At 52.3% G+C, this 284,183-nt stretch overlaps 1 protein-coding gene across 1 annotated transcript; it reads left to right on the top strand.

The window, feature by feature from the left end:
• The first annotated feature begins 50,024 nt into the window (after window positions 1–50,024).
• ZNF423 (zinc finger protein 423) lies at window positions 50,025–272,547 on the top strand. Its single transcript, XM_022555198.3, has 6 exons — window positions 50,025–51,248; window positions 133,781–136,995; window positions 143,862–143,946; window positions 241,374–241,505; window positions 243,157–243,272; window positions 271,442–272,547. The coding sequence occupies exons 1-6, from the start codon at window positions 51,152–51,154 to the stop codon at window positions 271,469–271,471; spliced, it is 3,675 nt and encodes a 1,224-aa protein (XP_022410906.1). The 5' UTR covers window positions 50,025–51,151; the 3' UTR covers window positions 271,472–272,547.
• Window positions 272,548–284,183: the final 11,636 nt, after the last annotated feature.

The raw sequence follows: 284,183 nt of genomic DNA, 5'->3' as shown, positions 1-284,183 counted from the left end.
TCATGTCTTGGTCCTAGGTACCCACACAGATCTTGTTGACAGCGTCCTATGAAATGGTAGCATGATGACCTTACAAATTGGCAGCAACCTCTCAATAGAAGCAATATATATATTACATTTTAAAGTAAGTAAACGATGAAATGTGAAGGAAAGTGATTTTCAGGTGTGGCCCTGAAAGCTGCTAACAACTACTGCTTTCATGCATGGCCTGCTTCTGATCGCTTTAAGCGTTATCCGCCTGTGTTTCGGAGGTTGTCTGGCTGGAATCAGCTTGGTGAGTAAATCAGTTTTGCCTGCCTCGAGGTCTCGATTCGTATTTACAAAGCTGCATATTTGAAAACCCCACCCCAGCTGTAACTAGCTAAGTCAAACAATAGCTTTGGTCCCAACCCAGATCGTCTCTGCATTTCATTGTCTTGATGCCGAGTTTCTACTCTCAGAAAGCAAACTTGGGAAAGAGAGGGCCCTTGGTTAGCATTCCTTGGCCTCTGCTCAGTGACGTGGATGTGCCCTCTTGGGCGAGCTGTTTCTGAGGGTTGAAAGAAAACATGTTCTCTGAGGCTCTATGGGGGGGCTGGTGTAAGATCACGGGTGGACAATAAAGAGGGTCAGAGTCACGCAGAGCAGGACTTGTTAATTCCGAGAGCTGTTCCAGCCCTGGCACCAAACCCACCTGAGTGCTTGAGCCACTGTTCCAGTGGATGACAGCCATCATCCCATTGAATCTTCCCAATAACGCTGTGGCTTAGGTACCATTTTTACCTCCGTTTTTGAGATGGGAGAACTGAAGCCTAGAGGTTAAACAATTTGCTCAAGGTCATATAATTAGAGGCAGAATCGGGGTTTGAAGCCGGTGTCTGACCACAAGCCAACCTGCTTGTTCCTCTCCCAGCTCGGCTGCCCGGCATGCTGTGTACCTGCCTTCTGAGGGGCAGGTTGGGGTTGCTGCTTTCCAGTCTTGAGTTGCTAGGATTCTGGACAGCATCCTCTGTATCTTGGGTGAACACAGGAGCAGCCTTCGAGATGGACAGTCCTGGGTTCCAGCCCCAACGTTGTGTGGACTCTTTCTAGCTGTAGGACCTCCGGCACGTCACATCACCTCTCCAAGTGTGTTGATGGGGATTAAACACGCTGAGAGCAGTGCCTGGCTCACAGTGTGTGCCCATGTAGAGACAGCGACATTGCAAAGAGAACAGGGTGGTACGTGGTGGCTTCAGCCTGCACGTGTGTAGAACTTCAGAGCCCATTAAATCTGAAAAATACTGTGTATGCACATTTTTGGCTTAAACAAAGTTCCATTTTACAAAGTCCATAACCCAGCTTTAATATTATTACATGCCCTAGACTGGGATTAATTCCAAGACAAGAGCTTTAGTATACTGTATAGAATTTCTCCCGTGTTCTCCTAGTGCATGGCCTCCACGGCCACCAGCCTGGTCTCACACCGGGCCGCAAGGTAGTGGGGACACCCCATCCCTCCCCAGCTTCATTCTGTGGCCTCTGGGGTGGAGTGGAGAAGTGAGTTGCTTTCTTTCTTTCTTTTCTTTTTTTAAAAAAATAAATTTATTTACTTATTTGGCTGCATTATGTCTTCGTTGCTGTGCGCGGGCTTTCTCTAGTTGCGGTGAGCGGGGGCTACTCTTCATTGCGGTGCACCGGCTTCTCATTGTGGTGGCTTCTCTTGTAGTGTAGCATGGGCTCTAGGCGCACGGGCTTCAGTAGTTGTGGCGCGCGGGATTAGTTGTTCCGCGGCATGGGGGATCTTCCCGGACCAGGGCTCTCGAACCCTTGTCTCCTGCACTGGCAGGTGGATTCTTAACCACTGCACCACCAGGGAAGTCCGGTGAGTTGCTTTCTGATGTCACTGGCCCAGGACTGCTGACCACGGAAGAGTCGACCCCAGCATGTCCTGAGGTCTGTCTGTGGGTCAGCTCTCAGTGTAGAGGATAGCACACCATGCTTTGCCAACCTCTGAGAGTCACTTGTTTGTTTCTTGGAATAATCGAGAAAGCCTTCACATCTCAGTGGTGGCCTAAGGGCTCTTGGTAGGAGGTCAGTGTCTGGAGGACCAGGAGGAGGACTGAGTCTTCACTCCACTCCTGTGAGTGTCAAATGGCTTTATCTCAAGTGGATACTCTGATTATAGATAGTAATGGCCTGTCGCACTGTGTAGAGAAAGATTCTTATGCTGTGTCTTGTTTGAGGCAGTGCTGTGATCGATCTGTGATGTCTGCCAGGGGCACAAGGATGGGGGAACCATACAGATACAGCACTTATTTGCTGTTTATGTTTTGTTCTGCTTATTTTACATCTCTGTGAAACCAACAAAGGCCTCTTTTGTAGGCTTGACCCCTTTGCCCCCTGATCATGGGTATTATAGGGACCGCCACAAATGATCCTTCCTCCTTGCCCTGTGCCCCACCCCAGTGACCTGTTTGCACAGATTTAAAACTCACAGGCCCGTCTCTGTTCTCTCTTTTAGTTGAAGAGGGGGAGGCCTCGGACTTCTCGCTTCCCTGGGATTCCTCCGTGACAGCATCAGGTAAATGCCCAGGGGCTGGTGGGAGAGTTGGTGGGGGTCCCGGGGGGCAGGCTCAGGAACTCAGAAAGCCACCCAGCTGGTTATGGAACATATTCTTCCTGTCACATTCCTATCTCCAGTCCAGATTACCCCGTGCAACACGATTTTTATATCAGTTCCATATGGTCAATAAAATCTATTACATACGGAGACCACTATGCCTTTATTCCCCTGGGGACTGTGTCTCCATCTTGTGGGCACATTCAGATGGGCCACCACACCCCGACTACACAAGCTTTTGAAGCTCCCTGCCATGGGCGTCGCTGCACATTCATTCCAACCTAACTGCATAAAAGCCCTTTTAATAGGACATTTAAACTCCAATCAAAATCAGAATTCCTGTATTTGCCTTCCGGGAAGGGGCTGCATTGCACTCTTGGGCGTGCAGACCCGAGCCCAGGCCTCCAGGAGTTGGTAACAAGGGGAGGTCAGACTTGTGGGGTGCCTGGCCATTGTGGGGTGATGGGGGTGACTTGGTAGTCAGGGGACTTGGGTTTTGCAGCTCAGTTCTGCCCTAGCTAAGTTCCTTCCTGTGCCTCAGTTTCTCCAGCTATAAAACGAGGTGATGAATGAGGTTTTTCTCACTGTAAAGTTCTGTAATTGGGAGCTGCCTATGGAGCTTGGGATGGGAACTGGCTTGGGGTCCTTGGGAGCTCCTGAGTGGAGGGCACGGTGCTCCTGTTGGCTGTGCATCCAGCGAGCACCTTCCTTGGAAGCAGGGCTCTGGCTTCCTGTCTGGCAGGCGCCAGGCTCTCCTGCCTTGTCTCCCGTCCCAGGATCCTGACCACCTGGCTCCGGCTCCACAGGGGAGAATCTTGGGCCTGAGAAGACCTACGAGGGAGTCATTTAGTCCCACCGCCTTCTCTTTTAGGTGTGGAAACTGAGGCAAGGAGGGAGGTATGATCTGGGTCAGTAGTTCCAAGAACGAGGTGTTAGGGAACAGGCATATGAACATTTAACACTTGAATGGTTGCACACTGAATTCGTGATTTTATGGCCATGTGTGATTTAAGATGATGCGGAAGTCATTTAAGTGAGAAAATGGAGTTGACAAAGTTTTAAGTAATAGTATGTAATGCTTGGAGTCAGCAAAAATCATGAAGATGGCTCCCAGATGACTGAAATTTGGGAAATGCTGGTATAGACTGGGCAGAAGGGGAGTGGGTCCCAGCACGCGAGCCCAGGTTCCCGGACTCCTAGTCCAGTGCCCTTTGAAGCAGGATCTGTTCTGATTGGAGAGTCTGAAGGGTCCTGGCTGGGTCCTGGCTGACCCAGGCTTGGGCACTGTTGTGTCTGCAGGTGCCTGGCCCTTGGTGACCGGGGCTCCCTCCAGGGCAGGGGCTTTGTCTGAAGGCAGAATGGGGAGGTGCTCAAATTCTTGGGAGGAGAGTCCAGAGTTAGGACAGGCCTTGGGGTCCACACTGGGAAGGATAGGGGAAGGGGCCGTGTGGTCCCTGCCCTGTGGCCTTCTGTGCGGGAGAGATGCACTCCCCATGGCTGGAGGAAACACAGTGAGGTTATAAAGCTCCACATCTCATCCAGGCGCACTGACAGATTTGGGGGTCCACGTGCTCAGGCATGCAGCCAGCTCTGAAGACGGTCCCCACTCTGCTCCGAGCCCCCGCACCAGGAAAGCACCCAGCCTGGTCGTGTCCCTATAAAGTCATCCCTCCCAGCTGTTTTCCCAGTGGTGTCAGTGGCGATAGGACAGTCAAGGACAGCCGCGGGGTGCCAGGAGGGCGCTGGCAGTGTTGCGGTGGATGGAGAGGCAGGTGCAGGGAGCGTCAGGCGCCTGGGCTGCATCCCTAGGGCCGGCCTGCAGAAGGCAGGGCAGTGCCAAGGGGCTGCATGGGGGCCTGCGTTCTGCGGTGCTCTGAGGCCACAGTGGAATGGCCAGCCCTCGGGCCTCCGGGGCGCTCGGGAGTGGCGAAGGTTGTGAGACTTGCCCGTTTCCAGCCAAGAGCTGAGCACGCCCCACGCGCGTGTGCGGGAAGAGGTGCACCGCTCCTTGTGAGTCCCTCCGGCCCTCAGGGACTCCCTGGTGCCAGTCAGCTTTGGATCATCTGCTCGGAGATGGGGAAAGGGAGGGCAAAGCATCCCGGGCATTGGGTAGTCCACAGTCGGGCAATGGATTGTTTTGTTTTCTTTGGCCCGTTTCTGAAGATTTTTTTACAGTGCATTCATGTGATAAATTTTCCTTCCCAGTTCTGTTGGGCTTGGGCTATTAAAGTCAGCTTGTATTCCCTGAGCACGGGACTTGTGAGATGGAGCAAATCCCGGGTGGCAGGATGAGGTCGGTTTGGGAGGCAGCCCTGGAGCCGGGCATGGATGTTTAGTGAACACTTACTTGGTATGCGCCAGGGCATGGAGCAAAAGCTTTACCTCCAGTATCTCATTGGGCCATCATGACAACCCTATGAGGTGGGTGCTATTTCCAGAAGCAACTCCAGAATTTCTCCATGGGCTGGTTGGGGGCCGCCATCTGGTAGAGGACAGGGCCAAAGGCCTGGTTGAAGCTGCTTTAGTATAATGCTTTTCATTAAGCTGAGAAAATGTCACTTGGCTGCATCAGAAAATGGGGGCAGGTGCCAAAGAAGATTATGGGGGAGCAAAGCCTCCCAAGCCACCCTTGGCACTGTTACTGAGAATTGCTGTCCTCATTTGGCGGATAAGGGAAGGAGGCTTGGAGCCGTATAGTAGCAGATCCACAGTCCCCAGCCAGGATGCTGTGGAGAAGGGACTCGAACCTAAGTCCTCCTGCAGCCAGAGACTGGGGTTTAGCCTCTGCACCGCCTGACTCTGGCTGGTAGACAGCTGAGCGTAGACCTGAAGGCATCGTGGGGGCTTTGGGAAGGTCCCTGGCGTCACAGGACCCAAGGTGGCCATGGAGGATCTTTTAGCTCATCAGCCCAGAGGAATGCAGGGTGAGGTGAAGAGGGTGGGCGGAGAGCATCTTACTGGGAGTGCAGAGCTTTGAGTACCAGGCAGCTCCTCTTTGTGGGGACCCAGCCTGCCTGGGGCGCAAACTTCCCCTTGCCTGCTTTTCCTGGCTCTGGGAATGTGATGGAGAACTCCAATAAAGAAGCAGAATGCACAGTGGCGTCCGCTCCCCGTGGGGACCCTGTGGCCACTGCCCCCAGCAACAACCTGGCCTGCTTTGTCTGTGCCCTTGAGTCGGGGCCTGACAGTCACGGGGAGCCCGGCTGGGCAGGGAGGGGAGTGAAGTGACCGGCTCACAGCAGTTCTTCCGCCTGGCCAGGGGCTCACGGGAGGAGGGAGCCCCTCTTGCCTCTCTGCTGGCAGGCATGGGACTGCTGGTAGTGGAACCGGGGGAAGAAGCACTGCATTCAGAGCCGAGGGACGGGAGTGCCTCGCGGGTGTGGGATTTTAAGTCATTCCCATTGCGTCCTGTTTTTTCTTACCCATAAAAAGGAGGATGAAGAGACAATATCTTATAAAGAGACAATTTAAGTGAGAGAATTTTTTTAACATCTTTATTGGAGTATAATTGCTTTACAGTGTTGTGTTCATTTCTGCTGTATAACAAAGTGAATCAGCTATATGTATACATATATCCCCTTATGCCCTCCCTCTTGCGTCTCCCTCCCACCCTCCCTATCCCACCCCTCCAGGTGGTCACAAAGCACCGAGCTGATCTCCCTGTGCTATGCGGCTGCTTCCCACTAGCTATCCATTTTATAAGTGAGAGAAATTCTTAACCTGTTTTGAGCCACAGATGCCTTTGAGCATCCAAGGGAAGGAAGCGTGTGGATTCTCTTCACAAATGCACAGAGCATTTTGCATGTGATCTGGGGGGAGGCATCACAGATTACTCCCAAGCTCTTCCTCTTGCTGGCCCATGGGGTCAAACTCCTTAGAAACGTGATGGTCCTTTGTGAAAGCCCCACAGGGGTCCCGAGCTCAAAGGCCCATCCGAGGTGGACTGGTAGCACAGGTGAGCGGGCAGGTTTGGGGGGCACTGTGAATTGCGACCCAGGCCCTGCTACGGGGGCAGCTGTCCCTCAGTGCTATAGCTGATTGTGACAGGGCACCTGGCCCCAGAATCACCAAATCATCTGAGTTTTGGGGTTTTTTTGGCGGTACGCGGGCCTCTCACTGTTGTGGACTCTCCCGTTGCGGAGCACAGGCTCCGGACACGCAGGCTCAGCGGCCATGGCTCACGGGCCCAGCCGCTCTGCGGCATGTGGGATCTTCCCGGACCGGGGCACGAACCCGCGTCCCCTGCATCAGCAGGCGGACTCTCAACCACTGTGCCACCAGGGAAGCCCAACAACTCGTATCTTTTTAAAGCAGCTTTATTGAGATATAGTATGAGGGTTCCAGTTTTTCCACATCTTCACTAATATGTGTAATTTATCTTTTTTTGGGGAGAGGATTCTAGGTTTCCTAGATGTGGAATGGTATCTCATTTTGGGCAATTCATATATCTGAAAAACATTGTTCAGGTCAAAGAGTGTCCTTCTGCCAGCTGGTTTCAGCGTGGCCACCGTTAGAAGGTTGCCCGGTGTGTCTTTACCAAGGTTCCACTTTCCAGGTTTGACTTTCCAGGCCTCTCTGCTTCCCGTCACCTGTCCCCAGCCCAGCTCAGTGGGGAGGCCCTTCCTCCCTTCAGTGCTTCCTCTCTCTTCCCTCAATCCCTTTTGCAATGAGGTGTCTGGGTGGCAGGCGCCAGGATGATCGGAAGCTTACCGTGTGGGGTTTCAGGGAACCAACCCAACAAACTGAGCTTTGCCTCCCTTCTCCTTGTCACCAAGTTTGAGCTGGGAGATGAAGGATCTAATCACAGTCTCACTGGAGCCTCCCACCTCCCTGGGCCAGGTTTCGGGACAGGTTGGGCTTCCTTCCACCATGGCTGCTCTGGACCAAGCTGTGGATGCAGTGCCAGAAGGGCCTGGGGGTGGTCTGGAGACGGAAAACAGTTAATTTGTTGACAAATACTCATTGTCAATGCCTGGGCAGGTTAGCCAGGTTTATTTCTGGCGTGGTGACACACACACACTTGTGGTTGGAGAGGAACACTCAACTGTTTGTGATGGCCCAGCAGCCTGAGACCTTATTGGTGTGATCGGAGTTTCAGGCCTTCCTGCCACGTTACAGGTCTCATTGTTCTGGTTAATGAAACCAACATTCCCATTTCTGAGCCACTTCTAGGAGCCAGTCCTCCTTCTCAGTGCTTTTCACATATAGAAAGTGAGGCACAGAGACGCTAATGACCTGCTTCAAGGTCACACAGCCAGGAAGTGGCAGAGCTGGGATTTGAACCCAGGCAGCTCAGGCATGAATGTAGCATCTAAACTGTAAATGGCAGATCTGCCTATGACAATGTTGTTTCAGGCTCTTCATTTCAGGGGATCTAGAGGCTTGGGGAGGAGGGTCAGCTCAGTGCCCAGGTCCCTCCTGGGTCAGGTGGAAGAGTCTAACTAGGGCCAGGCCTCCTGGTTTGGTGCCCGGAAGGAGAGGAGGTGCCTGTTTTGAAGGCCTTGTGCACATTTCCCAAATTCAAAGGCCAGGTCTGGAAAACACTGGGTCAGGCTCTCTTTAGAGACTCCCACCAGCCTGACCCTAGCCCACCTCCCCCTGGGCCTCTGCTCATGACCGTCCTTGGGTGTGGGGCATGTGTGCGCTTTGCGGGGTCAGGGGGAGGCTGTGTTAGGGCTGCAGGCTCTGAGACCTGCTCAGCAGGGAGATTAGAGTGGCATCTGGGTGTCTGGTGCCTGGGGGGCCTCTTGGGGGAGGGATGCTGGAAGCCTTTCCTTTTCCTTTTCCTTTTAATCGGACTCTGGGTAAGCTGCGGAGTAGCGGGAGTGGTCAGTGCGCCCACCACGGACAAAGGTGGCAGCCTTCTCACCCCCTGCAGCCCTTTACATCCACGTTGTGACCAGTGGGGTGGACGGAAATGTCTGGAAGACTGGGCCTTTCACCGCAGGGAGTTGAGGCCCCTCGGTGCAGCCCAGCCTGCACTTCTGAACCTTCTCAGAGCTGCCTCCCCACCCCACTTGTGTTTTCCTAGAGCATGTATTTATTATTTCAACTACTTCACAGAGACTCCACCCACTACCTTGTGGTTCTGCACACTCGCTGTTTACCTTTCTCTTGGCCCCTTTGCCAGCTCCATCCGTGTATAAAACCCTTCTCTGTAGATGAAGTGCAGGGTGAATGCACTGGTGGGGTCCATATAGCCCCCATGAGCCCCGAGCTTCCTGGAACCCCTGGATCCACATATCCTGCCCTTCTTAGCTACATGGGGGTCTCTGGGTGGATGGGCATTCATTTTCTGAACTGCCCCTCCCTGCTGGACACTTGGACTGCGTTCAGTTTTGGAATCATAAACAATGCTCTGACCAATGTCTTTGTGTAGGTGGTCTTTTCCCCTTTGGAGTTTTTCTTAGGGGCTCCCAGGACCTTTAAACATTTTCTTCAATCCTCAAATCAAGGCTGGAGAGACTGTCTCCCTCTCTCCCCTCCTCTCCCCTGGGGTCCCTCACCCTGAATTCTTTCCTGAGTGACCGTCTTAACCTGGCTCATCAGTGAGGGTGTCCCAACCCCTTTCCCCACGATCCCGGGGCCGGCGACAGAAGCTGCCGGGTTCCCCTTGGCTTGGCTGGCGCTATCCACCTCCTGTGCTCGAGCCCCCAAGCCAGTCATTTCCTCGACAGGACCAGGGGACATTTTAAAGGGGTAGAAACGTCCTGAATAGAAGTAGAATTTCTTTGCATTTTAAAGACTTAAGAAATGCGTTTTTATATGGGGCCAGCTGGGGAGTTTCTCATTAGCTCGGCTGGGGCGTCTGTGGGGAGTTGAGCTGACTGGAGACAGGCAGGCTGGGTAGGAAGATGCGGTGGCCCCGAGCTCACCGGGGGGAGCACGGCAGGCATGCGCTGGCTGGGCTGCACCGTGGACCCCTGGCCAGGCTGGCTGGGCTGTGCCTTTGTTAGAGCTGCTTCCCCCAGCACAGGAGGCCTCAGAAACCTTCAGGTGGTGACTGGAGCTGAGAAGTGGCCATTCTGTTACCATGGTGAGCAGTCCACGAGGTAGGGCGTCTGTGCCCTGTGTGCACACGGAGGCATGCACTTGTGTGTGTGTGTGTGTGTGTGTGTATGTGTGAGTGTGCCCAGGTGCCTCGGCCCTGACTCAAACCCCTGGGGGCTCTGGGGCCTCTGCACCCCTCTGTGCGGCATCCTGGGCCCCTGGGGCTGACTTGGACCAGTTCTCCTAGGGGGATGTGGCGTTTCCTGCCCACCCTTTCCTCTGGCTCTGGACCAGCCAGGGGCCCCTGCTGGGCTGCACTGTGCATCGCTTCCTCTGTGCCGTGTCTGCCGTGCACATGTGCGTGTGCACGTGTGTGCTGGTACCCAGGGTACGGGTGAGGGAGTGTGTGTGTGTGTGGTGTCTCTCTTCTGATTCCCTTTTTCCTCCCGCATGGCCTGGCTGATGGTTTCGCTGGAGTGAATCCAGAGTGGGGCTTGTCTTGCTGATTTCACCTCTCTGGGTGTACTTGCAGCTTCCTCAGAGGCAGGGACTCTGTGTCATTTGTCCTGTACCTGCAGGCTGGTGCACAGCAGCTGCTCTGCCATTGTACCCTTGCTCTTTGTAGCGAGGTTGCCTGCTCCCAGCCCCGCTGATTGAGGACTGTCCACTCCAGCAAGCCCGGTGTCCCCCTTCTCCTCTCCTGGTGCTCTTGGGCTTTTGGGGGGCATCAGTAATGAGGACTGTAATGTTGGACGGGCTGGTCCTACTTTCTCCAGCCTTGAGTGCTCCCTAAGGTCCAGGACCCCACTGGTGGATGGTGGAAATTAGCAGTTTTTTGGTGACTGGAAGCCTGGCTATAAGCCAGGGCCACAGTCAGGTGTGTATGTGGGTGTGGGCCTGTAGGTGATGATGACTTTGTGCCTTAGGACTTTGGGGAGGTCTCTCCATGTTTTCCAGGCGTGGTTTATATTGGCTGAGCTCAAATTTGACCATGTAGGCAAATTTGGTGATCTTGTTAAAAATGCAGATTCTGACTCAGCTCTTCTGGATGGGGCCTGGGATTCTGCATTTCTACCCAGCTCTAGAGTGGTGTTGATGGCTCACACACCACCCAGAGTAGCCAGGACTTAGAGGGTTTGATGAGTTAAGCCCTCTCGCCCACTCCCCTTGACCTTTGCTCTGGCCGGGCTCTTTGCCTGTGGAGCTCATCCTTCAAAGCTCAGCCTAAATGATGCCTCCTCCAGGAAGCATCCCATGATAGCCCTGCTGTAATTATTGTGTCTGCCCCTGAGCCTCGGGGGCCGCCCTGATCCTGGCCCTCACTGCCCTTTGCTTGGTTATGACGTTCCTTCTGTACGTGCCCGGTTCCCTTGCTTCTCTGCTCACTCCTTCAGGCAGTGACCATGTCTGATTCTCTGTGCTCCCAGACCCCAGCTCTGGCTCGGTAACTGACAGATACCTAGCAAATGTTTGCCAAGGTGGAGAACTTCACTTCTGCATCTTCATCTGTGTTTTCCCTTAGCAGTTCAGGGCCAGATGTTTATTCACTTTGTTAAGAGCAAGAAGTAAGTTTGAGGTTGAGATACTTACTAGTTGTGTGACCTCGAGTAAGTTACTTAACCCCTCTGTACTTTCCATTTCCTCATGTGGATGGAATGGGGATACTTATCCTGCTTCCTAGGGCCATTGTGAGGATTATATGAGGGAATGCCTGTAGGTTAGCCTTAGCCCCTGAGGGTGGCACCTGGTGCTCTCCACTTTTATTCTTTTTTTTTTGGCGATATGCGGGCCTCTCACTGTCGTGGCCTCGCCCATTGCGGAGCACAGGCGCCGGACGCGCAGGCTCAGCGGCCATGGCTCATGGGCCCAGCCGCTCTGCGGCATGTGGGATCTTCCCGGACTGGGGCACGAACCCGTGTCCCCTGCATTGGCAGGCGGACTCTCAACCGCTGCGCCACCAGGGAAGCCCTCCACTTTTATTCTTGATAACACATTGATAATACACCAAGGGAAGCTTGGCTTGGAGCTTAGTTCAGCCTGGATCTGTGTGGTCAACAGAGAAGGCTCTGACGGGCCCCTCCCTTCCTCCTTCCCCTTGTCTCAACTGGCAGTCTCTAGGCATTGTCACAGTGGACAGGGCAGTCACGCCTTCATCCCCATGCAGGGTTGGGGTGGGACTGAGTCCTCAGGGGACCACTCTGACTTAGCTGACCCTGGCTGGTGGGGCGCTGCTTGTTTCCCAAGTGGGGAAGGCTGGGTGTGGTTGGGAGTTGGCAAGGGTTGGTGGGCAGGGTCTGGTCTGAAAGGCAGAGGCTCTGAGGCTGTCATATGATCAGGCTCCTTCCCTGGGTGGAGCTTGATGCATCCACTGTGCAGCCATGCACGGCCAGTAGGAAATGGCCAAGGTCAGCCCAATTGTGCCACCTGGCTGGTCCTGGCTTCCTGGGTGGGCACTCTGCAGGGCCCAGCTTCTGGGATGGGTATGGTGAGCGCTGTGTCAGCCACTGTCCTGCTGTAGGCTGTGGGCAGCCCACAGGGGTTAGGCGGTTGTCATCTCAGCTGACACTCTCTTAAAATTCTTGAGCATGAGGCGGGTGTGGGTACGTGCGCATGTTCTCTCTCTCTCTCTCTCTTTCTCTCCACGCACGTATTAGGTTGAGCTTGTCTAGCTGATGCCTGCCTGGTTCAGAAAACCATTATTTTGCCCACACTGATAATTCTTTTTTCCTTTGTTGTGGTTGGTGCTTTAACTGATGGCTGCTGGCCATACTTGGTAGTAGTCAGCTCATCAGACTGATACTGAATCCAGTAAATAGGAGACACTTGGACTTCTGCTATTCTACTTCTCTGGGCTACATGCTTTGCAGACTGTGCAAGGTCATGGAGGCAGGGGCAGTGCCTGCTCTGCTCACTGTTGTATCCTCAGTTACCAAAATTATAAGCAACTGTAATAACAATAACAAAAACCAACCATCTAGTGAGCATTCGCTGGGGCCAGGTGGGGGCTGTGTACCTGACATGCGTCTTTCATTCAACCCTCCTTAACCACAGCTGGTAGGAAGTAGTATCGTTCCCATCTCACAGATGAGCAGCTGAGGCTCAGAGAGTTTGAGAGACAGGTGCAGGCTTTCACAGCTGGTCCGGGCCAGAGCAGCATTTGAACCTGGATTGGTTTTGTCTGAGTCCAGGGCCCACTCTTCTGTAGTTGCTGGTTCACAGCGACCTAGGACCCAATGGAGATGTAATGCATCTTTGTGGGATGACATCCCAGAGGATGTGCTAAGAACCCTAAAGAGGTCATGGTAGTGACACACCACTAGTGAGAGGCCGCCAGGGCCAGTGTGGGAATGAGTGACTGCTGACGGGCACAAGCCCGGGAGTGCTCTTCAACAGTGACATGTAACAATGACAAGTCATTTTGCGTGCATGCTCGTGCGCACACACACACTCATGTACACTTGCTCACAAACATAAGCACACGTGCACACACATTCACATGCACACACGTACATACACACCCCCCCCACAGCGCACACACTCACACAGCGCACGTATACAGACATTCACATGTGTTCCTCCACACCTCATGTGCACACACATGCACACACACACGTGTGCACGTGCATGCATTGAGTGTGCTCACATGTACCCACATGTACACAGGGCACATATGCACACACTTACAAACATGAGCACATACACAGACATACACACATGTGCACCACACACCCATCCACACCCCTAGGCTTGCAGATGAGCAGAAAGAGCTGCTTCTGGGATGTCTCTTTTCAAGGATGCGGGCAGTTCTTCCCACCCAGGTGGGTGCCCGAGATGTCCAGGTTGCCTCCTTACCCTGGGTTTCCTTTCTTCGGTTCCTTTGTTGTACACTCAGGGCTTCAGACATTCTTTCCGTCCAAAGCTCCGCACCTCTGCTGTTGGACCTGGGGCTGGGCGGAGCCGGGTGCAGACATAGACCTCAGTGCCCACCCATCCGTGTGCCTGCGCAGCCCGCTCTGGCCCATGTGCGCCCCACCCCCAATTTGGACATGACTTCATTTCCACTCTGCACCTGCCACTTTAAGAGCCCAGGGCCTAGTGGGCCTGTCCCCAGGGTCGGGTTGGGGGAGGCTGGACAGCTGCGGGTTGGGGGAGCTTTGTTAGCTCCCAGGGGCCTCTTGGAGCCCGGGCAATGCTGTGGAAACTGAAACAAAGGCCGACAATGGCCTCCTTCCCTCCCTGGGCAGCCTCGGAGCAGGGCCTGCATGGGCGGCCTCTGGGGGCCCCTGTTATTTCCTGTGCTGGCTGCGGGGCTCCTGGCCAGCCACAGTGGGCAGGAAGCAGGGCAGGGCATCTCCTCCCCACCCGCCAGGCTGGCCCTCAGGCCAGAGGAGCTGCTTCTGTGAGCCGGGCCAGCGCGGCCCGCCTGCCCCGCCATACCCTGCTCAGAGCCTGCTTGGCTGAGGCCTGCCCTGCTCCCATCTGCCTGGGCTTCCTGGACGGGAAACCTGACCCCGTCCCCGCTGCCCTCTCCCTGATGCAGACCCCACGTGCTCCACCATCTGCGCGGGAGGCTGTGTGTCTGCCCCCCCACCCCCTACCCCAGCCTTTGTGGCTAGAGTGCTGGCCCTACAGAACTGAGGACAAGGTGGGGCAGGGAGCATTGGGTTGGTTATTGCTAAATTCATCTGGGATTGTGCTAGAAGGAAGCTTAGGTTTAGTATTAGGGTTAGGGTTAAGTGTTAGATTTAGTATTAAGGTTAAGGTTGGCGTGAGGTTTACCATCCCTCGACACCAAAAAGACAGGAGTTTTGCATGAGGTTGAAGCAAACTGACCTTTGTTTCAATCCTGGCTTTATCACCTTTTCGTTCATCACCTAATTATCAGGTGTCTGTCTGTGCCGTCTAGGCCACAGGGATGCCTAGGCTGGTCGTGTGCCCTCCAGACCCATGTTCTGGGGCGAGGAGACAGGGAGCAGGTGAACACACACAGCAACACTCCTGGCTTCTTAGCTGTGAGGATGGACTTGATGCACTTATTCACCTCCTCATGGCTCAGTTTCCTGATTTGTAAAGTGGGAAGACTGAAGCCCTACCTTGTGACGTTCTTATGAGAATGAGTGAGAGGAAAGATGTGCCTTCAGCAGAGCGCCTGGCACACAGCAAGCAACCCACAAACACCAGCTCTGGGGATTATTAATGAAACAAGACGAGGGGCCCATGTGTCATTGGTCAGCTAAAATAATTGATGAAAGAACCAATTATGTCAGCAGCCTAAGGTCAGGGTCACCATGCAGGTGAGCTTCCTGGCAGCCTAGGGCAAAAGAGAAATAGGATGAAGGGCAGTGTGGCCCCCTCTGTCTGATTCAAGTACTTGGGACAGACAAACATTTTTCCCTGGCACTAAATGCTGAGGAATTTACTGTGTGGATCCTCATTAATCACTGAACAAACAACAGCCCTGTCTCAGTAACAATTTGGCACACGATACAGAAACATCTTTCCTCGAGTTCTTTCTTAAATTGACCCTGGAAAATGCTCAGGGCCTAAGTGCACACCACAGCCGAGGAGTTACATGCAGTACAGCCTGGAGGCAGCCGGGCAAAGATGAGGGCGCCTCAGCTGGCTGCGTCCTGGGACGGCTGCTCAGGTTACCTTCCTAAGTGCCTGGTTAAGTGCAATCAAACGGGTTCCTTTAATGCAGGACCTCAAAGAGCCCTTGGTCTGTCAGTGGTCGCTGTGAGTCTTGGGGAGGACTCTTCAAAACTTTTTTTATTGAAGTATAATTGCTATACAATATTATATAAGGTATAGGTGTACAGTTTAGTGATTCACAATTTTTAAAGGTTTTACTCCATTTATAGTTACTATAAAACATTGGCTGTATTCCCCATGTTGTACAATATATCCTTGTAGCTTATCTTATACCTAACAGTTTATACCTCTTAATCCCCTACCTCAATTTTGCCCCTCTGCCCTTCCCTCTTCCCACTGGTAACCTCTAGTTTGTTGTCTGTATCTGTGAGTCTGCTTCTTTTTTGCTATTTTTGACCTTAGAAACTCTTCTCCCTATTTTGAGGACCACGTATCCCCAGCTCATGGAGTCTTGGAACACAGTTTGGAAGCTCTGTTTACATCTTTGTGTTTTGAGGTCCAAAGCCCAGGAGACACCTCACCCACTGTGTCCCCACCTTCTCTGCCCAGATTATAATCAGGCTGTGGTTGAATCTGAGGGCTTTCATCCAGCAGTACCCACCCCTTGTTCACTTTTTGCAAGATTATTGTATTTACTTATCTGAGTAGAGTCCAGCCTTCAGGAGGGACACAGCCAGGGAAACTGAGGCTCAGAAGGGTTAAGAGGACACAGGGCAGGGGCTGCTACTTCAGAGTCTCTCTGTAGACACACACGCCTAAATGCACACACTCATACCGAGACATGCTCACACTCAGCCACTCTTTGCTTTGCATGTAAGTGTGAACATTGCTCTGTGCCTGAGATAGAATGTCCAGCTGGAGCCCCCTCTGTCCCCTCCCCTCCCAGCTGGCAGGGCTGTGGCCCTGGCCCCGGTAAGGCCTGCCAGTGGCCACTTGCCCCTGTGTCTGGCGGGCGCCCCGTGGAGTTTCCATGGTAAGCTCTCCTTTGGGGGCCCCTGGGTGGGACTTTCCATCTGGGTGGAAACCTGACCCGCAGGCCCCGGGAAGGAGGAAATGCCTTCCCCAAATGTGGAGAGAAAAAGAACAGAGAGGCAGCCAGCCTGGGATTCCAGCCAGAGCCCCCGACTCCTGCAAAGCCACAGAGCTTGAAGACCCCAAGGGACCTGGGGCTGGGCTGCTTTGGATCCACCCCTTAGGGAAGGCACAGCCCAGGCCGGGCCACAGCTCCACACTGTGGGATCGCTTTGGGGGCTGATTGCCCTGTGCCCCTGCAGTTCTGGCCTTGAGTTTGTGCACGTCTGTGCTTGCATTTGCAGCCTGTTCCTGCAGAGATTGGGTCAACTGGTTGGTTAAGTGGCTGGTCGGGATTCGAACTTGGCTCTCGCTGTCACCAAGGCCTATTGTGCTTGTCACTCTGCCCCCTCACCCGCCTCGGGCAGGCATTTCCGCAAGCATTATCTCACTGAATCCTTGAAGTAGCACTTTGACCATAGGTTTTGTTATCCTTCCTGTTCCCATATGTGGACATTGAGCCTCAGAGAGGCTAGGGGTCTCGCTCAGTGTCACACAGCAAGTTTGTGGCAGAGCTGCATTGCAGCATCTTACGCCCCCCTCCCCCAGCCCGCCCTTGCTGATGGCAATCTGTGCATACTTATAGGTCATCATTAGCTCATTTAACTTCTCCCACTTTAGATGCACATTTGCCAAGAAAAGAGGGCAATAACAGTTTAAAGAGGGTTGGCCATCGCAGTCAACAGGGGCGCTGCCTGGATGATCCTGAGAGGCAGGTGAGAATCTGCTGTTCCCTCGGATGGCGGTCTGCGTGGCCCTCATGTGTCAGGTGGCTGTGCCTCTGGCATTTTAAGATGTGTGTCTTCATCCCTCACGCCTGACATAGGAGCCAAGCACCTCATGGCCAGCACCCTCATGCGTGTACCCCAAGCCACAGCAGCTGTATCTCAGGGCAGATGGCATTTTCGCCTCATAGGCTGACTTTAGAACCTGGCACCCCCCTTTCCCCTCTCCAGCCCACTGCTGAGCTGGGACCCCACCCAGGGACCAGGGGTGGGCCTGAGTCTGACCCACAGGTTTGTGAAGGGATCACAAAGTGAAGGTGGTGCGTGAACCAGTGTGCAAGGGCAGCCTGTGTGGTGGGTGCTGAACTGTCTCCATCGTGGGTGTTATCCTCGATCCTCCCCAAGCACTGTCCCCAGCCCAGGTCCTGGGGCCTGCCTGGCTGGAAGATGCCTGCTTGGGCCATGGCAGAGTTTCCTTAAAGGGAGCTTGTCTGGTTTCAGGGAGAGATTGGCCAGCCAGCACCCTCCACCCCTGGCCTGGGGGAGGGGAAGGACAGTTTGGCCCCCTTGGCCCCCTGAGGCTGTTGGGGGAAGGGCCCTTGTCCTCATGCTCTGCAGCACAGTGGCTTCCAGGGCTCAGGTCAGGGTCTGGGGATGCAGATGAAGGGGGAGCTTGAGGAGTGCTGAACGGCAGGAGTACTAGACTGGGAGCCTGGAGCCCCATGCTCCAGGCCGGCTCTGTGGCTGCCGGGCTCAGGGGCCCTCAGCAGCCTGGGAGGTCGTGGTGCCCTGAGGCAGGTGGTCCCGTGGAGGGTCTCACTGGAGCATTTTGTTGGGAGAATCGAGATGGGTGGAGGACTCCACAGGTCCCAGAAACTGTCTCTTATAGGGGTGTCCCCCTTTGCGTCCTGCGTCCTCATTCCAGCCCCGTGCCTTTGCTTGGGCTGTGTCCTCCTCCTGCAGTGTCCTCCCCCGCCACCTACCCCAAAGCTGCGTGTCCTTCAAGGCCCGGCCCCGTGCCCGCCCTCTGTGCACATATGTCTCCCGGGAGCCTGCTCTTTCCATGAACTCTGGTCCCGCCCTTTGGAGTCTCTGAAGGACCACGTGTCAGCTTGTCCCTTTCCCTTAACTGTTCAGAGGCTCCATCTCCCCTGTCACTATGGATGCTTTCTCTCCCTCCTGCCCTCCGTAATCCAGCATGAGGCTCAAGCTGTGCTTTATTCACTCATGGACAACTTTTCAGAACATACATCACCAGGAAGTTCTACTGAGCGTCTAACCACCATCTCAGTTGCTGCTGGATGAACTTCAGTGCTGGTGTTGCAGGACTTCTTGATGGCCAGTGATGGCTGTGAGCCTGAGTCACCACTGGCAAGGTTCCGATAGGCTTCGTTCTGTCAGTCACAAATGTTGTTAAGTGCCGGCACCTTAAGTGCTGGCACATACCCTCTAAGTGCCGGGCACTGTTCTAGGTGGTGAACAGGGCCAACAGAATTCCTTCTGTGAGTCTAGTGGGGGAGACGACAGCAGCAAAAGAAACCAGTAAATACATAATACGTTTTCACTGGGAGGGGACCAGCAGGGTGGCCGGCTGGAGAATGATAGGGTGGCGGGGAGGAGGTGAGGGCGGTCAGAGCCCTCTGCCAAGGGGTGGGTGCTTGAGCAGAGAGGGAGTGGGCCATGCAGAGGGGGTGGGAGCAGTGTTCTAGACGTTCCCCACTGTGGGAAGGAGCTGGGCTCATTGAAGGACAGAGAAGGGAAGTAGCATTACTGTGGCTGGAGTAGAGTGAACCATGGGCAGGGGGGCACAGAGGGAGGTCGGGGAGCTGAGGAGGGAGGCAGGCAGGCAGCAGCTCACGGAGGGCCTTGAGCCATGGTGGGCACACGGGTTCTATTCTGAGTTGAAGGGGAGCTGGGGAGGCGCCCCCTTAGCCGTGTGTGGGCAGTGAAGCTGACCGTGTACTCATCCAGGTGAGAGATGGAGCCCTGGGTCCACAGGTAGGAGGTGAAGAGCTCAGATCGGGAATTCATTTTGGAGGAGGTCCAACAGAATTTGCTCCTGGATTGGATGTTGGGGATGAGAAAAGGAGGGGGACCAAGGACAATTCCAAGGTTTTTGGCTGAGCAGCTGGGTGGCTGGAGGGGCCCTTCACCGTGATGGCAGTCGTGGGAAGAGCCGCTCTGGTGCAGATGGTGGCCATGAGCTCAAGAGTTAGGTTGTGGCCATAAGTTTGAGATGCCTCTTATGTGTTTACGAGTGTGTGGTCCTGCGATCTAGGGAGGATGAGACTAGGGATGTATTTGGGGGTCATGAGTGTGTAGTTGGTACTTAAAACTGGGATGGATGCACCTGCCAGGGGAGTGAGCCCAGGCTGAACAAAGGAGTTGAGGTCTGTGTCCAGGGGGCATCAGTACTGAAGGTTGGGATGAGGAAGTGAGACTGAGGAGACAGACAAATGGTCAGGGAGGTAGGAGGAAACCCAGGCGAGGGTGGGGTCCTCAAAACCCAATGAAGAAAGTCTTTCTGGAAGGACGGAGTCACTGAGCCAGGCCCAAAGCTTTACGAAGTGGGGTCCTATGACCTTGCTGGGACCAGCTCTTCGTATAGATGTGGTCAAGTTGCTTGAGATTTGTGCAGATGGGAAGGAAGACCAGCCTCGCGGCTCTCGAGCTTGGTGGGAGCCAGAGCTGCTAAAAACAGGCTTTGCTTGAAACCATGCTGGGGCGAGCAGAGATAGGGTTCAGGGGTTAATGAAATGAACTCTCGTCTGCAGACTGGCCCATCTGGGGGTGTCTGTACCGAGCCCCCCTTCCTGGTTCCCGCTCGGGAAATGTAGCCATGGCTGGACCAGAGGTGGTGTCTGGGAGCGGCAGACTGTCCACGGCGGAGTCCAGCTGTGAGCGAGCCCTCAGCACTGAAATTGCCTGCCTCACGCAGCCCAGAGCCAGCCCGTGGAAGTGGGCCAGCCGCACCTCCGTACAGGATTAGAGGGATGTGTAATGGATTAAAGATCAAAAATGTTAATTAAGAAATGGTCTTTTCTAATAAGATGCCTTCAAGGGCACAGGCCTGAAAAGGAGGGGATTTCTCATTTTGGCAACACGGTTTCTGTTGTAATGAAATTGGTTCACAGACAGTGGGGAGGACCCGACGTTAAGTCTCGTTTTAAAGACATCTCCATCCAAATTAATTAGCAATAAAAAACGGAGGGCTGAATGTCAGGCTGGCAGGCAGGCATTATGTGGTGGCTTGGCAGGAAGGCTGCACGGACTTCAGAGAATTCCATCTGTATCCCTGTGCTTCTGGAATGTTGTATGTGGGGGCACATTCTGGGGAGCCTAGTGGGGTCTGACTGTCTCTGGGGTCAAAGGATGAGGCCTGGTTGGATGCTAAGCCTAACTCGATAGGAACTTGCTGTGTGACTTTTAGCTATCCATGGCCCTCTCTGATCATTCCTCTAAGTTTCCTTTCTTATCAGTTGTGGATGACAACGAAATCTCTCCTATCTGCCTCCATGGTCTGTTGGAGCAAAAAGATTCTTAGATATGAGTGATTTGAAAACTAAACTCTCAATGTGAATCAGTGAGATTATTGCTAAGGGATGGTTTGGGCTTTGTGTACCTGATCCAGCCTTGGCCCACTCTGAGTTCTGCTCTTCCAGGCCACGTTTTGTTTACCCATTCAGTTGTCCATGGAGACTTAGGCTGTGAAGTCCCCTAGGTTGTTTACATGTCTCAGAAGGGCACCATAGCCTAATGGTTAAGAACTGGGCTCTGGAGTCTGACAGGTCATCAGCTTGCGTCCAAGCTTTGCCTCCTGCTTGGAACCTAAGCTCAGTTACTTGTCTTCTATGGGCGTCAGTCTCCTCATCTGTAAAATGTAGCCAGTGCCCCCGCCTCATAGCACTGCTGTGAAGTGTGAAGAGAGAAAAGGCTGTGGAGAGCCTGGGCTCTGAGGGAGGGGGCATGGTGTGCAGTGCTGGGGGCTGTTGCTTTGATTATTGCTCAGAAGCAGAGGAATCTGTGTGTCAGCTCCAGATGGGTCCTTGGTTGGAGACTAGCTGTTTTGAGTTTCCTGGGCCCTCCAGTGTGCAAAACCTCGTTTTACAAGAAGCTGGAGGAAGGAGTCATTCAGAGCCTGGGACTTGCTCTGAAGGTTCCAAGACTTGAGAAAAGCATGGACCAACACGTCCAGGGGAGGGTGTCCCACTGCCTCCAGGATCAGAACTCGCTCTGTCTGATGAAAGCCTGTGTGTTTTCTAGCACACCGCAAATTTTGCTTCCTCCGGCAGTGATGTTGGGAGCGAGAGAGAGGAGGGAGAGGAGTTTTTTCCTGTCCTCTTTCCTCTGGTTGCAGACTGTACACCCTTCTGCATCTTGCTTCTACTTTGGACTTACCATGGCTGCAAATTCTCACTGAATGTTTTTTTTTTTTTTTTGCGGTACGCGGGCCTCTCGCTGTTGTGGCCTCTCCCGTTGCGGAGCACAGGCTCCGGACACACAGGCTCAGCGGCCATGGCTCACGGGCCCAGCCGCTCCGCGGCACGTGGGATCTTCCCGGACCGGGGCACGAACCCGTGTCCCCTGCATCAGCAGGCGGACTCTCAACCACTGCACCACCAGGGAAACCCACTGAATTTTTTAAAAATATAAAACACTCTCATTGTTTTATTTAATGGTATTTGCCTTGAATTGAATTTTTGTCTCATATTAATATCATGACTTTTGCCTTAATTTTCTTACATCTGCCTGCCTTTTTTCAGCATTTTACTTTTTTCCCCAATAAAATTTTTTAAAACTTATGGTAAAATATACATAACATATAATTCACTTTCTTAACTGTTGTCAAACGTGCAGGTCAGTGACATTAAGAACATTCATTGTTATGTAATCATGACCACCATCCATCTCCAGAATTTTCATCTTCCCAAACTAAAACTCTCTACCTATTAAACACTAACTCCTCATTCCCCACTCCCTCCAGCCTCTGGAAACCTTCCTTCTACTTTTTTTTTTAACATCTTTATTGGGGTATAATTGCTTTACAATGGTGTGTTAGTTTCTGCTTTATAACAGAGTGAATCAGTTATACATATACATATGTTCCCATATCTCTTCCCTTTTGCGTCTCCCTCCCTCCCACCCTCCCTATCCCACCCCTCCAGGTGGTCACAAAGCACCGAGCTGATCTCCCTGTGCTATGCGGCTGCTTCCCACTAGCTATCTACCTTACGTTTGGTAGTGTATATATGTCCATGCCTCTCTCTCGCTTTGTCACAGCTCACCCTTCCCCTTCCCCGTATCCTCAAGTCCGTTCTCCAGTAGGTCTGTGTCTTATTCCTTCTACTTTTGTCTCTGAATTTGCCTCATGGAAGTGGAACCTAACAGTATCTGTCCTTTTGTGTCTGGATTATTGCGCTTAGCGTGTCTTCATGGCTCATCCATGTTGTAGCGTGTGTCAGAATTTCCTTCTTTTTAAGGTTGAATAATATTCCATTGTATGGATACTCCAAGTTTTGTTTATGCATTCATCGGTCACTGGAGATGTGGGCTGCTTAATTATTTGGAAAAACTGCCCGTGGCTTCACCATGTTACAACACCCTCTCCTAAAGCTCTGTCTGCTGGCAGACTGAGAAGGAAAGTAGAAGGCATGGACTTCTCTTGTCCCTACCTGGATAACGGACACCAGAGGCAAGAGGCTTGTGGGGAGTGGCTTTCAGGGGCGGGGGTGTGGTGAAGCTCCCTCGGTGGAATGGAGAGCTCTTGCCAACCCTCCCAGCTCTGCCCTCCTACCTGCCACCGCCTGGCCACTGGAGCAGGTGACCCGCAGACGCAGCCCCTTCCCGCCTTCCCCCGCCCCGCTAAGGCAGGCCATCTCAGCATCAGTGGTGCTCGGGAGAGAGAGGGAGCTCTCTGCTCAGTGAAGTTTGGTTGCCACACGCGGTAATGGAAATGCTTTTAACCTCAAACCGGCAACCAGACAAATGGCAGAACAGAAATAACGGGATGAGCTGCTCTGTGGTCTAAGGTGTGCCCTTAGTCAGTGACACCGATGGGGGAGAAAAAGGACAGGATTGGACCTGACCTTTAAGAAAGCAGAACTTAAAAGTATGAACACGGCAGTGAGGACAAATGGTGCAATGCCATCCCAAGTGTTGGATGCATCTCTGAGACATAATGTTGAGTGAAAGAAGCCAGACACAAAAGAGAGCGTGCTGTGTGTGTCCATTTATGTACCACTCAGAAGTGGGCAGAGTGGTGTCTGGTGACAGAGGTCCGGCAGCAACTGGCCTTGGGGCATGGCTGGGAGGGGCCTGTGGGAGACTTTGCGGTCCTGGGAAGGTCTTCTGTAAAAACGTGTCACCCCCTTTGCTTAAGATTTGAGCACTTTGCTGCATCTAAATTAAGTCTCAGTAAAAAAGGGACATGAAAAGAAACACCGGAAATAAAAACATCTTCATTTCAGAGATGTGAAGGTTGTGGGCTCTTTACTTAGTTCGTTTCCCCCTAAATTATTAAGGTGATATATTCCAAGACCCACCCTTGGGCTTGGCCTAGCCAGCCTTTCAGACCAAGGGTAAAGATGAGAACCACAGGTCAACACACGCGGTTCCTAGGGTGGAGGGTATTGGGGGTCCCCATGTGTCCTTTTGACATTCTGCATGACAGGCAGGGGGCTGCGAGCCCTTCACTGCTCCCCACCACTCTTGGAAAGTACAGTTCAGGCCTTACGCCGGGAAAGTGTTCTGGGCCTCGGTCCTCTGGTCTGGACGCCAGGACAGCCTCATAGTGCTGGGAAGTGTGCACAGGGTCTATGTACCTGTGAAGCGCTGTGCAAAGGCTTCCGAGTGGGGAGTTTTGTCCTGGCAACTGTACGTCTCCCATAGCCAAGGTGAGGGGAGACGTGGGGAGGGACAGATGCTGCCCGGGTGGATGTCCTCAGTGGTGGCCACTTCCTTGTGGGGCGGGAGCTGGTGGGGAGATTGTGATTCACAGGTCTTTCCTGACACATCTGGCAGTTATACCCGCACTGCATCTCCAGGGGTGTGGGCCCTGCAGGCTCAGCTTCTGGATCTCAACCTCTTTGCCAAGTGGTTTTTTAAAAAAGTTTATTTATTTACTTATTTTTGGCTGCGTTGGGTCTTCATTGCTGGGCGTGGGCTTACTCTAGTTGCGGTGAGCGGGGGCCACTCTTCCTTGCGGTGCGCGGGCTGCTCATTGCGGTGGCTTCTCTTGTTGCGGAGCATAGGCTCTAGGCGCGCAGGCTCAGTAGTTGTGGCTCACGGGCTTAGTTGCTCCGCGGCATGTGGAATCCTCCCGGACCAGGGCTCGAATCCGTGTCCCCTGCATTGGCAGGCAGATTCTTAACCACTGCGCCACCAGGGAAGCCCTGCCGAGTGGGTGTTTTTTTTTTTTTTTTTTTTTTTTTGCGGTACGCGGGCCTCACACTGTCTTGGCCTCTCCCGCTGCGGAGCAGAGGCTCCAGACGCGCAGGCTCAGGGGCCATGGCTCACGGGCCCAGCCGCTCCGCGGCATGTGGGATCTTCCCGGACCGGGGCACGAACCCACGTCCGCTGCATCGGCAGGTGGACTCTCAACCACTGCGCCACCAGGGAAGCCCCCGAGTGGCTTTTAAATAGGGATTTCTTCACTCATTCATCCCCCATTAAGCCTTATTTGAACATTGTTTCTGGGTGAGGGTATGCCAAGAAGAATACTATTTGGAATTAGCCAGTTGCTGGGAGAAGAGGAGGGAGGCGGGGGTTGGGAGGGGGCGTCATCTTCTCAGCACCAACCATGTACACAGCTGAGCGCCAGGGCTTTTTCTATGCACATTGCCTCGTTTAATCAGCGTAAGAACGCTGTGCGGTGGTTGCTATCGCTCCCACTTTCCAAGGGAGGAGACTGGGGGTCAGTTGGACTAAGTGTTTGCTACTCAAAGTGTGGTCCACGGACTGGCATCACTCACCAGCTGGCTAGAAATGTAGACTCTCGGGCCCCTCCCCAGACCTGCTGAATTAGACGCTGCCTTTGAACAAGATCAAAGGAGACCTGTGTGCACATCCAAGGCCCTTGTCAGCGAAGTGTGAGATGGCTGGGGACACACTCGGGTTTACGTTCCTCGGAAGCATGCCCTCTTTAGTAATAGCAATGGCAGTCAGAAGGAAGCTCTTCTCAGTGACAGTACCCAGTGCTGTGCTGAGCACTTTCCACGGTTTATGGCATGTAATCCTCCAATATCCCTCTAATTCAGGCACCACTGTCATCATTTCCCTTTTTCTGTTGAGGAAACCAAAGCCTCAGAGAGGTTAAGTAACTTGTCCCAGGTCACACTGTATTTGGGAGGCCAAGAGCTTTCTTTGGTGTGTGTGTGTATGCTGGAGGGGAGGTGGTGATCATGGCATGATGAGAGGACTTTGGGGAGATGACTCTTGGTGGAAGCAGCAGACATGGCAGATGTTTTGCGGAGAACTCAGTGTGGATGGGGAGACCCTGGACACTTCCCAGGAGGTGCTGCCTGCCTTCCAGTGGGGAGACTTTCTGGGTTTTCCTTCAAGAATCAGATCCATGTCCTCTCTTCCGAGAAGCCCTCCCTGATTTCCCCTCACAGTTCGAAGCCCCCTCCTGTGCTCCCATCACCATCTGCTCATTTTCTGCCTTTGCCTTCATCACATGGTCTGGTTTGTGCCTCTCCTTGCTAGATGAGGAGGTCCTTGACAAAAGGACAACGTCTTGGTCATCTTTGTATCCTCCATCCCTAGAACAGCTGTTTTTTTTCATTCATTTATTTTATTAGAATATATTGGGGACCTTCTGTGTGCTGAGCCCTAGGTTAGGCACTGATGGTTCCATGGCAAGTAAGGCAGGTGTGGTTCCTGATCCGTGGAATGTAATAGAGAGGAAAGCTCTTGTAAAATGAGGACTCATTCATTCATTCAGCAAACACCAGGCCCTGGGGTTACAGCGTAAGCAAGTCAGAAGTGATCCTGGCCCTTAAATAGCTTACAGCCCAGTGGGGTGTCCCTGCCAGAAACCTCTCTTTACAGACTCAGCACAGTGAAGAGAACAGGGCTAAGGGGCAAGGTTCCTGGCCCCGCCTAGGCTCCTTCGGGGAGCCCTGATGCCTAAAGGTAGATGTGGGGATGTTTGGCCCCCAACTCATTCCAATCCAATGAGACTTCCAGAGTTTGGGGATCTTAATTCCATATGAGCACAGTGACTGAAAACAGGAAATTTTGGTATATGACAAAGGTGTATGTGTTTGCAAAAGTGCAATTCCATTCTTTAAAACATCCATTACCCAACAAAGCTTATTCCGGACTGAGAACTTTCACGAGCCACATGCTGGTGGCAGGTCTACCATGATCCACCTGTAAGCTGACTCTGGGCTGCCTTCATGTTACCCTCCAGCCATTTGCTGGCCCTTAGGTTGCATCACCTCCACGGTATAGTAAGCTTTCCTTTTATTATTTTTTTGAACTGTTTTATTGTAAACTGAAACAGATAGACACCTCACAAAACAAATGTAGAACTTAGTGAATTCTTATAAGGCGGGACGTCATTGAAACCACCTCCCGTGGTTGGAGAGAGAACTTTGCCAGTCACCCCAGAAGCCCCATCTGTGTTCTCCATCCCAGCCACAGCCCCCTCCTCCTTCCAGAAGTAACCACTAGCCTGACTTTTATGGACATCACTTCCTTGCATTTCTTTAATGTTGCCACCTAAGTGTGTGTCCCTTGCCACTACAATTTAGACTTGGAGTGTCACTCTTTAAGGAGTATGAGGGCGTAATATTTTTTGAAAGGATGATTATTTTAAACATCCTTTAAAAGGAATCCTTGATGTGTATCTTTCTGACGTTTAGGCTCCTGGATAAAACATTTTCCACGTTGGCAGTGGAAGGGGGAGCAAGAAGAATATTCTGGTGCCTACCACCTAGCAGCTGTCCCCCACCCCCACCCACCCACCCAGGGTGTGGCGAGTGGCTGGATAAGCCACCAAGGTTTTGCGGTCGTCAGGGGAAGCGGTGACGTGGTCCTAAGCCAGGGTGACGACGGCTGGAATGGACCAACGGGGTGGACGGGAGGAGCTGATGAAAGGTCCTGAGCGAGGAGTCGTACATCATTCTTTCTTTGACTTGTCATTTGTAACATATTTCCCCTTCTGAGCATTTGGGGAAATTAATCTCCTCGCACCTGCTGCGGCAGGTAAACCCGAGTTTGCTGCTGGGGTGTCCCGGGCGTGTGGGTGTGTGTCTTCGAGGCCATTCTTCTTCAGAATAGATGGCAAGGGGGCTTTTCCTGCTGAGTCAGCCTCCTTACCACTCCACCCAAGGGGGGATTCGCAGGCAGGTGGTCATGCATCTGGCTTGGTTTGAGTTCCCAGAAGTCCCAGTAACTTGCAGAACTGTGTTGAATTCTGGAAGTTACAGGCATGAGTTCTATGGGGTTGGGCTATGGTGATTTAAAAACGCAGGGTAATTAGACAGTGTTAACCTTTCATGTGGGCCATGCAGTGCTTAGCGTGTAGGGCCTCCTCATGTCCTGGAAACTTACTTCAAGCAAGTGGATGACCAAGCCAGTTCCTGAACCGGAGCTGGGGGCTGGTTTCCCTGTTCACTTCACACTTAACGAAGCCCCTCCCCCGGGTCAGGGAAGGTGGCAGTGATTGTGTGAACGAACACCTTACAAAGGGCTGCCTTTGCTACAAGTTCATGAACTCCCGGGCGAGGGTAAATAGAAAGATAATGTGGGAGATGTTATACGGCAAGTCAGTAAGTTGGGTGAGTAGTAAGCATCACAAACCCATGGAATCCGCGATACGATATTGAAAGAAAAGGAAAATGTGATTTTTGAGATTGGAGATTTTTTTTTTTTTTTTGGCTGTGCCACGCAGCTTATGAGATCTTAGTTCCCCAGCCAGGGATTGAACCCAGGCCCACGGCAGTGGAAGCACCGAGTCTTAACCACTGGACCACCAGGGGATTCTGAGATTGGAAATTCTTGGCCTCATTTATTGATGCACGTTCATGGAAAGTCTGCTTTGTCTTTGGCATGGAGGATGCAGAGGTGCTGGATTTGGTCCCTCTCCTCGAAGGGCCACGAGTGCCTTGCCCGACGTTGCACAGCCTAAGAGAAAAGAAATAACGGTCATTGTACAGTGTGGCTAGTAGTCTAGAAGAAAGACAAAACACCCAAGCACAAGCCAGGTTTATTGTATGTGGGTGACATGGAATGAAATTCCCTTTACTACTTTACTCTGGAGCCTAGAGCTGTGCTGTCTTTCAGCAGGACTTAGGCTTTGAAAAAGTCTCACGTGCTTTAGAAGAAAACTCAAGTAATTGAGCAGCTACCTAGACGTGGCTTCTGAAGCCTGTGCATGTTCATGCCTGCCTCCCCAACTCCTCACTTGTCAGAGGTGCTCACAAGTAAGCAGACGCAGGTTGGGCATTGTCCCCGTGTTCCCAGCCCATCCGTGCCGGCTTCCCTCCATCATCGCATCCCGTTGCCTGGCAGTGCCCTGCGAGGTGGTGGCTGTCGCAACCACCTCCTTCCCCTGGAGGTGCGCCGTCTGGCCCTGACAGCCCTTGGGAGGGATGCCGGAGGGGGGTGGCTTTGGCCAGTCAAGAGCTGGGCTGCATGAGGTGACCTCTGAGGTTTCTTCCAACTTGAAGCTTCCCTGGGGCCCTGAAGGGAAGAGCAGGGGCCCCTTGCGCCATACAGCTGGAGGGAAGGATGACCCTGAGAGATGGCAGCACCGGAGTCGGCTGTGACTGCCGAGACGCTCCTTGCCTTGGCCATCGGTGGGACCTGGGGGAGGGGGTGGGGGTGGGGAACTTGCCTGATTCTGCATATTTCAGGTAGGGTCCGGCCTTCTGCAAGGCTGTCCTCTGAAGACTTGCTTATCCTACCGCTTTGATTCTAAGACGTGAATTTTTATCCTTGTCTAGCATTTTTGAAATTGGGGGTGCATTTTAATATCCATGTGTATGTCTAATGAAATGACTCTCGCTCCTCCCAAGAAAGCCATCATTAAGTTCATGGGTGTCCTGCATTGGGCGGCCTCTTGGACCCAAGGGGCTGTGGTAAATGGTGGTAGATGCCTGTGTCTGATGCCCGCTGCTTCCTGGAAACCAGGGTCTAAGAACCTGGGCCTTCCAGGATGTGAACGTCTAGCCCTGGACCTGCGTGTGTTTCTAGCCCTGGCCGTCCCGGGCCTCTTTCTTTCCCAGACATGGCTGCACACACACAAGGTGGAGGAAGCAGTCCACAACGGGCAACAAGTCTGTTCTGCAAATCCTGGACCTCGAGGCTTCCAGTCGCCTCTGTGGGCTCTGCCCGGATCTCGCTTACATGCTGCATCTGCTTCTCGTCCCTCCCTCACCAACCCTTCAGTGCCTCTCTGTTTCTTCCACCTCAAACCCCAAAACAGCCTGCTTCCAGCCAGGCCCCTCTGCTGTGATTTCTGCCTTAACTGGCCACTCCCCGGGTTCCTTTCTGATCATCCTAACCTCCTCCAAGGCAGGCCTGTCTCTGGCTCCAGTTCTGATCCGCTGGGTGCCTAGACAGGGCCTGGCTGTGGGCAGGCTCTCCTGCAACACTCGTTGGCTGATGAATTGACGTGACTACAGCTCAGAACTGAAATCTTTCGGGCATTTTATTACTGTCAGCGTCTGGGCAACACAGCTCAAGGATTAAGGAGAGTTACGGGAGAGAATGAACTCTAAGAATGGCTAATTATTATTATTATTATTTTTAACCAACTGCAATTTACAAAGGGTATGTAGAGGGAAGGAGGCACAGAGAGCACAGCCTCTAAACTAGGGTTAATTAGAAGTCTTCCCTATAGCTAGTGCTTCATCAACAACAGGACAGCATGTAAATAAATCTAATTTCCCTCCAACTCAACTCGTCACAAGCTTAATTACAGCAGTCACGATGTGTGCATGTGTGTGTTTTTTTCATTAGCGAAAGAGGGTCATTATTAGCCATGTCTGCTAAGAATTATTATGAAGAGCCTGGCTCCACCCTCGATAGGTGTCCTCAGAGAGCAGAGAGGAACTTTCCGTGTGAACGAAAGAGTTTCCAATTAAGGTGGCTTGGAGGAAGCAGGAAGCGGCAACGCAAATTAGAAAATGATTACAGAGAGGGAAAAAGCAGGCGAGTGCCGTGCTTGCCTGTGGAAGGGTTCTGGGAACCTCGGTTAATTACTGTATGGAGGAAGAGTTCCTTTTGGGGGCTGGACCCTCTTTCCTCCCCCTTGTCGCTTGCCTGGCCTGAAATCTTGGGTCTACAAGACCCCTCTGGGGTCCTGTCTTGCTTTCTGGCTCCAGAGAGCTGAAAATGAGACTTGCACTTGGGGAGGACAGGGCTGGACCACTTCTCCCCACCCCTTTTAGATGGGTTTTCACACCTCCCCCCTCCTACCGCGGAGAAAAGCAGGGGAGAGCAAGCACACTGTCACCGCCGGGAAGATTGCCGCACTGGACGGCCGTTGCAGTGAGCGTATTGTTCTAGAAATAAATAGCTGAAAACCCAGAGTCAGAAATTAGTTAACACAAAGGAAGTCGAACCCTACAGGCTGAGTTCCAATTGTCTGCAGGAAGTGCCCTGCCCAGGGGGGCCTTTGAGGGAGGATTTAAGTCCATCCCGCCTGGCACTCAACTCACAATGTTGGCAAAAAGTTTCTTCTTTCCTTCCGACCCCTGCCTGCCCCCGCAGGCCCCCATAATGATTACTTCTCTCATTAAGCATTGTAAGGGGCTGCGCTTTGTGGTGCTAATAAACCTCTGGTGATCCAGAAATCAAGGCAGCTGTCTGAACCCCAGGCATATGTGTCCTGGCCCGACAGACCATGTCTGTCCTCAGCCTTCCAGTAGTGGTGATGGGAGCTGGCTGTCCCCAGGCACTGGGCAGAGGGCAGATCCAGCAGCTCATGGAATGGGAGGGAGCCTGGAAGCCCCCATCCTCTAAGCCACTCCCCAACATGTTTTCTTCCAGGCTCTGCTTGAATGCCTCCAGGGATGGGAGGCTCATTTCCTTCCAAAGCTGCCTGGACCCTAGTGGCAGCCCCGGTTGTCATGTTTATTGAGCGCCTACTGAGTAAGTAAGTGCTCAATAAACGTGAACTAAAAGTAGATAGGGGAGGGGTGGGGTGTGCATGTCACTGTCCTCTTGGACAAGGAGGAGGTATGAAACCGAGGTTCAGAGAGCTCACGAGCTGTGAAACAGGGGTGCATCTCCAGCTCATCGGAGGTCAAGACCACGTTCCCAGTCCTCGTGATGAACCGGGGCAGGTTTTTCCTCCTCCTGGATGGCCTCACGGGCTCTGGTTCTGTGCCCTGTGATATCCCAGAACAAGCCCGCTCTTCTGTGTACTCCCCTTCAGTGGTCTGGAGACAGTTTTCCTGCCCTGCTCCCTGCTTCCTTTTTTAAAGGGTGAGATGCTTGCAGAGATATCCAGGGCTAGAGTTCCCTGACGATGGTGCCATTATCAGAGGTAGGGACCGGTTCTGGCAGGGACTCCCAGGCCCTTGAGTCCTGGTGTAGGTGCTGGGAAGTCCAGGACAAGCTGTGTGGATAGGAGCGAGCATTGCAGCTCCTTATTCAGGGCTGCTGAACATCCACCAGGCCTGAGCCTGGCAGGGCAGGGTCGGGAGAGGGTCAGCGATGTGGTCCCCATGTGTGCAGTTGTTGGCTGGGTGGAAGCTGCGTGATGCACCAGGCCACCTGTTCCTTTTATGCAGATTCACTCTTTTTTTAATTATTAATTAATTAATTTATTTTTGGTTGCTGCATGCGGGCTTTCTCTAGTTGTGGCGAGCGGGGGCTACTGTTTGTGGTGGTGTGCGGGCTTCTCATTGTGGTGGCTTCTGTTGTTGCGGAGCACGGGCTCTAGGCACGCGGGCTTCAGTAGTTGTGGCATGCGGGCTCAGTAGTTGTGGCTCGCGGGCTCTAGAGCGCAGGCTCAGTAGTTATGGCGCACGGGCTTAGTTGCTCCGCGGCACGTGGGATCTTCCCGGACCAGGGTTCGAACCCGTGTCCCCTGCATTGACAGGCGGATTCTTAACCACTGCGCCACCAGGGAAGCCCAGGCCACCTGTTTCAAGTGCCTTCCTGGGCTAGGTCACTGCCACAGTGGCCCAAATTCTTAGATTCCTGGGCTAATGAATCATGGTCTGGGTGGATGACATTGTCACACAGTGATAGCCCCCTCAGTCCAGGTTTCTTTTCTACAAGCGTGATTTGGAGGTGAGCATCCTGATACGGGCGAGGATAGCTTGAGGGGCAAGACTAGGGGTCCCAAGATGAGCCTGCTGCTCTTAATTTGCTACCTCCTTGCTGTGGGGTCTTGGCTAAGACCCTTGCCCTTGGGGAGGAGCAGAAGCCTCATCACTGCCCTTCTTGGGTGGCACTTTATCTTTCCAAGGCTAAGAGTCACTGGTTCAGGGGTTCAAAGTTGGGCGGGGCTGTTGAGGCCAATCCTGTTATTGTGTCGGTAGGTAGAGGCCATGTGTGCGTGCTCTGACGCTGGAAGACCAGCATGGTTTTGAATATAATTTCGTCTTTGATAAATCAGAAGACTTGTCTGACAACGATGGGAGTTGAACCCAGGTATGACCTCGCAGCCTGTGCCCCAGCCACGGCCCTTTGCACAGAGCCAGTGTGTGCCGCTGCCGTGGCCCTCTGATGTTAGAAACGTTTGCTAGTAAGATGTGAGCTAAAGTCCGGAGGCTCTCACACAATCACAAACTTGTACATGGTCACCTTGGATCTATCAGAATTCACTCTGGGTTTTTCACGTTTGCCTGGAATCGAGGCACTCGCACTCATTCAGTCACGGTCTGAGCCAGGGTTTGATGGCTGTCCTGGGCCTTCCTCAGGCCCGGCGCTGCTCTCCCGGCTCCGGCTGTAGGTATACTGATGTCCTCTCGCTTCCTGGAGTGGAGCTGATGCTCCATCACCTCTGGGTCCTTTGTGCTCATGCCCCCCTACAGAGGGGCCCTTCCTGCCACCCTGGCTAAAGCTGGCCTCCCCTAGTCTCTGCCCCATCACCTATTTTATCTCCTTCAAAGTAATGATTTTGTTTCTCTGTGTATCTGCCGTCTTTGTCTCTGATGAGAGGGTAAACTCTCCAAGAGGGTCTGCCTACCTCCGTCCCTGCTGTGCCGTAGGACAGTCCCTGGAGCATCTTAGGTCTCAGTAACTGTTTTGTGAATAAATGGATGTGTCTTTCTTAAATGCTCCTGCATCTCTCTTCTGGAAAGGAGCGTGAGGCTGGCCCTGGGGGCCTTGGCCCTCTTTCCTGTGGCCGTCTTCTGTGATTCAGAGCCAGCAGCTGGCAGACAGAGGGGAAGGTGTCTCCCAGGGGGCCTGCTTCCCAGAAACATCCAGCTCACTTCCCCCACCTGGGCTCCTCTAAGGACAGAAGAATGAGGAGCTTCCTGGAAACCCTCCTGGCTTGGCCCCTGGAGGGTTGGAATGACTTGGGTCCTGTGCTTAGCTGTTAGTGACGAAACCCAGGAAGCATCCCAATTTCATGACTAGGAGGGGAAAAACCTCCTTTGCTATTTGGTGAAGAGAGGAAAGGAAGCCGCCAACTGAGAATTCCCATAGTGGGAGTTTCCTAAACTTTCCCTGGGATCAGTGGGTGTGAGAAAGAGGCCCTGACTCCACTCCTGCTGGGCAGGAGTTTGATGGTGAGTGTGCATGGGTGTGCACACGTGTGAGTGACGCCCAGAGACGGGGCTTAAGGGCCACTCAGGGTCACAGGCTGAGGGCATCCTTCCTTTCAAGGTCGGCTGCCCAAACTCCCCACCACACGCCATCTGTCCTCTGCACGGATGCAGCAGGCTGCGGTGGGCCAGGATGGTGTGGAGAGAGGAGGGCTGAGCACTGGGGAGCAGACCTGACTCTGCATCAGTGCTGGCGCACGAAGCAAGTTCTTTGTCTTGGGAGTCATCGTCAGCCTTCTGCTCTAGTGTGGTGATTGAAAAATTGTGTTAGAGAACCATTACTATTTCAATTCTGTTTTAAAGACATTAGGACAGCACCTAGGGGCAGGGATATGGAGGCTTGTTAAATACAGATTTCTGGGCCTCATATTTAGAGAAGGGCCGCTGGTATGACATCTGCATTTTAACAGGATCCCACCCCCAGGTGATGCTGACCCAAGTGGCCCTTTGACCCTCATCTCCAGAAACCCTGTTTTTAACCCAGGACTCCAGGGTGAACCCATTTTCAGAGCAAGGAAACTTTTTCTGAGATAGAACAAGCCCACCTCTCCCAAGTTTGTTATGGGACCTGTTTATATCTAACTAGGTGTTGGGAACCGTGAGGTTTCCCTCTAGAGGAAGCTGTAAAGGCAGACTCTAGGGGAATTCCCTGGCACTCCGGTGGTTAGGTCTCGGTGCTTTCACTGCCAGGGCCTGGGTTCGATCCCTGGTCAGGGAACTAAGATCCTGCAGGCTGTTAAGATCCTGTTTGACCTGTGGCATGGTCAGATTGAAAAACAAAACAAAACAAAAGGTAGACGCTAAGAAGTGATCCCCGAAAGAGATGATCTCGGCACAAAGTGTAAAAAGGTTACAGGTGGGCGTGCAGCTCAGGATCCCACTCATAAGATGACTGCTGCGTGTGTCCGGAAATGCAAGATCTTATTCATCAAAGTGGTCACAGCACAAACCTCTGGGAGTGAGATTTCAGGTGATTTTTACTATTTACTTTATACTTTTCTGTGTGATACTAATCACAGTTATCTTTGCAATCAGAAATAATAGTAAAGCCTCAATTTTGTGGCAAAGAAACTCAGAAATACAGAAACAGTTCCAGGCAGAAAGCTAGGTGGGACCACTGGCTGGCCTGATACATGCCTGGCATCAGCCCCAAGGGCAGGAATGGTGGATTCCTATTGGAAATATGGGCAGAGCCCCCAGCTTGGGCATTTCTGAGCTGGCCTCAGTCTTTCCTACAGCCACCTGGGGTCCCTGTGCCCTTCTTAGCTGGGATCTCCCACGGGACCTCACTCCCTGGGCTCCATGCCTTTGATGGATCTTGGTGCTAATGATTGCCCTTCTGGGGTGGTACCTTGGCTTGAGAAGAAGGTGACACTCCACCTGCCTCATCTTTTTATTTAATGTGGCGGAGATGGGATGGCACCACCCAGACCCTATGGAAACTTGGTGTTCTCCAAGTGGGAAGGCTGCAGGCTGTGGTCACGGCCGTCTTTGCGGTGGCCTAGACTTCTGTGTTCACCTCTTTCTGCACTAGAGGAGTGAACCCAGAGGAACCCGGACCTGGCAGCCTGGGAAGCACCTCTGTGCTCAGAAGGGGCACCGGCCTCTTGGAGATTGGAATCCCTGCTCCACCATCCTCTAGCTCTGTGACGTTGCCCTCTCTGGAGCTCCATTTCCTTATCTGTAATTGAGGCTGCTAAGAGTCTCTGCCTCATAAACTAGACGTCACAGTGGGTCCCTGACAACATGGCTGCTTTTCCTCCTCTCCCTGCACAGAAAGGGAGCTTTGCTGGAAAGATTTCCAGAAACTGTTTCGGACTTTGACCCTGCCCGTATCTCACCTGTAGCAAGTGATCATCTGACGTTGCCCGGTGTGATTTCTTAGCAACCGGCTCCTTTTGGTCCGCCCAGCCATCAGACGCTCTCCAGCAGAGAGAGTCTGAGTAATTTTTTCCATTCGATGTGCATTCATGGGAGGGGAGGCAGGGATGCGTTTTAGGCAGTACCTGGCTCCTCCTTAAATTAGACTGTTTTCCATTCTTATCTCCCCAAAGGTGGTTTTCCAGACTCAGCCATGACTCACAATCTCAGCCTGCCCACGGGAGGGTCAGAAAATTGGTGAGAAGTCAGAGTTGGAGCATTGATTTTCCTTTTTTTTTTTAAAGACACGAAGGTGGAAAATCAGCATTTGCTTAAAAGTGACTACCTTGTGGTACAGCAAAGGGATCCTGTCCAAGAGGGTCTGTTCTAAGGAATGGATGTGTATGACTTTAATTCATCTCAGTCTATATTCATCTATCCATCCATTCATTCAGTACGTAGTTATCGTGTACCTACTATGTGCCAGGCTCTGTTCTAATTGCTGGGGATTCCACAGCGAATGAAACAGACAAGTTCCTGCCCTAGTAGAACCAAGTGCTTAGGTACCATTTATTTTCTCAAGCCAGAAACTCCCCTCCCTCCTCTGCTCCCCCCTCTCCACCCCTGTCACACTGGATGAAGGGGGAGGAGCACAGGGCTGAGGGAGGATCCATGGACCTGAGGACTAGCCCTGGCTCTGCCACTAACTGACCACGTGGCCTCGGAACAATACCTTGAGTCTTAAATTCTGAAAAAGCTGTCCTTTCTCTGGAGGCTTCTCCACCTAAAATTCTGTGCTTCCTTGTGATTCCCCAGTTCATTCACCATCCCTCCTTTTTTTTTTTTTTTTGCGGTACGCGGGCCTCTCACTGTTGTGGCCTCTCCCGTTGCGGAGCACAGGCTCCGGACGCGCAGGCTCAGCGGCCATGGCTCACGGGCCCAGCCGCTCCGCGGCATGTGGGATCTTCCCAGACCGGGGCACGAACCTGTGTCCCCTGCTTCGGCAGGCGGACTCTCAACCACTGCGCCACCAGGGAAGCCCAACCATCCCTCCTTTTAAACATTTTTAGTGGCTCAGCAATAGTTTTTTCTATCATGGAATATTTCAGATACATAAAAGAGAATAATGACCACCCAAGACGTACCCTTCAGCATAAGGAACAGAGAGCTCCGTTCACCCAGCAGCGCTCCCAATCATCTTTCTCTCCCTCCCCCCAGGGCCTGGCATTTATCATTTCCATGTATGTCTTTCTTCTCGAAATACGTATGAATGGTATATCAATACTATTGGTATACATGTTTTAGACTTTCTATAAGTGTTGTCGTATTTTATCATATTACCATAGTTTATCTTTGGCAACTTGCTTTTTCTCTCTATCTCTGTTATGTTTGGAAGATTAATCCTTGTTGATATGTGTAGCTCTGTTTTATTGCTGCATGGTGTCTCTTCTCTGAATGTACCACAGTTTATCCATCTTCCATTCATGGAAATGTAGACGTGGTCTGTTTTTTTTTTTTTTTTTGGCTATTACACATAATTCTGGGGTGGATATTCTCACAGTGAATTCTCAGACACAGGAGTTTTCTAGCAGATAAACCTTGATGTGAAATGACTGGGTCAAAGGGCGTGGCTCAAACACCCTTTGCCCCCTCTCTCCATCTGTCAGCTCTGCTCACCCCACCATCACTTTAGGTAACTTCTCTCCCAGTGGTTCCAGAAAATGGCTTGGCTTGTGTCTCAGTAGCCCCACTTGGGTCACATGTCCATCCTTGGTTGTCCAGGCCTGGGTCATGGGCCCGTCCTTGGAGCTTGGAGGTGGGGCCTGCCCCAAGTGAGCCTCAGAATGGGGGATGGGGAGGGCTGGCCCCACGAAAGATCAGGGTACTATAGCCGGGGGCAGGACAGCTAACTGTGGGCACTGCCCAGGGTAGCTGGGCCGCATGCTGTTAGGGGAAAGTAGCTCTTGTGCCTTTTGCCCCAAGTTTTCTTAGAAAGCACCTGTCTCTTTGGCAACAACAGTGGCCGAGCATATTAAAGAAGCCTAGGTTTGTGTTTCACACTTTGATTTCTGAGCACAACTCAGGGCAGTGATCTTCAGTGTGTCCTTTTTAGAGATGGGAAAACTGAGGCTCGAGGGGTCTCAACAATTCTCGAGGTGTCTGTGGGACCCAGTGAACTGGGAAGATACTCTGTCCTTACCCCCGTGCTTTCTCCCCACACTCAGAGGCCAGGTGGCTCCTTTAATGTCTCCAGAATCAGTCCTGCCATTTTATAGGTGGGAGAACTAGGCCCCGAACAGTAGGGGGCTAAGGCTGCAGCTTCTTTGTTTCTAGTCAATCTGTTAATACCCTCAACACAGTGTCGATGCAGGATGTTGTTATAGATGGGGAAACTGAGGCTCAGAGAGCGGAGGCAACTGGACTGGCCAAGAGTTGGGGATAAAGCTCAGACAACAATGAAGGCATCTCCTTGGTCCCCCTCCAATGCTGCGTCCATGTGCCCTCATTTCAGGGTACTTTTCCACCCCAGAGGGAGATGGCATCACCGCCCAGACCCCAGTTGTACCTTCAACGGGCCGAAGAGGTAGTCTCCATCCCCTCAGCTGCATCCCCGTGGGCTCCCCCCGAGAGTCCTTTCTTGCCTTTGATGTAAATTCTTGCGCTTTCCTGATAATATTCTGGGCTCTTCTTAACGCGCGGGGGTCAGCTGTGAGGCATCTTGGCAATTTATAATTCTTGAGAATTCTGTTTGGTGACATGAGTTAGCATTTAACAGACACCCTGCCACCTCCTCTCTCCCTATTGTGACAGGCTCCTGGCAGAATCCTTTTGAGACTCAGGGTAATTGCACCACGCTGGGTATGGGAGGACCACGTTGCGCTTGAGTGCGTCTCAAAAACGTCTCCACAATAGACAGTCAGGTACGCGTTTGCTTGGCTTCAAGGTAATGATTTAAACTTAATTTGACCCTTGATGAGGGAGCCCAAGCTTCTGGTCGGACACAGCCTTTCAGTGTGGGCTTGCCTGCCATGCCTTCAATGGTTACACAAATAATTCCTTCGTAACAAGTGCCTTTCAGAGGATGTCTGCTGCTGACAGCTAATATAGAATTATTGCCCCTGAATGCATTTCTGTAATTACTTCCCAGAGATCTGTCTTTGTGTTAGAAGACATTTCACACTTTAGTAACATAAGTGTTTTGGGAGAGTACGAGCAATAATTATGAATAGTCTTTCCGTGAAAATAAACCTAAAAAAATTATAAAAGCTAATGCTAAAATTGGTTAGATTCAGGGAGGAATTTCATTTGAATTTGATTCATGTATATTTATTCCAAGTATAATAACCCTTCTTATATGGAAACTTTTTTTTTTTAAACAAAAAAGCAGTAATGATACAGAGATCCCGCTTTCTAATTTTTGAGCAATACTGAAATGGCAAACTGATTAAAAGTGACAGGTTGCTTGAGACCGAATAAAGAAGCGTAATCGTGGAGCTCTGATAGGAGACATTTGTGGTAATGGAAAATGAAATGATTCACAGTGTGATCAATAAAAAATTAGCAGCATTTAATAAAAGGTTTCTGCTTCATGTTGATTAAAGAACAACGCGAGCAGTTTGAAATCCGAGTTAAGTGACGGTTTGAGGATGAGCAGGGGGTGGTGATGGGGTGTGGGTGTGCGTGCGCATATAGATCACGCGGGTATTGGCCATCCGAGGTGGCCACCGGGCCCCTGGAGTGGGTCTGGAAGTTTCCTTTGCGCTGCCCACTTGACCTTTGATCTGTGGTTAATCCTTTCCAGGTCTGCCCTCCTCCTAGGCTCCAAGCAGGCCTTGCTCTGATTGGCGGGTGTGGGTCCGGCCCACTCCCCACTTAAATCCAACCCCGCGGAGGGGGCTCCCGCCTGAGCGAAGGCTGTGTTTTCCCCGAGGCCCCTCAAGTGTGCTGGATGGGCCCTTGGCTTTGTCCTGTCAGCTGCCCACGGGTCCAGGTTTCTGGAGACTTCCGGAATGCCCCACAGCGCACTTGCGGGACTGGGCACCCGCCTGGGGGCTGGAGGGAAGTCAGCAGCAGGCGGGCAGGCCTCAGTCAGCGCAGGAGGTGAAGCGGTAGGGAGGGGAAGGGTCCTTGCAGGGGGCGGGGCCTCAGCCCGCGCGCCGTGGGGTCCGGGGGGAGCGGCTTCGGGAAGCTGTCAGTGCCCTCTGGCTTCCGCCGCCGCAGCAGCAGCGCGGCGAAGCCACTCCATCAGACACGTTCCCTTTCCAACGGGCGCCACTTCAGTGTTCCCCGGGACGCACCGCACACCGGAGGGGCTGCCTCCACGCCCGGCAGCCGGCTAATTTCTAAAGGCTCTACACAGCCTCTCCGCTGTGGCTGCAGGGAGTGGGGCTTCTGGCCTTGCAGGCCCTCGCGGGGCTGGACCGGAGACCCTGGTCTGGAGGATCGCTGGGGGCCAGCTGGCCTCTGGGTTACAGCAGCGGCTCTTCAGGACCAAGGGCAGGGAGTCCTTTCCATTCCTGGAGTCCTGGGGCAGCGGGCAGGACCAGGGGCCTGTTCCTGGCTTTGTTCCCAATGTCTCGACTTTCCCCAGAGATGTGCAGAGCCATGGCTGGACGTCCAAACGCTAGGGTAGGAAGGGCCCTTTCAGACTGCTTGGTTCGCATACATTTATCGAGCACCTTTTGTGTGCCAGGCCTTATGGTTGGGGGCCGAGTGGGGTGGGGGGTCAGATGAGCAAAACTGATGCTGACCCTGCCTGCCTGGAGCCTGCTCACTGGCATGCGGACAGTGGGATGTTCTGCAAAGAGAAGGACCATGACTGCTGTGGTAAGAGCAGGAAAGCGGGGTGCCCAGTGAGCACCCAGAGTGCGTGTGGGGGGCTGACCCTGTTGGGGTGAAGGTTCATTGAGCTGAGCCCTGGACGGTGAGGAGGAGTTGTCTGGGTGGACTTTTGCCCACTTCCTGCTTTCACAGTGGAACTCCATCTGTAAAGCACTGCTCAGTGGGACCCCAGCGTCTACAGCAGACAGAGTGGGGCTTCCTTGGTGGGGAGGTAACCCTCGGCTTTCTGCCCTCGGGCCTGCCCCTGGCACAGCGAAGAGTCACTAAGGTGCCCTTCTTTAAAAATTGCTGCTCCACAGCCTTCATTTACAGATGGAGCCACTGAGGCCAGAGAGGACGGGACTTGTGGGATCCCCGAGCTACCTCCGTGTGGCCTGAGGGCTCTGGGCTCCAACTGCACCGTTTGTATTTGCCTTTGACCTTGAGCCACTCCTTGCTCAGCCTGGCCACCCGTCCTGTCTTTGGGGTGCGCATCTGTCCCCGGTTCCCCCATGGAGTTCCTCTTTCTGCCATGGCTGCTGGGGGTGATTTGCACCCCAGCATCCATGCCTTGAGTTCTGCTCCTGGACCGGGAGCAATTAGGAGCGCCAGGCCACGGCCCTGGCCACAAATTAGCTGGATTTATCGAGCTCCCCATGCTGCCCCGCGTCCTGTCCCCCCTCCCCTGCCTAGGTCTGGCCTGCTTCTCCATCTCCTCCTTCCCAGCGGCCGTCGGAGACAAAACATGACAGCGAGGAGAGGGCAGAGTGGTCATAGCCTCAGGAGGTCACGAGGCGGTAACAGTGTACAATTTTCATGGTTCCAGGGTGGCTTTGTCCGACTGTGCTTCATTACTGCATGTGGCGAGATCAGTTTTATTAAGATTGTGAGGCTCAGAGGAGCGATACCGTTAAAGACCAGCTAGAAAAATATAATTTTTTTCCTTTTTGGTGAGGGTGTTTGTGATTGCTTTTTCTCCCCTTCCTGCTCTAATCCTCCTACTTTCCCCCCCTCCCATCTACCGTCTTTTCTTTCCTCTCCTTCCTTACCCGTCATAGTTGGGAGCCGGGGGCGGGGCGGGGGGTGGAAGCTGCCATCTCTCTCTGCCTTTGTGGCTTGAGCTCAGCACCTCAACATCCCCTGGGAGGGGAGAGTCATGCATTCGTTCAGCACGTACTTGCCCATAAAGGGCAAGGTGCTTGTGACCAGTGTTAGCCTCAGCAGGGTAAGCAGCTATGCTTTGTTCTTTGGGGCATCTACGTCACTTAGAGCAGTGGCTGGCACATAGTAGGTGCTCAGAAAAATGTTTGTTGATTGACCAAAGAGGTGGAGGATTTGTGTCTGATACGGCTTCAGCTTTGGGGGAGCTTACTGCCCACCACAGCCTGGGTGGCAGAGACCTGGGGCAAGGTCACCTGGATGAGAGCTCCCATAGGGAGCTTCTCCAACCTGAACGTGAGGAAGTGATATCTTCCTCATTTTCTAGGCAAGGAAACTGAGGCTTAGACGTGCAAGCAACCAAAGTCACACAGGAGAGAACCTGAACCCGGTTCTAAATCTCCAAAGAACCGACACTTTCATCATTGTACAGCTAAACTCCCTGTCTGACCCGAGGGGGCCCAGTGGCTTTTGCTGGGTGTGCCCCATGGTAAAGATGCCCCAGGCCACATCCAGCCCGCCAAGGCCGGTTGTTTCACTCATGCCATGTTTCTTAAGATTTGAAGTTAACACTTAAGAATCCAGAGATTCCACATAAAAATATGGATTTCCTTCATTAAAAAAAACAAAACAAAACATCTAATGTTTGTACTGGGCCTTGCTTTTCTGTATGGTAACTATGTAGAGGATTTGAGCAGGGACCACCCCCTTGGGTGGGTGTACATCTTCCCCCCAGGCTCCTCCAGTCCATTCTACTCATTTGTGTCAGGGTGGCGGCCTTGGAGTTGTGAGCTTTGGTCCACTCATGATCTGAGTGACAGAGTGAGCTGTCTGAGCTATCTGAGCTTCAGTTTTGCCCTCCGTATAATAAGCCTAATGTTGTATCTCCCTTATTGGGCCATGTGTCACTGGGGGAAGGCTGCAAATGAATTGGAAGATCTGATCTGAGAAAAGTGACTACTATCACACTGCTAACCATTTTGGCCTCGGGTTCTAGAATTCCTGACAACTAAAGAGACATTCTCTGGAAAGTTCTTGTTTTCCTGGTTAACCACTGGCCTGTGGAAAGGGGGTCCTTGTACCCAGTCTTGTATCATCGGCCAGGAAGGAGCATCCCAGCAAGGCTCGTGTGATGCAGCCCGAGGTCAGGTTCAGTGTCTGGTTGACCGTGGCTTTGAAATTTCATCCACGGAGCCGTCCACGCTGACAGGGGAGCAATAGGCGATCCCCCCACCCCCCAAGACAGCATGTGGAAGTTGCTTCCTTATTTAAGTGGAACTTGGACAGCAAATTATGTGTTAAAATATTTGCCTACAGCTCTGCTGCCAAGGGGACCCTTTAGGCTGAGTGTTAAATGTTACCCTGCTGCCTGCACTGCACATATCTTAAACCTGAAGATAAATAGTGGCTGCCTTGTGGAATTTGGGGCCAGCAGCGGATGCACAAGTGGAGTGTCTAATTGGGGTTGGCAGGCTCCTTGCCCAGACCCGGCCCAGTCCCTCTCTTTCTCCATCCCACCAGTCCAGGTGTGTGTGAGAAAGTGTTCATGGAGACGTGTCCTTCTCTACAAGCAGGGCCAAAACGCCAAGGTGAGGTTCAGCCAGGGGTTTGACCTCGTGCCCAGGTTCCGAAAGTGCTTCCTCCACGCTGGCCCTTGGGAAACGTGCTGCTGGTGATACTGTGTGTAGGACACATACGGGCTGTTAGGATGGAGCACGTGTTCTCTATTAAAGCAAAATGTTGCTCCAGGATAAACACTTTGCAAGTGGTAGACACCTGCCTGGACTGTGAATTCTGTTGGGAGGTCCCCCCCCCGCCCGCCGCCCCGCAACTACGTACAGGGGGAGAGCACAGGGCAAGTGGGCTTGTGAATTGTAAACACACCCGCAACGTCTGCACCCGGGACAGACCCCCGGCAGGGGTCACGCTGTTTCCTGGAGGAGGTGGGCTTGTCACTTACTCAAGGTCACACAGGGAGGGAGGGGGGAGCCTGGACTTGAGGCCAGGAATTTCCTCTCCTGATGCAGTGGATCCTTTTGTCTGTATGGACATTTTTGTGCCTTTCAGGGGGCATGTGCCCTGACATTCTCCATCCTCAGGAGCCTGTGAGGCCTCCTGCCAGAACCTCTCGTGCAGTACGATGTCTCCACCCGCGTGTCTGAGCCATGATGCAGCCTGTGTTGGTTTGAATGATGATAGCAAAATAAGACAGTAACCGTAGCTACTGTTTTCTCAGGCTGATTGTGGGCCAGGTATCAGGCTTTGTATATACTACCTCATTAAAATAATTTAACTTCATTAAAATTTTTCTCAGAGAGGGTAAGTGATTATCCAAGGCCTCCCAGCTGTTAAGTGACAGCATGTGGATCTGAACCCAGACTGGCTGGCTCCAAAATCTGGGATTCTTTTCGGTTCTTTCTCTGTCATCCCATCAGTCCCTGGAACATGACTCCAGCTGTCTGCCGCTTGTGTGTGTCGTTGCTTCATGACCATCTTTCTGTAGGAACAGCTTGGTTCCACCAGCCCCACTGAACTCCTCTACACTTGTGCTCCCAGTGCCCCCTGTTCAGTTGGGTTCTCTCGTCAAGCCCTGTACGTGCCTAGAATTCACTGTCTGGTGGTTCTGATTTCTGCGGAGGTGGCTGGTACGGTCTCCTATCCAGGTCTGATTGCGGGAAAAGATGGGGAGACCGTCCCAGGCCTTGCTGGCCTCCAGGACTGATTCTCCCGCTTCCCACTGTCACCTGGCACCAGTCCTGCCCTTCACACCTCTCCCTGTCCTTCCGCTGCACCCTTGTCTTGCACTTTTGCCCACATCCTCCTCTACCCGCCTGCCCCTGCTCCAGCCCCCTCTGGGCTCCTTGAAACCCTGCAGGGCTCCTGGCTTACCCGTATCTGTGTGTAGCTGTGGGCACAATTCTTCTCGCATTGATGGCCAGCCATACAGGAGCCTCACCTCCACCTTGTGAGGCAGGAGAGGGTGGTGTCCATCACGATTAAGCTTGTTGACACATAGGGAATCGGCTTCAGGTGGGAGAATTGACATAGGGTCACTTGTGGGGCGAAGGGGGGGGGTGTCCTAGAGCTAAGACTGGAACCCGGTCCCCTGAGTAACCCGGCCCAGGCCTCAGGCACTTACCCCCTATACCTCCCTTGGGGCATTCATTTCTTCACTGGGCAGTCATTCATCCGCCCCATGTTGATTAAGCATCTTTTCTATGCCAGGCCTTGTGTGGCTTTGAGGCCACCAAGATGAAAGAGACCGGGGAGCACCCCGTATGTTGTAACAAATACATGCGTGTTATGCCTGGCACACAGTAGGCGCTCAGTCAATATTTGTAGGGTGAATGAAGGAGAGAATGGACGAAGGTGTGTGATTGTAGGCTCTGGGATATCTCTCACCTCTCATACTCTGCCCTTGTTTTCTCTTTCTCGGGCACGTAGGGGTTGCTCCTGGCTTTCTGCCTCCGTTGGGAAGGTACTCAGCCATAGGGCCCCAGAGGCGGGACCCCCAGTGGTCCCCAGAGGCGGGACCCCCAGTGGTCCCTGGCTGGTTCTCAGGGTGCCCAGGGCCCCCTGATGGCGGGGTGATCCCCACAGTCCTCCCCAGGAAGGAGAAGAGGCAGCCTTCTCTCTGAGGTTCTTTCTGACTTGCGTGCTGGCTGGGGACTGGGGCTAGAGGGGAGAGACCCTCCCTCGCAGGTGTTCTCAGGCTGAACCTCTGTCAGCTGGCCCTGGGGAGCCGTGAGGCCCGACAGCCCTGACTCCTGAGTTCAAGAAGCCTGGCTGAGAAGGTAAGAAATGTCCTGTTCCCAGACCTGGCAGCCTGTGGGCAGCCTGGCCCCCCAGGGTCTCTCCCCTCTCCCTTTTTTCTGGCAGTGGACTCAGCCAGCTGTCCCCTGCTCAGCGCTTTCACAGGCATTCCCTTTTTGCCCTCCCGTGTGGTGGTTAAGAGTCAGAATCTGTGGTCAGAAGAGCTGGGTTCGAATCCACGCTCTGCCGTTCCCCGTGTGTGTGATTTGTGTGTGGTCCTGAGCCTTGGTTTCCCCCTCTGCAAAGGGGAGGTATCAACTGTATCTCCCTCATAGGCTTACTGTGTTGATGGGATGGGAGGATGTGAAGGTAGAAGGGTACCCGCGGTGACAGCATCACTCAGGGTGCAGGTGGCCTGGGGTGGGGAAATTAACTGTTTTCTAATGATAAGCAATAAAGGCTGAGTGTTTTGTTACTGTCTCTCTTTGCTCATAGAAAGTTCCCCAAGCCCATATCTTGGGCTCAGGGACTATGGCATATGGAGGTGTGGTGTAGTGGGATCAACCGGTGTAGGTGTACCCTCTTCCTCCTGATTTGAAGAAGTTGTTGGCAGGACGGACTGGCCCCATCATATGTTAGGTTGTACCATTTGAGATTGCCAATATTTGGCTTTTTTGACCTACAAAGATGGCAACTTCATATGGTTCAACCTAATACTTATCACACAATAAACAGTACGGTAAGCACGTCCCCTCCCCCTACCTGTGTTGATATTCAGAGTCTCGTTTCTTTGAAACCAATTAATTCATACATTCACCATTTACTGAGCACTTACCGTGTGTCTGTACCAGGGGCTGGGGAAGACAGTACCGAGCCAAACCAACCACAGCTCCTGCCCTCATGGAGCTTATGGGGTGTGTTCCAGCGGTCTATTGCTGTGTAGCAAACCACCCCCAAACTCAATGACCTAAAGCAACAGTTATTAGTTTGCACACTTCGGTGGGCTGACTGGACTCAGTTGGTCTCACTTAGCATTTCTTGTAGAGTTGCAGTCACATGCCAGTTGGGGCTGCTGCCTTCTGAAGGCTTGTCTGGGTTGGATGTCCGAGATGCTGCACTCCCGTGCCTGGTAGCGGGCGCTGGCAGCGGGAGCTCAGCTGGGGCTGTCGTCTGGAGCACTTACAATCTCTCCATGTGGCCTGGGCTTCTTATAGTAGGGCACTGGGTTCTCAGGGGTCATGTCCCAAGAGACCAAGAGACAAGTGGGAAGCTGCATTCTAGTTTCTGTTACATTCTAGCGTTCGAGGGAGTCACCAAGGCCAACCAGGCCAGAGGGGAGTTGTGGAGGCGACTCAGATCCCTCTTCTTGATGGTTGAGGGCAAGGTCTCCCTCCACAACAGCACATGGGATGGGAGGTGTTGTTGCTGCTGTCCTGGGCAAATGTGGCTGCCACCAGAAGGCAGAGAGTAAAAAATCAGCCTATAAAAGTATAAGTGAACTTTGTGCCAAGTGCTCTGACAGCGAAGGGAAGGGAACTATGGGGAAGAAATGATGGGGGCCTGTGTGACCTTGGTGCTCAGGCCCACGGGGAACAGTTACGGCAGACCTGGAGTGTGAAGAATCCCTTGGCTAAACAAACTTGAAGTTCAGGGGATTGAACAAAGGTCTGTGGGGCTGTGGAGATAAGTGGGAAGTCAGAGAGGTCAGCAGAGCCCTTGCTGGACTTTGGGGGCTGCAGCCAGGCCCCTGCAGATGGCCTTGGAGTGCTGGCAGACCCCTGAACACTCAACTCACTTTTCCATTGAAGCTCTGCTGAGGGGAGACCGTGTAGCAGAGTGCTTGGAGTCAGGAACAACTGTGTTTGCAACCTGCCACTACGGCCTTGCTTAAGCATCGTCACCTCACAGAGCCCCGGTTTCCTCACCCCTAAAATGGGGCTACGATGGTGCTCAACCTGGCATGCAACTAGTGCTCAATAAATGCTAGCTGCTCTTGGTGGACCCCTGGGCAAAAGGATGGGGGTGTGCACATTGGAAAACAACTAGGTTGTGAGTTGTCCCGGGTGGAGCGTGAGGCCGGGCAGGTCGGGACCTTCGTTAATGCACGGAGAGGCTGGCATTTACGGTGCCGATTCTGTTTCCTGTCCCGCGCTCGTGGCCCTGGGGGAGAGGGCCCTATTCGAAATTGTTTACTTTGGGCCTTCCCTGGGTGTCCCCCGGGAGAACTTGGGTGGGGCCGGAGGGAAAGGCACCAGCGGTCCGTTTTCGGGACATCCTTCCCAGCCCCGGTGGAAAAGAAATGAGCTCTGCTGACTGCCTTGTGGGCCCGGGTGGTTGGAGGGACCTGGGGGTCAACTGTAGTTCAGGCCCAGCAGGTCACCACGTTGGAAACATGAGGCAGCACTTGGGATGGGGGCTCAGGCAGGGCTGGTGGTGGCCACTGGGCTCTGTGTCCTCTGTGCTTGCTCAGCGAGGACCCTTGAGGGACCCGGGGGCTGGCTGAGGGCAGGACGTGGGCCAGCAGGGTCACCCCCGATGAGCCAGAGCCAGGTCAAGGTGCTCTCACTAGGGCCCCGGGGGCTTACTGAGCAGCTGCTCAGGGTGGGCCTGGGAAAGAGGAGATCCAGAGGGTGCTCCAGGGGGGCCTGGCGCCCTCGGCTCTGTCCTCAGGGCTCCCACCCCCCGGCCTTGGGAGTCTGGGGCTCCGACAGGCCCCGGCCTGGGGAAGGGCACGCAGCTCCACATCAGAACTTGTAGGTTCAATCCCTTGTGTGGCTTTGGATGGCCTCTCAGAGCCACAGTTTTCTCATCTGTAAATGGAGAAATAACACCATGTACTCTTTTTTCCGATTTAAGGATCAGAGACTGGGGGCATAAGAGTGCCTTACAGAGCAGAGCCTTGAGCTGGCGGAGGGCTTCCTGCTCTAGAGGTCCTGATTCTGATGACGCAGCAGAGGGGCCCCCGGGGACTGGAGCTTCAGGGACGTCCTGCTCCCTAAGACTCCTTCAGCCCACGTGACCCCTGGGACCTCAGGTGATGAGGTCCCCATGTCACCTGCCCCTCCCCCCTCCCACCCCTTTCTGTGCAGCCACCTTGCCTTCCCATTAGGAGACAGCGGCAGGGGAGGTGACAGTTTCTTAAAACAGATTTATACTCTTGGATGACTTTATGGGTTTTTGCCTTATAAAAACCCAAGAGTTGACATTCTGATTTATCTACTCCTGAGTCAACAGGATGTACCAGATTTAAAGAGATCAAATGCATTGTACTGTTTGTGGTTCCAGTTGTGGATTAGATGAGCTATTATGGAAAATGCTGCCAAGTAAATATGGCAAAAAAAACAACAACAAGGGGATAATTTAAATATGTCTATTAAACTATGTGTTAAGTAAAGTAGCACAGGCGTGGTGCTGAGCATAACTTATTATCTGGAGAGTTGGTGTGGTAGATAAAGTGGGAATTATGGTTCTTTCTCCCCCCCTTCAGAACATTTTTTTTTTTTATTATTATTAAGGGAAGAGACTGTAAACTAGGAATTTCAGAGACGGGTGTTTGCCTGTGTAACCATGGTTGTATGATGAGTTATAATATTGAAGCCTCCAAATGATAGTTCTCATTTCTTTGCTTTCTCTTTCTTGCTGTCACCACAGCAGCAGATCAGATTTCCTGAGATAAATATGCTGCCTGACTTTAATGGGATTTCTGTATTGCCGGGAGTTGGCATGTTCTGATGATAAAAGAACCTAAAAATTGTACATCCCTTAATTGGTAAGAAGAGAGATGTTTTGATGGGCCACAAATGGAAACATTGATTTTTACTGCCTCTGTGCAGTTCCAAGCGGCGTGTCATGCCACGTTCGCCGCCACGGAAGGCGGCAGCTGGCTCTCCAATGAGCTGATTTGTGTTTGTAGGTTGTTGCTGTCAGGTACTTGGAGGTGCATGTTCTGTGCAGATGGGAGAAACAGAGCCCTTATAACATTATCTATTACTGAATAGAAATATTTATAGGACTGTGGCTTCGACCTCGAATGAAATGCATTCTTTGCTTCATTTCTCTTTCTTGCTTTGGCGACCAGTCCTTGGGGGTTTAAAGGTTGTGTGCTGAAGCCTTTTCCTGTAACTGTGATGTTATGGGCGACACACACACACACACACACACACACACACGTGCATACACACACCTTTGCATATGCGTATATGTTTGCATCAATATCTTTACACATAATAGAGATTTCTCTCTTTAGTTTAGATAAATGTTAGTTTCTGCACAGATAGACCTGTTTTCCAGGACAGACTGTGGGAAGAGACAACAGGCACTTTGATTTTCCAGTCCGAGTCTCTGTATTTTTTTTTTTTTGCGGTTTTTTTCTCACTGTTGTGGCCTCTCCTGTTGCGGAGCACAGGCTCTGGACGTGCAGGCTCAGCGGCCATGGCTCACGGGCCCAGCCGCTCCGCGGCATGTGGGATCTTTCCGGACCGGGGCACGAACCCGTGTCCCCTACATCGGCAGGCGGACTCTCAACCACTGCGCCACCAGGGAATACCCGAGTCTCTGTATTTTAATGGGCAAGCTTAATCCACTGACATTTATTGGGATTACTGATATATTTTGTATGTAATATTTACCATGCATTTTTTGCACTTCGGTTTACAAGTTTTTGTTGGGTCCTATTAATCGCTCAGATTGAGGCTGTTCTCCATTTCCCCCAGCTGTGCAGGGAAGTGCACTAGGCAGGAGTCAGGATGTCGAGGTGAGCATGTGTAGGGTGCTGGGGATGTTGCATCCTTCCGTCTGGAGGCCAGGTGCCTTACCTATGAAAGGGCAATAACAAAGTTGGCCCTCTTTGCGGGCAGGGGTCAGAACCATAAGATAGCTTGAGCCCCCGTTTAGCTCTAGGATGTGTGAGACTATGAAATGGGGCTATGTGTGTGTATTTGTGCTTTGAAAATGCACAGAGCGCTATGCAAATGCAAAGCATCGTTATCATGATCATTAACTCACTTTTCTGTACAGTTCAACAGCTGGTCTGTGCAGTGCTAAGCACAGAATTGGTATTTTATTTTAAAGAAGTTGGTCAAATGATTCCAAGCCTGGTTCTCACTGTCTAGGCTGATACCGGGGCACAAGTGAGCGCTCAGGGGCATTTTAAGCAGCAATTTGACTATCCGTGGTCCTGCAAACACATGTGCTTCCTTGATTCCAGAATCAGGACATCTTTGCAAAGAACTGAGCCAACATCTCCACATTGGGAGGCATGTTATGTGGAAGGTGAGCCTGGCTAAGGGATCTCCCAGCTCTAAACTTCAAGGCTTCGGGGGAAACTAAAAGTTCAGGTGCATTAGGAACAACTGATGGAAACTAGAGAAATGTGTGAGAGAGCTGGGTTTTTTAGGAGACAAAATGCTAAGGTATTTTCACCTCCCTGATGGGTCATGACCCCCAGCATCCATGCACAGAGGGAAGATGACAGGACATCCCTCTAGAAGATTTGCACCAAGAATTAAATAATCTAGCTGAGAATTATGGCACCACATGCTACAAAAACCCCCATATTTTAATATACTGAGAGGTGTCAAGAAGAATGGACCCTGGGAAGTAGAGTAATTAAATGTATCTTCATAAATGCAGGGTGATTCTTTTAAAATCCTTTCCCAAGACCCCGTCAGCTGACATGGACTGTATTCTTCCTGTTGGCAGGAGGCCTAGAAGGAGAGCCAGAGTGTGATCGAAAAACCAGCCGTGTGCTGGAAGACAGGAACAGCGTGACAAGTCAAGAGGAGAGAAATGAGGACGATGAAGACATGGAGGATGAGTCAATTTACACCTGCGATCACTGTCAGCAGGACTTCGAGTCTCTGGCAGACCTGACGGACCACCGGGCCCACCGCTGTCCTGGAGGTAATGCTAAATAGCACCGGGATTCTGACAGGTGGTTATACGGATAATTGGACATAGCAACAGCTTGAAGCCTCAAGTGAGATTAAAGAATTAATAATGTAATTTTACAGTTAATGTCATTTTATTGTGGTGTCTTGGGTACCCTTTTAAATAAAATTAAAAAATGAAAGCAACAGCTTTCCAGCAGGCAGGAGTTAGGCAGAGGTGCCCTGTCCTTGCTCCCCCAAACTGCATTCCATAGTATGTGGGCCATAAATGGGTGGGTATGCACCCCGGATTTCTGGAAGGCCTTTTGGAAACCCAGCAATTAAGAGGTTATTAGTGCAAAGTTAAGCAGCTTAAGTGTGGAAAGCTGCATGAAGGAGTGAGCTCCGAAGCAGGGCTTGTGATGGGATGGGGAGAATTTCAAAGGCCAAGAAGTACCCCTACAGAAAGGAACTCGGTTCCACCTCCACACTTGGCCTTCTGCTTCTCTGGGTAGGAGAAGGGTGGCTGGGAGCAGTTTCTGACTATAGCAGTTTGACTATAGCCCTGTGTTCTATTTACCAGCTGCCTCAGAGAAGGTGGGCAAGGCCACAGTATATAGGAGCGATTTAAGACTTGACGAGTTGAGTGTGTCTGTGTGTCTGGGATACGTGCGGTGTGTGGGGTGGGGGAATGGGGGCATGCATATTCCCGGGAGTATGGCAGCCATGCAATAGGGATAGGGGTTGACGTGTTTCCAGGCTCTGAGCAGGGAGTCCAGAGCATGTGTGTGCCTTAAACAGCTATCCTGAGACATCTCCGTCTATTGTGATTGTTCGTGAAACCTTTTGGATGCCGGTTTGTGGGAAGAGGACCTAAAATCTCAGACCAATATTCCAAGGAGGACCCAACACCTGTTTTGCGGGGGGAATGTGCTGGTAGGAGATAGGTTGGGACTCAAAGCCTTGTTTCCCCTGCCTTTCATGCCATCTTGGAAGATTGAAAGCCAAGTGTTTGTGGAACTTTGCTATGACTTTTCCTCTAGTGTCATCTGTACCCTCACAGCCCTGGGTAGGCCAAGTGTTCATTCTCGCCCTCTAGAGGGAATAAATATCAAAAACAATAGACCCGGCAGGACTCCAAGTTTTGAACTTTTTGGGGCTCAGCAAACCAAACCACAGTTATTTGGAATTTGTGATATTTCAATCATTGGCAGAGGCAACGGCCAACTTACAAGCTTAGAATCAGAATTAGAAGGGACTTATAGCGTTGGCTTTTCCAGTCCTCTTATTTGCTGGGGGGAAATACTGAGGCTTTCAGAGAGAAAGGTGACTGCTTAACCAAGGTCACATAGCAATTTGGTGACAGAGCCAGGACCTCCTCAGAACCCTGGGCTATGGACTCTCATTCTTGGACCTGAGAAAACAATAGATGCTAATGTAGCTCTTGATTTAGCCAAGAACTGAGGTGAAATCTTAAGTATAAAAGAGTGAAATATTGTCGCTTACTTTAAAAACAATCCGTTAATTGATCTTCTAATTAAAAGCTATTCTCTTCATATTCTATGTGAAAGAATACGCTGTTCTCATCTAGTTGTTAAAGCAGGGCCCCTCAGGACCACTGCTAAGTGACGCTTTGTAGAGTCTCTGCAGCTCTTGGAGTGAGGTCCTACCCCTGGCACTACTTAGGCTGTTCCTTCCTCCAGGTTTTCAGAATCAAGGAGATTCTCATGTCTCTTACCACACTTTTGAGAATGGTGGTACTTCTAGGTGGAGAAGGGAAAATGTGAGACTTTAGGGCTGTAAATGGGGGTCTGTACTGGAAATTATAAATGGTAGCTAATTGTTCTTCAGTCCTGGGCAGGACTCTCTTCCCAGTGGCGGTCTCTTCACTCCATAGCCTCAGACTTTGGCTGAAATCATGGCAGCCCCATTTGCAGGGTCTCAAGCCATCTTTATTGATGCTGCTGGTATCCACCGATGCCCCTGCCTGCTTCCTGACAGGACCCCACTAACAACCCCCACTGGTACATGGGAACCAGGAATATCCCCAAGCCCTGGAGCATTGGATGGGAGTCAGAGATTCCTTGAAAGAGTACAGGAAACGACCTCGTCTAATAGCATCCCCAGGAAATTCATTACCACCCAGTAAAGGAGTGACCCAGCGTGGGTGAGTCTCCCTAACATGGGAGAGATATGTGAGGAGCTATTTTCCCCCAGTTCTTAGGATTACCCAGGGACAGGATACACCTTTGGGAATTGTGTGCATATTTTCAAAACCAGTCCCTATCTAGGACACTTCCACATCCTTGGATTGTGCAGTGGTTTTCAGACTGTGTTTCCAGAGGTGTCTCTGAGGCTCTTGGGGTCGGTATTGGGGCCTGTCTGATTGAGGGGGCTCTGACACCCACTCCAGTCAGAGCTATCACCTTAAAAAGTCTGCTTTATACATTGGGCTATAGTGTAAGATCTTTAAACATTGGCTTCTACTTTAAAAGTTTGGAACTGGTACAGAAATGCAACAGCAGGCCCTCCCAGGCCAGCCTCATGGGTCTGCTGGATGCTCATCATTGATCACCCGGTCGCAGTACTAGGGATGATGCAGGTGGGCATTGCTGCCCCATGGAGCGTCACTCTGGAGGGAAAGGTGGACGCTTGGTAGCCCAACAAAGACCATTTCAGACAAGGATTTCAGAGAAGGCCCTGCTCTGCTGAGGCCGGGAGGGCTCTGGGTGCTTGCAAGATGTTTCTGAGGGAACAAATGAGTCTTGTTTCAAGGGAAGGCGGGACGTCCCTGCCGTTGAGGATTTGGGCCCTGAGGGCAGTGCCACCTGTCCATCGGAATCTGGCTTTGGGTGTGAACGACACTCATGCCCCGCAGAGGGCTGCCCTCCCGGAATGTGAAGGCGGCACACCCCTCCCCAAGCAGGGTGCCTGGGAAGCCCAGCCCTTCCAGATGGTCAGCGTGTTGGGAAGAGGCTGTGTGTGGGGGGGTGGGTGTGTTTGTGGGGACCATCTCAACTGTGGTCCTTTTATTATTATTCTTTTATTGAAGTAGAGTTGATTTACAATGTTGTGTTAAATACTGCTGTACAGCAAAGTGACTCAGTTATACATACATGTTCTTTTTCATGTTCTTCTCCATCATGGTTTATCACAGGATATTGACTATAGTTCCCTGCGCTATACGGTAGGACCTTGTTGTTTATCCCTTCTATATACACCGGTTTGCATTTGCTAATCCCAACCTCCCAGTCCATCCCTCACCCATCCTCCTCCCTCCTGGCAACCGCCGGTCTATTCTCTACGTCCGTGATTCTGTTTCTGTTTCATAGATAGGTTCCTTTGTGTCATATTTCAGATTTCTCGAATGTGGTCCTTCTTTGAACTGCTCTAGCAGAGTGAGCTCTGGGCTCTTGCTGTGGCAGTTGGGGTGTGGGTGAGGACACTGCCTTGTTCCATCGGAATCTGGGAGAGTGGTGTGAGGTCTGAAGTTTCTGGGGTGGGGATGTGGGGATGCTCTTCATGGACGGGGAGCCTCCTGCTGGAATGACAGTGATGGTATTCATCAGGAAGCCCCCAGGTCCCCCAACCTGGAGCTGGGACTGTCTGCACTGAAGAGCCCTCATTTCCAGAGGTTTCGTTGTCCCTCAGCAATAGTTGGCAGTGCTGGGTCCAGGAGGAGTTGTTGAAGTGTGGACCTCAAGAACTCAAGACAAGTCTAGCGAGACCTGATCATATTTCTCTCTCTCTCTCTCTCTCTGTGTGTCTCTCTCTCTCGTTGTCTCTCCTTTGTGTCTGCGAGAAACCGACCTTAAACCCACAAGGTATCAGACATTGCATCTTTATGACACACAAAATGAAACAAGCAAGAACCAGTTCTCTCTGCCGATGCTCCCACCCCCAACAGCTGTATGATTTCTCTTTGTTCCCCTCCAGCCCCTGCCCACAGGATGACAAATGTTTACATGCTTGGAGTCGTGGGCACTTACCGTCTTCTATTTGGCGTTTGTTACTGAACATTTTCTGAGTGGATTCCCACGTTGCCACATGGTCTTCTCCATTTGGGGAGCTCTCGGTCCACATACTATAAAAATATTAAATGTCGACTAACGGCCAGGAGACCAAGACCTTTGCAGCAGAGTAGATAAATTCTTACTCGATGTGTGATGGGCTTGTCTGTTCCTGATGGAGAGTCGTTTGTGGGCACCAAGTGGGGAAACGTTTGGTGGCCGTCTGAAATGATGATAGAAAGTCTCATTAATTTTGGTCCTACCAACTTGAATAACATCGGGAACAGGGAGTGAGCTGAAGTTTACGTTGACACAGTTTGTGCAGTGTTGGTCGAGCACCTTTGGGCCCTATAAATGGTTGCAGGGGAGGTTTTCCATCATTTTCTAGGAGCCAGGAGGATGTCAAGTGCCTTAGAAAGTATCTCTGGGAACTTGCTGGGGCACTGTGGAAGCAGACATGAGAGGTTTGATTTACCCAGGGGCTGATTCCAATTTTTCACGTGCTCATTGAAGCAGGTCACCCGTGGACCTTCAGTCTGGATTCAGGTGGAATGTTTCCCTGTGTCCTGGTATAAAAACTACCTTTTGGGCTTCCCTGGTGGCATAGTGGTTGAGAGTCCGCCTGCCGATGCAGGGGACGCGGGTTCGTGCCCCGGTCCGGGAAGATCCCACATGCCACGGAGCGGCTGGACCCGTGAGCCATGGCCGCTGAGCCTGCGCATCCGGAGCCTGTGCTCTGCAAAGGGAGGGGCCACAACAGTGAGAGGCCCGCGTACCCGCAAAAAACAAACAAACAAACAAAAAACTACCTTTTAAGGATACTCTGTGATTCATACTGAGAGCACATCGGCCCAAATTAATGAGGCTGACTGCCTGAGAACATTTGGGTGCTGCATCTATGCTTTAGACCCACCTTTCCTAACTGTGTCGGGAGCAGGTGTCAGCAGGGCTGTGCCTTGTGTTGGTCTCGAAACAGCCTGGGTCCCCAGGGCTGGAGCACCGGTGGCTTTTGCAGGTACCCGGCCTCTTCGCCGAAGGCACTGCTGGCATGATTTGGGGTTTCATTAGAGGTGGGGAGAGGCAGATGGAGTCTCTTTAGAAACAGGCTTCTCACTCTGGGCTCCAGGCACTTGCTCCACAGAATAGGAATTGCCATCAGGACCAGGTAGGAGCCTTGAAGTATGCGGGGTTCCTGCCGCCCTTCGGGACTTGAAGGGGGCTGCAGTCCTGACACTCTTCATATATTGAGCACCTGTCACGTGTTAGGCTCCATGGGACTCGCCCTGGAATGTGCCCCCTGCAGCCCCCCCGTTGCTCTCTCTGCAGCCCCTGCCCCACTCAGTCCCAGTGCTCACCAGATCCTGTAATTATTCCGTGATCATTTTCGATGTGTTTATCACCCATCTCCCCTGCTACTATCAGGCTTCATGAAGACAAGAGTCATGTCTGTTTTGCTCCCTGTTATGTCTTAGGCCAGTACCTGGCACACAGTGGTGCTTAATAGATGCTTGCTGAGTGAAGGAATGATCTCACCTTGTCTTTACAACATCCCAGCGGGGAGGTCCTATTTTTCTTTTCTTTCTTTCCTTTTTTTTTTTTTTTAGAATTATGGGACTTCTCTAGAAAGAGGTGACAAGCTGTTTATTTTTATTATTAAAAGAAATTTTTTGGCCACGTCACGGTATGTGGCATCTTAGTTCCCCTACTAGGGATCGAACCCGTGCTCTCTGCAGTGGAAGTGCGGAGTCCCAACCACTTGACCACCAGGGACGTCCTGAGGTTCTATTTTTCATCATTCCTCCCCATTTTGCACATTGGACCACTGAAGCTCGGAGGTAGGGGATCTTGCTCAAGGTTACAGAGCTGAGCTGAGATTCGAGGTCTCGACAGCTCGTGCTGAGAGCACAGATTGGGGACGGTGAGCAGTTTCTAACTAACCTGCAGACAACACAGCTTTTTTGAATGCTCAACTTTAGAAAAAATAAGAGGGGAATTTGTTCAAATAGCAACAGCAAAAAATGTGCTCCTTGTGGGTTAATTTCACAACTCCCCAGCACCCTCCCCCAGCTGCCCCCCTTTCCTGAGGATTGGGACCAAGGAGTGTTTCCCCAGCCCTTTCGGAAAGGCAGACCCTCCTTTTCTGGCAAAGGTGAGATGCTGCTGTGTAAAAAGCTGGGTGGAAAGTTAATTACACCCTGGTTTGTTCAGCTGTGGCCAGAGTGACCTGTGGGCCCTAATTACAGGGCTGGGGCTACATGGAGGCTGGCACCTTTGCCAGCCTCGTTCCTGTCCACCGGCTGGCCAGAGCTTGCCTTTGTGCGCCGGCTCAGGCCCTTTCTTGCTCCGACAGTGTGGGTGGGGCCCCTCCCTGCCTTATTGCTTGGGGCGCCCCTCGTACTGGTTCCATTTGGGCGAAACAGAGTGGGCGCAGGCCAGCTGCTGGGCGATCACTGCCAAGTACACAGGTGCAGGGCACGCGTTTCTTTTCCCCGTGGGGAGCGTGCACAGAGCCTTGGTGTCAGCCGGCGTGTCACAGGGCAAAAGGCCAGGGGGCTCGAGCACAACTAATACCCCCACATCAAGAGCTTTCCTTCTTGCCAGCAGCATCTGGTCAGAAGGCATGGAGCAAGAAAGTCCTACTTACGTTAGCTACAGAATGTGTAGGACCAGAAGCAAACCCACGGAGCATCGTTCAGATGTTCGGAGCGGACAAAGAAACAGAATCAACTACTGGGGGACCCAAAAGAGGCTTAAATAAATGACAAGGTGGACCTTGTTCTTGAATGGAAAGATTCAATATCATAAATACATCAATTTCTGCTAAATTAACCTGTAACTTAATGTTAGCCAATAAGAGTGACCATAGGAGTTATTTAGGAATAACTGATTCTAAAGTTCACCAGGAAAAATAGGCATGCAAGGATAGGAAGGATAGGAAGGGAAATTCCGACAAAGAGGAATGACAGGAAGGGCTGGCAACTAGATCATATTTTATTTTATTTATTTATTTTAAATTTATTTATTTTATTTATTTATCTTTGGCTGCGTTGGGTCCTCGTGGCTGCGCAGGCTTTCTCTAGTTGCAGCAAGCAGGGGCTACTCTTTGTTGTGGTGTGCGGGCTTCTCATTGCGGTGGCTTCTCTTGTTGTGGAGCATGTGCTGTAGGTGCGTGGGCTTCAGTAGTTGCAGCATGTGGGCTCAGTAGTTGTGGCTCGCGGGCTCTAGAGTGCATGCTCAGTAATTGTGGCACACGGGCTTAGTTGCTCCGCGGCATGTGGGATCTTCCTGGACCAGGGCTCAAACCCATGTCCCCAGCTTTGGCAGGCGGATTCTTAACCACTGCGTCACGAGGGAAGCCCTAGATCATATTTTAAAACATGTTCTGAAACTGTAGGATTCTAAGTGGTGGGCGACAGATTGGGGGAATGGAAAAGAGACCAGGAATGGATCCGAATGGAAATTAGGTGTGTGAGAAAGGTGTTATTACAGAGCAGTGGAGGACAGATGGATCACCTAGTAACTAGGCTTGGGATGGCATGGTGGCCATCCTGGAAAAGGAAATTGGATCCCTCCTGCATCCTAACGCCAAAACAAATCCCAAATGGATAAGAAATCTAAACATAAAAAGAAAACTTAAAAATACTGAAAGAAAACATGAGTTTTTTAAAAACACAATAATATTATCAGAGTGGGGAAGCCTTTTCTAAATATAACCCTAAACCCAAAGCCATAAAACAAAAGACAGAAATATTCAACTACATTAAAATAAAACATTTATGCATTGCCAAAACTGCAATAAATCAAACCAAAGACATATCACAGACAAAAGATATTTCCCTTAATGTGTGAGGAGCTCCTACCAACACTAAGAAAACATCCAATATATCAACAGAAAAGTGGAACAAAGGCCAGTCTACCCAAGGCCAGCCGCCCACTCAGATTGGTTAAAGCCCACACTGGTCTTTAGATATTTTGAATATCTCCCATGTGCACAGGACAGAAATGGAACCAGAGAAAGAAATTCGAGAGGGATTGTAAACAGGAAGATTGAGAACCCCCTTTATAATAAGAGAACTGTGAATTTAAACCACAGGAAGACACCACTCTTAACCCATCCGATTGGCAAAGACCAAAATGTTTGCCAGCCCATTGTGCTGGTGTATCCCTGAGGCCAAGGCTTGGGTCCTGTTCTCTGTATCCCCAGGGGCGCCTTGGCCTGTGGTTAGAACACAGAGTAGGTGCTCAATAAATGTTTGCTGAGTTTTTCCCCAGGAGGCTACAACCCCCTTGAGGGAAGAGATGACCTCAGTAAGGTAGACGGTGCAAATGTCATAGATGAAGGACTCCGAAGTATGAGATAGCAAAAATAAAGGTTCCAGGAAGTGTGCTGGGACATAGTAGGTCTTCAGTTAATGTGGAATCAGAAGGGGAGTTAGGGAAGGAAGAGATGGTTTATTCATTCAACAAATATTTATTGAGCATATGCTATATGTAGGGACCCTTCTGGGTGCCGGGGATGTGGGAACTACTTATTTGAATAAAAGTTAACTCACTGGAGAAGGCACTCACTTCACAAAAGCATTCTTTGACTTGTAAGATGAAGCACAGTAGGTGCCCTTGAAATAGCTAGCTGCCTTCCCCAGTGCCTTCAGAAGGTGTTTCCATGTATCGAGATGTCATTCCCACAGCTCTCTGTGAAGGTACTCTGTGTGTCCGCCTGCTGGCACATTGCTATTTGGGAGGGTGGGTGACTGGCTAGCCTGTGTCCACCTGGCTGTTGGCAAGGGTGGAACCTTCCCTAAATTGCCTGTACCCTGCCCTCTGAGTTCCCCATTAGAAGGTGCCTGGGAAGGCAGCAGGCTGTGCGGGACTGTGGCTCTGTCTGGGCAGCTGTCCCTGGCTCCTCACGGTGACACGGAGTGGAACTGTTTTTCAGAGACTGGTGTTATCATTCCCCGCCCATGAAGCCTGCGGGTCTACACACTGTGTCCCCCTTGCCTCGATTATGCAGAGCAAGAGCTGCTATCGCATGGTTGGGCCTGTAGGTCTCTCCAGAATTAGACACCGAATCCAACAATATAGAAGGCAGGGGTCAAAGTGGGAAGAATCCACATTTCTTTTGGTTTCCATGGGAAAATAAGTGTCTCTGTGTATGCCCTGAGGTTTCAGAGGGCTTTGCAAAGGGGAGGGAATCTCTTATTTTTTCCCACGTAGCCGGCTTGATCACTGTGATGACTTTCTGGATCATTGTGCCCAAGGGTGGGTCAGAGTGGAATCCAGGTGTGGTGGCTGACACTGGACATGTTTCTGCTGCAGACATTCCTGGGCTGAGCCTCAGTGAGTAGACCCTGGAGCTGCTCTGGGGGAGTGGGGAGGACTGTGCTGTTCCTCCCAGGCTGGACCTTTCCTGGCAGCTGCCAAATCTTCCTGTTGTTGGGCCCAGAATGTACACCCAGCAGGACCTCAAGGTCCTGGGAGGAAAAGAAAACCCCACACTGGCCCTCAGGCTGGTTGCACACGTATTCCTGGTGTAGTCTGGGTCTGGTCTGCTGTCATCCATTGCAGCTTAGAAGATTCCAGGGGGTACATGTCACGTCAACAAGTAGTGATGCCGTACCTACTGTATTGCCAGGGCTGCGTGTGTGAGTGTGTGTATGTGTGTGTATGTGTGTGTGAGAGAGTGACAGAGAGAAAGAGAGAGATCGTGAGCGAGTGTTCCCAGCAACAAGGAATGTATGATCTAGCTGGAAGATGACGTCACCATGGTCCTTTTGGCTGCCTGGCACATAGTAGGTCCTCAGTTAACATGCTATCTGCATAATGACTCAATTCAAACTGACAAGTAGAGAAAAGCAGATTCACTGGCTCAAGGAACTGAGAAGTAAGGCTGGCTTCAAGCATGCTCCTCCTCCAAGACATGCCCCATGCCCCAGGGTTGTCTGCAGAAACCCCATCACCACGTGTGCAGGGGCAGAGGTGTCTCAGCACCTCTGGGCTTCCACCCTCCTGACTCAGCCTCACCAGGAGAAAGAGCAGCCTCTTTTGTTTTTGTTTTTGTTTTTGTTTTTTGTGGTACGCGGGCCTCTCACTGTTGTGGCCCCTCCTGTTGCGGAGCACAGGCTCCGGACACGCAGGCACAGCGGCCATGGCTCACGGGCCCAGCCGCTCCGCGGCATGTGGGATCTTCCCGGACCGGGGCACGAACCCGTGTCCCCTGCATCGGCAGGCGGACTCTCAACCACTGCACCACCAGGGAAGCCCTAGAGTAGCCTCTTTTGAATTATCAGGACACAAGTCCTAAGGTTGAGTTCTAGTGGAGCAGCCATGACCAAGGCTCACCCCGAAGGCGCCACTGTGTCTGGGGGAGACAGATGTGCCTATTAGGCAGGCCCCTGGTTGGGGAGTCGGGGGCAGCTCCATACAGAGCCCTGGGGCTGAGCATTGGAGTTGGGTTCCCCAGGATGGTGACCAGGAAACATGGACGTCTTCTTTAGCAGGAGGGAATTATATGCAGGTACACATGAGGGAGTGAAATAGTTTAATCAAATACCAGATTGACAGCTACCAATGATCAAATCCATTCATTCTGCTTTTGATAGCTTCTAGTCATCTCATCCCAGAATTTTAGGGAGGCAGATTCCTCAAATATCATGTAGCTTAGAGGTTCCCAACCTTATTCTCAAGCCCGTATACTCAAACACAGCCAGTGTATAAAGCAGATGGATGCAGAGCGCTCTGCTGAAGAGTTTGGGGGATTCTGAGCTCTGCCTACTGGCCTACCATCCCCCCTGTCCTGTCCCCTTCAACCTCCTAGAAGTCCCAGGGCAGCTCTTCACAAGCCCCAGGCAGTCTGAAAGCACTGCTTGGGCCGAGCTCTTTAATGAGGGGGGGACTTCTCCAGGGTCACATGAGGAGGCGGTGGCAGAGCCAGTGGCCCCAGGGGGTATGTGATAGTTCCTAGGAGGCAGTACAGCCCCTAGGTGCTGGCTGCTGGTCACACACATGTTCTCTGATGGGTGCCCCTTTATGCAGGCCCTGGCTGTCCGTGAGGCCACCCCATACTAAGCTGAGGTCTCCAGACCCACAAACCTTACTCCACTTGGACTGGGTATTTTCTTTGCTTCGTGTGGAGTGACTTTGGCCCTTGAACTGTTACAAACTTTGTGGAAGTTGTGCCCTCTCTTTGGGGGTCCCATAGAAGCCTGCCCACCCTCTCTCCCGCAGACCTCTACCTCTTGGTCCTGTGGGAGCGGAGCTCTGGGAGAGAGGTGTGTCACGCCCTCGTGGCATCCACTGGCTGCTGGGCCTCCCGGGACATCGTGCGCAGGCCTTGGGCCAGGCTGGAGCGGCCAGGCGGCCATCGGGTTAGTTAGACAGTGTGGAGAGGCGGCCGTGAAATCAGTCAGCTGTGCTGTATACCTCTGCAGCTTCCTTCTGGGACACCCAGTGTTAACAAAAGTCCCATCTTTCACCAGCGTTGGGGGAAGGAGGGTGCAGCCAAAGTATTCCGGAGTCACAGTAACAAGATTTTTTCTATATTCTGTAGGTATTTCAATAATAAGTTTTTTTCTCCAATGTGTACATGTACGGTTCCAAAATCTGAGTGTTACTGAGCAAACTCAGGGCCAGTTATGTGGAGCTTTTGTCAAGAGTCACAGTTTTCCTTTCGCATCAAGAGCTACAATTTCATCAGCCCAGCACTCCTTGCTCCTTATCGCTTTTATCACCGATGGTCAGGATACACAAAGACCAAAGCCCCTGGGAGAGGCCCTGGTGCTTTTCTCCTGGAAGTGCTGGTGCTAATTCCAGATCCTGCTGGGCATAAAGATCTGAAAATTGTGTTCCCCGAATCATCAACTCGGTTTCCTCCAATTTGAGGTTTGAAAAGCTTTGAGAAGTGCCTGTAGGTGAAGATGGGAATAGCCTCCAGCTGAATCCTGACCTGGTTTTGGGGTAAAAGAGACAACTAGAGGGGAATTGTTCTACAATAGTCCTTTATTGTAGCTGAAAACTATTGATGACCTAGTCCCACCTCCCTTAGTCTACGACCCCAGGCACCCAAAAGAACAAAAGCAAACTACTGGTCAGAGGAAAAATATGTTCCTTAGAACTTTAGCAGCCCTGGTATGTATTCATTCATTCATAGAGTAATTTTTTTTAAGCACCTACTATGAGCCAGGAACTTGTCTAGACACGGGGCATAGTGAGTGAAACAGACAACCGTTCCTGCTCATCTGGAGCTTACATTTTATGACACCTAGCACTCACTGACTTTGGCCAGGAGATTTTTTAAACTGACCTGTTTGTAGTTACTTTGTTCTACAGAATCGGTTGGTGTCCTCTGTGGTGTCACTACGGTGTGAGCAGTGTGAGAGGGGAGGACAAGTAGCTGGTTCACTGACAAACAGTGTGCTCAGAGGCTGTGTCAGCAAAGCAGAATGAGGAGGCAATTGCTCTGTCCCATGCGTTGCTGGAAAGACCACGATTGGAGAGGGGTTCAGGGGAAGAGGAAGAAGGGGAAGCCTCAAAGTCATGCTTCCAAGTTGGGAAGTTAGGATTCTTGGGGGCCAGTGTCAGAAAACCAAACCCTAATTTGCTTAAACCAAGTAGGGGGATTTATTGGCTCTTATAAATAGACATTCCAGATGTAGGACTAGCTTCAGGTACGGCTGAATCCAGGAACTCTGGCGAAAGCCTTAGGACCTAGTCTTCTTGCATCTTCTGGCTCTGATGAGTGCTGTGTTGGCTTTTGGCTCAGGCCAAGTGAAGTGCTCTGAATGGCAGACCCAGAGATGTTCTCCAGAGGAAATCAGGGTGTTGTCAGCAGAAGACGGGGGACGGGATGCTGTCAGGCAGAAACAGCCCAAAGAGAAAAGGAGCTTGGGCCGTTTAATCCCAGGCAGCAAAGATCCCAGAGTAGGTGACCTGACCTCAGGGATGGGGAAGAGCTTGGCCAGTCTCACCAGTTCAGCTGGTGTCTGTTCCTGTGATGGTGACCAGTGGTTATTTTTACTGTCACCTCTGGATAAGATGTATTAATGGAGAGAGCTGCCCAGTGGAAGCTCTGGTCAAAGCTGTGCGCCATAGCAGTGGGGAATGAGACACCCCAATGCCTCTCTCCGTCAATCTTGGTACTCCAAGGGACAGGGCCAGGACCAATGCTAGAAGCCACTGGGACACCCATTCTGGCCATATATAACGAGCAACTTCCTGGTGGCAAGAGCCTTTAAAAGCCTGGAGATGAACACGTCAGATGACGGCAGGCGAGTGGGATTGGGGGAGGGGGGCGGGGTCAAGGGGCTGGCACTGGTCTGTTTTTCAGGTTCCTCCAAACCCCAAGATCCTACGATTGGCATCCCTAAAGCGACACCCTAATACAGAAAAATAAAGAACATTCCCAAACAAAATGAGGAACCAACCAAATTTATCTGCTGCTGGCTTGGGTGTGTGGTTCAAGGAGTGCAACCAGCAGGGGACCAGCCTTTGTCTCCTCGGGCTCGTACCCCCACCCTGGCCTCGCCTGGCCATGTAGCTGGCGTGGCAGGGACTGGGAGAAACCGCTTCGGTCCTGCGGCGAAGGCTCGGGGGATGTAGGGACTTCGGAACAGGAAAAGAACAAGGAAATCTGAAGTTTAACTCTGGCACTGGTGTAAAATAAAGCCAAACTATTGGTTGAGCGTTTTGGCAGTGTTTTTAAACACTGTGTGTGCCAGCTCAGGGAAAAACTGTACAGGGGATTATAAAATGCTTCATTTTGTGTTAAACAGTTTTATTTTGGAGTTGACTGGTTAGAATTTGGCTGCCTTTGGAAATGACATCATTGCTCTGCGGGGGCATCTGGGAAGACTGAGGCTGTGAGGCAGCTGTGCAGGTGGGGGATGGCGGCTGGCTGTGGGGAGCACGTGCACCCTGGCCACCACCACCTGCCCCCGCCCTTGGGTGCTGGAAGTCTTGGCCTCGCCAAGTGGTTGGCTGTGTGTGTCAGCATTGCTGAGTGCCGGGGGGTGATGAGGTCAGGTCTGCTGGGGCCAGTCTGACCCCTTTGAGAGCAGGTAGGGCCAAGTGGGGAGGAGGTAGCAGGACGGAGGCTGAGGGGCAGGCCGTGGGGGGCCTGGGGAGGAGAGGTGGTTGGCTTGTGCCTGTGGCCTCCCAGCCTCTTCCTGGCCTCTGTCCCTGGCGCAGCTGTAACGTGTGCTCCTCTCCTGCTACACGTGGAATGAATCCATCCCACTGACCTGGTCCTGCCTCTCCCAGCCATCCTCATTTCAGCTCTCATTTTATACCTGCCGCTGGTCTTCCCTTTTTGCATCCCACTCAGTTCCCCACCCCCCCACGTTGAGCCTTGAACAGGCCATGCCTTTTCCCACCACAGGGCCTTTGCACCACTCTCCCTTCTACCTGGAGGTTCTTTCCCTTCCTTTTGGGTCTCAGCTCCAACGTCACCTACCCAGAGTGACCCTCTTTGACACCCGCCCCCAGCTAAAATTGCTCTCCTTCACTCTATTAAATCACCCCATTTGATTTTCTTCAAGGCAGTTTTGTTATTTGGGATTTTCTTCTTGATTTGCTTTGGGATTAGTGTCTTTGCTGCTAGAAGGTGACCCCCTTGAGAGCAGCCACCTGCTCTACCGTTTTCATGCTTGTATCTGTCTCTGGCCTGGCACAGGGCCTGGCACATAGTAGGTGCTCAGGAAATATTTGTTGAATTTGATTTGCTGGAATTGGCCCTGGTGGTGCCAGGTTGTTCCATTCGTCGCTCTCTTGGGTGGCCGAAGACCAGGAAGTCTTGAGGGCAGTCTCCTCTGGTCTGGAGAGAAGTTTCCTCCCTTTCAAATACCTCCAGGTCACACCTCCCTTCCCCCTCCCTTCCTGCCCCAGAAACTGTTCTTCCCACCTGCTTCCTGGGACCCTAGAACAAGCCAGAGGGTAGCTTCTGCTCTTCCAGAGGAAAGGGACATTTTGTATTTTGGACCTTCAGTTTGTTGTTAAGTCCCTAGTACGTGCCAGGCCCTGGCTAGGTGTCAGGGATATAGCAGATTCCCGCCCTCAGGAAGCTTTTGTTCTGCAGGAGAGACAGCTAACGACGAGGTAAGTAGATAAATGCATAATGACAGCCTGGGATGCACACGGGAGTGGATAAGTACAGTTGGGTTCCTGCCCTGGGAGCGAGCCCACTGTCTCCGAGGGGAAAGAGCAGGTGTGCAGAGCATGGGAAAGTCCTAAGGCTCCTGGGGTGGGATTTGAGGAACCTTAACGGAGTGGCAAATAGGAGGCCTGGAGGGGGGTTTTAGAAGGGTTTGTGTCTTGTGGGGTCATGCCTCCGTGGAAGGAGTGACAGAGTTGCAGGGAGAAGGGCAGTGGCCACTGACACTGGTGCAGCCAGGTCGCAGAGGGTAGGGGCTGGGGACCCCGGCACGGGGGAGTGAGGAATGAAAAAGGCTTTGCTCTCTGACTGCCTTCACCGTGGGCCGCTGGTCTCATCCCTGATTTTGAAAATCTCTCATTGCTCTCACTGATGCCATATTTTACACTGCTCCCTCTGACGTCTTCTTATCACTGTCTTAACAAACACCTTGTCAACATATTTACTTAAAAATTGTTTAAAGTATACCCTCTTAGTCAGGGTCCCCACAGAAAACAGATGGCACGCTCAAACAGGGTGACTGAAAGGGCTGTTATGGAGCTGGGCAGGGCCAAGGGAAGCCAGCTGGGATCGGGAACACTGGGGACATCCCAGGGACCTCAGAGAACCTAAGGGGGAGAGGGGAGGAGCGCTTGCCGGGACCTGGAGAGAGCAGCTGGCGGACAGGGCTGCCCTGCAGGAGAGCGCCCATGACCTGTGAACTCACCAGGGGAATAAATGCCCCAGCTCTGCCCCTCCCAGCCTCCAGTCATCAGCTGACCCCAGCAGGAGGCAGAGGAGGCTGTTGGGCATCCTCCCTGGGCACAGAGCGGGCAGAGGAGGTGGAGGGTGGGTCTGGAGGGGCCAGTGACCAGCACCTTCTGCATCACCCCTGCTCCAGGGGCTGGCTTACATGCTGAGCAGCCATATTTTGGAGACTACCCCCCAGTTTGTAAAAGGGGACGTTTCCTGTGTGGATTTGTTTTGGGGATTTCAAGCCACACGTTTGTCTTGGAGCCTGGGGCCTTGGCTGTGGGGTTCGGCTTTTGGTTTTCCCTTTTTGCAGGATGTGGTGCCTAGTCAGTGATGTGGTCTTGCCCTGTAATGCTACAGATTGTGGGAAAAGAGGAGCAAATTTGTCAGACACAAGGCTGGGCTCTTGGCAGGTGTAGCTGTTCCCGACACGTCCTGAGCTGCCCGAACTTTGTTATTTGCATAGATGGAGAATTGAATAGGTTATCGTTCCGATTGACGCCATTTACTGCTTAAGTATTGGAGAAATTGACAAGGAGGGCGCTCTGTGGCCATCACCACCCTCGACAGTGTCATTCCATTTACGGCTTCACTGGGGACAATGGCAGGGGAGAAGTCAAGGAAAGCAGGAAGGTCAAGGATGCTTCTGAGGAGCCTCTTTGTTCATTATGTATTTATATCGCACGTGGTTTCCATCCGCCGGCTGCTCCGCTTCCGGGACCCCAGAGGATAAGGCGAGGAAACCTAGGCTCTGAGCACCAAAGCTATTTTTATTTGTGCGCAGGGCAAGGTGATGCGGCTGCTGCAGGCCGAGGTTCAGTTCTCCCTGACACACAGAATTGGATATTAAGGCGGAATTAGAAGCTTGAGTCCGAGGCCATCCCTTGTGAGTGATGCATTCAGGATGGCATTATGACTTTCCAAACTGCTTTTGCAGACAGCAACCAGGGTAGATGAAGGAGACATTCTGGGGGACAGCCCCAGGCCCCCAAGTAGCCCTGATGTTAGTCTGTGAGTAGATGGTGAATTGTTCGTTTCCCCGAATCCAGTTCTCTTCCTGTTGTTTCTTTTTTCCATGACACTTTCCCCACTGGACATTCAAAAGCACTTCCTTCTCTCCACAAAGCTTTGCAGCATCCCCCTGGCTCGTCCACCCGAGCCCCACCCTGACTTATCACTGTGGAAAGTCCCTGTGTCTCCGATGACTCACGCACTGGTCTAGTACTGTTAGCATTGCTTCACCTTTAAGTGACGGGGGGATGAGGCTTTCTGTCACTCTCTAGAAAAAAATTTAGACATTATTAAATATCACTAACACGTAAGTGTATTCTATTTGTAGAAATTTCAAAGATACAGATAAGGCTAAATCTTCTTTCTGTTCCCTGCCCCACCCCAAGGTTAATCGCAGTCACCGTTCTGGCTTGCATGCTTCCAGACCTTCTACTACAGATTTACATAATACCGTGTTTTGGGGATTCTGAGACACACTTGAACCTCTCTGAAATTGAGATGAATCTTACAATTAATGGCTTGTCATGGTTTAATTGACAGTGTTTTTTGTTTTGCCTTTTTGGTAGTACATAAAATAGTGGTGCATTCCTTAGATTCGATGAAATATGGTCTATGTGTATCCATAGAAACAATGTTGTATTGATTTTTGATTAAAAAAATAAATACCGTATTGGATCTATCATCCTGCAACTTGCTTTTTTTTTTTTTCCACGTAGTACTATGCCTTGGAGGGTTTTCCATGCTGGTGTATAGATCTCCTTTATTCTTTTTTTTAATAAATTTATTTTTATTTATTTATTTATTTTTGGTTGTGTTGGGTCTTCATTTCTGTGCGAGGGCTTTCTCTAGTTGCGGCGAGCGGGGGCCACTCTTCATCGCGGTGCGCGGGCCTCTCACTGTCGCGGCCTCTCTTGTTGCAGAGCACAGGCTCCAGACGCGCAGGCTCAGTAGTTGTGGCTCACGGGCCCAGTTGCCCCGTGGCATCTGGGATCTTCCCAGACCAGGGCTCGAACCCGTGTCCCCTTCATTGGCAGGCAGATTCTCAACCACTGCGCCACCAGGGAAGCCCTGTCCTTTATTCTTTATTGATGCTGTGTGGCATTGCATAGCATGGATATACCATGGTTGTTTCCAATTTAGGATGGGCATTTAGGTTGTTGCCAATTGTTTGCTGTACTAAAACATTCTTATATACGTCTCCCTATAGGAGCACTTTTTCCATTGTTGGTAGAGAGAAGGGGGGGCATTGTTGGGCCCAAACTTTACTCCATTCCATTCCATGCCATTCCCTTCTGTCCCATTCTGTCCCTTCCCATCCCATTTCATCCCATTCCCATGCCCTCCCAGCCCCTCTCATCCCATTCACAACCATTACCCCAGTACTTCGTTGGTATCAAGTAATGTGTCCAATCAGTCTTGGGGCTTTAGGTGTCTACAAAAGGGAGTCTGATTCCTGCCTCCCCAGAAGCTTAGAGTCCAACTGGGAGGGTAGGCATGAAATTAGACTTGGATCAAAACTCCAAAGCACCCCAGTTACCTCTAGGGGTAGGGGCACAGGTGTTGGTATAGTTCTGAGGAAGACATTTCAGCTCTCATTTTATACTCATTCTGGGGTCCTCTCAGGCTGGCAAGCCCCTCAGGAATAACAAAAAGAATGCCTTTGTACTGACATGTGTGTCACCCCTTGTCCTACCTGGGGCATATATGGGAATCTTTCCTAAGTGGGTTTCTTAAGGCTGACATGTGTTTGAAGTGTCACGGGGGTTTCCTCTCTTGTTTTCCCACCTTTCAGCTGAGTAGGGAGAAAAGAGCCCCCCACCTGTCCTTTGGCACCTGGTCTGCTCTCCATGAAGATGCTGTGTCTTCTCTCACCAAGGATGCAAGAAACATGGGTCAGGGGATTGGAGGTGTTAGAGGTAGATAGAGTCTCTCTGCCAACTGCCGCCTGGGGATATTTAAACAGAAAGTGCTCGAAGGTTGTCCTGGAATGGCCTCAGGCGTGCTTTTCAAACTTTTAAGTGCATATAGATCACTTGGGATCTTGCGAAAATGTAGGTTATAATTTAGCAGGTCTGGGAGGGGCCAAGATTCTGCGTTTGTTACAAGCTCCCAGGGGATGGAAATGCTGTGGTCTGGGGACCATACTTTGAGTGGCAAGGACTTTAGGACTGCTAAGCAAACTCTGGAGTCAGGGAGGATGTGGGGAGTGGGGCAGGAGGGTTTTCATGGGAGCTGGGGCTTTCTAGGGGCCAAAGCTGGACACACCTGGCAGATCTTACTTCTTGGGGCCATAGGTTATCTTACTTTGCATTTTCGGCACCCTGCTCTCCAGGAATTGTATGCAAGTGAAGGCAGGGTTTGTTGGTTTGTTTACAGCTGGTAGATTTGCACTAGAATTTCCAACCTCAGGGAGGCATTTAGAATCGGGTAATTCTTCATTCTGGGGGACTGTCCCTTGCTTTGCAGGACATTCAGCTCCCCTGGCCTTGCCCACTAGATGCCAGTAGCAACCTCCCTGATTCTTGTAGCATCTGAAGGCCAGGCAGTGCTGCACCTAGCTGAGCCACTGAGCTGGACTCGGCTCTTGTTGTGGGCAGGGACCATGGCCTGGTCTCCGTGTCCCCGGTGGCTGGCACTGTGCCTGGCCAGTGTGCCTACTCAGTGTGTATTTCATGAAGGAGGGAGCCTCCCGGACACAAGTTCTAATCGCCCCTCCCTGCTTCAGGGAGAGAAAGCCCAGTGATGTGGCTCTGCTGCATTGGGCAGGGGGCACCTGCTGAGGACAGTACCGTCCTGACCTCGCGGGAGAGCGTGGGGAGACGGGACCCAGAAGTGACGCAGCATTCCGAGGTTCATGTCTGTTTCCTCAGCTTTCTCCCAACGCTCTGATGCTCCGCTGGATGGAGTGGATGGAACAGCAACTGAGCGTTAAAAAAACATCTTTTTTATTGAAGTATAGTTGATTTACAACGTTGCGTTAGTTTCAGGTATACAGCAGAGTGATTCAGTTATATGTATATATATATATATTCTTTTTCAGATTCTTTGCCATTGTAAGTTATTACAAGGTATTGAATAGAGTTCCCTGTGCTATACAGTAGGTCCTTGTTAGTTATCTATTTTGTGTATAGTAGTATGTATATGTTGATCCCAAACTCCTAATTTATCCCTCTCCCCCTTTCCCCTTTGGTAATCATAAATTTGTTTTCTATGTCTGCGGGTCTGTGTCTGTTTTGTAAATAAGTTCATTTGTATCAGTTTTTTAGATTCCACATATAAGTGATATCACGTGATATTTGTCTTTCTCTGTTTGACTTACTTCACTTAGTATGATATGTTGCTGCAAATAGCGAGCATTTGGGATTTTGATGTGTCTTTTTTCTGGGTTGAGTTGCTGGAAGATAAGTCCTGTCTTGTTTATCTTTATGTCCTCAGGGCCTGGCACATAGTAGGCATCTTGTAAATGTTTGCTGGAAGAACTATATGAATTCATGAAGGAATCGGCTCATCCCAGGAGCTCATTGATGGCTCCTTTTGGTTTTGACAATTGGGTTCATAATGTGAACCGTCATCCGATTCATTCATGCAGTTACTAGTCTATTTATTCCTTCAACAGCTATTTCTTGAGCACCTGCTATGTTCTGGGCACTGTGCTAAGGCAGGGGCACCCTGCTGAGCAGGGTGGGCGTTATTCCCTTGATGGAGCTGATGGTGTGCTGGGGAGCAGCGTTGTGAGAATCGTATAGCCGATGGGAAAATCACAGCTGTGGCAAGTGCTTCCAGGGTGGTGCTGTGAAACAGCTGAGAGGGGCCTCTGCATCTTGTCTTCGTGGTGGTGCTGGAAGCAGTGGGATGTCAGGGAGGGTTTCCGGGAGGGAGTGACGTTGCAGCTGAGATCTGAACTGTATTTCATCCAAGTTAAGTCCTTAAGGTATCAGTAGGGCAGGGCCACTCCCACATGAGAAAAAAGTTTTTCTGCAAGAATTTGATTTGGGATATTTTTATAAAAGCATTAGAAGATGCACAAATAAATAAATGAATCGATAAAAAATTTTTTCTCAAGCTTTCTTTACACTTTGTAGTTTAGTGTTTTTTTCCCTTTTGAATTTGAATTATGTGAATGTGGAGCCTACACTTTTCCATATGTAGGGCCTCTAAAAGTTTTGGCCCTGGATCTGGGATGAGTAAGCGATAAGTGGGTGATGGCTTACAGAGAAGAGTGATACAAACAGAGAGAAAAGCATATGCAAAGGCCCTGGGGAAGCAGAGGTGATACAGCACGTTGGAAGATCAGCAAGGAGGCCAGGGTGGTAGGTACCCGGCGAATGGTGAGGCGAGGGCATGGGATCAGGCTGAGAGGTCTTTTGAGGCCAGATCGCACAGGGCCTTGGATGGCATGGGAAGGAGTGGGGATTTTATCCTAAGACTTGTGAGAAGCCATTTGAAGGGATGAGCCAAGGGGTGGCGTGATCAGATATTTGTTTATAATAGATCACTGAGGCTGCTTTGTGGAAAACGGCCTCATCTGTGGGTCAGTCTGGGTTTTGATGATGAGTTTTCATTTTGGGGCTGGCAATCATGTGGCCTGGGCCACCTGGGCTGTGAGGCTGAAGGTACCATTGCCTCGTTGGTGCCCAGGCCATAACCCCACTCTCTCTGCATGTCGGGACTCCCTCTTCCCTTCTGGGTCAGGCAGACCTGGCCCTCAGAAGCCAGATGGAGTCCAAAGACCTTCGGGGGATGTTTAGATTTCTAAGTCACTGTAAACCTCCCTGAACTGACCTGTTTTTCTTCCATCTTGCTCTTGTATTTTTTATGAATGGATGCTAACAAATGTGGCAGGGTGATTTGTTTCAATTTCCTTCTGATACCTGGACTCTGTGTTCAGTGGCAGCTGTCCCTCTGGCAGCTGGAAGTCCGTCTCCAGGAAGTGGGGCTCTGGGTCCCATCACACCTGCTCTGTCAGGAACATCGGGGCAGCTGAGACAAGGAGCCCCTTTAGAACGTGGGACGGGAGGCTCAGTGCCTGTTGGAAGGGACGAGACTGGTTCCAGTGTCTGCTTGGCCAGACATTGTGGCAGTGACCGGCTTGGAGGTGAGAACTTGAAGGCTTCGCCTCATTTGGGACTGCAGCCCTGCCCATCTTGTCTGATGGAAACCAGTTCTTCAAAGGCAAACTGCAGCCTCATGTTTGGCGGGGCTTGGTGTTGGGTCAGAGCTCTGAGAGACGTCAGCCTCCAACGCCCATGAGACTAAAATTCACCTCTTTACTTGAGTGGCCCTTTGTGGTCAGGGTCTGTCCCTATTTTCTAGCCTGTCTCCCAATGCTCCACCTTGCCGTTGTCCTTGAAGCCTGTCGTGTCCTCGTCCAGGCCATTCTCTGCCTGGAATGCCACCCCCCACTCTGCTTCCTTGGCAAAGCCAGACCTGTCCTTCCGGCCTCCCCGGAAGCCTTCCCTGACCTCTGAGCAGACGCTGTCTGGCTCCTCCTCGGGGGCTCCCAGGAGCACTTGGCCTACTCCCTTGTTTTCAAAATACATTTTTCTTATTTCATGCTTGTTAGACAAATTTGTTGTAGAAGATGTATTAAATAAAGACAAGCCAAAAGAAGAAAATAAAATCCAGCCATAATCCAGAGATCCAGCGCAATCACTTTGGCATTCATCCTTCCCGATTCTTGTTCTGCAGTCTGCTTCCCACCCTCCGCCCCACTCACTTACCTACAGATTGTAAACAGTTTATCATACTGCTAAATGTCACCCTAAAGCGTCCCTGAATTGGCCTGATAGTGTTCCACTGCATGGTTGTACCCAGGTGTGTGTTACAGGCCCCTGTAGCTAAGCTGGACACACCCATCCCACACATCCGCCTTGGGAGGGCAGGGACCCACCTTGACTTTCCATCTTTGTTCTCCCAGGGCCTGACTTTGATTGGAGGGCTCATAGGAAGTGTTCCTTGCATGAATGTATCCGCATTCTCATCTCTTTCCTGACATAACCAGAGCTAAGCCTGTATCTGAGGCCATTTTCTTCTTCTCTTCCAAATACCCTCCCACCCTCTCCCAGAAAGGAGACTTCACAACCCAGTCAGCTATTGTCTGACCTTTAAAAGGCAAGTCTGAAGGCTCAGGCAACAAAGAGGCTAGAGAGGTTGGGTGGGAGAGGCTGGATAGGAAGGCCACCCAGAGGTCAGTAGCGTTGGTACCCACCCGTAAGTGGCTTGCAGGCCAGGAGGGAGCTGGAAGGTTCTAGGTGGTCAAGGGACTGCTGCAGGTGGTGAGCAAGAGGGACTCCAAGGTGGGGTGGACGTCCCTGCAAGCTGGCTCCCAGCTCCGGCAGCCATGTTTGAAGGCCCCCAGTGCAGCCAAGGCCTTTGGTTCCTGGTGCGTGTGCTCTGAGGAGTTTTGCCCTGTGATGAGGCACAAACCTTCATACTCCCTCAGGCCTGTTGGAACCCAGGAACAAAAGCCTTGATTTATTCATGCAGGGATTAAACAATTGTTTATTGCACACCTATCACACATCAGCCTCTACGCTCATGGAGACCACAGTTTAGGGGGTGTGGGTGTAGGGTGACCAACCGTCCTGGTTTGCCAGGGACTGAGGGGCTTCTTGGCATGTAGGATTTTCAGTGCTAAGATTGGGAAAGTCCCAAACTGGGACAAGCTGGTCACTGTAGTCAGACGTAAATGTAGATCCTATTATCCAGGGTCAGGACTGGGGGATTCAGGGGTGGCGCGGGGGGTGGGGAACTCCCGGAGGGATCTGGAGTTACAGGCCTGGCATGCTTAGTGGGAGCTTTACGTGGAGATGTGATGTCCAGAAGGGTGAGGTCCTGGAAGGGGCTTCTAGCAAAGATTCCTCTCCCGGCTTCTCAGTTCTTCAGGCCACTCCTCCACTCAGGTGGTCCCCCTCTTGGCACATTGTAGCCGGGTCTCAGGACAGAGGCAGCTCTCCGGACTGTGGATCCTTGGGGCCTGGGTTAAGTCACGTCTATAAATCAGCCTCCAGGACCAAGTCTCCTCTTTGAGGAAGAGGGTTCCCCGAAGTCAGCTCTGAAGGGGAACCTTGTTCTTCCTGCCTTGGGACTGAACAAAAGGAGTGTACCTATGGGGTCGACCCTGATAGCCTCATCCACGGCCTGGGCTTATCATCCATCCATTTCTTCACTCACTTCTTCACTCAACACGTGGTTCCTGATTATCCGTTATGTCCTGCGTGATGCAGTGAGCCCAGGGCCAGGCACATAGGAGCTGGTAGGTACGCAGCCCTGCTGGCCCATCGGGTTCAGGCAGCTTTGGAGCCAGCCTGCTCCAGAAGCTTTAAGATTTCTTACTGGGGCTGCTGGTGGGAAGGACTGCGCTAAGTCAGCAGAGCCTTCTCCAGCCCCCCGCTGGCCTCCCCCAGGGCTGACACCTGGGGCTGAGGCTCCCCTGCCAGGCACGTCTCTGGAGCCTTTGTCCCCAGAAGTCTGTGAAGGTGCTTGAGAGAATGGAATCTTGCACCCTTCTCTTGGAAAAGCCATTTGTCCATTGAAATGCAATTTACTTTGGAAAAGAGGAAAAAAGACTAGAAGGGCCACCAGGGTGAGAAGGTGTTTGTGGGACCTACAAGCCAACTTGGAGGGTCCGTTTCCAGCTTGCAGGTGAAGTCCCGGAAGAAGCAGGGCTGGGTTGGATACATGGTCACCGCTCCCCGTGACCCTCCTCACCCCTGATTCTAAATGCTGCTGTGCTAGACCAGAAACGATCTTTATTCTTTAACGTGCTTTAAAAAAATTCAATAAAGGAGAACCCCAAGCTGACAAGGTAATAGATGGTATGGTTCAGGTTCAAAGAGAATACAGTTTTTTAAAAAGCTACGAAATTTCTAGAAGAGAATTCTTTGTGTGTTCCAGCGGCCATGGCCATGGCGTGCTGAAGCAGGCCGCCTCTTCTCCTGGTGTGCGTGTGGGGAGGTCCTAAAGGCAAAAGCAGAGCCGTGGCGGGAGGAAAAGGCCCAGCCTTTTGGAATGTGCGTGCATGTGTGTTGGCGTGTGTGTTCCTATCAACACGTGTACACATTTATCAAATTACATCTGCTTTTACCTTTAAAATTTTATGAACACGGGCATATGGTGCATTATCCTGCCATGGAGTGTGTGTGTGTGTGTGTGTGCGCGCGCGTGTGCACAGGCAGGCCTGCTCGGCACTCACTCCTCCAGTGGCTGAGAAAACTCTTCTGCAGAGGAGAGCCCTGGAGCGCGTGGGGCTGTGGGTGAGCGGACCTCCCCAGGGCCCCAGCCTGGCCCTTGGCCCACCAGGCCATGAATACATTTCCATCTCCGGCCCCCATCACCTAGGCAGCTAATTCCTCTGAGCCCTTCTGCCTTATTAAAGTCACAGATCACTTTCCCGAGCTTAACGCTGTCAAGACCAGCGCGCCCCAGTTCAAACCCCCTTCCCCGCCGCCGCCTCTCCGCCTCCGCGCAGCCGCTCCTGGAGGGCTGGGGCCTGAGGTGCGGGTCCGCCAGACCCCCACCCCTGCCCTGCCCCCTCCTCGGTTTGGTCTGCCCGACGCCTTGCAGTGATCGGTGAGGTCGCCTCAAGATTCCTTCAGTAAAGCCCTTGGCAGGGAGACAAGGGCCGTCACAGCTGTGCTGCACAGACTGGCTTCCAGAGGCGAGGACGGGGCCGGCCCACTCGAAGTGGCTCCTCGGCGGAGGGGTGCGAGGCTGGCTGCTGGTTCGGAGAACACTCCTCCCGTCCCCGGCTGCCGTGGCCTCCCCTGTTATGAAATATGGATGGTACCGGTTCCAGCGTTGGGAGACTCGCTGGCAGCACCGAGCGTCTCCAAAGGCCCGCCTTGTGCATGCACCTAAACACTTCACTGAGCAATCTGTCAACATGTCAGCAACACATGTTTTGTAAAAAGCTTCCAGTGGGAGTAATGACTCCCACCAGGACTTCCAAAATGCTTTGAATTCAGCAGATTTCTATTGCGGGCATCCCCTGGGGTGCCTTTTACAATGCCTACATTTCAGAAATTTGAGCCACAGACCCCTGGGGGTTTCCTTTCATAATGCCTCAAAATGTAGGGTTATATTGTTGGAAGTCCCCATGGGGTCTTTATTAATACCTGAATTCTGAGGAACTGGAAATTACACAGGGCACTGCAGGGGCCCAGATCCACACCAGGAAGAAGAGAAAAACTCTGTGGGGAGATTTTTTTTCTTCATGCAAGAGTGAAAGAGAAGAATTTGCTAAAGGACAAAATTGAGTGTGTTTGAGCTTCCTTCATTTAATCTGCCTTCTAGGACGTTACAGTAAAATCTGCAACGGGGAAGGGGGGAAATGACTTTTCTATTTTTAAATCGCACTTTGATATTTTAGGGGCCGGAATATATTCTCTTTAAACACCCAGTGTGGAGGGGTATTGGTTAAAAAGAAATTGTTTTTCTTTTTGGTAATTGAACGCACCTCTGCTGTCACGCCCTCCTCCAGGGTCTCCCCTCTTCCTCAGAGCTGTTAAAACTGTCAAACTCGTCGCATTATCATTAACCGTTTGGGGTCGGTTTGAGATGTGGGCCCGCTTGCTCTCCTCCCCTCCCCTCCCTTCTCCTCCCCTCCTCTCTGTGCATTAAAGATGAGAAAATCAACCTTGGAGATGGTCCAACCCCGTGCGAACTGGTTTCAAACCCTCGCTCCCAGTTGGGGCCGTCAGAATAGGCAATATTGAGGTTGCCTACTACTTTTTTGCATTTTGTTGCTGAAGTCTTGAAAAGACAGAAGGGGTGCCCTCTTCTCCCCCAACACACACACACACACACACCAGTTTCTGCATGTGACTTGTTCCAGCCTCTACCATCACCTTCGGTACTGGTTTTTAAAAGTTACAAGACTTCAACATGTTAAGCCGTAGGGTTAATTTAAGCTGCCTTTTTCCCCTTCGAAATCTGGCACTCACTGGCTTGCTGAAAAGAGGTCCCTTGCTCTATTTCTATTACAGTCTCATTGACTGGGATAAGAAAACAACATTGAGAGTGCTAACTTGCCTCAGCCAAGGCCAAGAAATTCGAAGTTGCTGATAAGACCCTCCCTCCTCCCTCCCTCTCCACCCTCCTCCCCCTTCCTGCCTCCTTCTTCCCTCCTTTCTGCCAGTGACTGGATCACACAAGGGACTCGGGAACTCACATTTTCCCCCCTCAGTGAGACTCCCAGACGGTGCTCAACCATCTGTGGTCCCGTGGGTCCAGCAGAGGGGGCCCGAGGAGGGGGGTTTGCCCATCAGGAGCTGGTTGGGTCAGACACTCACACAGATCCTCTGCACCCACCCTGAGCGGGCTGATTAATTAAGCAATTGCATCATTGATTCAAGGTTTGTGATTTGGTGCCAGGGCCCTGGCTGGCGCGTTCCTGAGCTCTGCTTCCCTCCCCCGGGCTGTTAGTTGTAGGATCCCCCTTTTTTTTTTTTTCTCCAGCTGGATTTTCCTTCTCCCTGCCAACCCTGGGTGGGTGGTGACGAAAGGAATTGGGCCCCCTGTATCCCAGCCGCCCCCAACCCTCAGCCAGGAAGCTCTGGTGGCTCCTGGGGTGTCTTTATGGGGTGGAGCTCTGAGCTCACAGCCCTGGGCAGACCCCAGGAGGGGCCTTTTCTCCTCCCAGCAGGCCCCATGGGTTTCAGCAGGGGCCGGGAGACTAGAGGGCAAGGAACCCTGTGGCGCTGATTTGACATTTTTAGCTGAAGACCTTTGTTCAGACCAATTTCCAAGTAGCTTTGGGTTGGAGTGCCTTCTGCTTTTTTCTTTTTCTTTCTTCTTCTTCTTTTTTTAAAAAAATCCTGGGCCTATTTTTTATTTTTCTTTCAAAGCGATGAAATAGAATCTGACCCTGGGAATCCCATTCTTGCCATCTCTTTCCCCAAGCCACCACCCTCTCCCGCCTGACCAAGAAGGCCTGAATTTCCCAGCAGCCTCTGGGCCTCAGACCATCCTCTCCCGCCCCCTCCCCGGGGCTTCTGAGGGCTGCAGACTCCCAAGGGAGGCCATATCCCTGCCTGGGGCCTGGTTCTCAAGCTGCAGGGTAGGAGCCACCATTTTTCTGTCCTCCTTCCTCTAAGAGACTTTGGCCTCATTTTGGGGAGGCAGTGAAGTCTGCTCAAATGCTTCCAAAGCCCCTGACCTCAGGGTTGAGAGCCATAGCAGTGGGTGGGAGAGCGGTACAGGAAGAAAATTTAACCCACTTCCCCAAAACACAGACTTTTTCCGGGGGAGGACTGGGCCATGTGGCAAGAATCTGTAAAGTTTTCACTGAATAAAGGTGGCATTATAACAGCATCCCCTCCCCCAGATAACCCAAAACCCAAAGCATAAAAACAAGCCAAGACAGACCAAGAGAAATACCTTCTCCTTGTGTGCCTCAAAGTGAACATCGAAGACGCTGCCTTTGGGAAAGAGGGCATTACAAACTTAGGTTCTTTAGAAAACCCACCCTATTTGCCAAAATAGATGGCAAACCGCCTTGAGCACTAAAATCCACGTTGTTCCAGAGAGGAAGGGTTGGGGGAGGCGGAGTCCATGAGCCCCTGACAGAGGTCCAGGGAAGGGAGGCCAGAAAGCCTCCTCTGGGCAGTGATTTATTTTATTTTTTAGATCTATACGCTTTGGCCACGTTTATTTATTTATTTCCAAAGGGCTATTTTTGTCTGCCCCGGCTCCTTTGTAGCAAAGCCCCCTTTTCTAGAATTTCCTCTCCTTTATTAGAGTCACAGCTCAGATTTGTGTGGCCCCGGGGGAGCCGGCCAGCCGCTGGTAATTTCTCTCAGACACCCAATTACCCCCTGACGTCAGTGCCTCCTGGCCCCGCTCCCCTGGGTGCCTGCATTTTTTCCTTTGTAACACGAATAGCTGACTAGCTAAGTGCCTGTCGGTTCCCTGGCAGAGGAGTTGATTGTGTTTTCGGCTGGATACTAAATCCAAAAACTATGTAAAAATGTCAATAGGTGAGTGCACATTGATTTTGGTTAGTCACAGTGATATTTGAGCCCCTCTGGGAACTCTGTCTGGGGAAGTATTTTACAAGAAAGATAATATAACAGAAAATTACTGGAGCTCCGCGGGTCTCTGGTGGGTTTCTTAGGGGCCTGCTAAATTGCTGTAGAATCAACAAATGCTTTATTAATCTAAATTTGTGGTTTTGTTCTTTCTTCTCTTCAGAAGGTTGGAGTTTTAATGATGCCGGCGGCGAGGCTGGGCGGCGCGGCCCGCACCTTGGCTGCTGGGCTGGGGTACCCTGGCTGGTAATGAACTCCCAGAGGATTCTGGGAGCAGGGCGGCTGTGTTCCCAGCCGGCTTCCTGGGGAATGTGGAGCAGGCGCCGGGCCTGCCGCTTGCCAGGCTGAGGTCTGTGCGAGCAGATAAAGTGAGGGGCTGAGGGCCTGGAACAGCTGTGCCGGGCCAGGCTGACTGGGAGAGGCTGATAAGGGCCCAGAAGGAGCTCAGGCGGGCGGCGTGGCACCACCAGAAATCTGACGGGGTATCAGGACTGGCAGAGAAAGTTAAACACAGGGCCGATTCTGGGGGATGCTTGGCGGACCTGCGGAGAAAGATAATGGTAATTGATGGAATCAAAGTCACAGCACAGCCTTGTGTTTTCTTGGCAATTAATTCCGCCCCCCCCCCCCAATTTCTAACCCCCTGGCATTCGCAGAGCCCAGGATGGCCTGCGAGCAGCCTGCTCGCTCAGATAACCAGCCCATGCCCTCCTTGCTTTGGGGAGGGTAGGAGCCAGGGAGATGCGGCCGAGAACAGACACAATTAGAGACCGGGTTTTAAAATATATATTACAAACAAACAAGTCGGAAAAGAAAACCCCACTGAAAAGTTAAGGATGTGTCACTCCGGGAGCTCATCTGATCTTGGTCTGGAAGGGAAGGAGGAAAATCGATGTCTTTGTAAGAGTGCCTGGCGCTGCGTCTCCTGGCTGGGCAGGACAATGTGAGTCGGGCCCGGCTCTGCACACGTGCACATGCACACACACGCCTCCCGCGTGATGCTGCTGGGGGAAGACGGCGCCGATAATGGGACAGCAGTTTATGCCGCGTACAGATGCGCTTGCCTCTCCCGCATGTGTCGTCCTGCCCCCCTCTACCTTTTTGGTCCCTTGAAAGGCAGCCCTTCTCAACAATGGGCTAACCTGGCTGTTGCCGCGGGTTCATGCTGCCCGCCTGCTCCGTAGGTGAGGCGTTCAGATGGCCTTTTGTTGTGTGCACGCTGGAACACACCTGCTTGCAGAGACACGCGTGAACGCACAACTCTGGACTGCACCCACTCCTCTGCACGGCCCGGCTTGCTGGTTCCTGGGCGAGTCCCGCTGTGCCCGAGGGAGCCCCCGTGTCAGCTCCAGGATCTTAAGCAAATAAACCACTCCAAAAATTTTCCCTGGAGTCTTTTGAAATTAAAATCTGTGCACAGTAAAACGGTGTGTCAGTCCGGTGTGCAAGGCATAGGCCTCCAAATAACTGGAAATCCTATAAAGGAAGCCGGTGATTCTACCTGGTGCTTGGCTTATACCCCAGGATCGTACTTGGTATCTAGTTAGTATTAAGGAAAGGAACCCTCCTGTTGGAAGGTAATGCTGTGAGTTAGAGGGACTTTTGTCTCCCACCCACACATTTTCTGGCCTTTCCTATTTCTGGGAGCCCATCTCTGGCTAGGTGACGTGGATTTTATACCAGAAGCCAGGTGACAGAGGGGGCACAGTGGGGCAGGACTGTGAGGCTTCTGATTTGCTTCTCACCCCTCGTGGGGTCCACCCCATCCTGCCTAGGCGAGGGGCTGACCTTGGCCCTGTGTGGAAGCAGTCAGAGAAAGGTGTGGGCCAGCCCCTCGCAGCCAGCCTCCTCCCCCAGGACTGACGGACGGCATTCCTGCATTGGCTCTGGGGCAGCTCCCCTGAGCTTTGTCTTCCCCACAGGGTGGGAGGAAGGAGGTTTGGAAAGGAGGCCCCCTGGTGACTTCTGAGCCATCAAAGCCTGGGCCAGCACGCCTCCAGGCCCCTCAGCTCCTCTCCTGAATGGGCTCTGCAGGCCGGCAGCTGTTTTGGGGCCTGGAGAGGAGGAAGGGGGCTGGTCCTTTGTCCCTGGAAGGAGGCCTCCCGGAGGCCCAGGCCTGCATGGCGGGCAGCCACGTTAACCTTCCACCCTGGGGGGGAGGGGGCTTGCCTGAGGTCAGGCACATAATGAGGCCAGGTCCCTGGCTGTCCCCTGCCTGGGCTCCGGCAACAAAGGCCCAGTCAGGCTGCACAATGAGGGGGAGGGGGCCTGGTGGGGGCGGGTAGGTGCCGCCACAGACAGCCTCTGCGGCCCAGGGTTTCCTTCCAGCTCACCCCATGCTGGGCACTTCAAAGGGGCAGAGGGGAGAGGCCAGCCTGGCCGGGTGGGCCTGGGCCTCCTCCTCCCAAAGCCGCTGCCACCGGAGGTGGAAAAACACCTTGAGGATGTGGCCAGTGGAATCAGGTTTTGGAATCTGGCGCCTTGGGGAGCCCTTGGTATGGGGTCTTTCTCTGGCAGCCTTGGTTCACTGTCTGTGTTTGGAGCCAGAACTCAATGTGGCCCAATTATTTAAATCAATGCCTTTCAAATCAGTAATAATAATAACCCTTGCATGAGGACATATGTTACTGAATTCAGAGCATGGTGTCCCCCCACTGCCCGTTGACTTTTCTGCCTACCTGGTGAGGTGGGAATGTGAGCAGGTATGAGCACCTGTGTCTTTCAAGTGGGAGGAAGGGAGGGAAAGAGCAGTTTCTGGGGTACAACGCTTGGCTCTTTTCCTGCTTGCTTTAAATTCTCACGGCGACACTGAGAGTTGGGCGTTCGGTCCCATTTTACAGATGAGTCCACTGAGACGCTAAGAGGATAAATAAGTAATAAATATATTTATTATTATATTTATCCATCAAAAACAAATATGTATTTATTATTTATTGTATCTATCAAATATAATAAATAAACAAAGCAAGCCTGCCAGAGATCACACAGCTCCACCACTTGCAAACTCTGTGACTCCTATTAATTTACTGAACATCTCCATGCCTCAGTTTCCTCATCTGTAAAATGGGGCTAATAATAGTCCCTACGTCATGCGAGTGTTGGGAGGATGCATTGAAATCTGCGTCGAGGGTCTGGAGCGTGCACAGTAAGCACACAATAAACAAGAGCTGGTGCTCTTGTTAAAGCTCTCTGGCCTGGATTCTAGTCCAGATAATCTCGACTCCAGAGCCAGTGCTCTTTTTGCTTAACTCTGTAGGGTTGCTGAGGGATGATTAGTCTGACCTGCCTGGTGTAGAGTTGGGGAAGGGGTCCAGGGAGGGGAAGGGCCGGGGTACGAGCCACAGGTGAGTGGCGTATGGGTATGGGAGCCAGAGGTGCCTCTGAGGGCCACACTCTCCCGTCTTCAGCAGGTGTGGGGCTGCGGGCAGGTGCTGGGTGTATTTTGCCAGCTTTTGCTTAATTGCGGAGACTCACTTCTTCACTCGATACCGGACCATATACTGTATCTTGGAAATACTCACAAGGGTTTCCCGAGGCCCTCCTAACACTACCCCAGGTAGCTCTTAGGAGTAGCCAAAAATTGGCTGCCTCGTTCCCTTTACCCTTGCTGTGGCCCAGGTACCTGCCCTGGCCAGAAGGCATCAGAGTCCTTCCCGGAAGGATGAGGCCCGGGGGGGGAGGCCCTCCCTTCCCTCAGAGGCCATCGTGGGTCCCATGTGTGGAGTGCCCTTTGTGGGAGAGGAAGGTGTAGGGCATTTAACCCTTGGGAACCCACGGGGTATAAAGAGACAGAAAGAAAAGGCACGCCAAAGGTATCTCAGTGCCTGGGCGGTACCGTCTGCCATCCCATCGGTGGAGGAGCAGAGATTGGTTGTCTTCACCATGTGGGCCAAAAAGTGCTCTGAGAAGTGGCTGCAGGTAGAAACTCCTATGTGCAGTTGGGAGTTTTACAATCAAATCCTATTGAAAATGCCCCTCTCAGTCAGCTTTAGTGGGAGCCTTTCCGTAGCCATTTGGCAGAATGAAGACTCGTCCTTTGTGACGGGCACCCACTGTTCCACTCAATGGAACAGTCTCTCTGCCAGGCACGTGGTGATGCCGAGAAGGAGAAGAGGAGTGCTGGACCTCAGGAGTTTAGTCATCTCCCCTTCTCCCTTCTCCATTCCCTCCCTCCTTCAAATATCAAGCATCCTTATCCCCTATGCTCATAATAGGAGTCCAAGAAATGAACAGGGTGGGATTCCCGTGTTAGAGCTGGAGGAACAATGCAGTGGACACTGGCAGAGGGGTGCCCGTGAGAGTTGACTGTAGCCTTGGCCTTCATACTAACTCCCTGTGTGAATTTGACCAAGTCATCAACTTGTTCTGAACCCTCATTTACCAAATGGGGACATTGAACTGAACCATGGCATTCGTCACAGGAAATGGAGGCACATCTCAAACTGGCTTCGGGATAAACCTTCAGGCATGGCTGGAGCCTTAGGAGTTCACTTCTCGTCTGTTTTCATCTCTGCTTTCCTCTTGTTGGCCTCATTCTCAACCAGGTTCTTCCTGAGAGGGGGAAGTTAATCCGCCTTCCTGCAGAGCTCACATCCTCCTCACGTCCTCCTCGCTGAGGTAGAGCATCTCATTCCTGCCGTGTAAGAAAGTCTCAGGGCTCACTCCGATTGGCCCAGATTGGGTCATGTGCCCATCCACAAACCAGTCTCTGCGTCTGGGGGATGCAGTGCTATTTGGCCAGGCCTGGGGTACCTGAATCACATAGCAGGGGTGTTTGCTCAAGGAAGACAGGGCTGTTCTTACAGAAGGTGGGCACGGGTGTTGGACAGGCTGAAAGGCCTGGATCACCCCACTTCAGCCATCAGTAAGCATCCTTTGAACATCTTTCATGCATTGCACAGGCTCTGGAGCCCAGCTGCCTGGGTTCTAACCCCAGTTCTGCTTCTTACTTACTGTGTGACGTTGGGCAAGTTACTTACTTCTCCGGGCCTCGTTTCCTCATCTGTAAAATGGAACCGACAATAGTACACATGCCTCATAGGGTTGTTATGAGAATCAAATGAGTTAACCCATATAAAGCATTCAGAACAATGCTTGGCTTGGCACATAGTAAGCACCTGAATAAATGTTAGCTATTACTGTTTTCATTCATTCACTCTCTTATTCATTAACTCTCTTGCACTCAGATAAGAAGTAAATAAATCATAGTCTCTGTTCCATAAGGGAACTCGCAGAGGGATTCTATGATTATTTTTTGCTCATTTATTCAAGAAGTGTTTATTAGGCACTTACTATGTGCCAGGCACAGTGCTAGGCTATGGGCACAGGGCTGAGGTATCCTTAATAATTCTTCGTTTCCCATCTAAGCAGCATGGACAATAATATCTTCTGCAGAGAGAGTGCATAAAGAGAACAGATGTGAAAATGTGCTAAAATCGGAAAGTCGCCTTTTATCTGGCACGTTGCCAGTGGGTGGGCATCCACCCACCTGTCAGGGGTTGGATACCCTAGGAGTTTAGCCTTGCTCAGCCCCCTCCTTGTCCCTTTCTGGAGTCTTCCCCACTGTGTGCCTGGTCCCCTTAGCTTCTGTGCTTGCTGCCAGCAAGACGGATGGCGTGGCTTCAGGTCTTCTCCGCTCTGGCTGGGGGAGGGGGCGTCCAGGTGTTGGTTCTTGGTGAGCATCACTGGGTCCAGTGGATCCTGTTCCTTAGCCCACTGGGGCTTGCTTCCTTGTGAGTCTTGGGCCTGGCTGTGGTCTTGCTGGATCGCTTCCCCTAGCTCTGTGCTCCAGGGGTGCCTGCGGGGATTCCAAAGGAGGAGAGGATGGGGAAGGAGAAAACCTTTCATTTTCTCCCTTCCAGCTCATGGGTGGGGCTACTGAAGTGCTCTGCATAAGAAATGGGGCTGGAGAGGGTGTGGAGAAAAGGGAACACTCTTGCACTGCTGGTAGGAATGTGAATTTTTACAGTCACTGTGGAGAACAGTACGGAGGTTCCTTAAAAAACTACAAATCGAACTACCATATGACCCAGCAATCCCACTACTGGGCATATACCCTGAGAAAACCAAAATTCAAAAAGAGTCATGTACCAAAATGTTCACTGCAGCTCTATTTACAATAGCCCGGAGATGGAAGCAACCTAAGTGCCCATCATCGGATGAATGGATAAAGAAGATGTGGCACATATACACAATGGAATATTACTCAGCCATAAAAAGAAATGAAATTGAGCTATTTGTAATGAGGTGGATAGACCTAGAGTCTGTCATACAGAGTGAAGTAAGTCAGAAAGACAAAGACAAATACCGTATGCTAACACATATATATGGAATTTAAGAAAAAAAAATGTCATGAAGAACCTAGGGGTAAGACAGGAATAAAGACACAACAGACCTACTAGAGAACGGACTTGAGGATATGGGGAGGGGGAAGGGTAAGCTGTGACAAAGCGAGAGAGAGGCATGGACATATATACACTGCCAAACGTAAGGTAGATAGCTAGTGGGAAGCAGCCGCATAGCACAGGGAGATCAGCTCGGTGCTTTGTGACGGCCTGGAGCGGTGGGATAGGGAGGGTGGGAGGGAGGGAGACGCAAGAGGGAAGAGATATGGGAACATATGTATATGTATAACTGATTCACTTTGTTATAAAGCAGAAACTAACACACCATTGTAAGGCAATTATACTCCAATAAAGATGTAAAAAAAAAAGAAATGGGGCAGTGGGGCAGCAGGGCCTGGTTCCTTAGCATCAGGAGAAACGAAGCAATTAGTCTGTGCCTGTCTTTGAGCCGATAATCATCCCAAGGCCCCTTATCGACACTTACCTTGTTCCAGCCACCCTGCCGACCCCTTCTCAGATGCCCCATCTTTTAATACCCTCAACGTTTCTCTTAGATATGTACTTTGGGGATCCTTTATTTTTACCTATTGAGAAACTGAGGCCCAGAGATGTTCAGTAACTGGCTCAAGCTCACCCAGCCAAGGTGTGGCAGGGCCTGGTGGAAAACCATGCCTGTCTGACCACAGATCCTAAGTTCTTGGCCACCGAGTTGTACTTTCCCGTGGAGGAAATGTTTGCACACACTCAAGCGTCTTCCCAGCTGGGAGAGACCCAGAAGGTGGCTGATTTTCTTTGTACAAGTTGGAGATTTCAGAGACCAGAAATTGCCGAGAGGGCAAGGGTCCTGGTAGACTAGAGTTTATCTTTGTAGTACATACGTTTTTTTTTTTTTTTTTGCGGTACGCGGGCCTCTCACTCTTGTGGCCTCTCCCATTGCGGAGCACAGGCTCCAGACGCGCAGGCTCAGCGGCCATGGCTCACGGGCCCAGCCGCTCCGCGGCATGTGGGATCTTCCCGGACCGGGGCACGAACCCGTGTCCCCTGCATCGGCAGGCGGACTCTCAACCACTGTGCCACCAGGGAAGCCCACGTAGTACATACATGGATCAACCCAGAGGATATCTTTATGGGCTATGTTCACTCCCCTCTGAGGGACATCCCTGTCCTGATCTTGCCAAATCCTTTCCCCAGTAAGGAACAGCCACTGCAGACCCCCTCCTGGTGACCGGAGCCCCAAAGTCAACAGCGGTGGGTCTGCTTCCGAGAAGGAAGTGATCAACGCCCCTGATCAGATACCTGTGCCTCAGGCTGGAGCCTTTGGCTTCTGGAGGACGAGCCCCTCCTGTGTCCACACACTCCCCAGGGGCTGCGTCTGTCAAGACGGGAACTGGCCGGCACGAAGCCCTCCTGGTCCCTGTCTGGCGTCCCCTGCCCTTCCCCTGCAGCCTGCCGTCTCTAGCCAGGCTGTGCTGGGGAGGGTGGACCTGGGCTGCTCTCCCAGGCCACAGCTGGTTGTAGTTCTGCTGGGCCTTCTCCGGGCCTGGACCTGGCACACAATTCAGTCTTGGGCTGTGGGGAGCGTGGGGAGGAAGCTTCCCTGATTTTCCATTTTTCTCCTTTGCAAGTTGGTGGCTGACACGTCTGTGCTCTGGCAGGGAGGCAGAGAGGCCCATTCTTTGGGCCTCCTTGTTTCACTCTCCACCTCCCTTTCCTCCAAGCCCCGTTCGCATTGGGAAAGCTGCTTCGTGCTGCTCTCCATGTGCCTGGGCTGGGGAGGGGCACGGCTTCCGACTGGCGCTGCCAGGAGCTCTGCTGGGGGCATGAATAAATCATTTGCTTAACCCAGCACTACCTCATTGCTGCCTCCTCCAGAACCTCTCTGGGCTGCCCCTTTTCATGAGAGGTATTTATTATCATCATCATCATTATTATTATTATTATTTTTAACATCTTTATTGGAGTGTAATTGCTTTACAATGGTGTGTTAGTTTCTGCTGTATAACAAAGCGAATCAGCTATACATAAACATATATCCCCATATTCCCTCCCTCTTGCGACTCCCTCCCACCCTCCCTAGCCCACCCCTCTAATAGTGATGGGGTGGCAGCTCTGAAGAATCTTTGGGAGATGACGTCACACCATGGAAAAAACAGATGATTTAGATCTTGACAGTCTTGTGTTCAAAGTTTTTCTCTGCCCAAAGTCTGTGATCTTTAGCACTTAACCTATTTGTGAGTTTTAATTTACCCCTCTGTGAAATGGGGCCGTTGAAGCCTCACTTGCATGGTGATGGGGGATTCAGAGGGGTTGTGTGTGTGAAGGGCCAGCACACCGCCTGGCACACTGGGGCTGCAGTCAGTGAATGGTGGTTCTGTTTCCTTTGGCCTGGAACAGGACACCCCAAAGGGATCAGAGTGGGTGGGGTAGGGTGTGTAGAGGAGGGAGCTTTCCCTGGTGGGCGGTGGGTGGACCCGCACGAAGCAGTCTAGGCTGCAGTGCCTGGGTGGACCCTGGAGAGGTGCCACCCACAAGCCTTTGGCTCTTGAGGCCGAGCTGTGATCACTTGTGGCCGAGCTGGATCACTGCCCCAGGAGCCTGTGGGGCCTTGTGGGTCCAGAGATGTGGCCATTGTGAGGGAGGACCCGCCCTGGTTTTTCTGTCTGGGGAAGGACAGCCTTCCCAGCTGCTCCTCACAGACCCATCTCTAGCTGGCCACCTCCTCTGGTGACATCCTAGCCTGTTGCTGCCCTTTGTAAAGTTATGTGAAGATGTCAGCAGTGGTGCCACATGCCTTTGGGACCCCCCTGTGTGCCACACGGAGGCTGCTCACTCTTAGGGGCTCCTGGCCTCTTCCAGGGCATTCTGGAGTGAAGGGAGAGGTACCGGGTCTTCTCCATCTCACTGATACGGTGGGCACCTCCAAAACCCTGCAGGCAACAGGGAGGAGTCATCCTAGGGAGGTGGGTTTTGGGAATTTCTGAAAATACTCTAGAAAAATTCTCTAGGAAAGCAGCATATCCTTGCCCAAATTCTTTATTATACGATACCATCTGGGACCGTGTCCTGAGCCACCACCCATGAACAGGAACAAATGCCTCTCATCCTGCACCCAGGCCTTCAGGTCCTCAGCTTTGTGCCTGCTTTCACAGCCAGAAGGTCTCTCGGGGTGCTGGCTGCAGGAGCCCACTTAGGGCTGGCCTGTCCCAGCCCAGCACAGGCTCATCCTGGTGTCTGGAGCCCAGCCATCGCCAGGCTCCCGACCCCCCAGGAACCACAGGGCTACCCTGAAGGTGTTGAAAGAAGAAAATCCTACAACTTAAACTTGTCTTCTGCTCCCATCCACATCACCTGTGAATTTGTAAGTTTTTTTCTGTTTCAGTGAGTCACTCATTTATCACGTGAAGAACACAATTATACCCCATTGTTTGAGTACATGCTTTAAGCGTGTCAGTGTTTTTGCCACCCTGTCCTGGCATTTCTTCATCTATGAAATATACCTGGATTCTCATACATGGGGAAGACCCAAGCCTCATTCAGCCTCCGGGGGAGCCGCCTGGCTGGCCAGCAAGGCATCTTTGAATGGAGACCCGCTGTCAGCCTCCTGGGCCCCAGACTGACGGACTTCCCTCCACCAAGCAAGAGGGCGGGCTCCCATGTGTCTTTTCTGTTGCAATTATCTCCCTGGCTCCTCCCCTTGATACAAAAGGCCCAAGTCCGGGTCCAGAGTAAGTTATTTGTAATGCATTTTCTGAGTCCATATTGCAATATTAGCCATGACTGTCTGCTGTGTAGAAAAAGGGGGAGTTTGCGTTTGAAGTTTAATCCAGCCTCTACTTAAGCTCAGTCCCTGGGCAATCCTTTTTTCTGCCGCTGAGCTCAAACAGCCGGTCCTCAGGTTTGATCTGCTGCCCCACGGAGCCCTGCCCAATGTGAATTTGAAGAGTTTTTTTTCTCCTCTCAACCAGGGAGACTTGCAAAAAAAAAAAAAAGTCGGTGTGGTCTGCGGCAGCGGCTCCCATGGTGGGTCCTGGGGTCCCTCCCTGAGCCCCTCTGCTGCTGGGGGCTGAGCCCACCCGGCCTCCAGCCTTCCGAGGCGGGGGGTGGGGGGGGGAGCTGCATCCCCTCCTCGGGGTCTCCGAGGAGCCCCTTTGAGCTCTCGCTGCTGGTGGACGGCAAGCACTGGGGAGTCTGGGAGTCCTGTCTGGCATGTGGGGGGCAGAGAAAAAGGAGGGAAAAAAGGGAGGAAAATGAAAGGCGCGAGTTTGTCGGGAACTGGTGCTGGCGGTGGAAACAGGAGCCGCAGCAGGATGGAACCTGGTGGCCTTCAAAACTTTTCTTCTCCCCTCTCGCCACATGACTCGGAGGATGCAGGCAGTAATTAAAGGCCCCCCTGGTTCCTCATTTTCTGTGCCCATGTCTTTGATCTGGCTCACGTTGGGCAGCTATTTTCATTGTTCCTGCCTTTCTTTCATTCTTTTTTGATGGCAGAAACGATGATCTTTGATTCCAGAGTCGGAGGTGGGCAGGAGAGTGTTACAGGTCTTACATAATGCATCTTTCACATCTTATTTTTAAACGCGGGCATAATCAGGGCCTGGCAGAGGCTGGGCTTGATTTTAACCCATGTTCGGGGAGAGGCGGTTGCCTGCCCCGTGGTGCTGGCCTGGGGGTAGGTGGGGACAGGCAGTCGTGTGCAACTGAATGAAAATTACTAGAGGAAGACTTTCCCCTCCACCCTTTTCTAAATATAACCTGAAGGGAGTTTTTCCTAATTGTTCCCTTATGGCCAAAGATGTGCCGAGAGCAAGCAGGACAGGGAAGGCTCAGCGCGCAGAGCCGGGCTTTTCTTGGTGGCATTGTGGGAGGCCTGCACGCTGTTTATTAGTGGATGTTAATAAACTATAAGGGACAGGCCACAGCAGGAGGTATGTGAGCTGGTAACTCAGGGAGCTGAGATAAAATGGAGACGTCTGGCCAGATGACAGGAGGTAGGAGGCAGAGGGGCGGGTGTCAGAGTCTGATCCATTTGCACATCCTTTCCTGCCCCTCATCTCTTGAGCAAACTTGGAGGACCTCCCGGCAGAGGGCCCTGTGGGATGGACAGAGGTGAGAAGACGAGGCCTTGGTGATTAGAAGCCTGTGGTCCAGGTCTGTGATGGGGATGTTGAGTGGCTGCTGCAGGAACCACAAGCTCAGATGATGCTTGGGGTCAGGCAGGTGAGGGGCGGGGTGGGGCTGGGTGATGGAGATCACGTGCCTGCTAAGGGGAACAGCCGCTCCCCAGTTCCTGTCGTCAGCTGCCTTACTGGAGGCTGGATCCGGTGTTGCCCAAGCTTCCAAATTTCCACGAGAAGCCAGAAATTCGGGTCTTGATGGGAAATGTCTCAAAAGAGATGAGAAAGAAGACTTTCTTGGTCAGAGGACAGTGCTGGCAATGGTTGGGAGCTGGAAAAGCCCTGCGTGTGGAGGGAGTGAGGGGGTCCCTGGGCTGCCAGAGCAAGGCGGGGGGGGCGTCAGGAGAGTCCGGAGGGCCCGTGCTCTGCAGCCCTTGCCTGGGGCAGACTGGGAAGGCCTATGACCCGAAAGTGACCAGCTCCTAGGTGGACGCAAAGGCCTTCCTGGCAGTGAGTTCTGCTGGGCTGGAAGAGTTCTGCACGCGGTGTCTGAGGCCACCTGTCACCCCCACTGAATGCTTGCTGTTCATGAGGGCATGGACCCATCCTGCCACCACGGGGACAGGTCCCTGTGAGAACTGCTTCGTCCTTCGGGCGGTGCTAATGGTTTATTCCTGGGAAGGTCTGAGGCTGACCTTCCTGCCCATCTACCCCAGGCTCCAGTACCAGGATTTTCACGCACTGGACGCTTCACTAGGTATTTATTGAGTGCCTACCGTGTGCCAGGCTCTGTGCCGGGCGCTGGGCACACAGTGGGTCATGGGGAGGAGGAGAATTGACAGATCCCCGCGTAACTACATATATCATCAGAGAATATATATCCGGAAGGAAGAGTGTAAGGCGTGCGAGAGAAGCAAAGGCTTTTCCCAATAACTGTTGTTGAAAATGATGTAAAACAACTATACTCCAATAAAAATTAATTTAAAAAAAGAAAAAGAAAATGAAGGTGGAATGATGAATAGAAATAATGGAGGATGGTAGTCCAGAGAGTGTTCAAAGACCCCAAGGCAGGAAGCTATTTGGCAAATTGGGGGACTGTCAGCAGGCAGTCTTGGGAGCCTGCTGAGCAAGGGGGTGCACTGTGGGGACCAGGCCCTACAGGGCCTCGTGGGCCAAGGTGGAGCTCTGGGGGGGTCTCAGCATCATCAGACTTGCTCTGAGGAGGGTGGGTGTGGGCTGGGCGGGGAAGCCGAGGGGATGGCGCAGGCAGTGGGGGTGGAGATCAGAGGGCGTGTTGGAGAGCTGTTCGTTCTGGATGGCAAAATGGACAGGACTAGGAGATGGATTCAGTATTGGCGGCGAGGGAGTGTGGTGCCAGGATGACCCACGGGTTTCTGGCTTGGGTATCGAGGTGAGCAGAGAGGTCTTCCCCGAAGCGGGGAGGCCTGGAGGAAGAACGAATTGGGTGGAGAAATCCTTCCCCTGTTCTGACGGCCCTGGGCTGGGTAGGGGCCTGGGCAAATCTGGTGAGGACAGTGGGGCTCGAGCTCGAGGAGCCCCAGCCTGGCTGCCGCTTGACCCCCAAGAACCCTCCTCCCCTGCGTGAGGACAGGGCGTCCCCTGCACCATCCCCAGCTGGGCCCACCCAGCCCTGTCACACACCTAGCCTGTGGTGAGGGGACCCGCTCCGTGAGGCTGCAGAGCAGTTAATACATGTTGGGATTGGTTGCTGCCCGATCCTTGAAGATTTTCCCTGCGCTCCACCTTCTCTACCTTCTGGAGGGAGACCCCCTGCCAGCCCTTGGGCTTGCGTACCTGGCTGGGCTGCCTGATGCCCAGATGGAGGTAACCTGTCCAGCATCGTTGTTCCGTTGTAAATCCTCTGGATGGCCAGCAGTTGTGTGGATGGCGCGTGTGCCCCTGCCTTTCTGGGCTGACGCGGGAGGGCTGTATATTTCCACCTGCCGTCCGGGCTGCACATGGATCTGCTTTGCCTGGTGTGTGCAGAGCCTGGCGGGCAGCCCTCAGACACCCCCGCCTGACAGGGCCTGTTCATTCACGACCCCCTGTCTTCGGCAGCTCCCGCTTGCAGCTGGGTTGCGGGGGGAGGGGGCGGGGAGTGGTTCCTGCTTAGCCTGGATGGAGGGGCCTAGAAGTGGTTCAGGTTGGGGAGGACTTCTGCGTAGGGGGTTCTTCTGGGAAGACAGGGCTCCCAGGTGGGCTCCGTACTCCTCAGGAGCCGGATTTCTACTGTCGGTCCAGGGCGACTCCCCTAGATTTGCTGCTGATGTCACCTTGGGGGACTCAGTTTCCCCTTTCTTCATCCTCATCCTGAAAGCAGGCTTTCCAAGAGAAATGCGACCAGGTCTGAGCTGGCAATGGAGAGGCATATGTACCACTATGTAAGATGGCTTTCTGGCTCGTAGCCTGGGGTCTTTTCATCCGTGCCCTATTCTCTCACCATCCAACCTTTGGGCTAATTAATGGCATGAACTTCCTCATGATAGTTTATAAATGTCCCCTTGATTTTCCCCACGGCAATTTGAGAATCTAATTATCCCTGCTATATCTGGCCATGTTATTATAGTTTGACAACCTGAGAACTCAATAGATGAATCAAAGACAGCAGTTAGCAGAATTTGGATAACGAGGATATTTTTTCAAAACACCCTATTTTCCTGTTTATATCCTTTCTCTTGGTCCTTATCCATGCACACGTGGGATTGCAGGATTACAACCTGAGGGAACCTAACGTACTCTGCGCCTTCACCCAGTGAGTTCATGGTCTGACCTGCCTCCAGAGCCCGTGGTCCGTACAGCTGCTCCTAGCGACCATGTGAGGATCCAGCATGAGGTGTGGCTAATGTGCTGGCGTCATTGTCTGGCACATTGGAATTTCACAGGAGGCCTTTCTTCTTCCGAGTTTCCTTTTGGACCCTGGTCTCCTTGAGGGGACTGTTTTCAATGTGCCTTGTGGCGGAGAGGAAAGAACTCTGAATCTGGGGTCAGGAGAACTGAGTTCTAGCCCTGGGTTGCCACTGGGTGGCTGTGAGTGAACTTGGCCCTTTGTCCCCTGGGCATCAGTTTCCCTGTCTAAAGGTGACGGTGGATCTCACCCACCTCTGAAATTCCAAGATTTGGGATTCCAAAGAAGGAATGTACTTATGTGAAGAATGAGTATTAAGTATAAGAATACACTACTTATGCTAAGTTCTTCCTTGTAGCTCTCACCCCAGCTTTAAAATAAGTGTGCAGCAAGTGAAACAGGTTTTACACGTATTTGGTGTAATTTTCTGATCATTGTCTGTCTCCCGCATGACATGGTCAGCTCCACGAGGGGCCACCTCGGCCGAGGCCACCACTCTCTACTCCAGTGGTGGCACACAGGAGAGCTCAGTCAGTACTGTTGAGCCAGAAGTCAGATAGCAAAGTTAGTGGCAGGCGCCGGGCAGCACCCCTCTGCTCCTGTCCACAAGATTATAGTTGGAGAATACAGATGGATGGCCAGGGTGATTCCCTGGTCCTCCGGGCACTAAAGCCCTGTAGCCTGGAGAGGGGCCCCTTCCTTATCAGGGTCAGAAGTGGGTGGAAAAGCTGTTGGGTGCGTCCTCAGCCCTGACCCTCCCTTGCCTGACACATGCCGGGGTTGGGATCCTGGGATGGGAGTCCTGGGGGGGGGGGTGTTTCCTAGATGGCCACTGTGCTGAAGTCCTAACACCTACTCAGAGCCACCAACACTGGGCACAGTTGTAATGATTGTCATTACAACATAATAACTGCTGTTTATGGAGTGCTTATGACATGCAGCATCTCATTTCATCATCACCACATCCCTGTGGGGTGGGTATCGTGACCTCATTCCCATTTTCCAGATGAGGAAACTGAGGCCCAGAGAAGTTCTAATTTGCCCAAGGCCACACAGCCAGGCGGCGATGGAGTTGGGATTTGAGCCTGGCCACCCTCTCTCAGAGTTCATGCTGTCCATGACCAACCCCTGTGGCTTCCGCCAGCTCAGCACCCCCATAAGCCTGGCTCTCTCCTCTCCTCCCATCTCTCAGGGCCTCCTGCCATGCTCGGCGACATCCCATCTGTCAGAAATTCTGTTCTGGCCAGATGCAATGCCCCTCCTGGGATTCCAGGCCGGGGCAGTAGCTACAGAGGAAGGGGAGGGGGATTCTCAGGCCTCGCTGTTGCTCCAGACCCTGGCTGGGCACGTATGGCCTGGGAGGCTCTGGCAGCCCTAGGCTGTTCCCTGTGGCTGGGCCTTCTGTGCCCCGGCCCAGACTTCGCCCCTGAGCAGGTGGGATCTGATGTGCTCGGCCAGCCCCGTGAGCTCGCAGCGAGCCCCAGCAGCCCCGGCCGTTCCCTGGCTCCTTTCTCCTTGGTGGAGAGAGGGGCCCGGGGAGTGGGGGGGGGAAAGGGGGATGGAGAGAAGGAGGGGCAGGATAAGGGAATGGGTTGGGGGGAGCAGGCAGGGAGGTGGGACAGACCCTCTGAGGGTGAAGAGGAAAGGACATGGGATGAAAGCAAGCAGACAAGGGAAGAGGAAGTGGAGGTGGGGGACAAGGTGGTCCCCCACCTTGAGAAACTGGAGGGGAATGGAGGGGGCTGGGGAGGAAAGGAGGAGAGAGCCATGGGCAGAGATGGAGGGGGTGCCGAGGGGGCGCTGTGTTGGGTACAGAAAGAATTCTGACAATGTGTGGAGGCCAGAAGGCCCAGCTCACGACCCTCACGACCTTCAGCAACCGCAGGCGGGCACCTGCAGGTGGTGGCAGAGGCCATGGGGTTGGGCGTGCCCACAGGCCCCTCCCACCGCACGCTGGACCGGGGAGCCGTCACTTTGAGGTCCCTGACATTTGCGGTGAAAGGATCTGGTCTGAGGTCTCATTAGCCTCTGCTTTGCTGCACGCACCCTGCCATTCAATCTCCCCGTCGGTCCTTCCAACACCAAGGTTTGTAAATCTGCCCCGTTTGCTTTATGATGTCTGTCGCTGACGTGAACTTGACAATGTTAATACACACGAGTTTTTTCTTTCCTCTGCTGCCCAGGGGGAAAGAAGGTGCCGAAAGAGAACCCATGTCTCTTTTCCACTTAAACTTGGGAACGGCTTAGTCTGAATGCTGGTGGATTTCATTTTCCCCAAGCTAGCGCAGCTGCTCGCTGCTCAAGACAAAGGAGGCCTTTCGTGCATGGTCGTTTCCCCCAAACCCGCCCTTCGTTATTCGCCTCCCTTCCTACTTGTACCAAGTCTCCCACATGGTTTTTCTGCTTTGCTCACCTAAGGCCTGAACCCCTGACTCTCAGAATCTGGGGAGCCTTTTGGCTTTCTCACTGGATAGGCCTGTTGTCCCAACTCTGGGGTTCCTTGGAGCTGAGGGACACGAACATTTCTTAGAAAATTATTTCTCCCTGTCTCTCCCCACTGACCTTGACCGACACTGGCACTTGTCTGGCTTAAAGTTTGTGCTTTTACAAATGAAAGATGGCTCCAGACCTGCATACTGATGGCTCCTGACCTGAATACTGCTGAGAAGACTGAGACCCAGAGGGAGACCCAGTGGGCTCTGAAGCAGCCGGGGGTGGTGTTCTTGAACCAGTATTCACAGGCATCTGTGAACATTTGTATGCAGTGAGGGTTGAATTTTGTGTCTCATATCAGATTCTCGTAATGCGCCTCATTCATTTATTCATCCATCCCTTCATTCAATAAATTGGTCTCCCCAAACTGTGCGCCAAGGCACAGCTAATCTGTCAGAGTTCTGTGATGTATTTTAAATTTTCAAGGGAACGCAGCGACACTCAACATCTGTCGGACATGATGTGAGCTATTAGCTTGAGGTTGTCCACCATTTCAACGTTAGATCACTCTGTATTGCTTTCGATGACATCACATCTTTGCAAAGCTGGGCTTTCAGTGGTTACTGTGGATAAAAAGCAGGTACTAGGTGAAAATCAATATGGAAAAAGAAATGAGGATGGCGGGTCCAATCTGATTCCAAGGTTGGAGAAGTTGTGTGTTGACCAAGGGAAAGATGACTTTGGGCCTGTGGGGCAGATTTGGGACTTTACTTGAAGCAATGGGAAGGTCTCAAGGGGATTTTAAGCAGGGCAGCGATGTGAGTAGATCTGTGCTCTGCAAAGAGCCCTCGAGATCTGTGTCTGGATTGGACTGGACGTGGGGAAACTTGTTAGGGGCCAACGCAGTGGTCCAAACCAAGCAACTAAGCAACCAACCGAACCACCGAACAACCGAGCAACCTGCCAACCATGGTGGCTTGGACTCAAGTGGTGGCAGCAAACTGGGGAGGTGGTGGGCAGATTTGAGACCTGGCTGAATGCAGGATGGACAGGACTTGGTGACGAGCTGTGTAGGCGTGAGAAGAGAGAGAGGAAAGGTGTCTGGCAGGGGGACATGATGACATGGAGAGGACAGAGCAGGAGAGCAGGGCTCACACATGCTACCTCGCTCTGCTTTCTTTTTTTTTGTTCACTCCTGGTTACCTAACATCTCGTAGGATCGTTTGATTACCCTGTTACTGTCCGTCACCCCCACCAGACTGTCAACCCCATGAAAGCAGGACTTTGCCTTCTTCTCTGCTGTGTCCCTGTCACCCAGACCACACCTCATACAAAGATCAGAGGCTCCCAACTTTCTTGGTGCACAATGCCTGAGTATCTAATTTTTTTCAGGGCACCCCTAAGCCCAAAGAAATACCTTATAGCTCCCTTTGTTCAAAGAGTCAGGTGCAAATAACAAGTATTTACGTCCTGACAACTTAGTTGCTGTTTGAAAAATAAAACACATAAATTCCAAGGAAGAAGTATATTTTCATTTCATTCTCAGATACCCACAGTTACCAATGGAATGTGCTAAAATGCAGATTCTGATTCAGTGGGTCCAGGTGGGGCCCGGAATTCTGCATTCCTCATAGACTCCCAGGTGAGGCCTAGCTGCTGGTCCAGGACCATATTTTGAGTGGGTGACTGAGGTGACTGCTGGGCCACTGTCTTCACTCCTTTCCAAGCATTCTTTCAAAAGCCATGTCTTTCGCTGTCTGTAGAGAGCTTTGCCAGCCCCATGGCACGAGTTAGATGGTCTATGCGGTGTGATTTGAGGTACCCAGCACAGCTGCCCCCATCTCTGTGAACAGGAATCCTTGCTGGGCCTCACCCAGGGCTCTAAGTGGCTGTCAAACCCTCATCAAGAACAGGATTGTTCCTGGTTCCTACCAGCAAGGTGGTCTTGGTGGACTTGGAATGTGCTAGAAATGCTTGCTGGGGCAGGATTGTTAGCTGTTTCATCCTGGCTGTTTTATCATCTGGAGTCACCTGCCTTGTGATGGCTATGTACCCATTTTAGGCCCAGAATGCCAGAAAGTCCCATGGATCGCCAGACACTCTGCTTCCTTTCTGGGAGCCGGGTCCCACTGAAGGGAATTGCTTTCCATCTCCTGGCCTTCATGGTCAGATCGCTCTCTTGCCAGCGCCTGGTGGTTATGGATGTCCAGATCTGGGAAGGTAAGTTTTCTAGTCACACGCACAGTACACGTCACAGGTGCACACCCACGTGCATGGGCACGGATCCCGGTTAGTGCCTGGCAGAGCTCCGCAGTGTAAGCGGAAGGGCAGGAGGTCGTACCTTCCTGCACTTTCCATTCCCTGGGGAATTTAGTCTAGTCTACTGATCCAGAGAGTACCCAAACGGGACCTGGGGCCAGAGCTGTGCTGTTCCCGATGGCTCTCGGCATCAACGATCAATTGATTCATTTATCAGTTCATTCTCATTCCCTCCTGCTCTGAGTGTTTATTTACTAACTGTGGCTGATGTTATGAGCTGGAGGGCCAATGTAGCTGGAGAAGACTTCCTGGAGGAGGGAGCATTGGGGTATGTGTGCATGTATATGTGAGTGTGTGCATGCTCGTGTACATAGGTATATGTGTGTCGTATACCTGCACACACATTTGTGTGGAGCAGCTATGAATGTATGTGTGCACGAACACATGTGCACCTGCACATGCCTTGCGTGCAAGTGTGTGTGCCCAGTGGGATCGTACAAGCAAAGCCTTGGTGCCAGTAACAGCAGCTTTGGAAACCTCCCTTGCCTGCGTGGATCCCGGGCTGGAGAAGAGAAGCTGCTGTTGGGTAGAGCAGATTTCGTAGCTTGGCTTCATGTGCGTGTGAGCACTTGGGTGTGTTTTAATTAACTAGAACATTTGCCTGGAAATGAGCAGCGGTGGCAGCAGGCGGAAAGGCAGCTGGAGCGGGGGGCGGGGCGGTGGCAGCCATGGTGGCGGAGGCCGTGGCAGCCAGGCTCCCGAGTTTCCACATGCCCAGTCCCGGCTGATGGCACTCTGGAGCGGTGGGGTGGCAGGCTGCCCCTGCTGCTGGTCATTGGCCCAGCAGAGAGGGCATTCTGGGAGTGGCTGAACTTTCTAGAATTCCCTGGGCTCCTCTGCACCCCATCTAAACAGAGATGACCTGCGTCATGGTTCCAGCACATGGGTGGGGACATGAAACTCCTGACGTTGTATCCAGGACGATGGACCCATGTTTTGGACCCATGAGCCGTGTAGGACTGACTGTCCTCTCTCTATTCCCAGCCCAGCAACGGGCACATAATGGGGCCTGTGTACATGTTTATTGCATGTGTGACTCAACAGGTAAAGGCAGCCAAGGCTCTGAGAGGCTAAGTGATGTCTCCAGGGTCACACAGCAAGTTGCTAGGCCAGCTGGAAATTTTGACTTTGTTTCTGTACTCTTTCCATGACCCTGTAATGTTGGCATGAGGAAATGCATGGCATTATTTCAGGGGAAGGTGAATACTCACACCACAGGTGTGCACACCTCACCCTTTGCCTGGAACCGTTCTAAGTTGTCTACCCACCATCCTGTCCATCTGGGTGGTGGGGAAGGATCATCTTCCCAGGGTTTCTTGGGATGGTAGTGTTTTCTCCCATCAAGAGAGAGGTGGGGAAGGGGTGGGGATGACTGGAGGGGAAGGACTGGGGTGGTCCCTCCCTAAGACAGATTGGCCACCAGTAGCTCACAGGTTGGAGTTTATTGAAGAAAATCTCTGCATTTAAATGCTAGACTTCCCCTCAGACCTCCCCCTCTCTGCCATCCAGTCTGTTCTGAGGCCTACGGTCCACCCCTTGGCCCCTCCAGGGTGGGGTGCTTCCCTGGGTGTCTGGTCTTTGCTTTCTCTTTGTCCCACTCCACTCAAGGGCCGCTGCCTGATGATTTTGCTGAAATACCACCTTATTCATGTCTCTCTCCTGTCTAGTGGTCCAGGGGTTGGACTCTGGGGCTGCACTGCCTGGGGTCAGATGTAGGCTCTGCCCCTTGCTGACTTTGTGATTCCAACAGAGTGACGTCACTCGCTGAGAGAGCCTCGCTCTCCTTACTTGTAAAGTGGGATGATGCACTGCGTGCATCTCGGCTGCAACTCACCATATACACATGGCCAGGACCACTGACGCTTGTCGGAGACATAAACTGGGCCGCTACCCAGCCGAGGGCACTCTGTGTACTTGGCACACACACACCAGAAGTCCTGTGGGCACACTGATAACGCTCGCAGTACGAGAGGCTGATGGGACATAAACCGATGGAAGGAAGAGTTCAGCTCAGCTCTTCTTGGGCACCTCCTCATGGAGGGAAATAGTGTGGAATCACAGGCACTATTTCAATAATTATTTCTGTCTTTTTGCTGAATGCATAGCTAAGTTCACATACGTTAAAAGTGCATGTAATAGAACTCCCATTATATCTACGTCTACCTATCTATCTATCTACCTATCTATCTATTTATGTATGTATGTATGTATGTATGTATGTATGTATCTATCTATCTGAATAACTTCCATTCTCATGCAGCTGTCTTTTCTTGCCTTTGCCCTTACTACTTACTCCACCCAGAATGTTCTGTCTCCCTGCTCCTTGGCTTTTTATTTTTTCCCCATAAGTGAGGACCCAGCACAAGATCTATCTGCCGCATGGCGGCGTCCCAGATCAGCCAGCCAGACTTGAGCTTCCTGCCTGACGGGGCCCCTTTTATGGTCCCACCACGGTCTGCCTTGTCTTGTGCCCTTATCTCAGCCTCCTCTAGAGAATAAGCTCCTGAAGGCACAGGCTCTGGGTTTCTTCTTCTCGGTCACGTGCTGTGCCCAGAAATCGGTGAGTCCTCATTGATGCCGATTGAACGGAAGGCCGGATTGGGATTTGCAGCCAAGGCAGGAAGGGGAGTTTGTGCATGCGTATGTGTATGTGTGTGCGTAAGTCCACACATGTGTACCCATATGTATGTGCACACATGTGCATGCTTTGGCCCATCAGTTTGATGTTCCTCTCTAATTGGATTTCTGAAGAAAGGTGCCTGCTTTAATTTTTAATTAGAAATCAGAGCAGAGAAAGAATGGGCCAGCACTTCAGCTGGAGGTTTTTCTCAACGCTGGAGTTCTTTTTAACAAGCACTCGCAGTCCAGAGCGGCTTCTGTTCGGGCTGGACACCGCCGCTCGCGCTGGTGGGAGTGTCTTAATGCCTACAAAATTATCAGGTAATTATTTGGTAATGGAGCATCAGGATTTTGCCTATGCAGCAATCTTTCCCTGCAGCTGAAAAAAGTTGCCGAGAAAGAGAAGTCGGAGATGACCAGGGATATACCTGAGGAGTTGTGGGATTCCCACATCTTTTGGAAGAGGTGGGGTCCCTGCCCTCTGGGCATCCTGCTGGAAGCCCTGGTCTCTGTCAAATGGGATTACCCCACGGCGCGTTTCTCCCAGGCAGGAGATGTGTTTAGCATATTTGCTGTAGGTAAAATAACCTGTGCAGAATGTGTCAGGTGGGGAGTAATTACCTGGGCACCAGGACGGGGTGCGGAGCCTCACCTGCTGGTAGAAACCTGCCCCTGGGCATCTGGGCTCTGGCAAGGACCCTGGGAGGTGTGGGGATGCCACCAGGGTCTGGGTAGCCTCCAGGTAGGGCGCCTCCTGGTGGGGTTAGCCGGAATACCGCACACGTTGGCCGGGGGAGGGGTGGTGGTGGACTGTGGACACTGGGGACATTCACAGATGCTTGAGTGTTTTTTTCAGGAAGCTTTAAAACTGCAGTTCAGTACTTTGCTCAGGACCTCCTGGGGTGGAGAGGACAGGCCCTCAGGCCAGACGGCTGTGGGGCTCCCCTACTTATGTGCTGTGCGACTGCAGGGAAATTACTTCTTCACTTCTCTGTGCCTCACTTTCGTCTTTTGGAAAGGAGGAATGGCAACAGTGTCTCCCCACAGTGTCACCAGGAAGATTAAAGAGACAATATGGGTCCATATCCCTTATTCACTATTCTGGATTCCAGAAAGCCTGAAACCGGAAAGTTTTTTTTTTTTTTTGGTAACTCATTTGGCAGTAAAATCTGACCTGGCGGATGCGAAGCCATTTATAGTATTTGTTTAGTTCATGTTGGTGAATTATGTTGTACTGCAGAAGTATCAAGGTGCTTGGTTGCTTCTGAGGTGTTCCCAAATACCAAGGAAAGCCACTATATTCCTTTTCTAGAACCTGAAAAAGTCTGGATTCTGGAACACATCTGGCTTCGAGGGTTTAGGGTAGGGGATTGTGGACGGGCATATGCAAGGCGTGAAGGGCACCTCACACAGAATGATACTCAGTAGGCATCAGGTGGAGCTGTCCTTCAGCCAGAACATCACTGCCCCATCTCTGCCCTTTCCTTCTTTCCTCTCACTCTCGGCCGTCCCGGCATGGCAGGTGCATACGTGCAGGCACGCTTCTGCCATTCCTCCTGGGCAGGAGATGGGATGCCCCGTAGCAGGTTGATTTGTGCTTGGGACGCGGAAGAAGGGCCAACTGTTGACCCGGCCCCGGGGGTTGGCCGCTGGATTCCATGCCCGTGGTTTGTGTCTGGTTTGGAGGTGGCAGCTGCCAGGTCTGTAGCTGCCCACAAGAATAGGGCCAGAAGGAACCCCCTTCACACATTGTCCCTCCTCCTCTCCCAGGGGGCAGTCATCCTTGTGTTGGAGGGACATTGCCTAATGCCTGCTGACACCATTTCTCCAGTGCCCCCTGGGTGGCCCGGCACAACTAATGAAGGATGCTTGGCCTTCCTAGTTGTGGGAATCCTGTGGGCTCTGACACCACAGTCCGAAGGGGCTGCAGGGTATGGAACCTCATGTGCCTTCGAAGGAAGGCAATTAGGAAAATTGGAGGTTAACCTCCCTTTATTTATGTGTTTCTCTTTTACTGCCCGATCAGACCTGTCTTTTTTTTGTTTTTAACATCTTTATTGGAGTATAATTGCTTTACAATGGTGTGTTAGTTTCTGCTTTATAACAAAGTGAATCAGTTATACATATACATATGTCCTTATATCTCTTTCCTCTTGCGGCCCCCCAGTGTTTCTGGCCTGACTCCCTAAGGGAATTGAACATTTCTCAGGGGGCAGGCCTCTGCTCTGTGCTCCAGGTGCAATCCACTCACACCGCACCAGCTTTTCAAAGAGCTCCCCCTCCTCCCAGACTCAAAAGATGCTTTAACTGTCTTGCCTCAAGCCAGTGTTGTCAACTAGCTGTACTTTATCTCTTCTGTTTGCGTTGTAAAACCCAGCAATTAAGAAAATCCCTGCTTCACATTAATTGTAGCCTACATCGGCTCAGAGCGAGGCAGTGTGCCGTTTCACTAGTTTCGTGGCTAGTGAACTGAGGCAGAGGCAGAGGGAACTGGAGCACCTGAGGAAACCGAGTCTCAGAGACAGGAGGACACTTGCTGGAGATGGCACAGGGCATGGAGTGAGACAGGACTGGAATGCAGGGCCTGGACTCTTGTCCCCCCCCCGCCGGGTGCTTTCCTGCACATGAACCTCTCTGCTGGTGGAGTCAGGCAGGTAGGGGCGTCACCGGTGGCCTGTGAAGTGGGCAGACCTGCCCCCGCCAGTCCTTCCTGGGCCACAGCCCAAGGGGTCTGATGCCTCAGCATGGACGAGCGCAGATACGTCTTCTTTCTTTACAGGGGCCATCGTTTTTGGACTGTGATCTGTGGGCATCTGCACCGGTCTCTTGTGCAGAAGCAGGTTGTCTGAGGGTTGGGGGCTGGGAAACCCCTGACATCAACCAGTTGCCGACGCCTACTATGTGCTATCTGCTGCGTTGGGTGGCCACATCTCTCCGTGCTGGCCAAGACAGAGGCAAGCAGCTGGGGCAACCACTGCCTGCATTCTGCCTGTACTTTGGGCCCTGGAGGGACCATCCAGCCCCAGCATGGGCCTCTTCTCCTGCTGTGGCCACAGCCCAGATTTAGGGAGGGGGGCGGGTTGTGTCTGCCCTTGGCGTCTCCTGCCTTCCTGTCCCATATGTGTTCCCAGTGATGCCACCTGTGGCGCTCGCACTTGGCAGTTTACAGAGCATCTGCACGGGCATTATTCTCCTCTGACCCTCACCGCAGCCCTGCGAGGTGACCAGAGCCCAATGAGTGGAAACTGAGGCTCAGTGCAGGGAGGAGTGTCGGGCCACATGGCCTAGGAGCGGGAGGCAAGACCAGCCGGGTCTGTGTGTGTGGCGTGACACGGTGGTGGATGGGGGCAAGACTGCCAACTATTTTTTTCCCTTGTGGTTCTCTTCTGAATCCTTATTGTAAGAGAGTGAAGTCTGGGGCTCTCTGAGGGGCATCCGGGTCCAACTCCTGCCTCTTGGGTCCGGACCCTGTAAGGGGAGCCTGTATCTTCCTGTGTCTCTCTGGCCGGGCCACACGCTCTGGGCCGCCTCGTCAGCTGCCTGCTGGGCTTGGTTCAGGGACAGCTGAGGGGAGTATGAGCCTGAGGGGAGTCTGTGGGGACAACGGTCCTGCTGGGTCTAAGAGAGGAAGGGATCAGAGAGGGGAGGTCACTTTCCCCAGGTCACACAGCATGTATGTGGCAGAGCCAAGATTCAACCCAAGCCCACGCATTTGACCTCCACTGCCCATGCTTCTTTCCTCCTGGGTGGCCTGGTGCTTGTTGGGGGCAGGGGTGGGGGAGCCTGCAGGATGTGGGATCTGTAGGATCCAATCTGTGGGATTGGTGACTTAGCAAAGGAGCTTGTTTCCCAGGTTTCCCTGCCCATACTGAGGGTGCCTCAGGTGGCTCTGTTCTCCTGCCACCTGACTGGTCTCAGGGAGCTAAGGGGACAACTTATGCCCTGCCAATCAGATGGAGAAGGGGATCCATAAATAGGACTGGTCACAGCCACTATCAATCCAGTGGAACCTGCTGGCTGGAACCCATATCCAGGTCCCTTTTCTGAACACTCCCTGGGGGTCCAGGTGTGCTGCCTATAGGACAGATCTGAGGAGAAGTGCTGCCCTGGTGAGGGCTGGGCTGGGAGGATGAGAGGACTCCAGACTTGCAGACTCAGCTCCCATTGGAAGCCACCTGGGAGCTGTGGCAGCTTGAGTCTCCCACCCCCACCACTTCTGGGCCTCAGTTTCCAAGTCTGTGAAATGTGAGAGGGCCCTTCCCGACCCCCTCCTCGACATGGGGAGGTATGGGGTGTTGAGGCCTTTATGAGTCACTGTGGGGAAGGGCTGCCCTCCTGGGTCTGGGTTGGGTTGAGTGGCCTGAGGCTCTTGCCGTCCCAGGAGCTGCATGTTGGAGATGATCCTCAGGTGTGGGTTTCCTCTAGGAATCCTTTGGGAGGAGTTTGTAGTTTGGAGGGCAGGGCGGCAGAAACCATTGCGGTGGGAAGGGGCAGGGCACGAGCACGCCGTCTTGATCCAGGCAGACTCGTTTGCAAGACGGCTCTGCCTCTTGCTGCAGAGAGCCTCGGTTTCCGTTTCTGTGACTTGGGCATAACATTTGCACGTACCCAGGATGTTGCTGTGGAACTCAGAGGGCGCAGGCATTTGGAAAGCGTTGTCACACTCTGGGTCAGAAGCCTTCCAGAGCTCCCATCGTCCTGGTTGGTTACTCCTTACACCCTGTTTAATGTCTTTTTTTCTTTTTAAGTTTCCAGTTAAGTTTCTCTTTAATTTTTAAAAATTTTATTTTACTTTTGGCTGCGTTGGGTCTTCGTTGCTGCACGAGGGCTTTCTCTAGTTATGGCGAGCGGGGACTACCCTTTGTTGCAGTGTGCGGGCTTCTCATTGCGTTGGCTTCTCTTGTTGTGGAACATGGGCTCTAGGCGTGCAGGCTTCAGTAGTTGCAGCATGCAGGCTCAGTAGTTGTGGCTCATGGGCTTAGGTGCTCCACGGCCTGTGGGATCTTCCCGGACCAGGGCTTGAACCTGTGTCCCCTGCATTGGTAGGCGGATTCTTAACCACTGCGCCACCGGGGAAGTCACTGTTTAATGTCTTTGGGTTACTTATTTTATTCTTCCTTCCTCACTTGGGGGATTGGGGTTGGGTAAGAAAGTGAAAGCTGCAAATGACTAGCTCTCGTCTGGTTATGTCACTAACCTACCATCTGACCTCCCTCTTGGGCCACCACACCCGCGCGTATAGAGGGAAGACACGGCAAAGGTTCATTTAGTTTGTTCTGTGTGGGGTAGTGCTGTATGGCGCTCTCCAATTTGATCGGCATGACATTTCCATGGGGATGATGCTGTCTCCCATTTTATGGAGGAGGAGGTGAGGGCTCAGAGCTAGTGAATGGCGGAGCCAGGATCTGAAACCAGCCTGGCTTATGTCCCGTGGGGCTGAGCACCTAGGACTCTAGGGCTGCAGGTCGGCCGGCTGGGAGGCTGCGGGACGGGAAGGTGAGCTCAGCATTGGCAGAGGAGCTGCCTTCAGGCTTCCCCGCCAGGCCTGGGAGTGGCCACTGGCTCCGGCTCACCCTGGCACCATGCACCCCGGCCCTTTTTCCCCTTGGCCCCAGGGCCCCCTTCCTTGGTCTTTTGCAGCCCCTCCTCAGTTGCCCTAATGACTTAGCCCGGGTGGCAAGTTGAGTGGAGAAACCACTTCAGGGAAATGAGAGTCCTTGCTACCAGCCTGGGTCTCAGGTGTGTGCGTAGTGGCCCTCCCTGGGGGTCTGGTGAGCTGCACCTCCCCCTCCAGCTGTTAGACGGGAACTGGAGAGCTGTGTGCCTGTGTCTGGTGTAGTAACTGTGTGTACGTAATTGTGCATGCATGTAGCTGTACACATATAACTATGCGTACGCGACTGTGCATGACCTGTGACCTTGTATAGAACCGTGTGGGTATGTGACTGCAGGGTGTGTAGGTGTGTTTGTCTTGCATGTGTGTTTGTTTGTGCATGTGTGGGAGGCTGGAGGTAGTGGGAAGGGGGAGGTGTTGACTGCGTGGGGCTCAGGGCAGGGGCCCCAGGAATTTATGGCAGGGGCTAACGTTACCTCCTTTGCCGGCTAAAACACACTTTGTAGAACAGAGTTACACATATGTTTAGATAATGAGAACAAAAGCCAAAAGAACAATTCCATTCAAAGGGACGAAGCCGGGAGGTGGGGGTCCACCAGGATCTGGGGGGCCGAGTTCTGTCTCCCCAGCTCTCCCTGGCCTTTGCTGGGTTTTGATCGTGCTATTTAGAAAATCCCTTTGTTGTAGGATAAACTGACATTGGCCTGCGCGTTTCTGCTGTGAAGTTTGCTGTGTTCCAGGGCCCACTCGGGACATTAGGAGCTGATTAAATGAGCTAATTTTAATTTGTTCAGTGGTTACAGATGCAGAGACCTTTCCATGCCCTTTTCTCGAGGCTCTATTTATTTATTAAATTTTTTCCTGAAAAGTAAAAGACCTTCAGGACTCCCTTTTCTCTTCCCATCCCCTCTTAAAAATAAACATATGAAAACATTTCAAACAAGAACTTCAGCTGGGAAAGAAGCTCTCCAATACGGGCTTAGCCACTAGAGGTGCCAGTGGGAGGCTCCCCGAGTCTGGGAGCTGGGGGGAGCTGGGGGCGGAGCTGCTGGGATGGGCCACCCACCACGGCTCGGGGAGAGGAGCCAGATGAAATTCAGTGGAAACGGTCAAAGACTTGTCTCACCTCCAGGTCTTTGCACGTGCTGGGGCTGCTGCTTGGGCCTCTGTTTCCATCCCTGCTTCTTTTCCTTGGCTAATTCTTATTCATCCTGCTGGTCTTAACGTAGAGGTTGCTTTTTCTAGGAAGGCCTCTTGCACCCCAGCCCCTGTTCTCCCACCGCCCCGGGGACTTCTTCAGTTGTAGCAGATATCAGCACATAGAGAACGTCTGTCTCTTTCAGGAGGCTGTGAACTCCGAAGGGCAAGAACTGTGCCTGCGTTTTCTCGCCTCACACCTCCAGCACCAAAGTGCCTGGTGGGTTCGAAGCACATCATCAACGTCTGTCGAAGAGATGAATGAATGAATGAATGAATGAATGGGTAGATGACATCTACACTTGCTGGACTACACTACACACCAAGCTCTTTTTTAAAAACATATTTTAATTGAAGTATAGTTGATTTACAGTGTTGTGTTAGTTTCTGGTGTGCAGCAGAGTGATTCAGGTATACATATAGATATATATTCTTTTTCAGATTCTTTTCCCTTATAGGTTATTACAAAATACCGAGTAGAGTTCCCTGTGCTCTACAGTAGGTCCTTGTTGGTTATCTGTTTTATATATAGTAGTGTGTGTATGTTAATCCCAAACTCCTGATTGATCCCTCCCTCCCTTTTCCCCTTCGGTAACCGTAAGTTTGTTTTCCACGTCTGTAGGTCTATTTCTGTTTTGTAAATAAGTTCATTTATATCATTTTTTTAGATTCCACGTATAAGCTGTATCATACGATACTTGTCTTTTTCTGGCGTACTTCACTTAGCATGATAATCTCTAGGTCCATCTGTGTTGCTGCAAATGGCATTCATTCATTCATTCTTTTTTATGGCTGAGTAATATTCCACTGTGTGTGTGTGTGTGTGTGTGTGTGTGTGTGTGTGTGTGTGTGTGTGTATCAATATATGTATATGTATATAACATCTTCTTTATCCATTCGTCTGTCGATGGGCATTTAGGTTGCTTCCATGTCTTGGCTGTTGTGAATAGAGCTGCAGTAAACACTGGGCTGCATGTATCTTTCTGAATTAGAGTTTTCTCCAGATATATGCCCAGTAGTGGGATTGCTGGATCATATGGCAACTCTGTTTTTAGTTTTCTGAGGAACTTCCGTACTGTTTTGCATAGCGTCTGCACCAATTTACATTCCCACCAACAGTGTAGGAGGGTTCCCTTTTCTCTGCACCCTCTCCAGCATTTCACTACACAGCAAGCTCTTGATGTCACGTCCCTGGGGTCCCACCAACCTCAAATTGTCATCCGTAGTTGTGTGTGCCTGCCCCGCCCCCTCCGCCTGGCCGTTTTCCTCACTGATGTGGGCTGAGGATTCAGTGTTGAGGGCTGAATCTCCAAAAATGAATGTGGTGGGAACTCACGCTTACCCGGCCCAGCATGACGCTGATTTCTAGGCCCAGGATGCAGCTCAGGCCCAGCTCTGCTGGAAACCTGACTGAAGGCCGCAGAGGGAGGAGAAGGGAGGAAAATTGCTTCGTGAGTTGGCTTTGTGCAGCGCTTACGGGCCAGCCGGCCTTGGAGGATAATGTGCCAATAGTGGAGGTGCTCGGAGCACAGAAAAGGAGGGGATGTGCGGATGCAGCCAGCTGCCACCCCCGATTTTACCTCAGCCTCCTAGCCTCCTCCCCACTCTCTCATTTGCAAGGCGCCTTTCTCCGGGGTTGGGGCACCTTTCAGTGAGCAGCAGGGTTTTCCCTGGAGCTGTGCGGCCACTGTGGCCTGGCCCGTTTCTGGGGCCTGGTTTCCATTTGCTGAGTGCTTCCTCCCGCAGACGGCACCGCACCCACCCCACCCAGGGCCTCTGAGGGGCTGTCCCCCACCCTGTCCTGGCAGCCCTGTGTTCCTTCTTTAACCCCAACCTCAGGGATGGGCTTTGGAGCGGTACTGCCCCAGGCCCCTCATCTCTGCAGAAATCCCAGAGCTGGAGGGGGAGTTGGAACTTCTCGGGTGCCCCTGGGGTCTGGGGCCCTCAACTGGGTCAGCATCTGGCCGAGTGGCCGAGCCTTTGGCCTCCTCTGTCTCCTCCCCCACTCCCTCCCCGCGGCCCTTCCTCTCCCCGCTAGCTGGATTCTCCGCCAAGCAGCCGGCGGGAGCAGCCACGCTGGGCCCATCCTTTCCCCGGCTGAGGCTGAGGGTGGGGATGCGTCCCGGGGCTGAGGTCACCAGTGGGGCAGTGGGAAGCGCTTCTCCAGCCCTCGCCTGCCCCGCCGCTGGGTGCCTGGAACAAGGGCATCAAACAACTTGTCCTGGGGCGCCCTGGTGAGCAGGGGGGAGAGGTAAGCGGAGAGGCGGGGCTGGAGGGGACGAATGGATAAAGCAGGCTGGTGTCTGCACCAGAATGCCAAGAGTCCCATTAGAGGCTCCTGGCTCCTTGGGAAGCAGAATGTTCGCTCAGAGTGGACTCTAATCCAGAAGGAAGGGAACTGTTTTCCTGGACCGGGAGAGAAAAAGTGAGGGCCTAGGAGGCACTGGTGGCCGGGCTGTTAGATCTGTGTTGGGTCCTGCAGTGTGGGAGTAGGATGTGGCCCCTTGGGAGCACCCTGATTTCTGGGTCTGGCGCTGCTCTCTTTGCTTCCCCCTCCCCTTCTCTCAGTGTCCGTCTGGTGGCCTCCCGGCCCCCGTCTCCTCCGAGAAGGCTGGCCTGCATCCCTGATCGTCTGTGTGCCCTTTGGGCTGGAGTGCTTGCTGGCCCCTAAGTGCCTTGGCTCCCACCCCCACACCCTCCTCCCAGCCCCTCACATCTGTCTCACTTCCTACAGCCCGGTTCCTGGCTGGCGGCTGGGAGGCTTCCTTCTGGGCCCGACCTTGCCACCCACAAGGCCACCGTGGCCCCAAGCCATCACCTCCCAGACGTCGGTCTCCTCTCTAGTCATAGGGGGACATGCCAAGAGAACACCGAGACAAGGCTCTATTGATCACCAGACCATGATTCCCAGTAGCTTCCGTGGGGCCCCACGGTGTAGGGGGCTCGGTGTTAAGCGGGTGTTTCTCGGGGCCAGCCACTTGTTCTCCTTGGGAAGGAACGGGTGAGTTTCTCTCTGTTTATTGTCGTAACCAAGCTACCAGAATGGCAAACTTGGGTTCGGCAATTACACAGCGTTTCAGAAGCAAATTGATAGGATAACGTGTTATTATTGGCTACTGGGTTAATAGCTATTTTGGCAGGCGTGCCAATCCTGCGTGGCATTGCTGGTGCGGGCGTGAGAATGGCGTGATGGGGTAGAGGGGAATGGTGGGTGCGTGTGGCACAGAGCGGAAGACTGGGGACGACCCCAGGGGCTTCCCTTCCCTGGCAGTGCCTGCTTGGAGGATGCTCAGCCTCGATTCACTGTTGCCTTAGCCAAGACCAGAGAGGTTGAGAGGCCAGCGTCAGGTCACACAGTGAGTCGACGCTGGGGTTGGATTTTGGGTCTCTGTGGGAATGAATAGCTTGGTCTGTGATCTGTGAAGGCAGGACAAGTGCCTTCGCTCCGAGCATCATGCTGGCGTCTCAGAAAATGGGGATTTGGAATGTACCCAAGGTGGCTCGCTCCGGCTTCAGGGCTTTTGCACACGTTAGTCCGCCTGCCTGGAACGCTCTTCCTCTAGATTCCTTGGTTTGCTTCCTTGCTTGCTTCAGGCCTCTGCTCAACTGTCACCTTGTCACCTGTCTGGAGCAGCACCCCGCCGCCCCGTCCCTTCATTCTCTGCCCTTATCCTGCTGCGTATTTCTTTGTAGTGCCACCTGACTTACTACGGATGGATTTATCGTGTTATTGTTAGTCTCCTCTCATTACACTGAGGCTCTGAGGGCAAAGTCTTGGTTGTACACACTACCCTGTCCCCAGAGCCTGGAACAGGGCTGCAGAGTAGACACTTGGTAACACTTGTTGAAGGAATAAGTGAATTTAAATTGTAATGTTATTTTAAAAAAATGGCTGCCACGTACCAGGTGACGGATTCTGTCTCCTCTCAGAGGATGGTGGGAGTCCGGGGATCCCCTTCTTCCTGTCCCTAAGAGGTGGTCAGCGGGCCCTCCCTTAGGGCTCAGGATGACACGCACTTCTTTTGCTAAGGAAGCTCAGAAGGGAATGAGTTCCCCATCACTGCAAGGGACCAAACCAGTGGCAGAGGGGTTGCAAGCGCTGGTGGGGCGGGGACTGGGTCCCCTCGAGGGCCCTTCTATGTTTGGGTTCCGTGACGGGCTCCGTGCTAAGATAGTGGGGTCAGCTCTTTCCATCACGTGCTGTTAGTGGCTCTTATCCCAGATCCCCGAATGGTGTGTGAGGATGTGGAAAATTGGGGATGCTCATGGGAAGGGCAAACTGGGAGTGGGAGGTATGGCCCACCAAGGCGGTGAGCCCTGCGGTTAACCAGGGGTCTTCCCAGCGGCCTCTGCTCTTGCTGCCACCGATCTGGAAACGACATGCAATGACACATTCATTGAGCATTTCCCGTGTGCCCAGTGCTGGGCCAAAGTGGATTATCCTATTTAATCCTCACCACAACCAGAGGAGGCAGAAGGTGTTCTCTGTCCATTTTCCCCCTTGGTGAGGCTTAGAGAGGTTCGGTAACGGATCCGAGGTCACATAGCTGGTCAGCGGTGGAGCTGGGACGTGAACCCAGCTCTCTGGCTAGGGAGCCTTCCTGGACGCGCTCCTGGTGCGCCTGGAACCAGGCTCCCTGGGCCAGTGTGTCTGCTGGCCCAGCACTCGGAGAGAGCCTGGCATGGACAGAGTAGGTGTCAGTAAGTATTCAGAGAATGAATGAATGAATGCAAGGAGTTTCCCAAGATGAACAGGAAGTGATCAATTTTTTTGGTCCGTTTGGGCAGGGAAGGAGAAACCCAGGGCGGCGGTGGCCAGGAAGGGGTGATACCCGTGTGTGCTTGGCTGGCCTAACTTCCTCCCAGAAGAACTTACAAGGCAGCCACTTGGCCGTGTGTTCCTAGAGGGAGGGTGTGCTTATTTGTGGGGGTTGGGTAGTCAGTAGGGAGATTTTGGGTGAGTTTTGGAGGTCCCTTGTGGGGAAAGGCACGCATACCGGTGCATGCACACACACACACCCCCGCTCACCCTCCAGTGTGCTGTGTGGAAAGAGATATTTACTTGCCGAGTTTTACCAGAGAAACATGCAAACCTTTCACTCCACCCCAGATCACACTGCTGATGCTGTACCTTTAAGAGCATGGAATCTTAGCTTATTATTGTATTAAATCTATTCATTTGTTCTGCTCTGGTCTGAATAAGTAGAAGGCCTGTAACCACCCACCCCCAGCCCTTCCTGTCCACTCCCAGTGTCTCCTTTGTTTTAATACCGTTTCTCCAGGGATTCAGTCTAAGGCTGGCTGGCTGAGCTCTGCCTCCATCCCTGCCATCCGCCTCCCCTACCCCTACATACCCTTGCTCTCTCCCTGGTTCCAAGAGGTTCTTTGAAAGGAAAGAATGACAAATGCGGGCGACACTGAACACTGGACTAGTTGCATTCTGCCACAATGTGTGGACGCCCCAGGGACCTGGCTCTGCAGGGGTTGGCCCCTCTGGGCCCAGGTGGTCAAGCCTAGTGGTCAAACTCATTAACCCCTCAGCTGCCAGCTGGAGCCTCCACCCACTAACCCCTGGGCCTCCACCTGGTGGGGACCTCCTTGAGTGACTCCTGGCACCTTCTTTGCGATTAGCTCTGTCGTTCATTGGTTCGTTCATTCATTCATTCTCTCATTCAGGTATTCATTCATACTACAGGTAGAAAGCCTCCTTTAGACCAAGCCCTGGGCTTAGCGTTCCTTCCATCTGTCCATCCATCCATCCATCCATCCTAGTCATTCATTTATTCACGCTATAGTTACCAATCGCTTGCTCTAGGACAAGACCTGAAATGTACCCTTTCATTCATTCATTCACGCATTTATTCAATCATTAAGCAGATAGGTACTGGCAGGCACCTGGTGGGGGCTCGCAGGGATCCAGAAATTTGGGGCTTCTCAGAGTTGTCTCTGGGCAGCTCTAAGCCAGGAGTACCTGTAGGGAGACCCTCACAGAATAACCCAAGAATGACATTCTTGGGCAAAGATGAACAAGTGAAGTGCTGCTTTGATGCAGTGTGAATGGCGGAGGAGGAAATTCACAGCTTGTTCACAGCCCCGCACCCAGCACTGACTAACGACCTGGCTGAGACACTCATTCATCCATTGTTCGTTCATGGAACATTCAGCAAATGTCGATGACCTACTCTGTGCTGGTGCTGACATGAGCTGGTAGCTAGCCCTGCTGGGGACAGTGGCCCCGGCAGGCTGTGGGCATAGCACCACCACCCTCAGGGATGCTGAGTTGGGGGCAGTGTCTCCCCTTCCCAGACGCCCTGCGGGGAGGACGTCGTGGGTGATGCATTGTGCAAAGGGTCCTGGGTGATTCATCACTTTCCACAGGGTGGTCTTTCTCTGTTTATACCTCTACATTACGTCAGCCTTCTCAGCCTCCTCGGGGGTGTGTGTGCGTGTGTGTTTTGGGAGGGTTCCCATAATTCCACCTCTAACGTACTGACATTTTGTGAGGTTGGTGAGTCAGGCAATCAGATCCTCCTAGCTCTGCTGGAATCTACCTTGGGGCAATTCCCTCTCTCAGACCTCAGGTCCTCAGTATCCCCACGTGCACAAAGGGTGGCAGCTGGACACTCCCAAAGGTTTATTTCAGCCTCTGAGCCTCAGATTCCTCATTTGTAAAATGTGTCTAGTGAAAGGATTGTGTGTGGTTTAAATGCATTAATATACGCAAAACATTTATGCTTAATAATATAAGTAAACAAAAAAAGTGAGCGTGGCATATAGTAAGTGCTCAGTGAACATAGTTTATGATGATTTTCAAGTCTATTTATGACAGTAGGCACAGTGTAGGGTAAGATGAGGGCTTGGTTACGGCATAAGGACGTGGTGGCCATTCAGGCTGAAAAAGCAGAGGTGGCGGCAGGGGGTAGGGGTGCCTAGGGAAGGGTCCGCGATGCCGAGAAGGGACCAGGGGACTGCATGCCCCAGTTGTGATGTCTGGGACTGCAGCTGCCTTGCCCCACGCTTGGAAGTCGAGTCAGGGGACTGCCCCTGGCCACAGCCGCCTCCGGGGGGCGCCTGTCATGCCAGCCCAGCCACAGGGGGCTCCTCCTTCACACTGTGGTCCCAGGCCAGGTGGCCACCTCCCCAGCTGCTGCCCCTGCACTTGGGGCCTTCCCCAGGCTGCGTTAATCTCCTCCCAACCCAGGTGGGGCTGGAGCAGTCTCAGTCATCGAGGGTTGACAGCTCAGCAACAAAACCCACAATGGCAATTTTTCTGGAGGCTGAGACGTGAAAGTCCAGGGAAAATTGAAATTTTCTCTGCTGAGTCGCAGACTGGCTGAGTATAAAGGGTGAGTGGGGCCCGCAGAGTGGCTGCACTGCTGGCACCAGCACGTCGGTGGGGAATCCTAGGGCTCTTCCCCCTCTTCGGGGCCCAGCCCTCCTCTTCTCCCCTGCCTGCCTCCGGCCAGGTGCTGTGCTGGGCACACCATGCCACCCCCCCCCCCCCCCCCACAGCACGCTCCCAGCCTGGAGCGGGGCGAGGGGCACACAGCGAGCTGCAGTCCTGTGCGAAGTGGAGGCCAGAGGAGGAGCCTCACAGTGGGGGCCTGAGGCACTTTTAGGGATGGGCAGCCCAATTTTAGATGGTTCATGCAATCTTTAAAAAGGTAATTATGTTTGTATTTTAATGGACATTACAAAACATGATACACACGATTTCATCAAGATAATTATTTGGGATTACACTCAGGTAGGTAGCACTGTTAGGACTAAAGCAGGTGAAAGGACAAAGTTGAGTGATAGTAATAAAAGTAAGTAAGTAGGGCTTCCCTGGTGGCGCAGTGGTTGAGAGTCCGCCTGCCGATGCAGGGGACATGGGTTCGTGCCCCGGTCTGGGAAGATCCCACATGCCGCGGAGCGGCTGGGCCTGTGAGCCATGGCCGCTGAGCCTGCGCGTCTGGAGCCTGTGCTCTGCGACGGGAGAGGCCACAACAGTGAGAGGCCCGCGTACCGCAAAAAAAAAAAAAAAAAAAAAAGGAAAAAGTAAGCAAGTAAATAAATAGAGCACAAGTCTGGAAGGTGACCCAAGCGTGGTGAATCACTGGATGGATTCGGCTTCCGAATCTGGTGCCACCACCTTAGGTAAGTGTCATGGATGGGTTTCCTGAATGGAGAGCTTGAGGCCAGGACTTGGGTCCAGGTTCTACGATGGGGAGGTAGGTGCTCTAGGAAGCAGGAGTGAGGGACAGGGAGAGTGAGGCAGGGAAGGGAAAGGTCAGTATTGAGGAGGAGTGTCAAGGTCACGGCTGCGGACCCCTGGGCTCGATTCAGCTGGAACCTTCCTGTATGTGCAAGATGCCCCGCAGGCTCCAGTCCCCCTTTGGTTGAGGAACACCTTCTGGAGAGAGGCAGAGCCCTGGAGGCGAGAGCTTGAGGTGGGGCCTCAGGCCCCGGCGCTCAGACCGTCCACCGCAGCTGTGGCTGGACCGAGCGGCTGAGGGCTGTGATGCACGTGCCTGGGGCGCCTGCCGAGGCAAAAGCCCCTCCACTCTCCATCCCCAGCGTGTTCTATGCAATGGGACCAAGCTGTGACGGTCTTGTGGGATTGCCGAGAGGGCCCCTGACACATCACGGGGCAAAGACAGCGAGTATTTTGGGGGAGAGCTTCCATCCTCCCAGCTGTGGGAGGCTCCTCAGTTCTCCAGATGCTTGGGGGGATCCTTGAGCTGGTTCTCTGTGGATTCAACTGAGGTGAAAAACAGCGGATCAGAGGTCAGACAGCATGCCTGCCTTGTCTGCAGAAGTCTGACCCTCCCAGCCCGAGCAGAGTGTCCCCAAAGACGTGTCTGGGCTGAAAATGGGGACTCGACCCTGACATCCTCCCGGGGTTCTTGATTGGGCATCCAGCCTGGGCTCTAAGTGAAGCTGGCTCCGGAGGTGGGGGGCGGGGATGTTGTTGCTTCTGAGCAGGTGTCACCCACTCAGTTTCCTTCACTCCCATATGGTGACTCGCACACACAGTATCTCAGGGTGATTAAAAGCACAGCCTGTGAGGTCAGGTGACCCATATTCAAAGCCCAGCTCGGCCATTTCTGACCTGTAGGACCCTGGAAGTGTTAATTAACCTTTGTAAGCCTCAGTTTTCTCATCTGCAGAATGGGGGCTGGCAAGAATAACTCGTCAGACTGTTGTGAATATTAAATGAGACAACGTGTGACATGGAGCAAACAAGAAATGTCTAGCACATAATAAATGTCATTTATTATCCATATGTTATAGGCATGTATGTCCATATTTAATATGAAATATAACATACTTATTAATCATCTTTCCATGTCTTTAAGATCTACGTTAGACGCTTCAAGTTCTAGGTTAGAAGCACCATGTGGTTTTCTCTGATACTGGGTTTTGTGAAAATTATTATACGAATCTGGTTATTTATTCACATTCTTTACCTTCATTGAATACTTCCTCTGTCCACACCTCCAGTAAGAAAGTCAGGATACAAGCTGCGTTCTGTAAATGAGCTGAGGAGAGCCCGGAGGCCAGGGGTTTTCCCAAGGTCACACAGCTGCTTGGGGCTGGAAGCAGCCCCAGAACCAAGGTGCTGGTCCAGCCCGCTGGGAGAGGCCCCGGCCCAGTGCCGTGGGTTTTGCTGTGTTCTGCTTGGGGCCAACCAGACCTGGAGGGGAGGCGGCAGCTCCTGTGTGGATGAGCTCTGATTCTCTCCGGGGCCTCCCTCCCTCAGGGAGCACTGAGACCTCCTGAATCTGTCTCAGGCCTCGCCCAGATGCCCTGCCTGTGACCTCCCCCTGCCACCTGCCCTGATTGCTGTGAGCGCAGAGCTAAGCCAGGTCTCTGGGGACTGGGGGGCATGGCCTGAGGGGTGGAGGGCTGCTGAGTGGGGCCGGGTGTGGCAGCAGGCTCTTAGGACGGCTATTCCTGAGCCTCAGCTCCCAGGCCCTACCTGGCACCGTCTCTCACGTCTTCTCCCTGGAGGAGCTGGGGCTGAAAAATCATTGCAGGGGCAAAGCCCTGGAGAGACCACGCAGACTTCAGCCTGCTGTTCCTGAGATTTCCAACTTCCACGCTCACTTCTACACTGGATGTCCCAGGCTTTGGTCATTTGTATCCCTCTGCCATAATTTTTGCAAGATTTCCGTATCACTGGTGCTATGATTTACCTAGTATTTTTCTTTAAGTCCTCTTTTTGTACTTTAATTTATTTACTTAATTCTGCCACTGGAAAATCAGTATCATTTGCTGTAAGTAGGCAGTGACCTTAAAAGTAAATTGAAAACAGACCCAAAGAAAAGCCCATGTTCAAGTTATTCCAGCCAGAGCTTTGGCATTCTGAAAACCCTGAGCCTTGGGGTCTATTCTCTCTTTGTTGGAACGTTAGAGAGAAATTAAGGACACGGCACCAAGTGGAGTCCTTCTCTGCCTGATGGCTGAAAAGGGAATTGAAGGGGCACGAACTTTCTCACTTTGTGCGTCAGTGTTAGGCTGCCCCCTAAGTCACCATGGGTTCTAATGATGGTGCACATCCCACGTTTGGGGGACGCGGGTCAGTGCAGAGCCTCCTCCTTCCTCAAAGCACAATTTGAGTGCCCCTGCCTCCCAGCATATGGCACCTCCCTGCTCACACTTCCCTGATCCTGCCCGGGAGGAAGCTGTCCGGGCCTCCCCCAAGGGAAAGCTCCCTAGACCCCTTGGACGCACTGGACTGCTGTCTCCTTAGTTTGATGGCTTTCTGGAGAAATATGGGATCATTCCAGGCTCTTTCCACTACCTGCTGTGAAACTCGGGGCCCTTGCCCTCTCTGAGTCTCAGGTGTCTGATCTGTAAAACGGGGAAAATGATGGTGGGCACCATGTAGGATGGAGGTGGGGATTTAATGAGGTAAAGCTTATGAAGAGCTTGGCGCCGTGCCTGGCACTCACGGGGGGCTCTGTGGTTGGTGGCTGCAGGGTGGGACTGGGCCGTGGGCAGTGATACCAGTCTGAGGTTCAAAAAGTGGCTCAGTGTGACTATGTTTCAGACCTGAAAGAATGAGGGGGGACACAGGGGCTCCCCAAGGACTCAAAATAGACAGTGATGCCAAGTGCCACAGTGCAGGGTAAAAAGTGGCAGTGCCCCCAAGGTCAGGGAAGGGCACCAGTGGTGGCAGAGGGAGTCAGGGAAGGCTTCCTGGGGGCAGTGTCTTGAAGGAAGAGCCCCTGCTGATCAGGCCGGGCGTGCCGTGGTGGCAGTATGGGCCTCTGAACGTGTTGCTCACCTCCCTCCCCACAAAGGAGAAAGAATATCCTCTCCCTTTCAGAGCTTCAGGTAGGGTTGCAGCTCTGGATGCCACATACGCTTTCCTCTGAAGTTGGCTGAGGAGATGCCTGAACACTTCTCAGAAAATTCGAGGACTTCCAGACTGCAACTCTGACATCTGCAGCTATAACGTAGGGAAGGGAAGAATGCTATCCAAATAAACTTAATCCTAATCAAAGGAGTATTTTCTTACAGAAAAGCTTCACCTATACTTAATAGTTTTAAATTGTTCCGCGTACCAATTAGAGGTTTAATTTTGCTGTTCCCTCCAGTGGCTGGAGGATGTGTGTGGTTTGCGTTTAATCAGAGTTGGGTTTTTTTTTTTGGCTGGTTCCAGGGAGGGGAGGAGATAAGGAGACTGTTTCGGGGTTTCCTTCTGGTCCTGCCAGGACCCGTGTCTAGGGTAGAGGTGCTAGGTGCCTCCGAGTTTGGGGTTCTTTGCCGGGGCAGCGTGGACGTCACCAGGGAGTGAACCAGAGTCCCCTCGTGCCCACCTGAGGTCAGCTGGGATGTTCTGCCACCACATTCCTGCCTGGAGAACCCGACGCCGAATTAAATATATGGATTATCCAAAAATTTCTGCAGCAATAAGGTGAGTTATTATTGATTCACAGAGCACGACAAAACATCGCTGCATGAATTAGCAAACAGCTGTTTCTAATTTGAGTTTAGAAGGGTACACAGAGGAACTTGTTTCTCTGTTCACTCCTTTCATTTATAATGAATTTTAATCACCGCTACAGGTGAGAAAAATGTAGAAACAAGCTTGTATCTTGTGGAAGAAACAAAGGAGAGACAGATGCTAACAGATTTCCAGTCTGTGATAAAAAGGATGTTTTGGTACACTTTACATGTAATTAGAGCGCAGCTGTTTCCAGTCCCAGGTCCACGAACACGGCCGAATGTGGGCTCTGCCGATCTCCAAAGGGAGGAAAGAAAAACAGTGATTCAACCCCGAAAGCATCTTGCTTTCTCTCGAGTCAAGCAGAGAGCCCTTTGCTCCGGCCCTTGGTGGTGTCATTTCGTGAAAGCTCATGGAGGTGACTTCGGAGACTCTCTGCAGCCGCGACGGTGGGAGGCTGGTGGGGTGAGGTCCGGGAGTGCAGGGGGCCCGGCCAGGGGGCTGATGGAAAAGCCTTCCAGAGCCCCTCTGCTAGTAACAAGAGCCCCATCTTTGGGGCTCATGGGGGAATATTGGGGCCCTTCTTCCCTGGCAGGAGCCTATCGTGACACTCCACCTTAGCTAGATTTGATCACCGCCAGCTCTCGGGTGAGTTGACGAGTGCTCTATTTTTTTTTTTCCTGGTATGTTTAATTTCTGCAATAAAACTCAAGCTCAATTGCATTTTCAGTATCAGTGCTAAGTAAATTTGTCTAAGGGATGGAGTAGCCGGGCAGGCTGTGTGTTCTGTGGGGTCAGAGGCTTCAAGGGGAAAGGCAGATGTCCCCTTCCTGTCCTGGGTGTCCAGCAGCCCTTTGGGATGGCAGCCTAGTGGGTGAGGGGCAGGGGTGCTCTGGGAGTCAGGCCTCATCCCCCACGCCCTCTACCGTGAGCCTGGAGACCCGGGTCCAAGCGCCAGTGAGGCTGCTGGTGCCTGAGTTTTCTGTCTATACGATGAGGGGGCTGGGCTGGGGGCTCTTGTAGGCTTCTTTCCTCTCTGATGTCCTGGGATTGTAAATGGCAAGGGCCCGATGGGCCTTTATGCAGGTTGAGTGTCTTTTGCTTAGAAAATCATCTTCTGTAGGGGGGTAACTGCTTGTCCTTAACTTAGACCTTCCTGGTTGTTAATCAGAACTCAGGGAGGTGGGACCCCTCACTGCCTTGTGCCCATTCAAACCATCACGGCCATTGCCTGCCTCTCTTGCCTGTCTCTCTCTCCCTTTCTCTGTCTGCCCTGTGACCTTATGTTGAGCTGGGAGCCAGTAGCCAGTGACTATTTTTATCTAATAGAGCATTTCTCATATATAACCTGTTACAAATATTCACTTATTTCATCTGCATAGCAACTCTATAATTGGGACTATTATTATTATTCCCATTTTACAGATGAGGAAACTGAGGCAGGTTTCTTCTGTACAGCTGAGGAGGTTCATTAACTTGATGGAGCTGGGAGTCTAAGGCTCCTAAGTCCAGCTGCTGGACTCAGCTGCCAAGCAAACACAAGTGCCTTTGGGGCCCAGGACACCTCATAATGAGGAAGGGAGCCTTGTGGGTCTGGACAAACAGGAGAGTGAGCACCCGGTTCTAATGGGGAGCTGCAGCTCTGGTCTGTCATGGCTGCACCAAATGCAGGTCCTGTGTCTCCAGGTCTTTGCCGTCTCCTTCCAGAAAACTCAGAAGTGGATGTTTTAAAAACCGTTGAGTGTTCTTGATTTCTAAATGTTGGCGTTTTTACAAAACAACTGATAACTGGGTGGTCCCCAGACCATCTGGTGAGAGGACAGTCACGGTGATCTGTGTCCCCCTACTCAGGTCATCATCTCTCTCAGTCCCGCTGGGAGTCCAGTCCCAGCTTTTCCATTTACCATCTGCTCCGTGACATCGGGGTTTGATCTAACCTCTCTGTTCTGTTTCCTCATCCGTGGGGTTGACCACGCAGCTTACTGTGTAAACCCAGATCCTCTGAGTGTGAAAGAGGGACACAGGCTGGGTGGGATGCTGGGTTCCATCCCAGGATCCCTGGGTGTGTGGCGCCCTGCTTGCTTGTAATATGGAAATAACAACCACCACCACTACCTCAACCATGAGGAGCTGCTCCAACGTCAAAGGGATAATGGGTGTGAAAATGCTGTGTAAAATTTTAAATGCCATACAGTTGATGGGATTTACAATTAATGAAAATAGTATAAGTTCCACTAGTAACCTCCTTCATTTATTGAATGCTTAGCAGCATATACACATTACCCATTTTGTAAGGTAGACACTCTTATTATCCCCATCCTATGGTTGAGGAAATGGGGGCTCAGAGAGGTGCAGTGACTTGACAACCGTCACACAGCCAATGAGTGGCAGCTCAGTCTAAGCGAGCCCATACTCTCAAAATATGGTTCTGCTGTCTCCCAGTGGCTGATGTCTCCTTGAGACTGATTGAGTCTCTTCAAAATAATGCTGATGGTTTTGGTTCCCCGGAAGGTTTATTAAGGGCCTGGATGGCAGTCGTTTGCTGTCAGGTGGCATTTCAGCAGCCCCTAGAGACAGCTAGAAAAAGGCATGCCGGGCCATGGCTTTCAGTCTGTTGGGAGGTCTGTGGGCCCTCAAGGATATGTGCCAAGTGTCCCTTAGAGGTGGGTCAAAGAATAGGACCCCACCCTTCACCCACCAGGGCCAGCTCCTCCTCTCAGTTTGGGGCCACTGACCTCTGCATGCCAGCCTCCACCCTCATGCTGCCTGTTGACCCTTGAGCACCACCCCCGCCCAACCTGCTTAATTTTGATTCCCAAACTGAAAGAATGATCCCTGCTTTCCCTGTCTGTGGCCTCACTGGTGATGATGAGATCATAGCTGCAAAGGCACTCTGAGCTCCCTGGAGCAGGGAAGGGTGAATACAAATCGCTGTTATTTTTACTAAAAGCATAATTCTAATTCAAGATTTTAGGTGGAGCCATGTCAGCTCCTGGTATCCTTTAGGAGGCTCCTTGGCCTACCTCTGAGGAAAGACTCTCCAGCTGCCTTTTCCCCTTTCTTCTCAGGGTGGACTCTTGATTTCTCAGGGGCTGGGCCTCCAACCTTTACACCATACCCTCAAATGTCCCTTTAGGGAAATCAAATATCTACATGCACGACTGACTACTGCTTACATGAAAGGTTTTTTCCCCCCTCTTTTAAAGTGCTTCAAGGGCTTCCCTGGTGGCGCAGTGGTTGAGAGTCCGCCTGCCGATGCAGGGGACACGGGTTCGTGCCCCGGTCCAGGAAGATCCCATATGCCACGGAGCAGCTGGGCCCGTGAGCTGTGGCCGCTGAGCCTGCGCGTCCGGAGCCTGTGCTCCGCAACGGGAAAGGCCACAACAGTGAGAGGCCCGCGTACTGCAAAAAATAATAATAATAAAAATAAAGTGCTTCAAAGTGGCAAAGCGTTGGTTTAGAGTTGAAACTTGAGACGGTGACTAATTGACAGAGAGGTTGGGCAGACAAGAGCAGAGAAACCTAAGCATGCTAGGTACCTTCTGCAACCCTCAGAGGTCCAGGCATATAGAGCAGACTCAACAAATATGCGCCGAGGGAAAGAACACAAGCCGGGAGATATCCAGCCGGAAGCTGGGATACCTACTCTCTGGCATTCCTCATTCCTGTACCCAGGGAAGCCATCACTAGTTGATCACAGACTCTTAGAGCTACAAAGCCTCTTAGAGACCAATTCATCAGATTCCCGCTCTCAAGAGTTGGGAAAATGAAAGAACAAGAGGGGATGGGTGTACTTGCCTCTCCATACATCCCTATGCTTATTCAGTGCCAGAATCTGAACCTAGTCCAGTAGTGATCTCATCCACTGTGGCTCATGGTACCACCCTCTGGGCTCAAAGTTCTACTCTCTGGCTTTGCCCTCTGAACTATCTTTTTTTTTTTTTCCTTTTTTAAATGGAAATTATCACATGTTTGCAGCTGAGTAATTTTATTAGCCTGTTTCCTGCCTTAGAATTTGTGGGGGGGGCGTTCCTCAGCCTTCTTCCATCTCCTTTTTGGTCCAAGCTGGCAGTGTTTCTGCTGGTATAAACTTTTCAAGAAGCTTGTGGGTCTCCTGTGTATGTCATGGGGGATCTACACCATTAGACAAGAGGTCCCTACATAGATTTTTTCCCTAGATAATCTGATCTCTACTTTTGGCTTCTTCTGGGATGGCTCCAGGGCAACGCCCCCAAATTTCTAGATGCTCTCTGGTTTGACATAGAGGATATGTGAGTCACATTCTTAATATCTTCAGAGAGTCTTTTGTGTGACTGAGTGTCCCAGCCTTTTGATTCTTCGGCGATATTAGCAAAATGTATAATCACACTCTCAGTCTCCCCCAGAGTGTGATTTGTTGATAGTGAACCTCTTAATTATAATGTCTTTTGCAATTCGGTTAGGCTGAGAATTTCCAAAATCATCAATCCCTGGTCCTTTTTGCTTAACAGTTCTTCTCTCAATCCACCTCTTTCCTCTCCACTACAAGCAGCAAGAAGAGAACAGGCCATGCCTTCAATATGTTGCTTGGAAACCCCCTCAGCTAAATATCCATTCTTATCTATCACCAGTCCTGTTTTCCACGTCACTGTGGGACATGATTCCCTGAAGCTTCCTGGCACCGTACAGCAAGTATCCCTTCCTCCCAGTTTCCAGTATCAAGTTCCTCATCTTCTAAGCCCTCGCCGTCAGCGCCTTTAATGTTCGTGTTTCTCTTATCCGTTTGTTTGTGACGATTTAGGTATTTTTTGTGGTGACTTAGGTTTTTTCTCAAACGTACCCCTTACTTCCTTTTGAGTCTTCACTAACAGAGTCAGTTTTTCTATGAATAATCTTTTAAAGGTAATAGAGGCTTTTTCTACCACACTCTTGAAAATTTTTCTAGTCACTGCCCACTGCCCAATTCCAAAGCCACTTCCGCACTTTTCAGGTATTTGTAATAACATCACCCCTCTCCTGGTACCGATATCTGTATTCGTTTCCTATTGCTGCTGTAACAAATTATCATGGACTTAACCGGCTTAAAACAAGAACAAATTATTATATTATAGTTCTGTAAATCAGAAGTCTGACATGGACCTCACTGGGCTAAAACCGCAGGGCTGTGTTCCTTTCTGAAGGCTCTGGAGAGAATCTGTTTTCATGCCTTTCCCATTTTTAGTCTGCCCACATTCCTTGGCTTGTGGCCCCCTTCCATCTTCGAAGCCAGCAATTGTATCACTCTGACTTCCTCTTTTGCCTCCCTCGTCTGCATTAAGGGCCCTTGTGATTACATTGGGCTCTCCCAGGTAATTTAGTATAATCTCTTTATCCGAAGGTCATCTAATTGGCATCCTTAATTCTATCTGCAACCTTAATTCACCTTTGCCACGTAATGTAACATATTCCTGGGTTCTGGGGATTAGGATATGAACGTCTTGTTGTGGGGGGGGGCATTACCTTGCCTACCACAAGCTCTGCACAGATTTTTTAAGCATCCTGCTCTGCCTGCCACCAAGTGAGGCAAGAGACCAGCTACATTCATTGGTGCTTGGCATCAGAGCCAGCCTCGGGTAATCCAGCCTGGTAAAGCCAGCCACCGACTCTGCCCACTTTGGGACATGCCTTTGTCTTTGTGGCGGGTGGGGTTATAAAGTATGAGGACCTCTTCTTGGCTGTCCTTGAGTTGTAGGGGTTGGCACTGAGCAGCTTCTGCAGTGGGGCAGGCCCTGAACCGGCACTCAGGGCCTGGAGAGGCAGTGTAGTCTAGTGGTTAGTGAGTGGATTTGGGGTGGCGGTAGTGGTACATTTGCCACTTGCTAACTCCATGTGCTCAGAAAGTTGCTTTCCTTCTTGGAGCCTCAGTTTGCACGGTTAGAAAGAAGGGGATGTAATAGCACCTACCTCATAGCGATATTGTGAGAATCAAACGAGAAAATGCTGGCAAAGGATCTGGTTTATAGAAAATGTTCCATAAGTAGTAACTACTGTGGTTTTTATGAGTTTAGTTCTGGATCTGTCTGCTCCTGCTATGTGGTCTCTGTTTCCCCGTCTGTGTTAAATAAGATGAGTGATGGCCCGTTAACTTCCTCTTGCCTCCCCTCCCCCTTGCACCGATCCTACATGTGTGCATATAACTGAGTTGCGGAGTATTCTGGGATGGATGGCCAGCTTTGTCACCTGGTAGGAGGTAAGGACCAGGGCAGGCACTCTTGTCGCCTTCTCGTCGGTGGGCCCCCCCTGGGCCTAGTTGGAGTCTGGATGAGTCCCTGGTAGGCATGTAGACAGTGAGGATGCCCCACCCAGCCGGGAGCTCTGGCCTGGCAGCCTCTGTCTCCTACTGGGCCTTCATACCGTGGGATCCAGGACCCCACTCTGGTCCAGGGGTTAACTGTGCTGGGCCTCTCAGGAAGCTCACACCACAGTTTACTGGAAGCAGCCCCAGGAAAAGGCCTCAGAGATTGCCCAGTCCAGCCATGTCACAGAGGCAGAAGCACTCCCACCCTCCCAGCAACAGAGTGGCCTCTGGGACCGAGTTCGTCACAGATCCAGGCTCCCCACAGATCCCTCTGCTGCACCAGGTTTACAGGGAGCACAGGGAGACAGATGGGTAGAGATTTGAAGTTTCCTAAGAAGAGATCAGCAATTCACCCAGATGTTGCTCCAGCTGAATTTGCATCATTTCATGTCTGGAAGCCACCTGTCTGGTTCTGGCTGCCTCTGTGGGAAGTGCAGTCAGTGGTGTGTCCTGAAGCACATTCATGTCTTGCAGCTTTTGTCACCTCGGGCTCTGGGGAGCATTGATCTGCCCTCCCAGGATGCCCGGGCTGCTTTGTGCCCACTTTGGGTGGACCTCACCATCAGCTGACCCTTATCCCTGGCTGGAGACCCCTCTCTAGACTACAACACAGCTCCACAGTACCTGTCAAATGCTGTTGTCTCTGCTTGAACAACAGGATTTTGGTGATCCTGCCCTAAAGCCTCCTTTTCAGAGGGGATGCACAGTTCCCTTCTTGAAAGAGAAAACCTGATGTTAAAAGCTTCTTCGCTAGCACTGGGAATCAGGAGACCTCCTCCTCCAATTTGCTCCCCGCTCTTTGAACATTCCACTTGTGCACTCCTCTGCTCGTGGCAGACATTAGCAATTGATTTCAGCACTCATTTCTTCTGAGCCCAGATAGGGCCTCAGAATCCTCCTGAACACAGTATTCGAGGTGACCACTAACAATTTACTGTCCCTGGAAGCTTTCTTCTCTCTCTGGGCCTCAGCTTCTTCCTCTATATCAAGCGGGATTGGCGTAGATGGTTCCTGAGTCTGGGGTCGGGCCACAGTTATTCCCATTCCTGGAATTCCCAACGGGGACAGAGGGGAGGCTCTACCTGGAGCACCGTAGAGCTTTGTCTTGTGGGGAGGGAACTTGCCTCCATAGCAATTTTCATTTTCCCATGGAATTGGGTGAATAGCAAGGAGACCTTCTGGGGCTTCGTGAGGAATCGTCGAGCCTTTTTGTGGCTATTATGGAAACAATCTGGATGATTGGAATATTGTCCAAAATGACTTTTATATTCACCCACAGGGGACTCTTGAGGCTCAAATTCCAACTTCCCATATTACGTGGAGGCAGCCGAGGGCCAGGTCTCCTGCTGGACTCTCTGTCCAGCGCTCTTTCCTCTGCCCCGGCGTGTCTCCCCCAGGCCCCTTGGTTGTCCCAAGTCTGCCTGCTGTGCATGGTCTGGACTATCCATGGGGCAGCGCCCAGGTGGGGTGCACTCGAGTGCACAGTACCCCACACTGGGGGCACTTGTGGACTTGGAAACTTCACTCCTGGGACCGCTCAGCTTTTGTCCCCTCTGGAGGCTTGTGGTCATTTTTATTCACTTGAATGGACCTGCCCATCCCAGGGATGTCCTAGAAACCTGGAGCTGCCTGGGCATTGGCTGTTTACACCTTCCCCCTCACTGTTCTTTTCAGAGCCGTTTATTCCTCTAGCACAACTTCAGTGACAGAGGGCTCCCTCCCTCCTCAGCCTGTGCCCCTCGCTGCAGGAAGGTCCCCCTTTCCGCTCACTCCTCTGGGCCTGTGGGCTAGCTACTCTCTCTCCTGCATCCAGGTGCTTCCTCGGCAGCCCCGACCTTGATTCTCTGTGACTGGAGGGGCGTGGAGCTGAGGGTCCCAGCCATCCTGGGTGGCGGCCACTCTGCTCTGCCCAGACAAGGTGTGTCTGAGGCCACGTTGTCACGGCTGTGGCCTCAGCCTGTGGAATTCACCAAGTGTGGCCATGTGAGCTTGGGGTCCACCTGACTCTTTCTGCCGCTGATGTGTCCCGAAGCCCAGTTAATGTTCTTTTTTCTACATAATTGAGTTTTTATCGAAATTCCTCCCCTCTTTTATGCCTATTTTCATTCTCTTCCTGCAGCAGACTGCAAAAGCCCCATATAACCCATTTCCTATCAGGCCTTTTTTCAGGATTAGTCCTTTGTTTTGTTGTTTTTTTTTTGCGGTACGCAGGCCTCTCACTGTTGTGACCTCTCCCGTTGCGGAGCACAGGCTCCGGACGCGCAGGCTCAGCGGCCATGGCTCACGGGCCCAGCCGCTCCGCGGCATGTGGGATCTTCCCAGACCAGGGCATGAACCCGTGTCCCCTGCATTGGCAGGCGGACTCTCAACCACTGCGCCACCAGGGAAGCCCCAGGATTAATCCTTTTTAAATGACTTTAATTTCCTTTTTGAAAGTGATTTTTCTATTTATTTTGTTATATTTCTTTTTACTCATTCTAGCGGGAGGGGGAGGCCAAGGATCTGGCATTAGTCACTGGGTTTCCCTCTTGATATTCTCATGTGACAGTGCTCCCTCCCAAAGGAGAGAGGCAGGGTAGCATGGTGCGTGAAAGCACCGACTCAGAACCAACTAACTGGGTTTGAATCCTGGCTCTCCTGCCTGCAAGCTGTGTGGCTTTAGGCAAGTTACTCAGCCTCTCTGTGCCTCAGTTTTCTCACCTGATCAGGGAAATATTAAATAATAATAATAGTGCCTATCTCATTGGGCTGTTGACAGGACTGAATGAGTTAACACATGTAAAGCTTTTAAAAGAGTGCCTGGCACATAGTAGACTCTATCAAAGCATTCACTTGGACATGAAAAGGTGGTTGGTCGAGCTGGACTTTCCTTGAAACTACCTTCTCCCTGAGTTCTGAAACATTCAAGTTGAAGGGGACCTTGGGGTTGCCTTCATCCTGTTTCTGCACCCCTTCCCTTTCTGCACATCTGCCTGAGGGTGTGTGCTGCACCGGCTGCACTGTGTGACGTCTAACAGTCAGCATGAGGGGAGTGTTGCCGCTGTAAGAAAAGGACCCCCCCTTCATCTGCCGACCTCCCTGCCCATCCATCCTGAGTGTGCTGGCCCCAGTCGTCTCTCCAGTCTGCTCCTAGAAGAGTAAGCTAAGTGCCCCCCAAACAAAATGCATTTGGAGGAGATGGGGCGGCAGCAGTCAAGGTTAAACGTTGTTAAGGTAAAAGGCTTTAAACAGGGCAATCTGAGTTGGGTCTTTATTTGTCAACATGCCCATTTCCCCTGATTGGATCTTTTCAGTTTAAGGAGCCTTATTTTCGTTTCAATTCAGATGATTATAATCTCAGCAGTTGCTCAGTTTGTTGTTCCCAGAATAATGTGCTTTGCTTTAGTTTTGAGACTTGTTTGCAGAAAAATAAAGCCAGCCAGGCGGCCCCGCAATGAACCTCAGGGACTGTGGTGCTGGGGCAGGTTGCTTCTTCTCCTCAAAGATTGGGTGGGGTTGCAGGTGGAGCAGGGTGAGAGTAGACCCCACAGTCCTGGTCAAACACAACTGGGGCATCCGGCTGTGTGACTCAGGGCAAGTTACTCACCTTGCCGAGCCTCAGCCTCCTCATCTCAAAAATGGGATGTTACCAATGGGAGGATGAAAAGAGATTAATTGTGGTAATAGAAGCACTTAGCACAGTGCGGGCACTTGGGACGTGCTGACTAGATGTAGCTGCTAATTTTATTAGCACTAGTGGTACTCATTTGTGCTAATTATTATTACTGGCCAAATAGTGATTTTGTTTGTCAGTTTTATTGAAGTATAATTTGCATATCATAACATTCATTTGTTTTAAGTGAGCAGTTCAGTGACTTTTAAGTAAATTCACAGAGCTGTGCAGTCCTCCCCGCAATCCAGCTTTCAGGCATTTCCATGATCTCAGAAGGATGCCTCTTGCCCATTTGCAGTCAATCCCTGCTCCCTCCTCTGGCCTCAGGCAATCACTAATCTGCTTTCTGTCTCTACAGATGTGCCTGGTCTGGACAGTTCATGTAAATGGAATAAGAGTGCTTCTTCACATTGCGTGTTCTCATCCTCCCCTCACAACACGTCCCTGTTTGCAGATGTGTGAGCTGACTCTGGGTGTTTAGAGGAACGCTTGTGGGGTGGACAGATGAATGGCGGAGCAGGGTTCGAGTGCACGTGTCTGCTCCCATCCTCAGACAACGTGAATGAAAGACGTGTCCGGGCTTGGTCTTTCTGGCAAGGCATCTTCCTTGCCCCCCGCCACCCATGAACTGGCCTGTCTTCCATTTGTCGGCCCTGCGAGCTCCAGCCAGCCTCTGTACCTCCCGGGCCTCGGGGGCCCCTCCCTGCAATGCAGACGATGGGCCATTCTGGTGGTCCTGTCAGGGCTCAAAGGAGAGGCAGCCCCTGACTGCATGGGAGCTTGACACGGGGGTCCCTCTCCTGGTCTCACCTACTCAGGTGTAGTCTTGTACGACTGACCTGTGTCAAGGGGCCTGACTGTGGACAGGCCTGGTGCTGTCCTTCCCTGGGGGACGTCACTGTGGTTGTGCCTCAGTTTCCTCATCTGTACAGTGGGAGGGGCCCTGGTTCCCGCCTCCTTCGTGGTTAGAACAGCCCTTAGCAGAGGTACACAGGAAGGGCTCTGTGGCAGCTTGCGTGAGTCTGAGCTAAGACATCAAAATAATAAAAAGCTGGTGGAGCCCGGCCAGGGGGTGGGGGCCGAGCACATCCCTCAGCTGCCCCAGCTCCAGCCGTCTCCTCCCTTGGGTCCCTTTGTCTGCACCCCGCGTAGCCCAGCTGGCAAGAGCTGGGAATTACCCGGCAGGGGCCGGGGCGCCTCCCGCCGCATCTCATCTGAGGAGCTGGCAGCCCCGCGTCCTTCCCATCCGAAGGCCCTGTAATGTGAGGCTCCCAGGGGAGTGGGCGCCCTCACTTTGGGAGGCACCCTGCTCTGGGTTGGGTGACTGGGCTTCAGAGGCAGGGAGGCTGCTGGGAGATGCAGGACTCTGGGCCGGGAGCTTTGGAGAGTGGCATCCTTCCAGGCAGAGCTCTGCCAGCGGTGCCAGCTGGGGTCAGGCAGATCTTCACACGGTCGGGGCCAGAGGCCCCGGGCGGGCACCAGGGTGGTGCGTGGACCCTAGGAGCAGGCTCTGAGTGACCCCGAAAGACCCTTTAGCCGGCCTTGCTTGTCTCTCCAAGTCTTGGGGTTGGCAGCTGTGAGAGCCTGGGGGTGTGGGGCCCCCGGTCTGAGCCGTGCCTCCGTGACGGTGTGTGTGTCTGTGTCTGCCGGTGAGTGCGTGTGTGTTCAAGCTTGTGTGTGCATGTGGGAGTGATTGCAGGGGAATGGATATGTTTGTGTGTGTGTGAGAGTATGTGACTGTGTGTGACTGTGTGTGGGTAAGAGTGTGTGTATGACTGCATGTGTGTGAGCGTGTGTTGGTGTGTTGGAGTTCACATGTGAGTTGTGGGAGTGACGTGTGACCTGTGTGTGTGTGTGTTTATGCATGCAGGTGTGTGTGCCGGTGCCTGCCCAGCCTCGGAATGTGGTCCCCATGCCTTTCCCTTCTAGAGGGTCTCGGCTGCCTCTGGCCAAGAATTTCTGGGTTCCACCTGTGAGGTGGACTTTCCGAAGACTAAGCTGGCTTGGCTGCGGGCCGGGGAGGCGGGGGCCGTGGTCTGTTTCCTTGGGGGTTAGAAGAGCAAGGTCAGTGCAGTCGAGTCTGAGCTTTTGTTTGTCTCTCCCCTGCCCGTAGCAGCCTGCGGTCCGTTTCATTCATTATTAAGTCTTAAATCCACCCAACACGAAACTTGAGCCATGGAATTCACTCCCTGCTCAGGCTGGCTCCGTTCAACCCCCGCCGTGTCTTGGGAAACTTCACTGGTTTAATTTGCTGTGTCCGGTTTGCCTTTGTTTTTTTCCAGAAATGGCCAACCCCTAGTGCGGGGGTGGCCCCTGTCCCTGGGGAGGGCGGGCCACATAGGGTGTCCGTGGAGGCCCCGTCCGCACACGCCACAGGGGATTTAAGGGCCCACTAGGCTCTGAGATCTGTGGCTATCTGGGTCCTGGCCCCATCTCTGATCACCACGCCGTCAGGCCATCACCCAGGGTCCTGAGCGAACTTGGGGCAAATCCAGGGGTGGAGGGGGAACAAAGGAAACGACCGCCCTTGGGATGGTTTGGGCTGGGAACCCTGCAGCCCCTTCTCAAGTGCCCCTCGTTTACGCCCGTGTGTGCTCTCGGGGCTGACACCATGTGCCTGTGACTTCCGCCTCATATGTCTGTGTGTACCTGCAGCAGCAGTTCCAGCTTTATCAGTCCCCCCTTCCCCACGGAATGTGGTGTGGCCGAATTCATTAAAATGCATTTTATTTTCTTGCAGAGTTTTGCTTACGTCCCATTGCACCAGTGGGATTTCCCCCACAGACTAGGGGTTGGAGGGGGAGTCAACCCCTGTGTCTTGATCAAGTGATGGGACTTACCTCCTTTGGGCCTATGGGACTGATGGTCTCTGAGGACATTTCAGGTGACTTTTTTCCCAGGCTGCATCCCCCCCCCACTCCCCATCAGGGAAGTGACTGAGACCTCACCTCCTGTTGGGGGGGCTGGGTGCTGCATCCAGTGAGGTCCAGGAAGGTGTTGCCCAGGGGAGAGGCACGTCCCCTGCTTATCCTGCCACCCTTCTTCCACCCTCTCTGCAGACTGGAAGGCCCGCATGTCCACTTGTTTCCGGCCCCCCAGACTCCCCCCCGCCCCGACTCCCCCTGCAGCAGTTGGCCAGCTGCACAGCCTCAGCCCGCGAGCTTTTCTGTCCTTGTCTCTCGCGGCCCTGGGAATCGCCTCTAATCTCTCTTCTGCCTTCGCTCTGCAGATGGCGACGACGACCCGCAGCTCTCCTGGGTGGCCTCGTCTCCCTCCAGCAAGGATGTTGCGTCACCCACGCAGATGATCGGAGATGGGTGTGACCTGGGCCTGGGTGAGGAGGAAGGGGGCACGGGCCTGCCGTACCCTTGCCAGTTCTGCGACAAGTCCTTCATCCGCCTGAGCTACTTGAAGAGGCACGAGCAGATCCACAGCGACAAGCTGCCGTTCAAGTGCACCTACTGCAGCCGCCTCTTCAAGCACAAGAGGAGCCGCGACCGGCACATCAAGCTGCACACGGGCGACAAGAAGTACCACTGTCACGAGTGCGAGGCGGCCTTCTCCCGCAGCGACCACCTGAAGATCCACCTGAAGACCCACAGCTCCAGCAAGCCCTTCAAGTGCACCGTGTGCAAGCGCGGCTTCTCCTCCACCAGCTCGCTGCAGAGCCACATGCAGGCCCACAAGAAGAACAAGGAGCACCTGGCCAAGTCGGAGAAGGAGGCCAAGAAGGACGACTTCATGTGCGACTACTGCGAGGACACCTTCAGCCAGACTGAGGAGCTGGAGAAGCACGTGCTCACCCGCCACCCCCAGCTCTCCGAGAAGGCCGACCTGCAGTGCATCCACTGCCCCGAGGTCTTCGTCGACGAGAACGCGCTGCTTGCCCACATCCACCAAGCCCACGCCAACCAGAAACACAAGTGCCCCATGTGCCCCGAGCAGTTCTCCTCGGTGGAGGGCGTCTACTGCCACCTGGACAGCCACCGGCAGCCCGACTCCAGCAACCACAGCGTCAGCCCTGACCCCGTGCTGGGCAGCGTGGCCTCCATGAGCAGCGCCACTCCAGACTCCAGCGCCTCCGTGGAGCGAGGCTCCACGCCGGACTCCACCTTGAAGCCACTGCGGGGCCAGAAGAAGATGCGGGATGACGGGCAGGGCTGGTCCAAGGTGGTCTACAGCTGCCCCTATTGCTCCAAGCGGGACTTTAACAGCCTGGCCGTGCTGGAGATCCACCTGAAGACCATCCACGCGGATAAGCCACAGCAGAGCCACACGTGTCAGATCTGCCTAGACTCCATGCCCACCCTCTACAACCTCAATGAGCACGTCCGCAAGCTGCACAAGAACCACGCCTACCCCGTGATGCAGTTCAGTAACATCTCCGCCTTCCACTGCAACTACTGCCCCGAGATGTTTGCCGACATCAACAGCCTGCAGGAGCACATCCGCGTCTCCCACTGCGGCCCCAACTCCAACCCGCCCGACGGCAGTAACGCCTTCTTCTGCAACCAGTGCTCCATGGGATTCCTGACCGAGTCCTCCCTCACCGAGCACATCCAGCAGGCCCACTGCAGCGTCGGCAGCGCCAAGCTGGAGTCCCCGGTCGTGCAGCCTGCGCAGTCCTTCATGGAGGTCTATTCCTGCCCTTACTGCACCAACTCGCCCATCTTCGGCTCCATCCTGAAGCTCACCAAGCACATCAAGGAGAACCACAAGAACATCCCGCTGGCCCACAGCAAGAAGTCCAAGGCGGAGCAGAGCCCGGTCTCATCTGACGTGGAGGTGTCGTCCCCGAAGCGGCAGCGGCTTTCGGTGAGCGCCAACTCCATCTCCAACGGCGAGTATCCCTGTAATCAGTGCGACCTCAAGTTCTCCAACTTCGAGAGCTTCCAGACCCACCTGAAGCTGCACCTGGAGCTGCTGCTGCGCAAGCAGGCGTGCCCCCAGTGCAAGGAGGACTTCGACTCCCAGGAATCCCTCCTGCAGCACCTGACGGTGCACTACATGACCACGTCGACCCACTACGTGTGCGAGAGCTGCGACAAGCAGTTCTCCTCGGTGGACGACCTGCAGAAGCACCTGCTGGACATGCACACCTTCGTGCTCTACCACTGCACCCTGTGTCAGGAGGTCTTTGACTCCAAGGTGTCCATCCAGGTGCACCTGGCGGTGAAGCACAGCAACGAGAAGAAGATGTACCGCTGCACGGCCTGCAACTGGGACTTCCGCAAGGAGGCCGACCTGCAGGTGCACGTCAAACACAGCCACCTGGGCAACCCGGCCAAGGCACACAAGTGCATCTTCTGCGGGGAGACCTTCAGCACCGAGGTGGAGCTGCAGTGCCACATCACCACGCACAGCAAGAAGTACAACTGCAAGTTCTGCAGCAAGGCCTTCCACGCCATCATCCTGCTGGAGAAGCACCTGCGGGAGAAGCACTGCGTGTTTGACGCGGCCACCGAGAACGGCACGGCCAACGGGGTGCCCCCGGCTACCGCCAAGAAGGCCGAGCCGGCCGACCTGCAGGGCATGCTGCTGAAGAACCCCGAGGCGCCCAACAGCCACGAGGCGAGCGAGGATGACGTGGACGCGTCAGAACCCATGTACGGCTGCGATATCTGCGGGGCGGCCTACACCATGGAGGTGCTGCTGCAGAACCACAGGCTGCGGGACCACAACATCCGGCCAGGTGAGGACGACGGCTCCCGGAAGAAGGCTGAGTTCATCAAGGGCAGCCACAAGTGCAACGTGTGCTCACGGACTTTCTTCTCGGAGAATGGCCTCCGGGAGCACCTGCAGACGCACCGGGGCCCTGCCAAGCACTACATGTGCCCCATCTGTGGCGAGCGCTTCCCCTCGCTGCTGACGCTCACCGAGCACAAGGTGACCCACAGCAAGAGCCTGGACACGGGCACCTGCCGCATCTGCAAGATGCCCCTGCAGAGCGAGGAGGAGTTCATCGAGCACTGCCAGATGCACCCCGACCTGCGCAACTCCCTCACAGGCTTCCGCTGTGTGGTCTGCATGCAGACGGTCACCTCCACGCTCGAGCTCAAGATCCATGGCACCTTCCACATGCAGAAGCTGGCGGGCAGCTCGGCTGCGTCCTCCCCCAACGGCCAGGGGCTGCAGAAGCTGTACAAGTGTGCCCTGTGCCTCAAAGAGTTTCGCAGCAAGCAGGACCTGGTGAAGCTCGACGTCAACGGGCTCCCCTATGGCCTCTGCGCCGGCTGCATGGCCCGCAGCTCCAACGGACAGGTGGGTGGCCTGGCCCCGCCCGAGCCTGCCGACCGGCCCTGCGCTGGCCTCCGCTGCCCCGAGTGCAGCGTCAAGTTCGAGAGTGCCGAGGACCTGGAGAGCCACATGCAGGTGGACCACCGTGACCTCACTCCAGAGACCAGTGGGCCCCGGAAAGGCGCCCAGACGTCGCCAGTGCCCCGGGTAAGTGCAGCCCACCCGAGCCTGGACCTTGCTCCTTGGGGCTCCGCTCATGCCCAGAGGAGCCCCCGTGCTGAGCTCTGTGTTGCCCGGTGGCGTTCCCTCTAGTAGCCCAGAGAAGCAGCGCCGTTGTGCAGCGGTTAAGCACATCTGATTGCGGCAGACTCTGAGTTCAAACCCCAGTGTCACCATTTCCCTTCCTGTGTGACATGGCATTTATCTTCCTGGACCTCGTTTGCCAAGGGCTCGTCTGTAAAATGGGAATAATAATTGTCTCGACTTCACAGAATCGTTATGAGGGGCCCGTGGCATAATGTAGATAAAAGGCTGGTGCGGTGAGCGCTTCCTCAGTGTTCATGGTCGTCTTGGTCGTTGATCGCGGAGTGGACTTATTCACACACTTATTGGGTCTTCTTGGGCAAGTGACTCTGTTCTTTAGGCTTTAGATTTAGGAATGCTTTGACAATTTATGGAGATAATGTACACATAAAGGGCCTGGAACCCGGCACTTAGGGCCCAGTCACGCTAGCAGTTATCACCAGCTGGTACTATTACCATCAACGGCATCACTATAGTCAGTGCAGTTGCTGGTGCGTGGAAGGCCCTAGGAGTGTTTCCCGTTACTGTTATCGTTGATGACTGACTGATGATTGATCAAAATTGTCCTGTGCCCCCTTTATTTTGGGGGTGCCTGGCAGCTAAGGAGAGTCAGAAGCGGTCCCTGCCTTGGGGGCTACCAGGTCAGGGGGAGCCGCAGGCCCATAACCGGTGGGTTTTGATGAGGCAGGGGAAGTCTGAGCTACTGGAGGGTCCACATGGGCCCTGGGAATGGTGACCAAGGGGCACCTGCCAGTGGGCCTGGAGGCTGCATGACCCTCAGGTGTCAGAACGGGCCCGGGGGTTCCCATCAAGTCTGTGTTGTCTGTTTCCAGACCGAGGAGATGCCAAGCAGATCTCGGGGGTATCTTTCCCTGGAGGGCCACTGCTGGTACCACTGGCAGGGGGGCAGGATTTGGGGAAGGGCCACCTGCCACAGGGTTCCTGCTGGAAGACAGGGATGTCTGCTGAGGGTGTTTCACTGTGGGATCAGAACCGGGGCCCGGAACTCCGGGATTTTGAGGGGGAGAGAGAGTGAGAGAGAAGGATGGCGGGAGAGGCTGAAGGGAGACTCTGCAGTGGGGGCCCCTAAGGGGTCTCCTGGCCAGCTCCCCACAGAGGCCAGCGAGCCAGAGGCCCTGACCAAGATCACCCAGCTGCAGAGGGAAACGTCTGAATGAGGATAGAGCTGTGTGTCCAGCTGGGGCCTGAGGCCTCTCCTCAAAGCCCCGTCTGTAGCAGAGAGCTCCTTTTAGAGGTGATTGATGGGTTGATTAAATTTGTCCTGAGCGCCCATTATTTCTGGTGTGTCTGGCAGCCAAGGAGGGTCAGAAATGGACCACTTTCTTAAGGCCTTATGACTGAGCAAAGCCTTCTAGGTAAGGGTCCAGCGGTCACCCTTCAGAGGTCCTGAGCACAGTGCGGTCACGGCTGCCCAGCTCTGTCCCCCTGAGCCTCAGCTTGCTGCCAGCCAGTGTGGGTGGATTGGGGAGGATTTGGGCCCTGGAGTCAGATGGCCTGCATTAAAATCTCCCCCTTCCAGTACCCACTTATGATTTGACCTCTCTGGGCTTCGGTCCTCACCTGTAAAGCCAGAGGGTAATAATAGTACCACTAGTAATAGCAATTGCAATAGTGTCTACGTCCAAAGGTGGCATCACCTGGGAGGGACCGGGGGGGTCGTTCTGCTTTTCTAACCAGGCTCTGCTCTGGTTGGCCGGCGCGTGTTCCTGCTCAGTTGTCAAATACTGTGACTGTCTCCCTGCTGACCTCAGTGTTTTGCCCTGAGGATTAAATGAGTAAAGACGTGCTGGGCACGTAGCAACCATCACTTGTTATTTTCCCGTTTATAATCACACCTCACATTTATTGAGGAATAAGGATGTACCAGGCACATCCAGGCACTTTCTGTCTATTTAATCCTTACAACACTCACTTTACAGATGAGGAAAAGGAGGCAAGGAGCAATTAGGTAGTTTGCTGTGAGCCCTGCAGTTTAAAGAAGCAGAGAAGGGATTAGAGCCCAGGTGGTGCCCCAGCCCGAGCTCTTGACCAGCCCTTCAGCCAGCGCCTCTGGAGCCCATCCTAGTTGCAAGGGTGGGGTCCAGGGTGGTCAGCCCGGTGCTCATGCGGTGGGACAGTGTGGCACGGCCGGGCCCCTGCATACCCTTCTCCCAGGTGCGCTCCAGCCCCATCCCTGCCCACACTGGGGCTCCTGCCGGCCATGGGGCTGCTTCTAGCGTCCCCAGAGCCTTTGGCTATTGAAGGCTGGATCCTGTATCAAGTACTACTTCGTAAAACCCCTACTGTGTGGGCACCCACTCTTATACTGTTTCCATGGCAACACCCTGGACCTTTGCCATGACCTTGGCTTTGGTACAGAGGGGGCCCAGACTCAGAATGGTGGAGCCACGTACCCGAGGATGCACAGCTGTGCGTGGGAGTGCGGAACTACGAACCCGAGGGGGCTTGTTTTCTGGGAGCCTAGAAGGCCTTCCTCTCCCTGTTCCTGGTCTTGTGAGAGAGAAGGGAGCGTGAACTCACATCTAGAGGCCTGGGCAGATGGGCCATTTGCAGAAAGGAGCTAGACAAAGCCCGGGTACCTCCCCAGCGGAGGCACAGCCTCTGGGGCCTCGCCCCCTGCCTGGGCACGCCTGGGGGCAGGGGCCCAGCTGTCTGTTCGCCCACCCCTCCCTCCCCCAGGGCTCACGCATACAAGAGCAGACTCTGGGGGCTGCACAGGGGCTTGGGGGCTGGCAGGCTGGGACCCTCGGGAGTGTATCCATAGCAACCAGCTCTCTGAGGACTGGGTTCCCATGGGGCCGAGGCTGCTGTTGGCTGGAGCGAAGCGGTGAGGTTTCCGCCTCCCCCTCTGTTTACGGGTAATAACAACATCACCCCAATTCCAGCCCCTTGTGGGCAGACCCTGGCCCTCATCGACTCACCAGATTACCACGGTGCCCCGTCCGGCGTGGGGTGGGGAGGTAGACTGGGTGCTTTCACACTCCATCTTCCTGCAGGGTAAACAGACTGCCAGGTTCACGGGCTTGTTCAGGTGACAGCTTTCCGTCACCCAGAGCAGGGCTGTGTGGGGTGGTCTTGGCATGGAGCCAAGAACGGCAGCTCAGACAGTGGCTCTGGTGGGCGCCTGCCTGGGGTCCAGTCCCAGCTCTCCTGATCACCGGCGCTACGCTTTGACCAAATGATTTAGCCTCTTGACACTCCACTTTCTCCATCCCTAAAGTGGAGCTTGCAGAGTCATTGTGAGTAATTCAGAAGAGACGGTGCCTGCACATAGTAGGCTCATAGTAGGTGCTCAGTAAATGTGAGTTGCGATCATGATTCAGCGGGAATTCAGCGGCCGTGGCTGTCTTTCCCCTGTTCTTCCCTTTCCCTCTCCACACCCTCAAGCATGTTCTCTTCCTGCCCCGGGACCCTCTGGGGTTGCTCGGGCCATGCTGGGGAAGGCAGCCCTGGCTTAGGTGCCAGGGTTCAGCTTTGGCTCTCCTGGGCTGGGCCCCGGGGAAGGCGCTTATGCAGAGGAGGTGCTTTGAATGCCAAGTTCTATTTTTCTGTGATTACGTCTCCTAGCGGGGGCTGAACCTGCAGAGGAGGATGGGGTCTTTGGGGGATAGCAAGAGGGAGATGGACCCAGAGGAGGTGTTGAGGTGCGGATGGGGGGCAGCAGGAGGTAGACAGAGTGAGAGTCCTCGCCTGTTCTCCCCGTGCTGTGTTCCACAGCCTGGCCTGGGTGCCTGCTCCTGCAGACCCTGGACATCCCTGGTCTCACATGCAAGGCCCAAAGGGCCATCTTTGGGTGGGGGCATATGGGTATACATGTGCCTTAGTGAGTGTTGGTGCTGGTGAACCTGTGTGTGTGCACGCCCGACTGTGAATGTGCGTGTGTATACCTATGAGTCTACATGTGTGTCCACAAGGGTCAGTGCACACCCTTGTGCCAAAAGCTGCTTGTGCATCCGTGGGTGCATTGGGGAGTGATGGGTGTGATGGCTGTCAGGGTTCCAGGGAGAGAACTGAAAGCGTGTGTGTTACTGGGGATGCTCCGTGAACTCGTGGTCCATGAGGATGTCTCCACTTCTCTGGGGGTGTTGCACTTACGTGTCTGTGTTACAGGGAGCAAGTGGGTTGTGGTGTGTAGGGGTTGTGGGTGTGTGTGAGGGTCTTGCGTGTTGGTGGTGAGTTGGGGCAAGGTATGTAGGATGTTTGCAAGTCTGTGTGTATATCCTCACATGCGTGTCCATGCCTGCGCATACGTGCTCTGTGTGTGCGTGTGAACACCCAGGCTCTTTGGTCAGCAGCTCTTGTGACCACTCCCCTGGGATTCCCCGGGAGCCTGTTGCCCCACGAGGCAGGGCCCAGTCCTCTTCCTGCCACTGAGGGGGGACATTTGGGGGTATGCTGTCGTCCTGTCCAGGCAGGCTCCCGGTGATTTATCTTTCAAGCACAGTGAACCTACTTCATTCATCTGCCCCGCGGAGGAATAGCACTTGGATCATGAACTGCCCCCCCCGCACTGGTCTGGACTAGCCGTGGCCGTGGCCTTGGCCGTGGCCTCTAGAGACTTCCAGCCAAGGAGGTGGGGGGCACAGTCTCCCTTGTCCAGCAGGCTCCTCTGGGCTTCCTCCACGTGGAGCTTCCTGGGGCGTGCTTCATTCTTGCCTTGACCATTCACTCATTCATTCATTCATTCAGTCAGTCATCCATTTAAGCATCAAGGACTCATACTTGCCAGGCAGAGTGGGTGAGGGACACATGTGAGAGGGAATGAATGATTTTGATGGTGGAGAAGCCCAGGGTCCATGTGCTCCATGAGCACAGACGAGGAGCTGAGCCGAGGCTTTGCGACTGTGCCCCTCAGAAGACTTCAGTCCCTGCTGTCTCTTCTGGCCTGAAATCTCCTCTGCCTGTTGTGAGGCTCCCCTGTTCTGTTCCCCGAGACTCACCCATTATTCCCGGGTGTTTCCGTGCTGAATGCCTGCTTCCGGGCCCAACGCTGTGGCTGTTCTGAGGACATACTGAACGCCCAGGTCTCCCGAAGCACTGGGAGCAAGGCCCTCTGGTCTTATCAGTACGGGCCCTGGAGCCCCAGCGGGGACCCTGCCTGGAGCCCGGAGCTCCCAGCACCAGCTGGTCCAGTTGTTTCTCCATTCCTTTATTCAACAGTCTCTCAGCAGCAGTAGGAATCATGATGAAAGTTCAGTGCTTATTAGGCACTCGCTCTGGGCTGGGCCCTGTGTTGGGTGGTGGGGATCCAGGATCCCTAGTCACCGTGGGATGACTTCTCTTTGTCCCTTCTGCCCTCATAGAGGGCGTGGCACGTGTTATTTCCCAACTTTGCTCATTTGTTCCACAGATGCTTCCTAAGCACGCAGTCCTTTCTGGGACCCCACAGGTGGACAGAACGCGTCCTGGCCCTCTGGGTGCTCACACTGCAGTGCGAGCAAACAAATCAATTGGCCACGACAAATCGTATGCGGAGCATCTAGGTGCTTTCTGCATAAGCTCAGGGGCCCGGGCAGATCCTAAACTCACTCTGGGGTGGGAAGAAAAGGCTTCCCAGAAGAGGTGCCATTTGAACAGAGTCCTCAAGGACGGAGAGGGTATTCCAGGTGGAGGAAACGGCATAGACAAAAGCCCGGAGGTGAGACCAGGCCCTTCAGAAGAACTGCAGGTTCGGGTGGGGCTGAGGTGGGGCTGCGACAGCTGAGCCCTCTGGTGGTTCGTCCTGGCTGCATCGTTGAGGGTTGGGTCTCAGTGCTCAGCCAAGAAATCCAGAGTCTTGCCCTGTTTTCCAGAGGTCGAGGGAGGCCCCATCATCCCAGGACCCAAAGTAGTCTTCAAAAAACTTAGATACTTTGAATTCCCACACCACCCCTCCCTCTTCATAAAAACGCACAGCCACAGCCCTTCCCCCACTCAGGCAACACACCTGTCCACAGTGGGCTGGTTTCACACTGAAGCTCCACTCTTTGGAACCAGTCTTCGAGAAGCTTTGAAACTTTTCATGTTCTCCATTTTTCTGCCCCCCTCCCCACAAAAGCGGTTGGTAATAGCTCCCCGTGTGTGGAAGCCAGCTGTAGGATCACCCGGGGCCTTGTGTGTCTAGGGCAGATGAGGGATTCTTCGTTCAGAACCCCTGAGTGTCAGGGCTGATGGAAGCAGTCTCCCCTGCTTGGCCACTTGGTTCTTAGGGTAGGTAAATAGATGAGAGAGTAGTTGGATGGGTGCAAAGAGAGATGAATGGATGGATGGATGGATGGATGATTGGATGGTTGGATGGATGGGCGGCTAGATGAATGAATGGGTGTGTGTGTGTGTGTTTAGATGGATGGATGGGTAGACAGGGGGTGGGTAGACAGTGATGGGTAGACAGATGGATGAACAGACGGATGGATGGATGAGTGGATGCAGCAGGCATAGATGGGTGGAAGATGGGTAGATGGATTTGAGCATACCCCAAGCAGAACAGCCTGCCTCAGCTTCCTTTCTGTGGTTCTGCTGTGTGCCCTCACCTTGGGATGGGGCAGGGTCGAGCAGAGGAGCAGCTCCCTTGCAGTGGAGCCTGTCCCCACGTCCCCAGGCTGAATCTGAGTTGGATGCAGAGGCAGGTGGGAAGAGAATGGCCTGGAGAGAACTGGGAGTGGATCAGAGCCATTCTGGGAAGTCTTGAGCCATGGCCTCCAGGAACTTTTGCTTTCTGCTCTGTTCTGCAGCCTGGCTGTCTAATTCCTTTCCTTTTGGTTTTCAAACAGAAGAAGACGTACCAGTGCATCAAGTGTCAGATGACCTTCGAGAACGAGAGAGAGATCCAAATCCACGTTGCCAACCACATGATTGGTAAGCATGCGTTTCCTCCCACCTGTGCTGCGGCCGCTCCTCGGGGTTGAAATGTTTGGTTCCAATCATCATTTCACTGGCTTGTAGCTCAAAGGATAGAGTCACTGCTGCTGTTTCTGCGACGTTTCAAATGGGACTAAAAACGTGAGAACTGGAGCACTTTCTCCGCCCGAACCTTCTTTTCGCGTGGCTCCACTCCCATTGCAGTCCAGCTTTTGACAGTCTCTTCCATTTCCCAGCATAAATTTCCCTCCATTTCTGAAATGAAGTGCTTTCCAGTTGTCAAGCACTCAGGGGCAATTACGCTTCAATTTCGTATGTCATGGCATCAAATAGATTTAACTGCTCACGTTTCCCCACTAAACGTGGGGAATTCCTCAGGCACATTGTCAAAACAGAATGCTTACAGAGTTATTCCGCTGCTTTTCCCATTCCTCTTCAAGCGGTCTTGGACTTTGGGAAATTCAGCCTTTAAAGAAGGGAGCTTTCCAAGTCCCATCGTGTTCCCACTTGGCCCGAGGGATGGAGGGAAGCCTTGAGGTCTTACTTGCCTTCTGTGGGTGGCTGTGGTCTCCCTGGTGGCTAGGGAGGCCCTTGCTATAAGAGAGGGCACAGCGGATTTCTGGTGGCATGGGGCTAGCCCAGGGGGTGGGTTTGGCAGTGAGGGCCTCGAGAACTTCTGGAATTTTGGTGCCCTGGGTCTTTGGCGGAAGCGTGATCACCTTCTCCAAGACTCCCGCAGTCTGAGTGATGAAAGATCAGGCCTGGGTTGAGCATCCCGACCCTGACCTTCTCTCCATTTTTCTGCCTCTCATATGTTCTCATTAGAGTCTTAGCAACAGCCATGCCAACAGAGTGCTGTTTCACAAAACCCTTGACTGCGTACATTAAAAAAAGGTCCACTGAAATGTCCACCTCAGTGGATCCTCACGAACTGAGCACACTTGGGTAACCAACACCCAGGTGAAGAAGCAGACCATTCCTGCATCCCAGAAACCCCCCTCGGCCCCCTCCAGCCCCTTCCCCCACCAACAAAAGGGCCTCAGCATCGTGATGCTAACACCATAGGTTACTTGTGGTCGTTTTGCGTTTTATGTAGATGAGATCACACCGTCTCTGCTCACGTGTGTCTGGTGCCTTCTGCTTGTTCATATTAGCGCCTGTGGTTGGACATTGCCCCTTCTCACGGGTGTATGATGTTCCATTGTGTGAACGCGTCACCATTTATCAGTTCTTGATACACATGCTGATGGGCATCTGGGTAGTTTCCTTTGTGGAATTGTTTCAAATACTGTGCTGCTGTGACCATTCTTGTATGGGTCGTTGGTGGACACGCACATGCGGTTTTGATGGGAATGTCTCTCCGACTGCAATTGGTGGGTCACAGGATACGAGTGGGCTCCCCTTCAGTAGATACAGATGAATACAATTCCAAAGCGGTCGGTTGTATGAAGTCTCCCTCCCACCTCAGCCTGTGAGAGTTGTTCCACATCTGTGCCATCATCCACATTGTACATAATAAGGCCCTTCTTCAGTGGAGCTGCAGTCCCCTGGTCCCCGCCAGCTGCTGCTCAGTGAGTTTGGGTACCTAGCGTCCCAGTGACTCGGGGCAGGTCCCCTGAAGGCGCTGAGCACAACTGGGTGCCTGGTGGGGCTCCCTCAATGACGAGGGGACCTGAGAAGCACGGGAGGGGCAGGGGACCCTGGGAATTCAGCCCGACGGGAAGACTGGTGACTTTTTAGTTCCTTCTGTGAGAGGCCCCTGCTGAAGTAGAAGAAGGAAACTACTCTGTCCGTCACTGGCTGCTGAGCGCGCTTTCACGGCAGTGTCAGGGAGGTGAAGGCGAAGATATCTAAAAATGTTTGCTTTTGTAGCAGGTGTTAATGTGCGCTCTTGTTTGTAAGTACGAAGGTCGAGAGGCTGGCTAATTGGACCACGGTGATTTCAAAGGTGTTCCTCCCCGCCTCCTTTCTCCCTTCCACCTTTCCTTTTGCGCAGCACCTGGAAGCTGTGTGTCCACAGGTGGAAGGCGAGGGCTTGCTCTTAACTGGAGTGGTGGAAGATGTGAAAGGAGGATTTGATTGGCACTTGGGTCTCTGTGTGAGCAGAGGGTGGGGCTCCTGCAAGAAGTCCCGGCTGGTGGCTGGAAAGGGCCCCTCACCAGGCTCGCTTGGCAGTGCTGTGAGCTGGCCTGTTCTCAGGATGCACGGGGTATGGGGACCTGGAGAGCAGGCAGCAAGGAGCTGTTGGTCTCAGAGCCTGAGCGTCCAGGCAAGACGTTTATGCAGCTGCACGAGGTCTCACATGCAGGCCCTTGGCTCGGGCTAGGGACCTGCTGGAGCTACACCTCCGGTGGCAGGGCTGTATCTCCTCTCACTCTGCCCTGCCCCCCTCACCTGCCCTTCCTTCCCTCACCTCATCACCTCCATCAACCAAAGAACGTTGAGCACGTGCTGCATGTAGAGACCTGGGGTGGTCCCTGTGGGTGATAGAGGGTGAAGGGGACATGGCCCCTGCCCTCAGAGACCTCACAGCATCCCGTAGAAGACACCACAGCACCACTCTGCAGTGGCGGGAGGTCACACTGGGTGAGGATGCTAACAGCTGCCGTGGACTGAGCCCCACCACAGGCCGGGTACTTATGTAGCTTCTAGCTCTCCACCTCACAGAGGAGGTTTAATGACTTACCCAAGTTCTTCCAGCCAGGAAATAGCAGAGCCAGGGTCTGAATAAAAACCAGACTCCCTCCACTGTGTGTGGCTCCCTCCACAGTGTGTGGCTCCCTCCACTGTGTGTGGCTCCCTCCACTGTGTGTGGCTCCCCTGCCAGGGCCTGTGGCGGACGAGACCCAGCCCTGCCCTCAGGGGTCTCCTGTCCACGGGGGAGGCTGATGGGCATCCAGTAAGCACAGTGTAGTGAGGTTGGTGCTTCCGGAACAGGGACTGCTGGATCCAAATAAGTCCGTCAGGAAGGCCTGGGCATTGAAGGCTAAGGAGGCGTTTTCTCTGTGGTTTAGGGCCATCCCTGGCAAAGGGAGCAGCTTAGCAATGAAGGACAGTTGCTAGAGAACAGGGCCCTCGGAGAGCTGATTGTAAGGAAGAAGCAGGTCCCTGAAGGATGTGTTGTGGTTAGGCTTAGAAGGTGGAAAGCAGCATCTGTGGGAGGACTGCGGGGTGAGCAAAGCTCAGAGTCAGGGGCAGAGGAGGTGACTGGGGAATGGACGAGCCCGACTTGACTAGGATGGAGGCATCACACGTTGTAATGTCATGGGCAGTGAGGGTGGGGAGGTGGCTTGGGGCCGGACCATGGAGGGCCTTGAAGGCCAGGTTAAGGGATTCGGGTTTGGACTTGACCCTGTAGGCTGGGGTCCAAATCTGGGGGCCCCTTGGTGGGTGTTTTATTTGGTTTCCCTTGAGAAACCAGGAGAGGTGGCAGCCATGGCCCATATTCCCACACAGCACGGTTGATGGGAGCTGGGCAGCAGCTGGAGCCACAGGCCCCACCAGTCCCTGTTGTGAGTTGGGGGGATGCTTTGCTCATTTGTGGCCCCCGCCTGGCCCCTCTGGGCACCTGAGTGTACAACCTTGGGCTTACACACTAGGGAGCCATTGAAGGTTTTGGAGCAGAGTATGGCCTGGTTGTAGCTGGGTGCTTTGGGGAGATTAATCTGGGTGCAGTGTTGAGGGGGAAGAAAATGGGATGAGAGGGCACGGTATGGACAACTAAGTGGGAAGGTATCAGAACAAGTTTTAATAGAAATCCTTGAGAAAGTAAGCCAACGAACAGAAAACAATAGTTAAATTCGACAGAAGAAAAATAATGGATCTGATGAAGATGCTTATCGAATTTAAGATGTCTAGAGACTGGAACTTAATGGAACAATTCTAGGACAAATAATACTTGGGAGAAGTTAATATCTGATGGAATGTTTGCTTTGTTTATTGTCTGTATGCCTTTAAAAAATAAACTCGTTATGCAAAAAAAAAAAGCAAAAAAAACAGAGACCTGCCCCGTCTGGTCCAGAGGTGAGGGAATGAGGCAGGGAGGGAAGGGAGGAGGGAGGTGATGGAACTTATATTTGGCCTGTGCTGTGTGCCTATTGGCCCTGGTGGCTTGGGGAAGGTGGCGGGAGTGACTGTGGGAGGTGTGAATGGAAGAGAAGCAGGTGCGCGAGCTCTGGCTGGGGGCTGGCGCTGCAGCCCCGGTAGACACTGTCCAGTGTCCCTGTGGACAGCTTCCCCTGCTAAATGGCCCGAGCCCAGAGTGGCTGCCTGGAGCTGACGGGGGTAGAAGCCCCCCTTAGTGGCACCGAGGGTACTCGGCAGATAGACGTGACGCCGTTCAGCTTGGTGGCGTTCTCATAAACTCGGGGCACTGGGGGTCTGAGGCAGGCCTCCCCAGGGACCTGGACTGTGGGAGCCCACCCCCGGGGGATGCTAAACTGACCTTTTTATAGCGGGTTGCGGGGGGTGCCTCATCGTGGCTTTGCAGCCTCCAAACCCCGGGAATTACGATGACTCAGGGACACGTCTCCTTGGAAACATTTTCCCAGCACCCCGCTCCTGGCTGCCGCTGGTGAGGGCGTGATTTGGAGCTGATCGAAAGGCAAGGGTCTTTTGAAACTTTTCAGTGGCGGGGTCTCCTTTGAAATCCCCCCTCCCCACAGACAATGAGACCCCCCTTCTCTAGGCTTCCCCCAGCTTTTGAAATGGTTTTAGACACTCCCTCCCTGAGCAGACACATCAAAAACTTGGAGCAGTCCACAGTTCTGTTCTGTGACCTCCTGTGGGGACGACCTGGCTCCACCCAGCTGCCCCTTCCTCACCTCCCCCTGTGCCTCTCTCCCCCGAGATCCCCCCCCCGCGCCCCACTCCCCGACACCCTGGAAAATGCCTCTGCGGGAGGCCCCCGCCTTGGGCTCCCCGGGGCCTGCTGAGCGAGAGCTGAGGAAGGCTTGTGGGGGGCCTGGCCCAGAGACAGAGCCCCCCGATGGCTGGAGGATGAGCATCTCCCAATGTGTGTTGGGCATGTTCTGTACAAGACATGAACAGCTCCCCCAGGGCCCTTGGGGCCTCAGAGCCCCGGGAAGCTAGTCCGCCTGCTCTCTCCTCATCTCCTCATCCACTCGCAGACCTCTCCCCTCCCGGTCTCTGTCAGGCCGATGGCTGGACGAGGGGTCTGAGAACTTGTCCTTGAAATAACGAACTTGCTATGACCCAGGTTGGCCCCAAGGGAGTGACTCAGCCTCTGGGCCCTGGTGTCCTAACTCAGGGCTTCACAGGCCCCTGGGGGGAGCCCCGAGGAGGGGCAGAGCTGGGAAGGGACAGTCCTTGGGGGAACTTGTCAGGCACGTTTGCCCTCCGTGTCCTTGGAAAGTGGCTGTGGACCCTCTGGCAGGCAGCCAGGCCAGAGCTGGTCCCGTCCCGGTGGGGCATTAGTCATTCTGAAGATGTTATTTTCTTGGTCACGTCAGCCTCTTTCCCTGGGTGCCTCTTAAGGCCTGGGCTTTGCTGTCAGCAGTGAAGAAATGGGGGGCATTTGGAAGATCAGCCTCTCCCACCTCCTGCTCAGGCCTTTAAAATGCCCCCCATGCTAGGCGGGTGGTCCTTGTCTGTCTTCCTGGTACTGTGGCAGGATGGGCCCTGGTCCATCTAGAGGGGAAGGGTCTGCTCAGGGTGTGTGTGTCTGTGTGTGTGTGTGTGTGTGTGTGTGTGTGTGTGTGTGTTGGAGAGAGAGGGAGGTTTTCTGCCTTCTAAGTTTTTAAGAAGCACATCCCAGGAGACATGTTGAAACCCACCTTTCAGACCAGGTACCCCCTCTTTCTGAGGCTGTTTCCACACCCAGGACCCTTGCTGAAGACCTGGCCTGCAGTATTTTTGGAGAGGAAGGAAGGTCTGGTGTGGAAATCAGTGTTTCGCCCTCACACCAGGGAAATCCAAAACCCTCAAATATGACTGAAGAGAAAAACACGTGAAAAGGAAAAGGAAAAGGAAAAAAAAGGTTCCTGTGTCTTTCTGTTGGGAACACATCTTGCTGAGCAGGGCTGTGCTAGCTCTTTTGTGGTGCTTTTGATTCAGGTAACACCAGACACCCAAAACATCTGTCTAACCTTAATATGTGATAAAACTGTCTCCCTCTGCCCCCAGAGATCACGTTTCAAGTTCTGGGACTGTTCTGTCAGGATAACAAGCTTGTACAGAGAGCCTATCATCTAATTCTTTCTTCTTCTTCTCCCCCTCCCCTCTCTCCTCCTTCTCTTCCTCCTTCTTTATCCCCCAGGTAGGGCACAGTCACTTCCCTCCTTAACAGCCCCCATGGGTGAGAGAACTCACTTTCCCTGACTTTGAATCTCATTGGTTGGTTTAAGGAGGCTGTTGATCAAGTACTTTGGTCTATGAAGAATCCATCATTTCTGGATTTTAAAATAGTGGAAATTTTCTCATTTTGATCGATTTCATCCTTTTTTTAAGGCCCTCCATAGGTGGGTTTCTTTGAATAGTAACCTCAGTTCAGTAAAAGTGATTGAGATCCTCAGTGAGGAACCACTAGCCAAGTTGGGAAGGGGGTAACCTGAAAGGGTAAGTTAATATCATGTCACTAAGTCTAAGATATAGAAGCTCAAAGGACAGGCATGTTGCCCAATCTGGGCATTCCAGGAAAGCTTTCAGGAGGAGGTGACACCTAATCAGGCTCATAGAAGGTGGAAGGTAAGGTGGGAGGGGCCTTCCAGGCAGGGAAAATAGCATAATCCAGTTCATAGAGAAGAAGCCCGTGTAGTTTGTGGGGAAATTGTAGACAATTCGGTATCACTACAGAATAAATTTTGAGGCAGGAGTTAGGTGGGTCACAGAAAAGGCTGCAGTAGAGTAGGTGAGAGAAGATGAGGATATTGGTTAGGAGGGTGTGGCTTGGAGAAACACCTGAGAGGCAAAACCAGCAGGATTTGGGAATTGAATGGAAATGGGAAGTAAGAGAAGTTAGGAATGACTCCAAGGTCCCAGGCGACCAGGTTCTGAGTGACAGGTAGAAGATGATACCATGCCTGAAGAAGAGCTATTGGGGGTTAGCAAAGAAGATGGTGATTCCAGTAAGGATCGTTAACATCTAACAGGACTTACTAAGTATCAGGCCCTGTTGTCAATATCTACATGTGTTATCACATTTAACCCCGCGACAGCTTATGAGAGGGGCATTGTTATTCTCCCCATTTTGTACATGGGGAATTGAGGGGATGTGTCCAATGTCAGTAAGTTGCAGGTGGGGGATTTGAACTCAGGCAGTGTGATTTCAGAGCCTGGAATCTTCTTAACTCCTACACCTGGAGGCCCATCACACTTAGTTAGCTTGAGTTTGTTGGCAATTTGGCCTTGCAGGAGCTGCCTGTGGCCTATCTGAATGTTGGTGTCTGGCCAGCAGTTGGCCGCATGGGCGGGGAGCTCAGGAGGAAGGCCTTGGCTGAAGGAGAGGTTTGAAGGCCTCAGCACAGATGGTGAGGCAGCTGGGAGAAGGGAGGGGCATGAGGAACGTGGGGTCATCTATACCCAGACAGCAAAGTGCTTCTGGGCAGCAGTGTGAGGGGCCACAGAGAGGCCCGTGGAGGCAGGCTGAATGGGGTCTGCTGGACTGTCCTGAGGATGAGCATCGTCAGTGAAATCAGACGGAGGAACAAGTTGAGGAGAGGTGGGGAGACCAGCAGTGTAGACTTGAATTTCCAGGTTCCAGACTGGGAAGGAAGGGCAGAAAACAGGAGCCGAGGGGTCCAAGGGTCAGAGGAAGCTTTTGCATTTTGAAGAGGGAAAGACCAGAGTATGTTTCTAGGCTAAGAGGAGAGAGCCAGCAGGGAGCAGAGAAAGGATGGAGAGGAGGTAGCAATGGAGGCAGTCCTGGAGGGTCAGGGCCTGGGGCCTTGGCACCATCTTGATGGGCCAGCCCACAGGCACGGCCTTCTTCACGTGCTCTCCGTGCCATGGACTTGGAGGCCTGTGTTATTGAGTTGACTTTGTTGGATGCCCTTTATGGTCATTTGGCTGCTTGGGAGCAGCTGACATGTGAGCAGTTTCCCTTGCATCTGCTTCTGGCTGAGCCTCACTGGAGTGACGGCAGAAAACAAGGGCCCTGCAACCCCAGGGCTTGGCCTGCTCTGTCCTGAGCTCCTAGTAGGTGCCAGAGTCTCACACTGGGCTGCGGATGCCTGTCCAGGGCTCCCTTCCTCGCGGGTCCCTGGGCTTCAGTGTGGAGGAAGTGGGAGGCCTCCTCTTCTGACTGCAGATCCCTGCCCTGAAGGAGTCAGGGTGTCCCTCGCTGGCTGACCGGTCTCACAGATGCCCCACCTGGTGCAGTTTCCAGCCCATTTCCCTGGGGAAACCGAGGTAGGGAGAAGGGAAGTGATTCCCCAAAGACACACTGTGAGCTGTGAGCCTGACTTGCAGTAAGAATCCAAGGTTGCTGATGGGAGTGTTTTCTAAACAAAGCCGCTTTATTAGGAAGTTACTGATTTTAGTTTATCCACAAGATCTTTATTAAGCACCAATAGTTTGCTCAATCTTTTGTAGATATGAATATTAATTAGAAACGTGCACATGTGTGCACACACACATAGACTGTAGAACTCTACAGTGAATCAGAGTGGTTAAGAGCACTTCCAGCTCATGGTTAACTAAGTTATTTTGCCTTTTGTATGCTTCAGCTCCACATCTGTAAAATGCCCTCATCTTAACATAGCTGTACTAACATAGCAGTTTAGGCAGGTCTCGTTCAGTGACACGTCAGGGATGCAACTCACACTGACTACAACATTCAAAAGAGAGTTATTGGCTAATGTAACTGAAAAGTCTGGGGATACATTAGGTAACTGGCTTCAGGCATGGCTGGATCCAGGGGTTCTAAGAAAGTCATCACCAATCCATCTTTCTCCCGCCTCTCAGCTCTGCTTTCTCTTTGTTGCCTTCATTCCCAGGTGGGATCCCCCGGTGCCAGTGACAGACAGCAGCTCCCCACTCAGTGGTCCCAGCAAAGAGGGGCATGTGCTTCTTCATCAGCAGAAAAGGCTTCAGGACCAAGGCTCACTGCCTCAGAAGCGTCCTAAAGCTGCCCAGGAGGCAATCATTGTAGCCAGGGAGTTGGAGTGGGTTGACTGGTTGCGCTGGCGCTACCCACCCTCCCTGGACGCTGAGGTGGGCCAGTATCTGCCCCTCGTCCCCCCACAGTGGGAATGGGGAGGGTGATCTTGAAAAGAGAAAGGGTATCTATTTTTCACAAGGAGGGGGCAGCACAAACAGTAGAGGGTCACCACCCCTACCTTTTGGGGGCTGTTTGAAGAATTAATGACTTAAAATATATGACAAGTGCCCAGCACATGTAAGTTCTTAGTAAGTGGTAGCTATTAATATTAATATTATTATTATTAGTCCCTGTGGCAGGGACTCATTAAAGATAATGACGCTGCTGCTAGAGCCCTTGTTTAGAGAGGACGAACTGAGTCCCTCTGTGACCACGCTGAGCCTACAATCCCAGGTGCCAGTCCGTGGCGGCTCAGAGGATGCTGCGGAGGGCTTCCTGGAGGATGAAGACTGGCCCTCTGCCTTTACCAGGTTCCAAGGAGCTGTGCCTGCAGGATAGCTCCAGAAGGGGTAGCTTTCATCAGACGGGTTTATTCAGTTACTCCTTCATTCATTCAGCACTTTTTTTCTTTCCCGAACACCTACTCTGTACCAGGTACTAGGCGTAGATGTTGCAGTAAAGACAGACCAAGTGCCTGCAGTCCTGGAGCTAGTGGGGATCAACTGCTAAACAAGAAAACAAATCAAAAATCCCGACTCTTTCAGAAAGTGATATGTTCTGTGAAAAGAAGGGGCAACCACGTGTGTCCGGGAGCAGCGTAAAAACGTATGACTGGCGATGGCCTGGCCAGGAGGTGACTTTTTGGCTGAGAGCGAGTGCCCAGACTAGTTTTAGTTTTGATCAGATGCATGACTGCCCACCGACCTGGACACTTGAGCCTGCTGGTGTGCATGCCCTTCCCGCATAGGAAGGGGAGATCCTAGAGGGTGGTGCCACATCACGGTGACAGCAGCCCCGGGTGCCCAGGGGACAGCCTGGGGTTAATCGAGTGCTGCTTCTAGTGCCTAAACGGCCCCCTCCCCAACCTCGGATGGTCTGTCGGGCTCCCTCCAGCCCAGATCAGCACTGGAGACTCAAGCATCCACTCTTTTGCCCTTTTTCTGGATTCTTTGTGGACCACCCACAAAGGATCCTTTCACCAGAGCTCCATAAACCCAGCAGCTTGGGAACCTCCCATGCTAGTGTCTGCCTTCCCCCACTCTTAAGGCACTGCCCAGTCTGGGGCATCTTTGTGGTCCCCCGGCATCCCTTTGCCAGCTGTCTGGCCTCTCTCCTTAAGTCTTTCTTACTCCTCCCTGGGTCCACCCTCCCTCTTTCAGTCTACAGCCCCCAGCTGCCTCCAGATGCCTGTGTCCTGTACTTCCCTCCTAGGGTTTCCAGATTTAGCAAATAAAAATACAGGCCGGCTGGTTAAATTTGAATTCCAAATGAACAACAGATAATTTTTTAGTCTAAGTGTGTCTCCAATATTGTATGGGACATACTTAGGCTAAAAAGTTATGTGTTGCTTATCTGAAGTTCAGATTTAACCAGCTATCCTGTATTTAATCTGGCAACCCCATGTCCTTTCCCTCACAGTTCCTATGCCTCAAGCCAGTGAGCTTGGGGAAGCACAGTGGTGCTCCCACCCCACCTTCTTTTGAAGCTTTTTATGGTCCTTTTTTCACCCTTTAAAAATTTTTAACTATAAAAAAATTAAACTTTTAATTTTGAGATCACTGGAGATTCAGTTTCCTCTAACCGTAACAATTTGTAAAATGAGAAGTACAGTATCACAACTAAGATATTGACACCCATACACTTCAAGCTACAGAACATTCCCATCACGCAAGAATCCTTCATGCTTTCCTTTTAAAGCCATAGCCACTCGCATCCTGCCCCCGCTCCTTCCTTAACCTCTGGAAATCACTAATCTGTTCTCCATTTCCATATTTCTGTCATTTCAAGAATGTTATATAAATGGAATCATATGTAAGTCTACATGATCTTTGGGATAAATTCCAGGAGTACAGTTGCTGGGCCTATAGCACTTGAATGTTTGACTTTTTAAGAAGCTGCCAAGCTTTTCTGAAGTAGCTGTGCCATTTTACATCGCCACCAGCAAGTTTCTCCACATCCTCACCAGCATTCGGTTTGTCACTATTTCTAATTTTAACCAATCTGATAGGTAGGTGGTGATATCTTATTGTGGTTTTAATGTGTATTTCCCTAATGGCTCATGATGTTAAACATTTTTTCATGGGCTTATTTGCCATCTGTTTATCCTTTTTTTTTTTTTTTTTTTTTGGCGGTACGCAGGCCTCTCACTGCTGTTGCCTCTCCCGTTGCGGAGCACAGGCTCCGGACGCGCAGGCTCAGCGGCCATGGCTCACGGGCCCAGCCACTCCGCGGCATGTGGGATCTTCCCGGACCGGGGCACGAACCCGTGTCCCCTGCATCGGCAGGCGGACTCTCAACCACTGCGCCACCAGGGAAGCCCTGTTTATCCTTTTTGATGAAAAGCATTTTTATATCTTTTGCCTATTTTCTAATTGGATTGTTTACTTTTTTGTGGTTGACTTTTGGAGTTCTTGCATATTCTAGATACTAGTCCTTTGTCAGATATGTGGTTTGCAAACGTTTCCTCTTGGGCTGTAGCTTGTCTTTTCATCTTCTTAAGTGGGTCTTTTGTAGAGTAAAAGTTTTAAAATTTTGATGAAGTCCAAATTATCAATTTTTCCTTTATGGCTCCATGTCTTTGGTTTCCAGTTTAAGAACTCTATGCCTAATCCTAAATCCCAAAGATTTTTTCCTATTTTTTTCAAATAAGTTTTATAATTTTACATTTCACATTTAAGTCCATGATCCATTTTGAGTTAAGTTTTATATAAATTTGGGTTGAGTACCACCCACCCCCATGTCCGGTTGCTCCTGGACCATTTTTTGTAAAGACTATAATTCTTCCATTGAACTGTTAATTATCAGTTGGGCATATTTGTGAGGATCTGTTTCTGGGTTGCATTGATCTATGTGTCTGTTCCTCTGTCAATATGACACAGTCTTAATTGCTATAGCTGTTTAAGTCTTGAAATCGGACTGAATCCTCCTTTTTTATTGTTCTTTTTCAAAAATTGTTTTATTATTTTTATTTTTTGTGGTACGCGGGCCTCTCACTGTTGTGGCCTCTCCCGTTGCGGAGCACAGGCTCCTGACGCGCAGGCTCAGCGGCCGTGGCTCACGGGCCCAGCCGCTCTGCGGCGTGTGGGATATTCCCAGACCAGGGCACGAACCCGTGTCCCCTGCATCGGCAGGCAGACTCTCAACCACTGCACCACCAGGAAAGCCCTACAGTTGGTTTCTGAATGTTGATTTTGTACCCCTTGACTTTGCTCAACTCAATTGTAGGAGTTTTTTTGGTAGATTCCATGGGATCTTCTACACAGACTATCATGTCATCTGTGAACAGGAACAGTTTTGTTTATTCTTTTCCTATCTGTGTGCCTTTTGTTTTCTTCTTCTTGCTTTCTGCTCTGGTTAGAACTTCCAGCATTATGTTGAATAAGAGTGGTGAGAGTGGACATCCTTGACTTGTTTATGAACTTAGGGGCAAAGCATCAGTCTTTTACCATCATATATAATAACAGGTGTAGGGTTGTTTTTTTGCGGTACGTGGGCCTCTCACTGTTGTGGCCTCTCCCTTTGCGGAGCACAGGCTCCGGACGCACAGGCTCAGTGGCCATGGCTCACGGGTCCAGCTGCTCCGTGGCATGTGGGATCTTCCCGGACCGGGGCACGAACCCGTGTCCCCTGCATCGGCAGGCGGACTCTCAACCACTGCGCCACTAGGGAAGCCCTATATTGTTATATTTTAAGTGAGTTCCTTGTAGATAGAATATAGGTGGGCTACTCCCTGTCCTCATTCTGTCAATCTCTGTCTCTTTAATTTGTATATTTTGGCCATTAATATTTAATGTAATTAATTATATGTTAGAGCTTAAGTTTGCCATTTTATATTTTGTTTTCTGTCAGTTTTCTCTGCTTTTCATTTCTGTTTTCTACTTCCTGCCTTCCTGTGGGTTACTTGAATATTTTCAAGAATTTCATTTTGGTTAACCTGTTGTGTTTCTTTTTGTACAACTTTTAAAATGATTACTTAGGCATTACATTATATAAACATGGCTTACCAAAGTCTTCTGGTGTCATCATTTTACCAGTTCAAGTGAACTGGTAAAGACAACCAGATTATAAACCGTATTTATAATCTAATTGTTTAGAACATTTCTCCTACAAATATTTAGAACCATATCAGATAGTGGTAAATTTTTGCTTCAACCATCAAACATAATTTAGAAAACTCAAAAGAGGTAGAGAAATTATTGTATTTACCATAATTTTGTTTACTGTGTTTTCTTCCTACTTACAAGAATTCTTGTGTCATTTCCTTTTCTATTTAGAGGAGTTCCTTTAGCTTTCTTTTTTCTTTTTCTTTTCTTTTACAGTAGGCATTCCGGTGACAAATTCTCTTAGTTTTCTTCATCTGAAGATGTCTTGATTTCCCCTTCATCCCTGATTGGTAGTTTTGCTGGATATAGATTTTGTGTTGCCAGTTCTTTCCTTTCAGCACTTGAAAAACATTATACCACTTTCTTCTGGCTTCCATGGGTTTTGATGAGAAATCTGCTGTCATTTGAATTATTTTTCCACTGTGGTAAGGTGTCATTTTTCTTTCTCTGCTCTCAAATTTTTTCCTTTGTCTTTTTTTTCTTTTGAGTACTTTTTAAGTTCACCCCCTTTCTCCTCTCCTTCTAGGACTCTGACCACATGAATGTTAAAGTCTCATCAATCTCTGAGGCACTTTTCATTAAAAAAAATCTATTTGCTTTCTTTTGTTATGTCTTCCAGTTTGCCAATTCTTACCTCTGTTTCCCTCCTCCCTTCTGATGTTGAGCCCATCATTGATTTTTTAAAACTTTGTTTTTTTAATTTCTAAAATTTCCATTTAGTGCTTCTTTTTATCTTCTGTTTCTTTGCTGAGACTTTCTCTTTTTCCATTTGTTTCACACATGTTCATAATTATTGGGAGTAGTCTATGATGGCTCCTTCAAATTCCTTGAGAGATAACTGTAACATCTCAGTCATCTCAGTTTTCGTATGTATGGATTGTCTTTTTCCATTCAATTTGAGATCTTCCTGGTTCTTGGTGGGACAAATGATTTTTGATTGAGGTGGGAAGAATTCCAGGTTAGTCTCCCTAGTAGGCTCCACTGATACCTCTTTGAATAGTGGGAGGAGTGCCTCATTCCTGTCCCCCACCTGACTTTCCCTGACACCAGGAGAATGGGTAGGTGCACCTTGCTACTGCTGGGTTGGGGTGGAAGTTCAGGCTCTCCAGATGGTCTCTAGTGACACCATGAGGAGGGGCCATGTTACTGCCCAGCAAGTATGAAAGTCTGGCTCCCTACTAGGCTTTTTTGACACTCCATGGATATAGGGTATTGGATGCCTTGTTACAGCCTTAAGAGCATGGAAATCTAGGTGCCCTGCTCAGCCTTTGCTTGAATGGGTAGTGGGGAGGTAAAACCTTTTCTATGGGTTTGGTCGGAGCAAGCTGTTATTGTCTACAAGTTTTCTGTCTTGCCAGGCTGTACCTTTTCTAGTCCTTTGGCTAGAGAGCCCAGGCTTTTCTTGGGGCTTTTAAAATCTTATCTGTCGGCATTTCCTGGTTGCCAACTGCTTGAGCTCCAATCTGAGATATATGAAGCAAAAGGAAAACCCAGGGTACTCACTACCATGTCGTTTGTTGGGTCCCAGTGTCCCTGGCTATTCTGCCTTCTTTTCTCCACCTTTCAGAATATTCTTATGTTTCTTTCATAATGTCCAGGGTTTTTATTTGTACTTAGCTGGAGGAATAGAGAAAATTATGTCCAGGGGAGAAATCTGGAAACTGAATAGGCAACTAAGCGTCTCGGGAACATTTGGAAAACATTGCTTTATTCCACAGCGATGTTTTTGCAAGGTCGCTGGGTCCAAGGGCTTGTGGGGAAATTGGAGCTTAGACTGGAGGTTTGTAGCTCAGACCTGGGCCAGGACCATTTTGAGGACCCTCCTCCTTCCCCCCCCTCCTCTTCTTTTGCAAGGGGAGAGAACAGTGGGCTGTGTGAGACCCTTGACTCACTGGTTGGTGGCAGTCGTAAATCAAGCCCAGCAGCACCCAGTGTAAAGGTTGATACTAATGATACCTTGTTTCTGCATCTGTCCAGCATTGCCTTTTGTTTTCTTCCCTCTAATGATCCTTCTCACTCTGATTTTATCTCCTTAGGAGGTGATGAAGAAAGCCGGGGTGGGGTCCTACCTGACATATCACCTAGGTGCACTGATGGTATGAACCCAAAGTTGGCAAATGTGGGCCAGTATTGGTGCTTGAGGGTTAGGGAGAGATGCAGTGATGCAGTGCTGGAGATGTGGGGTGGTAGAATGATCTCAAATCCATGCAGCCGAGTGCTGGAAGCTGTCATGGGAATTGGGAGGGAGCAAACCAAGATTTGACTGGTCATCTGGTTGTCTTGTCCCTTCAAAGGAGGATAACTCTTGCACAAACCTAACTTTTCCCACCTGGGCATTCTGAGCCCCCTCCCTAGTTGCCACCAGCAGAGCCTCAGGCAACTGTAGTGGAATTGTAGCACTTGGGTGGATACTGGAAAGTGGTGATGTTTCTGGGGCGGTGAGGCAAATAAAACCATGACAGATTGTTTTCAAAGCACCGAATGCAAAATTGTCAACACAAACATATTTCTGGACCGAACAGTCGAATGTGTGAATTAATTACGGACCTATTAAGAAGCAGAATTATTATTCATTTCAGGGCCTAAAACAACTCTGCTGCCCAACCCTTTCACTCTGGGAAGAGGATTCCATGGGCTGCTCCTTTTAAAGTTTTAGGGGCTGGTAGAAATGCAAGAGACTCTGTAGCACAAACCTGGCTTCCAGCAGCCACTTCAGTTTCCATGATCTGTCCCCAGGATCTTTTTTTTTTTTTTTTTTTCGGTACGCGGTCCTCTCACTGTGTGGCCTCTCCCGTTGCTGAGCACAGGCTCCGGAAGCGCAGGCTCAGCGGCCATGGCTCACGGACCCAGCCGCTCCGCGGCATGTGGGATCTTCCCGGACCGGGGCACGAACCCGTGTCCCCTGCATCGGCAGGCAGACTCTCAACCACTGTGCCACCAGGGAAGCCCTGTCCCCAGGATCTTGATTAGGGTTGGAGTCCCATCAAACGTTAACAAGCACTGTAAAGGGCCTGTAGCTTTAGGAGAAATCATTGTTTCTACTGGTAACATTGAGTTCTTAGAACATGCTGAGGGTGAGGTCCTCTGTCCACACTGCGCCCAGTTATCTTCCTGTGTCCACGTGCTTGGAATTCTGTGGGCTGTTCTCCACACACAGGGCTGCAGTGAGCCACAAGAGGCACCTTTCAAGTGTACGGGTGCTGCAAAAGCACTTCACTGGGTGATGTTTCATGAAGGATTTCTAATAAGGGGTAGCCTCCTAAAAAATACCCACAGAGACACACATACAAACACACACACAGACACAAACACCCCTCAGCATTGCCTGCATGAAGAGCTTCGACTGTCTCAGCATGTGCCCTCAAGATCTGTTTTACCAAAAAAAAAAAAAAAAAAAGATTTAGCATCTCACTGTAAAACATTTTTGGGCTTCTATCTGCAGCATCAGGATCAGAATCTGGTTTCAGATATCTTGTTCTGTCCCTCACTCCTGGGGCAGTTCAGCTTTTTCTCCTGGTGACCTGTTGGCAGCCTTCACCCCCTGTAGAACCCTTCTGTTTGGACCCTGCTCTGATTCGAATGGCCTTTGCAGAGTTTGCGCAATCTCTGCTTGTCTGCTTGGAGGCTTGGGGTTATCTCTCTGGATGGCAGGAGCATTGCTCCTCGAAGCAAATGAATGGATGAATAGAAAGATAGTCGGAACATGTCCCTCACCCTGTTCTAACCCAACTCAGGACACTTGTGTCTGGGCACTTGGTGGAGGGTTGGTTGGGATTTACATGGTATGCACCAGGACCACTGTACTGTTTCTTAAAATACTGAAATAGTTCCTGACCTGCTGGCAAAGAGTTTCTGCCCTGAACTTCCTGCTCACAGATCCTCCCCCTGAGCTTGGAGCCTTGGCCCTTCCCTAGATCCAGAGCACAAGGGGCGACCTCCTGGTCCATCAAGGCCACCAGCCTACAGCCAGGGATGATTGAGCTGGTGGGGACCCTGGTGCACCGGCTGTTAATACATTTGCTTATCAGCCCTGCTTGTTGCCGCACTTTGTACTCATTCTCTTCCTCTCCACTCGACAGCAAGTGTTTCCTGGATCCTAGCCGTGTGCTTGACATGCGCTGCTTCCTTACTGAAGCCGGCTTCTCTTGGCCCCGTCTCATTTCTTCCTGACCGCATCCCCTGCTTCTGTGCTGTATCGCACCACGTGTCCCTTTTCTGTGGCGCTGGTGAGTGTTGCCGGTGCTGCGTAGGAGACGAAAGAGCCCTTTCTATTGCTCTCATTCTGACCCCCATGTGATGGGACTTTCCTGTAGGAAGTTTACTCATATGTATGCTTTTGACATTTTTATTCCGTTTGCAACTTGCCTGATAGCTGCTTGGTTTTCCCTGGCACTTTTGTCACTGCTGTGACAATAGTGGGGGTGTGTCAGCTGTGAGAGCAGCCCATTCCCTCCCGTCCCCACTCAGAGTGGCGCCCAGACCCCGTTCAGCGGCCCTGCTCATTTCCATCGAGCACTCGTAGTGACCCCGGCTCAGCCTTTCTTATTCCTCCCATTACTGGGTGGAGGAAACACCTTTCGGAGCCTCTGTTCCCGGCTCCCCCTGTTTTCCGCGCGAGGCAGCTCTGAAAGTGTTGTCGTTAGCGCATCTCTCCTTGTTTCACAGCCGGGCGGCGTGGCTTAAGCTGTGAGCTGAAAACTGACCCTTGTGGGTTTGGCTTCCACTGCCCGTCAGCGGGGCCTTCCTCCAGTATCCCCGCTGCCCTTGACAATGACTCCGTTTTCAGAGTGGCAATGTACTGACGAGTGAGTGTCTGCAGGAAGGCACCTCGCCCAGCTCGCAGGCTTCCAGGCTTGGGGCTGCGCAGGAGGCTTCATTTATTTTTAGATACCTTAGCTCTCCCGAGGGAGGGTCTGCGCACTGCCCCCGCAACCTGGCCCCTCCAGAGATGGGCCCGATGGTCTGCTCTGAGCAGTGGAAGGGGGTGGGGCAGGCTCAGTTCTGTTTTGGGAAGGCGAGCTGGAGTTCTCTCTTTGTTAGGAACCATGTCTGGGAGGGTCTTGCTGTTCTGCAGAAGCCATGAGGAGGTCAGAGCTGGAAGCTTCCCTACCACCTGACCCGTTTTGCTCATCCAGAAGCTGAGGCTTAGAGGGGGGCAGGCACTGGCCCAAGGTCACGCAGATGGCCAGAAACTGGGGCGAACGCAAACCAGGCATGTGCGTACCCAGGTGCCGTCTCTCCGCTCATCCCTTAAATACTCACTGAACGTGCACTGCACACACATTACCCTACTCATTCATTCAACAGGTGGAGCCCCCAGACTGGCCTCTTGGTGAGAGTTTCCAGGGGAGGGGCCTGGAAGGCTGTGTCGTTGACAAGCACCTCCACCCGCGTCCCCCGGATTTGTATCATCAGAGAAGTTTGGGAAATTCTGGTCTATACCACACCTGCTGGTGGTGGGTCCAACCCGGCAGGAGTTCTGGAGCTGGGACTTTGGGAGACTGTGGCTCAGACCCAGGAACAGGACTATGGTCTGGAACCCTCCAGTCTCTTGGCAAGGGGAGAGGGGAGCCAGGCAGCATCCAAGATAAAAATAATACTTTTTTGGGAAACGAATAATACCTTATCCATGCTTCCATCCGAGTAGTTTTGTTTTATTTTCCATTGTTCTTTCATACTCTGATTTTACCCTCCCAGGTACTAGCCTCCCAGGAATCTGGGAAGTTGGGGGTCAGTAGTCGGGAGAGGGTACTGCTTTGCTCAAACCAGTTAGTGCAATGGTCCTGGCACCCAGCAATGGGGTGGATGCACAGTGCTCATTGGTGCTGGTGGTCAGACATAGGGGAATAGCTGCTGTGTCTTGAGGATGGGAGAATAATCTCAAATTGCAGGACAAGGGGGCTGCTGACCGTGCTCAGAGGAGCTGAGCGCTTCAGTATTCCCCTTGTATGGATGCGGAAATGGAGTGAGACTTAGGGACCCTCTGAGGTGACACGGGTATTTGGTATTGATGGAGACTAGAAATGAGGCCACTAGTTCACTGGTTCTCAAACTGCGATCTGAGCAATCCTGGCTTTCCAAGCCTGTGCCATGGGCCTCCTGGATGTGGGGGCCAGAGGGTGGGACATGGGGGTTGAGAGCAGCTCTGCTCTGTTCTGCTGTGTAAGTTGGTGTTTCGTGTAAGATTTCGCTGGGAAAGTCAGAGACTCTGCCCTGGGCCGCTCTGTGTCCTCAGACCTCACACCAGTACCGCAGTTAGGAGAGTGGTATGTCAGGCCTGGGCTGGTGGGCAATTCTGGGTGATTCCCCAGACCTCGATGGACCTCAGGCTCGTCTTCTAGATGGGGCGGACGCTCTGTCCCAGGTTGCCAGCAGGTCTGATGAGATGTCAGTGGCAACTGGCGCTTCACGTCTTGGTTGAGGGTCAGTGGTGAGGGACCTAGGTGCTCGCTCAGTCAGTGGGTTGCCGACATGGCCCTGTTTCCTGCCTGCCTGTATTCTTTGACTTGCTTTTTGTTACTTACCCTCTGTGAAAATCCAGGAGCTTTTCTTGCAGCTCAGACACCGGTATAACATGAAAAAACCCAAGGGCCTTTAGTCTCAAATGGGTTCCTTGCTATCAAAAGCTTCTTCCTGCATGAGGGCACAAGCCTTGGAGCTTTCTGGCACCCGTGTGCCCTTGCCCATCACCAGGGCTCCTCCAACCCTGCCCCTGGCAAGCCTCAGAGGTAGGGCCCACATTTGGATGACTTGGAGGATGAGGAGGGATGGAGGCTGGATATTTTCTTACTTTTTTCTATCAGTTGCTCAGTGATGAATCCACTGGTTAATTGCTCAGTCCTTCTCTCTGTGTCCACACTGTTGGCGTGGCCCTGGTGCTCTCAAACATGGAGGGAGGACCAGCTCCGTAACTTGTGCAAAATGAAAATGCAGGGCCCTGTGTTAGAAAATGAAGAATTTCAAGATGACAACAGGAGGATATCAAACCAAGTGCAGGGCCCTTCTAAATTCCGGCCCCTGTGCTGCTACACGGGTCACAGGCCCACGAAACCAGCACTATGTAGGCGCAAGATGCTTTGAGTGGCAGGCACCCCACAGGGCTCAGGCCTGCAGGGTATGGTTGTGCGGGTTGTATACTGCACAACTCTGGGGAACACCCTTCACCATTCCGTCTGCATGGCAGCCCTGCCGGAGGTGCCTCCAGCCAGCCCTTGACAGTGGCTGTGACCCACAGCTTTGGGACAGAGAGGCTATCTTGGCGATGGGCTGGTGTCCTCACATCCAGATTCTCCCCTCGAGCCACGGTTCTGGAAGCTCCTCCTTCGCTTCTCCCTTTCTCCTTGGCATTTCAGAGACACGTTTCTCCACGAAGCTGAGGTGCCCAGGCTCCACGCGGGTGCTGCTGGGGAAGCATCCGCTCCTCCGTGTGGATCGCCCGCTGGCGGCTCTGCTGTTAACCTTTGGGGTTTGCTCATAAAATAGAAACTCTCTTTGTAGGTCAGTTTGTCAGTAATTTTGGCAGCCGCGGGGCCACCGAGGGAATGAGGCTTGGTTCCCACTTGTCTCTCGTGCTCGGTTTGGAGACTTTTGCGGAGCCCTTCCCCGGGAGGAACGCTCACCCCTGCCGGAAACGAGAGACGGTTTTCTCTGACCTGGTTTTGAATCGGCAGAAGCAATTCCTGTATGCTGGAAATGTACGGCCGCTGAGAAGGAATTTGGTCCAAACCCAGCCTGCAGAGCCTTCTGCTTAGGTCCCTGTTTTCCCTGGGCGGGTGGCACTTGGGTGGGGCTTCCGGGTTCTGCTTCTGCTCCCATGATAGGTGAAGTGGAAGGTTCTGCTGAGACTGGCACCCACCCGAGCCTCACTGGGCTCGCCGTGGTCTGCAGGATAGCGTCGTGGCCTGCCAGCTGACCCACTTGCTCCTGTACCACCCCTCTTGACACCCCCCACAACGCCAGCCTGGGTTGCCAAGGCCCTGGGCATCTTCCGTTGTGATAACCTCCCAGTGCCCAGCTCTGTACTCCGTGCTGGAGGGGAGGGAAGAGATGAATAAGTCCTCATCAGACGCTGCCTTCAAGGGCCTGGCAGTAGGATGAGGGTGAGGGCAGTTAGGTAACGTGCAGGCTGGTGGGGTTGGTTGTCAGAGAGAATAGTGTTCAAGGAAGGCTGAAACAGGTGGCCTGGAGAAGTCAAGGAGGGCTTCCTGGCAGAGGCAGTGATGAACTAGACTCTGACCCCTCGCTCTATTATTTTTGAGGCCTCTAGGGAGTAATACTGAACATATCTAGTCCAGTGAAGGAAGCCTGGGGAGGCTAGGCTGGGATAGTATTATGGCCTGGAAATTCAGTCCCACTCAAATAATAGCTGAGCACCGTGTGTAAGATGAATTGCCAGAATCAGAGTTGATTCAGAGGTAGAACAAGACTTGATGACCAAAGTTAAGGTTTGTAGATTGAGAACTTCAGGTCAACCAGAGAGATGGGTTGAGTGCCAGGGGAGACGATGCTGAGGAAGGAGAAGAGGGCAGCTTGGGGTCTGGGGAGAGCCCCAGGAGTGTCGAGGAAAGAGACCCTGGCTCCTGCCTCCTCCAAGAAGTCAGGCAGGCTGGGAGGATGCTCTCCAGCTGCTTCTGTGTTCCTGGGTGTTGCCTTTAGGTCCCAAGGTCTGAGCATGGACCCATGGGGCAGCAGGGCCCAGCGAGAAGCCTGGAGCTTTCTCTGGGACTCAGAGGCCTGCTAACAGCTTCCCTGGACAGACCTCTGTATTACTGATGTTTGTAGAGAGTGCTGCCTTTGGAGGCTGTGGGGTGAGAGCCTTTTATGGGAACGAGCTGCAGCCTGGGAGGTAGGAGGTCTAGATTCCAGTCTATGCTCCCCTCATGTGCTTTGTGACCTTGAGCAAGTAATTTGCCCTTCCAGGAACCACACTCTGGCCATAGCATGACTGAAGCGAGCGTGGAGTAAGTGAGCATGTCACTACGTTAACCAGATTTCTTTCCCGTAGGACTTTCAGAATTTTAACATCATGGTGATTACAGTGGTGGTAGTGATCGCAAACAATTCTATAGCACTTACTTATGTGCCAGGCCCTGTTCTGAGCACTTTACATCGGCTGTTCCACTTAATTCTCACATCTGCCGCCAGAGGGATTCTTTGAGTGGCAGGAACACCACAGCACTCAGGTCTGCAGGGTATGGTTGTGCAGGTTGTACACTGCACAAGTCTGGGGAACACCACTGTGGCCTACTTGGCTGCCCTGCCAGAGGTCATGTCAGCCAGCCTCTGACAGTGACAGGGATCCAGAACTTTGGGGTAGAGAGACCCCTCTATTCTCTCATTTTAGAGATGAGGAAATCAAGGGGCACAGAGGCAAAAGTAGCCTGCCTAAGGCTTCTCTGACTCAGCCAGCAGGAGTCAGAGCCAGGGTTAGGACCCAAGTGATCTGGCTACAGACTCCATGTACTCAAACACCATGCCAAATTGTACCCATACGGTCACGGAGCCCCTTCTTTATGGAGCATCTGTCTACAGGGAGCAGTGTTCCCTGGAACACACTTTCCAGATGCGTTCCGTGGGCACTTCCTGCTCCCAGCCCTGGACCGTCAAACTCCTGGGGGAATCTCAAATGGGGATTTTGCTCCAGTCTCCAAATTTCCACCTATGTGGAATCCTGCAGCGTTGTGTAGATTAATAGCCGTCTGTTTTTCTTCTTTCCATCTTTCCTTTATAAACACTGTATCAGAGAAATTCGCTGGCGATGTGTCCACCCGAGGGCCGCCTTGCCGCCGAGGCAGCTGAGTGTTAAGGGGAAATTCGTGAAATGAAGTTTGGAAGCTGCCGGCCTGGCCGGAGCCCCTTCTGAGTGCTGATGACTTATTTCCGCAATGTGGTAGTCATTAGTATCTTTGGTGTTGGAGCCCACGAGCTCTGGCCTGGGTCTGTGACTGAGGGAGCCTTCGGGGCCATTACGAGCTAATGGCTCAGTGTGGGCAAAGGAGGCCTGCAGTCAATCTCGCTGCCGGCGAATAATAAACGTCGGCCAGTTCCCTTCCTGCTCCGGGAGAGGGAGGGGGCCTCAGTGCACCGTGGCCTGCTGGGCCTCGGAGTGGCCTGGCCTTGTCTCCACAGCCGTGGGAGACACCAAATCACACCTCTTCTTGGCTTGGAGAACTGAGGTGAGAAGTTGCCCAGAATTTTGTCTGACTGACCCAGATTTTAGAAACCTGAGGTTGGTTTGAGGGCTCTCAGTTCTGCTGGTCTGGCTTTGGGCTGTCTTCCTGCAGGGTGTCCTCAGCTCATCATGTCCTCGTGGAGAGGGCGTGCGTGACGCAGGGCCCGTGCAGGAGCCTCCCCAAGGGAGGGGTCTCTGCTGTCTCTACATCTGGGGAAGATCCCTCCATGTTGACCCCTTTTAATTGAGGCCTCACTTGCATACAGTCAAGGGCACGAACATTCTGAGTATTGTTCTTTTTTTTTTTTTTTTTTTTTTGTGGTACGCGGGCCTCTCACTGTTGTGGCCTCTCCCATTGAGGGGCACAGGCTCCGGACGCACAGGCTCAGCGGCCATGGCTCACGGGCCCAGCCGCTCCGCCGCATGTGGGATCCTCCCGGACCGGGGCACGAACCCGTGTCCCCTGCATCGGCAGGCGGACTCTCAACCACTGCGCCACCAGGGAAGCCCGAGTGATGTTCTTTGACATACATGTGCCCACCCAACCCGCATCAACAATAGCCCACTTCCCCCCAGCAGTTTCCCCAGGGCAATTGCTTCTCTGACCTCTACCACCTGAGGGTAGTTGGACCTGCCTCTGAACGCCGTGTCAACGGAATCCTGCACTGTGTGGTTTTTGTGTCTGGCTTCTGTAGCTCACTGTTACATCTGTGAGGTGCATCTTTGTTTGCGTATCAGGGGTTTGTGCTTTTTTATTGCCGTGTTATAGCCCCTATATGAACGTGTCCCAGTTTGCCGTGTGTCCTACTGATGCTGGGTGTTTGGCTTGCTCCTGGTGGGGGCTATTATGAGTAGTGCTGCTAAGGCCATCTGCAGAGGGGTCGTATCTGCGGAGGGGTATTCTGTGGTCACACGCACGCGTGCCTTTGCTTGCGTAACTGGGAGGTTCCTGAGCTACTGGCTCACGGGCAGGGAAATGTTCAGTTGGGGTAGATGCAGCCAGCTTTCCAGGGTGCTGCCCACCCTCCCCGCCTGCGAGGCCCTGCCCGCCTCACGACCTCACATCCTACCCTTCCTCCTGCCCCCCCCCCGCCCCGCTCTGGCCGCACCCAACTTTTTCCTGTTCTCGGACACTCTGTGCCCTCTTTGTGGAATGTTCCTCTCCAGCCCTCCACACCACTGCCTCCTTCACAGGCAGGTGGCACCTCCTCTCCGGGCTGACTCCCACTCCAACCTCGTCACTCGAATCCACCCCATTTTATTTCCTTCGTAGCGCTTCTTGTAATATGCGATCGTCTCGTGTACTCGTGTGTTTGTCTGTGTGGTGTTTGTCTTTCCCGGTGGACCAGGGGCCTTGTCTATGTCGTTTTTGCCTGTCTGTCCAGTGCCTGGACCAGAGTCCAGCACTTAGTAGGTGTCAGTAATGAGAATAAGAAGAATTAGTGGACTTGAACTTTTCAAATGCAGATGTCTCGTGTATCTTGTCTTTGCATCCTAGCCACATTCCTGTGTGGAGGATGAGGTCAGGACCATCGTCTCCATCTGACAGGTGGAGGCAATGAGGCATGAAGAGTGATTGATGAGTCCAGACAGGGACCCAAGCTCCAGGTCTGAGCCCAGTGTTCTGCCCAGCGTGTTGTTTATGAGCTTTGACTCTGAGGTCTTGGGATCTGGGTTCAGATCTGGCTCTGCCACCCATTTGCTGTGTGACCTTGTGCAGGTTCCTTAACCTCTCTGGGTCTTGGTTTACACATTTGTGAAATGAGAGGATTAACGTATCCAACGTCAAGTGCTTGGCCTGTCAAGGGAGCACTCAGTGACGGAGTCTCTTCTCTTATTAGTTGGTTTTGCCTGGACCCGCACTTCTGTCCACTGATTGCAATGGGGACAGTGTATGGGGAAAGGGCTTCCTTGATTTTTAAAGAGTGCCTAGTGAATCCCAGCGTTTTTCTTCGGATCATGGAAGTTTGCTGTTGCATGGGCCTGATGGGACTGTGTCTCCTCCCTCCTCTTTCCTTCCCTCCTTTCTTGTTTCTTTTTTTCTTTTTTTTTTGTGTAATCTGTAGGTGGATTCAAAGGCAAACAAGCTAATGTGTGTGCATGTCTGTGTGTGTACACATTTGGGGAGGGGTTTCTTTTCAGCCCAAGGTGTGCAGGGTGAAGTTCAGAAACTGGGACTTCCTTAAAACAATGCAGCCTTGCATTCCCTGCAGGGGTCAACCTGCTTTCAGGTGTTAAAGCTATTAGGTTGAACATCCAGTTTTTGACCTACAGAAAATGGCAGTTTCATATGGTCCCCCTAATACTTGGGGACCCTATAGAAGTGGCCATTTACAGCAAACAGTTGCTGCATTAATTTTAAATAATTTCCATCCAGTCCTAACATTGCCGTCCCTCACCCTGGATGTTTCCCTGGTGATACACCATCAAAAATGCTTGGAAGTAAATCAGTGGGTTTCTTCAGCAAACAGCCCTCCCCTTGGACTTTCTGAGTGTCTCTGCACACCGAGGAGTACAGGGCCTGAGTCTCTGAAGGGTTGGGTACCCCTCCCTGAGTTTCTTGTGCAGTGGAACCTCTGCCCAGGTCTGTGCTCACTGGCCAGGGTCTGCCAGCACTGAGGTCAGGAAAGGTCTTCCAGGCCCCTGCCCTTTTTCCTCCGCACAGGCCTCACTCTGGCTTTGCAACCAGTTCCCCGCCGCTGCTTCTGCCCCTAGAATGATGGTCCAAGTACCCAAGGACTTTGAGTCATGCGACAGCTCTGGAGTGAAAAAATGATAATAATGGTAAAAATATTAAGAGCTACTATTTATGGAGTGTGTACTATGTCCAGGCACCTTGCGTGCATTATTTCAACTTTCCCCCCAAATTATCTAAGGTGTATTTTTCCTATTTGACATGTTAGGAAACTGAGGCAAGGAGAGGTTCAATAATGTACCAAAGCTCTCACAGCTGGGGAGGGGGCACAGCCTGGAGTTTTATCCAGGTCACTTAACTCCAAATGTGCCCTTCTCACCACCCCCCTCTGCTTCCTGGATGTTTTCTTCAAATACACAAATTTGAGGAGAAGTTGAGGAATGGTTTCCAGGAGGAGAAAAACACACGGGTAAACGCTGAGTGTGATTGACAAGCTCTCCCAGTAGGACCTGTTCTGCATTCTGGGCAGAGTGAGCCAGGGAGGGCAGGAGTCGCTGGGGACGCTCCTGGGGGCGTGGCGTAGGGAGGGCTGAGCTGTGTTTGGGCTCATGAGGGGGTGGGGGAAGGGAGCTGTGATTGCCGAATACTTGAGCTCTTTTTGATTGAGGACTGGGCAAGACCCTGGCCAGAGGACTGTCGTTGTAAAGCCTTTGTTAAATGCTGGGGAGCAGTGGTAATAGAATCTCTTAGCATCACAGTGCCTTCTTACAACTGTAGGCATATGGATTTATGGAATCATAGCATCCCAGACTCTGAGGACTGTAGAGCTCTAGGATCGTAAAGCTGGGGACCTCCTACTCACACAGCGTGTGAGAGAGCCGCTGACACGCGTGAACACAACACGGGCTTACACACAGCAAGCCAGAGTCTTCTCCAGAGCTGACCGTCCAAGGGAAATAAGACGCGAGCCACGTGTGCAATTTTAAATCTTTACTAGCCGCCTTGAAAAGAGGTAAAAGGAAACAGATGGAATAAAATATTTTTATTTAACCCAATATATCCAAACTATTATGATGGTACCATAAAATCAACTTAAAAAGTTATTAATGAGAATTTTTTACATTCTCTTTTTCGTAGTAAGCCTTCAATATCTGGTGTATATTTTGCGCTGGGAACCAGCCACATTTCCACTGCTCAGTAGCCACATGTGGCCGGTGGCTGCCGTAGTGGACAGTGCAGGTCTAGGTAGGAGGACCCCTGCATTCCTGACGGGATGCGCGTGGGAGGTGTAGGCTGTGGGCCCATGAGGGAGCGGGGGTCCCCTTGCTGGGAGGGACCGGCTCTTGGGGATCCCTGGCAGAGGCCTTAATCTCTCTTTGGTGTTTGCAAAGAGGCATTCCCAACTTGGAGCACTCCAGCCATCTTGCCAGCTGCTGCTGTTCATTACGGCAGCCCCAGGTGTGGCGCTCAGAGAGGTTTCTCCTTACCCAGAAGGAGCTCTGAGGTGGTCAGATGGAGCTCGAGGCCCAAGAAGGGCCAGCAGAGGAGAGAGGAGCCACACTGCCAAAGCTCCTGCCTTCACTCAGCCTTGGGGAATGGAACACTGGGCAGCGTCTCCTAGCATGGGGCCCCTGCCTGTCAGTTCCCGGGGGTGGTTGGTGCAGACGGTAGGTGCGGGGGCACACAGCTCAGGGCCCGAAGGACCCCCCGTGCCATCATCTGAGGCCGTCTTCCCGGGCTGACGCTGTGAAAGTGATTCTCCATCTCTCCTGCTGCAGCCACGGGGAGATAAAAACCAGGGCTGTGGGGATGGTAAAGAGGGATCCAAATTATATTTATAATATTAAAGTGAGTGCATTTGTGCTTGCTGTTCTCCAGGGTTTTTCATAAGTAGAAAAACACAAATTAGCATTTTCCATTTCCATATATTGACTAGAAAAATCGCCTGCTCTCAATTAAGACCTATAGCTTTTGGGATGTATGCAACAATTTTATAAAATATTTACAGCGAGATTTGCATTTTACACGGTGTTACAGTTTTTCTTGTGTTTAGGAGAAAGAGCTGGGGCCTGTGAGAGGAAATACATTCTCTGGAATCGAGGAGAAAGAAAGCTGCGGGCTGTTTTTCTTGCCTTCTCTACGTTTCTGACACTGTCTCTCGTAATTACCTAAGGCTGATCCACCCACGAGCTATTTGTTAGTCTGTTCTCAACGCCCTTACCCCGTTGACAAATCCATTACTTTCCCTTTAAAATTTGCCGGAATGGAGCTGTCTGTGGCTTTGTACGGAGAGATGGAGAAGGAGAACATTTTTTTCTGAATGTAAAAGCATGCTGTAAAGAACATAGCTATTTCCTGGATAATTTGCAGTTGTATATTTTATGTTAATTTCACCGAAAATACTGCACCCCTGCCAGGTTTAGTAGCGGCTCACTGTGATATGAATAATTTCTAGTGAATCATTTTTTTTTCTTCATTTAAGATTTGGCACCTTTTTAAGATTTTAATAATAGCAACAAGGAGGAAGATTTAGAACAAGTGAAACATTAGTGCCAAAGAAATTCACGTTGAGCGCTAATGTAAAATAGCAAGAATAATTACATGGAAAGCAGTTTCCACAGATGTTTTTCCTTGTAATGTAATAACTATTTACTAAACTGTTTATTTTAGGCCTTTGGTTTATAATAAAATATTTATACATTCTCTGCTGTAGTAAAAAAATATTGACAAAATACTATAGAGGTTTAAAAAGACAATTGATATGTTTATTTTCCGGGAAGCGAGTGTGGTATGAGAGTTTGGTGCTATTTTCAGTGGATGTTTCAAGATCAGTGAAACCGAGTTCAGTATTTGAGTTCATCCCTAATTTACTTGTTAAGAACTGACTAGATGCAAAAATTAAAATTTTATCAGCCTATTGTTGGGGAGGGATATTGATAGATATTGTATTTTTAAAATAGAATTCTTATCTGTGAATCCTACCGGTGGAGTGCTGGGTAGCAGAGTTACCGCTCTCCGTATTAATCAGACGGGCTAAAGGGGTCTGTGGCTGGGAGGGTGTGAAGATGCTATGGAGCGCTTTAGCAGAATTCAGATACAGGCAGGATCCGGGGCTGTTGGGAGCTCACTTAGTCTCGGGGTTTATAAAGATTTGACCTTGATTCTCACTTTCCTCCTGCAGCCAGTGAGGTGTGGGTTTGCCCCATGGGAACCCCCATCTGGAGCCTGGGTGGCAGGGAGCCCTTCTTTTGTACAGTCCTTATTTGGGAGAACAAAAAGCAAGAGGAGACAGGAGAGTGCCACCCTGCATCGCTCCCTGCCCTCCACGGGGCACTGTGATGGGAAGCGTCCTGTCAGGGTCTCTGAAAATGGCCAGGGTTGGGAGGAGAAGCTTAAGGACCTAAACAAGACAGAGGTCACCAAAGAGCTCTGAAAGAGCCTGCCTGGGCCTTGCCTGCATGCTTGGAGCAGCTGACCGAGGTCCAGTTTTGTAATAACCGGCCTGCTTCTACCCTCCTTGCTCTCCCGAGGCTTCTGAGTTGACAGCCTTATCTGAGGGCGTGTCTCTGAGCCTGGGTGTTGGTTTCTGTGTATCTGATTTGTTGTTGTTGAGAGTTTGTGTATAGCTTGTATTTACCTGTGTCTCTACATTTGCATGCCTGTGGGTTTGTTTCTGAGTCTTCAGTTTATGTGTTTTGGTGTCTTGGTGGATGTGGGTTTTTGGGGTCAATGTGTTTGCTGTCTGTGGGTTTGTTTCTGTGTTTTGGGTCTGGGTATGTTTGTGGCCTTGTATTATTTCTGGATTCTATGTATTTGCATCTGTGGGGATTCTTCTCTGTTTTTGTGCATGTCTCTGTGTGTATATGTCTGTATTTCTTTTAGCGTGTGTGTGTGTGTGCGCACACGTACGTGTATCTGAGTGTGAGTGACAGGCAGCTCCCTTTGCTGTGTACCTGTGTGTTTCTGAGCCTGTGTGTGTGTGAGAGAGAGAGAGAGACAGACAGACAGACAGACAGACAGACAGTCAGACAGGCATCCTTCTGTTGAGGAACCAGCCCCTTCCTTGAGAGAGGCCTGGGGGCTTCTCAGCACCAAAATTGCTGGCTGGGCCAGTGCAGGTCTGTGGTCATTTCTTTGCACCCAACTTTCTGGTGGAAGGGGAGGCAGGGATGAGGTTCCAAAGGGAAGGGAAGTGTGGAATTTTTAATAAAGAGAGGCAACTGGACCCTGGTCTCAGAACACCCAGAGCAATCTGCGAAAGGAAGTCTGCTGCTTTTGGTTCTTAATCCAGAAAATGTCCTTTTTTCATGCTGGGGGAGGCCAGTACCAGGGCCTCTACCTGGAACCCCCTGCCCAGCTGAGGGCAGGCAGCTGGGGGAGGGGTTTTTTCAAGGACTTGCCTTGTGCTGCTAGTGATTTTGGGGGGTTCTCTTCTCCTGCTTTGACCCATCCAGGGTCAGACAGTAATCTAAGACAACATTTCGTACTGATCTCCTGCAGGGGAGGGGAAGCTGCTTCTGGGGGCCCCTCGGGCGCTGTGGGAGGCCCTCTGCTGGGTACGGTGATGAGCTCACCACCCTTCTACCAGGGACCCTGGAGAGCATCTCAGAGAGAAACCGCCGACTTCTGAGTCCCTGGCAAAGTTCTTGGTCTCCCCTCTTGTAGGAAGTGATTGTTTTCCTTTTGTGCTTTGCTAAATAACCTCCGCTCGGTCTCCGGGCTCCTTGGAGATCCAAGGCCCCCTCGTAAGCCTAGGAATGTGAGCTAGGGCTCCAGTTTAGCTTTTCCACTTGATACAGGGAGAAACAAGCACAGAGGCAGGGCAGAGTCTGGGAGCCGACCTGTGGGAGGTGCTACAACCCCACCAGAAGTATGTCCAGATGGGACTTCTTAGAGGGAGGGTCCTGCGGAGGTCCCAGCGGACTTGAGGGATGAGCTTCCCTAACAACTTCCAAGGGGCGGGGGCTGCTCATGGCAGAGCTTTTGTTCTGCTGCGTGCAGATGGGTCTGGGGTCAGCAGTGGATTGCTGGGCATAGCGTCAGAGAGCCTGCAGTCGCCACCAGGGGTCCCCCCTTCTTTTCACTCTCCCAATGCAACCTTCCCTTCCCCTCTAAATAAATCTAGATTAGGTATTTAAAAGATGCTGGTTTGGGCTGGGGACAAATGATTAGTCGGCCTGGATGACCGGCATCTTCCCCTACGAGCTGTGTCTAGTCTGATAACTGGCTAACCTTCCATATCTTCTCACCTGTTCTTTGAACATCAGTGGGAAATTGGGCATATGAACTGGGGCATAGAGGAGTTGAGATCGATCTGTTAGAAAGTGATCTGAAATGAGCAAGGAGGGGTGCAGGGGTGGGGAGGGGATAATCCTGTGGGTGGGTGGGCCCTGGCTGAGCGGGGGTGGGGATGGAGTGGGGTGGCCACCCACCTTTGCCAAGCGGGTCTGAACTTCTCGCGTGCTTCGCCTTTTGTCTAACCACCTTCCCGTCGCACGTGGTGGCTCCTAGACCGTGTGGGTGACCGTGATAAGCTCTGCGGCGATGAACTGGCACGTAGGGCTGTTTATTTACATTTTGGTTCACAGGGCTCAGGGGCCTGGCCGGGGGAAAAAGCAATTCACTCCGCAAGTGACTTCTGCAGAATTCTGTCTCCGTTTTTCTAGGGGAGCATCCAGAAAGCTTGGGCAGAACGGGTCCCAAACTACATTTGAGTGCTTCCTTTGTTGAGCCGACAATGATGATGTGGTGGTGGCTGTTATTATTTATTTTGCTAATCGGTAATGTTCCTTATCATTTCGGGCGAGTCGCCCCTCTCTTTTTTAAGTTGTTTTCTCTGTTTTTCCTCAAGTAATATATTTTCCTTACCAGAAAAAAAATGCTGATAAATAGAAAGAAGAGAGAGAAATCACCCTCATCTTCACCTGCCTGGGGAAAACTGCTGTTAACAATTTGCTGTTTACCTGTCCTGACTGTGTTCACATACATGTAAACACTGTGAAGTTTGATATTTATAGAGAGAAGTACACACATCAATAAATAGGTAATGACTTGTTATTGATGCATAACTTAACAGGAAACCTCACATGTCATAAGTATACAGCTAGCTGCATTTTCCCAGACTGAACCTATCAGCCCAGATGGCGCTGGATTGTGACGCAGTGTCACCTACACCCCAGAAGACCACCTCCTGCCCCCTTGTAGTCCCACCCCCCAGAATAACCAGGATCCTGACTTCTGACAGCAAAGACAGTGGTGCCTGTTTTTGTTCCCTTATACGAATGGAATCACTGCGTACTCTTTTGTACACGTGTTTAGTTTTAAATGGATTTATAACGTCCGTACTATTTTGTAACCGTTTCCCCCAACAAGATACGGTGATAACGCCCCATGTCAGCACACACACCTCTACACCATCATTTTCAGTGGCTGCTTGGCGTTCCACTCGCAGAAGTGCCACGATTTATATTCCCCGTTGGAGCTCTGAGCTTTTCACTGTTATAAACAACTTCCTGCGAACATCCATGCTAGATGGGTGACTTTCACCTTCTCCGGGGACAGGGTGGCCAGAATGGCCGTGGAGGGAGGGGCCCTCGCTGGGGCCTGGCTGGAGGAGCCCAGGTTGTCGAGTGGAGGATGCTGGCATCGCTTCAGTTTGCCAGCTGGACCTCATCAAGTGCGGGTGTTAATTACTGGGAGGCCCCTGGTTCTGTGAGCAGGCGGGAGACGCTGGGGCTAACTCGCGAAACAGGGTCACCTTGAAACAGACGCTTCCAGGGGAAGTGAAACCGAGGAGAAGACCACGGGGTAGTGCAGGGCCCGGCACCGGCTTCTCAGCAGTCTCCTCTAAGTCACCCCCGTGCCCTGGAGCCTCTGTGTGGGACGTGCATAGGGTCCCTCTGGCCCTGAATAACAGTATGTGCGTCTTTGTCCCCAGGTTTAATGGGGGTGAGCGGGGAGCAAGAAGACCCATATCTGTGGCTTTACCCCTTTGGAGAAGACCCTGGGACTCTGAGGCAGCTGGCTCTCCCTGTGTGTTCTGAGAATGTGGCCTGAGAGAGCACTGTGGCTCGGGGATGGAACCGGGGTTGAGAAGGGGGACTCCCTGGCAGTCCCAGTCGGGAGCCCAGCTGTGCAGTGCGCCAGGCCAGGAGGCGCCGCCCTGTGGCCCCAGCCAGGTAAGCTCAGGGCTGCAGGCGCGGCAGGGCCAGGCTGGAGGAGAATTAGGTTATTGAATTTCCTCTGTAATTCTTCATCAGGGCTGCCGCCTGGATCTGTTGCAGGAAAATCAATGTGTTCTGACTCCATAATTTCCCAGGTTGCCCTACTCCAAGTACATTGTGCACGGAAAGGTGACATCTCCGGTCACGTCTGTATGGACCAAATATATATGTGTGTTTGTACACACACACACACACACACACACACACACACACACACACATCCTCCTTCCTCCCTTCCCCCCATCCCCGCCCCATCTCCACCTCCCAGCACAGGATTCACTGGAATTTCACAACCTTTGCATGCTTTTGTGAAAACACTCATTTGTGTTTGTGCCAGGCCGCTAATGGCGGACACCAAGGTCTGCGAAGCTTACCTCTGTTCAGCTCTCGTTATGGCGAGGAATGTGCCGTTAATAATGCATCTATGGAACTCAGCTGTGTGGGAGCCAAGTAATTATCCCACTGTAGCGTTCCCGGCTTCAGTGTCATCACAACTGGGGCTTCATTAAAAGTCCTACCAGAGACGGTGTTGTGTACTGCAGCCTGTATATATATTTTTTCATTTAAATTATCAGCCTTGCTATGGCTCAGAGGTAATTTGACTTTTTGAAACCGCTGAGCCCCTGTGAATTCCCCTCCCCTTCTCCCTCTCGCTGCTCTACCAGCTGATCAGCCCCAGAAGAACAAAAGGTTTATCTGAAGCTATGAAGCATATATTCACCAGCTTCTGGCGTCTAGATAAAAAAAAAAAATCAAAGTACTCCATTGAACATGTTAATACTGAGCAAAATGCACACAGCTAGACACTAAACCTTTACAGGGATTTGGGCATTTGAAAAGTGATACCCAGATCAGGTCTTGGCTACGTTTCTTAGCCCAGAGAAGAGCAAGTAGCAAAGGAGGAAGAAAGAATGTTTATAAACGAATATTAAAGGCAGCCAATGAATTGCGTCAGAGTTCCCCACCTTTTGTCTTATCTCTTTGTCTGATTTTGGTTGGGTGGGCAGCCAGAAGCCTGGATACGGGCACATCCCAGGGAGATGGGGTTCCCTCTTTGCTCTGGACTTTGAGCTGCTGAAAACTAGAATATCGAGTGGGAAGAAGGGTCACGGTGACTCTTGGTGGAAATGCTGAGAATTGGGTTGTTGGTCCTCTTTTGTTTCTCCTGATTCTCTGTGACCTCTTCAGATTTCGACAGGGGGGGCTGGGGAGGACCTCAGAAAGGGACACCATCCGAGCACTTTGCCACTCTGAGCAGTCCCTTCTTGGGCCGCCCAGAAGTCTCGCATTTCCCAGCTCCTTCTGTTTCGTGTGGAGAGCAGCCACCAGATAGAATTGGCAGGAGCTATCCAGTTCCCTGAGTGAATCATTCATCACAGAGAGCAGATAGGCACTTGATTGGCAATGTCTGCCACGGGCAGCAAGGCGGCACTTTTCCTGTCCAGTCGGCCCTTCTTATCCACGGGTTCCACATCCACAGATTCAACCAACTGTGGATCAAAAATATTTGGAAATAAAAATTCCAGAAAGCAAACCTTGAATTTGTCGTGCACCACCAACCATTTACATAGTGTTTACAACTATGTATATAGCATTTACATTGTATAAGGTATTATGAGTAATCTAGAGATGATTTAAAGTAAAAGGGTGGATGTGTGTGGGTTGTGCAATTTATGAGAAATGATGGGTACACTTTTTCACCAGGAAAGAGAATCTGGAGTATGGAGTGGTCCAAAGAGACAACCAGAAGAATGTGGCATGTTTGGGCACTGATGAGACAAGCTTGGGTGGAGTTTAACCTACCCGTGAAACCATGGGAAGGGTGGAGCCCAATTCGCAGCAGCTCATACCCAGATGGAGGGAAATGGAGAAGAATTCCATTTTTACTTTGCGTGGTCCTCATGGGACCCTAAGGGAGTTCTGTCCTTTGGGGATGAGGCTTAGCTTCTTTGTGTGCAGGATTGGAGCTGGCTGCCACCCACCTGGGCAGAGGCCGGGTGTGCTCAGCGTAGGAAGTTGTTCATCCCCGTGCACCAGTACCTCATGCAGGATCCCTGTGGCCTTCTAGCAACTGGCCTCTTTGGTTTAGAGAGTCAACCCCAGACACAACCTCTTGAGGCAGCCCCCCTGCCTTGGGGAAGATCTGCAGGATCTCTGACTCTTGCCCCAGGCTTGGACTCTATTCGGATCTCTGACTCTGCCCCAGGCTTGGACTCTGTTTCCTCTCGTGCCTAGCCTTTATCTGCCAAATTTGTGCCAGGCTTTGCACTGAGTGCTGGGGACCCTGATTCAAGGCAAACAGAGCCCCCTCCCCACTACTTTAAAGGAATTTCCAGTTCAATGGGAGAGGTAGACACGTGAATGTGTGAATTCTTTTTTTTTTTTTTTTGCAGTACGTGGGCCTCTCACTGTTGTGGCCTCTCCCGTTGCGGAGGATAGACTCCGGATGTGCAGGCTCAGCGGCCGTGGCTCACGGGCCCAGCCGCTCCGCGGCATGTGGGATCTTCCCAGACCGGGGCACGAACCCGTGTCCCCTGCATCAGCAGGCGGACTCTCAACCACTGCGCCACCAGGGAAGCCCGAATGTGTGAATTCTTAATACTAATGAACGGGTTGGGGAATTATGTGTAGGTGGGGCAGATATGTGAGGTTAGAGAGTTGTCATGGAGGTTTGAAATGGAGGGGCATTTGAGCTGGGCCTCTGATGGACAAGTAGGAGTTTACTAGGGGGAATAGAGAAAGATAATTCTAGGTGGTGGGCACAGCAAAAGCTCAGAGGCATTAAAGAGAGCATGATGCTCCTTGAAACTCTTTTTTCCAGGGTCACCAGTGACTCCTGATTGTGGAAGCTGATGACTTTTTTAGTCCTACTAGGCCACTGGACCCTGTTGACCCCTCCCTGAGCCTTGTCCTCATGCATATCTGACCCCCAAATCTACAGTCTCCAGCCCTAGCTTCCTTCTCTTTCATGGTCCACCCTCACAGCCAGCTGCCTGCTGACCATCCAGCTCAACATGCCTGAAAATGTCCTCACCCTCTGCCGCACCCCAGCGTCAAAGTCCCTCATCTCAGTCCTTGGCCTCAGTGGCAGCTCCTTCTTTTCATCCCCGCGACCCCTACCCACTCGGTTGTTGGACCCCCATTGCTTGTAAGCTGGCCAACCAAGCTCCAGCTCTGGTCCAGGAGGCCTGCAGCTCTGTTTGCCAAAGAGGCTGCATCCTGGATGCCTCGTACGTGTGCGTGCATTTGCCAGACCCGAGGCCAGAGGCGCTCCATTCTTTGCTTTTGTTTGTCTAAAGCCAGGGACCATTTCCAGGGCCTGTCTGTCACGGGTGTCAGGGTCTGGGGAGCCCTCTGCGGGAGGAGGATTCAGACTTAAAGGAACACTTTGGAGGCTGAAGATGGTCTCCTGAGATGTACACACGCTTGGAATTAGCCGCTCAGGTCAGAAGCCTCTACCCATTTCTGGGAAAATGGGTCTTTGCCTCCTTTTGGGACAGTGAGTTTATGCTTGTGTGGACCATCTTGGAATCATTTTGGCATTTAAACCTCTACAAGGGCCGCTTGTCCCCATCAAAGCCTAAGATGCTGTGCCTGGCGATGCTACACCCACCAGGAACGAGGTCTCTCCTCCTCCCCGGCAGCTGGGGCTGGGCTTTCAGCAAACAAAGTGCCTCACTGCTCTTCTCTCCAGCAAGGACTCAGAGTGAGCAGGAAGAACTCAGCCATGCACGTTTCAGCATCTGGGGACCAGCTCGGAGGCCCTGGGCCCTGGCCCTCTCTGGCCCGGAGCTGGAAAGAAGGAGGCAGAAGAAGTGTTTGAATGCCGTGCTGTGAAGGGAACAGTCCTGCAGCGAGGCAGTTGTGATGTTAGAGCAGACCTCCTAAGAGACCCCCTGGCTCTGAGCTGTGATCCACACACCACATTCGCAGACAGCTGGTCGCCCAGCGTGGGCTGCGCCTGCCGCTCGGAGCTGGCACACTGGCGGGGACCAGGTAATGCTCTAATTTCCCTCGTGCAGATGCGGCCAGGAATATCTTAATTTATTGGTGTGCTGGCATGCAAGAGGGAATGCTGCCGGTGCAGCCTTGCATAACTATTAGCAAAAAATGGAGCTGATAGGGGCTTGACTTTTCCTAAAGTGGGTTTGAAATAATCATCGCCTTTTGTTGTGTTTGGAAGGGCTTGAACAATTCTTAATTATTTAATTATAGATATGCAAGTAATACACTGGGAATGGCCCTGCCATTCCAGGGATACTGAGCAGAGGAAAATGTTTAGTTACCGGAGGAAAAAAAAAAAGGTGGTGATTAAATGGAAGTGTGGTTTGTATCATGCCACGCTACTCCATCAGTGACGCGGGCCCAGTGAAGTCTGCTGGGCCTCACCGTGAAAATTCTTACGTAGTAATTGTAACATCGACAGCAATCACTCCCTTCCTCCGGGCGAGGCCTGCAGAGTCAGCAAACGTCTCTCTTCTTCATTTGCTAGTGTGGTGCCAGGGTAGGGATCTGAGAGGCATATGCTCTTGTTCCCATTTTACAGATGAGGAAAATGGAGTCTCGGGGACTTGTCCAAGGTCTCCCTTTATTCCACGTTGGAAACCACAACTTGTGTGTTTCAGACACCATGGCAGCCTGCCTTTCCTGCCTTGTCACCGGAAGAGGCTGAGCCTGTGAGTTCACAATGGCCCCACAATGGCTTTTCTCTCTCCCAGTAGCCTAGACCAGCCTCTCGACAACTTGGGTGATTGTTTGCCTGAATTGTGTGTCTGACTTCATGGCAGCTTCTCTTGACGGACACCTTGTAATTATCCCTTATAAGCACTCATTGTATTCATATCATTAATTTTGTTTGGGCTATTACATTTGATAGATACATTAAGCATTATATAGTTCTCTTTATACAAGAAATTGAACTGCCTTTGAACAGTCAGCCGGCTAATTGCCGGTAATTTGTGTTGCTAACGAGAGGCAGAGTAGTGGTATAACATTAGACTCAACAGTCAGTTAACAAATTTGCCGATTCAGATTGCAAAGCATGCCCTCTGTGGCAGAGGCAGGCTGCATCTCACACGTGAATAGATTTTTAAAAACGCGTACAAAACCAACCACAACAAATTCTTCCCCCGCTCACCCCCGACTGTGCAACACTGGCTGGCTGCTCAGGGGCGATGGGGTGATAGCGGGTGCCTGGGTCTGAAGGATGTGGGATTTCAGGGGAACCTGGGAGTAGGAGGGGAGGTTTCGGTTCCTCCTCCGGGGTTGGGGGGTGGTGGTGATGCTGAGAGGCTGAGTTATTGCCTCTATCTTGAGTGATCTCCCGCCCCACGGCTGTCCGTGATCTGGGGGCACCCATGGCTCTGTCCTTTTGACCATGATTAGATTATTTCTAATTGCACTGGGTCTTCCATGTGGGCCTTGTCACCCTGCGGGGCTCTTGGAAGGGGGCTGGGTGAGGTTATATTCATGTTCCTTCAGGCATAGTCAGAAGGTAATTTGGAAAAGGGGATAGCTAACGTGTCATCTTTCCCTGGCATTCCACCACCGTTTCTGATGCCCCACCCGGAGAAGCCTGGGGAAGGTGCATCCCATAGATGAAGTGATGAGGGCAGGGGATGACCTGGATGAGAGAGATGACCTCTTTCCATCTGGAATGACAGAGACCTGACGATGTCTCCCCAGATGTGTATGTTGAAGCCGCAACCCCTAGTCCTTCAGACTGTGACTGTATTTAGAGACAGAGGCTTTCAAGTGGTGAGCAAGTTAAAACTAGGCTGTTAGGGTGGCCCTGATACCGTATGACTGGTGTCCACATAAGAAGAGGAAATTTGGCCACACAGAGACACCAGGGATCTGTGCCCACAGAGGAAAGACCATATGAGGACACATCGAGATGGAGGCCATCTACAAGCCAAGGAGAGAAGCCTCAGAAAAAACTAACCCTGCCGACACCTCGATCTTGGACTTCTAACTTCCAAAGTGTGAGAAAATAAATTTCTATTGTTTAGGCCACCCAGTCTGTAGTATTTTGTTATGGGAGCCTGAGCTGACTAATATAGATGATCCCAGCAGTTCCATCAGAATGGGTTGGGAAGGGTGTGGTATGGATTTGTTAGAAAAGTCCAAGAAAACCAAGGGTCAGCATCCTCCATCAACTTTGAAAAATATAGTTTTAGGACAGAGGAAAGGATGCCCTAGGATTAGCGGCCACTCAGAGATCCTTCCATGGTAGAGGCCCTGGTCCTAATATGGTATTGACAGGCCTATCCTGTACACCCACAGCTAGTTACTAAGGGACACAGAGGCTACTGGGGAGGGATCTTCTTTGTTATTTGATCTGCACTAGCCTTCTACAGCCCCCATTTCCATGGGGGAGGTTTGCATTCCCGTGTCTTACTTCCCTGGGCATGTGGGTATTGGTGCCTACGAACCAGCATCTAAGAAAGAGACTGTTTAAGCCTGCAAGACCGTGCATGTGGTCATCTGAGGTCATTCCAGCATACTTCTAGGCCTTGCCTCTGCTCAGTGAACAAGCCAGGTCTGTGATGGACACAGTCCTCAGCACCCCAGGCGCTGACTTCCTCTGGCCCGTTACTTCAGCCCTTAATTTAAAATAATTTCATTTTCCTTTAACTTACAAAACAAAGTAGCAGAAATCATTTGTATTCTCAACTTCTGGACAAATTGTTGCTGTTCCCAGGGTCACTGTACTTGGTTGTACAAGTAGCCTAAAGATGATCAATGTATGTTATGGATTGTTCCCTGGTGCTGTGTCACACTGTGCTAGCCACCTTGGTGCTCCTGGGTATGGATTTGGTGCAGTCTCCAGCCTCAACTACCTTACTCTCTGGGCAGCTGAACTTGATGATGTACGTCTGTGTGTGTGAAATGCATATACAGTGTGTGAGCACTTTTGTAAGTAATGTATTCGTAAAGACAGTTTTGTCATTAGAATAAGATTGTTAGGTTTAATGTTTCTGTGCCTAAATGTCTTTTTTTTTTTCACATAATTTTGGTCCACTGACATTTCATCCAGAACAGAAATGTTGCTGCCATTGTGCCTTTTTTTTCCCCCACTTAGGGTGTAATTCACTAATCACAATGTAGTTTTCTAATATCAAATGGCAGCTTTATCAAGAACCCAAATGTCAGTGCCCTAATGGTATTCCTGGCCCTATTGTTCTAGCTATTCTCTTATCCAAGGGTGGCAATATTCAGGAAATGAGAAAACCCATCAACCGAAGATGGGCAGAATGTTCCAAAGACTTGACCGTTGGTGGCCATCAGGTCAGTAAGGCTCTAAGGGTCCCGCGCCTTTTCTGTTGCCTGAGATTGGAGCCCAGGGATGGCCTCTGAGGTCACGTTGTGGTTCTTCTGGGCTGGTCTTTCCTTCTATTTTCTAGCCAGCCGGATATAGAGAGAGGAAGTCGGAGCTTAGTTCTGAGTAGAGAACTAAGAGACTCTCATCTTTAGAAGGTTTCCTTATGTACAATAAATTTGTACTTGTAATGTTGGCCAGACATTCACATACAGATATAGACAGCGAGTGTGGCCCATTGCGAAGGTTGTGTGATAAGACTGATAGTGGTGGTGATTGGTCCTACAGTGGCATTTATTCCAGTGAGTTAAAAATAGAAATTCAAAACGGCACTACTAAGTCTTTTTCATCAACACAGATGGATTTTATTATTTTTAATCAGGAAAGTAATCCCTGCTCATGGAAAAAAGACTCAAATAACATAAAAGATGATACATTCTCCCTTCTTCTTGGTTCCTCCCCCAATTTCCACTCCCCAGAAGCCACCCCCTCATCGATTTTTATGTGTTGTCCAAGGGTTCTCTGTGCATATACACATGTATTATTCAAATAGGATCAATTATATTTGTTATTACGCATCTTTCTTACTTCACTTTTAGCATTTTACCATGGACATATTTCCATATTAACCCACTTGGTTTCACGCCATAAAAAAGCAAAAAAGAGTATGCATAGTGTTTTATCGGGGCTGTACCATAATTTATTTAATCACATCTTTCTGGGTGGAGTCAAAGCATTTGCAGGAGCATGGATGCCTTCGGATGCTGGGGAGGGCTTCAGAGAGGAGGTGACATTTCATAGCAGGTTTTGAAGAGTGAGTTGGAGTTTGTGAGTTGAACTGCCTTTGTTGATGACAGTGGTATGGAGGGAAGTCACGTAGGATGGGGAGAGGAATAAGGGCGACTCGGTAGATTCAGGAAGGGACTAGAGCAGGATCTCATGCCCCTTTCTGCCTGGAGGGGCTGCCCGAGAGGGCGAGTCCTGCAGTTGGAGAAGGGGCCAGAGCCTCCCCAGTTGAGGGTAGGTGTCAGGCAGGCCCAGGAGACTTGAGCATGGTAAGCTGGGAGAGTGGGGGAAGACAGAGTACGTGCAAGTGACTGAATATTTGAGCCAAGCAGCCCAGTGTTTCAGCTAAAAAAAAAGAAAGAGAGAAGGAAAAACCCACTCCGCTTGCTAGTAACCCCGGTTATTGCTCAGGAAATGTTGCACAGCTCCAATGCCTGGTGACATGTCAACCCCTGAAGGAAACCTGGGTTGGCAGGCCCCGTTTTTTAAGCAGAGTGCCTGTCTGCCAGATCGCATCTGGATTGAGTGGCTGGCATTCCTCGAGCCTCGCTTAATAGGATTGAAAGAAAAGAAATGTTACTTTTCATCAGGCAAGACAACAAAGAGAAACAGGGAAACGAAAATATTATTTCATTTGAACAAATTACAGGGAGACTCTCTGGGGCACTTTCAGGGAGTTAAATGAGGAAAAGCACTTAAATATCATTCCATCAAACTAAATTTTTAACCACAATATTTTACAGATAAAATGTGTTGGGAGGATTCAAAGAAGATTAGAGCTCACCTAAGAAACAGTATTCAAATTTTACCAGCTAATGGAAGCCCGGCAGAAACTGTTAATGCCTATAACTTTCCTCCAAGGGACAGAGATTTCAGTATTCTTATAAAAACACATTGAGCTGATTTCATTTCTGTGTCTCTGCAGACTTCATTCGTGTAATTTCAGTAAGTGTTATAAATGTTATTTTAAGTATTATAATGATAATCCCTACTGACGATGGGGCTGCACATCCCAGCTTCCATTCCTCAGGTAATGTTTACCTCGGATAGCACATAATTGTTTGCTTTTTTCACAGTAAACTCTCTGCTCCCATCTGCTTAATCAGCCGTGGAAAAAAGAGAAGACTTCAGAAATGTTTAATGTTCTTCCGATTACATGAGCGTAATGGGTAAACTCACATCACTGGGGCTGGAGGAACAGACAGCCTCTCTTCCCCCTAGGTTTTTTTGGGTGAGGATGTGTTTGCTTTTTGTCCACGGTTTTTAAGGAGGACTGCGGTGAGCTGTGGCAATTTTGAGAATCATTTATTGTTATAAATGTCACGGCCGGGGCGTAGATCCGCTCAGTTCATAACCTCTCGGGGCCCTTCCTCCGTGCCTGCGTTGGGCCCGGCCAGGCCTCAGGCCCTTCTCCTGGAGGGTCCCACTGACTTCCGTATTCTAGTCACAGTTCGAGTTTCCACGCTCTTAGGATCCAGAGCGCCCCTTAGGCTCTCTGAGTACGGTCTCCGCGGCCTGCTTGGTGGAAGCAAGATTTTATTAGGCTTTATGAAAGTGAAACTTTTCTAACCTTGAATGCAGAACCTCAGGGGCTTTCTGAGGACACAGTATAACATTTGCTTCTCTAGCTTCTTAAATATCTGAATCCAAATGTGATCAGGAATTAAGACGGAGCACGGAAAGTTGATATTCATTGCAGGGTGGAAGAATGTTTGCTTCTACCCGTCTGGAATGTTTAGATGGGTAATGGAACGTTTCTTCATCTCTGACTATAGGGAAGTTCTGCTTTGAGCTAACTCACAGCCATGTATTCTTTGATTCATTCAACAAACATCTATTGAGAGACTGCTCTACTCCATGCATTGTGCTGGGCTCTAGTGAGTGGATAAATGTGTTCCTCTCACATTCATGTAGCTTACCATGTGGATGGGAAAACCAAGACTGGACAGGCAAACCAGCCAATTGTAATTACGAACGGAGAGATGTGTCACTAGTGTGGGGATGGAGAAAAATGGGGAGGATGCCAGCTAAGCCGAGGTTTAATGGGTGAGAAGGAGCCAGTCAGGTGAAGAGGCTGGGGCAGGAGCACAAGTCCTGCGGCTGGAAATGCTGTGACGTCTTCCGGGAACTGAAAGCCAACGTGTGGGCTTGGAGGGTGGCAAGGGATCAGGACTGTGGCTCTAGCGAAGCGAGAGGCTGGGCAGTGTGGGGCCTCGCGGGGTGTGGTCAGGAACGGGGACTTTATCCTCTGCAATGAGAAACCCGTGCAGGGCTTGAAGTCATGAATGACATTTTCCCATTTTAACATTGTAGAAAAAATTGTTCTGGCTGCTGGGCGTAGATGAGATCACCAGGGAGAAGAGTGGAAGCTCAGAGTCTGGTGGGTGGCCACTGCTGTTGTCCTGGCTGGAGAAGATGGCCATGGTGGTGGCAGGGGGTGAAGGGGCTGATTCAAGACATGTTTTGGACAAACTCACTGGTAAAGTACATGCCAGGCGGGGAGATGTGTTGGACTTGAATGGCTCTGTGCCACCGAGTTCCTACAGCTGGTCAGCCTCTATCTGTGACCCCTGTGTGCTCCCAGTGGGGAGGTCCTCTTGTTTTCCAGGGCTAACCAACCTGGGTGTCTGTCTTCTCTCCCCTTAGACTGTTTGGAACGGTTCATGGCAGTCCTCCCAGGAAGGATGGAGCGGGGGGCTCTTGGATTCCCTTTCTCCCTGCCCCCCATGCATTATGCTGCTTTCTGGCCTCAGTTTCCCCAGCTCCTCTTGGGAAGGGGATGGAAGCGTGTTCAGTGTGCCCGACCCTTCCTTCCTCTCCCTCCACGCCCACCGACAGCCCTTCCTCCAGCCACCACTCCGGAGATCCCCAAGGTCTGCGGTATAATTGAGCTCGAGCCTTTAGTTAACGACCAGGGCCAGTAGGTAGCTGATTTCCTGGTCCTTGGGGTGGACGCTTGACAGGTTCCCGTGATGGTGGCTGAGGAGTGAAGGGAAGGAGGTGGAGTGACTGCTAATTAAAGCAACCCGAGGGCCCCAGTCTGGTCCAGTGGCCCAAGAGGGGTCCTCCCGCTGGGGCCCCGCTCAGTGCACATGTGCACACCTCTGGAGGGTAGACAGGCTTTTTGCTGATGCTGTAGCTGGGACGGTGGATCCGGGGGGGCGGGGCAGGGATTAATCGCTGGGGCAGGGATTAATCGCTGGGGCAGAGTATTCCCGGTGCCCAGCTCTGGGTTGAATTAACTTCCAAGAAAACATCTGTCCCTCCCCTTTCCCTTGGAGAGGCAACAACTAGTTGACTCCATCCATCTGTGTCTCTCCCACTCTCTGCCTCCCGGATGGTGGAACCTAAAAAAAGCTTTGCCCAAATCAAGGCGGACCCTCCCAGGTGGGTCTAGGGAGCAGAAGACGAGGGGAAAACAATGCTTCTGTTTCCCTGAAACATACACACACTTACCCACACGTAATACACACGGACACCTCTGCCCCAGCCACAACCATGAGTGTTTTAACAGCAGAGCATCTTGCTCAAGCCGGGAGCACACCGCACTCCTGGCAAGGCCAGAGGGTGACCTGAAAACCTGAATATTTCAGAGAACAAAAGGTCCTTGGGTCTGCTTTCCTGAGAAGGGCCTCGGTCCAGGGTTATTTGAAGGCCACGTGGTTCGGGGCGCGGGAGGCAGCGGGAAGGGCTTCTGCTCTTTCTCCTCCGGTCCAGGGCCGCGAGCTGTGGGAGTCCGTGCCCTGCTCCTGGCACCAGGCAGCCGCGTGGAGCCACGAGGCCCCTCCTCCAGCGGTGTGCCAGGCAGAGAGGAGCAGGGAAGCGGGGAGGGCGGGCGGGCGAGAGGCGCGGGGGTGGGGAGGCGCGGCGGCGGGGCGCGGGGCTGGGAGATGGAGAAACAAACTCTATTTTCTGCTCGTCTGTGGCGGGAGGGCTCCCGCGGCCCACAGGCTCGCAGAGTGAAGCAATTTCAGATAGGGATGAGTGTCTGTTTTTCCCTGGAGCGGAGACTAAAAACCCCGAAAGCCCTTGGTTTCTCTTCCCATAATATCCTGTTCTGGAAAGTGCAGTGTGAGAAGGTGGAGGAAATGAGGAAGATCCTTCACAAATGGAAGAGGCCCTTCCCCAGCTTGAACGGGCAGGATGGGGAAGCCTGGCTGGGGCTGGAGAGAGGCCACCTCCGGGGTAGGAGAGGGGCTTGTGGCTGAGGGGGGTCCCGGGCAGGTGGCCGCTTGCAGACAAAGATTTGGATTCCTGTCCTGTCCCAGGGGCTGTTTGCTGGGACTGCTGCCGCATGGGTGGCTTCACAGGCCTTGGACAATGGCTTGCCCGGCTCCCTGCCTGGAGAGGAGAGGGTTTTGGAATTCTGTTGCTTTGTCTCTGCGGTTCCTGCCCTCCCAAAGCTCCTCGCGTTGATGCCTTCCCTCCAGACACAGGCGCTGGGCACCCAGCCCTCCTGCTCTCTCTTCCCTGCCACAGTGTGTGCCTGGCAGCAGTCCCGACCAAGCAGATATGGACTGACTGCCGTGTGAGTGCAGAGTTTCGGGATCAGCCCCGGTCTAGGGTTGCTGGGAGCTGGGTCTCTACTGGCAAATAGAAACCAGAGACATTATGCCTTGGAAGGGCCGCTCTCGCCTGCCGTGGTGGAAGGACAGAGGGAGCTGTCCCTACAGAGGGGCCATCACGGGGACACAGGGGAAGCCCCCTCCCTGACAAAGGAGAGCTGGGGGCTGCTGCTAAGGTTTCCTGCCAGGCCCCAAGTCACTTCGGGGTCCCGGCCCCCCTGCACTTACGTGCTGCGCGATCTGCAGGGGGTGGGACTGCCCTACTGTTACCTTTCCAACATCCCCCCCCCCGCCCCCCCGCTCTTGGCACGGCTCACGTGGGGTACCAGCCCTACCTTTCTGTTTCTGGAGATGCTGGCCTCTAGGGGCCTTGGCCTCTGTAGAACCAAGTGGTTGGGAACGTGGGCTCTGCCTGGGTTTGCATCCCTGTTTTGCTCCGTACGAGCGGGGTGACTGTAGGCAAGTCCCAGAAGCTCTGTGCCGTTTCCTCTTCAGTAAGATAGTGGTGATGGTGGTACCGCCCCCTTCAGGTGGTCCTTAGAATTCAGTGGGCTGAGTATGTAACGGTGCTTAGAACACTGTTGACACCGAGTGGTAACGATTGGGTAAAGTCTGATATTATTATTGCCGTGGTTACAGATCTTCCCTATTCCTGGAGACGGCTCAAAGCACCCCTTCTGCAGAGAGCCTTCCCGGCCGGCCTGTCCCCAGGTCTCTCATTGTCTGCCCAGGGGGTTTGGCACCCAGTCACTTACTGCCATACTGTCTGTCTGGCTGTGTGGTCTCTGGGGGTTGTCGAGTAGGACTGGTTTTCTGATGGGCTGGTGGCCAGTTTACTGGGGGTTGCCATGGGCCAAGTCCCTTTCCCCCAAATCTTGACAGCCTACTGAGTCCCCAAGTCTGTGACAGAGTGCCCACCCTGGCTCATGTCCAGGAGTGGCATGAGGGTCCCCTTTATTACTGGTAGTAAGCTTAGTGCATTGGGGCTAATATTAAATGGACTTAAATTCCCCAAAGCCCAGGGTGACTGGCAGTGCCCAGCCCAGCTTCCGCTCTTGCCCGTGTATCCCTGGTCCCCACTGTGAGTCCACCCGGAACCTTAGACAGCAGCAGCTCGCTCTTGTCCACTAGTCAGGTGCCTGGGGACAGGTACCACATCCTGTCCCATGTTCCCACAGTGCCTGTCTTGCTACATAGTAGGTGTTCAGTGTAGGCAGCGGGGAATATGATGAAGGCCAAAGGGATCTGCCTGGTTCTGAAAATTTCTGACAATCTCCTTCAGAGAGCAAAGGTGATTTCTTGTTCCATGGCTGGGCGTGGAGTTTAAGAAGCCAGATGAACAGGGTACTGTGAGAATACTGGCCTCTTAAATAATGCCTCCTCCTGTGCCTCTCCTGGGAGTTGGGGCTACTACCTGCGGCGATGGTGAGAGGGCCAGGAGAGAGCCCGGGCCACCAGCCCAAGACGGGGCTGCAGGAGGAGGCCCAGCATTCCCAGGCCTTGCTTGATCACTCTGGTCTAACGATGCTGGGGGCTGGCCTAGGCCTTCCGGGGGCCCTGCTTCCCAGAGCCTCGCCCCTCCAAGTGTGGCCCACTGACCAGCAACATCTGCATCACCTAGGAGTGTTCTAGAAACACAGAATCCCAGGCCTCACCCCAGCCCTACTGAACCAGAACTTGCATTTTAAAGAGTCCCTGGCGATTCACATACTTACCAAGTTTGAGAAGCTCTGGCCTAGAAGACAGTTCATCCAGGGCCAACACCAAGGAAGGTAGGATAGTGCCCTTGCCAAAATCGTGCCCTCCTGGCTTCCTATCCCAGCTCCCCAGTGCTAGCAGGACACCTGGCGGGGGGGGGGGGGGCGGGGGGGGCGGGTATAGCCTCTCTTGGCTTCAGTTTCCTCCTGGTTAAGGCGAGGATCATACAGTCGGGCCTTTCTCCTTGGGCTGCTGAACAAGGATTCGATGTAATAATGTATAACATATGTTCTGTCCTTAGCACACAGCCCAGGCATAGTGAGTGGTGGATAAATGCAATGTTAGCTAGCTTTAAGAGTGAGAGAGTGAAGGGGCTGCGGCGAGTGGGAGGGAAAAACACTGTGATTTGTGACGCTAGTTTTTGCACTGGGCTTGTTTAGTGGAGCTTAACTCAGGATCTAAATACCAGCTAGGACTCCCTGCAGAATTATTACATGGAGTAGCAGGGAAAGGGGAAGCCAGAGTTAATGTTTGTGATAGCAATTTTTAAAATTTGAAATAAAAAAAGGTGTTAAAAGCAAGTAAAACCCCTGGTGATCGCAAATGAATTGCCTAAGTCCTCTTAGCAGATCCACTTGCCTGAGTGATGACTGTGTGTGCCGGAATGAGTGGCTTTTCCTTTCATGAGGAGGGAGAGGTGTGGCCCCCGTGATGACTCCTGGCTCTGACTCTGGGTCCTGCGTGCTCAGTGTGGGGAAGCCACGCCCACGTGGCGTGGGGAGGAGGTGCTCCGTGGGCAGGGCTGGGCATCTGGGCCTCCTGGCAGCTTAAATACCTACGATTAGCAAGTCGGGCGGGAAGAGGTGCTAAAAAGAGTCCTTCCCGCCTCCTCCGCTGGCATGTTTTGAAGGGAGTTCAGTTATGAGACTATTAAAATGTTATTTTGATAATTAAGCCCACAGCTGTTCTGAGGGCGGCAGGGGCAGGCGGCAGAAGGCACGGTGCTCTCACAGGCTCCGCGCGAGAGAAAGCAGGCGGGGAGTGCACGGTGGAGGGAGGGTCGGCACAGGGCCCTGGGGCAGGGATGACTGCCGGGCTGCGGACTGCCCTGCTCGCCACGTCCGAGGTTGTTCCTGGGCGACCGGAGGGACAGTGCTCCAGGAAGCCCCCTATGTGGGGAAGGGTGAGCCGCCCTCACATGGGATGCCTACCAGATTTCAGTACAGACTGTCAGAGAAGTGGCCGACGGGGGATGCTTAGATCAGTGGTTCTCAGCCAGGGGTCCCAGGACCAGCAGCATCGGCGTCACCTGGAAATTTGCTAGAAATGCAAGTTCTTGGCCCCGCCCAGACCTACTAAATCGGAAACTCTGGGGTGAAGACCAGAAACCTGTGTTCTAATGGATCTTCCATCTGATTCCAATGCTTGCTAAAGTTATAGACCACTGTCCTTCGTGGTCACCTGGCAAATGGGGCTCAGCTTGCAAATGAAACCTTAGAGATTGGTAAGGCTTGGCTAGTAAGGCATAGGTGAGGGCGTAGGGATTGAAAGCACACAGGCATCCCTGACCCAGTCCTGTTCCTTCACTGTACTGGATGACAAAGAGAAGGCCAGAGAGGTTAAGGAGCTGGTCTAAGGCCACACAGAAAATCAGAGCAAAACTGGAATTAGTAAGCAGCCAGCTCTTTTGATTCCAGATCTTTCTGTTAGACTGTCTCTCTGAATGCTGAGGGCAGGGCTGGGAGAGAAGAGTTTTCAGCTGGAAGTGATGAGTAAGCCAAGGAGAGGCCCAAGGGTTATCAGCCCAGAATATAAATATTTACCTGTCTGGAGTCTCCCAGCATCCTCCAGTTGTGTTCTGCTAGAGTTGCTGTCAGCACCCACATCCATCTACGCACTCATGCACCCTCCTACCCACCCATCCATGTATCCATCTGTCTACCCATCCATGCAACGTCTTACTGCTTCCTCCTGCCTTCCATCAGTCTCTCGTCTTTCACGCATACATCTTGTCCACATATTCGTGCATCCATCCAAGTGTTCAAGTGACCATTCACTCTCCCATCCTCACCCATACATCCGTCTATCCATTTTATTACTCATCTATTGATCCCAATTTTCCCTCTCCCCACCCCCCCCATCTTTATGAAAAGCCTACTATGTACCAGGCATTTTCTATCATTCTCAATCACAGGAGCTTTTTTTTTTATCATTTTATATCTGGTCACATGAGCTGGCCATGTGCTTTAAGATACTGTTGAGCTGGGACCCTGTCAGTGATCTAGTCCGCCCACAGCTCTGCCTGGGTCCTCTTCTCCCACCCCTCCCAGTGCCAAGCTGGCCCCACTGTGCCTTGTGAGGAGGCTTGACTTCCTGCCACCCCTCGGTGCATACTTCCGTCGCTGTTCCTCCGAGCTATGGTAGTGCTGAATCTTCTGGTCTCCCCTCAGCCAGCCTCTCCCAGCTCTGTGCTGTGATTCATATTCTGCAAGTGTGCCCCCCTGGATCATGCCATTTCTCCACTCAAGACTCCAATGACTCCTCATTGCCTACAGAACAAAGCCCACAGTTTTGTTCTGCCATCAGATGCAATCCGTGCTTGTTCCCAGGCTATTCACCAACCTTATGACCCTCCGGTTCCCAACCTGTGCTCCAGCCTGAGTAATTTGCTGTTTCCAGACGTCTTGGCACATTTTTGCACATGCTGTTCTCCTTGTCTAAAGCGCCTTCGCCATCATGATGCTCCTTAATCCTCCATTAAAACCCTTCCCGTGCTCGGTGGCCCGCACTAGTGTCCTAGCCCGTCTTACTCATGAGATCTGCTTCTGTCTTCTGCTGGGATGGGATGTCCCTCTGCAGAACCCTGTGTTGTCTCTTGTTCCATGTCATCATGTGTCTGGCTCTTGTTTGCAAGGCTCTTGTTTGCAAGGCTTATGCTCACAGTGGGTCGCGGGCCATAGCAGGTCTGTGTCATCTACAGCACAGCTGCCTACATGGAACCTGACCCACAGTAGGTACTGCTTCAGAAGTGGGCAAATTCATCACTTAGTTACATGTGTCTAAGATGCATGTTATGAGTGAGAGCCCTAGAAAGGGCTATTGGGGCTGACTTTGGGGTAAAAAGGCCTTAAACCTCGTTGTTTTCCCCACGGGACACACAGGACCTGGCACATAGTTGGTGCTCAATAAATATTTTTTGAATGAAAGAATGAACCAAAATGTTCATCCTCCCCTTTAATGTGGTTTGTGATTTAAAAATAAATATTGACCAGATAAAACAGGAATAATATTAAAAGTTCAAAAGCTAACTTACCCCATGAGGTGCTGCTCTCCTAGGATTGCAGCCGCCTGCTGACTTGTCTGTGTGTTTGGAGTGACTGTGGATTCTGATGGGCAGGGGCTGTGTCTTAGTCATTTATGAACCCCAGTGCCTGGCACAGAACCTGACATCCTCCCTGCTCTTTTGGGATCTATTCTGTTCCCTCCACCCCTAATCTGTTGTCTATGTTGGACTTGAAGAGGCCTTCTGAATGTGGCTCCCCATCGCCCTTAGGTAGAGACCCTCAGTGCAGCCCCCAGGCCCTGCCAGGTCAGTGCTTCCCCCTCCCCTGTGCACACCAGCTTGTCTCCACACCTGCCCTCACTCTGTCCCCATTCCAGCCACACTGGCCTTCTCTCTCCTCTCCCAGGGGCTGGCCTTTGGGCAGGCCGTCCCTCTCCTTGCCCCTCACTGGCTCTGAATGGATGTGCTTGGTGCTGTCCTACCCGCCGCCTCTCTGTCTGCCCTCATGTGCCTCCATCCCTCAGGTTGCATGGAGGTGCTATCTCATTGCATCTGATGGTGAATATCTTCCTCCCCGCTGGACTGTGAACTCCACGTGGGCAGGTGCCACCGAGACCTGGGGCTTTGCACGCTGCAGACTTCTGATCCGTTTTTTGAATGAATGAATAAAGAAAGATATGTGGTAGGTACTTAGTAAATGTTTAATGAGTGAATACATGAACGGCACATAATAGGCACCTGGCAAACATTTGTTGAATAAACAAACAAATGAGTGAATATGAAAGGATACTCAGTGCTTTCCTGCAATTAGGGCCCCGCTAGATAAGGGAGACTGTGTATCTGTCCTTTCAGCCCTCCTGTGCTTACCCCATCAGCTCCAGGAGCCTTCGCCTTCTGACCTGCCTGCCTCCCTCTCGCCCAGCACTCACAGCCAGGAGCTGTGCGAGGGGTAGAGAACCGTGGCCCTGGAAGCTGCTGCTGACACAGTTGTGCTGGGGGTGAGGGTGGGGAATGGGCTGGGGGGTGGCCTTCTGGAGAGAAGCAGGGTGAAGCCTGCCCCGGCCTCTGGCCCCTGGGGTCACAACTGTTTTTGCACTTGTATAATCCTTTCAACTCTGCAGCCACCTGGTCCAGCCCTAATCTGGAAACATCTTCCAGAACATCTGTTTTCCTCCTCAATCAATACACTCCCCAAAGAGGGCCAACTTGCAAAATATTATATATAGCATCAAACGTGCTATCTGAATTCAATTAAGTGATTTGGTTGGGGAAGAGTTTGTAGTAATTAAGCATACTGTTTTGGAGCAAATTGTAGCAAACTATTTCGTTCTTCATTAACAGGCACCTCTCTTGACTCCCCAGGAGCTAAAAAAAAAAAAAAAAAAGGGGAGAGAGAGAGAGAGAGGAGGGAAAAAATTAAATAAATAGCCAAGTAACCCCCACTCAGATGGCATGATTTACTGTAACCAATACGGGCTTTGATTTCCAGCTCTCTTGTATTATGTGACCACAGCGAAGTCACTTAACCTCTCTGAGCCCCAGGCTTCTCATCTGTAAAGTGGGGCTAGTAATACCCACCTCACAGGGCTGCTGTGAGGATTAAATGGTATCATAAATAAAAAAGCACAGTTCCCAGCATACAGTGGCTTTCCTTTAAAGGGTCACCATGGCACGGAAGTACACTGAGGCTGGATGATTTACGTTCTGTTGGTCAGGGCCTTTTTCTGCCAAGGCAGGGCCTGAAACGCACTTCAGAGTGCTCTTTCTTTTTTCTTCTTTTTTAATTTTTTAAAAATTTATTTATTTATTTATTTTTGGCTGTGTTGGATCTTTGTTGCTGCACGCGGGCTTTCTCTAGTCGTGGAGAGCGGGGGCTACTCTTCGTTGCGGCGCGCGGGCTTCTCACTGAGGTGGCTTCTCTTGTTGAGGAGCACGGGCTCTAAATGCACGGGCTTCAGTAGTTGTGGCTCACGGGCTCTAGCGCGCAGGCTCAGCAGTTGTGGTGCACGGGCTTAGTTGCTCCACGGCATGTGGGATCTTCCCGGACCAGGGCTTGAACCCGTGTCCCCTGCATTGGCAGGTGGATTCTTAACCACTGCGCCACCAGGGAAGCTCCCCCATCAGAATGTTCTTTCTTCCCAGAATATTTGTGAGGTTCTGGGAGCAGGAGTGAGGAGCCTCCTGTTTTATTTCCCTTCTTTATCACCTGCAGTCTACAGCTCAGGGCGGCTCAGTAGGAGAGGAGGGGCAGCGCACAGGCTGGCTTCCAGTCCTGGCTGGCCCTGCGGCAGCTCTTGAGTCTTTTGGGCACGTGCTTAAGCTCTTGCTGCATCCATTTCCTTCTCTGTAAAATGGGGATAAGAATTATTACTCTTCTTCTAGGATTAAATGAGTTTAATAAACGGAAAGCACTTAAACAGTGCCTGATACGTAGTTAGCACCCAGTACATGTTGGGTTTTGTTATTCATTTATTTAAGTTTTCGATTCAGAAAGGCTCATTTAAGTTGCCGGTGTTTTCTGTAGGCACTTCCCTGGCCAGGCTGGGGACATTCACAACCACCGTGACAATGATAGTGGTTGCCACTTATCAGGGGCCTACTGTGTGTCATAGAAGACCTAGAGGGGGCGCTTAGCATCCATTTTTCATGATTGTTGCAACAAGCTTGCTATTACTTTCATCTTCCCAGTGAAGAAATGGAGGCTCTTAATATCACCTAGCAGAACATTTTAGGGCTGGGTTTTGTACCCAGGCCTGTGGGACTGCAAAGCTGCCCTCTTTTTGCTTGCCATGCCACCACTCAGGAAGACATGCCTTCCCAACCTGACCCTTATTGGGCATCTACTCTGTGCAGACCATTTTCTCATCTGCAGTCACACTGGGCTGTCCAGAAGTTTGGAACGTCTCTATTGCGCCCCCTGTGGAGCAGTCTAACCCTTAGCAGCTCCCTTCTCCAGGGAGTCCGTAAGAGGCTCACTCAGGACAGGCTCACAGTCCCTGGAAGACGGGAGACCGGTGAGGAGGCTGTTGTCATGTAGACAAGAAAAGATGGTGGCTTGAAGGGGGGTTGCTGGCAGGTGGAGAGCAGTGGGTGAGTTCTGGAGAAATCATGATCACTCCCCAATGGTGTGCACAGTAGCTGCTGGGGGAGTTCCTTGGAGGGAGCGGGGTCTTTGGAGAGATAGTGTTCTGGGAAATCTTTCTAGAAGGTGCTGGTGGGGCTCGATCTGACTCCCTAAGCAGGGAAGGGGTCATTTCAGCGGGGGACATGGAGAGCAAAGGTTTGGAGGTGAGAAGCCCTGTGACCGGCTGTGGGGACTACAAGAGGAGGCTGTGATGAGGTCTCTGTCTTCAAGGAATAGCTCCCTGTGTGTTTTGGGACAAGATGCCTGTGGCCCATAGTGGCTCAAGTAGAGTGACCTCCAATACCAGCTCTTCCACAGAGTCAGGGCAGGTTGTGAATTTCAGTGCTCAGGAGAGGCCACCAGGGACAGGCGTGGGGGTGGGAGGTGGTTGGGAACCCTTACTGCACCCAAAGGACCTGCCTGAACAGGGAACACTGTATTCATTCATACATTAGTTAAGTCCATGATTGTACTTGATACTGTAGGGCAGGAGGGGAGGGGGAGGGAGGGAGGGAGAAAAAGAGACAGACAGATGGACCAGTAAGGGACAAATCCCTCTCTGGGAGGCATTGAAGGTTTATGAGAAGCACACTTGTGAGGACTCTTTGAGTTGCAAGAGCCCGGACCTTGCCTTAAGCTGGCTTAAGAAGGAACCAAGGGAATAAGTTCACTGGGCCTGAAACAGGAAGTTCTCAAGGCGCGGGTGGGCCCCCCATCAGGACATGGCCTCCCCAGTTAGGAAAAAATGGCCACCAGCCCTTCCAGACTTATATCCTATTAGCTCAACAACTTCAGGGGCTAGAGTCTTTTATCCCTAACCTGAAGATTGATTGGCCAGGTCTGGGTCACGTGTTCATTCCTGAACCAATCACTTTATCCAGAAGCATGGAATACACTGATTGGCCAGGCCTGAGTCACATGCTCACTTGGGGGGAGGTGGCCAACCTCTGGTAGAGGCTCCCTAAAGGACATCTGGGTGGTTGTTCCCAGAAGAAGGGAAAATAGATGCCAACAGGAGTAAAACCAAAGTCGGCTTCAGTGGGAGTAAGGGCCAGCTCTGCCCTGCAGGTCATGAGTAATTCGAGCTCTCAAGTGAGAGGTCAGAAGCTGGCCACCCACAGAGGGGTGGCTCCATGGGAAGAGGGGTCTTCTGAGACAGGAAATGATGAATCCGGTAGAGGCAGTGTTTCCTAACATCTCACGCACTTGATTTTCCTGCACCTGGACTGGATGTCCATTCTTTGCGTCCTCCGCAGCTGTCCCTGGAGAGCGTTCCGGGATGAGATTGGAAGCTTTGCTGCAGGCCACCAGTGGTCTGATTCCTGTTCGGCCACCAGGAACGGTGACTGAGATGGAAGATCTTGCTTTTCCTTTTGAACTCTGCGGGCGTCTGTCTAGCCTGGCTCGGTCTGGGTAGTGTGTGGTGTTTTCTGGGCAGAAACCCAAAACTTACCCCTGTTCCTGCTTTGTGGAACTGTTTGTCAGCATCATGGGGGATCGCTGTGGAAGCTTTGTACCTCCTTTTTGTCCCAAGAGGGAGACAGGTTGGTTTGGGAAATGAAAGGGTCAGCTAATGCCATCCTGGGTCACATCAAAGCCAGCCAAAGCCAGGTGAGCTAGCGCATCACAGCTTCCCAGGTGTGGAAGTTCAGGTTGTCGGAGGCCTTGGCCCAAGTCCCAGCCCGGCTTTGACTTGCTGCGTGGTCTTGGGCCAGTCTCCCTTCGTTTCCGTGCCTCAGTTTCCTCATTTGTCCACACTGGAACATGAACACTTTCCAGAGGTAACAGTGTACACGTGAGTGATGTCATCAAGTTGGGCCCGATTTCCTTCTGTCCCTAGAGACATCGAAACACCCTGTGAGATTTGGGGCCTCACAACATGTGGCCCTCATTTTAGGACTAACACCTCTCTCTGCTGGGAGAATCAGCTGTGAGATTTATAGACTGCCTGCCCCCGCTCAAGTATGCTGCCTCTCCCCCGGTCCTCCCCTGGGTCCTCCCTCCAGTCACCCCCTATCCCTCCCCACTCAGTCCTCCCCTCCTTTCCCCCCATCAATCTCCCCTCCCCAGTCCTCCCCCCCATCCTCCCCCTACATCGTCTCCCCGCCAGCCCTCCGCCTCGCCCTCCCTGCCTTCTGAGGCGAAGCTCGGCCGCTGCCACCACCTCCCAGCGCTGGCCGCTGAGCCATTAGCCTCACTTCTCACTGGCTGCGCGTCGGCACAGTAATCATTTTCAGATTTACAAGCATTAAATATTTTAATTTAATGCCTTGGCTCTCTTGTAATTCATGCACTTAATTATATGATAATTACTCAAATGAAAGAGATACAGCTGCTGCCGTATCAATTCTAAGGGAAGACTGGGTTTTGAGTTGGACTGAGTTTGGGAGGTGGGCCCACCTCCCTTGCCCTCCCCCTCCAGCCCTTCTTTTCTCTGGGCCACGTAGTCTATAACAGCCCGTCCTCCACCAGCCAGTGCTGGGGCCAGGTAATCTGCTCCCATCTGCTCCAGGCACAGGGTGTGGGGACTGCCCTGGCTGGTGACCCACACTCCTGTGGGTGCTGCTCTGGGAACAGAAGTCTAATGGCTGATGAGCAGAGAGGGAGGAGTCTTGGGCTGTCCTCGGGTGGTAGAGAGGAAGGTCCCTTTCTCTGCCCGCCCTGGGGAGCAGGGGCTGTGAATGCCGTCTGGGCTCCGTGCCTGGTGGAAAAGCCGGGGAGCCTTTCTCCTCCTTAGCGATGATGTCTGGGGGTGAGTGGTGGGAAGTGACTGCTCCACTGAGCATCTCCACCGCAAATGGACAGGGGCCTGGGCCTCCTCCCACTGACCACCAAGGGGTTTGCAAAGACAGAGCTGGAGATGGGTGGAAGGTGCTCTCTAGTGGGAGCACCTTCCTTGTTCTTGTCACCCTTGCTGTCCCCTGCCTCCCCTCCCCTCCTCTTTCCTTCTATCCTTCCCCTTTCCTTTTTATTTCCCTATTTTTCTCCCCCCTTTTCTCTTTCCCTATTGACATCTAAAATTGTATTTAATGCCTGAAGGGTACTGGCTGGTCTGTAAGAACGGGAACTATTCATATTTGGCAAGTGTTTCAGCTCCTCCCTCCCCACCATGTTTGTGGAGCCCTGTTGGGTCTGTTGCTGCTGAGTGGATTGAGCAGAGGCCCTTTACAGTTGATGGCACCAGCAGATTGAGAATCAGGTGGCGTTGCCTTGGGCCAGGACTCTTTGGGTCTGGGGATGACGGCCCTTGGGAGGCTCTCTGCAAAACTGAAGCTGCTTCCTTGGGAAGGAAAGCTCCTCCTCTCACCAAGCATCAAAGCCAAGTGCCAGGGGCTTCCCTGGAGGCGCAGTGGTTGAGAGCCCGCCTGCCGATGCAGGGGACACGGGTTCGTGCCCCGGTCCGGGAAGATCCCACATGCTGCGGAGCGGCTGGGCCCGTGAGACGTGGCAGCTGAGCCTGCGCGTCCGGAGCCTGTGCTCCGCAACGGGAGAGGCCACAACAGTGAGAGGCCCGTGTACTGCAGAAAAAAAAAAAAAGCCAAGTGCCAGGTAGACGAGTCCTGGGGCGAGGCCCTGGTGACAGGGGTCCGTGGTGCTCTGGCCAAAGCTTGTGAAGAAGTTGAGTCAGGAGGGTAGAATTTCCAAGCCAGTGAGTTCAAGCTTCTGAAAGTGTCCTGGTTTTTAGGGTGAGGAAGCTCCCGTGGCGGGGAAGACCTCGGCCTCTCTGGACCCGCACATTTCCTAGGCATAGGAGAGCTGGGTGGTGCATTTCTGCTGAAGTGCACGTTTGCACTGAAAAGGGTTACAAACGGTTCGCCCCGTATGCAGACAATTTTCAGCTAGCTTACAGCAGCTGTGGCGCCGTGCTGATAGATTAAAAGCAGCAACCAGCCCCAGAATGAAGTGTATTAGAACTCCTGCTGGGTCGAGCTGGGGAGAGGCCCACACAGCTGTCATCTAGGCCAAGTTTCCAACTGAAACCTCAAGAACAGGCTGGAACTCGGAGAAAAGTTAGCTTTCTAAATGAGGTGGCCGGCTGTTAATCAAGAGAGCGGGGAGGGGGACCGGCGGAATGCTGGGGATTTAGAACAAAAGAGGAGGAGGTGATGACTGGGGGTGTCCTGCCCAGACCAGAAACTGTGCAGAACCGTAGCTCCTGGGGCCAGGGACAAAGAGGCTGCTGCAGTTGTGGGCCCCGGGGCAGGGCACAGCATCCCAGCCCCTCTCTGTGTTTTGCTCCAGACGGCTGGCTTGCGGGGTGGGTGAATAAGGGCACTGAGGTGTTTCCACGTGATGTCCAAAAGGCCCCAAGACCTTAGTGCCACTGCACCATGCCCAGGGCTCCCTGGCTAGAATGGCTAGGGTAGCTCTCAGGGTTGGGGGGCTGCCTAGGTCTGTCTTTGCCCAGGAAACATTTGCCGTCAGGGTCACCTGCGGCCAGTTTCCCCCTTGCCGTAGCACGGAGGCCTGGCTTTGGACTTCAGTTTTGAGGTCTTTAAGAGATGTCTTCTCTTGTGATGAGAAAGGCTCTTGACAGGAGTCTGGCTCTGGCCCCTGAGTCTAACTTGAGGCTGGAGGGGGGGTGGGTCACTTGGGGGCCCATCTAGACCACCCAATTATTAGAAAATTCAGAATGCCAAGGTTAGAAATCTGTGTATCATCTCCTCTTCCCCCCTCCTCCCCCGCCCCCTCCTCCCCCGCCCCCTTCTTCTTCTTCTCCTCCTCCTCCCCCCCCCTTTGATATGTTCCTATTTTTGAGAAGAGCAAAATGCTTCCCACTGCAAGGGCCAGGTGAGTCTGCACTGCAAAAACAAGGAATATATCCAACTACAGCATATGCCCATAATTCAGTTGCAGTTGTCTATATAGTACATCACAGTGAATTCATCCTTTCGACAAACATTTACAGCATCTTCATTTGGGCAGGCCATCGGCCAAGTGTGTGTGTGTGTGTGTGTGTGTGTGTGTGTGTCAGGAAGGTGGGGGCTTGCGTAAGTATCAGATGTGCTTAATTATTGGGGAATCGCAAACCCTGGTAAAGAGCCTGCTGGTAAATGCCGCTGTGTTACACATTCACTGGGATGGTCCTATGCTGGAAAGAGTTCTGGTTTCTAAAGCTGCCAGGCTTCCCCCCCCCCGCCCCCGCCCATCAGATGGTGGGAAATGAGTTCGGCTTGTCGGGGGGGCATGATTTGAGTCTCCCGAGCAGACGTGGAGACGGTGGCTTCTTTCCTGATGTGCAGTCAGGTTTCAGGTGTTTGCTTGGATTCCCGAGCTGGCCCTGCTGCTGGGATGGGCTGGTCTAGTGGCAGGCTGAGCGAGGCGGGGGTGTGGGCAGCTGCCATTGGCTTGGTCCTCTGTGGTCCACGGGTGTGGGTGAGAGTGGTGCAGACAGGTATGTGGGCCTAGGATCCAGCTCTGGGAGGCAGACCACCACGGTTTGAGTCCCAGCTCTGCCTCTTGGTGCCTCCATGACCTTGAACAGACTACTTAACCTCCCTTGTCCCTTGTCCTTGTCTATAACATGAGGATAATGAACGTCTCTCTCATAGGGCTGTAGTGGAGATTAAATGAGAAAGCATGTAAAATGCTTACAACGACATGTGGTTGTAAGTACCCAATGAATTGTAAGTACCCAATGAATGTGAGCAATTTGGTCAAATTCCTCTTTAATCTAGAGTAATTTGACAAGAATCCTAGAACCTCAAATCATCTAATTTTATCCTAGAATCCACTCACGAGTCTCTTCCACAGGTGCTCAGCTTTCCTTGAATGCCTCCCATGGTGGGGAGCTCACCCCCGTCCGCCATGACAATCACAGACAGCTTCTTTCCAAGCTGTACATTTTGGCAGTTCTTACCCCATACAAAGACTTTCCTGACTTCCTCTTCAGTGTAGAGACCCAAGAAGGGTCAACAGCTGCCACCCATTGGGTGTTTACCGGGTGCCAAGCACTGTACATACATTATCTCATCCATCTTCCTGAGTCCTAAGAGGAAGGTATTATTTTGCCTCTGTTTTACTGATGAGGAAACAGAGGGTCAGCGAGTTGACTTGTTTAAGGGTTACACAGATCTAGTGGGCTGACTGGGACTGAGATCAGGTCTGTCTGATGTCAAAACCCTGTTCTTAACTATCCAAGCAAGCTTAAAACCAACCAAGAATCCTTTGGTCTTTTCCCTCCTTCTTCCCTCTCCATCTCAGTCAGCCCACTTTCCCCCAACGGCTTCTTCCCATCCATGTTTTAGTTGCATGATTTGGGGAGAGTGCGTCGAGCTGTTACGTTTAGTGACGTGTCATGTATCCCGTTCCTCACGGCACCATTAAGCTGGCGGGGTAACTTCTGTCTGCAGGAGACAGAAACCACTCGCCAATGTTGTATAGTCTCTTAAATTAATAAAAGTAATAATCGGATAAACTGGTTATTGTAATTTATCCACATAAAGCCGAGCCATGTGCCTGAATTGTCACTCGGGCCTCAAACCAGTAGAAAATAGCCAGCAATGACCAGAGGCTCAGTGAGCAGGGCAGCTGCAATCCTGTGGTCTTCAGATTAGGAGAAATGATGAATGCATCCAGAACACATCCATTTCAGCAAGTGCTGCACGGATTATAAAATTTATTACCAATAAAATTATTCATTTGTGCCCTATACCACACTTAATGCCCCTGAAGTGAGAAATTAGAAGTGTGTTTAATTCTGGGGATGGAAGAAAATACAAGTGCAGCAAATTTGCAGTCACAGGAGAAAGTTAACGCCGGGCAAAAAGGAATCAATTTAGCTCTTGCTATTATATTTGAGGAGAACAGGTTGGTTGTTCTTTCTTTTTTTTTTTTTTATTATAAAAGCATACAGAGTCTCTTGGATCCCTGGTTCTAGTATTACTTTCAAAGAATATTTAAAGAGAAGTTATGAATTAGGGGGAAGAGACAAATGTGAATAATGTGTGCATGTAACCTCTCTCCATATATATGTATGTATATCTATCTATAAAATCTATGTATACCTGTGTATATCTATATACATCTATATATCTATTTATCTCTCCATCCATCTATCCATCCATACACACAGTAGTGTGGTATGCTAGTAAATATTTAACAATGAGCTGTCTGGGAGAAAAAAAAAAAAGGAAATTCTGTTGGCCAATTTCTGTGGTGTAAATACTCCCACTACGGCTGACTTCAGACTCCCAATCTGACTTCACTGAACGTTGGGTTGGGAAGAGAAGCACACGATCAGCTCTTGGGAGCTAGTACAAGCTGGCTGCAGCACACCAGTGGTTTATATACACACATATACATGTTTATGGTTTAAAGGGAAAAAAGAGAGGTAAATCGTATGCAACAGTTTGGGCCCTGAGTATCATCTGTGTGTTTTTCCCAACCATCAGCCTCCCTGGGTGAGCTTGCAATATATTTTATGCAAGTAAAGAGCAGGTCTCCTCCCCTGGAAACATGGAGACTTTATTTTCATTAGGTTCCAACTGCAAGAGGAGAAAAGACAGAAAGAAAAGAAGAGATGGAGGGGGGCAGATTCCAGGCTTGGCCTCCCCTTGCGTCAGCACCACTGGTTGTCTTCAGTGTGCTCGGTGGACTCGCCTCAGTTTTTATCCAGCCATTGTTCTTTTTTACACTGCTTTTGCACGCTGTGGCGTGTCTGGGGAATTTCATTAGTTGGAATATACGTGCAAAGAGTTCTGTTCCACTTTCATAAGGTCCCTGGATGGCTTGGACGAGGCCTCCAGGCCCCATGGTAGAGCCGGTACCACATTCATATTCCTTCCCATCACCATACACACGGTAGCGCGGAGCCCAGACCAATCGAAAACTTGACAGTAAGCCTTTTGATTTTGCGGGGAAACCTTCATCACGCTGCGAGAGGGAAGGGAATATAGCCCAAACTGGACTTCATACTGTGGCAAGCTTGAAATCCCAGCCCCACTGCAGAGCCGGCTGATCGGAATAGTTGGAAACTGTATCCAGGAATTCGGCTGCAAGAACTTGGCTCACAGCAACTTCTGCCGTTTTGAAAGAAAACTTGTCAACTGGGGGAGCCACTTGGGGCCTGGGTTTAATCTGTCCAGGCAGTAAAGATCCACGGGAATGACTGGCCAAATTTCCCTAAAATGTTTAGAGCTCCTGCCTATGTCGGGACTCTGGCGGAGGGGAGAAGCAGGCTTGACGGCTCTGTGTCATCACTGTCACAGCCATGGCTGTTGTTACCGGCTTCGACGCTATTGCTATTTTGCTAATCGCCAACCTGCTACCTGTGAGATAGCAGAGCCGGAGGTTCAGACAGAGCCACCCAGAGCACATGTTCTGCTTGGTACCCCCGACCCGGGCTGCTGTGATGGGGTGGTGTTTTTTGTACGCCTTTCACCCTGGTAGCATCACCATGACGTTTAGAGGGGCTGAGGGTCAGAGAGAGACTTACATTGAAATCATGGTCGTTTACTTGGTAAATCACAATCAGTGACACTGTCTCTACTTGCGGGGGAGGTCCATGGGTTGGCTTACCGGGGATGGTGCCTTGATTTCACTCTTCTTTGTCTGAAGATGTTAGTGAATGAGGGACCCTACTGTGAAATACCCATGAAATTCAAGGATCTTTGGTGCCATTACCCAGGAATGTCCTGCTGGTCCTGATGCAGGAGACCTTGGTTCACGTGCACAAATGCTGGGGCTTGACAAACGTCAGTGGAGCCAGGAGTCACGGTGTGCCATCTGCAGGAAAACGTATCATTGTCAACCTCTTTTTCCTCGACAAGGATGTGAAGTCCTAGTCTTTTAAGGGGGGGAAGAGGAGGCTCTTGGGGGAGAGATAAGTCGGTGATGGTGAGATGTGATTGAGTTAGAGAAATGTCTACAGACAGAACCTGATGAGTAGGTTGACTGGGACCTCCTGGGAAGATTAGAGGGAGTCTCTAGCCATCCAACCCTGGGCTGACGCCCGCGCTCCCCTTACCTCATCACCAAGGAAGTCTTTCTTTTCTTTCTTTTCTTTTTATTTCCCCTGCTCTGCTCCCATCCCCTGACCCCCCAACTCAGAGACTCCCTCTCTGTCTGGCCTAGCCTTTTCAGGTGACCTGACACCGAGTGTGGCCATGTGTGCTGAGAAGAGAAGTACAAAGTAGGAAGTGAGAATACCCCGGGTAGAGCCCTTTTGTGTGGCAAGGCCACAGAGCTGATCATAGACCTCTCTGGGCTGGGCCTCAGTTTCCTGATCTGTGAGACAGAAAGCACCCCACCCCAGACACACACCTGCCTCTCAGAGTGGCGCTGAGGGGCACAGGGGATGATGGACAGTGGAAGAGGCACTTAGACCTCCAGAGTTACCCATCCTGGGGGCAGCCTGGGCTGGGAGCGGGTTCCCGAGGAGCTCAGGACTTGGGCCCACCTTGGACAGTCCCCGAGACCCGCTTTCCAAGTGGTCACGACAGCCATGGCCAAGCCTTGCTGAGTGGGTCCCCCTTCCTCACTCCCAGGTACACCTCGGTGCTTCCCGATGCCAAGACGATTCAGGGATGTGTGGGAACCTAGTAATTTCTCAGCTGGAGAGCGTTGTAAAAATAAATGTCTTCTGGAGGTTGAAAGGTTGTCAAATACACACTGAGCCTAATTGGGTCCTCAAAATGTGCAGTTCCCGCTGATTTTCATGAAAGATGTGGATGTGGGATGGTGTGTGTGCGTGTGTGCGTGAATTCACAGGTAAATTTGGGCAAATGATAACTTTTGAGATGTGTAGATACGCACGTGTGCCTGAATCTGATTGGTCCACTGTTGAGAAAAGGGACGCTGTCCCCTCCACCTTGGGAAGGGTCCACTGGGCCACATCTGGGCCCACTCCTCTCATCCTGGATCAGCCAAGTTGGGAAGGGACTCAGAGCCAGACCAGCCCGGAGCCACGACCATGAACCTGTAGAGGTGCCGTGGGACTTTCTCCCCCTGCAGGGTGAACATCACAACACTAGTTAATACTTCTTGGGTGCCCAAATGCCAAGCACAGTTAAAATGCTGTACGTATGTTAACTCATTTACATCGCCACTTAGCACAGCACAGAGGCTGGGAGGATCAGATGCAGTGTAGCCGTGGGCTTTGTCCCGGTGAGGTCCATCCCTGAGCCCAAGTTCTGAGCATCTGCCCGACAGAGTTGACTTCGGGGCTTGGAATTGATTTCAAGAACAGTCCTTGCTTCCATCTTACTGCAGGCCAACTGATGTCAGAGACCGTCACACTGCAAAGTGACCCCGTGTGACTCTGGTGCCGGCTGATTCATTCCCTTTCTCTATGACCAGACACACATCCTATTCCCTCTCTGGGCTGTCTCCCCATTTGAGGATTGACCCCTCTGGAGCCATCCCTCTACTGCTTTGGGGCCCCCAGGTTCCCAGGCCCGGGGGCCCTTTGCTCAAATTTAGCATCCAGCACTTGACTTAGTTCGCTGCAGGGTAGCTGCAACCTGTCTGGGTGGAAATGAAGAGCCGATGCTAAGGGAAGCTTCAGGATGGAACCTCTTCCCTCCTGGCCCTTCCCCGGAACCCCTGCTTGTGGCCTCCCTTCATCTGATGGGTTAGGAGGAGCCCTCTGACACCCGAGTGCCCTTCCTGGGACATTAGCCCCCTCCTCTTGGTGAATCCAGTGCCTTTGGAAGGACTGGGTGCCCACTTAAGCACCACATCGCCTTATAGCTCCCTGGGCCCTGTAAGAGAGGGTCCTCCCACTGCCCTTAGGTTGACGGACACCCCATTCCCTCATCTGGTCCAGCCTCTGGCCATGCCGCCCTTCGACACCCAAGCTCCTGTCTACCCACTGCCAGGCGATGGGGTCAGGGCGCTGCGTGCCCAGCCCTGGGGTTCCGCCCAGCCTGCAGCCCTCTCCACCGTCGCCCGATTGTTTGTTCAGCTAAGACAGCCGGCCCGGGGAGTAGGAGCGGGGCTGGGCTGCAGCGTCTGGCCCGGTTCCTCCTGCCAGGGGCTCATTTGTATGCAGAAGGGATTAGGCGGAATTTACCGTGGCCTCGCCCTGGGGAGCTGCTCGCGCCCTAGGAAGACTCTTGGAAGGCGGTGTGCAGTTGGTAAGATTAGAACAGGCCCTTCTGCCGCCGCGCACGCCCTGGTCACTCTCCAGGCCGCCAACATCGAAATCATTTTCATTTATAACCTTTTTGATCATCCAGCCTCAAAGAGGGCCCGCCTTGTGGGACAGCGGGCACCAAAATGGCCCAATTATTTGGAAGAGGAGGGAGCTGCTGAAAACGGTCAGATATGAGAGACAGGGCACTTGATCTGGGCTCGTGGCTTTTTTTCCTGCCTTCTCCCACCTATATTTTTACAGCTGTTGACATATATTGAGTTACATGTGCCTGGCCTCGATCCCCGCGGTACTGTTTCAAAGATCTGTTCACCATGAAGTGTGTGGTTCTCAAGTAAATGACTGACTTCAAGAAAGCACAGTAGTTTAAATGTTACTATAAATACGGGAGCTAAGACATTTTAATTATAATTTTTGAGTTATACAGTGGTAAGTGCACCAGGCATTTACAAAAGAATTTGTGTGGAGCTCCAAGACTGTGCTCTCTTGTGGATAAAGAAGTAACTGCAGATGGTTAATTCTGCAGCCTGGTGGCCGGTCTCTTGTTTACTGATGGCCAGGAGGGGAGGAGGGTGGCTGGAGTCCTTGGAAGTCTCAGTTCGGGACGTTGGAGTCAACTGCACACATTTATGGCGCCCCTCTGCTTGCAGAGTGCTGAGCTGGGGCCTCCGAGTTGATGGGGCAAAGACTCCCCTCTCACGTTTATAATCCCGTGGGAGAGGACAGCTAGCACATCAACTAGCACTCTCTTGGGGAAGGGGAGGGCTTTGGAGAAGAGGTAATAACACTTCTGCTCTGTCTTGAAGGGTGAGGAGAGCCACAGGGAGTATTTGGAAATGAGCAAAAACCCAAGTCAGGCTTCGGTGTGAAAATAAATATTCTGAGCAAGGTGGACTGACCGCCCCGCCCCTGTGCATGGCTCGCCTTCTCCCTAATGTCATTTAAGTCCTCCACCCCCAACAATTGGAAAGCTCCCAGGGACAGGGAGATGTCAATGGCCTGGTGGGCTTGGAAGCTCAGCCCTTGGGTGCATTGGGTGAAGATAATTCCTAGGTGAGATGAGAGGGAAGCCAGCCTGTGGCTCTCATGTTCTTGTAGTTTTGATGGGAAAGTCTTTTGGGTCACCTCCTTGTTTATGCTCTAGTGACAAGACATTAGATTAAATGAAGGAAGCAGACCTGGGCTGGTGCATGACTGTTGCCCATCTCATCCACCCCCATTCCATCCATCCATTCATCCATCCACCTGTTTCTCCACCATCCATCCATCTATCCATCCATCCACCCATTGTCTATCTACCCATCTATTTACCTATACACTTAACCATCCATCTACCTACTCATTCATCCATCCATCTACCATCCACTCACATGTCTGTCTGTCTACCATCCATGTTAACCATTCATCTGTCCATCCACCATCTATCCATCCACAGATCCATTTATAATCCCTGAGACATTATAGTGTAGGAGTTAAAAGCAGGGGTTCTCTTGAATTCAAATCCTACCTCCATCACTTATTAACGTTATGTCCTTGGGCAAGCTGCTCAACCTGTGAGTTAATCCTCTTCATCTGTAAAATGGGGGAAAATAGCAAACACTAGTAAAAGCACGTCGCTAAAATTAAATGAGATAGTACATGCAAAATGCTTAGCATGGGACCTGGAAAATAGTAAGGACTCAGGAAGTGTTGGTTTTGCGTACTGCGTGACACCTGTGTGCCAGACTCTGTCCCACAGCCTGAGCTGAACTCCTTAGAGCTTCAGGCATAGGCTGGAGAGGTTCCTCCTGGGAACAAGGGGCTTCTGCCTCATAGCAAGGTCTGGGATTCAAGCATAGGAGGCGCCTATGATGTGGGCATTAAGGACTATTACGAAATGGCCAGTGTATTTTGTTTTTAATCGCTGTTTTGAGGGGGAAATTCCTGTCTCACGTATCTGCCCCTGCCCTGTTTTTAATGTAGGCGTGTTTGCCTCATGTCCATGAGGCCTCTTACAATTTTTTAAACAATTAATTATAAAATAAACATACAAAACACCAAAGAAAATGAAACTCCTTGTTGAAGTATCCAAGATCCCAATTATTGTCTTGCCAAAGCCCTTAACACTTGAAGACGCTGTTTGGACTGTATGAACTCATTGCTCCTTACATTCTAATTCACCTATTCTTTGACTGCTTTCTTGCATATTTCTTCAACGTACACGTGTTGAGTGCCAGCTGTATACCAGGCACTGTGCCAGGTGGTTTTGTCAAGATCACGTGTAACTTCTTGTAAGATTTATTTCTGAGGGAAGTGGATCAGAATCTTGACTATGGGTTTCTGTGAGACGTAGAGTTGAGGGTGATCTTTATCTGTTTTTGTACTTTGCAAATGTCCTATAATAACCACACAATGCTTTTGTATCATCAGAAAAGCCAACTAAAAACCATCCAGCAAAATCAGAGCCTCTGCCCTCGCATGGCCAAGGTGATGCTGCAGGATTGTACTAACTTAACTGTAATCTCTGAAAACAAGGGAAAAATCCTAAGTCGGTATCTTCTTTTTTTAATTAATTAATTAATTAATTAATGGCTGTGTTGGGTCTTGGTTGCTGCACACGGGCTTTCTCTAGTTGCGGTGAGCAGGGGCTACTCTTCGTTGCAGTGTGTGGGCTTCTCACTGCGGTAGCTTCTGTTGCTGCAGAGCACGGGCTCTAGGCGTGTGGGCTTCAGTAGTTGTGGCGCATGGGCTCAGTAGTTGTGGCTTGCGGGCTCTAGAGCGCAGGCTCAGCAGTTGTGGCGTGTGGGCATAGTTGCTCCACGGCATGTGGGATCTTCCCGGACCAGGGCTCGAACCCCTGTCCCCTGCATTGGCAGGCAGATTCTTTTTTTTTTTTTGCGGTACACGGGCCTCTCACTGTTGTGGCCTCTCCCGTTGCGGAGCACAGGCTCCGGACGCGCAGGCTCAGCGGCCATGGCTCACGGGCCCAGCTGCTCCGCGGCATGTGGGATCCTCCCGGACCGGGGCACGAACCCGTGTCCCCTGCATCGGCAGGTGGACTCTCAACCACTGCGCCACCAGGGAAGCCCGGCAGGCAGATTCTTAACCACTGCGCCACCAGGGAAGTCCCCCAAGTCGGTATCTTTTGAATGGCTGGCCCTCAGGACACCAGCAGTACCTTGTTGATTCTTGGCACTTAGAGCACCCCACTGTAATTCAGATGGTTGAGACAGGGCAAGGTAGGAGAGGGTGTTCAGCCAACTGTTCGGGAGGTAACTGGAATTTGGGGAGCTCTGTCACCTCTTAGGAGACGTTGTTCAGGCATGGCCATCAAAGGAGGCTGTGGAGGCTGGAGGTGCCTGGCTCCCACCCCCCCTATATGGCAGGTGTGTAGAAGCGGGTGTTTACTTTCTGCTCACGGCACTCCCCATCCTGCTGTGCTGTGCTGTGTCACCCTGGGAGTCTAGGATTTGGGGGAAGAAGGAAGCACTTGGGCAGGTATTCGAACTCCTTGTTCATTTACTGAGAATGCAGAGTCAGCAGCTGTGGTGTTGCCTGCCCTCTCGCGGCCTCAGTTTTGGGGTCTGCAGAGTTGAGAGCCAGATGGGATCCCCTTTGGTGTTCTCACAGTTGGATGTGTCATATTCTAAGTCCTTACAGAGACAGTGATAGGAGAGAGAAGAGGTCATTGTTTTGGGGGAGAACAGGAAGCCCAGAACAGGAATGGGCACTGGAGGTAGAGGTCAGTCACTGCAGAGGTTTGGGGTCCTCCTTGCCTCCAAGGCAGGATGGAGGCATCCTTCTTTCCTGTCTCTGATTTGGTTCGTGCCCTTGGCGCAGTCCCATCAATTTTGGGGGCTTCAGAGTCCTGTCAAACGGGGAATCTTTCTCTCACTTCATCTACTCAGCATCATTCAGGAAAAAAGTTACGGAAACATTTTGTAATCTGGGGAGCCCTGTACCAGTGAACGACAGTATTGCATGAAAAGTCTTAAAACTATCAGCTAATCTACTAAGAGTGATTGTGATTAAGAAATACATCTAAGGGCTTCCCTGGTGGTGCAGTGGTTGAGAGTCCGCCTGCTGATGCAGGGGACGCGGGTTCGTGCCCCGGTCCGGGAGGATCCCACATGCCGCGGAGCGGCTGGGCCCGTGAGCCATGGCCGCTGAGCCTGCGCGTCCGGAGCCTGTGCTCCGCAACGGGAGAGGCCACAACAGTGAGAGGCCCGCGTCCCGCAAAAAAAAAAAAAAAAAAAAAAAAAGAAATGCATCTAAGATGGGAATGCTGTAACACCTGGTATTTGTTTATATTTTTAATAATGATCATAATATTGAAACTGTGTCAAGACTCAGTATTGTGGCAGATGCTGTGAGGTCCCACCTCCAACCCTTAACCATCCCCATGGGGCAAGGTAAGTGCTGTTACCGTCATCCTCCAGGATGCAGCCAGGATTTTAACCCAGCTTCTTCTGCCTTCCGAGCCAGTGCCCTTTCTCTTGGGTCTTAATGCTTCCTAAAGCACGTTTGATTTTTTTAAATTAATTTTTGATCTCATAGCAATACCACGAGAAAGATGGGACCGCTACTTTATGCCCATTTTACAGCTAGGAATAGACCTGGTACCCCAGGCTAGACCTCCTCTCTGTTCCTGTCCTCTCCGTATACGCTGGTTTCCAGGACTGAGTGGGTCCAGGAGTGGTCGCAGAAGTGGGTTTCTCCTGCTTCCCTGTCCCCTCTGGGAGGGGTCACAGAGAGCTCTTGGGGGCACCGTTGGTTTCTGTTTGCCTGGTGGCATCTTGGCCCCGTGTGAGAGCCTAGCAGGTACCTTCCACCACCTGGGACGCTGCTTGGCGGCTTTTGCTTCTTGCTTCCTGCCCTTCCAGAATGACACACTTGCACTTGTCCCTTTGGTTTAGCCAGAAACCTAAAGTGTGTCTTCTCAGATGCAGACTGACGTGCTTCTTTTATAAATTCTTGGGCATTACTATTGATTTTCGGCTGAGGATTTCGAAATCCTATCTCCAGGGCTCAGGAGATTTCCCTGCTGCAGTAATAATGCATTGTCATTCTTAATCTCTCCTATCTCTGACACAATATTCATATCAGGCTGCTGAGGAGTGGCGTCAGCACAGCCTCAGGGATGGCGCCGGGCTCGGTGGTGCTGACTGCGAGGGCCGCACCGGCACCTCCCGGTCCCCCAGCTTTGCTCCCCACCAGGAAACCACACCCGGCTTGCCCCGTTTGAAGGTGGTGCCTGACATGGTATCACGGGGGCACTGAGGGAACCAGTGGTTGATTTCTACCCCCTTCATTGCTCAGGTTTCTCTGAGGCCCAGAGAAGGGCAGGACCTGCCCAAGGTCACACAGTGAGTCAGTCGGGGAAGGGAGGGCTGAAACCCTGGTCCCCTTTGCTCTCTTTTCACCTGGCAGTTCAAGTGTCACCAGGCACTAACAAAAGCAAGTGACACGGCCTGTGTGTGAGACAGTGGGGGCTGCCATGTCCCAGCAGAGAACCCGGCCTCCCATTGCTGTCCGGGGGGATCGCATCGTGGGGATCCCAGATGTCCTGAGTTTTCAAGAGAAACCAAAACTCCAGATTTTAATATAAAATTTCTGGTGTGTGTGTGTTTTTTAAACGTTGGCAGCTAATTACAAAATAACTCCCAGATGATGCGACCCCTGAAAGAGAACCACAGCTGTGGGCTGAGGGTGTACTGGCCACACATTGTGTCAAGTGGCCAGAGCTGGAGGCCACTTCGTCCATCCACCTGCCCCAACACCTTCCTTCCAGGTGCCCCAGAGTTGGGGGTCTGCTCTCCTCTTCCCTCCCTGTGAGCTCACTCGAGCTCTCTGTGCTCCCGAGGGCCTCCTCGCCCTTCCAGTGGAGAAAGTGTCGGCTTTTCCTAACCAGTTCCACTGTCTGGATTCCAGCTTAGACGCACCCTGTGTTTTGAAGTGTGTACAGGCCTGACCCCAGCCCTCAGGCCTGGCTGTCCTTTGTCCTCGTGCTGCTAAGAATACAGAGCTACTAGCCTGGCCTCCAGGACCTTCCAGGCGAGTCACTGAATAGGTTCCCACCGAGGGACTGTTTTTCTAGTTCTTGGAATTGATGCTGCTTAGGCCATAAAAATAAAAAGACCGTGTCCTCAATACTTAGAGTGTGTCTTGTGAATAAGCTGATGTGCGGGGGAACAGGTGGAGTTGTGCTCTGAGAGGCTGGCAGGACCCAATGCCCCACACCTGGCCAGAGGGACTGATGTCATGGGATTGGAGGAAGGGAGGGGCTTTGGGAACGTTCCGGTGGGAAAGCTGATGGCTAGACGTTGGAACTGGGGTTGCTGAAAGTCTGTGAAAATCGGAGCAGCCAAAAGTGGTGTTTTCTTGGTTGCAGAATCATTCTGTCAAAATGATAGGGAGTTGTAAGCAGGAGGGAGGGCGGAACTGTGCCCCGGCCTGTTGTCTCAGCCTGAGGGCCTTCCTTCGGGGACCCACCTGGAAATGGGATGTAACGACGTCCGGGGAGAGTCAGGCCTCGGACAGGTATTGCTGCTTCTGCCTGTGGTCCTGCAAGGATCGCCTTGCTCCCTCCTTCCTCTGTGTCTGTGGCAGTACAGCCAGCTCCCCTCACCCCGCCATGGAGGCTTCCGGTAGGAGGCAGCAGAATGAGCGCTAGCCCTCGTGGAGGACACTGTGTCTCTCTGCCCTGCCGGCTGCGGGGGCAGTGGGTTGTCACCCTCAAAGGTAGACTCTTTGGGCCGGCCCCTCCCCCAAATTGTTGACTGAATGAATTGGGAGCCCCTCTTGGGGGCCCTGTCCTCTCGCTGCCTCCTTGTTTCCCCCTCTGCTTCATCTCATATGTACACAGTGGCCTCTCTGTCCCCAACTAAGGGCAGGGACCTGACGGGCCCGGGGCCCGCTTATCCCCGTTGTGGCCAGAAGTGGGCGCTGGGGAGCCCCGGAAGGGCTTAGGGATGACGTGGACTGGAGGGCTTGGTGGAAAGAGAGCTGGAGGAGGCTGGGCTTCGCTTCTGGCCGGGCCACAAAGCTGTGTGGCCCGGGCAAAATGGGTTTCCCTCTCTGAGCCTCAGCTTTGCTTCAGTAAAACGAGGGAATTGAAATAGCCAGTGCTTTTCAAGTTGTAAGCTGCAACCCGTTAGCAAATCATGGAATCAACTTGGATGGTCACAGCCAACAAAATAAAAGAGGAACTAGACAGAGCAGAGCCCAGCAGTGGAATAGAATGGCAAGGAAGGGAAGTAAACGAAAGGAAGAAGGAAAAGCAAAAGCAGAAGGAAAGAAACTGCTAGAGTACATCACACTTAGCGAGCTTAAGTGTAATTTCATTAATTTGGCGGTGGCGGCGGGGTTACGTATACGTGTTAGTGTGTGACTAGGTCATGTGTATATAGTTCGTGCTGAGGGTTGCAGTTTAAAAATTTGAAACACAGGTCCGATGGCCTACAGACATTCTTCTGAACCTTACGGTTTATAAGTGTAGTTCACTAGCTGAGCTGATCTGGGGCAAGTTATAGAAAATCTCTCCATGATTCAGTGGCCTTATCTGTAAAATGGGAATAATTCAGTCCCCAGCGCAGCGGTTATGAGGATTAGCTGAGGGGGTCATGTGAAGTGTGCAGCGCATGAACACGCAATACATGCTCCGTGACAGCTGTTGGTGCTGCAGCCACCCTTACGTTCTTAGGCACAGAAGATGAGGTGCGGGACCCTCCTCCTCTGCCTGCCAGCCTCTGGAGGGGAGGAGAGCCGTTGTGATCTGCAGTGCCTCATTCTCTAGCAGGGCCCAAGGACAGTCCCGGGGAGCCGCAGCTGACGTGGGCTTGATGGGGAGTCCCCGCCCCGGGGAAGAGCCTCCAGCCTGCCCAGGGGAGCGCTCTGCCATCTGGGTGGAGGCTGGAGTGAGCCACGGGCAGGGACATCCCTGCTGCCGTGTGCCACTCCCTGGGCAGCATGGGAACCACTCGTCTGTGGCGCTCGGAAGCCTGGTGGGCGGTCTCTGCCCAGATCTGTGACCTGTGGCCGCAGCATTCCCATCTCGTCTACTGGTTCTAGCCTTTGTGCCCGCGGCTCCATTTGGAGCCATGTGAAGTGGGCACACTATTCTTGATGCCGATGACTGATTTTTTCAGCCACCACCTCTACCCCACCTTTTCTTAATGCAAGATGGGTCTGGGCAGAAGTGTTAAAATTCCAAAAAAAAAAAAAGGAAAAGAAAAAGAAGTGAAAAAGTTGTAAAGAAAGCTGCCTGGTGAGTCTGGTGCTGCAGTAAATAGGACTCAGAGGCGAAAGCTCAGCCTCCCGCGAGGGCAGGGAAAGGAACGATGACACCAGAGACTTTTTCTGGCCAGGGGACAGGAGTGTGGGTCTGGGTGTGGGCGCCTGAGGAGCAGAGGGAGGACCCTTTGGTCTTAGGGAACCTTGCCTGATTTGGGCCCAGTTGGTCTGCGTGTGGAGCAAGGTCATTGGTCCGACGTCAGGGGCAGGCTTTGTGCTTCTCCCTGCTCTGCCTCGCCATCTTCTCCCCTTCTCTTCCTCCCGAGGTGCAGATGGCCACATTTGCAGGTTAACTGGAACAGCTGGAGATGCATTATTAGTTTCCCGCTGCTCCTTCATATTTGCTTGGGCCTTTTTTTTTTTTTTTTAACGGCAACATAATTTACAACTAGTACACTGGTGTCAGAGCTGGCGTGTTCTAAACCTGCATCAGATTTATGTAATGCCGTTGCTTATCAGTGAGTGAAGTCATAATTACTGCTTTGTACCATTAAATAGCATAAACATATAAACTGTTATACAAATTGCTGCAAAGGTTTCCCCTGGGGAGGCTCTAGACCAAATTTTAATGTCGTGCGTTTGTCTGGGATGGCGGTTTCTATGGTATATAATAATGTTGATGAATTTTACTGTAGCGAGTAACATTTTAAAGCACTAATTTTGGTGCTAAAAAAATTCCAAAGAATCCTCAGACCGAACTGGGAGGTGCTCTGAGAGCCAGCTGCTGAGGTCGGGAGAGGTGGGGTTTTTCTTTAAAAGTGCATCGAGGGACGTGTGTCACCTCCCAGGGCTCCTCTCCACACGAGGTCGCCCCCCTCCTCTCTCAACTCCCGAAGGAAGGCAGCGGATACATTTTCCGTGGCAGTGATGATAATTAATTTCAAAAAATTCAAATCGATTCATTTCTCCCTTAAATTTGAAGTGTGCAAGGGAAAGTGGAAGGAGGACCTGGAAAACACACAATCGGTGGGGAGGGTCCTCGTTGTAACCTCCTTCTCAATTATGTAAATTCTGTGTGGGGTGAAAAAAAATCCCCATCCTAATTAGAGATGCAACACCTGCCTCTGACGACGTTCAGATGCCAGGCGTGCGGTCGCATCACCTCTGAAAGCCGTTATCATCAAGAGCGACTTTTGCAGAAAGCCCCAGGACGGCACCTGGCATTTACCTGGGGTGCTCTTTGGAGAGCCGGTGGCAGGGAGGAGAGCATCCCCCTCTGCCTTCAGGAGAGGGCGTGGGGACTGGAGATTCCCGATCCGGGCCCACCGGCCACTCGGGGGCTGACCCAGGGAGACAGCGAGCATGGCGCACATTTCTTGCTCCTCCAAACCCTGGGCCTGGGCAAGTTGGAATGTTGTCTGAGAGCCTTTGTCACCACTGTGATCTTCCGGGTTGCATTTTCTTTCTTCCCTTCCTGACTCCCGTCTTGAGATTAGAGTTCTCTGCTGAGCATTGTTCTGCTTGTGAACGTGGCAGTCATTAGTTGTCCTTTGGAATGCGCTAGGGTTACACAGCCTGGCCCCTTTGTCTTGGTCATTAGTTGTCCTTTGGAATGCGCTAGGGTTACATAGCCTGGCCCCTTTGTCTTGGTTGGGGGACTAGTGGCTAATTCTGGCCAGAGAGCTGTGAGTGGAGGTGGCTGGCATCACTCCCAGGCCAGAGCTTTGCCCCGCCTGGGTGAGACCCTCCAGAGTTCCCTCTTTCCCTGGGGTTCGGGGACTGTCAGTGTCAGAAGCGAAGGTGATTCCTGTCTTGTGGTGTCCGAAGGGATTTCCATGAGCAGATCCCCCTGCGGTGGACGTGAAGGGCAAACGAGGACTAAACCTTTGTTGTTTGCAGCCGCTGTGACTTGCACTGCACATTTCTTATCCTGTCCTGACTGATACAGGTCTCCATTGGGTCTCCCAAACTTTATGATTTTCTTCAGGGTGATGGGAGTGCTGGAAAGCTGGCTGATTGTTTTCCTGGAAAGAATATCAGGTAGATACAGATGTGTGCCCACTATTGGCTGTGAGGAAACTAAGGCTCAGAGAACTTAGCTGGCTTTCCTAAGGTCACACAGCTTGTAGGCATCAGGCATTCGTGCCTCCCAGTTATAGATATGCTCCTTCCTCCCTCTGGCTTTGCTTTTGAAAAATGAATTCTCTTTAACAGGGGTCACACACTTGATTGCCTTTGAGGAGCAGGCCGATAAGGGTGGGGCTGTGGAGTATAAAACAATAGGGATTGGTGGGGAGTGCAGGGAATGTTCTAAAAGCATTAAAATTCAGCTTTTTGCCGTTAGGCTATCAGCTTTGACATTTAATTCTGTGCCTCTTAATGACATCTGGAGCTTCCAAGGTCACGTGCAGCCTCAGCGGCCATGGCTCACGGGCCCAGCCGCTCCGCGGCATGTGGGATCTTCCCGGACCGGGGCATGAACCCGTGTCCCCTGCATCGGCAGGCGGACTCTCAACCACTGCGCCACCAGGGAAGCCCTTGCCCTCAAGTTTGAATCTTGAACTTTTTAATGAAATTCTCACATGCTTATTCCTTTCTATCCTCCAACTATCAGATAAAGTCCTCTACAATCAGGATATGGCGACTGGCCCTAGCATCCCAGTACCCTAGACCCTGAGGGACCTTGTGAGTCCTCTAATCCCACCTTCTCCTTTCACAAAGGAGGACTCTGAGCTCAGAGAGGGAAAGCGACTCATGCAAGGACACACTGCTGGTAGTTTCTTCATTGCAAAGTCACTCTTTGGAAGTGGAGGGAGTCACTGTTTGAGTGGATGTGGGGAGTTGGTTTGAAGCAATGGAGAATAACCAGTAGGGAAGCAAATGTGACCTCCTTAAAAAATGTTAACCTTTTTTTTCTTAGAAGACATTTACTGTGGACTTACTATGTGCTGAGCAGGTGCTTGATCATTTAAAATCACCTTCGTGAAAAGACATGCTGCATTGGTGGGTTTAATCACGTAAAACTCCTTGCACCTAGTTTAGTTCTTATTCATGCTTATATTCCCAACACCCAGCCCTATGCCTTGACCATAACAGAAATTAAGTACTGAATTTAACTGCCTTTATCCCTCTGCTACCAATGGTGATAATTAATAATGGTCAGGATGTTAGTGCAGCCCCGGGGGTTAAGAGCACCGCTCTGGGGCTGGAATGCCTGGGCACTGTCGCTTCCTGTTACCTCCTCGTAGAGGTTTTATGTGCTCCTCCCAGATGGAACGTGTTTAGCATAATGTCTGGCACACAGTCAGCGCTTAGTAAATGTTACCAATTATTAGGCCTCCTGTCCCATCTCAGAGCTGTCGTGGCTGAGGCTCGGCAGTGAGCCCAGTCACGGCCAGAGTCTGTGCAGGTTTGCTTGGCTGCGGGACTGCAACTCAGCACAAGAAAATCCATTCTGCCCACTCCCCATGTGCCGTGGAAAATAATTTTGCACTGCAAACTGCAAAATCGCCATTTAAAGCAGCCGTGTCTGCTCACAGGCAGCTTTGGAGGATCGTTTCAGCCTGAGCTGCTGCTCCAGCTGTGGCTGCTCTTCTCAAGGGGCCAGAGGCAGTGAGTGGGTGGAGTTGGGGGTCCCCCTGGCCGGTGCATGGTGGGCAGAGCTGGGAACGATGGCTTCGCAGTTCATGGGCTCTCAGATGGGTCAATGGGACCAGGTTGTTCTGTGGGGGCCAGGGCCCAGGCTTGTACACCGTGTGCCCCAAGGTGCTGGCCTTGCCCTTAACCAGAGGCCCCTCTTCTTCTGAATGGTCTCCACTCACCTGCCCAACGCATTGGGCAGGGGAAAGTGCATGGACACAGAGTGGAGCCTCTGGGGTCCACTTCCTTCGTCACTTATTACCTTTTGTGACCCAGTGCTCAGAAAATTAGTGTTCCCATCTGTAAAATGGAACTAAGAATGGGTGCCTCTGTCCAGCTTACTCCCAGGGCTGCGAAAGAGGCCTGGGTATGCAGGTGCTCTGTAGAGGCCAAGGGGAAGGGTCACTTTCGGCTCCTTGATCAGCCACCGAGAAACAGGGCAGAGAGCGAGAGAGAGCTGTGCTCCAACTGGGTCAGCCTCTCGGTAAGCCCTGCGATCCTGGACGAGTTGCTTCACTTCATTCAGCATCAGTTCCCTCATCTTTAAAATGGGAATAAAAGTGGCCCCAGCCTCATAGCATCACTGTGACGGCCAGTGACTGACTGTTTGTGAAGCTGCCTTAGTGTCAGGTTTGATACATTATTCACACCAGATATTTTAAAAAACGGCTTACTTGCGGGAGGCAGTGAGCCGGGGAGGTCAGGGGCCCCGTCGTCCTGTTCACCTGTGTGTCCCCAGCGTCTAGCACTGTGCTCGCACTGGGGTGCTCAGTCAGTTTCTGCAGAGTGAAAAGGGATCTGATAACCTGGGAATTGCTTCTTGGATGCCTGGTTTCCCCCAGACTGTGAGCCCAGCAGAGGCAGAGGCCCCGCTCCCAGGATCGCGGCTGCCAGCGGCACCTGGCCTGGTGAGCATTTGTCCGCTGGAGCAAGCCCGCTGCAGAGCCTCTCCCCCTCCCCCGGAACGCCCTCCCTGCTTTTGTATCTCAGAACGTGTTCCTCCAAGGCCCCCTCTTCCAGGAAGTCATTCATTCATTCATTCACTCACCCACTCATTCAGCAGGAATCTCTTGAGTACCCACTATACCAGGCACCTGCTAAAGTGACCTCACTTCTCAGAGAAGGAATTTCTTCCCTCTTGGTGTTGCCCCAACTCGCATCCCAAATATTTTATCCGTCCCTCTTAAGAGGCTGACCTTTCCTGCCTGGTGTTATGCACACATCTGGCTGATCTCCCTTCCTAACTAGACAAGACGTTAAAAAAACACTTTACTGAAATATAATGTCCATCCAGGAAAATGCACAAATTGCAAATGTACAGCCTGAGGACTTTGCAGAAACGGAACACAACCAGACCAAGGAGGAGAACCTGAACGGCCCTCCAGTAGCTCCCGTGTGCCCCCTTAGCAAGCACTGCCCTCACCTCCGGACCCTTAGATGGTTTTGTCACTGGAGGCAATTCAAAGGCGGGATGTGTGTCCCTGTGTCTCCTGGCCTGCCCAGCACAATACCTGGCATTGCTGAATAAACAAATGGACGGACAGACCCAATAATGCAGGGATGAGAATAATGATGCTGTGAATATAATAATGGCTGACTGTTGTTGCATTCTACCAGCCTGTTCTAATCAGTGTTTTACGGGCTGCCTCGTCTGGTCCTACTGAGATCCCCAGAGGTCAGTGACTTGCCCAAGGTCAGCCAGCCGGTGAGTGGCAGTCACTCTGACCTGGGTCCGTTCGGCCTGAATCTGGAGCTGGCACTCTGAACCTCACTTCCTGCTGGCTTACAGCCCTGGGCAGTCCCTTCTCTGCTGGGCCAGCTGGACACAGGCTCAGCGGGCGACAGAGCTGAGCTGTCCTTGGCGAGCGAGATGCCGGTTCCTCGCCACCCCTGTCCACCCACCGGGCGCCCCATTCTTCCCGAGCTGCAGCGAGCCTTCCGTGTGCCTCTCCAAAGGACAGGGCATATTTCTTCCCAGCCCTCTTAAGATCCAGCCCACACTGGAGGGCTTCATCATTATGCAAATTAGCTGGATTGGATCTGCTCCCGCAGAGGACTCCGGGGGTGGCAGAAGGACGGAGCTGCCTCCAGAGCGTTGGATTGAACCCCAGATTAGGCCAGTCGATGGGGGTGGGCGGGGGGGGGTGGTGGGCATGGAGACGGGGCTGGTGCCAATGATTTGCCACCCTGGGGAGGCTGGCGGCAGTGGGGGGCTGGGCACACGCCATGGGGAGCGGGGTGTAGGCTGGGCGAGGCCTACCTTCCAGCATTGTTGCCAAAGATGGGACTGAAGAAAGACATTCTTTTCGGATTTACTCTTTGTGTATTGAGCCCTTTTGTGATTCATCAGCAAGTAAATATCAGCTGAGGGGTGATTTGTTTCTAACAAGCTTATAAAATACGGGCGTCATTTGTGGGCTTATTGGAGTGCTGATTATAAACACTCCCCCATGCCCACTCCTCTATGTCAAATTAGCATTCAAAATACAAATATGGGATCTTTGGATCGCTTTCTACTGTCTCTTCGGAAGCTGGCGCCATGGGAAGGGGCAGCGATAGGACCGTAACCTCAGACGAGGAGCATTTAGAACTCACTTAAAGGCTTGAGGGTTGAGGGGGGGCCCCCGCTGGGCCCTCCAGAGGCTGGGGGCCACGAGGCCCTGTAAGCCCAGCTGCCCCTCTCGCCCTTCTCCTTGCCAAGTTTCCTCTGACCCAGCTCCTCCCGGCCCCCAGAGCCTGTCATCTTCAATCTCACGGAGGGTGCAGATCTGGGCAGGCTGCCTCTGGCCTGACGAGCCTTTGGAGCTGCCGCCTCTCCCCGTGGGCCAGGGCCAGGGCCAGGCCCAGACTAGACCCAGGCCGAGGCAGCCACAGCCAAGCATTTCTGAGCATTTGCAGGGGCCTCCTCACGAAGGGTCATAAGGCCCCCTGGCATCTCTCTCCCACTTGGAGCCTCACTTCCCATCTCCCCACACCTCCCGGCCTCTGGTTTTGTGGTCACGAATTGTATCAGACAGATTCCCCCTTGCCTCTGAGGCATGAGCCTGCAACAGATCCCACCAGCTCACATGCGGGTGGTCACTCACACCTTTCAAAGTACCTTCACAGCCACGTGAAGGAGCTGGTGCTTGTGAGAGCCTGGAGGTGCCCTCCAAGCTCTACCAGTGCCTCTGTAACTTCATTCCCATTTTACAGATGGGGAGACTGGGGCACAGATAGTTGACTTGCCAGGACACAGTGGCAGAGCCCAGGCTTGGGAAATGGCCTGCCCATCCCACTTGACAGATGGTGGAACCAAACCTAGGGGAGGGGACTGATTTGCCCCCATGAAGGCGGGAACCGGATGGGGGTCAGCAGGCAGTGAGAAGCTGCCTGAGTGAGGCGTGGGGCCGCCGCCCAGAGTCTCTGATGGAAAAAAACACAGAGCAGGGCCTGAGTGGGGCCATGGAAATCTCTGGTTCCAGCCCCCTCTGCTCATAAATGGGGACACCGGGGCCAGAGAGGGGACACTGCCTTGCTGTCATTGTCTTAATCGTTAATCAGCGGATTAAATTTTTTTTTATTAAAAAAGCTTTTATTCTACTTATTACAAGAGCTGTCCGTGCTCTTTGCAGGAAAACTAGAAAATACAGTTGGCCCTCTCTATCCGTGGGTTCCATGAAATCAGTCAACTGGAGATGGGAGATAACTCAGGAAAAAAAATCCGGAAGGCTCCAAAAAGCAAAACTTCGAATGTGTCAGGCACCAGCAACTATTCAGTAGCGTTTACATTGTATTTACAACTATTGACAAAGCATTTACATTGTACTAGGTATTATACATAACCTAGAGATGACTTATAGTTTATGGGAGGATGTACACTGGGTATATGCAAACATCAGATCATTTTAGGTAAGGGACTTGGGCATCCGAGGAGCACCTGCGGGGTTCCTGGAAACAATCCCCTATGGATTCCGAGGGATGCCTGTACAGCCAAGCGAGAATAAGGAAAATGTATCCTGCCATCCAGAGATGACCCTCTGTCGCCTTTGCCTGTGCCCTTTCGGCAATTTTTTCAATAAGCACACACTAATATAGTTATGCCCCCCCTTCTTTTTTATTTCCAAAATAAGATTGTGTTGACTACCTGGTTTTCCTTATTTCCACTTAATTGGGTGTGAGGCGGGAGACTGTGAGGACGCACTGTCCCCTTAGAGAAGGTGTTTCTCTCTGATACACGGGGACTAACTTTGGTTTGTCTCTCGAGAACCGCCTTCCGTTGAGTGAGCACTGATTGATTGCCCACTGTGTGCGGGCTCTTACCAGGCACTGGGTACCTGGAGAGAGGCGGGAACTGGTGTGAGTGCACCGAGGAGGTGGGGACAGGTCTCGGGTGCAAAGAGCAGGGGTCCCGTATGAGTCTGGAGGTAGGGGGGCAGGTGGCAGGACTCGCTCCTGTCGAGGTGGGAGCCTGAGCTGTGCTCTGAAGACGTCTTGTTGTTGGCAGGGAGGGGCGGAGGGCATTCAGGGGAGGGCCTCGCCCGCGGGGAGGCAGGGGAGGTGAGCTCTGTGGTGACCTGGGCAGAAGGCCACCTGGGCCCCGTTTTCATGCTGGATCCCAGTCCCGCCGACACGTATGCAGCCCTCGGAAGGCCTATGGGATTCCTGCTTTTCTCAGCTCTGCCATCCAGACGGAAGCAAGGATAGGGCCAGGCACTGTGCTGTCTGGAGGAGTCTTGTTGGAGACACGCTCTTGAATTTGGAACCAGAATTCAAGGTACGTTGCTAGAATCTGGCCTGCGGTTTCTGGATTGTCGTTAAGCTTGGGCCTCTGTACATTCAGGGTGTGATTAAAGCATGAAGTGAAGGCTTTGGATTTCTTCCCCTCCCCCTGCCCCCAGATTCTGAGGTCAACATTGTGGGTGAAATTGGGGCTACGGCCTTTGCTGTAGTGGGAAGTACTGTACTGAGAACTGCTTTGTGGGAACTGGAAATGGGTTCTGGAGGTGTGTGTGTGTGTGTCCATCTCCCGGTCATGTCCGGTGGGGATGGAGGCGTCGTCTTACCAGAACAAGCCTTTCAATGACAGGGGGACCCTGTGTCCTCGCACTGAGCCTCTTCCCTCCAGTGGAAATGCACTTGCATCCTGGGTGCTGGGTCAGCAAGGCTGTGATGTGGCCAGTGAGGAAGATCCAGGGCCCTGGTATGGGCCGGGCTGGGCTGCTGGGCACCCAACTCCTCTCAGCTGCTCCCCCTACAGAGGCTGCCAACCATCCGTCTCCCCTAGAGCTCCACCCTCCACCCCAGGGGTCCCTAAGGGCCCAATTTGGGGTATTTTCAGGGTTTCTGGGTGACTGCATTGTCACACACGCCAGGTCCCTTCATCTGGCCTCCCAAGCTCCTCACCCCTGAGCAGCTTGGGGGTCACGGATAGTGTCTCATTGACCTGTTACCCCAGGGCCTCACCCAGCACCTGACACAGTCAACAACAGTGATGGTGGTGATAATAATAACAGCACTGGTGCTTTGAGGCCCATTCACCCTGACAACAGCCCGATGAGGTTGGTACTGTGCCGGTTTTCATTTCACATTTGGGGCGACTGTGGCTCAGGGAGATTTGATCACTCATCCAACACCCAACAGCTAGTAGGAGGCAGCAGGGGCATCTGAACACTGGCTCTGAACCTACACTTCTCTCCACGTGCTGTGCTGGCTGAGTGCACCGAGTGAGCAAGTGAGGGGCTGTGTCCAGCCCCGAGAACAGCACGTTTCTTGGGGTGAGGGTAGGGTCATAGGGCAGACTGGGTCCTGCTCTGTCACCATCCGGATGCTATCGGGACTCGATCCTAGGCACGTAGAGGGTGTCTGTGGACACAGAGCCGTGTGTCTGAGCTCCTACGTCTGGGACAGCATTGAGTACGGGAACCCCCAGGCTGCATGCTCCAGGGAAGAGTCCAGAGCCATGAGGGTGGGGGTACGAATCTACTGACCAACCAAAGTATTAGCATTAATTGAGCACCTCATGTTTATCTGGCCCGATTAGAAACACCAGACAAGTAAAAAAAAAAAAAAAATGCTGTTTTTGTCTTCAGAGAATTTATTAGCCAGGACTGTTTGGGTTGCAGGTGACAGCAAGTCAAGTTAGCTTAAGCAAAGGGACGAATTTTTGGAAAGACCCCCCCACACCGTTTTTTTTTAAATAAATAAATTTATTTATGGCTGCATTGGGTCTTCGTTGCTGTGTGCAGGTTCTCATTGCGGTGGCTTCTGTTGTTGCGGAGCACGGGCTCTAGGCATGCGGGCTTCAGTAGCTGTGGCTCGAAGGCTCTAGGGCACAGGCTCAGTAGTTGTGGCGCACAGGCTTAGTTGCTCCACGGCATGTGGGATCTTCCCGGACCAGGGCTTGAACCCCTGTCCCCTGCATTGGCAGGCGGATTCCTAACCACTGCGCCAGCGGGGAAGCCCGAAAGACCGCTTTTTATTTCACAAAACTATGAATAGCTTTTGGTGCAAGTGGAACCGGAGACTCGAATGCCTGTGTAGGACTTTCTCTTGGAACATCGTGGTTGGAAGGACAGAGGCAAAGCACGGAGAACTGTTTGTATCAAGGTGCGGAGTCAGGAATGAGCAAGGTCCTGAGAGCGAGGAGACCAGTGTGGCAGGGGGTGTGGGTGTGGCTGGAAATAGGGTGCTGGTTAGTGGGGCCTGGGCTGTTGAGATTTCACTAGGAGAAAGGGAGCCACTGAAGGTTCTTGAGGAGGAGAGTGAAATGACGGCTGTCGAGCCTGGGGAGGATTATCCAGTCATTGTGCTTGGGATGGACTGAGCGGGGAGAGACTGGGGCAGACATGGTGTGCCGGGCCAGGAGGGCGGAGAGCAAAGGGTGAATGGCCAGGCGTTGATGTGCTTTTTTCCCGAGAGCGTCTATGAAGCTGTCTTTTCCAAGAAGCAAAAAGGCGAGATGCCAGCCAGAGCTATACAGAGGGACATTTTCCTGCCGCGGTGCGTGGGCCTCGAGCTGCCTGCCTCTCATCACAGCTAATGGCAGCTGTTCCGCTTGCTGGGCCAGCGTGGAGGGTGGAGGGCTGCATGGGGGTGGCCTCCACCCCCGCCCCCCAACCTCTCAGCAGCTCCCCTGCTTCCTCCTCCTGCACAGGCTGCCCGTGTCCCCTGTTCTTCCGGGGGTAGGGGCTGTCAGGTGCTGTCAGTTAACTGCCCCCGTGGGCTAGGGGTGGTGGGTGGGATGGGAGCAGACCTCAGGCTTGGGTGAAGGCACGACCAGGTGTGGACAGAGCTGGCTGTGGGCAGAGGCAGACTGGCTGGCCTCTGGGAGCTGGGCTATGGCACCTAAGCTGCCTAGAGATGGCAGAGCCCCACCTGGTGTCTGGGTGCTGGCCCCAAAGCATCCCAGATAACTGTGTGGGAGAGCTCGGCTCTGGGAGGTGAAGAAACCCACGTTAATGTCAGAAGTGAGCCTGGGGGATCCGGCAGGCCTCCGTCTGGGTCTGTTGGAGAAAGAAAGAAAGGCGGGAGCGCTGTGCTTGCCGTCAGCAAGGTGTTAGTTTGGTGCTGATGGTCGAGGAGGGGGCGCGGGGAGAGTGGACCAGAGGAAAATTCCGTCTAAGGAAACGCCTTAGAGGGCCGGGCTGCAACGCCGAGCTTTGTCAGCTCCTGGGGCCCCTCAGCCGAACTGAAGACAGGACTGCTCCCCCGGGACAGCTCAGTGTGGGTATTATGATGGGGATCATGTGACGATGTGCAGGATGTATTGTTGATTTGAATGTATTCATTTATTCCATGTGGCCTCTGAATGCCCAGTTTTCATTTCACTCGGCTCACAGAAGAAACCTGGTGCTTGGAGATGTAACGTGCAGAAGCAGAACCGGGGAACCGCACACCACTCAGTTAAGCCTTACAATTTCGAGCAGACACTTCCTTCACGCGCAGTGGGGCTGAGCCAGTGTACAGGTGGGAATTCCCTGCATCGGCCATTCTCTCTCTTGGCCTTGACCGCCCATAGGTGTCCTCCGTCTGCTGACATTCTGCTGTTTCTCGGGGTGATGCAGGGAGCGGAAGACGCGGGTTGCTCACTGGTGGGGTGCCAGGTGGTCCCCTGACGAGCTAGTGACCCCTAGTTAGTGACCCACCTCACAACCTATGGGTCAGAGTTACCCATTTATCTGGGTTGTGCCCTTCAGAGAAACCTCGTGACTCTCGAAGTTTCCTGCATCCACTGTGTTCTTATCTGCCCCGGGGAAAGCGACCACATAATTATCAGGGTAGAGGTTTAAGTTGAAGGTCAGAGAAGTTCACATCTGAGCATTTCCCACGCAGAGCAGTTGTAATAAACACTAACAGGCAAAAGGGGCGAGGCGTTCTTTACAACATTTGGGAAACGCACATAACCACAACTCAATAAGTATCCAGCGCCGGCTGTGTGCCACACACTGTTGTCGGTTCTGGGATTATGGTGTCGAACAAGACGGGGGAGAGCCCCTGCCCTTGCCTCGCTTGCAATGTGCACAGCGCTGGCCAACAGAACTTTCTGCCAGGATGAAAACCTTCTACGGCACCCCACTCGGTAGCCGCTAACCGCATTGCTGTTACACACTTGAAGTGCAGAACTGAAGTTTTAATTTTATTTAATTAATTTAGGTTTAAATAGCCCCTTGAGTAATGACCATGTTGGACAGTCCACATCCAGCAGATGCATACTTTTGAAAACTTTGCAATATCAATCAGTTATTATTTTCTAGTCTTGGCACTTTTTTCATGGTGAATTGCAGTTTCCAGGCTGAGCACTAGGTCTTCTTGCTTTAAGTATTAGGAGCTGCAGGGACAATTCTGTGTCCACCTGGATGGAAAACTTAAAAAAAAAAAGTGGTGCTACCAGCCTCCTGCATGGGTGCCCTGGGTTTGTGTGCATGTGGGTAGCTGTCTGGTTTTTTGATGCATTGCTGTGCTCATTTTGAAAAATGATCTTGCTAGGGGAAAAAACGATGTCAGCCGCAGAGACAACCCTTGTAGTTGAAGCAGGGGTAATTCATGTGTCCCTGGCAGGGTCGGTGACCACCAGAGTTTTGCAGCCTGCCCGTCCCGTTAATTGTTTGTTATTAGAGGCCATTAATCTAACGAGGACTATTAGCCTGATGGTTTTTTAAGCAGTTGCCTTGTTGTGGTAAACTTGAATCTGATGATCAGGGATATACATCGGTAGGTGTTTGGCGTGTTAAGAAGTGGGTCCCCAGGGGATGTAGCAGAATCTTTATTTTCCGAGCGTCTTTGTCTTTTGCAGTTGGGGGGGGCGGTGTGTGAGGAGGGCCATGGAATGTCTTCATCAGTAGGATGTTTCAAGCCCCCAGAGTCTCAAGTTCTAGAAGTTTGGATTCTTTAGAACTCCAAGAGTTCTCTCTCCCTCGAGTTCTCATTGAAGGCCCACCGATCTGTCTGTGGTTGATTTGATCATTCACTCATTTATTTCGCTCTCTTTCCTTAAAGTAGGTGAGATCGGCACCCCCCATCTCTTGGAGGACCTGTCCAGGGCCTGGTTGGTGACTTTTCTTTTGCCAAAGAAGGCTGTAAGCAGAGCTGTCTGCAAAGATCGTGTGTTTTCTCATTAACCTTCCAGGGCTGGGTTCCCTGGCAGCACGGAAGCAGATCCTAGCGCCAGAAGAAGCCTCCCTCCATCGAGGACCCGGTCCAGCGGGGCCAGCCTCTGTTTGAGATTCTTAGAGCGCTGGGGCCCTTAGGGAGCTCTGTGCATGGGCCCAGCTATGAAGAAGGGCTGACCATTCCCAGGGGGTGGGGGAACACATGAACCTGAGTCATGTCCTCGTCTCAGGCTCTGCTTTGACCTCCATAGAAATCCCAGTGAGTTTTAAGAGAAAGGAACTAGGAGAAGAACCAGGAAGAAATATGAAACTCTGGTCGCAGGAGCATCTGAGGGGAGATGGAGTAAACTCCTGTGGTCAGAAGCAGGGAGCTGTAGCGAGGCACAGCTGAGCAAAAGGGTTTGAAATCTGGACATAGCTTTTGCCCTCGCAAATATGAGGAGGGGTGTGGAGGCGGAAGAGGATAGAGACAAGGAAGATTGACCCAGAGGCATTTTGTGGGTGGATGTAACATAGATTGCATACCGGCAATGTGCCGGGTGCTAAGGGCTCTTGAAATGTTTACTGAAGGTGGATTCAACTGCCCTGGTGACTCCCGCAGAGGGCTTGTGTTACAAGACCCTGGGTGTGGAGTTTTAGGGTCGAATCATGTGGGAAAGAACCAAAGCGGCGATAGTAGCACTGGCGGTGGTGCTGTAATCCTCCTTTTCACTCACTCTTCATAGCAGCCCTGTGAGGGAGGCGACATTCTCCCCATTTCACAGACGAGGAGACTGAGGCCTGGAGGGAAAGTACTCAGCCCAGTCACCCGGCAGGTCTGAGGGGAGCCAGGAATATCTTCCGAGCTGCCTAGTTCGCGGACGTGTTTTTCCCCCCACTCCCAAAAGAAGATCATCTTGATGAAACAAGGGTGGGAGAGAGGCAGGCATTTGAACTGTCCTGTTTGCTGTGATGGGAAATCTCAAGGGAAATTTACCCGGAATCATGCTCAGGCTTAACTGACCCCTAGCTAAGATCCATCTGACATGGCTCTTGGGAGCAGTCGGTCAATGGAACCATCTGGAGTCTTCTGATTTGAGTTTCGGAGGAGAGAGTGAGCGAGCACTTGTAACTTAGGAGAGCAGCGTGCTGGAGACGGGCCCTGGCCAGATGGCCGTCTTGCCACGGGAACCCTGGAGTGGGTGCACGGGCGGCTGATCCGGCCAGGCCCTCGGGGGTGTGTGTGCAGGAAGAAGGGCCTGTGGTTGTCCCCTCAGCCTGTTTCCGCAAACCCCACGTCAACAATTCCCCCAGGTGCAGAGAGCGATGCACATCTACTCGACATCCCTGTCCCGCCTCAAGGCTGGGAACACGCCTCTTCCGACCCTGGAATAAAGCCAGGCAGCCTAGTGATCTAGCCAGGCTGAAACAACGCCTGAGTATCAGGTGAGAGTAGGAATCTCAGAGTTCCACTCCTTTGGTGGACTTTTACCGGATGGCAAGAGGGCCCAGCGCTTCCGGCTAGAATGACGTGAGACGTTGGGGAGGGTAACCCTTTCCACCTGCCTATGCCCGCCAGCATGGGGTTAGAGCTACATTCTGCCGAGATGGGGAATTCAGCCTCCCTTTTTCCTGCCAACTGGTAGCCTCCGTGTGGACATGCCGTGTCAGTTTATTGGGGCGTTGGCATCCTTGTCCAAGGCGGATGTTGGTGGGTACCTGGATAAATAAGTATAAATAGTTTTCTTTCTGATATGTGACCGGATTATTTTCCAGTTGATTTCAAGCCTTGGCCCCAAGTGGCCCACAGATCAAAAAAAGATAAGGGTCAGTTACAAGGTTGAGCTCATTCTCCGTCGCCATGGCAACTGACCTCAGGCAACCCTCAGAGGACTACACCCAGCTCCCCAGGTGATATTTTTACTGTCCACGCCATCAATCCCAAGCCTTTCAAAACTCAGACTGCCTAATTGTCAGGGCTCTGTTTTGAAGAGGCCCCAGGTCCCCTGTGGGGCCCCAGTTCAGGCTGCCAGAACTCATTTATAAGCCTTTCTGAAGCATGGGGGACCATGAGATGGGTCCCTCCTGGCCAGAGAGGTCTGGGAAAGTGCCTCTGAGGGGAGGAGGGAGGGCACAGCCCATCCTCCAGGATCAATTAAGAAAATGGGGGCCCAAAATGGGGGCAGCGGTGGTGGGGCGTGCCTTCAAGCAATGGTTGGGTATTCTTGAGTGATGGGAGGCCCTGGGCAGCCCCGAGCACCCTGGCACTGGGGGTCTGGGGCCGTGGGGATGCTGAGGTGGCCTGGGGGAGTGTTAGCTGCCCACTGCAGAGTCTGCCCTCCAAAGACACCCTCACCATTTTCATCCCGGTCATGGTAACAGGAAAGTGTTTCCCATTGTCGAGGATTTCTCAGCCTTCTGTAAAGTGTGGACCAAAAGCAGCTGTGGAAAAGTGTACTCCTTTTTAGACATCCGAGACATACAATCCTGGTGAAGGTACAGCTTCATCACCACAGGGTTCTAGTGAGATCAGCATCCCCAGAAGCCCTTTTATAGAGCTCAGTGCTCCTTAAACTTGAACGCACATCCAGATCATTGGGGCACTTTTAAAATGCAGATTCTCATTCTGTGGGTCTGGGTGGGGCCTGAGGTGCTGCATTTCTGACCAGCTCCCAGGTGATGCCAGAGACCACACCTTGCCCAGCAGGGACGTAGATCCTGGAGGGCAGCTGGGGCCTACCGGGTTGGGGATCCCAAGATCAGCCCTTGCCCCCGCTTCAGGCTCCCTGATTTCCGCCTGGCCTCTGGTGAAGGAGCCCGCCTCAGACCCTGTTTCCTCCTTTGCCCCTCGTCAACCCCAGCCCAAATGTCATCCCTCCCCTTTCCTCTTGGCTTGCCTGGGTTCGTTTCCTGTGGTATTTAATGACAGATCAATAGATAAACAACCTGATCTGGCTGCCCAGATATTATTATCTGCCTGCCCTCTTCTCTTCTGCCCAGAGGTCTTTGTTCTTCATAGAGAACAAAGGACGGAGGTCCCCATCGGCCCTTGTCTCTATTACCTGTCTGTTTGCGGTTGGTTATTTACTGGCGTGGCGTCAGAGAGGTCCTCTCCCAGGGTCCTCCTCTTGCCTTCTCATTTGCCTCTTCTTCCTTATCGCCATGTGCCCTGCGTGTGACCGAGCCTGGGCCCCTGGACCTCAGGGGCTTTTACTTGACCTGACCCTTGGGGTGGGCCGTGGGCTCAGCCCCTGGTACTGTGGAATTGAAGTCTGGTGAAGTTCGTTACCCGAGCTGGTGACGGAGGATTTCAGCTCGTCCAGGCAGCCTGTGCACCCCTCTTCAGCTCCCTCCGTTTGCAGAGATGCTGTTGCAGGGACAGCGCTGCAGCCTGGGGCTGGCCCAGGCTGTGTCACTGTGGGCAGTGCCACCTCCCGTCACCTGGGAAAAGTCCCCAGCACTCCTGCCACCTGTAGTTGGCGCTGGTGCTGGTGCTGGCAGGGGGGCCCACCTGGCTCAGACATGGAAACGTGGAGGGTGGGTCTGACTGTCCTCCTTCTTGCCAGAGGTTTTTGGGTGATTGAGGAGCAGAGGGTGGCTTGCTAGGTCCCAGGTCTCAAGTCCTGTGGCCTTTTTGGTATTTTCTAAAGCCAGAGAGGGCTGCTTGTGGTGGCCAGCATGCACCCCACCCCCGCCTCACTCTGCCCCCTCCCTGGTAGGGGCTCTGCCCTCTAAGCTTCTTTTCCTCTTCTGTCAGTTGAGGGAGACCCTTGGTGCCTGCACTCCTGGACCAGGCCATCTTGTGAGGATCCTAACAGCAAGATCCTGTAGGCAAGAACAGCTTTTATAAGCCCTAGTCCTAAAAGTTTCGGGGGGACCACTGGTGTCTGGTAACTGGCATTTACCAGTATCTCCTCCCCATGTTCCAAGCATTGTATTAAGTGCTTTACACAAATCGTTCATTCCCTATTTACTGAGCACCTACTTTGTGCCAGGCCCTGTTCCAGGCACTGGTGACATAGTAATGAGCAAAATAGCCCTCGTGGAGCTTATATTATTCTTTCTGTGTGTGTGTGTTCTGTGTGTAGGTGTGAAAAAGAGAGTCAGTGAGTTAAAATAAACAATCATCTCTGTACCATGCCAGATGGCAGTGAACGTTCTCAAGGAAATTCAAGGTGGGTAAGGCTCTAGAAAGGATGGGGTGTGTGTGCTGTCTTTGCCGGGGGTGTCTGGGTAGGCCTCGGTGGTGGCATCGTCGAGCAGACACCTGGATGAAGTGAGGGGAGGGGGATGAAGAGTTGATCTGGAGGAAGGGTGTCTCAGTGAGGGCAGTCGTCCTGTGGCAGAAGAAGCCTGCTTGGCCACCTTACAAAGTCCTGTGATGATGCTTCCCATTTTCTAGCAGAAGCAGCTAAAGCTCAGAGAGGTTAATGAACTTATCCAAGTACACACAGCGAGTGGGTGATGGAATGGGATTCAAACCCAGGTGTTTCTGGTTCTAACTTTTGTGTCCTTAATTGCTGCTTCCTGAATGGAGGTAGCTAATCATGTCCCCTGTCTCCACAGGTGGCCGTCACTGGTTCTCTCCTAGAGGGGTATACGCATGAACGATACCGCTCTCAGGGGCAGCTTTTCCCAGTGGGGTCCCTGCTTAGAGAAGGGCCAGGCAGGGCCCACGGCTATGGTGGCAGCAGGTCATGCTCAGTGCATTAGAGTCCAAGAACAATGCCCTGTCCCCTCCCCACTGCAGCCTGCTGCCCCTCCCTCCCGGGCAGCAAATTACGGCCTCGGAGTGTGTGCCCAGGCCTGCCTTTGACATCAGTGGGGCCCACCTGAGCTTCACCTTCAGGATTCTGATAATCAGCTTTCTCTCCTCCTGGCTTCCCCCAAGACCTGTATGGAAATAAGTATGTGTCTGCCAGGGATCAAATGCTTTTGGAGACAAAAGTCGGTACCGAGGACATTACAGGGAGCTATCATCTCGGCACGATGCTCTTCCACAAAGCCCTCTGCTCCCCTTTTGGGCTGACACAGTTTCAGCCTGAAAGGTTCCAGCAGGCTGACTTGGTTTTAAGCAAAAGCACATCCTATTATTTTTTTGAGAAATGAAGTGTAAAATTAACACTTATTATTCCTGAGCAGAGGAAAAAAAAGAAAAGAGAGAGAGGGACTCTGGGATTTTCATGCTTGTCGGGTTGTTTGTTTGGCAGTTTGGGTTTTTATTTATTTTTATTTTTAAAAAATCATAATAAATCAATAGATTCCCCGTGCCAGCCCTGACTTATGGGGACTGGGAGGCACAGCAAGCAGGTGAAATCTGCATTTCACTTTACAGATGAGCGGGGCTGTATAATTCACTTGAGTTGCGTGGGTCTCTCTTATGGATGCCTGTCATGTGCTATAAAGGAAAAAAAAAAAGAGCAGAAAGAAGAGGAAGCGATTGTGCATCTTCACTCACAAAATCCTCCAGCCCCACGCCGGGGCGAAGGGGCCTGTGGACTCCCAGACAGCTTTGTCATTCTGCTCCAAGGTGTCGCCGAGCCTGTGTGATCTTATATAATTCAGGACAGTTACTCTCCGAGGGTGCTGCTGTCTTCAGACCCTGCAACTTGGGACGGAATGAAAGGCTGTCGGCGCCGGTGGGGTAAGAGTGATGGTGATAGTGAGTTTTCTCTGTAGCCACGGGCTGGCTGGTACTGGGTCACGGCACGCAAAGGAGTGTTTGCACACTAACTAGGGCAGCCCCTGCCACCCCTCCCCACTGTTTTTTTGGATGGTTTTGTAGGCAGAGGTGCACATAATGGGCCCCCCAGGGAGCCCCTCTAGCCCCCACCGGTGGGGAGAGGGCCTCGTCCTTCAGGAAGATTTGCAAATCAGAAGGTCTGCCTTCAAGTGGGAGAGGTTCCCAGGTCTATGGGAAGCCCTCAGGCTTTATGATTTTTCACCCACTTTTGCTTTTTTGCTTGTTTTATTTTCCCTCTCCTGTCTCCCAGGTTTGACTCTTAAACACGTTAGGTGGGGAGTGAGGAAAGGGACCAGATAGTTGTCTATCGGGCTCTTGATCTAATTATCCCGGAACCTCACATGAGCACCGGTTTGGGGCTGTGATTTGCTTAAATGGCAGCTGTTTAGGCCCCGGAACCGGCTTGCAACTCTAGTCCGCCTGACTGTGCACGTATTTATGGACATGGGTGCAGGGTGTAGCTGCGCCTGTGAACCGGGGGGACCGGCTGATGAATCGCTCAGCGCTCGGAGGACGGAAGGTGACTGTCAGACATGATTTCTCTGATTTATAAGTTGCAGGAGCATTCTTTGTCCTCTCCCTGTTTGTGTATCAGATGGGCACGTCTCCATTCACAGCCAGGTGGATAAAGGCCCTCACTCAGCAGAGAGCGGTAAACCCTCCTTTGTCATCTCAAGCCCAGGGAACCCGCTCTAGATGGGCAGAGGGAGAGAGGCCGGCCAGGGCATCTCTTCTCCATGAGTATTTCCTGAGCCCCTCCTGTGGGCCCAGGTGGAGCCTCATGCTTTGGGGACCAGAGGAGAGGACATTATCTGTGCCTATAGCCTAGTTGCCAGGATCAGGAAGACTCATGGGATATGGTTAGATGAATCCAGGGTCACTGTGCCCAGCCAGGGGCAGCCGTGCAAGCTGGCGTAGTCGGGGAGGCTGCCTGGAGGTGGTGTGCAGGTGGGATGCGTAAGGATAGGGAGGGCTTTGTGTCTTGTTCAGAGTACCACCCCCAGCTGGTTGTGTTACCTCAGCAAGCAGTCTAATCCTCTGAACCCATTTTTTCTCTCCTAGAAACGTGGCTTTCCCAGCAAGCAGGGTTAATTCCGAGAGTCAATTTGTTATAGACTTAAACTTCAGTTAACTAAAATAGAAACCCCTGTACAGTCATCATTTTCACATACCCTCTGCCTCATTAATGTGCAGGAGATGTCCACATCCTAACAGGGAGGGCATATGTAAGGGTGGTATCGCTCTCATTCATTCATTCATTCATTCACTCATTCCTTACTCTGTGCCAGGCTCTGCGAAGCACTGTTTGGGCGGGGGAGGGGGTGAGCAGGGCATATGTTGTGGGGGGAGGGTCTTCTGAGGCAGTCCGCCCACACTGGAGGCCATCTCTAATTATGATGAGAGCCTCCCCGAGGGAAGTGGAGGACGTGCGTTGGGGCCCGTGAGGCGAGCGTGCTGAGCCTGCCCTGTGTCCCAAAACTTGTCAATGAATTCCTTTTTCGCCAGTATAAATGGAAGATCAGCTTGAATCTCTGTCGGGTGCATGTGGCCTAGTTGCCGGGGCTCCAGGGGCGTGACAAACACCCGGAAGATTCCAGCCAGTGGGCTATGTGGGGCAGGCCCACCTGCACACACACGTGTGTGTTTGCGCCTCTGCGGTGGGGTGCCGGGCGGGGGTGGGGGTGGGGGAAGGCTGGGCCAGGGGGATGCCTGCTGTCCCTGCCAGCCCCTGCCAGGGCCTGGGGACCCAGGGACTCGCCAGGAGCCTCAGCCCATCTGTGTTTGTGTTTTGCCACTGGCAGAGCCCCTCTGCTACCTAATTCTTGCCTTTGAGGGCTAATCGGAGCACCTGGCACCCTTGGTGAGGCTGGTTCCCTGGGGGAGCCCGAAGGGGAGCCTGTGTCCTTGGCTGTCCCAGATAATACTCTCCCCGATACTGGCACGCTTGGCAACAAACACCTATTGAGTGCTTGTTGTGTGCCAGGGGCTGGTCAAAACCCCTTTTCATGTATTAAAGGAGCATTAACTCATTTAATTCTCACATCAACTATAAGAGGAAGGCTATTTGATGGGGGGGGGATTGGCTTTTTAAAATATTTATTTTCTTTATTTTCTTTATTTCTCTGGCTGTGTCAGGTCTTGGTTGTGGCATGTGGGATCTTCACTGAGGCGTGCGGGATCTTTTGTTGCAGCACGTGGGCTCTCTAGTTGAGGCGCGCGGGCTCAGTAGTTGCCCCGTGGCATGTGGGATCTTAGTTCCCCGACCAGGGATCCAACCCGCATCCCCTTCATTGGAAGGCAGATTCTTTACCACTGGACCACCAGGGAAGTCCCGGGATTGACGTTGTTTTAAAGCCTGTTCTTCAAAGGCTTTTTAAAAAGCAGTTTTAGGTTGACAGTAAAATCGAGAGGAAGATACAGACTTTCCTTCTATCCCTTGCCCCACACGTGCATAGCCTCCCCCATTTTCAACATTACTTACCATGATGGTACATTTTTTTTGCAAAGATGAACCTAAAGTGAAGCATCGTAGTCACCTAAAGTCCATAGTTTTCCTTGGGGCTCACTCTTGGTGTACATTCTGTGGGTTTGGACACACGTATAATGATATATACCTATTAGCATAATATCATACATAGTGGTATCATGTCCTAAAATTCCTCTGTGCTCTGCCTATTCATTCCCTACCAGCCCTGTAACCACTGAGCTTTTTATTGTCTGCATAGTTCTTCCAGAATAGTTGGAATCATACAATATGTAGTGTTTTTCAGATTGGCTTCTTTCACTTAGTAATATGCATTTAAGGTTCCTCAATGTCTTTTTTTTTTTTTTAATTTATTTATTTTTGCTGTGTTGGGTCTTCGTCTCTGTGCGAGGGCTTTCTCTAGTTGCGGCAAGCGGGGGCCACTCTTCATCGCGGTGCACGGGCCTTTCACTGTCGCGGCCTCTCTTGTTGCGGAGCACAGGCTCCGGACGCGCAGGCTCAGCGGCCATGGCTCACAGGCCTAGTTGCTCCGCGGCATGTGGGATCCTCCCAGACCAGGGCTCGAACCCGTGTCCCCCGCATTAGCAGGCAGATTCTCAACCACTGCACCACCAGGGAAGCCCCAATGTCTTTTTTTAAAGAACTGAACAATATTCCATCGTCTGGAGATATCACAGTTTATGTGTCCACTCATCTACTGAAGGATATCTTGGTTGCTTCCAAGGTTTGGCAATTTTAAATAAAGCTACTATAAACATCCATGCACAAGCTTTTGTGTGGACATAAGTTCTCAACTCCTTTTGGTAAATACCGAGGAGTGAGATTGCTGGATCATATGGTAAGGGTATGTTTAGTTTTTGTTTTTTTTTTTTTGTGGTACGCGGGCCTCTCACTGCTGTGGCCTCTCCCGTTGCGGAGCACAGGCTCCTGACGCGCAGGCTCAGCGGCCATGGCTCACGGGCCCAGCCGCTCCGCGGCATGTGGGATCCTCCCGGACCGGGGCACGAACCCGCGTCCCCTGCATCGGCAGGCGGACTCTCAACCACTGCGCCACCAGGGAAGCCTGAGTATGTTTAATTTTATAAGAAGCTGTCAAACAGTCTTGCAAAGTGGCTGTGTTAGTTTGCATTCTCACCAACAGTGAATGGGAGTTCTGTTGCTCCACATCCTTGTCAGCATTTGGTATTGTCTGTGTTCTGGATTTTGGCCATTCTCATAGGTGTGTAGTGTTAAGGAAGCTATTATTGAGTATTTTAGAAAAGAGGAAACTGAGGCACAGAGAGGTTACATAACTTGCCCAAGATCATGCAGTAAGTAGCAGAGTCAGGTTCCAACCCTGGGTGATGTGACACTCAAGCTGGGGCGATTCTCCGTCACCGCTACTGACCAGTGAGCCGCACTGGTCACTGGTATGGCCCCTTTCATTCTCTCACAGCCCTGTGAGGCAGGGACTCAGGTGGCCCTCATCTACTGAAAGTGAACTGTTGCCCAGGCCACATGGCTTGAAGAAAAAGCCAGGATTTGAACTCTGCCCTGCTGGTCCTGGGTCGGGGCACCAGACCTCAGCTCTGCTGGTGGGAAGCTGGCGCTCAGGGCACCCTCTCCTCCCTGGGCACCTCTGAGTGAAGGTTTAGGGTCATAGCAGCTCCCAGGTGGGGAGATGGAGCTGTGTTCTGATCTGGAAGCAGCAAAGGGTGTCTTCCCACTGTCCGTGAGCACTGGGTAGACCGTCTGTTTAAAAATTTTTAAAAGAGCACTTTATTGTTTTTTGCAATATCTTCCAGGGGCTGCCCATCCCTCTTAGAGTAAAATCCCCAAGCCCTCTAGTGGCCGGCAAGGCCCTTTGTGAAGTGCATCCCTGGGTCCCCACTGTCCCATGCTGTGCCTGGCCCCCCAACCGTCAGGCACTGCCCCCTCACTGCCATCCAGATGGCCCCGCGTGGGCCCACCTCAGGGCCTTGCCCTCGACTCTCCCCTCAAGAGCTCCCTGTGTTACCTCGTCACCTCCTGATGCTTATGTGTTGATTGTCTTTATTATCTGTCTCCCCACCACTAGAATGGGGGCAAGTGCATTACCTGCTTAGCTCCCCACAGAATCCCCGCCTGGCACACAGTACATGCTCGATAAATGGTCTATTGGATTTTTTAAAATTTTGGTTGGACTCCCTTCCCCATGCAGACCCCATCCTGGGCCCCTCTCCTCTATGATACAGTCTAGGATTCAAGCTACTTGCCTTGTTGCTAGACCAGCAGGAGAAATCACAGCAAATGACACATTCAAGAGCCAGATACTTGGGGCTGGCGCCCCCTGGGGTCTGTTAGCCTTCCGGGAGCTGGACCATCTAGAGCTGGGATGGGTCTGGGCATCCACAGCCCCTCCCCAGCCCTGGTTCTGGGAGTCAGGGAGAGCTGGCCTGGGGTGTACTGGGGGCATGTGGACTCCTGCAGGAGGACACGGTGTGCAGGGTTGCTGACTGGCCGTGGCTCTCCTTGCAGAGGAAGGCATCAACCATGAGTGTAAGCTGTGCAACCAGATGTTCGACTCCCCGGCCAAGCTCCTCTGTCACCTCATCGAGCACAGCTTCGAGGGCATGGGCGGCACCTTCAAATGTCCCGTGTGCTTCACAGGTAAGTGTGCCCGGTGGGGAGCACGTGGGGAGAGGGAAGGGACCCAGGGGCCCGGCCGCTTCAATCCCTGGCCCTCAGCATGTGGCCCAACGTGGCCCCGGAGCTCACGGGGAAGCCCCGAGGGATCCGCAGCCCTACTGCTCCGCCTGCCTCCACGTAGAGCTGACCCCGGCCCTTCCTGTCTTCCCTCTCTGCTGTCTCCTCTTCGGCAGCGTGGGTTCCTAGCCCTCCTCCCACCCCTGCCGTCAACTGCTACCACGCTTTTTCCCACCCAGCCTTGCCGTTCCTTGCAGTTGGCCCTTCGCGGTCCCCAGGCTCGTCTCTGAGCTCTGTCCAGCACCAGTGGGGTTCCCGCTTCGCACACCTCCTGTCTCCCCCTCCTCCCTGGCCTGTCCCAGCCCCTGCTTCATCCGTGCTCCAGGCTGGAAGGGTCAAGGGCAGCTCTGCTGGCCAAGTCCCCAGCCCCCAGACTGGCTGCCGGCCCAGGCGAGTGGCTGTCCCGGCCTGAGGCGAGTCTCAGGGGCTCTGCCGGCCCCCCTCCTGCTGCCCAGATGGCAGCCGGTGTGCGTGGGGGAGGCTGGCCTTCCCCTGCCTCTCCCTGACATCTGTCGTCTGCCACGGCGGGAAGCCCACCCTGGGGAGGGCGCCTGGCAGGAGGGGATCTCTGAAGTGCTCACCTCCCAGACACACAGCTGCTTCAGGGCCACCTCCTGTGTGCGCCCAGGGTCCGGACCACATGGAGGATACAGCCACCGGGAGGCCGGGGCTGTGACCTGCTCTGCGACAGGCCCGAGGAAGGGGCTCCGCAGCGGGGGGAGTCCCCGCACGCTCACACTCCTCTGGGGTTCCCAGGAGTCTTGGCACACACTGGTGCCTCTTCCCTCTCAATCCCTCCACCTCAGGAGCCCCCACCCATCTGTTACCATCCCACTCTGTGAGCTGGGTCGGGGGCTGGCACCAAGGGGCCTCAGTTGCCAGGTCTGCCCATCCAGGACACGGGCCCCCCTGTGTGGAGATCCGAGGATGCTGACAACCTCAGCAAGATGAGTGATTCCTGCTAATTGAGTGCCTTCCTGTACTAGACACTGTGCTGAGCTTATTTAAATCAAATCTCAGCTCTGCCACCTGCAGAGTGAGACCTAGGACAAGTCACAATGTTCCCAGTGCCTCAGTTTTCTCTTCTATAAAATGGGGATAATAGCAGTGCCCGCCTTACAGGCCTGTGTGTATTCAAGGAGCCCACATTTGGAAGATATCTGGCAAATGGCGATGATGAAGACGATGACATTCATTGGGCTAATTATGTGCCAGGCCATCTTTTAAGCGTTTTGCAAGTATTAACCCATTTGATCCTCCCAGCCACCCAGTGAACTACTTACTTTAGTGATCCTCATTTTTCAGGAAATGAAGCCCAGAGAGGTTAAGTGACTTGTCCAGTGTTGCACAGCCTATAAGTGGCAGAGTTCAGCTTCACTGGCTTGAGCCCTCTCTAGCGTGCGCCAACAGTGTTTCCAGTAGCCCATTGCTTGGCCGCCGTGTCCATGCCTGGGTGATCCCTACTTGGGAGTGGTGTGGAGCAGCTGCTCTGGTTGGCCGGGCCCGTGTCCCCAGTGTCTGGCCCCCTGATGGCCATGTCCATGTCCATGTCCAGTTTTCGTCCAGGCCAACAAGTTGCAGCAGCACATCTTTGCTGTGCACGGACAGGAGGACAAGATCTACGACTGCTCGCAGTGCCCACAGAAGTTCTTCTTCCAGACCGAGCTGCAGGTGAGTGCCCTTGCCCGCTGCACACACCCATCCTGGGGCTCTCTGGGGCTCCCATTGGCACTGAGGGTCTTGGGGTGAATCCATGATGGTGGGATCTTGTACTCATCACCACCCCAGCCGCAAAACCAACAGGCCCTGGACTTGTGCTTGTGGGTCTGGAGCCAGTGGCTGCCCTCCTGGCTGGCTGGTATGGGGTATGGCTTCCTGGCCTCACTGGCCCAGCGTTCTCAGGAGAGCTGGACCATAGCAGCTGAGCCTGGAGCCAGAGTCGGAACGGTTAACATTTGTGCTGTTTCCGTTGCAAGTCCCTTCCCCTCTCAGGGATTTCATTTCCCCACTGGTATTACATGACGATGTTCCACTGAACTTTGGATCTATGGCTGGTGGCCCGTGTGGCTTGCATGGCTGAGTCCTGGGGCCGCGTGTGGCCGGAAGCTGGATCTGGGATCTTGGAACCTCCAACATGCCCAGGAAAGCTAGAAAAGTGAGAGCAATGGATACCGGTTGGGCCCCAACTCAGAGGAAGGGATACTTGCCAGTGGTCCTGAGGCTGATGTGGCCCTCAGATGGGGCACCACAGCCCTACAGCTCCCTCAGCCCCCCATCCAGGGCCTGCAGTAGCTGAGAGGGCCCTTGGGAAAGGAAGCGGCTGTGGTGGGCTTCCCAGGGCTCCTGTAGCCCACTCCCCTCGGCATCCCATGGGCCCCTTCCCACCTGTTACTGGTTTTTGGGGACCCAGATCTGTGTGCAGGTGAAACCACCTTCTCACGTGCTGGTTTTTGCAAGAAACTCTTTTAACACTGGAGAGGTGACATGCTGTCACAGAAATACCACACACACACACACACACACACACCATCAAACACACACTGCACACACAAAGGAAAGTTCCACACACACAGTCCCTATGCATACACACAGAGACATCATTTTCAGAGTACCACCACACACACACAGCATAACACCACACCCCCAAAGAAGTAACACTCAGGCGTCCACAGAAGTACCACATGTACACACAGACACGCCGGAATATCACACAGTAGGGATAACACTGTTTTCAGCTGGGATGCGGGTTAGGTTCTGCTGCAGGAACAAACATCCTTTAGCCCTGTCTTCAAGTAACAAGGACTTATATGTTGCTTGTGTTATGTATCAGGTGGCTGGGGAGGAACTCTGCTCACGACAGTCAGTGACCTGGGCCGATGGCGGGTTCATCTCCTCTCATGTTTGCATGGTCACCGAAGCAGGGAAGGGAGGGGGTGGCGATCGCAGACCGCTCTCAAAGCTTCACTGGGAAGCGACCCACATCTCGCTCCCACGTTGTCTTGGCCAGAGCCCTTCAGGTGGCCATGCCCAACGTCACAGGGGCGAGGGAGGGAATCCCCCAATGACTGGAAGGAGAGGAGAGCTGGCGTTCCTCACAGCCCCACCCCCAAGGACTAGCGCACACTGTGGCCCACCAGGTGTGTCCGCCCACCCCGTACACCTTGCCTGCACCCCCATGCAGGTGCTGATGCTGCATTCAGCTGCGTGTTTCAAGGCTGCAGCCACAGCAGAGTCGCTGGAGGGCAGCAGTGGTGGCCCTCTTCTGGGACTGAAGGGGTGTAGCCATGCCTGTTGCAGGGTAGCCCGCTTCACTGCGCTATAACCCATGCACTCAGCCAGGCCTGGACCCATCCTGTCTGCACGGCTGCTGACAACTCTCACCCAGAGGAAGTGAAAACAGGCCCACAGAGGGCACAGGAGGGATTCACCATCCGACAGTCAGGGTCCTGTTCCCATGGGCTGGTCCCGGGCCTGGGCCAGGCAGACAGAGCGGACAGGCCTGGCCTCTGACCTTGAACTGCACCAGGTGGATGGCTGGAAAGCCCATTTCTTTTCACTCTTCGGGCAGCCCCTCTGAGTTCCTGTAAGTCCTGTACCTCTCACACAACGTTCATTCCATCTCAGTGTGGGACAGAGTTATGGACCCAGGCCCAGAGAGGGGGTTCTGCTACGAAATGACCAGCAGCAAGGTAGTGACTGCACCCAGGGCCCACTGCTGTCTCCCCATCGATCCACCAACTGAGTGCGTACCTCTGTGCTGAGGCCTGTGAGGGAACAGCTAACTGCCCTCTCATTTGACCAAGGGGACTGGTGCCAGCCCTGATCGGCATCTGTCCAGGAAGCCTTGCTCGTGCACGGGCTATGCACCCTTCACCCTGTCTCCACCTGCCTTACCAGCCTGACCTAGCTACCAAAATGGGCTCCAAGTCCCCAGACAACTGAAGCTTTTTATAGCCCAACATGGCAGGCCGCTTTTAAACGCACGAGCTCATATAAGCTATGATTCACTTAAACTTCGGGCTCGCTCAGCCCTCTGGTCCCCCCACGTTGTCCTGGATGCCAAGAGAGGGATGACTGCTCTCCTTGTTGGCTTTGAGGTTTTGCCCAGAGAAACTTCCCAGTCCTGCCTTTTTCAAGCTTTGTCAGCATCCCTGTGCCGGAGGCCTAGCTCGTGATGCACAGGTGGAGGTAGCTGTGGTTTCAAGCCAGATCTTGCTTCGGCTGCACCCACCTGGGGCTGCAGACGTCCCAGACACCAGAATGGTGTGTGTAAGCTGATGATTCCCTGGGTCACCCCATCAACCTTTAAGGCAGATCCTCAGATGCCAAGAACCTCACTAAATTATAGCCTTAACGAGTCACTATTTTCTGCAATTAATGATTTTAATTACAGACCATTTAAATATGGAAGTGTTGTAGCAATGCCAAATCTATGCAAATAATGGCTATCGTTAAGTAACTTGAGGAACAATTTTCTGGTTTTTTGAGAGAAGGGTTTTTCAGGCCTTGAAAATTTCATCGTCCTCACGCTGAAGCTGGGGCTGGCAGACGAGTGAGTTATTTCCCTAGAGTGACATGTGGGGGCTTGGGGGGGTGCAACAGGAGACAGGGCCTGGCCCTTGCTGGGGCCCTGAGTGGCTCTCCGGTTTGTATGTCAGGTAGGTCCAGTGGGGAGACTCAGGGCAGCTAACGTTTGCAGGCACAAGTGGCTGTGGGCTGAGAGGTCTTGAGAAGATGTGAAATTTAAGATTGCTCTCACTGCAGGAGCTGACTTCCTGCTGTGGATATAGAGGTAATAGAGGCAGGAATGGGCCCTGGAAGGCCTGGCCTGTGTCAGAGTGATACGCCTGCCTGCAAAGGGAGTGCTCTCTTAAGGTGCATTAATACGAGTTGTCAGAAAGAGGGAGGTGCGGGTCCTGTTTGATTCTGAGTTTACCTGGCTCTGCCCAGAGACTGAGATTAATTTAAAGAACTTTGGACAAACCAGGGCACATTCATTGATTAGGTGCATGAGAGGGAATTCAAGTTGCTCTTTATTTGTTCAAAGCATGTAGATAGAGGGCCCATTACGTACAGACACTAGATCTAGGAACTGACAAGACAGTGGTGAGCGAGACAGAGAAACACCCATAGGGCCTACATTCTGGAGGGATTGATAGACACTTTCCAATAGTGGTCAATGACATGAAGAAAATAAAACCAGGTAATAGGCTAGAGCATAATGGGAGCGAGGTTGGTTACAGTGGTCAGGGAGGGCCTCTCTGAGGAGGTGGCATTTGAGCTGAGGTCTGGAAGGTGAGAGGGAGAGAGTGTGTGGAAGAGAGGCATGAGTGCAAAGGCCCTGTGGCCAGTGCAAGCCAGGTGTGTGGCTGGAACAACAGAAGGTGACAATTGGCTGAAGCACAGTGAGTGGGTGGGGGGTGTGAAGGGGGCCGGTGGGTGGAGGCAAGGTCACGGCAAGGTTCATAGGACAGCAAAGCTCTTTGGATTTTGTCCCCATTGTGATGGGAAACCGCGCATCACAATGGGAAGACATATTATCTGATTTACGGCCCTGAGCCCAAATTGAGAGACACTGACTGTTAAGAGAATGAAAAGTCCCAGGCAGGGAGAAGATATTTGCAAATCACATATTTGATAAAGGACTTGTATCCGGAGCATATTTTTTAAAAACTCTCAAAACTTGATAATGAGAGGGGAAATCAACCAAAAAAAAGGAGCAAAAAATTTCAACACTTCACCAAAGAAGACATATAGGTGTTCAGCATCGTTAGTAATTAGGGAAGAGCAAATGAAAACCATGATGTAATGCCATTATACACCTGGTAGAATGACTAAAACAAAAGCAAAAAACCGACGAGTGCCAGCCAGGGCATGGAGGTTCAGTTGGAACTCTCCTGCATTGCTGGGGAAATGCAAAATGGTACAGCCGTGTGGCAAAATAGTTTTTGAGTTTCTTACAACGTTAAACATACAGTTAACCTATGACATAGCAATCCTACTGCTGGGTGTTTATTCCAGAGAACTGAAAACGTGCTCATCCAGAAACCTCTACATGAATGATGGTAGAGCTTTATTTATAATGGCCCCAAACTGGAAACCGCCCCCCCCAATGGTCCCTTCCCTGGTAAATGAACAGACAGATGTATTTACATTCATACCATGGACTACTACTTGGCAATAAAATGCAACTGCTCATACAGACAACAACATGCGTGAATGGTAAATGGCAAGTGAAAGGAACCAGGCTCAAAAGGCTCCATACTGTGTGGTTCTATGTACATGATGTTCTGGAAAAATGCCGAAATACTGGAATAGAAAACAGACCAGTAATTGCCAGGGGCTGGGGGTAGGGAGAAGAAATAGGGAAGCCTGAACAAGATTCGTCTAAACACACACACAAATGCACACACAAAGACATATACACCCCACTCAGCCCAGGCAGGGTGCTAGGCTCCGGGCATGCAGCTTGGTTTCAAGGAGCTTTCAGGGGGCTAGTTCACCAGGAGAAGACATGGCTGGATTGTGGGGGGAACGTGGGGACAGTCGTCTTCAAGTGTTTGTTTGTTGAAAGTATTTATTTTATTTATTTATTTTTGGCTGCGTTGGGTCTTCGTTGCTGCGCATGGGTTTCTCTAGTTGCGACGAGCAGGGGCTGCTCTTAGTTGCGGTGCACAGGCTTCTCACTGCGGTGGCTTCTCTTGTTGTGGAGCAGTGGGTCCTGGCACGTGGGTTCAGTAGTTGTGGCACGTGGGTTCAGTAGTTGCGGCTCACGGGCTCTAGCACGCAGGCTCAGTAGTTGTGGCGCACAGGCTTAGTTGCTCCGCGGCATGTGGGATCTTCCCGGAGGGAAGCCGTGTCCCACACGTGTTCGAACCCGTGTCCCCTGCATTGGCAGGCGGATTCTTAACTACTGAGCCACCAGGGAAGCCCTTCAAGTGTTTTAAGCTCTGCTGGGATGAGGGGGTCCTCAGCGTGCTTCCAGTGGCCCCCAGACTTCCGGTAGTGGGCGGAGACTCGGGACGTGGATCTTCTTCTCTGACAGTCAGACTCAGGCATCACTCTCTGGGGATATAGCTCAAGCAAGATGGGATTTAACTTGTAGGGACACAGGCGTGGCTTTGGATGCCAGGAGCAGGAAGTGTCGAGTTTTCAGCTGTCCAGTTCCCAGGAACCAAGTGCTCTTTGTCAAGGCAGGGACCTTCTGCCTCTGCCCCTTTCTGGCTCGTGTCGTGTTCTCTCTCTGCAGCCTGACTCTCTGGGCTCCTCTATACGAGGAGGAAGGTGGCCAGCACTGCTGCAGCTCCTGTCGTTTCTGCTGAGACAGACACACCTGGGTATTTCAACAGGTGTGTCTTTAGTGTGGGGATGTCGTTACACAAGTAGCCGGCAGCAACACCCAGCTCACCCAGAAATGGTGACTGTGGGTAACAGTCGGTGTGCAGGCAACAGGTTCTAGGTCCCTGGAGTGGGAATCTGATGGTTGCGCTCAGGTCAGCTGTCCAAACCTGCTCCAGTGAGCTGTGGCCCTAGGTGGGGCCACTCAATGCCAACCGTCAGGGGAAGGGGAGCACGGCTGGTAGACACCACAGATAGCCACTACGTGGGAAAACTGTCTACACGTGGAAGAAATGGAAGGTGGTGAAGTCCCTGTCAGTAGAGGTGTGCAAACAGAGCCCTTGTCTGAAACGCTGCAGAGGGAGAGAGAGGCTGCGAGCACAGTCTTTGTGAGAACGGCTCTGCATTTAAAGCCTTGCTCCATCATTCATCAGCTGTGGGTCTCAGTTTCTTTATCTGTAAAATGGAGTATTAATTGTTCCTACCTCATGGTCGTGTCATAAAACCCTTGGCACAGTGGGTGGCACGTAGGAAGAGCTTGGTTATTACTAACACCTACCTGTTTTTATTATCATTTACTATTATTATTAGCATTGTTGTTATCATTAGTAGTAGTATATTACTAGCATTAGCCATTTTAAGATCAGAAGACTTTTTAGGGTCCCCTCCATTTGGGGTTTGCTGTGATTTCATGATTTCTGGCCTGAGTTGGAACAAAGTGAGATTCTAAATCCTTCCTTCTGTGGCACCCAGCCAAGTCTCAAGGCCATGGGCACTGGAGGCCCCCAATGGGGCATGGGAGGTGCTGGGTGCAGAGCAGTGAGGCAAGGGGGAAAGGGCACGGAGTGGGGGTCAGAGACTGGGGCTTGAAGTCCCCCTTTCTACATGTTTCCGAGCGCCTTTGTCCCAGGCCTTTTCTCTGGACCCCATTTTCCTTAGCTGTGCCCGGGCTCGGTGGAGGGAGGTATGCAAATTTGGTTGGGGACGTGAGACAACCCTGTAAACCACAGACCCCGAAAATGTCAGGGCTGTTGGCCTTGCATTTCCAGCCTCAGGCCTCAGCAGATGAAGGCCCAGGGCCCTGTGGGCCCCTTGCCAGGGGTTAGCTGACCTGAGGGGAGGGAATGGCTCTGCCTGCCCAGTCCAGCTGTCTTTGAATCCCCGTGGATTCAATCCCACAGACACTGGCAGGGATGGCATCGCCTTCTCTCCTTCCCAACAGCCTCACTGCATCCCATTCTTCATTATCGCCGAGGGAAGCCATGAGGGGGCACGCCGATTCCCAGCCATACGTGGCTGGCCTGTGACAGGCGGACAAGCTCCTCCCGAAACCGGACAAGAAGTAGTTATAACGGCCACCACCCTGGGTGGATCCCTAGTGTGGGCCGGGTCCTGTCTTAAGCATTTTGTGTGGATTGCCTCAACACAATCCCGTGAAGTAGGCACTCTTATTCCCATTTACAGATATGGAAACTGAGACCCTCAGAGGTTGAGTGATTTGCCCAGGGTCACTTGCAAATGGCAGAGCCACATGCAAAGCCAAATTGTCTTCGCCACCAAGGCAAACAGAAACCCTCCGAAGTTTAAATGAATTGCCATTTATATGAGCTAATAGATTTAAATGAGACCTGCGGTGCTGAACTATAAAAAGCCTGTGTCAGGGGAACCGGAAACGATTTTAGTAGTTGGGCCAAGCAGGTAGCACAAATAGCGGTAACGGGGGATGCAAAAGAAACTCCTTGCGGGTGGACCCAGGCAGAAGCGCCCTGGGGACCGTTATGCGGAGCCAGGCCTGTAGCCGTGTTCGTAAGGCTGGAGCTTGAGGCCAGGAACCTGCAACTTTTCTTGCAAGGAGCAAGGGGGTCAGTTCAGCTCAGGCCAGGCTTGGGGAGAGGAGGAAGGATGGGGTCCAGTCGTGGAGACAGGAACCTCAGAAGACCTCACGCTTCCTGGCGCTGCCACCTTCCCACCTATGGCAGCTTTGCCGGGTGCTGTCACAGGAGGCTGAGCCAGAGAAAGGTCTCTTGGTGGTGGAACATCTGGCATCCTGCAGACCTCTGTGACAGGGCTGGGCTGAGCGCGGGGAGCAGCGGGCCTGCCCCGTGCCCTGGAATCTAGACTCCCTCATCGACAAAGCAAGGGGCCGCAGGAAGCGCATCCGGAGCCGGCCTGCAGCGGCAAAAGTGGCCAGCCTGGCGTTGAGCAGGCGCATTTAAAGGATTAGCTCACGCTGTTTGCTTGTGTGTGCCTAATCACGCCGCTGCCAGCTAAATGATTACAATTGATTAAAAGCAAAGCTAGGTATTCTAACTAGCAACCTGGAGCCCTTCCGATGGGGCAAGCTGGGCCCTGCCAGGAGGAATCCTGGTACCCAGCCAGGGGGAGGTGTCTGTGAGCCAGGGGCATGGTCTGAGCTCCAGGGGCACCCCTCCTTCTTAGCCTTTGTGAACGTTTGCTTTGACCCTTTCCCTCATTCCATTTTCGTTTCACGAACATTTACTGAGCACCTATTATGGGTGCCATCGCGGGGGCCTGGGCTGCAGCTGTGAACCGGTACGCAAGGTCCCTGCTCTCACAGAGCCGATGGTCTACGGGAGACACTGACAATAAGTCAGTAAATACGTGAACGAGGTCGTTTCAGACTGTGGAATTTTGAAGACAGTAAAACACTGCTTTGGGACAGAAAGTGAAGTGTGTCTGTGTGCATGTGTGTCGGGGCAAGGAGGAGGGGGTGTTGGGGGTGAAAAATCAGATCAGGTGGTCGAGGAAGGCTGGCGTTTCAACTGAGTCCTAAAGGTTGAGAAAGAGGCAGTGCAGGGAAGAGCCGGGGGAGCTTCCAGGAAAGGAAACAGCCAGTGCAAAGGCTCAGAGGCACGGACAGATTTGGGGAGTCCAGAGAACAGAGAAAAGGGCGGTCAGGCTGGAGAGGGGTGAGCACCTTCTTGCTTCATTCTTCTGGGTTGTTCTTGTCTTGGCTTCCGGGACGCATGTACCCCTGCTGAGCCTTCTGCTTGAACACCCTTCCCTTCTTCTCGGTCTTCAGGCCCCAGCTCAAGGGGTGCCTTCTCTGAGAAGCCCTCCCTGATTCTCCCTCCTTGGGCTTCTCCAGCCCTGCATTTAATGCCCTGATCCCTTTGCCTATATACAGACTACAACAATTATGTCTGCACCTGGCTTCCCATTCTAATGTGAGTTTTTGGAGGGCGAAGCCTCTTTCTGCTATCCATCCATCCATCCATCCATCCATCCATCCATCCATCCACCGTATGTTTTACCATATTTGTTTTTAGCTCCTAGAAAGTAGGAAACAAAGGAAAGAGAACATAAACCAAGGAAAGGAGTAAAAGAAGGAGAGTTGCAACTGCAGATTCTAGGAGCCCAATTTTTAAATTCCTGGTCCTTATAAGATGGGTAACCAAGGAGCCAGTTTCCTTGCCTCTTTGCACTTGCTGCTGTCAGAACCAGCCGGATAATTATAACTAATAATAATTAAAAATTGAAAGTGCTCTAGGCACATACTTAGCATTTGACTCTTTGGCTGAGCTTTCCGTGAGCAGTAGTGTCTTCCTCTTTCCCGCTTTAAAGACAGCCCAGTCTGTGCCATCCACCACTGCAGGGAGAGCAGGGCCTGGCTTGGCTTGGCCTGGGGGAATGAGAGGGAGGTGCCCGGTGACACCCAGCAGTGGCTCCGGGCAGTGAGAACCGACTGCTGGCATTGGAGTCCTCCCCAGATTGCCTCTCCTCCATTGTTTTCTGTTGCAGACACTTGCACCTTTCTGGCCTCAGTTTCCTTGAGTGTACAATGGGGTAGGACCTATTGCCTCAGGTTTTGTGAGGATGGACAGTTCATGGGTGGAAAAGCCCTTGGTGAGCACTTGGAATATAAAGCTTCCTGGAGGTAATTACCGTGCTTTTCAGTGTCCTGCCTTCCCCACTAGGTCAGGAAACCAGAGCCCAGCACAGCCCGATTTCTGTTAATTGTGGCAACATGGTGTGGCGTGCCCACACAGCCTGGCTGCAAATCCCAGCCCCGCTACCGAGTGGCTCTGTGACCTTGAGCAAGTCACTGACCCTCTCTGGGCCTCAGCAAATGGAGGGTAATGACAGTGCCTGAAAAGCCGTCAGCTCCAGGTCTGGTCAGAGTCCAGGTTTGGTGAGCATCAGCCAGTGTTGTGGTTGCTGCTGTGACCCGTGGGCTTCGGTTCACTCCTTCACGACTCATGCCTTCAGCCTGTCATGTGTGGATGTGCTCAGTGCAGCCCACAAGATTTGCTGAGCACCTACTACGTGCCAGGTGTGTGCAGGTTCTGGGGACACACAAAGGCCTGTGTCCCCCGAGTGCTGCCTGGAGAGGAACAGGGAACCAATGAGGACGAACGGGCAGAGTACTGATCCCATGTTTGCGGCGTCATCTGCTGTAATGTATGCACTAAAGCGTAGCATCGTAGCAATCATGCGGTGTGCTAAATCTCGCACAACAGGACTGCTGTACCCAGCAGAACCAGCAGCCGGGCCCCACGTGACATCGCAGGAGGCCGGGGCTGTGACCCTTCCTCTCTTTGTCTCCAGGCTTGTCTGTCTGTGTCTCTTAGTTTATTTACCCTTGAGTGGGGCAAGGCCTTTCCTGCTCACAGTAAAACGTATCGCCCTCAGCAGGAACGTCCTGTCTCACCACTGCCACCACCTGGGGCAGCCGAGCCTCCCAAGGGGCCGTGTGTGCAGGTTTAGGGTCTACGTCTGGAGAAGACTGAGGGGTGGGCAGTGACTCTGCTTCTTGTCCTTCTGAGGCCCAGGCACAGGCCTGAGCCATTCACCCCACTGTAGTAAAAACGAGACAGCTTTTCTCGAGTGTTTGCTGGAGGCCCGATTCCATCTCTTCACGTGCGCAGTCTTTTGAGACCTCACAGTGACGATCTCCATGGCGCAGATGGGTAAACTGAGGCTCTCCTGGGTCACACAGCTGCTGGGGTCGCAGGGCTGTGAACACACGCAGCCTGACACTAGTGTCTGTGTCCTCGGCCTCAGGGCTGGGGCAGTGCACTTGCAGTCGACTCTCAAGCCCTAAGAGCCAAGGGCAGGCCTCTGGGTGCTGGGTGCTGGGTGCAGGCAGGCCTCACCTCCCAGGAGGGTAAGAGTTCCAGAAGGGGACTCGGAGATCGCCAGGCTCCTGGGGCACGTGGATGTCTTGCTCTGGGTGAGCTGCGGCTGCCGTGGTCACCACAGAGAGGAGCAAGGGAGGGGCGGGCCCTGCAGGAGCCCATGCCTGGCTGTGCTCAGATGCCCTCACGAGCCCCGGGGCTCTGCCTGCTTGAGCGATGAAGTGTGCGGAGGCCCAGGTGGGGACTGGGGGGGCTCCTCCCAAGGCCCAGCTCCGGGCAGAGATGGCACTTGGAATCGGCCTCCGGCTGCCCGTCTGCCCGTTGGAGCCTGTCATTCATGCCCTAGGGCGGGGGGCCAACGAACTTTAGAGGGGCACCATGCCATCATGACAGATGGGCATGGGGGCGCTGCCAGGAGCCTGAGGCCGGCGGCCATTGTGTGTGTTGTGAGCCCAGCCCCTCGCCGGCGCTGTCCCGGCCGGGACCAAATGCCTTCAGTTTCTTAGAACAATGATAATACTAAGGACAGTGGGTGCCGTGTTGGTCCAAGGCTCCCAGAGGTTGGCACTGTAGGAAGCCCTGCCCCCCTCATTGACTTAGACACAGAGGCAGCCCGACGTACAGGAAAGACACAGGGCCTTGGGGGCCAGAGGGTGTGAATCTCAGAGTTGCTTCTTCAAGGTCCCTGTGACCTTGGGACATGTGACCTTCCCCCCGAGACTCACCGTCCTCACCCGGACAGCGGGCCAATGCTGCCTCTCCTGGAGGGTTAATGTGGGGATGCAACGCACTCTTTGTGAAACACGGAACACAGTGCCCGGGCCCAGCAGGGCCTAACGGAGGGGGTGGCGTTGGGGATAGAATTGATGTGATGTCACTGCCCCACTTTCACAGATGGGAGGCTCAATGTCACGTCACACAGCTAGCAAGTGGCAGAGCAGAGCCTGAGGGGCAAGGAAGAGTGGGGGAATAATAATAACAGCAACAACCCCAGGCACTAAGGGGGGGGCCCTTTGCATTGATTATCCTGTTTTATCCTCACGACAGTCATTCGAGGCCAATGTTGTTCTCTCCATTTTGCAGAGGGGGAGACTGAGGCACATGGGGCAGTGGCAGAGATGAGCTTTGAACCCAGGTAGCCTGGCTGTAGAGCCCGAGTGTTGAACTGCCGCCCCGATGCTGTGGGCAGGCTTTTTCCCATCGCAGAGCCCCAAGCGTGTTGAAAATGAGGTCTGCTTTGTCTCTCGATACCGTGGTCTGTCAGCTCAACTTGTTGGGGGTGGGCTGGCTTCCCCCTGCCAGGATGCCAGGGTCTGGGTGGCTGGGGGTGCTTGGCTCCCTCCAGCGGAGAGACCAGAACTGGGCGCTGTCAGCGGGAGCCTGGGCTGCACTCTTTGGTTGAGCAGGAACAATTACTAATGACATTTAGAGAGAAATTAATGATGAGAAATGCAAGTTGGCATTTCAGGAGCGCCAGTCAACAGCCCCACGTCAGCACTCACCGGAGAGGCAAGGGGCTGGGGCCGGGCGTGCAGGGGGAAGGAGGAGGTGGCAGGAATTAATTTTGCTGTGTCAATAATGAATGTGGCCCCACTCGCTCTGCTTCTGGAGTTTAGACAAAATCAAGCACGGACCGACTGGGGCTCATCCAGGGCTGCAGTGAGATTCACTGTGCGCTGTGATATGGGCAAGGGTGGGTAACAGGTTCAGTGGGTGGGCGGGGGACAGCGAAAGGGCAAGGGTAGCCTTAGGACCGAGCCGTTTGAGCTCAGCCAGTTCTTACCAGCTGCATAACTTAGCAAGCTTCTTTGCCTTTCTCTCTCTCTCTTTTTTTTTTTTTTTTTTTGGCCACACCACTCGGCTTGCGGGATCTTATTTCCCCAACCAGGGTTTGAACCTGGGCCCTCAGCAGTAAAAGCACAGAGTCCTAACCACTGGACCGCCAGGAAATTCCCTGCTTTGTCTTTCTGGGCCTCAGTTTCTTCATCAGTAAAATGGGACATCAGTAAAATCGGGACATGTGAAGAGAACGTATGAAGACCAGGCAGCCCGGTTTTGGCACGTGACAGGCACACAGTATATGGTAGCTATTACCCTGTTCCACGGACATGTTTTAAGATGCACAGCTGTTCTCATTCTAACGGCTCTCACGGTGGAACGCCTCACTTGTGTGTTATAGTTTAATGGGTCATGTTTTTGTTTGCTTGTTGTGATGTATCAAATACGGAGCATCTTATATTCTCTGGGGTCTGAGAATAGATAAAAGACGGCATTGGTAGGAAGCATGGCGGAGGGTGAGGAGGAAGAAAGATGCTGAAATTGTCTGGGGCAGGGATTGGGTTTTCCAGTGGGAGCATGCCCACCCCTTCCTTCCCGTCAGGTTCTCCAGAATGAGGAAGAGCGGTCCCATCCAGCCTCCCCTCACATAGAAGGGAGAAGACACACACAGGGAAAGGGAAATGTCATTATCATAGTAACGTTGAGCATTTTTACAGTGGAGGTTAAAAACTCCTAGCCCATGACCCTGGGGAGTTTGGAACCTTTAAATGGTTGTCTATGTTTCAAAATGGAGATTTCCTATAATTATAGTGGCTACCATTAATATAGTGCTTATTACGTGCCAGACGTTGTTCTTAGCACTTCTATACATCAAGACATTCTATCCTCACAATGCCTCTATTGTTGAGGTAACTGAACTGAGGCACAGAGAGGTTAACTAACTCCCTGAGGCCACAGAGCTAGTCAGTCCTGGGCCTAGGCCACCAGCGCCAGATTATATCTCTTTACCACCACATTAAATGGCTAGATTTCTTGATTTTTCTACAAATGAGATCTGGCCCCTGGACCACAGTCCCGCGTGGCAACCATCAGCTGTAGTCTTCAGACGCGGGGATGTGAGCTCTGGTTCAGCACCGCCCCCGACCTGGTCGGACTCACGCAGTTCATTACCCACCTAGGCTCTGAGTTTGCGGCCCTGTTGCAACACTTCACAGTTTGTAAATATTATCTTGTTGGTGCCTCAACAACCGGGAACCACTACAGGTGCTCTTTACTCCCACCATTTTGCAGAGCTGAAAACTGAGGCTGGGAAAGGGCGATAAAGCTGGGAGGAGTGGGGCCCAGGGTGGGAGTGGGGAGTGTATTCCACCCATTTGGGTTTGGGTGTTTGAACAGGGAGGCAAGTGGGGCTCCCTGCTCTCCAGCTCAGTGACTGGTCCCCCCAGTGAAACCAGACGTGGATGCACAGGCCAACAGCTGCATCCGTATGGCACCGTATCAGTCTCCCCACCCTTCTTTTTGAAGCTACCACATCAAAAATGCGGGGTCATCCATGCTTTGGAGTTGACAGTGATGACAAAGCCTTGTGATTCGTAGTAATTATGACAATATTAAACATCTGTGTACCATTTTACATATTGTAAACATTTTTACATATGTCACCTCATTTGAAGCCCATAACAAGGCTATGAGGTCAGTATTATTTGTAAATAGGAACTTAGAAAAGTGAAGTGACTTGCCTTGGGTCACATACATATATTAGGTGGCTAAGGCAGGATTTGAACTCCAAAGCCCACTGTATTTCCACCGGTCCTTCTACCCTCCTTCCCACTTATTTATTCGTGCACTCGTCTTTCCCCTACCATTCACTCACCTGCCACCCATCCACTTACCACACATTCATTGATTCATCCATCTTTCCATCCATCCATCTACACATCCATCCAGCCATCCATCAGTATTGAGTGTTAAGTGCTGGGAACTACACAGCTCTCATGACACCTCCCTCATGTGCTCTTAATTCCATGCTTAACTGCTACCCATCCCTCCTCCCACCCTACAACTGCTTGTGCTCCCCCCGTCCCCCCCCACACACCTCTGATGAGGTGAGTGGGACGGGATGGACTGGGGAATCTAGATGATCCTTTGTTTGCCTCATGGAAACCATCGAGTTCTGGTGGTGGAAGCGAAGGCGCAGGGCAGACCCACTTGGTCAAGGTGGAGCAGGTGTGTGGGCAGTGATGATGTGCCTAGAGTTCGGTTGGAAGCTGAGGGCAGACAAGGCATTGCAGGCTGGGCCACAGTGTTCTTTAGCCCCATAGTGGGCCCAGCTCCCAAGGAGCCCTGCCTTTCTAGGTGGGTAGAGGCCACCCTTAGCCCTTTGCTTTGTACCAGGCTGGATGTCCTCTCTGAATGGACAAGGATGTACGCCCAAGTGTCTTCATAAGAACCTTCGCGATCATTAAATAGAATTGGTCCCAGCTGCAGTTCTGATCGCTGGTGCGTGCACACAATTCATCACAGCAAATTAGGTCCGTCTTCAGAACTGGCCCTGCAGCCTGGGGGTCTGTCAGGGACGGGGCTGGGCCATGTGGGCTCCGGAAGCCATTCTGGGGGGGGTGATGAGCCATGTTTTCTGAGGAGGACCCTCAGAATAATCTACCAGGACAGCTCTCCCTCTGCAGGGGTTAATTTTCTAGAAATTTTGAGGATGCAGGAAAGTTTTCCTTTTAGAAAAAATTTGGAAGAAAGAAGAAAAGGATGTGATGGAAGTTTTTAAATATCATTTATAAAACCTGAAAGCACTGGGTTAGCTGAGGGACCAGAACATATGTGTTCTGTATAATTAGTGACCGTGTGACCTAGATTTTCCAGGACGGTCCTGATTTCAAGTATTTTGTCCCAGCTATTGGCTGTTTGTCCTGGATTTTTGGCTTGTGAACTATGATGACTACATGTGGAGCTGAGTTTTCTTATCAAATTTTAATGAATAAATATTTAAAGCTGGAAAGGCCTGGAAAGATTTCAGAAAAAATTAAAGGGAACATTTCCACCCACTTTTTTTCCCAACACGGCAAAATACGTCTGTGGGTATACCTCATGCATGCTTCCCGTTCCCCCACTGAAGTAGCAGAGGAAACACTTCCATCCAGCAGGGTTTGAAAACTGTCAAGGCCCCAGTCCTTTGGACTTGGCAGTAATTGCAGGGGAGGCCTCTCCGCCGTGTGGCTTAGGCCCCTGTGCTCAGGGCGTAAAGCCCCTGGTTCTAAAGGTCTCGAGAGGTCCTCTGTTCTTCTGTGGCCCTGGGAGCCGTGCCATTGATGATAGCCATAGGCTCGGGCACCGCAGAGGAAAGCCCTGTGCATCACGGAGGTGGAAAAGACCTTGCAGCCAATTCTGGCCAGTGATACGTCCCCTGGATGCTAGAGCTCCCACCTGTCCATCCGAGGCCTCTACACGCCTCATCTCGCTGCTACAGTCTGCAACTTCCAGCTTCCAACTTCCAACCCTAGAACAAGAGACGTGGACTTCCCTGGTGGTCTAGCGGCTAAGACTCTGCACTTCCAATGCAGGGGGTGCGGGTTCAATCCCTGGTTGGGGATCTAAGATCCCAGATGCTGTGTGACCAAAAGAAAAAAAAAAAAAGATGTTTTCTATAGAACAAGAGACATGAGGGTTACAGTGCAGGATTGGCTCTGCATTCAGCTATAGCATGCGACAGACATTTCATCCTCCCACCTGCCCGCTTACTCTGTAATATCCCACCCAATTTTTAAAAAAATTGTGGGAAAATACACGTACATAAAGTTTACCATCTTAACCATTTTTTAAAAATTAATTAATTTATTTTTGGCTGCATTGGGTCTTTGTTGCTGTGCACGGGCTTTCTCTGGTTGCGGCGAGCGGGGGCTACTCTTTGTTGCGGTGTGTGGGCTTCTCATTGCGGTGGCTTCTCTTGTTGCAGAGCACGGGCTCTAGGCGCGTGGGCTTCAGTAGTTGTGGCTCGTGGGCTCTAGAGCGCAGGCTCAGTAGTTGTGGCACGTGGGCTTCAGTAGTTGTGGCTCGTGGGCTCTAGAGTGCAGGCTTCAGTAGTTGTGGCGCATGGACTTCAGTAGTTGTGGCTCGTGGGCTCTAGAGCGCAGGCTCAGTAGTTGTAGTGCACGGGCTCAGTTGCTCCACAGCATGTGGGATCTTCCTGGACCAGGGCTCGAACCCGTGTTCACTGCATTGGCAGCCGGATTCCTAACCACTGCGCCACCAGGGAAGCCCTCCCTTAACCATTTTTAAGCAGACGGTTCATTGGCATAAGTACCTTCACAGTGTTGGGCAACCATCACCACCATCCACAGGTCTTTTCCATCTTCCCAAACGGAAACGGTGTCCCCATGAGCCAGTGACTCCCCTCCCTCCCACAGCCCCTGGAAACCACCCTTCTCCTTCCTGTCTCTCTAGGCATCTCATAGAAGTGAGTCATACAGTCTTTGTCCTTCTGTGACCAGCTCGTTGCACTTAGCACAGTGTCTTCAAAGGATCCCTGGACTTCTAAGGGAAAAGTATAGCATGCCCTGGGCGGGGCCGCGGACATGGAGGAGAGGGGCAGCCCTGTTTCTTCTCCTCTCCCCGGCCCTGTCAGTGGAGGCTTTGCCTCACTAGCATCGCCCGTTGGCTGTCATTTCAGAAATACTGAGTTTTTAGCAAGCGCTGGGCTCTGAGCTGACACAGGGCCCAGCAGAGAATGGAGAGATGAGGTCCCTGCCTGCAGCTCATGGCCTAGTTGAGGGGCAGGGAAGCAGCCTGGTCACTGCAGGTTGAGGAAAGTGCTAGAAGGACACCTGTGCAGGTGAGGAGCTGCACCAAGACAGGGGCCCCTCATCATACGGGCAGGAAGGGCTTTCCCAGGGCATGGCAATCAGATGCGGAGGAGTCTGGGGAAACTAGGGGGAGCCTCGGGGTAGTGGAGTGGCCGCCAAGAGGGCTGAGTGAGGAAAGAGCTTGGCCTGGGTGGGGAGCTGAGAGAAGGTGGTAGAGGCTGCGGGGCCAGCAGTCGCCGGACCTTATAGGGCTGTCAGGCCTGGGGTCCGGAGCCCGGATTTCTTCTGGGTGTGGTTGGGACCCACTGGAGGTTAAGCAGAGATCTCCCACTTCCCTGCTACCTGGAAGAGAGAACCTGGGCCATTCCTCTCATGGCACTTTGTACTCTCAGTGTCCCATGGCCATGAAGAGGAAGCCCTGGCTGGAACCCGGGTCGTCGGCAAGCGGGGGCTTGCAGGGGTGTCCCCCTGGTGGTGTGGGTGAGGGCAGGTTAACCGCACTGTGTGGGGAGATGAAAAGCCAAAAATAACAATAACCGAACCCTGAACCACGGTGCAGCATGTTGTCAGTGTAACGTGTGTGTGTGTGTGTGTGTGTGTGTGTGTGTGTGCACGCACGCCTGGGATTGTGGGGTGTCCACGATTGTGCGTGTGATTGTCTGTGAGACTGTGTGTAGGTGCCTGTGGACTCTTCACGAGTGTGTGTGTACCTGTGTGCATTTCATTTTGGGGTACCTGTGAGTGTGCCTGTGTGTATGTGTTTGGAACCCAACGGGGGATTATGCAGAGATTTCCCACTTCCCTTGATGGATGGCCTCGGGGTGTCTGTGAGAGCGTGAATTTGGGGGTGGACGTAGGTGCGGAGAGAGGAGGAGCCCTGTCATGCCACACTGCATCCATAAGTGCCCCCAAGGGCGGTGCCCACACAATGCCTGGCTCTCTCCTTCTCCCCCCGTGAGACACAGTGGGTGATGGGTGGGAGGATTCTCAAGTTCTTTGGAAGAAAGGGAGGCACGAGGGGATTATCATCAAGACTCTTGAACGAGGTGCTTATGGAAAACTGGTGCTGTTCTCTCTGAGTGGTTGAGGGAGGGGCTACCTGCCCCCCCTCCCCAAGATGGCCATTTTGACGCTCCTGTGTGACCCTAGGGAAGGCGGGTTTCCCAGGTTTGCTAGCACCTGGCGCACCCAGAAACCCTTAGGCTGCATGGTGGGCCCCGCCCTCAAGGCAGCGGTACCCAGGACCTGGGGGACCACGCTGGCCTCAGCAGAGCTTCATCTTCTATGCTCCATCCTCTTCTCCAGAACGTAACCCTGGAGGGTCCCACATCCCACTGCCTCAGGTGAGGACCCTAAATAATGACGGGCCACGTGCCATCTAATAGCACTGCCCACCCTCCCCCCACCCCGGGCATCAGCCAGTCAGTGTACTGGAAGATATCTCGAGCATCCTGAGGGCCTCGCAAAACACCAGCGGCCTCAAACTGGCAGCCCGTGGGCCACATTTGACCTACAGACATGTTTTCATTGGCTGCATCACGCTTTAAATATAAAATGTTTTATTTTTTTGCGGTACGCGGGCCTCCCACCGCTGCGGCCCCTCCCGCCGCGGAGCACAGGCTCCGGACGCGCAGGCTCAGCGGCCATGGCTCACAGGCCCAGCCGCCATGGCTCACGGGCCCAGCCGCTCCGCGGCATGTGGGATCTTCCCGGACCGGGGCACGAACCCGTGCCCCCTGCATCGGCAGGCGGACTCCCAACCACTTCGCCACCAGGGAAGCCCTTCCCGCACCATTTTTAATGGAGTTTCAGCACCTCTGCCTCGGTCTCTCCCCAGGCTCTGGTGGCCTGTACGCTTTGGTTCCTGCCCTGTTCTGGCAGGATGGAATCCTATCTTTCAGAGGTCTGACTCAGGCTCTTTGGGGGCAGGGGGCCATGTCTTAATTCATATTTGAGATGAACCCCAGGGTCTGGTTCCAAGCAAGCGCTTGGCTAATGTGTTTAGAATGGACTTCCCAGTGACCCGTGACAGGCCAATGCAGTGTCCCCACCCAGGAGGGGCCAGAATCCACAGCAGGGAACTAACTTGTGGTCGCCTGGCACACCACAACCAAAACCCTTGATTCTTGGTCCTTTGTCCAAGGTTTGCTGGGCACCCTGTCCCTGAGGGACTCCCACCTCCCTTTGGAGAACCAGCAACAGTGGTGGCCAGATTAACTCGGGACTCGGCGTCAGGCTTGTTGCTGAGGAGGGGCACATCTATAAGCAGCCCTGGAAAGAGTTCACCCCCCTCTGCCCGTGACACAGCCGTAAGCCCTCATTTTCCCTCGCACAGCTGCTACCTAAAGTCGAGTCGCTGGCCTGCAGTTGGGCCCCTTTGCATTCTGAAGCGCAGATCCCCGGAGTCCTCGGGCCCTCCGGGCGCGTATTATTAGTTCCCTTGTTTTGTTGGGTGACTCTGAATGGGAGCCTGTTTATGGGCTGAGTCGTAATAGAAGACTTCGGTTGCCTCCTAATAATCTATTCTCTCGTGGGTTTTATTTCCGAAGCACAGCCGTACAGAACCTGCCCCCTTGGGAGTTTATTGGGCTTTTTTTTTTTTTTTTTTCACAACAACATTTTCTTCCACATTTTCACTCAAAGGAAGATCTTTTTCCCGCTCACGGGACTGGTTGTTGGCCAAGGCCACCTGCTTTGGGCTCTTGGGTCCTGGGTGCTGCTGGGCACTGGTGAGAGGGGTTTACAGGGGGTCCTTGCTTGCCCACCCGGGGTCCTTGGAGCAGCAGGGAGAATGAAAGAGAGCAGACAGTCAGCTCCTTTGGGGACGCGTCCAGCAGCAGCAGTCAGGGTCACGCGGCTCTTCCTCACATGGCCCCAGGTGACGAGGTCCCCGAAACTGCTTCTGCTCTGGGTTCTGCCAGAAAGCAGTAGATCCCCCCAAAGCCAACCTGCTGCTCCTTAGAAGCTGGAATCTCCCTCCACGCCAGGAGTTCCGGATGAACTGAGGCTCTCACATGAGAGACAGACTTCCCCAGCTAAGCGGGTACGACGTTCACTTCCTGCTGCTCTGGACTGGCAGACGACAGCCTGTCTGGCTGTCTGGGAGGCAGGGTCAGGGAAGCCCCGCACACATCCCCACGTGCGGAGGAGCTGCCTTGGCCTCGTAGGCTTTGTCCCAGGGCGGTGGGTCACCAGCTTCGCTCAGGACCCTCCGATGCCAAGGACGGGTCTCCCTTCCACACGGGCGAACCTCTCCTTGCCCTCTGTGCAAATGGGCAGCCTCCGGCTTGCTTGGTGGGCCCAGGGGGACGTGGGGCACATACACGTCAGGGCCCGGGTCCCCAGGAGAGCGGCTGCGTCACCGGGCAGGCATTTAGGGGGAACCTCAGCCATCACTCACTCCTAATTTTCATGACGTGCATTAGCGAAATTGTGTTGTGAGTATTCATTCAGTGCTGTTTATGGTGTGCTCTCGAGTGCGCTTACCGTTTGTCAGAAGTGCAAACTAGCGAACATACGAGCCTTTAAGACAGGCCATCTGTTCGTCTTAGACCCTTGGACGATTGTCAAACGCTTCTAAAAATAAGTGCTCACTAGCAGAGAGGGGCTGCCCAGGTGATACACAGCAGAGGGGGAAGCAGGGCCGCCTGCACCTGTACCCTCCCCAAAGGGAAAGATACAGTCGTGTGCTGGGGATGGGTGGGGGCCCGAGAAAGGAGCAGAGGGGGTGAGAGCCTGAGGGCCCTGCCGATAGACCTTTCTGGCTGGAGGTGTGTGCGTCTCCCTGTTCCTTGCCTCTCGTGTAACTCCACAGCTCAAGTACTTTCGATGGCTCCCCGTGGCCCAGATTTAAGGGCAAGCTGCCTCGTCTGGCATCAAGGAGCCTCATCAATAAGACCCCCTCCTTCCTTTCCAGGCTTGTCTCCACAGCACATACCCTGTCCTTCTGCCAAGCTGAATTATTCATTGTTCCCCCAACATATGTTGCACTTTTCACATTTCACAGGCAGGAGAGGGCTGTGGTGAAGGGTGGGCTCTGCATACAGACCGCACAGGTGCAGCTCCCGTACCACCATGAACCAGCTGTAGCACCTCCACTCTGTGCCTCAGTTTTCTCATCTGTAAAATAGGGATAATGAGAGTATTTAGTCCCCAGGGTTGTCATGAGGCTTAAATGAGTTAATATAAGTGAAGAGTTAAGAATGACACAGTGAGCTCACGATGAGTGTTAGCTGTGATCGTTATCAGGATTCTTCACACCTTCAGCCTTTGTCTGGGTGGTCCCATCTCCCTGGAAAGCGAACACACACACACACACACACACACACACACACACACACCAGTGCAAATCCTAACCCGAGCCATCCTCAAAGGGCAACTGGGAAGCCAACTTTTTCCTTAAGCTCCCCCCAATCAGAAATGTTCTCCCCACAGTTCCTTTTTTTTTTTTTTTAATTTTATTTATTTATTTATTTTTTTGCGGTACGCGCGCCTCTCACTGCTGCGGCCTCTCCCGTTGCGGAGCACAGGCTCCGGACGCGCAGACTCAGCGGCCATGGCTTACGGGCCCAGCCGCTCCGCGGCATGTGGGATCTTCCCGGACTGGGGCACGAACCCACGTCCCCTGCATCGGCAGGCGGACTCTCAACCACTGCGCCACCAGGGAAGCCCCCACAGTTCCTTTTTGTGAAATCTCACCCCCTCCTTCAGCCATGAGCTGGTAGCAGGCCAGGATGTGCCTCTCTCTCTCTCTCTCTCTCTCTGTCTTCCGTCTAGCACACACAGCCAGGCTCCGTGTTTGTTAAACAAATAAATAACAGAACCTCGCTTAGCCTGAACACGGCTGCAGTGTTAGCCCGAAGGATCTGCCTTTTCCCCTGGAAACGAATCCTCCCGTGGTTAAGGCAGGTTCTTGGACTTGGTCCCTGCTCCTGGAGACTGCTCTTTGTGACACCAGCCTTGTGAGAGCCACTGGGGCTGAAGCCGCCAGGAAGTGGCCTAGCGGTAGGCAGCGGGGAGAAAGGGGATTAACCGCAGCCTCTTTCCCAACCTAGAACCAGAGGGAGGTGATGTGGCGAAGCCAGGTGGGCTCTGCAGCTGGAGCTGGGTGAGCAGGGAGGGTGGGATGCTCTGGGTACGGGGGCTGTGTCCCTGTGCCCTTAAGTCTGCCACAGGGAGGTGAGGCCCGGCCCCCGGACCAGGCCTTCTCTCGTGCCCCTTGAGAGTAAGGGGCTGTGAGTCCAGGCCGCCCCCATTCACTGTGGACTGTGAGCTTCTCAAGGGAGAGGCTGGGGCTCCACCTCCGTGTGTCCGGTGCCCGGCTGGGGCCTCCGTGAACCGCTGTGGAAGGGATGAGCGAATGAGTGAATGACGGGATGAGTGCACACCTCCTCCCTCCTCCACAAAGTCTCCGTGAGGCTCTTCGCCTCACCAGACGTCCCACTGTTCCCTGGGGGGAGGGAAAGCAGTGAATTGTGGGTACAGAGGTTGTAGCCAGGGGGCTGGTGGGGAGGGGGCAACGAGGGGAGGACCTTTATTAGACGCTGCTGTTCCAGAGATAGGACCATCCAAGGTGCTGCCTTCTCCAGAGCGGTCCTGAGATCTCGCCAGCCCCGGGGACACACAGAAGGAGGAGCTGGCAGAGGGATCAGTCTGTCAGACCTCCAAGAAGCCCCCACTGCGAGCCCCCAAGCGTGTTTGGTGCCATGGGGGTACAAGCAGGGAGCAAACAGCCCCTCGTTCACGGAGCTCCCTGTATCTTGGACACCGTTTATGGCAATGTATGTAGCACTTACTCTTGGCCAGCCTGGGATAAGTACACACACGTTATCTCCTGAGTCCTCAGGGCATCTTAGGAAGTGGGCTCTGTTATTTCTGCCCCACCCCCCCAAGCCCCCAGAGGTCAGGGAACTTGCTCAAGGTCACATGGCTAGTAAGTGGCAGAGCCAGGATTCAAACCCAGGACTCTGCCCATCTCAGCCCATAAGGGCTTGCCCCCTGCCTTGGGATCACTCAGGGCAGTGGCTAGCACAAATGGGGCACTTGCAAAGGACCAGGCGAGGTGCCAGGACTTTAGAGATATTTTGTCATCAGAGTGGCTGGAGCACAGGAGGTGCAGCTAATAATGACCCGCAGTGCAGAGAAACCCTCTCCAGCCCGTGCCCGTGCATCTCAGGATGTGCAGAGCAGCCTCTCATTGCCTCACAGGCAGTGTTTTCCAGGCCACCAGGCAGCCAGCATGTTTAAGCACCACTAGTCTTTTCTCCTTGACTCTATGGTGAGTGGACATCAAAGGGAGACCAAGCAGGGTCCCAGACCAAGGGACAGAACACAAAGCCAAGACCTGGAGAAGAAATCCTGATTGCAGACCAGGGGGGACACACCAGTGTGTATGTGTGTGTGCATGTGGTGTGTATGCATGCCCGTTGCAGGGCATGGAGGTGTGTGGAGCCAGGGATGCCTCCTGGGGCTAGTGAATGGGCCCCCCACCAGAATCTCCAACTGCCCCATGCTAGGGTGTGTCTGTGCTTTGGCAAGGATGGTCCAGCCACAGACTCCGTGATCCTGATGTTCCCTCATTGCCCAACGTACACCCTGGCTTCGCTCCAAATCCAGGTTATTTTACTGCTGAATTCCTAGCAACAAGCATGGTGGCTGTCACCCAGGGATTTAGTAAAGGTTTTCTGAATGAACGAATGAATGAGTGAATGAGGGAGCGAACAGCCGTGTGCACGAATGTGAGGGTGTGGGATCCGCAGCCTCAGCCCTCTGCGGATGACTTCCACAGAGAGGGTTCACCAGGGTCCCAGCTAGGGCCCGACCTCTCACCCGTCACTCACTTGTATCCCGGGGGTAGATGAGCCCAGTGCACCGGGCAGATGCGCCCGGAACAGGCGCTACCAGAAACGTCCACCAGGAGAGCCGCGCTGGCTCTGCCGAGAGAATGGATCTCGGCCGCAAACCAGTGCCACCCACCCACCTTCCGTTCTCCCATTTTATTTTTCTCACCTGCTCCTGGGCCCACACGTGCATCTCCCTGGCAGGCAGAGAGGCCCGTGTGGATGCCAGCCCCCCCCACCCCCCCCAGCCAGGGACCTCCCGGTCCTTGCCGGCTGCCACCCCTGCCCCAGCCCCGGCCTTTACGATGCCGGGAAGTGTTCATCTGCGGGGTTGGTAGCATCTTTAAAAAACGATTTTCTCCCTTCTCTGAAGGGGCTAAATATAGCACAGGCATAAACAGAGAAATAGACATTAAGCCAAAATGCCCTTGTGAGAACCATGCCGGGTGGAAGGAGCTCTTAGAAGACTCGATGAAGCTCCCTCATCCCTCGAACCAACCGCAGCTTCAAGCCTCGGGGGAAGCAGCCACGGGTTTTTAGGGTTATTGAACTGTGCCGCTCGCCAGTGGCTCCGCCAGGAGCTGCTCGGTGCACAGGTATGCTGGCGATGGGTGAGTCCTCGTGACGGTCCCTGCCACCCCCTCTGCCCTTTTCGAGACTGGGCCCTGGGCCTGTGGAGGAGCTGATGCCGTCCTGGCCGAGCACAGGGGCTTCTCAGCCACCCCCATACTTATTGGGTGGCCTTGACCGGGCTCCCTCAGAGCCACCTTTCTGCACCCTTAAGCCCACACCCATCGTTTGGGTGTCTGTGTGTCTCTAGGCATCCCCCCCACCCCACGCAGTCAGGCTCCTCGAGGGCCGAGCCCAGCTGGCGTCGTCCCCTCCCTTCCACTGTGCCCGTCCCGGAGCACAGCACCCAGCAGGCACTTCACAGCGCAGCGCTGAATGAATTCTGCTGCCTGGCCCGCTCGGGGCATCAGGTTTCCACGTTTCCATCTGCTGTGACATCCTGGGCTTTTGTTCCTGTAGAGCTTCAGGTAAGGAAGTTTCACCCTCTTTGAGGAAGTTCTTCCTTGAGTCTAACCGAAGACCCGCCAGCTACTGCCCTTTAAGAGAGAATGCCACTGTTGTTTGCACCTGAGAAGTGGCATTTATTCTTGAACTGTCCTAACCAGCAGTCCTAGGTGTAGGTTTCCATCACCAGGATTTCTGTGCGTGGCTGAGCCAGTGTGGACCACGTGTGTCACACCAGCCCTGTTCTTGGCATCTTGGCAAGAGGCTGCTTCATCATCCAGAGAGCCCTGGACATCCGCCTTTTCCCGTGTTGCTGGTGGATGGTCCTGAGGACTTTGTGAAGATCAGAAATCATCTGGTTTTCTGCTGCTTATGAAACAGAGTCCACATTCAGGGGCCTTCAGGGCTCCCAGCAGTCTTCCCCGTGATCTCTGTGCTGGGATCGCCCCACTGGTGCCTGCATCTGCTGAGCTTACTCCAGCCTCCATACCTTCGTCTATGCTGTGCCCTCCTCTTGGCATGTCCTTTCCCCTTTCCACATACCTACATCCTACCCATATATTTATTCATTTATTTATCCTTCCATTGATTCAAAAACATTTACTCAGTGTCTCCTTGGTGCCAGAGCCTCGGAACCATAATTTGAGAATGAGGAAAGGGCTATACGTGTTTACCTTCCTAATATCCCTCCTCTCCCTCCTCCCCAACCCCCCACAAATCAAGAAGGACCGGACCACCACCGGAGAACCCGGGCCACGTGGCACTGGTAACTCACTGGCTGTTGGCAGGCTGGGAGAGGGAGACCACCGCGTCGTTCCTGGCAGCCGCGCCTGCTGCACCACCGCTGGGCATGGGAGGCCCGGGGGTCCGGTCAGTACAGCGTGCAGCCCTGGGCCAGGCGCTGGGGCCAAGAAAGGAAGTGATGCCCCGCTGCCTGCCGCTCAGCAGGGGCGGCCAGGCTGGCCCTCGGGAGGCACATAGGTGTGGGGGCCGTGGGCTGGAGGTTCCTCGAGCAGCTGCAGAGATGGGAAGCGCCGTGTCCCAGAAGTCCCAGAGGACTTCACGAGTAGCATGGTTGGGAGGAGAGAGGAGGCAGGAGCTGAATCAGCAAAGGCTTGGAAGCTAGAAGGGTGGTTTGATGTAGGGTGGGCTCAGCTCCCCGCAGGACTGGCTGGCTGGCCGTGCACAAGCGCAGGGAGAGGTGCCTCGGCGGCAGGGTGGGCGCTCCCATGGAAACCGCCGCATCCCATCTGTGGCCTCAGACAACCTGCCTTGTGCCTCTGGGTCCCTGACAACCCCACCGAGGTGCCAGGCTGCTGGCAGAGTTTGTGCTCATGTCTGGAGAGTTCAGATGATCCGCAGACTGGGTGCCCACGAGGGCGTAGGGCACTGTGGGAACCCTGCCTTCTCGCCCAAGCCCCTGGCTCTCTTGGATTCTAGTTGCCACCCCTCCTGCTTCCTAGCTGGATGTACTTTGACCCTGTCTGAGCCTCAGTTTCCTCATTTTACCACGTCCTACCTTGTAAGGCTGCTGTGAGGATCGACAGAGATGTGCCTGCAACCACACATAGCACGTGTGCTTGCCAAACTCTGGCCACGTGGCCTGTGCCCGGGAGCCCAAGGAAGGAGGGCAGTAGTGGTTGGTGCACTGTGCTCGGGAGTCAGCGGGCACCTGCTGTGTGAGGACGGGGCGCTGCCTCTCCCTGGCCGTGAGCTTACCGGAGGGGCTGGTGCCATCGCCGGGAGGCAGCAGCCGTGCCTGCCGTGGGAAGGGGCTGCCACCGGGGCCCTGGGCCGGGGAGCGGGGGTGGTCCCAGGCCTCCCGGCGTAGCTGCGGGCATCCTCCGGTCACCCTGACCGCCCAGACCCGGAGCCTGGGAGAGAGACGCAGCGCCACGCCTGACCCCTGGTGGTCATCGGCAGAGCTGCAGGTGCGGCTCCCAGCCCCGGAGGAGTGGCTGCGCTGGCGGGGCGCCCACTTCTGGGGAGGCTGCTCCCCGTCTCTGGGGGTCCTGTGCTGCCCCCGAGCAGGGTTGCCCTGCCCCGGGTGGATTTTGTTTCCTTTCTCCAGGTGTCATGAGGTCGAATACCACCTGAGGCTTTGATGAGACTGGTGTGGATTTGGAACACAGACCACTGAAAAGAAACAAAAAGATTGTAGGCTCTTAGAGGCCAAATCCCACCCCCAGCCCCAGGCCACTAGCTCCCGTGGAAACAGACCTACATTGCTGGCCTGCTCTGGCTGGTGTGAGGGAGGAGATACCGTGGGCTGTGGTGAGAGGGAGGCGTTTGGCCAGAGGGGCCCACCCGGGCCCTGGATTCCCAGGCGGATTCGGACAAACGACACAACAGTCTTCTGGCCAGAGCACTGTCTCATGATGGCACAGGCAGCCTCCCTGTGGGTGACCTGCCCCCTGCCTCGGCCACAGGCACCAAGGCCGCCCACTTCCTCAGCATGTCCGTGCCACTCGGGTGTTTCTTGGCTGGAGAACTGCATGGCACATCTGCTGTCTCCCTGAACTAAGCTCAGAGCAGCTCCCCAGAAGGCCCGAGAAGGAGATCTGGGGGAAGCCTGCAGGCGATCAGATAATTTCCTCCTGATCGTTAGAGCAAAAGGGAGATGGAGAGGTGAACAGGGATGTTTTTAATTCCCACTACCTCCCCAGCATTTCCCCTCTCTCTTCATATAGCCAGTCCCCACGGGTACGACCTGAATGGTCTAAAAACAAAAATTCATAGGGAGCCCAGGTTGGCAGCAACAGGAACCAATCCCCAAGCCCCAAATCAACGTGGCATCTTGGCAGCTGCGTCCCCGGAGCACTTTTTCCTTGTTGCATTTTGTTTTGTAATAAACGAGATGCTTTTCTGCAGCTCTCGGCGTAAATGCACTGAGTGGGAGGGGACAGGCACGCTCTCCATTCTTCTGCCCTCATGCGTGTCCCTTTTCTTCGCCTTTGCAGAACCACACGATGAGCCAGCACGCACAGTGAGGGACCGCTCGACAGGACACCTCTCCGCAGAAGGCTTGCCGGAGACGCCGTGGGGAGGGCCATTTGAACATTACATCCAATCAAAGTGTCATTTGCAACCCAGATGTAAAACTCTAATGATTTGGCCATGAGGCGCTGCTATTATAAGCAGCTGGAAATGAATATTAATGGCAGAGATTAAAAGTATTCCATGCTCAGTATTTTTTATTGTCCTGCTACAGCTAGTGTGCTTTTAGAGTTTCCGCCGCAGACTACATTTCTAGAGTTAGAGAAACCCGCTTTTTGAGGCTATTGTCCTTTGTTCCTTCATGTATTATATTGATAGTTTTTAAAAAAAAGAATTAGTGTGATTTTTTTGCTTTGCTTCTTTTTTTTTCTTGGTTTTTCTTTCCCCCCTTTCGGTTAACTACTTTTTAATTGCAATTCTAGGTAATTGTGCATTGTGATGTGATTGCTTGGCTATTGTCTGAATATTTCCTTTCCATTTTTTAATTAAAGACTAATGCTTTGATTGGATTTGCCAGTTCACCGGACAGTGATTAAAACTATGTAATGAATATAATCGGTTTCAGTGCAACTGGATGGTCTGCTTTTAAATGTGACTTAATCTGACTGCAGTAACTAGTACAGTTCAATAAAGGGAATCCATGCGATTAGCATCCGGCTGCTTGGTTCTCTCCTCCCCAGCCCAGGGCTGTGTGAGCGCTGTCGTCACCTACGGGGTGTGTCCCTGCGTGAGTTCCCGTGGATCACACGTGCTAGTGGGGACCTGCACACAATGGACCCAGCTCCCCTCGGGTAGGAAGAAGCCTAGTCACCTAATGCACACAAGACTGGATGAGCTGGCACGAGGCGTGGAAGTCAGAGTGGGAAGAACCTTTAAATACTCTGATCTTCTCACTTATGGATGGAGAAGCTGAGGCCCAAGGATAAGCGAGCGACTGCACTGAGGCCATGGGATAGGTTGATAGGGTGGCTCACGTTCATCCACGTCGTCTGTCCCCCTTGGGTGTGGCTTTCCTGGCTGCTGGATGAAGCCGGTCACGTGGTTAACCCTTACCTTGCCAGGACCCCAGGTAGGACCTGGATTCTAGTTGTGGCCAAGGCATGGGGGTTGGACAGGAGTTAGGGAGGGCTGCCCAGCCCCATGAGCTCCAGAGCTGAGGGCTGCAGAGTGAGCCAGGTAGGAGCAGCAGTTTCCCAATCACAGAAATCAGTGGGATGTGGAAGCACTGAGACCAGTGGCTGCAGCCAGGACTCTACTGGGGCAAGCGAGGTGCCTAGATGCAAAATCTCAGGGGGGGCCCGAGAATGCACATTTCCTGACACTTTGCACCCTTAGGTGCCTTGCTTGCCTCACCTCCTCTCGGTCCTGCTGGCGCCCCAGGACCGACCCGGCAGACTTAGCCTCCCACATGCCCGTCCTCCCATGCCTCCATCGTGCTGTGCTCAGCCAACTTGCCAGTCAGAGGCCAGGGCTTCAGAACCTGCGCGGGGAAGCCCTTCCTTGTTAACTTTTCACAAGGGGCAGGGAAATCGGTTATTACCCTCTGCAGAGCGGAAATGAAACAGGCAGACAGATTGCACCTAATTATAATGTAATACTAAGTCATGGCGTGGAATTTGGAGCAATTATCCCCAGCATCTTCTGACTCCCATATCAAGGGGCTTCTGTAAGAGTTCCCCTTGCTGCCACCACATGTAATGTTCTGACGTGGGTGGGGCTGTTGCTTTTTCTAAAGGTATTTTATGCCTGCGAATCTCAGAGTGGACTCCTGCCACTGCTGGACAGAATGAAGCGGTTGCTCTTTGATTTGCGGGCTCCTACCTCCTGGAAGCCAAAGGTGGTGAACTCCAATTTTTAGTCCTCTAGAGACTTGGCCACTTTAGGGGAAGACCTCAGGGTAGGCATCAGTGCTCCCCAAAGTGTGGCCGGCCACAGGCTGGGGCTGGGGTAGGCTTCCCTGAGTCCACAGCCAAGCCTGTCTTTCAGAAGATGCAGTGACTGTGGGCAGGACCAGCGTGTCCCAGGGGCTTCCCAGATCACCGTCTCTGGGGCCTCTCCAGGCCCGATTTATCCCGAACCCCATGGAACCCAGGTGAGTCCTCAGTAAGTACCAATAGAAGATTTGATTTGACAGTTGGTGGCGTAGGGCTAAATTAGTCACTGCCCCCATTAAAAATACAGCGGGGGGTTTAAGAGCTTTTCTCGCCATGTGGGAATCAGCAGCGAAGCCGGCGGATGCCTTGGGTAAGGAGAGAGGCAGCCTAGGGGACCGCGAGGTAATGAGGTTTATGGCAACGACAAGGCAGCCGGGGAACCCCACCGACTCCCCCCTCACCCCTGCCCCATTGTTCTCAGGCTGGCTGTGCCCCTGCTGCTTCAGCTGAGAGCCCCTCGTGACTCTGTGCGGGGAGGGGGCTTGTAGGGGGGACATGGCGGCCCTTACTGGGACTGGTATTTGTCACCATCAAGAAGTACTGGGTTGGGGGGTAGTGCAGGGCTATAAACCTGTGCTTTGGGGGCCCCCCACTTCTAGTCAAACGGTTTGGAACTGGAATGAGCCACTTTATCTCTCAGTTCTGCAGGATCTCAGAGGATCCCTGGGAGGCTTCTAGAAAAGGATACCTACAGGAAAGGAAGGGCTGAGTACAGAGAAAGACCCGGAAGTGGCATGGTTATTGTTAGGAGGACGATGAAGCCAGGCATCCCACATAGGCGTGGCCCCTTTCAGCAGAGGGTGTGATGGAATCAGCCACCAGGAGCTTGGATACTGGAGCAGGGTTCAGCAGTGGGAAGTGGGTGAGGTGACTGGAGGCCTAACTTCATTGGTGCTGGGCTTGCATGTACAGATCATCAGTTTCTAGTGGCTCTGTGGGCTGGAGGAATTTAGCCCAGGCTGCGAAATGCACCAGGTCCCCTGGGCCACAGATCCCTGTCATTGGCTTCCTGCCTAGAGCTTCTGGAAGCAGGTGGATAGGGGTTTTGGTCTCAGTAGAGAAGCTGCCATAGGAAGAACCTTCTCAAGCTGCCCTAGCGATAGAGAATCGTCCTCCTAAACTCATAGTATGTTTAATACTTAACTTTCCACCTGCTTTTTTATTCCCTTCTAAAGCATGCATTCTTAGGGCTGGGGCCTGCACCTACAGGTGTCCAGTTAATAGGACCAAGACTTTGGTCCATTCATTCATCCATCTGGCAGATATCGTGCCAGGCACTGCGCAAGGTGCTCGGGATATAGGCATGGATGGGTGACGGGAAGCTCACAGCCACGTGACAGCCAGCTAACAAACAAGCACGCCACTAAACATCCAGCAGCGCACGGTCACAAGTGCTGTGATGGGAAAGGGCCAGACTGTGCGAGATGCATGCGGGACCCACCTTAGAGGCAGGGGGGCACGTCGAGGACGGCCTCGCTGAGGATGGGACTTGTGTTCTGGCCAGAAGATCGAAAGGAACTCTGCAGTCCAAGAGCGGTGGGAAAAGTGCAGGGAACACGAAAGCCCCAAGCCAGAAACGAGCTGGAAGTATCCTTAGGGATCTCTGGTTGTACTAGGTTTCGATTTTAGATGGATTAAAACAAGCCCGCAGAAATTCAGAATCTTGTCCAAGGTCACACGATTCAGCATAGAATTGAGACTATAATTTGGGTGTCCTGCCTTCTAGCCTTGGGTGCCTGACTCCCCTCTGTGGCCATCTTCTATTTGTTGTAGGGCAAATTGACTGAATAATAATTATTAGTAGTATGAATAAAATGACATACTATGTAGGAAAGACTGCTGGCTCTCCTTCTTTTCCTTAGTCAGTTAACTCTGATTTTTATCTGAGCACACATTACCTTGGAGAGGAGAAGGGTCAGATAATATACCCTATCTGTCCTAGAAGATGGGCGTGGCCATATTACTGCTGGTGGTCATATTGGTTCTGACAATGGGATATAAATAAGGCGGTATGTGTAAATTCTAAGAATTATCCTTAAAGAGAAGAAATGAGCTCATCCACTACTCTTCTTGATGACTGGAATGTAGATGCAATAGCTGGAGCTCCAGAAGCTATTTTGAATCATGAGGTGAAGTGGAAACGGAAGCCATACATGTGTTGAGCCACAATATAGAAGGAATCTGGATCTCCAACAGTGCCAAATGTGTACTAGCTCTGTCCTGCTTCCCAAAAGACTTCTTGACCTTGAGAGAGAAATAAACTTCTCTCTTGTTCAAGCCATTATTATTGGGGTTTTTCTGTTATAGTTGAATCAATTCTTAACTAAAACAAATGGAATACATACATAGATGGCTTCCAAGTAAGAGCAAATTTAGAAGTTTCAAGGAAAGGGTGTGGGATGGGTAAAAATATCTGAGGGCCAGGAGCTCTACTTCAGTGACATATACTATAATCAATATCTATTTGGCTCATAAGTGCGTGGGGCTGGGCTGATCTGGGCTGGGCTTGGCTTAGCTTGGCTAATCTGATCTGGGTGTCTGGCTGTGGGTGACTGTGGGATGGCCTTGCTGAGATGACTGAGCTCCCTCAGCCCTGCTCTCCATGTTTCATCCTCGGGCAGGGTGGTCTGAGCATGTTCTTCTCATGGCATTGGCCAAGGGCAAGGGCAGAGCAAGTCCAATTGTGCAAGCACTTCCAAGCTTCCACTTGTGAATCATGTTTACTCACACGCCCAAACTTAGACTCAAGGGAAGGGGAATATACCCCACCTGCTGATGGGAAGAGCTGCAAGATTCCAGCACAAAGGGCTGGATTCAGGGAGGAATGGAGAATAGGGGTCGTTAATATAACTAATCTGCCACAGAACTGAGAGGCTCCTCTCTCTCCTCCCAAGGCAAAACCTCCTGGCACTTATTAGGTACCCTCTATGACCACAGCTTAGGAAATGAACAAACCGAGGTGGTCCACCTTAGTCTTGATGGGTTGGACCTAGCCTTTGGAGAAGAGAGAGGCACCTGCAAAGGACTGATCACCCAAATGCTTGTTAGCAAGTTCACAGGGCCACTATTTTTACAATTTACAGTTGATTTTGGTTTACTCAGGCTTGCCCGGAGAGTGAGCAAAGATGGATGGCACCCTCAATTTCTAAGAAAGGGAGAAAACCCACCAATTAGCAAAAGCCAAACATTTACAACTTTGCCTTGCCTGGCCTCTCTCCAGAAGTACCAAGTAGGGTGTAGTTTGCCATGTACACCCCTGGCTGTGTCCTTCTTCCATGCCTTCACCCATGATGCTCCTTTTCCTAAAATGCCCTTCCCTTCTTTTTTACCTGGTTAGCTTCTACTTTTAAACTCAGTTCAGGTGTCTAATTTTCAGGGCCAAGACCTGGGTGAGGTGAGTGAAGCACTCCCCTTGGGTACAAAATCTAAGGGGGAACCAAAAAGCTCAGTAATCAAGATAAACAATATTCAACACAATATTTAAAAAAAAAAATCAAATTGGCAAACTATAGCCAGCAGGCTGGCAACCTGTTTTCAAAAAACCTTTATTGGAACAGGGCTGGGATTAGGGTGAGGCAATGAGGCAGAACTGTGCAAACGTAGCATTGGATCCTGTCATTATTAAAAATTTTGCTTCTTTGTTCATTGTGAACTTTTTGCATTAATTTTGATTTTTTTAAAAATCATTGCATTAGGGACTTCCCTGGTGGTCCAGTGGTTAAGAATCTGCCTTCAAATGCAGGGGACACGGGTTTGATCCCTGGTCGGGGAACTAAGATCCCACAAGCTGCAGGGCAACTAAGCCCATGCGCTGCAACTACTGAGCCCGTGCCACAACTAGAGAGCCTGCATGCTGCAGCTACAGAGCCCATGCGCTCTGGAGCCTGCATGCCCCAACTAGAGAGAAGCCCATGCACCGCAAGGAAAGATCCCTGCTGCAACAACTAAGACCCAATGCAGCCAAAAATAAATAAGTAAATAATAAATTAACAAAACAGAAATTAAACAAGTTTCTAAAAACAAAAAAAAAACAGGGCTTCCCTGGTGGTGCAGTGGTTAAGAATCCGCCTGCCAATGCAGGGGACACGGGTTCAAGCTCTGGTCTGGGAAGATCCCACGTGCTGCGGAGCAACTAAGCCCGTGCGCCACAACTACTGAGCCTGCACTCTAGAGCCTGTGAGCCACAACTACTGAGACCCGCGTGCCTAGACCCTGTGCTCCGCAACAAGAGAAGCCACCGCAATGAGAAGCCCATGCACCGCAATGAAGAGTAGCCCCTGCTTGCCACAACTAGAGAAAAACCCGCGGGCAGCAATGAAGACCCAACGCAGCCAAAAATAAATTTTAAAAAACCAAAAAACCAAAAAACACCCCCAATGCATTAAAGCATTATTCTGAGTTTTTGCCATTCACTTAAAATTTGTGCCCAAGGCAAGGGTTTCACTCATTTCACCCTAGTCATGGCCTTGTTCATCCTCCAAGCAACCTACTCTGACCTGCACAGGAAAAATGCTCTGATAATAACAACTCTGATAATAGTTGGCATATAAGTCTGTTACTGGACAGCTATACACTTTTATAACCGTCTGTCTCTGGGACTGTGTATCAGTCAGGATAGGTTAGGTTATGGTGCAGTAACAAAAAGTCCCCAAATTGTAGTGGCTTAACACAATAATGATTTATTTCTCACTCATATTACATGGTCATCCTTCATTGTAGTCATTTGGGAAGTCAGGCTCAGAGAGCAGACTGCCATAAATGTGGTCAGTAACCAAGCCAGAGAGAAATAGTGAACTTGGGAGGGTCTCACGCTGGCAATTTTAATGCTCTTGCCTGGGAGTCACACACTTACACACACACACAGCACTTTAACTCACAACTCATTGGCCAGCAATTGTCACATGGCCCCACCCCATGATGAGGTGCCAGGAAGTGCAATTCTGCCATGTGCCTGGAATAACTAAAAACTGGCAAGGTTTGGCTAATTGCACTAATGACTATCACCACAGACCGTCTTCACTGCCTCTCCACCAATCCCTGACTATAATCTCTTCAAGGGCAGAGCCTGACTCTTAGCAAATCTGGTTATATCCAGCACCTCTGCACAGTGTCTTCAGCAGATAAATATTTACTGAATGTATACAGAAATTGAGTAGAAAGTGAATAAATGACAATTAAGAAGGTCCAGGGGAAGATAAGCATGTATATGAAGACACCTTGTAGCTTAAAAGCTGTGGAGTCAAGCAAGGCACTTAACTTCTCTGTGCACCTGTGTTTCCATAAGTAAAATAGGAAGAAGAATAATAAATAGTGCTTATCTCATGAAGTTGTTGTGAAGTTGAAATGAGATAAAAATTATGATGTTAAACAACAATATCTGAGCATTCACTATGCACCTGGCATTATTCCGAGCACCATACAGGTATTAACTCTTTCAATCCACACAACAACATTATCAGGTGGGTACTGCTATCCCCTTCTTACAGACGAAGAAACCAAGGCAGAGAGAGAGGCTAACTCGCTCACCCTCCAGTTTTAACTCAGGCAGTCTAGCTGCAGAGCCCTTTTCTCAGTGCCCCCAGAAGCACTTTTGAGCAGAGCAAATTGGAAATGGTGGCTCCTGATGCTCGCATCACTAGGGCTGATTCCAGGTGTTGGTCCTCCAGTGTCGGCCTTTACCTGGAGAGACCTCATGGCCGGGTGGGAGCCAGGACTTGGGTGGTCCTGGAAAGCCTGGGGTCGGCGGCAGCCCAGCCTCTGACCTGAGTGGCGGAGGCAGCGGCTCGGCCCGCCCCCTCCCTCCCCTGAGCTCTGATTGGCCTGACTCAGCTCCGGCCCCGCCCACCCGGCGCCCAGCGAGAGCCGCTGGCTGAGCTCGGGCGAGCTGCGCGGTGTGAACTTATTTGTGGAGTTATTAATTACTGAAGCGCGCAAACCGTGCTTCTGTGCATAAAAATATGTTTGAGCAGTTTCTACTTAAACTTTAAAGAGAACGTTAATCAATTTTATTTTAACAAAATGACCTTAAGCAGGGGAAAAAAATTGGTGTTATTTGCCCAAACAGGCAAATTAATTTCTCTCTCTTGAGAAATCTGATAAGTTTCCAGAAATAGCTATGCATAATTTACACCTGCCCTGGCCGCTCCTAGTTTAACGCCAAGCCCAGTCACGGGCCCTACCCAGCCCCAGTCCCAGAAAGAACTGAAAACAGAGAGGTCCTTGCAAAGGACCTGTCACTCCCGTGCCGGGTCCCCTACTGCTCCTCAGTCCACCCCCCACGACCTTGGGAAACAGATGCTGCAGGGAAGGAGCAATGTAACCTCTGAGAGGCCAGCCCAGCCTGGGTCAAGGTCCCTGGGAGGCGGGATCAGCTGCCCAGTATTAGGGCCTGGGGTTTCTCGGGAGGCCTAGAGAGGGTCTCCAGCAGATAACCATCCCCCCAGTTTTCGGGCTCCTTTCTGAGCCACAGGACCTGCAGGTGCCAGCTTAATCCTGTCTGCCTCTGGCCTCCCACACTTGAGGGATTCCCAGGATGGCGGGTTCCAGAACTCTGAGCAGAGCCTGTACCACCTTCCAAATCCTCTGCCCTCTGGCTCTCAAGCTCCACACCCAGAGGCCACACCCCCAGAGACCCTGCTGGGCTTCCCTTGGGGCTGGGGCTGGGGGGGGCACCCACAGTCTTCTACCTGGACTATGGGGCTTAGAGGCAGGGCCTGGGGGCTGCTGGAGCCGTGGTCAGTGATTTTGGCCAAACCATTCAACCCCCCTGGACCTGGGTTTCCCCATATGTGTATGGAGTTTGTGCTACCCTTGCCTCCATCAGGCTGCTGTGGGGAGGGAATAAGTATCCTAGGATAACGTCAACTCCAAGAGCGCAGAGTTTTGAGCCATAAAAAAATGAAATAATGCCATTTATAGCTACATGGGTGGACCTAGAGATTATCATACTAAGGGAAGAAAGTCAGAAAGAGAAAGACAAATACCATATGATATCACTTATATGTGGAATCTAAAATATGACACAAATGAACTTATCTATGGAACAGAAACAGACTCACAAACATAGGGAGCAGACTTGTGGTTGCCAAGGGGGAGGTGGGGCATGGGAGGATTGGATTAGGAGTTTGGGATTAGCAGATTAAAACTAGTATGTATAGAATGGATAAACAACAAGGTCCTATTGTATAGCACAGGGAACTATATTTAGTATCCGGCAATAAACTATAAAGGAAAAGAAAAAAAAAGAGGGCAGAGTTTTGCCTTTTTGTCTCTGCTGTATCCCCAGCACCTAGAACAGTGCCAGAACATAGTAGATGCTCAATAAATATGTAGAATAAATGAACAGTTGTTGAATAAATGAATGGATGAGAAGTGCTGAACACAGTAGCTGTTCCACTATTATTACTACTAGCATAATTGTAGTAGGCTTTTAAATTTTTCCAAATATAAAATTAGGTCACAATACAGATGATTGTTTTTCAAAGTGCATTTGCCCATTAGCTACCCTCACCGCCCCTGGAGATTCTGACAGGATCAACTGGGGTGAAGAGTTCCCTTCCTCCTCTCCCTGTGAAATCATTATTTGCCTCTAGTAAATGATCTATACATATTTGTTGAATGAGTGCCTAAGAGCCCACATCAGGAGCCACAGACTCAGGGCAGGCAGGCCAGCTGAATGAGTGAAGGGGGCTGAGGGAGAGGGGGCTGGATGTGGTGGCGGGCAGTAAATGCCCATCTCAAAGAGGTCCAGCTCCTTGCTGCCCTGTGAGAACGTAGACCCAGGTTGCCAGATCTTCCAATTTTTCAAGAGGAGGAAATCCAGATTTTATTGTGAAAAGTTCCAATTTTTTAGTCCTGATAATTACTTCAGAGTTTAATTTAAAATAAAAACCCAAAACCCAAAACAAAAAACACGTGTGCTAAGGAAAACACTTCTGAGGGCTATGTTTGGCCATGGGGCCACCAGTTAGGCGTCTCTTGAGAGCATGTGAGAGAACGCTATAGGGGCTGGAATTTGGGGCACCAAATGAAAGAGAGGGGGCCTGTGACTCACCCCATTTTGAATCACAGAGAGACTGAGCAGAGGAGCTGAGAAACCCAGTGGAGGCTGAGGGAAGCTAGACACTCCCCCAAGTTGTGGGCTGGAGGCGGAAGTGGGAGCGCCCACCGGGCCCACCCTCCCACACCCCCCCATCCCCCCGCTTCTCTTCTCGTGGGAGGGATTTGTCTGTTTTACTTTCTATCAGTAGAGCTGGATCCTCGGGCTCTCTATGCCTCAGTTTCCTCATCTGTAAAATGGGGATAAAAAATCAAGCTCTCTTGGAGTGGTGAGAATTTGATGAGATGACATAGCAGGCATTTATAGCACAGTTCCTGCTGCCACCTGTAAGGTACACCCATAGACCAGGTGGTCATCCCACTCCTGCAGACAGGCTGGGGCTCCAGGCCACCAAGAAGGCTCTCCCAGAAGGAGAGAAGCCATATGGAAACCAGTTTCTATCCTTGAACTTCTTAGGGATGCTGCTGCTACTGATTTGTAATAGATAACCCCAGAAATAGAGGGGATTTCAGAGTTCTGGGATGGTAATCCCTGCATCATAATAGCAGACACGGATTGGGGCCTTGCTGTGTGTATCTCATGCAGAGCAACAAGCACCAGGCTGGGAGTCCACACTCTTCTCTGTTGGAGTGCCCTGTGTGACTTGGGGCAAGTCCCTTCCCTACTCTGGGTCTCAGTTTCCTCATCTGTGAAGTGAGAGTGTTGAATCCGAAGCTCTCCAAGCTGATCTTGGCTTTAGAACTTCCTATGTTTATGGGGCTTTCTTGGGAGGCCTGGGACCCGGGACAGGGCACAGGGATGGCTTCTGAATCTGTAAATGGGGACAAGGATGCCTGCACCCTGGACCGCAGAGAGGGTCTGAGGACATGCTGCATTTGGCAACACTTTGGTGGCATGTCAAACACCTGGGGGACAGTTTTACTAGCTGATGGTTCTTAGAGTCCCATAGAAAGCAGGGAAGAAAATCAGCTCTGAGAATATGAGGAGGAAAATACCTTGGTTCTTCTGTCTTTTTAACAAAGTAGAGCTCTGATTTGCCCCTGGCATGTGAACTTCCTGCTCTGGCAGCCTGAGGGCTCCTGGCTCTGCCCTGTACCCTGGCTTCCCTGTCCCCAGGCACCATGGGTTTGTGCTGCTTTCTGGCATCTCTGTAATAGCATTCTTCCCTCTCCTGGGCCTGAGCAGTCCTATAGCTCCTTCAGGGCTTAACTCCAGCGCCACCACCTGACCTCCCCTCAGGCACTTGCTGGGTTTGCCCTGACTCACAACACCCAGCACAAGGCAAGGCACAAAGGTGCTGTTTGCTGAATTCAGAGTCCTGACGTTCCCAGACAGTTACTTCTCATTATTTTCATTCTCATTTTATAACAAGGGAAACTGGGGCTCGGCTATAATAGCTAGTGAGTGGTAAAGCCGAGATGTGAAAACAGGTGATCTGTCTGTAAGGCTGGACTCTAGCCAGAGAAGGCCTGTGGATGCTTAAAACAAAATATTCAACTTAAAAAGTTATGAAATAATAATAGAAAAACAGTTTAAAGTATTCAGATGTATATAAAATAAAAATAAACAACATAAAAACATCAACCATTCCTCCTACACACACTCCTTTTTTCCAGCCTCATTCCTCCAGAGATAGTCTGTGCACATGAAAGCATAGGTTTGTGTATATCTCTATCCTTTCTTTCACAAAAATATGTTATTGGGCACATTGTTCCGTAACTCACTTTTCATTCCTTTATCAATACACTGTTCCTTTCTCCCCATGTTAGCACACGGAGATCTCATTCTTTTCGGGATTGGGGCGGAGTTTTTCTATTACAAATTCAATTTCCTAAATAGTTATAAGCTATATATATGGCTATTCAAATGATCTGCTTCATGCTGGGTGAGTTGTGGTAGTCTGTGTTTTTAAAGGATTTGTTTATTTCATCTAATTTGTGAAATTAGTATTTCCTTATTGTGCTTTTGACGTCTGCAGGGCCTGTAGCGATATCCCCTATTATATTCTGGATCTTGGTACGCTGTGTCTTCTTTTCTTCTTTCTCAGTCTTATTAGAGGTTCATCAATTTTACTGATATTTCTCCCCAAGATCTTATTCTTTGTCTCATTATTTTTTCTGTTATTTTATCTATTTTCTATTTCATTCACTTCTGCTCTTTATTATTCCCTTCTTCTGCTTGCTTTGGATTTATCTTGCTCTTGTTTTTCTAGGTTGTTGAGGTGGAAGCTTAGATGATTGGTCTGAGACTAAATATACACATTTAGTGGTATAAATTTCCTTCTCAGTACTGCTTTGGCTGTGTCCCAAAATATTTGATATGTTGTATTTTCATTTTCATTCCACTCAGTGTATTTTTAAAAATTTCTCTTGAGATTTTTCTCTTTGACCCATGGATTACTTAGAAGTGTTGTTTAATTTCCAAGTGTTTGGTGATTTTTCTGTTACTGATTTCCAGTGTGATTCCATTGAGGTTGGAGAACACACTCTGTGATTTAAGTTCTTTTAAATTTGTTGAGTTCTTTTTATGGCCTATAACATGGTCTATCATGGTATAAATTCCATGGGAATATAAAAGAATGTGTATTCTGTTGTCATTGAGTGGAGTGTTTTATAAATATCTATTAGATCGTGTTGGTTGATGGTGTTGTTGGGTTCTATATTTTTGCTGATTTTCTGTCTAGTTGCTCTATCAGTTGTTGAGAGAAGGCTA

The sequence above is a fragment of the Delphinapterus leucas genome, chromosome 20 (genome assembly GCF_059928025.1).
Source record: "Delphinapterus leucas isolate spDelLeu-1000000601 "Yukka" chromosome 20, BTC_Dleu_Yukka2, whole genome shotgun sequence".
NCBI lineage: Eukaryota > Metazoa > Chordata > Mammalia > Artiodactyla > Monodontidae > Delphinapterus > Delphinapterus leucas.
The sequence above is the reverse complement of the archived record's forward strand: the minus strand, read 5'-3'. Positions and strand labels throughout refer to the sequence as shown.

Bases quoted from the DNA above. Each gene is read 5' to 3' on its own strand.
- ZNF423 (XM_022555198.3), top strand. From the start codon at position 51,152: ATGGAGGATGAGTCAATTTACACCTGCGATCACTGTCAGCAGGACTTC. The intron at 241,506-243,156 runs GTAAGTGTGCCC...GTCCATGTCCAG, and splicing joins ATGTCCCGTGTGCTTCACAG to TTTTCGTCCAGGCCAACAAG. The intron at 243,273-271,441 runs GTGAGTGCCCTT...TCGCCTTTGCAG, and splicing joins TCTTCCAGACCGAGCTGCAG to AACCACACGATGAGCCAGCA.